Below are 217,500 nucleotides of genomic sequence, written 5' to 3' on the forward strand. Positions count from 1 at the left end.
TTTTGTTCAACAACTTTTTTTAAGCCATCGATTTTTGATTTGTTGAATGCAAATTGAAAGTAGGGATCCGTACGAATTGAAAAAGGTATAACATTCTACGAGTCAGAAATGGTATGCCATTCCAAAATCGGACATTATTTGGCCGTGATATTCAATAAAATCATCAAAAAAGGTTGACTTTACAAACGTATCGATTTTTGTTCAACAACTTTTTTTAAGCCATCGATTTTTGATTTGTTTGAATGCAAATTGAAAGTAGGGATCCGTACGAATTGAAAAAGGTATAACATTCTAAAATCTGACGATATTTACCCGAGATATTCAAAAAAAACTATCAAAAAAGTTCTGATTTTCGAACCGACCCCGATTTTGACAAAAACGTGATGTAACCCCTTGCTGTTTTGGTCGATTTGGGTCAAAATTTAGATTTTCAATTTTGAATGCCAATCGATAGTATTGATCCTTACGAGTCAGAAATGGTATGCCATTCCAAAATCGGACATTATTTGGCCGAGATATTCAATAAAATCATCAAAAAAGGTTGACTTTACAAACGTATCGATTTTTGTTCAACAACTTTTTTTAAGCCATCGATTTTTGATTTGTTTGAATGCAAATTGAAAGTAGGGATCCGTACGAATTGAAAAAGGTATAACATTCTAAAATCTGACAAAATTTACCCGAGATATTCAAAAAAACTATCAAAAAAGTTCTGATTTTCGAACCGACCCCGATTTTGACAAAAAACGTGATGTAACCCCTTGCTGTTTTGGTCGATTTGGGTCAAAATTTAGATTTTCAATTTTTGAATGCCAATCGATAGTATTGATCCTTACGAGTCAGAAATGGTATGCCATTCCAAAATCGGACATTATTTGGCCGAGATATTCAATAAAATCATCAAAAAAGGTTGACTTTACAAACGTATCGATTTTTGTTCAACAACTTTTTTTAAGCCATCGATTTTTGATTTGTTTGAATGCAAATTGAAAGTAGGGATCCGTACGAATTGAAAAAGGTATAACATTCTAAAATCTGACAAAATTTACCCGAGATATTCAAAAAAACTATCAAAAAAGTTCTGATTTTCGAACCGACCCCGATTTTGACAAAAACGTGATGTAACCCCTTGCTGTTTTGGTCGATTTGGGTCAAAATTTAGATTTTCAATTTTTGAATGCCAATCGATAGTATTGATCCTTACGAGTCAGAAATGGTATGCCATTCCAAAATCGGACATTATTTGGCCGAGATATTCAATAAAATCATCAAAAAAGGTTGACTTTACAAACGTATCGATTTTTGTTCAACAACTTTTTTTAAGCCATCGATTTTTGATTTGTTTGAATGCAAATTGAAAGTAGGGATCCGTACGAATTGAAAAAGGTATAACATTCTACGAGTCAGAAATGGTATACCATTCCAAAATCGGACATTATTTGGCCTAGATATTCAATAAAATCATCAAAAAAGGTTGACTTTACAAACGTATCGATTTTTGTTCAACAACTTTTTTTAAGCCATCGATTTTTGATTTGTTTGAATGCAAATTGAAAGTAAGGATCCGTACGAATTGAAAAAGGTATAACATTCTAAAATCTGACGATATTTACCCGAGATATTCAAAAAAAACTATCAAAAAAGTTCTGATTTTCGAACCGACCCCGATTTTGACAAAAAACGTGATGTAACCCCTTGCTGTTTTGGTCGATTTGGGTCAAAATTTAGATTTTCAATTTTTGAATGCCAATCGATAGTATTGATCCTTACGAGTCAGAAATGGTATGCCATTCCAAAATCGGACATTATTTGGCCGAGATATTCAATAAAATCATCAAAAAAGGTTGACTTTACAAACGTATCGATTTTTGTTCAACAACTTTTTTTAAGCCATCGATTTTTGATTTGTTTGAATGCAAATTGAAAGTAGGGATCCGTACGAATTGAAAAAGGTATAACATTCTAAAATCTGACGATATTTACCCGAGATATTCAAAAAAACTATCAAAAAAGTTCTGATTTTCGAACCGACCCCGATTTTGACAAAAAACGTGATGTAACCCCTTGCTGTTTTGGTCGATTTGGGTCAAAATTTAGATTTTCAATTTTTGAATGCCAATCGATAGTATTGATCCTTACGAGTCAGAAATGGTATGCCATTCCAAAATCGGACATTATTTGGCCGAGATATTCAATAAAATCATCAAAAAAGGTTGACTTTACAAAAGTATCGATTCTTGTTCAACAACTTTTTTTAAGCCTTCGATTTTTGATTTGTTTGAATGCAAATTGAAAGTAGGGATCCGTACGAATTGAAAAAGGTATAACATTCTACGAGTCAGAAATGGTATACCATTCCAAAATCGGACATTATTTGGCCTAGATATTCAATAAAATCTTCAAAAAAGGTTGACTTTACAAACGTATCGATTTTTGTTCAACAACTTTTTTTAAGCCATCGATTTTTGATTTGTTTGAATGCAAATTGAAAGTAGGGATCCGTACGAATTGAAAAAGGTATAACATTCTAAAATCTGACGATATTTACCCGAGATATTCAAAAAAAACTATCAAAAAAGTTCTGATTTTCGAACCGACCCCGATTTTGACAAAAAACGTGATGTAACCCCTTGCTGTTTTGGTCGATTTGGGTCAAAATTTAGATTTTCAATTTTTGAATGCCAATCGATAGTATTGATCCTTACGAGTCAGAAATGGTATACCATTCCAAAATCGGACATTATTTGGCCTAGATTTTCAATAAAAGCATCAAAAAATGTTGACTTTACAAACGTATCGATTTTTGTTCAACAACTTTTTTTAAGCCATCGATTTTTGATTTGTTTGAATGCAAATTTAAAGTAGGGATCCGTACGAATTGAAGAAGGTATAACATTCTAAAATCTGACGATATTTACCCGAGATATTCAAAAAAAACTATCAAAAAAGTTCTGATTTTCGAACCGACCCCGATTTTGACAAAAAACGTGATGTAACCCCTTGCTGTTTTGGTCGATTTGGGTCAAAATTTAGATTTTCAATTTTTGAATGCCAATCGATAGTATTGATCCTTACGAGTCAGAAATGGTATACCATTCCAAAATCGGACATTATTTGGCCTAGATATTCAATAAAATCATCAAAAAAGGTTGACTTTACAAACGTATCGATTTTTGTTCAACAACTTTTTTTAAGCCATCGATTTTTGATTTGTTTGAATGCAAATTGAAAGTAGGGATCCGTACGAATTGAAAAAGGTATAACATTCTAAAATCTGACGATATTTACCCGAGATATTCAAAAAAAAATATCAAAAAAGTTCTGATTTTCGAACCGACCCCGATTTTGACAAAAAACGTGATGTAAGGTATAACATTCTAAAATCTGACGATATTTACCCGAGATATTCAAAAAAAAATATCAAAAAAGTTCTGATTTTCGAACCGACCCCGATTTTGACAAAAACGTGATGTAACCCCTTGCTGTTTTGGTCGATTTGGGTCAAAATTTAGATTTTCAATTTTTGAATGCCAATCGATAGTATTGATTCTTACGAGTCAAAAAAGGTATATCATTCCAAAATCGGACATGATTTGGCCGAGATATTCAATAAAATCATCAACAAAGGTTGACTTTACAAACGTATCGATTTTTGTTCAACAACTTTTTTTAAGCCATCGATTTTTGATTTGTTTGAATGCAAATTGAAAGTAGGGATCCGTACGAATTGAAAAAGGTATAACATTCTAAAATCTGACGATATTTACCCGAGATATTCAAAAAAAACTATCAAAAAAGTTCTGATTTTCGAACCGACCCCGATTTTGACAAAAAACGTGATGTAACCCCTTGCTGTTTTGGTCGATTTGGGTCAAAATTTAGATTTTCAATTTTTGAATGCCAATCGATAGTATTGATCCTTACGAGTCAGAAATGGTATGCCATTCCAAAATCGGACATTATTTGGCCGAGATATTCAATAAAATCATCAAAAAAGGTTGACTTTACAAACGTATCGATTTTTGTTCAACAACTTTTTTTAAGCCATCGATTTTTGATTTGTTTGAATGCAAATTGAAAGTAGGGATCCGTACGAATTGAAAAAGGTATAACATTCTAAAATCCGACGATATTTACCCGAGATATTCAAAAAAAACTATCAAAAAAGTTCTGATTTTCGAACCGACCCCGATTTTGACAAAAAACGTGATGTAACCCCTTGCTGTTTTGGTCGATTTGGGTCAAAATTTAGATTTTCAATTTTTGAATGCCAATCGATAGTATTGATCCTTACGAGTCAGAAATGGTATGCCATTCCAAAATCGGACATTATTTGGCCGAGATAGTCAATAAAATCATCAAAAAAGGTTGACTTTACAAACGTATCGATTTTTGTTCAACAACTTTTTTTAAGCCATCGATTTTTGATTTGTTTGAATGCAAATTGAAAGTAGGGATCCGTACGAATTGAAAAAGGTATAACATTCTACGAGTCAGAAATGGTATACCATTCCAAAATCGGACATTATTTGGCCTAGATATTCAATAAAATCATCAAAAAAGGTTGACTTTACAAACGTATCGATTTTTGTTCAACAACTTTTTTTAAGCCATCGATTTTTGATTTGTTTGAATGCAAATTGAAAGTAGGGATCCGTACGAATTGAAAAAGGTATAACATTCTAAAATCTGACGATATTTACCCGAGATATTCAAAAAAAAATTATCAAAAAAGTTCTGATTTTCGAACCGACCCCGATTTTGACAAAAAACGTGATGTAACCCCTTGCTGTTTTGGTCGATTTGGGTCAAAATTTAGATTTTCAATTTTTGAATGCCAATCGATAGTATTGATTCTTACGAGTCAATAATGGTATATCATTCCAAAATCGGACATTATTTGGCCGAGATATTCAATAAAATCATCAAAAAAGGTTGACTGTACAAACGTATCGATTTTTGTTCAACAACTTTTTTTAAGCCATCGATTTTTGATTTGTTTGAATGCAAATTAAGGGTACGGATGCGTACGAATTGAAGAAGGTATAACATTCTAAAATCTGACGATATTTACCCGAGATATTAAAAAAAAACTATCAAAAAAGTTGTGATTTTCGAACCGACCCCGATTTTGACAAAAAACGTGATGTAACCCCTTGCTGTTTTGGTCGATTTGGGTCAAAATTTAGATTTTCAATTTTTGAATGCCAATCGATAGTATTGATCCTTACGAGTCAGAAATGGTATACCATTCCAAAATCGGACATTATTTGGCCTAGATATTCAATAAAATCATCAAAAAAGGTTGACTTTACAAACGTATCGATTTTTGTTCAACAACTTTTTTTAAGCCATCGATTTTTGATTTGTTTGAATGCAAATTGAAAGTAGGGATCCGTACGAATTGAAAAAGGTATAACATTCTAAAATCTGACGATATTTACCCGAGATATTCAAAAAAAAATATCAAAAAAGTTCTGATTTTCGAACCGACCCCGATTTTGACAAAAAACGTGATGTAACCCCTTGCTGTTTTGGTCGATTTGGGTCAAAATTTAGATTTTCAATTTTTGAATGCCAATCGATAGTATTGATTCTTACGAGTCAAAAAAGGTATATCATTCCAAAATCGGACATTATTTGGCCGAGATATTCAATAAAATCATCAAAAAAGGTTGACTTTACAAACGTATCGATTTTTGTTCAACAACTTTTTTTTAGCCATCGATTTTTGATTTGTTTGAATGCAAATTGAAAGTAGGGATCCGTACGAATTGAAAAAGGTATAACATTCTAAAATCTGACGATATTTACCCGAGATATTCAAAAAAAACTATCAAAAAAGTTCTGATTTTCGAACCGACCCCGATTTTGACAAAAAACGTGATGTAACCCCTTGCTGTTTTGGTCGATTTGGGTCAAAATTTAGATTTTCAATTTTTGAATGCCAATCGATTGTATTGATCCTTACGAGTCAGAAATGGTATGCCATTCCAAAATCGGACATTATTTGGCCGAGATATTCAATAAAATCATCAAAAAAGGTTGACTTTACAAACGTATCGATTTTTGTTCAACAACTTTTTTTAAGCCTTCGATTTTTGATTTGTTTGAATGCAAATTGAAAGTAGGGATCCGTACGAATTGAAAAAGGTAAAACATTCTAAAATCTGACGATATTTACCCGAGATATTCAAAAAAAACTATCAAAAAAGTTCTGATTTTCGAACCGACCCCGATTTTGACAAAAAACGTGATGTACCCGAGATATTCCCCCCCTTGCTGTTTTGGTCGATTTGGGTCAAAATTTAGATTTTCAATTTTTGAATGCCAATCGATAGTATTGATCCTTACGAGTCAGAAATGGTATGCCATTCCAAAATCGGACATTATTTGGCCGAGATATTCAATAAAATCATCAAAAAAGGTTGACTTTACAAACGTATCGATTTTTGTTCAACAACTTTTTTTAAGCCATCGATTTTTGATTTGTTTGAATGCAAATTGAAAGTAGGGATCCGTACAAATTGAAAAAGGTATAACATTCTACGAGTCAGAAATGGTATACCATTCCAAAATCGGACATTATTTGGCCTAGATATTCAATAAAATCATCAAAAAAGGTTGACTTTACAAACGTATCGATTTTTGTTCAACAACTTTTTTTAAGCCATCGATTTTTGATTTGTTTGAATGCAAATTGAAAGTAGGGATCCGTACGAATTGAAAAAGGCATAACATTCTAAAATCTGACGATATTTACCCGAGATATTCAAAAAAAACTATCAAAAAAGTTCTGATTTTCGAACCGACCCCGATTTTGACAAAAAACGACCTTGCTGTTTTGGTCGATTTGGGTCAAAATTTAGATTTTCAATTTTTGAATGCCAATCTATAGTATTGATTCTTACGAGTCAGAAATGGTATATCATTCCAAAATCGGACATTATTTGGCCGAGATATTCAATAAAATCATCAAAAAAGGTTGACTTTACAAACGTATCGATTTTTGTTCAACAACTTTTTTTAAGCCATCGATTTTTGATTTGTTTGAATGCAAATTGAAAGTAGGGATCCGTACGAATTGAAAAAGGCATAACATTCTAAAATCTGACGATATTTACCCGAGATATTCAAAAAAAACTATCAAAAAAGTTCTGATTTTCGAACCGACCCCGAATTTGACTGTTTTGGTCGATTTGGGTCAAAATTTAGATTTTCAATTTTTGAATGCCAATCGATAGTATTGATCCTTACGAGTCAGAAATGGTAAACCATTCCAAAATCGGACATTATTTGGCCGAGATATTCAATAAAATCATCAAAAAAGGTTGACTTGACAAACGTATCGATTTTTGTTCAACAACTTTTTTTAAGCCATCGATTTTTGATTTGTTTGAATGCAAATTGAAAGTAGGGATCCGTACGAATTGAAAAAGGTATAACATTCTAAAATCTGACGATATTTACCCGAGATATTCAAAAAAAACTATCAAAAAAGTTCTGATTTTCGAACCGACCCCGATTTTGACAAAAAACGTGATGTAACCCCTTGCTGTTTTGGTCGATTTGGGTCAAAATTTAGATTTTCAATTTTTGAATGCCAATCGATAGTATTGATCCTTACGAGTCAGAAATGGTATGCCATTCCAAAATCGGACATTATTTGGCCGAGATATTCAATAAAATCATCAAAAAAGGTTGACTTTACAAACGTATCGATTTTTGTTCAACAACTTTTTTTAAGCCATCGATTTTTGATTTGTTTGAATGCAAATTGAAAGTAGGGATCCGTACGAATTGAAAAAGGTATAACATTCTAAAATCTGAAGATATTTACCCGAGATATTAAAAAAAAACTATCAAAAAAGTTCTGATTTTCGAACCGACCCCGATTTTGACAAAAAAACGTGATGTAACCCCTTGCTGTTTTGGTCGATTTGGGTCAAAATTTAGATTTTCAATTTTTGAATGCCAATCGATAGTATTGATCCTTACGAGTCAGAAATGGTATGCCATTCCAAAATCGGACATTATTTGGCCGAGATATTCAATAAAATCATCAAAAAAGGTTGACTTTACAAAAGTATCGATTTTTGTTCAACAACTTTTTTTAAGCCATCGATTTTTGATTTGTTTGAATGCAAATTGAAAGTAGGGATCCGTACGAATTGAAAAAGGTATAACATTCTACGAGTCAGAAATGGTATACCATTCCAAAATCGGACATTATTTGGCCGAGATATTCAATAAAATCATCAAAAAAGGTTGACTTTACAAACGTATCGATTTTTGTTCAACAACTTTTTTTAAGCCATCGATTTTTGATTTGTTTGAATGCAAATTGAAAGTAGGGATCCGTACGAATTGAAAAAGGTATAACATTCTACGAGTCAGAAATGGTATACCATTCCAAAATCGGACATTATTTGGCCTAGATATTCAATAAAATCATCAAAAAAGGTTGACTTTACAAACGTATCGATTTTTGTTCAACAACTTTTTTTAAGCCATCGATTTTTGATTTGTTTGAATGCAAATTGAAAGTAGGGATCCGTACGAATTGAAAAAGGCATAACATTCTAAAATCAGACGATCTTTACCCGAGATATTAAAAAAAAAAACTATCAAAAAAGTTCTGATTTTCGAACCGACCCCGATTTTGACAAAAAACGTGATATAACCCCTTGCTGTTTTGGTCGATTTGGGTCAAAATTTAGATTTTCAATTTTTGAATGCCAATCTATAGTATTGATTCTTACGAGTCAATAATGGTATATCATTCCAAAATCGGACATTATTTGGCCGAGATATTCAATAAAATCATCAAAAAAGGTTGACTTTACAAACGTATCGATTTTTGTTCAACAACTTTTTTTAAGCCATCGATTTTTGATTTGTTTGAATGCAAATTAAGGGTACGGATGCGTACGAATTGAAGAAGGTATAACATTCTAAAATCTGACGATATTTACCCGAGATATTAAAAAAAAACTATCAAAAAAGTTGTGATTTTCGAACCGACCCCGATTTTGACAAAAAACGTGATGTAACCCCTTGCTGTTTTGGTCGATTTGGGTCAAAATTTAGATTTTCAATTTTTGAATGCCAATCGATAGTATTGATCCTTACGAGTCAGAAATGGTATACCATTCCAAAATCGGACATTATTTGGCCTAGATATTCAATAAAATCATCAAAAAAGGTTGACTTTACAAACGTATCGATTTTTGTTCAACAACTTTTTTTAAGCCATCGATTTTTGATTTGTTTGAATGCAAATTGAAAGTAGGGATCCGTACGAATTGAAAAAGGTATAACATTCTAAAATCTGACGATATTTACCCGAGATATTCAAAAAAAAATATCAAAAAAGTTCTGATTTTCGAACCGACCCCGATTTTGACAAAAAACGTGATGTAACCCCTTGCTGTTTTGGTCGATTTGGGTCAAAATTTAGATTTTCAATTTTTGAATGCCAATCGATAGTATTGATTCTTACGAGTCAAAAAAGGTATATCATTCCAAAATCGGACATTATTTGGCCGAGATATTCAATAAAATCATCAAAAAAGGTTGACTTTACAAACGTATCGATTTTTGTTCAACAACTTTTTTTTAGCCATCGATTTTTGATTTGTTTGAATGCAAATTGAAAGTAGGGATCCGTACGAATTGAAAAAGGTATAACATTCTAAAATCTGACGATATTTACCCGAGATATTCAAAAAAAACTATCAAAAAAGTTCTGATTTTCGAACCGACCCCGATTTTGACAAAAAACGTGATGTAACCCCTTGCTGTTTTGGTCGATTTGGGTCAAAATTTAGATTTTCAATTTTTGAATGCCAATCGATTGTATTGATCCTTACGAGTCAGAAATGGTATGCCATTCCAAAATCGGACATTATTTGGCCGAGATATTCAATAAAATCATCAAAAAAGGTTGACTTTACAAACGTATCGATTTTTGTTCAACAACTTTTTTTAAGCCTTCGATTTTTGATTTGTTTGAATGCAAATTGAAAGTAGGGATCCGTACGAATTGAAAAAGGTAAAACATTCTAAAATCTGACGATATTTACCCGAGATATTCAAAAAAAACTATCAAAAAAGTTCTGATTTTCGAACCGACCCCGATTTTGACAAAAAACGTGATGTACCCGAGATATTCCCCCCCTTGCTGTTTTGGTCGATTTGGGTCAAAATTTAGATTTTCAATTTTTGAATGCCAATCGATAGTATTGATCCTTACGAGTCAGAAATGGTATGCCATTCCAAAATCGGACATTATTTGGCCGAGATATTCAATAAAATCATCAAAAAAGGTTGACTTTACAAACGTATCGATTTTTGTTCAACAACTTTTTTTAAGCCATCGATTTTTGATTTGTTTGAATGCAAATTGAAAGTAGGGATCCGTACAAATTGAAAAAGGTATAACATTCTACGAGTCAGAAATGGTATACCATTCCAAAATCGGACATTATTTGGCCTAGATATTCAATAAAATCATCAAAAAAGGTTGACTTTACAAACGTATCGATTTTTGTTCAACAACTTTTTTTAAGCCATCGATTTTTGATTTGTTTGAATGCAAATTGAAAGTAGGGATCCGTACGAATTGAAAAAGGCATAACATTCTAAAATCTGACGATATTTACCCGAGATATTCAAAAAAAACTATCAAAAAAGTTCTGATTTTCGAACCGACCCCGATTTTGACAAAAAACGACCTTGCTGTTTTGGTCGATTTGGGTCAAAATTTAGATTTTCAATTTTTGAATGCCAATCGATAGTATTGATCCTTACGAGTCAGAAATGGTATACCATTCCAAAATCGGACATTATTTGGCCTAGATATTCAATAAAATCATCAAAAAAGGTTGACTTTACAAACGTATCGATTTTTGTTCAACAACTTTTTTTAAGCCATCGATTTTTGATTTGTTTGAATGCAAATTGAAAGTAGGGATCCGTACGAATTGAAGAAGGTATAACATTCTAAAATCTGACGATATTTACCCGAGATATTCAAAAAAAACTATCAAAAAAGTTCTGATTTTCGAACCGACCCCGATTTTGACAAAAAACGTGATGTAACCCCTTGCTGTTTTGGTCGATTTGGGTCAAAATTTAGATTTTCAATTTTTGAATGCCAATCGATAGTATTGATTCTTACGAGTCAGAAATGGTATATCATTCCAAAATCGGACATTATTTGGCCGAGATATTCAATAAAATCATCAAAAAAGGTTGACTTTACAAACGTATCGATTTTTGTTCAACAACTTTTTTTAAGCCATCGATTTTTGATTTGTTTGAATGCAAATTGAAAGTAGGGATCCGTACGAATTGAAAAAGGCATAACATTCTAAAATCTGACGATATTTACCCGAGATATTCAAAAAAAACTATCAAAAAAGTTCTGATTTTCGAACCGACCCCGAATTTGACTGTTTTGGTCGATTTGGGTCAAAATTTAGATTTTCAATTTTTGAATGCCAATCGATAGTATTGATCCTTACGAGTCAGAAATGGTAAACCATTCCAAAATCGGACATTATTTGGCCGAGATATTCAATAAAATCATCAAAAAAGGTTGACTTGACAAACGTATCGATTTTTGTTCAACAACTTTTTTTAAGCCATCGATTTTTGATTTGTTTGAATGCAAATTGAAAGTAGGGATCCGTACGAATTGAAAAAGGTATAACATTCTAAAATCTGACGATATTTACCCGAGATATTCAAAAAAAACTATCAAAAAAGTTCTGATTTTCGAACCGACCCCGATTTTGACAAAAAACGTGATGTAACCCCTTGCTGTTTTGGTCGATTTGGGTCAAAATTTAGATTTTCAATTTTTGAATGCCAATCGATAGTATTGATCCTTACGAGTCAGAAATGGTATGCCATTCCAAAATCGGACATTATTTGGCCGAGATATTCAATAAAATCATCAAAAAAGGTTGACTTTACAAACGTATCGATTTTTGTTCAACAACTTTTTTTAAGCCATCGATTTTTGATTTGTTTGAATGCAAATTGAAAGTAGGGATCCGTACGAATTGAAAAAGGTATAACATTCTAAAATCTGAAGATATTTACCCGAGATATTAAAAAAAAACTATCAAAAAAGTTCTGATTTTCGAACCGACCCCGATTTTGACAAAAAAACGTGATGTAACCCCTTGCTGTTTTGGTCGATTTGGGTCAAAATTTAGATTTTCAATTTTTGAATGCCAATCGATAGTATTGATCCTTACGAGTCAGAAATGGTATGCCATTCCAAAATCGGACATTATTTGGCCGAGATATTCAATAAAATCATCAAAAAAGGTTGACTTTACAAAAGTATCGATTTTTGTTCAACAACTTTTTTTAAGCCATCGATTTTTGATTTGTTTGAATGCAAATTGAAAGTAGGGATCCGTACGAATTGAAAAAGGTATAACATTCTACGAGTCAGAAATGGTATACCATTCCAAAATCGGACATTATTTGGCCGAGATATTCAATAAAATCATCAAAAAAGGTTGACTTTACAAACGTATCGATTTTTGTTCAACAACTTTTTTTAAGCCATCGATTTTTGATTTGTTTGAATGCAAATTGAAAGTAGGGATCCGTACGAATTGAAAAAGGTATAACATTCTACGAGTCAGAAATGGTATACCATTCCAAAATCGGACATTATTTGGCCGAGATATTCAATAAAATCATCAAAAAAGGTTGACTTGACAAACGTATCGATTTTTGTTCAACAACTTTTTTTAAGACATCGATTTTTAATTTGTTTGAATGTAAATTGAAAGTAGGGATCCGTACGAATTGAAAAAGGCATAACATTCTAAAATCAGACGATCTTTACCCGAGATATTAAAAAAAAAACTATCAAAAAAGTTCTGATTTTCGAACCGACCCCGATTTTGACAAAAAACGTGATATAACCCCTTGCTGTTTTGGTCGATTTGGGTCAAAATTTAGATTTTCAATTTTTGAATGCCAATCTATAGTATTGATTCTTACGAGTCAGAAATGGTATATCATTCCAAAATCGGACATTATTTGGCCGAGATATTCAATAAAATCATCAAAAAAGGTTGACTTTACAAACGTATCGATTTTTGTTCAACAACTTTTTTTAAGCCATCGATTATTGATTTGTTTGAATGCAAATTGAAAGTAGGGATCCGTACGAATTGAAAAAGGCATAACATTCTAAAATCTGACGATATTTACCCGAGATATTCAAAAAAAACTATCAAAAAAGTTCTGATTTTCGAACCGACCCCGAATTTGACTGTTTTGGTCGATTTCGGTCAAAATTTAGATTTTCAATTTTTGAATGCCAATCGATAGTATTGATCCTTACGAGTCAGAAATGGTAAACCATTCCAAAATCGGACATTATTTGGCCGAGATATTCAATAAAATCATCAAAAAAGGTTGACTTGACAAACGTATCGATTTTTGTTCAACAACTTTTTTTAAGACATCGATTTTTAATTTGTTTGAATGTAAATTGAAAGTAGGGATCCGTGCGAATTGAAAAAGGCATAACATTCTAAAATCTGACGATATTTACCCGAGATATTAAAAAAAAACTATCAAAAAGGTTCTGATTTTCGAACCGACCCCGATTTTGACAAAAAACGTGATGTAACCCCTTGCTGTTTTGGTCGATTTGGGTCAAAATTTAGATTTTCAATTTTTGAATGCCAATCGATAGTATTGATTCTTACGAGTCAGAAATGGTATATCATTCCAAAATCGGACATTATTTGGCCGAGATATTCAATAAAATCATCAAAAAAGGTTGACTTTACAAACGTATCGATTTTTGTTCAACAACTTTTTTTAAGCCATCGATTTTTGATTTGTTTGAATGCAAATTGAAAGTAGGGATCCGTACGAATTGAAAAAGGCATAACATTCTAAAATCTGACGATATTTACCCGAGATATTCAAAAAAAACTATCAAAAAAGTTCTGATTTTCGAACCGACCCCGAATTTGACTGTTTTGGTCGATTTGGGTCAAAATTTAGATTTTCAATTTTTGACTGCCAACCGATAGTATTGATCCTTACGAGTCAGAAATGGTAAACCATTCCAAAATCGGACATTATTTGGCCGAGATATTCAATAAAATCATCAAAAAAGGTTGACTTGACAAACGTATCGATTTTTGTTCAACAACTTTTTTTAAGACATCGATTTTTAATTTGTTTGAATGTAAATTGAAAGTAGGGATCCGTGCGAATTGAAAAAGGCATAACATTCTAAAATCTGACGATATTTACCCGAGATATTAAAAAAAAACTATCAAAAAGGTTCTGATTTTCGAACCGACCCCGATTTTGACAAAAAACGTGATGTAACCCCTTGCTGTTTTGGTCGATTTGGGTCAAAATTTAGATTTTCAATTTTTGAATGCCAATCGATAGTATTGATTCTTACGAGTCAGAAATGGTATATCATTCCAAAATCGGACATTATTTGGCCGAGATATTCAATAAAATCATCAAAAAAGGTTGACTTTACAAACGTATCGATTTTTGTTCAACAACTTTTTTTAAGCCATCGATTTTTGATTTGTTTGAATGCAAATTGAAAGTAGGGATCCGTACGAATTGAAAAAGGCATAACATTCTAAAATCTGACGATATTTACCCGAGATATTCAAAAAAAACTATCAAAAAAGTTCTGATTTTCGAACCGACCCCGAATTTGACTGTTTTGGTCGATTTGGGTCAAAATTTAGATTTTCAATTTTTGACTGCCAACCGATAGTATTGATCCTTACGAGTCAGAAATGGTAAACCATTCCAAAATCGGACATTATTTGGCCGAGATATTCAATAAAATCATCAAAAAAGGTTGACTTGACAAACGTATCGATTTTTGTTCAACAACTTTTTTTAAGACATCAATTTTTAATTTGTTTGAATGTAAATTGAAAGTAGGGATCCGTACGAATTGAAAAAGGCATAACATTCTAAAATCTGACGATATTTACCCGAGATATTCAAAAAAAACTATCAAAAAACTTCTGATTTTCGAACCGACCCCGATTTTGACAAAAAACGTGATGTAACCCCTTGCTGTTTTGGTCGATTTTGGTCAAAATTTAGATTTTCAATTTTTGAATGCCAATCGATAGTATTGATCCTTACGAGTCAGAAATGGTATATCATTCCAAAATCGGACATTATTTGGCCGAGATATTCAATAAAATCATCAAAAAAGGTTGACTTTACAAACGTATCGATTTTTGTTCAACAACTTTTTTTAAGCCTTCGATTTTTGATTTGTTTGAATGCAAATTGAAAGTAGGGATCCGTACAAATTGAAAAAGGTATAACATTCTAAAATCAGACGATATTTACCCGAGTTTTTAAAAAAAAAACTATCAAAAAAGTTCTGATTTTCGAACCGACCCCGATTTTGACAAAAAACGTGATGTAACCCCTTGCTGTTTTGGTCGATTTGGGTCAAAATTTAGATTTTCAATTTTTGAATGCCAATCGATAGTATTGATCCTTACGAGTCAGAAATGGTATATCATTCCAAAATCGGACATTATTTGGCCGAGATATTCAATAAAATCATCAAAAAAGGTTGACTTTACAAACGTATCGATTTTTGTTCAACAACTTTTTTTAAGCCTTCGATTTTTGATTTGTTTGAATGCAAATTGAAAGTAGGGATCCGTACAAATTGAAAAAGGTATAACATTCTAAAATCTGACGATATTTACCCGAGATATTAAAAAAAACTATCAAAAAAGTTTTGATTTTCGAACCGACCTCGATTTTGACAAAAAACGTGATGTAACCCCTTGCTGTTTTGGTCGATTTGGGTCAAAATTTAGATTTTCAATTTTTGAATGCCAATCGATAGTATTGATTCTTACGAGTCAAAAAAGGTATATCATTCAAAAATCGGACATTATTTGGCCGAGATATTCAATAAAATCATCAAAAAAGGTTGACTTTACAAACGTATCGATTTTTGTTCAACAACTTTTTTTAAGCCATCGATTTTTGATTTGTTTGAATGCAAATTGAAAGTAGGGATTCGTACGAATTGAAAAAGGTATAACATTCTAAAATCTTACGATATTTACCCGAGATATTCAAAAAAAACTATCAAAAAAGTTTTGATTTTCGAACCGACCTCGATTTTGACAAAAAACGTGATGTAACCCCTTGCTGTTTTGGTCGATTTGGGTCAAAATTTAGATTTTCAATTTTTGAATGCCAATCGATAGTATTGATTCTTACGAGTCAAAAATGGTATACCATTCCAAAATCGGACATTATTTGGCCGAGATATTCAATAAAATCATCAAAAAAGGTTGACTTTTTTGTTCAACAACTTTTTTTTAAGCCATCGATTTTTGATTTGTTTGAATGCAAATTGAAAGTAGGGACCCGTACAAATTGAAAAAGGTATAACATTCTAAAATCAGACGATATTTACCCGAGATATTCAAAAAAAACTATCAAAAAAGTTCTGATTTTCGAACCGACCCCGATTTTGACAAAAAACGTGATGTAACCCCTTGCTGTTTTGGTCGATTTGGGTCAAAATTTAGATTTTCAATTTTTGAATGCCAATCGATAGTATTGATTCTTACGAGTCAAAAAAGGTATATCATTCAAAAATCGGACATTATTTGGCCGAGATATTCAATAAAATCATCAAAAAAGGTTGACTTTACAAACGTATCGATTTTTGTTCAACAACTTTTTTTAAGCCTTCGATTTTTGATTTGTTTGAATGCAAATTGAAAGTAGGGATTCGTACGAATTGAAAAAGGTATAACATTCTAAAATCTGACGATATTTACCCGAGATATTCAAAAAAAACTATCAAAAAAGTTTTGATTTTCGAACCGACCTCGATTTTGACAAAAAACGTGATGTAACCCCTTGCTGTTTTGGTCGATTTGGGTCAAAATTTAGATTTTCAATTTTTGAATGCCAATCGATAGTATTGATTCTTACGAGTCAAAAAAGGTATATCATTCAAAAATCGGACATTATATGGCCGAGATATTCAATAAAATCATCAAAAAAGGTTGACTTTACAAACGTATCGATTTTTGTTCAACAACTTTTTTTAAGCTATCGATTTTTGATTTGTTTGAATGCAACATTCCAAAATCTGACGATATTTACCCGAGATATTCAAAAAAAACTATCAAAAAAGTTCTGATTTTCGAACCGACCCCGATTTTGACAAAAAACGTGATGTAACCCCTTGCTGTTTTGGTCGATTTGGGTCAAAATTTAGATTTTCAATTTTTGAATGCCAATCGATAGTATTGATCCTTACGAGTCAGAAATGGTATATCATTCCAAAATCGGACATTATTTGGCCGAGATATTCAATAAAATCATCAAAAAAGGTTGACTTTACAAACGTATCGATTTTTGTTCAACAACTTTTTTTAAGCCTTCGATTTTTGATTTGTTTGAATGCAAATTGAAAGTAGGGATCCGTACGAATTGAAAAAGGTATAACATTCCAAAATCTGACGATATTTACCCGAGATATTCAAAAAAAACTATCAAAAAAGTTCTGATTTTCGAACCGACCCCGATTTTGACAAAAAACGTGATGTAACCCCTTGCTGTTTTGGTCGATTTGGGTCAAAATTTAGATTTTCAATTTTTGAATGCCAATCGATAGTATTGATCCTTACGAGTCAGAAATGGTATGCCATTCCAAAATCGGACATTATTTGGCCGAGATATTCAATAAAATCATCAAAATAGGTTGACTACGATAGAATGCGACATCACTCCGCCGTTCTGCAGCGCGGAGATTCGTGGAAAATCCTGTCGTTTTTAAAAGTCATATCCTCCGTGCGGTTGTATGTTGATCCAATTCGATATAACTCCGCCGTTTTCAAGAAACGTTTCAGCGAAATTATGGCTGTACCCCTCCCGGCTTACTGATATAGACAAAGACATTAAAATCGATCAAATTATGTGACAGTTTTATTCGTTATTTTTTTTGTGTTTTATTTATTTATTGTATTGAATCAAAAATAGCATACATTTTTATTACAACACAGTTAACTTAGGTGGTATTTCGCCAAGCCTGGTTGGTTCCTCAGGCTTTATCGTGGACAAACGTTAAAGGCGTCTTCTTTGAGTAAGGCTGCATCGTCACATAGGCAGTGGGGGGGCTCTGGGGCGTCTCCTGTGTCTAGTTTGAAGGAGGTATTTGAAGGATGTTCTCTTGAGCCTCCTGACTACACACCTCCCAGCGAGGTCTCTTGCTACCCGGTTGCAGTGTCTAGTGCTACTCTGAATTTCTTTTATTAAATGATTTATGGATAGATTTCAGCTTGATATCGACAGGCTTACACACTTAGACATCAATGGGCTTAAGAATTGTATTGTTTATTTAACTAAATTCCGAATAGGTTTATTTTATGCCTAACATAACCGTTCTTGTTTCCTCTGATTTTGCAGTGATGAACAACTATCAGGCGGCTGCTGCAGCCGCACACAGCTTCGGTCCGTCGGCCTCGCCACATGCAGCGGCTGCCACCACGGCCACACGGCAGGGCTTTCCTTCTACCAATTCGCCCGGACCAACCATTGACATGTACAGCTCGGCCGGGGCCGATAATGTGGGCTATGTACAGGCTACCAGTCCGCAGCCATCCGGCTTTCCCATAGCCGTCAGCCGTGCCCCATTGAACTACAGCCCGGTAAGTATGTGGAGCCACTCCGGTCTGGCCCCGCCGGGCCCTGAAAGTAGTGTTAACTTTGGGGGCGCTGCGCGTTATCTAGGCCCAGTTCTGGTCCGTTACTGAGCATTGCTTGAATGCGCTCTGTGCACACAGCTTGGCAGGCAAATGTAGTGTTACAAATTATTAAACTAAACAAATCCAAAAAAAAAATAAAAATAAACAAGAAGTTATATTTAATAAAATAAATAATATAGTTACATAGTTATTGCGTTGACCTTCTATATATATATTGTACTATGTATTTCTCTTTCATTTCGTACAGATTTATTCGTTGAACTTTGCGATGGCTAATATATAAAAAGACTGATAACCCAAAATATAAAACAAGAATACAAACAAATGCAAGAAGTATATACAATTATATATATGTAAATCGAAATATATATATATATACATATATACATATATAAATAAACGAAAAGCAAAAAGAACAAAAATAAGTAAAGAAAACAAAACAAAAGTAAAAAGTAATAAGAGTATATAACAAACGCAGTTGCACAAGGTAGGCACACCAACAAAACTACAGCGTGTTTTTTTCCAATAACAATTTCAATTATTAATCAATCCAATTTTATCAAAATATTTATATATATATATCTTTTAATAAACATTAAAACAATTACAAAATCTAGTCTAAAACCAAATCTAAATCAAGTACAAATTATGTATGCACGTCACAAGCACAGTTTTCTAGGCCGTTTCAATTAAAACAATTATGATTTATTTACAATTCAACAATATACATGTCTATTATATAAATATTAAATTTAAGCGCTGCCACTACACACACACATATACATAAATCATACACACACACACACACACACACACACACATTTATTATTGCAGCCTGTGGCGAGTTTTGATAAAGAACTGGCGTCCATTTAACTTAATACTATTTCGTTTATTTAAGCGCTGCATTTTTAATATGATTTAATCAAGAAAAAAAAAACACGCAGCTAATTTGTAGAAAATAATATAATCTATTTTGATTGCATATTCAAATTATTTCTTCCGCTCAACGTGTTTATCAAATCTCAGCCACAAGGCAAACATTAATAGTTGGAAACAAAATTGAACATTTTCAAATCAATATCAAATTAAATAGTTTTTCTATCTGAATACTTTTCACTTTATATATTATATATATATGTATATTACCATAAATGTCTCTGTGTGCATTTAGATGCTCTCGAGAATGTATTTAATTTGAATAATTTTTGTGTGTGTATTTGTTTTGTGCCATACGAAACGTTTATTTACAGGGACCACTAATTCCTGCGGCATTTACAAATGGATACCATTAAAAAGGTGGCGCCGACAACCGCAATGACAACAACAACAACAACAACAACAACAACAACAACAGCAACAGCAACAACAACAGCAACAGCAGCTACAAGAACAACAACAAATAAAACAAACACAACAACTAAAGCAACAACAATTGACAACAGACACGAAAAGTAACTGCAACCACACACAGCGCAGCAACAAATATAACTAAAAGAATAAATATATATATATATACATATATATAAATTAAAGTATATATAATGTATACTTACACACGCACACACACACAGATATATGTGTGTATATAATATATTTACATGCTTGTGTATGTTAATATATATTTCCACAAAGCAAATGAAATCTGTTAAGCAGAGCCAAGCAAAACACAGCAATAAGCCCGATAAACCAGAAACACACACACACACACATCCCCACACACACACACATACATGATAATTAATTAATTAACGTATATGTACTGCATGCATACATGCATGTACGTACATACATATACATATATATATATGCACACTTGCATGCATATAAATTTATAGCAAAAAAAAAGAACTATAAGCGCAGCAAAAAAAAATTAACTTTAATTTAATGACAACAAGAACAAGAAGAACAACAATAACAACAATAACTACAACAACAACAAGAATATTACCAAATAATCAAATAACCAAACACGGCAGCCGCAGCGCCCAAAAAGATGCAACGTTTGCAGCAAAAATCGTTTAAAATGCAAATTAAACGAAACTGCGTCAAGTGCAGCAGCAGCAGCAGCAGTAGGCGGCAGCAGTAGGCGGCATGTGGGCGTGGCCTTTGCACACACACACAGTCACACCCACAAGGCCAGCCTGGAGGATGCGCCAGCGGAGGCCGCGTCACCATTTTTAACTAATGAGAAACCAAAAAGCAAAAAATATAAATACACAAAAATAATATATAAATAAATTAATACGAAAAAAAAGTGAGGAGTAATGATTAAATAAAATTAAACACAAAGTTGAAAAGCAAACGAAAAATGTTGCAATAATAGCGAAAAATGTTATTATTTAATTGCGTATTATTACAAGTAAAAAATGATTATTATCATTATTATTACTATTCTTAAATAAGTTGTAACTTTTAAAGTTAAAGTCGATATACATATATATATATATATATATATATTAATTATATATTATACACACACACACACACGCGCGTACATATATAAAGAAAACTGCAATATATACAAACTAAGTACACAAATCAAAAGTAAAATGAAAATGAAAATGCAAATAAAACAACAACAAACAACTTGCAATTGATTTGTTTAATAGAAAATTATAAAGTTTGCAAATGTTATAAAGTTGGGCTTTTCGCGAACACAGCCTGAGAAAATATATATACATACATATATTCCCAACGGGGCAGCTTATATAAATACAAAGTATAATTGTTTATTATAATTATTATTAATTTTTTTTTTTTTTTTGTTCTCGATGGTTAATCAAAAAGCAAAATTGTGCTAACAATTAGATGCAATTTATAATTATGAATTTAGTTTAAAGTACAAGAATCGTTTATTGGCCAAAAAGCAAAGCGTAAACTTATGTAAAAAGAAAACGAGGAAAATGAGAAGAAAAGCAAAAAAAAAACCAAAAAAAAGAAACAGATGAAAATCTGTATTGAATGAGCTGATGAAGTAGCTCAACCAAATTTGTTAAATGTGTTGAAAATTCTGTGTATTATTTCTAAATGCAACTCTTTTGTGTTCACATTGAAAAGCAAATGCATTAAATATGCTAATTAAACAATGGATATGGTTAGTTAGACAAATATGTTAAAGCATTCATTAAGTCGATGAATGCTAAATTGAGAGAGTGAATTTCGCATAACTCGAGGCATAAATCAATTTATTTGCAAAAGGCAGCAACAAATCTCTATATATATATATATATATGCATAAGATATGTAAGAAACAATTTTGACAAACTCATACACACACACACACACACACACACACACACACATACAACTGATGAATCAAAAGAAAAACTTAAACAAATTACAATCTAAGCGCATATGCAAATATAACAATGAACTATTATACATGCAACATATAATTATATTTAAGTAAATAAAATATTTATAAAAACAAAAAAAGACAAACGCTGAATTGCAAATGTTTAAACAATTAACTAAAATATGTATGTAAACACGTATGTATAACAAGTAAAGAAGGAAAGAAGGAAAGAAAAGCAAGACAAGAGAGAGAAAAGCCAGAAGAGAATGGGTAAAAAGCAAGTAAATATGTTGAGTTGTTTAAGGACAAGCATGTGAAAAGCAGGCCACGTTATGTGCAATTAAATTTTCTAGTCGCGCCGCCGCGTGCCACGACAGGACGACAGGACGACAGGACGACAGGACAACAGGACGAGAGGACTATCGGTACGGCGATAATGCAATTCGAGAAGCGTAATAGAAAAATATATTTATATACAACTATATGGAGTATTCAATTATTGGAACAAAACAAAATGAAAACTATCTGACAATTAAGTAAGCCACATTTGTTACAGCAAGTGCGAAACAAAAACCAACAACAATTAATATGAAAACATGTATTGTTCTTTAATTGACAGAACAAAATGAAGATACGTTTTTGGTCTGTCTGAGATTTATGCATTAGGCAACAAACACACACTCATACACACACACACACACACACACACTCACCCACACACAACTGAACAAACCAAACTAAAAGTGTAATAAACAAAAGAAAAGACAGCTGAAATAGAAACAAAATAATACATCAGCAGTGAAAATGTTCCTTTCATAACTTTTTTGCCAAATTGTCAAACCAACGCTCTCCAGGACTTTGCCCGTCAAGTCTCGGACCAAAAAAAGAAACCCAAAAACTTATATAGAAAAGATGAAGATAATGTTGACAACAAATACGAGATATGCATAACATACAAAACATAGCTATACAAATTACAATTAACGACAAATAGTTGCAGTGTATTATAAATTATTGCGTTTATAATGTTGACAACAAATGCGCAAGAGAGCATAAAAAGCTATTTAAATGAACAACGAGTTGGCCAAGGATAAATTGTTAGCACAAATTGCTTAAAAGGCATTTTGTGCAACTTGGCGACTTTGTTTACATCAGTTCGCAAACATTTCAAACACTTTGATTCATGGTGCACGACGCAAGGATTAAAGTAAACGCATAATTAACAAACCAAAATTATATACATTTATATATATATATATATATATACCTATATAAATAATCAAAGAAACAGAAAATAAGGTAAAAGAAAACTTTAAGCTAAAAGACAAACACTTTTAGATAGGCGAAAGTAAGCTGCTAAATTTCATATAAAATATATATATCTATATATATATACGAATCGGCTTGAGGCAATCCTGTATCTAGATTATTGTGCATTGAGGATTGCAAGAAGAAGAACAAGAAAAACAAATTTTACTTATGCATACGTATGTCAAGCACATACATGCATACATCTGCAAGGGAGTCAAGGCAATGGTTACTTTAAAGCTAACTAAACTATTTGTTAAAAATTAAGTCTAAACAAACAAGCATAAATATACCAAAAAAAAAACAAAAACAAAAACAAAAAACAGGTAAATTGCGTATTTGTAAGTACACGTATTCCAGCTGCCTGCTCCTCAAGAGCGACAGTCGAAGTTAGTTGAGATCCTGGCGCTGGGCTTGGATTTTAATTGGGAAATCCTTGAGGCGCAGAACATGTTATATTTGCATAAGGCATACACACACACACACACACACGCCCTTATATATACATAATTATATGAATAGATATATTTTTAAGATACGTTCTAAAAGCAATAATTCAAAACAACAACATGAACAACAAGCAGAAGCAAAACAACAAGTTTGACAAGAAAAAACAACAAAAAAAATATTAAAAAAATAAAATTATGAAAAAAGAAGAAAAAAAAATGAATTACATTAAATATACACCAATATATAAATATACATAAATATATATACAACTAAAATATATATACAAAAATATATATACATTTAACATATGATTAAATAATGCAAGCGCAAGAGCTGCATGGACGAAATGAAAGAGAAGTTAACGCTTCTCTCTCTCACAAACAGCAACAACAACAAATATATATATATATATGCATATTGTAAATTACTTGTAAACATTTTTTGACTGTCCTAGAAAGAAAATGAAAACACACCACACACACACAATGTAGAATCTCGCTCGTTAATCGACATGGAGAGTGCGATAAAAAGCTCTCAAAGATCTATAAAACAATTCTCAAAATCATTTCTAGGCAGCTATGCCAAGTAAATTAGAAATAATACAAAAAAGCGAAAAACTAAGCAGCAAAAGTTGAATAAACAAACATATGCTAAACTTTGCTGGCCCAAAGTACAGTCAGCTAGTAAATTTTTTATGTTGTAAGTCGCAAAACCAAAAACCAGAAATGGTAAAAAATGGAAAAAAAAAAATACCAACTTTGATGCGAATCGCTTTTTGCAATCGGCCCAAGTTTTTGGGCGCTTTGTAGAAAGCGATTGCGGATCGGTTATTATATAGTACGAGATACGATATGTACATGTTGTGTACGAGAGGAAGTGACAAAAAAACCAAACAAAACAAAAAACCAAAACAGCTTTAAGCGTACTGTTGAATTTTTTCTAGCATTTTCCCTGTTAACGTTCGTTATGCGTAGAAGAACATGCTTTATACAAATATTATTTGTAGTGCTCTATTGTTAAAGCGAAACTCAATGACAACTTCATGCACAACAACAACTACATTGGTAAACCGGATCAACAAAAGCAACAACAACAACAACAACAACCAGAAGAAATGCGTCCTTGTAACAAAAATCAATTTCAGTCAATTAGAAAACACAAAAAACAAAAAATGAAAAGAAAAGAAGAAAATGTTACAGCAACAACACAATGAGCAACATAAAGAAAGACAACAAGCACATTTTTTTAAAACAAAACAAAAATGAATAACAAGAATAAAAACCAAAATCGAAACATTTTTCATTATTTTTCTACTGAAGGCGTCGTCAATACAAAAATACGAGAGAGAGAAACTTGACGGCGCAGGCGCAAAAGCTTTAAATTGAACATAATAAAACAAAAGGTGTCTCTTTTTTATATATACATATAAAGAGAGAGAGAGAGAGAGAGAGAGAGAGAGCTATAGAGAGCAAGAGAGTGCGAGGGAAGTAGAAAGAAAACGTGTATAAATAAAATACATAAGTATGCCGTAAAAGATTTTTTAAACAAAATAAAAACTTAAATAAATACACAATACTTTAAGCTAAATGCCGTTTTTTGAGTCGAAAGTCAATTTGTGGTTCGCGCCGGAAATGAGAACACGCAAAGACGTCAAGTAATACTTATGTAAAATAGTTTTAAAAGTGTCGAAGAAGAAACAATTACGAAAAGACATCAAAGAGTCAAAGTTTGGTAGCTACTTATATATACGATTTACTTTCCTGTTCTTTTGTCTCTCTTATTATTATTATTATTATTATATATTGTCTTATATAAACATATCAGTTCTTATTATGTGTATGAGTAAAACGACAACAAAATACGAGCTAACGTTTACGATAATGAAATACAGTTTAACTAATGTCTAGCGCTAACGACGATGTTTCTTTTTACCATGCAACACAGACACACGAACACACACACATACACACATGCAAGCGCCCGCGTTGAGAAGCGCATAGAAAGGCGCAAGAGCTGCGCTTGAACACGATGTGAGCCTTGTACACTTTGACATGCTTTTATATGGTAGCAATCAATTACTTACGTACATCAGACATTTCTATCTTCAGTTTATTTTTATAGACAAACATATGTACATACACCACAGCACACAACACACACCAATACACACCCGCACACCTACACACCCGCACACCCACATACACGCACATACTTGGTAAAGAATTGCATACAAAAGAACCTACATACGAACGATCACTTGACTATTTTTGCTATAAGTAAGAAATTCCCCCCAGGAATATGTCAGTTTGCAGTTGGTACTCCTACTGACAAAAACACCTTTACTATATTGACAATATCTCTTATATATTTTACACTATACTATATGAAAAACAAACAAAAAAAAAAAAACAAAAAACCAAAAAGAAAAAAAAAAACAAAAAATTATATATTAATATATACAAGAAAATAAATATAAAAAAAAATATGAAATACAAGAAAAAATGTTTAAGGTAAAGATAATGACAAAGGACGGCAGTGAAGTTAAAATTGTATTTACAAATGCGTAACCAGCAAAAATGAAATCATTTTAATACTTTATACACGATACAAGTCGAAGGAATATTGAGAAAAAAGAAATTAAAAAAAACCCCCCCAAATTCAACAGAAGACAGAACAAGACAAAATGAAGATACATTTATATAAAGAGCGATAATAAAGCGTACAGTTTGTAAGTATTCTACTAAGTAAGTAAAAGTAATTAAGTGGGCGCGTGCGTTGAAAGGAAAATCAATTAAACACACACACACACACATGCTCTTTGGGTATTGTGTGTGGCATCTATAAGAAAATGGCGGGCACGCACACACACAAGCACACACACTTTGAGCGCGAATACTTTAAAAATTAGTCTAGGCACTAAGTCCCAGCAGGACACATTGGGCATCGAGTGATTCGGCGGAAGGAAGGCCAATGTGTGTGTATATATATATATATACATATGTGTGTGCAAGACAGTGTAATAGCTATGAGACAACTGGTACAGTACTAACATACACTTACAGCAAACTATACAAGGTAAAAAATTATAATAACAAGAACAAGTTTAGGACAAACCGTGCGCAAGCCATACACATAAATAGAAAGCATAACGAGAATTTAAAAGAATACAAAAACCAAATACAACAACAATTATAAAAGGAAAAACAATTTTTTCATTTCTATAAAGAAATCCGGTAACGAATTTGTATATTTACTACAAGAAATACAAAAATTATATATGTATATGCATATAAGTATAAAAACAAATTAAACCAAAACGGCAAAGAGAAAGCCTTCATACGACCGCAAATATGCCCATATATACATATAAAAAGATGTATATATATATATGTATGTCATATACTATATATATATATATAATAGTTATATAACCAAGAACAACAAATAAACATATAGTTAAATTCAATAATGTTAAGCATATGATGAAACACACGACAGGGGCGCAAGGCCGATGGTTAAAGTAATTCAATTATTTATAAGAACCCTTGGAAATATAATTAAAACACACACACACACACACAGAGAAAATACGGCCATTTACAACACTTCAAAAAAACAGGATCATTCACAAATGGCAATAATTGCCCTTTTGCACACACACAACAACAACACACACTCACACACTCAACACACTCGAGCAACAGAAAATTGTAAAACTTTTCAACACTCACACACACTCCCACACTCACACACACACACACACACACACACACACACACACACAGAGAATATCAAGAAGAAAATATGTATTCAAAAGTTTAGCGAGAACATTTACAACTTACAGCCTACCCCTCCACCCCCTTCCCCACCCCCATTAACTGAAAATTGATAATGTCAAAAGATCAGATCACTTTTTTCGGTTTGATGAGTACGTAGAGCATGTTATAGGGCGGTGGCAGGCCTGAGGAGGGATTCCAATGAGCTGGTTAAAATCGGCATAAGCATAAGGACATCAAATATGCATGCGTATATATATATATATATATATATATATAAATATAAACTATAATGAAACATGATTTTAAAACGAATGGAAAATTTAAATAATGGCATTATAAGTTTAAGATAATGGTACATAAGTTTAAAAAACAATGGCAAAAGAAATCGCTCTAGAGCAACAAAAAAATATATATATAATACAAATTATAATGAAATAACTGAAGAAATAAATAAATTAATTCATAATGATTAATAAACAAATATGAACATTGTTCAAAAACATAAAACGCCGCACTTGTGTTCTCTTTCTGGGCTATACGGGCTGATGGTTTTTTTTTTTTCAGGGAATATCTATTACCCGGCTTTGCCCGAGCTTTAGTCACGTAAACATATCAAAATATTTAAATAGCCGGAATATCTTGGATTGACACTTATTGAATATAACTGAGGGAACTATACAAAATCTCTGTCAACTTATACAAACACACCTATAAATTCCTTTGGACATTCAGGAAAGTCCTGGAAGATATATTGATAACACCCAAATTTATTGAAATTTACCTAAATAAAACATAACAAAACTCTAGAATATGCAGTACAAAAGAGTAATACGCTTAAAGATCGAGCTCAACTCGACTTTTTAGACTTCTTGGCCAGTTGTTTGTCATCCCACCACTTGGCATACCATTTGGCGCTCCGCTCGGCGCTGCTGTCCGGATCGTATAGCGGCATATAGTCCATGTGTATAGAGGCGCGCAGGCGATTGTACATGAGCATGGAGGAGGTGAACGATGCAATGGCGCGTGGTGAGTAGCGTAGGCGATATTTGGTATAGGGATAGGCCACACGCACCACAAACTCCAGCAGAAAGGCCAGGAAGAAGAACAGAAAGTGTGGAATGTACCACCAGCTGGTCTTCACCTTGAAACGTTCGCCCAGCAGCGCCATCTTTTGCACAAAGCGCGAAACATCGTTAATGCCCGTGTCGTCGGTCACGAAAACAGGCAATCCATTAACCGCCTTGCTGGACACCTTGAGCGCCTTGTAGGCACAGATGTGACCCCAGGCAACGTTGCCAGCATAGACCAGCTGCTGCTTGCCGCCCACGCCGGCAATTCTCGGAAAGATCCAATCGCGTCGCGACAAATAATCAAAGATGTCAGTAATAAAATGCGAATCACATTCGCCATAGGTAAGCGGTGCCCGTATAGCACTGGTCGCCAGATAGTCTGCAAATGTATATTATATATATATTATATATGTAATAGAGCATAAAGCATAGTCGGGCCTACCCAGCTGATTCTGCAGCGGCGCTCCATTGGAGCTGAGCACAATGTTCTCGGCGCGCAGTTTGCTGGATGCATAGCCCGCAATTAGGAACTCGCCATCCTGTTCCCAGAGCTTGGAGCTGTCCAGCGTGGGCGTGTCCGTTTTGGACTCTGTGGAATTGATGACCGCCGAGAAGGTGCTGCGCCCCTTAAAGGGCACAAAGCACACCGAGGTGCAGCTGCTGTAGACCAAGCGCTTCACATTGTTCTGTATGCACAAATCCACGACAGCCCGGGTGCCTAAATGAGCACGACATACATATATACATATGTGATTATAAATATGATTTGATTGTAGGGCGAGGGCACCCACCGTTTATGTTTACACGCTCCAGCTCATCGTAGTTGGGCGGATATTCGATTTGAACCGATGCAGCGCAGTGAAAGACGCCATCGACTCCGTCAAAGATTTTATTTAGGGTCTCACGTTCGCCGCCAATGTCCGCCACAAAGGTGCGCAGCATCGGCGTCTCCGGATGTCCGATATTATTGCTGTACGGCACAATGTCCAGCGAGCGTATCTCCTTGATGCCCAGCTCCTTGCGCTGCTCCAGCAACAGCTTGATTAGATGCTGACCCAGAAAGCCGCTGCCGCCCGTTACGAGCACTACTTCGCCCTCGCTGCTGCCCATTGCGTCTAATGTCTCGAAACTGAACTCTTTCAAATTGCTGCAAAGAAACAAACAAGAAAAATGGTTTCAGACACAACAAAGTGCACTGGTCATAAAAAACGCAACAACTGATGCGCAAGTTGGTCAAGCGAGCCTCATAAAAAATAAACACTCTGCTTCAATTACCAGAGAAGCCTCCACATGCAGCCTCTTAGCCAAAGTAGCTAGCCATGGCTCGCAGCGAGACCTTCGTCGGGGGTCACCAAAGCTGTTTCGAATGACTTGGCGTTTTTATAGCGCATGGCTTACGTGCGGCTCTGTTATGATAATAAAGACAAAGCTCAACAATAACCAGATCAGAGCTACAAATTTCTACATACATAACTAATTATAATTAACTAACTATACTAGAGATCTATCGTAATTTACTAATAACTGCTAAAATTAAATTTGAAAGCGTAAGCAGTAGCCGTTAAGTTGTCCAAGTGAACCAGAACCAGAACCAGAACAGGAACAGGAATCGAGCCACAGGCTTTTATTCAAAATGGCTTCTAACCGCAAAGCAAACTATCGCTGGTTCGATTCATGGTACGAACTAGCTCCGTGCCTTTGTCTTTAGTTCGTGAACCTGGTTTGACACATTCTTGAAGCTAGGCTTTGGTTCAAAACTTGTTTTGACATACATTTTCTAATTATGTAATTATAAAATAATTATACAATGCTGGAACTAACTGGCAACTAACTGAAAATTATATGGCTTGATGCGAGTTTTGGGTTGTCTCTGGACAATAAGTTAGATTTACGGTTCGGTTCATAGTAATTCCGTTTCGAACCGGTTCGATATACTTGGCATTATAAAAGCTGAACTTCTGAGTAGCTCTTTAAGCATTTTTAAATACGTTATTTTCGCAATAATAATAGCATTGAAATTGTTGCCACTTTCAAAGTTTTGTTTGTGCTTTTCTTTGGACTTCCTCTTTCTGTGTTACTTGGCCATGGTCACATTATTCAACACCTTTTGCCCAGCAGCAGCAGCAGCGGCAGCGGCAGAGGCAGCGGCAGAGGCAAAAGACACACGAATCACAACAGCAACCGAGAGCAACTGCCTCGGACTTGACGCTGGGCTAGCCGCGATTACCACACATCAGCAGCAAAAACAACCGAAAAGCCGAACTAGCATCAAAATAATAAATGCGAACTGGTTTCCGCGTCTATTACAACATGCATGCATCAAATGGTTGAGCACGTCGACTGCCGTTTAAGCTGTCCGTTTGGACATTGGGCTGTTGGCCACTTAAACTGCATTTGAACTGTGCACCGTTGCATTAACAATTCGCGAATAACCGTCAATAACGTCCTGAACTTACCACAAAAACACGTATTTTTTCCGCTGTTGCAAACGGTTTGCTTTGCTTGCCGCTTTATAACTGTTTGATGGCTTGAGCACAAACGGGCTAAGGCGAACTGGTGGCGTTGCCACCTGTTAAACTGAAGTTATCGATAGGCAGCAGCACAGAGTCGATCGGTGATCGCGAGTAATTTTATTAATCGTAACAAAAGTGCGCGCAAATTTAAATTTATTATGCGCCAAGTTGGTAAAATTCAATTTTTATTCAACAACAATTAAATGAATATGGACATTAAATAGGCTTAGAGATTACATAAATAGTTTCATCTTCTTTAAATTTCCATACGAATCATGTTAATTACACAGGCATAGTTACAATATTCAATAAGTACATTGGTAATTGTTTTCGTTGCATCCCTCATCATTTATATAAATATAAAGTAAACGAGAAGTAAAAGGCCGTTGATACAAATGACTTTGGATTAGATTAGGCGCACTTAATTATTACACAACACATACATACATGGAATACAAAATGGTGTTTAGTATAATTAAAAATTCTGTTCACATTTCGGTTTGGTTTATTACAACATTATTCTGTAAATATTAATGTTCATGTTCAGTTAAATCGTAAGGTTAATAATGTATGTATGCATGTTATATATATATCAATCTGTTAAGTACTAACTGACTTGCAACACTTCTTTTGCATTTGTTAACATAAATATATATAGATATATCTATATCTCTATATCTATATCATTATAATATTAATGTACGCACATTAGCCGCACTAACTATAAATATTCATTAATAATTATCTAGCAATTTCATTTAGTTACATATACAAAACACAGTAAATTTTCATTCTATTGCATTTAGATGCATAATTGGAGTGACATGAAGCAATGAAAACAAATTCTATACTTATAAATTGTCGCGCAATGAACAATTTGAATGTTGATTGTGTATATTAAACTAGTTAGGTGTATATAACTCTGTATATATATATATATATATATGTATATGTGTATATAGTAGGTATTACGTTATGCGGTCACAAAGCGCAACTCTTTAACTAACATTATTTACTTTAACTATTACAAGTACATTTTCTTTATCAGCTATTATTGTTGTTATTGTTTTGTTTTGCCAAATAACAGACACATACATATATTCTTTATCCTTTTCAGTACGAAAGTGCTGACGGCGAGCGCGAACCAACTGTGAAATCCTTGTACACTGAAAACACGGATATCTACAAATCACAAATAGAGCAAGAGCAATATTAGAATTAGTTCAGAAACTACGTATATAGTATAATTTGTATATTGGTCAGTTTAATTGGCAACTTGCGTCACAGTCAAGAACTGCATAATGATGTGGGCAAATTGCCAATAACCAAATTAAACTTGGCATATACGATTGGCAGCCCAAATTGGAACTGATCTAGATATGTGTTCCAATTAAAGCAAACAGCATTTGGCTTATCAGTTCAAGTACGTCCATTCGTTTACCTTGTCTTTCAGCTGCTGACACAGTTTCTGGCCATTCATCAGAAGCAGGAGCACATCGTTGAGCCATTGTACGCCGATTTCCGCTTGACGCGAGTCGAACTGCATTGTGCCCTGGTTGTTTAACAGCTGATAGACGGCAATGATGAGCTTGTGGCTTTGCAGATAGAAGCTAACGGCCAAATCCTCAGGCAGGTTAGGCACAAGTGATTTCATATTGCGTCCCTTGATTAGCTCCTCAATTGGCTTCTTCTTCGGCACCAGCAGGCTATTGCGTCCACGCTGCAGCGCATCCAGAATGTTGCCTATCACATGGAGCACTTCATCGGAGGTTCTGCATAATCAGCGCGATTTATAAATAAACACATAGTCACTTAAGCACAACTGCGAAAAACAATAAACAGACTCACTTGAAGTGATAAGAGTCATCAACGTCGTCAATGTGATTGATTGCTGTTTGTAGATGATTGGCGGCATCCTGGACTTGCTGCAGTTTCCACGGCGAGTCGTGCGTTATTGAGGTACGTTGCGTTTGGCTGGGCGCCTTGCACAGCTTAAAGCTAATATCCTGTGTGCGATAAGAGTCCGACATTTTAGAGTTTTTCAATTTTCCAATTTTCCTGCCTGATTAATAATGCTTACCGCCTGTGTTATCGCATCGCCCGTCAGGGTAAGCACCGCCTTCAGCTGATCGGGCGAAACGCTGAGTATAAACTTTTCAGTCTTCTTGCCCTCGTTATCGTACAGCGGCACGGGAAACCTATGGGCGCATTCCTGCAGGATGATGCCAACGGGGGCGAGGGGTTGATTGAGTAATTTTAACGCAAATAAGGACATTCTCTGCTTACCACAAGAATAGTTCGCAATTGTTTTAATATCGCATGTACTTCCTGTCTCAGCACCCACTCGAATTCAATTTGCTGCAAGAATGTATTTAAGTGTGTGAGTGTGAGTGTGTGTGTGTGTGAGTATGAGGGGGCGTGTGTGTAATGCGGGTGGGTGTGAGTGTGCGTTTTGCGATAGCGCCAGCGCCGTCGCCGTCGTTACCCCAAAAAGGAAAACACAAAGAACAACGGCACGTTTCATGTACAAATCAATAATATCGGCGAGTTCGCACGAGCATTTTTTTTTTTTGGGTGAGATAGAAAAAAACACAGACAATCAATAATCAATTAGCTATACCACACACACACACACACACACACCGACACACACGTACACAGTTCGCACGTTTGATTAATTGCAATGCATTTTGGCCGTTTGGGCCGCTGTCATGGATTTTTAATTACGCACACATACCAAATTTAGAGCCTCCTCTCGCTCGGTGTCAACGACAAGCATTTTCATAGTGCTTTTGGCCTTCTTGCGCGCTGTTATGTATCTCCGTTTGGTTTTGTCAGCTAATGCTGCAGCACCCCCGTTAGTAGCAGCGACGCCAGCAAATTGCAATGAAAGCGCTGTAATGTTATCGGATATGTTGTGTTGTGTGTATATATATATACATATATACACATATAGTATTTAACAACTGCTGCTGTTCATGAATGAACAAACAAAAACGAACGCATCTTTTTGGGCGATACACGATACGTTTGTGTCATCGTGTGTCATCTCTAGCAGAGCTTACATTTAAAATGTTTGTTTGTTTTTGTTTGTAAATTAACACATGCATAGGCTTCTTCATTTATAAGCAACATTATTTTAGCGGCTTGTTAAATGATAGTTAATAACATAAATTAAGCTAGTTTTAATAAACATTTGCACGATTGCAGCCCTGGCTTCTTGATAATTCTATGCAATGCTTGCTATCGATTCATCGCAGGCCTACGATAGTGAAAATGCGTCGTCATGCGAATGCTCAAATTGCGCGCGTAAAATTCAAACCGTCGCTTTAGTGCTGTTAGTACTTACGTTTGCGTAGAGGCGGGGGTGTGGTCAGCACAGCCGTCTCCGGCACCGAGTTGAGCACATGGTGCTGAAATTGCCCGCTGCGCTGTCGATGAAGCGGCTGGAATGACCAATTTGTTGTCGGGCTGCAAATTAATAAAAGCATACAAACGGCACATTGTTATTTTTTTAACCAATTTTCGATACGTTTGCACAAATAACAACAAACACTACTAAATTGCGTTTGCCTTATCATAGATTTGTATTTGATTTCGATTTGATTCAATGTGAAGTGCTAATTGCCATAATGCTCGTTGTCGTTGTTGTTGTGATTGTTATTGTTGTATTGTTATTGCTGTTATTCCGCCGAATGACTCATCGGAGCAGCTGTTGACGATAGCGCCCGGGCTTGGGTTTTTGGTTGCAAGTGAATCTACCCGTTTCGCTTGAACTGCATGGAAATCGGGGTTCCCACAGCGCGCGTGTCAGCACTTTGCTGGCATTGGCTTTTCGGTTAAAATTACAAAAGTGCTTATCAAGCAATGCTGAGGCGCGCACACACACACACACACAATCAGACACAACACGCGCATAACGTTTTTTTTTTAAATCCAAACAGTTTCGTTTCTTTTTTTTTTATCGTGCTACTTTTTGTTTTCCATTTGATAAGCCAATGTCAAGCGAAAATAAAATATCAGAATCTATTTAGGTATTTATGCGGCCATAAATTTTATGGACACGAAAAGTCGCGGCGGCGGCGTCTGCTTTAACACATTCTTAAGCTACCATAATGCCAAAACAAACACGGCTTTTATTGTTATGCCATATACAAATGCATGTGCATATGTATGTACATGTATGCATATGTATGTGTGTACAAATAACGGTGCCCGCAAAGCTGTTTGCATTTACCTCTGCGGCATTTTAGTTAATATTTGACTATTATTATTATTATAATTAATATTATTATCAATTGCAAACACTTCACGACTATCACGAGACACGAGCGTTTTTTTTTATTTTTCAAATATGCAAAATTTGTTCAGTGTGGGGGCGGCGGCGGCGGCGTCGGCACATTTGCTGCGATCGGGCGGGCGTAGCTCAACACTGGCAGCTAACGGCAAGCGCACACAAAAGCCACAGCCAAGCAACTGAACCGACTGCGCGGCGGTGGCCCCAAGAAAAACGCCGCCAAGTCGAGCGGGCCACAGCAGCGCGCGAATTGGTCAATGGCAGGCAGCGGCAGCAGGCAGCAGGCAGCGGCAGCGGCAGCGACGTCAGCGTCGAGGCCAACGTCAGCGTCAAGCGTTGAGCGCGCCAAGCGCTTTGTATGTAATGTTAGCGTAGTTAAAAACTTGACGAGCTTTTTTTTTTTTTTTTATTTTTTTTCGTTTTCGTTTTGTTGTTGTTGTACTTTATTTTCGTCAGCTTTCTTCAGGTGCGCGCTCTTCACTGATAGCCGCCAGTTTATCAGCCAACTGTGCGGTTGGCATTGACAGCATAGCATAACCATAAAAATAAAAACTTTACAAAATTCTATTTGTTTTGGTTGGTTTTTTTTTTTTTTTTTTTTTACTTTTTGCATACACAGCTTTTTGTATTTATTTTGGTTTTTTTTTTTTTGGTATAAAAAAGTAGTACAAAAGTTTAATGCTATTAATTTGTGGATGTTTTTCAATTGAAATACGTGGATTTGTTTACGAAATGAAACAAATGTACAAATTTAAACAAAGAAACGTGTGCCCAACAGGTGGGTGCAAGTGTGTGTAAGTGTCTGTGTGTGTGTAAGTGTCTGTGTGTGTGTGTGTCAGTGTGTATCTGTGTGTATCTGTGTGTCTGTGTGTGCGGCTCTTGGGTCTGGGCTTATTTACTCGCCGGTCATCATCTCCATGAATTCTGTAAATTAAACAAAATGACAGACATTATTAAACCGACAGCCAGAAACAGAAACGACTTTATAAATAAATATATTAATTTTTAAAATGTATGCCACGAAAACAAATATATTCCACACAACTATGTTTTTTTTTTTTTTTGTATATAGTTTTTGTGTCGCGCGCCTAAAAATAGCCTCGATATGCTCCAAAACGATCAGAAACGGGCTGTCATAATCGAGAACTCAAGATCAACAGAAACGCGTTGTCATCCAAGCATCTAGCTGATGTTTACAAAAAAAAAAAGTACTGTGGGTGTAAATGGGGTGTATGTATGGATGTGTGTGTGTGTGTGTGTGTGTGTGTGTGTGTGTGCGTGTGTGTGTGCGTGTGTGTGTTTACGTGGGCGCTTTTCGCAAGCGACTAGAAACGATTCCAAAAGATACAGGCACACATATGCATGTATCTATAGCATATTTCTTGTACTCACCATCGAAGTCAACTGTACCGGAACCATCGCTATCGATTTCCTCGATCATGATGTCCAATTCCTGTTCGGTCAGCTGATCGTCGAGCTCCTTGAGGATCTCCTTCAGACAGGTGGTGGGAATGAAGCCGTTGCCCTGTTTGTCATACAAGCGGAACGCCTCGCGCAGCTCCTTCTGCATGGCCTCGGCATCCTCCTCCACGATGAACTTGGCAGCCAGCTGCACGAACTCGCCGAATTCCAAGCGGCCAGACTCTATAAAAGAAATCGAATATATATATAGTATGCATATATTTTTAGTAAATTGTCAAGTAGCTGGAAGTGTTCGAATAATTCCATATGATATACGGCAAATTGTTAATAAATTTATGACACTTTCGGTATGAAATATGACCACGAAATTGCAGCAGCTTGTTTAAAGCCCATATATATATAGTACTATAGCTGATAATGAATTGGGGCGCTATAATACTGATATATTATATTATGAATTGTTTTGGTGTACTTACTGTCTTCGTCAACCTCTTCGATCAGTTCCTCCAAGATCTTCTTGTCGAAGGGCTGACCTAAATGAGATAAATATATATGATTACAGGGTATGCTAGGGTATGGCTGATCTTACCCATCAAACGCAGAATATCGGCAACCATTTCGGTGGGTATGCTGCCCGTCTTTTGATGATCGAAGCTGTTGAACGCCTTCTGGAGCACGGCAATTTGCTCAGGTGTCAGATCCTCATCCTGTTTGGAACATACTATTTAATATCACTTGACAGATATTAACGTAGTCCTATTGAGACTTACCACGATGTTCACGTTGCTCATGTTGCTGCTGTTTGTATAAATTAATTGATCTGAAACTGAGAGATTTTACGAACCGATCACCTCGGAGTATTCGTGGCTACTACAAAGAAATGCGGCTGCGTTTTCCAAAATATAGCGCAAAATTATTCAGATCGACTGTCTCTGAACTTGCCACAGGCACACACACACACACGCACACCATGAACACGAAGAGACGAACCCGAGACGTTCATTTCGGAATATGTAGCACATTTCCACGCCGATGCCTGATTTTTATTGTTTTTTAGAAAGAACTGTAAATGCGCGATCAAAAACAAAATTAAAACGATCGGCCCGTCCACGTCCACGTTCACGTTCAAGACGTACGCCGGGCAGAATGTGAGCCGTATAGTGGTTTTCCACAGACACGCCATCAGCCAGCGATCACAGCGAAACCATCAGCAGGAGGAGCACGGAGCGGGCAACAGAAAGAGGGGAGCGTTGCCTATGGAAGCTGCATGAATCGCCAGCTATAATGCGATGCGTTGCGCTCTTTGCATATACACCAAAATATATACACATTACATATACATATTATATATATGTATATACAGATAGATATACATACAGATAGATGCTTATATAGACAGCAGTTGCACGACAAGAACACTCGAGATATGGAGAAATGCCCCAATGAAGCATGCGCTAGACAACGCATAGAGCACCGCACGCTACAATAAAATTAAGGAGCATATCGGTTCTGTGCTTAACTTGGCCGCTCGGAACTCAAATGCCATTAAAATTAATTTAATGCGCACAAATCAAGTATGCGTACAGAGCCTTAATCGATTTGATGAGAAGCGCAAAGAGAGGCGCTCGCAATTGTTTACAGCCAAGAGCTGCTTTGATTACATAGTATAATAATGTCACGTATTATTGTTAAGCACTTAAGCAAATACTTGTAAGGCAAATATCTATAACAAGCTAACGATTCATAGCATTAGGTGTGGCTTTCACTTAAGCCATAATAATTAAATTAAGTACAACTTTATTCATTTTGAGTATTCAATAAAATTGGCAGACATTTATTCTGTACATTTATTAGCTATAGCTGCCTTTTTTTAATAGCTAAATACAACATTTAAGCCCCAATGGATTGTTTTCGATGGTTTCAATTAATGCGATATGATAGCGTGACGAAAATAGTTGGCACAACAACCAAAGTAAACCCTTGAACGCAAACTACTTAAATGTTATTTTTTACGAGTATTGATATACTTGCAACTGAGACGCGATTAGTTGCGAAATTTGCTGCCTGCTGGCACCGAGCCGGTGGCAACTCCACCCTGGTTAAGCAGCGCGGTGAGCGTGGCATGCGATGAGCTGAGCGCCGAGCTGCTGGCCAGGAGCTTGGCTTTGAGAGGATTTGTGGTGCTGCTGCCCACGACGGTGCCCTGTAAACAGGGCGTGGCGACTGTGGCAGGCAGCTCCTTCGAGGCGGCGGCGGCGGCATCCTCCACTACGGGCGTTGGCGTTTGTTGTGGCTGGGCGGGCACGCCCTGGAGCAGGGCATTGCGCAAATGGCTGTTGTTGTTGCTAATCAACTGCTGCTGCTGCTGCGCCTGTTGCTGCTGCAGCTGGAGCTGCTGTTGCTGGTGGAGCTGCTGCAGCTGCTGCTGCTGATTGGTGGTCATTATAAACGAGTTGGTGATCAGGCCGCGACTCTTGATGTTCAAGTCCACAAAGAAGAGCTTCATTTTCTGTATCATGGTCTCGGTCACATTAAAGGTGAGCATCATACTGAGATCAATGTTGGTCTTGTGCCGGTATAGCTCGTGGGTTTGCTGCAGCCTACAGACTTCGTCGTAGATGAGAAACAAGAAGCGCGAGCTGCGACTCTCGGCGGGTATAATGCCGCGTGCCGCTAGCCACTCACGATCCTCGGCGTCGGGCAGATAACGTATTATCTCCGGATGTTTGCTGGCCAAACGTGCTCCGCCAAGCTCCTTGCCGTCAATGCTGAAGCCAAAGGCCAGATTCGCCTGCACGTCCAGCACAAATTTGGTGCTGGTCGAGATTTGTGCAGTGTTCCAGAAGATCTGACGACGCACGGGCGTGGGCAAAGGACCGCTTATAAGCGGTGTGCGCTGCAATTGCAACAAATGCGGCTGCTGCTGATGTGGTTGTTGTTGCTGGAGATGTTGTTGTTGCAGTTGTTGCTGCTGCTGATGCTGCTGCTGATGCTGCTGCAGCCGCAATTGTTGCTGCTGCTGCTGTAGATTTGCAGCACAGGGCATGGGCTTGCCCGCGGCCACAGCATAGCACATGCTGTTGGTAAACATTTTGCTGGTGTTGTAGTCGAGCGGCTTGGCGGGCCGCTTCAAGGCCAGACGCTGCTGCTCCGTAACAACTGTTGTTGTTGCCGCTCCGATGGGTCGTTGTTGTCGCAACACAAAATTCGTATACTGCGCCTTGGCATTCTCTAGCAGCGCACAGGAGGACATCTTCTGCAGCGTTTCCTCGTTCACCGCATGCTGTCCTAGATTCTCTTTGATGTTGCCAAAGGCGGGCTTGAAGTAGTTCTGCACGAGTTGCAAAAACAAAGCTTATTGATGGGTTTACAAATGGAATGTGCTGCAACTACTTACGTTCATATAACGCTTGATAATGTCATTGACCTCCGCATCGAAAGCCTGCTGCACGCTGATGCGCAACAGCTCCAGAGCTCGCATCGCCGACTCGGCACTGCCGCCGCTCTCCATGTTGTGGACGCCATTGTAACGTTGACGGATGCGCTGTAGCATGGTCTCCGCCATTTCCGATGTGGTTACATATTTCTGTCGAGTAAGGGATAAGGATAAGCAGGTAAGTTTCACGAAGATAGCTTTAAACGGAGACACAGAAAAAGGCAGACGGAGATGCCCCTTCTATGCACTTCACAGGGTATACAAATAAAGGGAAGGAGTTAAATAGTTGCCGTTTGCAAGGAATATATTTTCTGCCAACTCAACACAAACGTAACTTAATGGACACATGTTAAGTCCAAACTCTGCTACGCACCCGTGCATTTTCCGTTCCGTTCTCCGTCGTCGGCTCCGTTTCCCTTTCCGTTTGTTTCATGGGACTAGCTGCGCGTGTGTCCATGGAGTGCGTGGTCTGATTGGAGCAGTCCGAGTCATCTGACGACGAATTGGCCTGCAGTGCTCCAGGCGAACGTTGCTGTGCATCGCTGCCGCCGCTGTTGTGCGCTGTGCTCGCCGCGTCGCTTAGAATCTTCCAGCTGCGCTGTATGACCATAATTGTTCAATTTGTTTTGTTTCGTTTTTTTTGTGTTAATATTTTAAAGCTTTTCATAAATTTGAACTGCCTTCGAGCTGCTGGGTTTTTTATCTGGGCTGCGTTCTGGCCAGGCAGCCAGGGTCTGCAGTGCGCATGCGTCGTAGAGCCACCACCAGAGCTCATACCCCCACCCAAAAAGCGAAAGCGAAAGGCGGACGAGGCTCAACAGCTGCCGCCGACAGCTGATGATGCCGGGCTGCAATCCATATCCAGTTCGCCCAGCTCCAGACGTCGCTCGCGATCCAACAAGCTGCGCAGCTCAGCAAATTCCTCAAGCTCATCGTCCGGCTCCTGCTCCATGGCAGCAGAGCCAGCAGCAGCAGCAGCTGGCTCTTTGGCTGGCTCCTCGGTGGCTGCTTTACCCGCTTTCTTGTGCTGTTGTCGCTGCTCCAACAGTTTCTTGTCAAAATCATCCATGAAGTCCAGCGCAGCACTAGGCAGATAATCCTCCGGCGCCTCGTAGCCGCTGTGCACCGGCAGGTTGAGCACATCGGGCAGCATATAGGCAAACAGCCAGCAGACGAGCGGCGTGGTGCCGCACGTGTAGCTCGCCTCCTTGTGATAGAAGAGCAGACCGTCCAGCTCCGGCTTGTTGTCCTCCCACTGCGGATAGCGTTGCAGCGCTTGCTCCACAGCGTTCGCATCCTCAAAGTCGTAGTATTCCAGCAGCTTGAACGGTTTCTCGTTGCGTTTGCTGCACTGGCTCAGCTCGCCACGTTCATCGAACCGTGAGCGCAGCCAAAAGAATCGAAAATTGGCATCGCAGTCGAGCAGCTGCTGCTGGCCAAACGAGAGCGCATCCAATACATAGAAAGTTTCCAGTTGCGGCACATACACGCAGTCGAGCACGGTTTTAAACTTCTGCACGTAACCATCGCCCGGCAGCAGCGTGCGCAGCTGCATGGTCATGCGACCCGCCTTGTTGTACACCTTGGTGCGTCCATTGCTGGCGATGACCAGGCAGCGCTTGCCCACCGGGCAGGGCAACAACAGCCAATCGCATAAGTTCTCGGGACGATGACGCAGCCACTCCGACTGCTGCAGTCGCAAATGTGGAGTCTTGCGGCTGTTGCTGCTGCTGCTGGCGCGATTGCGCTGCCTGCCCTGTTTCCGCTGCGTATTACTTTGCCCTTCCGGATTCTCCGGCGCTTCCTCATCGTCGCCTTCGTCAGAGTCTGGCATGGGCCGGTGCACATCTTGCTGCTGTTGGCGTCGCTGCTTTTGTTCATATAGCAGCTGCTGTTGGCGCAGCTTTTGCTGCTCGCCCAGGTCTACGCTCTTTTTGTACAGTTCCTTATAATTATTGCGCATGTTGGTTAAATGTCGCAAAACGTACACAATAAACAAAATACCGGCGCTGCGAATATTAAGTCGACAATCTGGCAGCAAACGGTCACACTGGCTATAGTACACCACATATCGATATATTTGCGTTGCAATCGATATTCATCAACAGCTGTTTTGCATAGTCTTCTTCTTCTATTGCCGGCTATATATGTAACTTTTATTATTTATTTGATAAGTTCTTTAAATGCGCCCAAAACATGAATAAAGCCTCGCGTCTCTTTTGGCCCGTTTTAATTACACCAAAAAATGCCGTTGTCAAGCAAACGGAGCAACTGTCACGCAGTCAAAAGGTTAAAGTGAACTATGTTACGAAAGCAGCAATCCGATTTTGAATTTCCTTTGATCTCCAGCTTTTAACAGAACTTGGCCTAATCAAGTCGGGCAGCAATGGCACCTACCAGATTATGCCCATCGCCCAGCGCGTCGTAGACAAATGCATTAGCCTGGTGCAGCGCAATATGCAAGACGCGGGCGGCCAAAAGATAAGCCTGCCCGTCCTAACGCCGGCACAACTCTGGAAGAAGACGGGCCGGCTGGAGGGAGACATATCCGAGTTCTATATGGTGCGCGATCGCAGCGGCAAACAGTTCCTCATGAGTCCAGTGAGTAGGATATTTCCGTAGATTAATATAACTAACCTTTCCATGCCAACAGACTCATGAGGAAGCGGTTACGGCCATGCTGGCCACAGCAGCGCCCATTTCATATCGCCAGCTGCCTTTGCGTCTGTATCAGATTGGTCCCAAGTTTCGGGATGAGCTGAAGTCGCGTTTTGGCCTGATGCGCGCCAAGGAATTCCTCATGAAGGACATGTACACATTTGATGTAACCAAGGAGGCAGCGGAGCGCACTTATGCAACAGTCAGCGATGCCTACGAACGCTTCTTCAGGCAGCTGGAGGTGCCGTTTGTCAAAGGTGCGCTGTTAGCCCACTAAGTCTGTCTGTTAATATCGCTAATTCTTCCACAGTTGAGGCTGCCACGGGCATTATGGGCGGCAGCTTGTCGCATGAATATCATTATATTTCTCCAGTCGGCGAGGATACGCTGCTCAATTGCAGCGCTTGCGGCTATGCTGGAAATGCTGAAGTCTTAGGCAGCGATGCAGAAACCGCCAGCAAGTGTCCCAGCTGCCAGAGCACGCAGCTGAGTCGTGTGCGCGGCGTGGAGGTGGCACACACCTTTCTGCTGGGCGACAAGTACTCCAAGCCATTGGGCGCTACTTTTCTAAACAAGTCGGGCAAACCAGAAACGCTCCAGATGGGCTGCTATGGCATTGGCATAACGCGCGTCATTGCTGCAGCACTGGAGGTGCTCTCCACGGAACAGGAACTGCGCTGGCCCAAGCTGCTGGCACCCTACGATGTCTGTCTGATTGGACCCAAGCAAGGCAGCAAGGAGCAGGCGCCAGCGGAGCGCATAGAAAACGAGCTACTTCAGCAGCTTACACAAATCTGTGGCGCCGAGCAGCTGCTGCACGATGAGCGCAAGGAGCTGACCATAGGCAAGCGTTTGCTGGATGCCAAACGCCTCGGCCATCCGCTGACCATTGTGGTGGGCGCCAAGGCAGCTCAGCAGGAGGCGCCTCAGCTGGAGCTGCATGCAAGCGGCGCTGAAAAAATGGAGCTAAGCGCAGCCGAAGTGCTGCAGCTTGTGGCGACGCATGTGCAGCACAAGCAGCAGCTTCTGCAGCAGCAGATGCCCAGTCATGAACAGGATGCAAGCGAAAGTCAAGCTGTTGGCCATGTGCATTAGCTTTATGAATGTAATAAAGATAACAATAACTCAAAACAAGTGGCAAAGAATGTATCGCAACCAGGCTGATTAACCCGCAATCAGCGCCGTGCCCCGACCAGCTATTGCTCCGCATAATCCGGTTCGGGTATCTGTGGATAGATCTGCACCTGGGGCTTGCGTGGCGGCGGCAGCGGCTTGTTGATCACGCTCGTGTACGACCAGGGCATCTGGTTGCGCAGCTCCTCGCTGACGCGTGGATTGGACGGCTGTGCTGGATATATTTCCGAATAGCGACTATTTAGAGCTGAGCCCGTGGCCAGCTGTTGCGCTGCTGGCGACAGTGGGCGTGGCGTTGCGGGCTCCGAGGGCGGATAGTTGAGCTGATCGGGATGGGCATTTGTGTTGCGATACGTGTTGATCTCCGGCTGAGCTGGCGGTGACTGCAGCACCTGCGACTGCTGATGCTGCAGCTGCTGTTGTTGTTGAGGTGGAGGCAACACCAGGACCGGCGACTGCAGCGAGCTGCGATCGTTGGGCTGATAGCGGGAATCCTGTCGCTCCAACATGTCTGACGTTTGCGCTGGTATGAATATGGGCAACGGCTTGGGGCGTATCTGCTCCGGATACTGTGGCTCCAGCTCGGACTGCGGTGTTATTGCCGCTGGCGCCGTTGGCTGCTGCACCTCATGCTCCACCGGCACCACAGGTGGAGGCGTCTGCTGGCGCCTGGCCGACTCCTTATTGCTAGCCTTCGCGGCCGTCTGGTTGGCCAGCACATTCGACAGCGACAGACAGAAGATGCCGCCGATCAGGTTCAGCAGCCAGATGAGCACCACGCGGCAACTAATGCAGGTCAGCAATATGGCGGGCGTTGAAAAGTAGACGCCAAAGGTTTCCAAAGCTGCCAACAGTTGACTGGTCAGATCATCCGACGTGACGCCCACAAAATCGAATGTATCTTCCAGGGACTGCAACGGAAATAACACTTTATATAGAATCTCCAAAAGGCAGGTGGAATTTACTTAAACTTACCAAAGTTTTGGTTATGTCCAGGGCATGGTAGACAGTGGCCACCACGTCCAGAATGCAGCCAGCCAGCACGGACAGGAACCAGGGCCAGTAGATGGCACCAGAGATCAGTTTGGTGGTGGCACAGCACAGGGTGACTACGGCAAAAGGAAATATATATTAATATATATCTATAGCTATATCTGATGTAGGACTCACGTATGATGAGCACTGAGGAGGCCACCCACAAGCCGCTGACCACGGCATAGGTGACCATGAATATGAATTCGCGATGCGTCACCTCATAGGACTTGGACCAGTCCATGGTCAGCTCGAAGGTAGAGCCCTGAAAATCGATAGCCGGATTTTCGCATTCCTCCTCTGTAGGATATATTTGAATTACGATTCTTGCTGGGATTAGGCAGCGGCTGGTACTTACGCACAAAGTATATCAGGTCCATGGCAAACTTGAAGGGTTCGTTGGCAATATCCGATGTTGTCTGACAGTCCCGCAATGTTATGCCCCATATTGCGAGTGCCAGGTAAACGAGTCCTTGTACCTGAAACGAAATTAATGTCAAATTAGCGAATAAGAATCTCAAAACTTATATTAATAAACAATTTTATTTAATTGCTACTTGTTTCCAAACTGACTCTAAACTTAATAGCTTCAAGCCGGATCGGTTAACAACTTAAAAGTTTCATATAACAGTTTTCCGCCAATTTTCCGGCCCTTGCGGGTGGATTTCATAAAATCGCCGAACCATGCTTTCAATTATATTTAATCTATTCTATTTTCTATGCGGAGCTTTAAAAATTATGTTTAAGCGAATTGGACCAAAATTGAAAGGCAGCTCATATGGGCTTACTGCTCCATTTCCACTTAGGAAGGTGGATTTTCCGAAAAGTGTGAAACAACAAAAGAATTTTGAGAAAGAAAGAAAAAAATGAAATTATAGTCAAACTTCCACCTTTGCGGGCGGAAATTCTAAATTCGCTGAAACATCAAAACATTAAGTTACGATATGAAAATGCATTTCTCTAAAGAGACATTCTTATATTGCATTAATCTAAAAGTAATCGTGGTTCGGTAATTGCTTGGAAAATTTTTGTGTTCTACAACAAATCTATCATTTAGATAAGAAAAAAATCATGAAATTAAATAGCATACAATAATTTTCTATAAATTAGTAATAGAACAAAATGTGGAAAAATTCGTGGAAATAATAAAAACGATTTGACAAAGGAATTAGTAATATCTTTCTCTCTGATATGACTTGACTGACTAATGTTTGTTTTATGATTTGGGCCATGAAATTGAGCAGAGCTCAGGCTGTATCTGGACTTGGATGGGATCTGTTATAAATAGTTGGACTTACCAATATGACAACGGCCATAAAGAGCATAAAACACTTGGCAAATCCCACGCTGACACCGGCCATGTTTTCAGGTTTTACTTATTTTTAATTTGGTTAGTTTTCAAGTTGGGTTAAATGCCAATTGACTGGCCACTACAACGACTCGATAAGACCACGCACGCAATACCTTTTGGCTGTAAATTCAATTAGAAATTAGAAAAGAGCTTTGCCAAATTTGTGTATCTAATCAAGTTAATGAGTTCTTCGTCAATTTGGTATATATTTAGGAGGAATTGAGTATTCAATTCAAATTGAAATTATTATCAATAAATAATTGTTATCACAAGCACAGGTGAGTCACTCAATGAGTGCACTTGAATGAAATTACACTGTCGCGCACTTGCTTGTACTTTTATATAGAGACATAGACATAGACTCGGCCGATACGCATGGCACGAACATAACGAATATTAACAACTGTTTTTTATTTGTTGTTGTTGTTGTTATCTCGCTCACCGTTCGAATTCTGTGTGGTTTTGCACTTGGACAGGTGGAAAAGCGTAGCGCATACGCCGGCTGCTTTTCTTGGACTGAGAGCGAACTGTCGTTGTTTTGGAGCCGGGCAACGCATCCGCCATTGAATGGCCATCGACAATGGGCTCTTGGCTCTCGGCTCATTTGTAGTTTTTTTCTATTCTTTTTTTTATTCTGTTTTTTGGCATTCCGATAAGATAAACCTAATGAAAATTTAAGGGTAACAATTGCTATCAAAAGTTAAACAACAACAAAAGCTACACAGAGAGAAAAAGTTGATGGATTTGTAAATTGAATAACGGTTCACTCGATTTAAGTGCAAAATTTCTGCTTTCAAGTGTGACTTTAAGTACAAACATAATTGAATTGAGTTTTTTTTTTTGATAGAATTAAGTTTGAATCGTCTGCAAACTCTCTCAACGTATTGACCTTTTCTTCTTTGTTATGCCAGCTCTTGCCTCCACTTGCTAGTTTTAAGTAAATATAAACTTAAATTCAGTACGATTTTTCTTGATTTTCTTAAGCTTGATATAAGTATTTTTCCCTAATTTACTTGCTTAAAGCATTTTTATACCTATTGAAAGACTATTTTGAACTTATCTGAAATTAAAAATAAATAAAACTTGTTTCAAGAACTTTAAGCTTAAATCTTAAATACTTTTCCTTAGCGAATCAAAGGTTTTAGATCTATTTTAAGACCACTTAGAACTTGACTGAAATAAAGTACAAATTAGACTTGACATGATTCCAGAACTTTAAGCTTAAATCTCAACAACTTTCATTAACGAATCAAATACAAAGTAGCTCTAATTTAGTGCGAAGTTTTTCTCTCTGTGTATTCAATGGGCAGCAAGTGACTAGGCCAGGGGCAGCTCAAGCTCAGTCAGCGAGCAAATATTTTGAGTACTCGCATTACAAATTGAATATGTATTCACATATGCCGCGTTATCAATAGGCCAACAAACGCCTTATCTGACACCTTTTAATATGTATTTTGGCTTATACTCGTTTGAAATTAAATTAATGTGCAAATACTAAACGCAATATTTATAACAATTTGTGCTAATTTTAACTACTGAATTGCCTGCTCGACTAACTGTAAATAGAACAACAATTTGTTTTCGATGCGTCTGTCTAAATTTTTGCAACACGCTGCGTATACTTAATGTCTGCGCTTCTGGTCATGTGGGCCGCCCGCCCCTACAGCCCCTCCTTCCGCTCGGCCCGACGAGCCGTGTTTGTGCTCGTGCCCGTCTGTTTATCAATTCCGCGATCGTGTTTTGATTGATGTGCGTGGCCTCAAAGGGAAGTGGGGCGGGCGGAGGGCCATATTCAGATCCACATAGATGACTCAGTGCACCCGAGTGAATCCCAGTGCAATGTGCGCAGATACGTGAGGAGGGTATCAGGTGCTTCTTGATAAAACCCAAACCGAGGTGGGGGAGAAATATTTACAGAGCTGTAATGAAGAGAGGCGACATTTATATAAATATCAAATGGGAAATTGAGCAAGACAAATACTTGAAAGGAATTTGTACACAGATTAGACACAAGAAGTTGTGCAACTATTATTATTATTTATTTATTTATTATTATAAATGGTCGTCAAAATAAGTGTCAACCGAAGTACCTACCTTGCTGTAATAGATAAGTTGAAAGCTGAAGAATATTATTTACTTGGGCTCGACAGAGTTTCGATTCGTTTTTGATAGATTGTTCCTTCAAATTTGAATAAGTTTTTAAGACAAAATGTCTTATAAACATCAATATTACTACGGCTTACATAAAATCATGGGAATCGCATAGAAAGCCAATAAGGCAAGGTGGGAGAGGAAGAGAACGAGCAAAGAGAGTGCTCGAATCAATCTGGACTAATAAGAGAGAGAAAGATCGAGAAGCAAGTCAGTGAGAGATAATTAAAACAGTAATCAGAGGGGAAGAATTTGAGAACGTGTAAGACAAAGGAAGAGAATGAGATTGAGAATGTGAGAGAGAGAGGGAGAGACAGAGAGAGAATGAGAGAGAGAGAGACAACGATTGGCTAAGAGATTATTAAAGATTGAGAGAATAGAAGACAATGGGAGAATAGAAGAAATTGAGAAATGGCGAGAGCGATAATTTTACAAGAGACAGAGAAATAGAGAGAGAGAAAAGGAACACAGAAAGATAGATTGTGGAGAAATAGAGAAACAAAGAGAGAAATAGATAGTGATCGAGTGAGTGCGACCGAAAAAGAGGGGAGAAGAATTAAATAGATCAAAAACAGAAATCGAGAAAGATCGAAAAAAGAAGAAAGAAATATCAACTATTACAAACAGATGTCAATCTAAATTATAAATTATTTTAAAAGAAAAGTTATTAAAGAGAAATTGTTATGCAATACACAAACAAGAGTTGAATATATATTTGGCTTAAAGTATGGTATTTTTATTACGAAACAGTTTGGCTGTGACTTTAAAACTAATTGAGTAAACGTTGGCCATTTTCTCTTTACTCGATAGATTTTCGAAGCATTACTCACATTTTGTTTGATTACATTTTGAATAACGCTTCAGATTGCCGAATCTCAACTAATTAACACTTTTTTTTGAGCTTAACCAAATGCGCATGAGTCGAGATTTGCAAAAGTACACACGCCAACAAAGTTGGGCAATATTTGAGTAACCCAATTCAATTCTATCGGAAACTGAACACTTTTCTATTGACCCCAGACAACAATCAAGTGAATCTCTGACCGAGAGCTGACAATGGCGAAACGGAGAAGCAAACTCGAATCGATTGGCATTTCCTTTCACGAATGGGAAAATTTGTTATGGTCGAGCGAGTCGGAGCCGGAGTGGATGCTAATCCAAAGGTGGGTCGGATGTGTGCGCCAGCAATTAGAGCCTCGCATTGGGCAGAGCTGAGCGTGCGATTTATTGTGTGTGTATTTTTCGAATTTGAATAAAGAGACGCCGTCGGCTGTTTGAGCTTCAGATCAAATCACATGACTTTAATTGAACTTGGCGTAATATAAATATGTATGTATATATGTGTTTGTGTGTGTGTGGGGAGGGCAGGGAGAGCGATGTGACTTGGCTAAGACTAGAGACGTCTCCCAATTCAGACACGGGCGGTCAGGATGACAGGGTTAGCCTCCACCTCGGCCACCTTGGCCTTGAGCTTCTCCTCGACCTCCTTCAGCTTGAGGATGGGGTTCTCGGCGGTGGTGCTGGTGCTGGTGCTCGTAATGGTGGTGGTGGTGCTGCTGCCCTTGCTCTCCTCGCTGTTGGTGGTGATCACCTTCTCCGTGGTGCTGGCGCCCGCCGACTCCGCATTGGTGCTGTTGCCCTGCGCCTCGAGACTCTCCACGGGCGCCGTTGAGGTGATCGAAGTCTTGGTGATGCTGATCTTGGTCTGTTTGCCGTCGCTGGGATCGTTGTTGGCGTCCTCGGTGATGGTGGCCGATGTGATCTTGGTGCGATGCACCTGGAAGGTGGGTATCAGCGGCACCGAGGGACCAGCTTGCGGCAGCACCGAGACATGGTCGATGATCAGATGGGCGGGCACGCCCTCATCGCTGAGCGGCACCTTCTTTGTGGTCTGCACCAGAATCTTGCGCTCCTGCCCATCGGCAGGCAAGACAATGGTCTCTGCGGCGGCCAGAGGCTCATCCGAGCGCTTGTTCACGCTGTGCTCCACATTGTCCTCGTCAGGCTTCACCTCGGTCACCTCGGAGTCGGGCGCGCTGGCGCCGTTCAAGCTCAAGGCCGATTGAAACAAACTGTTCTCCAGATTGCCAATTAGCGCATTGAACGAGACCTGCTTCAGCTCGCCATCGGGATTGGCCACAACCTGACGCTTGAACACATCCTGTGCCGGCTGCTGCTCCACACGCGCGTTCCTGGGCAGGCCAAGAAACAGGTCGTTTAGGTCAAAGGGTGCGGCCCAACTAGAGCAAGTCGCCGCGGCCAGTAGCTAAAGGGAGAGAGCGAGACGGAGAGAGATGGGATGAGCATGAGCTGGGCTCTGATGGAGCTGCTACTCACAGTGAATATTAAAGCGCACTTCATGATTGTCGTTGTTGTTTTTTTTTTGCTGTTGCTGATTTAATTTCCGAGTTGTTTTCACCACAAAGTCCAGATTGATAATAAGTTCGCTGACGAGAGGTGTGCGACTTTTTAAAGTTAACGCCGGGCGCCTAAAAAAAAAAAAAAAAACGTTTCAGCTAAGCTTTCAGTTAGCACACTTCGAGCTCGATCAATTTATTTCATTTTTTTTTCTCAACTGGTTTGCGCGTGCGTTTCCATACGAAGACCCGCGAATTCTCCTTTAATTGCTCTTTTTTGCTCTATATCAATTTTTTAAATTAATTTAATATTTTCTTGATATTCTTTTTGATTTGAGTTTATTAATGGTAATAGATACAACCTTCGGCTAGACACAAATCTCTGTGCATTCGTAGAATTCGCTGTTGGCTCAAGGATTGATTATTCAACTTGGGTGCATGAGCCGAAGGAATGGCTCCGCCCCGTGTGCTCGGCCTGGGTCTGTTTCTTGTTTTGATTCCTACTAAGCATATTAATTGAATTAACATCAGTTCGCTATATACACGCTTCTTTTTTTTGTTTTAATATTTTTTTGTTATTTGCTCAAAGGTGTTTCCAAGAAATATTATTCAAAAAAATATATATGATTTTGTTTACGGGCATTTATTTGCAGCAGGAGCAGGTGAAATTTTGCTGACTAATTTTTTTCAAGTCATAAACAGCCTCTTATATGTTGTTTAACCGTCGACAATCAAATTTGTAACAATTTTCACTTTTCGGGCCGAGCTTTGGGCTTCGTGTGGCCCTCAATTAATTGGCTGCTAAAAAGCTAAATAATTGGGCTGAGCTTTGCTGTCTCTGAACTCTGCGAATACAAATCCTTAAAAATGTTAAGTACAATTTATTACGAAGTGGGCCAGAATTGGAGAGCTTCCGTGGCTTAGTAATTCTGCATATTTGAAATGTTAGAAAATATAATTTTTTAGTGCTGTGATAATTATTGTTGAAGCTGAACGGGGGCCCACTTTGTCAATTAAATTTAGCTGGCAGCAAATGTGCGAATTGATCCATAAAATTTTCCATAAAGCTTTCAATTACTTTTCACAAAAAAAATAAAACAAAGACTGAACTTAAGACTTTCCAGCCACCCGCAGCTGCTAATCAATAAATGAAAAGTCGAGATTGTTCTAGTTATTTGTGGCTAAAAAGCAGCTCAAAGCAGTTGATGCCTGTTTTCCCCCAAAAAATAGGCGATGCCGGATGCAGTCGCAGTTCTCTACTCATCATATTTTATAATAATATAATATTATTATATATTTTATTTAAATGCCAACTTTAAAGCCAATTATAGCTTCCGCGCTTTGTTTGAATAAAATTTATTATTATTTATAAGTTGCATAAAATGTCTGAATATAATTCAATTAAAGCTTTTGCGCTGAAACCAAAATAAAAACTTAGCAACAATTATGGGAATTAGAAATGCTTCAGACATGCAAATCAATACGAAACTTTAGAAAATTAAATCAACACAAATATAAAAATGAAATGTTTTCATATTTTATCATTGACGCACGCTGCGTATGAGTAATTTTTGCATAATTCCTTATAGTCACTATGTGAATATGAAATTTTCGAGAAACAACAAATTGCAGCTTGTAAATATATATAAAACTTTATAAGAATTTCATATAGAAACCAGAGCGAATAATTTTATAATATGTAAGGATCCAAAAAGCTTTTGTTTATAATGTAACATAAAACTTTGTGAAAATTAAACGAGAAACAAGCATTTTATGCGATTTTATATTTTAGCTGTGACGCACGCTGCGTATGCGTGATTTTTATATAACAAACAAAAGCACGGCGCACGCTGCGTATAATTAATTTATGCATGCAATAAAGTTGCATTTGCCAGCACTGGCTAAGATATAATACACAAATATGCTGAATGCGATTTGCAAACTGCAATTGTTTGGGTTTTTTTCACAGCTTTTTACAATAAACAAACGTCATACGGGGCGAATGCGTAATGTGGCAGCTCAGTTAGCCCAGACGACGGCGGCGGGCGCGTGTCCAGCGCAGCGGTCGGCGAGTGCGTCAGCCAGGAGCGCAATGTTTATGAACCTATTTTTGGGCCAGCAGCCGGGTAAACAACATAACAACGATTGACTCGGCAATTCAATTGCCCCAGCTCGCAGGCGTGCGATTTTACACCAAGCCGAGATTTGCGTAGACGGCCGCCGTACTGATACGAAACGAGCACAATTAATTAGAGCCTGCAGCCCAGAAATAACAAAAACAATGGATGGCCCCGTGCCCTGAGCACGTACCCAGAGACAGCGAGAAGCGCGGAGAGGGGTCCGCCGGAACAGTGGCAGACAACAGGCAACGGCCAAGCCGAAAACCTGTCGGCCAATTAACATGTGTCAATAATTACGCGGAATCGCGTCTCGCACCTGGCCGCAGCAATGGCGTTGCCTATAAAAGCCGATGATCTGCACTAATTAGGCTCAAACTTGCGAACATCAGGCTAGGGATCAGAGCAGCAACAGCAGCAGCAGCAAAGCGTTTTCTTAGAAGGCAGCCATAGAACAGGAGGAGCGCAATTTTCATTTGCCGCCAAGCCGAAAAATCTCAAAGCTAAGTTCAACTGAGATGCAGACACAACATGCAATTCTGGGCGCCGCCGTGCTGGGCATGCTACTGGCCTTTGGCTGCACGCTGCCCGTGCTGGACGCCAGCTCCGGCCTGGACAATGCCACGATAGAGGAGCTCCAAGCCAGTCTCAATGATACGCCCAAGAATCTGTAAGTATGCGAGAGAGAAACTTTCAAGACAGTTCATATTCAGCGAAAGTTACATTTTTTAACTGAAATTCTTATTTGAAGAACGCTTGCACTTAATTTAAGCTTGACTTTTCTTATTTTAAGTATTTTTTACTTTAATCCAAAACTTTTATTCCTATCCTTATTGACATTTCTAAGCCCAACAATAAAATTCTTAATTCAAGCACGTTTAATGCTTAATTCTAGCATGCGAAATCTTGATTTAAGTATTTTTTACTTCAACAAAGACTTTTTCTTCGTTACTTTAAATGTCTTGAACATAAAACTTAATTCTTAACTCAAACCAGTTTCTACCTTCATATATAGCTCTATATAAGTATTTTAGGTGTTACTTAAATCAAGACTTTTTTGACTTACCTGAACCTCTACTCTTTACGCTTCTCTCCAGGTATGTGGTCAAGGCAGTGGTCTATGAGATTGGCATACTCACCGAAGTGGGCGACAATGAAACCGATTTCGAGAGCCAAGAACGCGTGGATCTGACCTTCTACGATGCGCACACCAATCAGAGCCACATCGATCTGGGCAACATACCGCTGCCGATACAGACAAACGTTTCGGGCCAGGTGCTGACGGGCATTGCGCCGGTTAATATTGGCGCCTTCAGCAGTCCACAGGAGCTGCTCCAGACGCTGCCGCTGACGGGCAGCATTGTGAACATAACGCACAGCGACACCGCCTTCTATCAGCTAACCAAATCCAATACGAGCGCGTTCGAGAAGCCCCAGCTGCTCACCTCCGACCAGCTGGCCAAGCTAACGCATGCCGCCGAGCTGTTCCCGCCCGCCCCGGCGCTCAGCGGCTTTGGCGGCTCCGCCGCCTCCAACGAGGTGGACGCTGAGAACTAAATGGAAGCTAGACTCAAATTCTCTGATACCCTGATAAACGTAATGCAGTGCGTTGTGCTTCACATCATATCATATCGTAATAAGTACCTTTAACCATAGCCAATAAGTGTTAAGTAGCGACAGTGTTAGAAAAGACTGTAAGAGGACGAGTTCGTTAGGCATACATAGAACAAGTAGAAAACCCCCCTAAAAAAAATACCTTGACTTTGCCATAGTCAAAATCACTTTTTGTATTTGTAAACTTAAAATAAAATAATAAAAAAATCAAAAAAAAAATCGCATAAGTGCCAAGTCAAAAAATGGTGTTACTTTACCTTTATGCATGGATAGCTCATGTGACTCGGGAACTGCTAAAAGCTTTCCATCCACTTCTCACCTGCCCTCGAATGATTAAAAAAAAAAAAAAACTTGCATATTTCATATATATAAATAGCTAAACACATGTTTACCTGTATGAAAGCCATGAGCATGGCGCATTAACTTTCTTTCCGGTCTAGAACAACTCGGAAAACTGGAAGATTATATACTATACAAATGTTTTTGTTGTTGTTGTTGTTGTTTTTTTACACTCTCAATAATAATTGACCAGTTTTGAGGCCAAATTCATTTTTCGCATTCTTGTGCAATAAATGCTTAATATATGCTATAATTAAATACAGACTGAACAAAAATATTCAACTATTGCATTATTTTTATAATTTGATTCACAGTCCACATCAACAACTAATATCAGTTAAGCAAACAAAAAACAATTGCTCCCAGGCAACCCCTGAGATTGATTTTATGCCCCATGGTAAACCATATTTTTAAACTAAAAATTGGCGATTCCTGGGCCTCGAAACTGCTGGATGTATGTCTACAACATGAAGGTAGGTTGAAACAAATTTCTTCGGGTTCATTTCTGCATAGAACCAAAGTAGGATGCGGCATCTGTGGCAAAAAAATCACTACTCTACTAGCTAAGCATGAAAAACTCCAGAGCTTACTTGAATTCTTGAGAATCGAGGAGTAGAGCACTTCGTAGAAAATTCGTTTCAATTAAATTTGCAGCACTGCGAAAAATAAGCTTGGTCATGCATACATACATATATGTATACATAAATGCATACATACATACATGTATACATAAATGCATACATACACTAAAACATACACACGCCCATACGCACACACACACAAACAGACACATTTATAATACTTATACGCCGGCTTCGTACAAAATGCTAGTTTGAATAAAATCTGATATACGATATACAGAAGGAAGCATCTCCGAGCCCATTAAGTGTATATCTTCTTGATCAGCATCAATAGCCGACTCGATCTAGCTATGTCAGTGTCTGCATAAATGAAGGCGTCGCTCTCCGAACCTATGAGAGAGCTATAGACTGCAATTTTGAAAGTCGGTCCTCCTAGTTTGTTTCCGATAATCGATAGCTTGCCACATTTCCAAAAATCGATTAGAATCGATAACAAAAATCTGTTTTTCGAGCAAATCTTTAAGGTTTTAAGTTCTAGAGTCAACATATTTGACATGTAGCTTCTATATAACGTTACACATCTCGGATCTTTCGTAGCGCGAAGTGTTGGAAGAAGCTTCAGTATATCTCCTAGTCGTGCACTTCCGGCGGGAAAGAACTCTTGTTTAACGTACAAATTTGATGCGATACAAACATTGAAGTCGACATTTTTTATGATATAGCAAAGGTTTTGGTAAACTTTTGCTGGATAGCTCAATATACAGATATTTTTCTATATTAATCAAACAAACCATAATAAATGCTTAACAAAAAAAAGTTGGCTATGTACAGTCCTTAGATGGGTCAGATAAATATGCCTTAAAATAGTTAGCCAAGTTTCGAGATCTATTGATTTTATATAATAAAGATCTTGTTCGATTTTATATTAACTAGTTTTTAATTTTTCTCATTTTCATTTGTTGGTTTGTTTGTTGTTTGTGTTGTTTTAGTTGTTGTTTTTTTTTTAACTGTAGTACATGGTTTCTTACGCACTAGTAGATGATATATTTTATATTAATAGATATAATGTTATATATATATATAAATATAAGTTTAAACTTGTACACGCAAAATAAAATTGTTGAACGTCTCAGATCAGATAAGAGAACCCACCCCGAATCGCAAATATCGATTGTCCCCCTCCCGCACCCGCAAAAACCTTGGGAGCTATAACCCGCCCCCGCCCTCCCACTATACCTCACATGCTGCATGCCATAAGCATGGCGCTTGACAACTTTACGCACGACTCATCGATAAGCGATAGCCACGTATATCGATATCAAATTCGATTAGCCATGGCGTCTTGTTGGTGTTCGTGTGTGTGTGTGTGTATTAATATGTACATACTGCAACGCACATTTAGATACTTGTATTCGTATATAATATAAATAATATTTAGTTTTTAACTAATTTACATAGTCATGTAGACGATGCGCTCTAGCGGCTTCTTTTAAAATATATATATATGTATATGTGTGTGGGTGTGTGCTTATATGTATGTGTGTGTGTGTGTAAATTATGCATGGTATGGTAATTGTGTTTATTAGTAGTAGCTACAATTTCAACTTATGTGCACACTCCAACGTACATATATATATCAACTAAACCGTAACTAGAATCTGAAATCTGTATCTATATCCGTTAATGTGTGTGTGTATCTGATTAATCATAAGTGTGTGGGTGTGTATCTGTGTCTGTTAAGCGGTAACTTTTTCTCTTAATGATCGACGTATATTTAGGTTTAGGTTGCTTTGTGGTTTTACTAAAATTCCCTTTACGCTCGCTTTATACAGTTCTGGCTTACTAACAAATCATAGATATATATTTTTTTAGACGATCGCCTCGGCGCAGCCTTAAAATCAAATAAAAACTAATCTTAACGCGCCAGCGGCCAAAATGCTGCAGCAAAATCTATGCGAGATTAGGTTTGTTTTTTTTTTTCTGTTAATTCATTTCTTTTGTTTTGTTTTTTTGGTTCATCCAATGCGCCGTTTAATCTGCAAATAGGGTATTTATTTAGCTGGTATTTTTGGTGGTTCGCTTCGTCTTCGACTTGCCTATGACATGACTCTCCATATTTGTGATGCGTGGCTTCGATGCGGGCTGTGGTATGATCGTGATCTCATCGTTGATCTTCAGCGGCTTCAGCAGGGATTCATTGGCGGCGCCCAATGAATTACGCGTCATGCCTGCGCCGCCGCCGCCACCACCACCGCCCGCTCCACCACTGCCGCCGCCGCTGGACTGTGCGCTATTTTTCTTGCTATCCATTGCCTTTCTGGCCACAGTGCTGTGCGCAGTATACACATGCGTCTCAAACTGTTTGTACATGCCAAAGGTGGCCGTGCAGACGGTGCACTTGTAGGATAAATGTGCGGGCTTCAGGGTCATATGATGATCGCGCGATACGTGATTCAGTAGCTTCCATTGGTACATCTACAAATCAATTGCAATTTCGTTTAAAAAATGAGTCTTTAAATATATAGAATTATTTACAAAACCTACCCTGCCACAGACAGGACAACGACCGGCATCTTTGCCCTTGTTGGCCGCCTCCTGCATAGAGCTGGTGACCAGGCCGTGGGAGCCCAGCAAATGCCTTTCCAGGCCCTGATCCGTGAAGAAGCGGAACTGGCACTTCTGGCAATTCAATGGTGGACGATTGTAGATCATCTTGGGATGGATCTGCAAAAATAAGCAAAAGTTAAGAAAATTTCTGGCAATTTTGCAAGCTCCCAACTGTACCTTCACTTTGTGCATCCACTGCATGTGATTGCGCAGCTGCTCTAGATCCTTGATATAGCCATCGCATATCTCGCAGATGACAAACTGCGCCTTGTTGTTGCCGCCGCTGGGGCTCTGGCCGGGCTTCATGCCCGCCGCCGCCGTCGTTTGCACTTTGCTGGACGAGGCAGCGGACGCATTGTTGCCAGCGGCACTTTGTCGAGGTAGTGGCGTTATTGAGATGCTCGGCTGACCCGCAATTGGCTTCTTGGATGCTTGCTGCAATTTGGGAAAACATGCGTGTCGTTAGATATGTGAAATAATTCTTAAACTGATTTCACAAACTAACCTGCACAAGCTGTCCGGCGGCCAGTTGATAGCTGTTCGGCAGCGAGAGAGCCGCATTGCCGGCGCCGATGGCACCGCGTACGGGCGCAGGATTCCTCACCATGCTGTTGGCATTGGGCATTGCCTTGGGCATCTGCGGTGCTCGCTGTCGCATCTTCGCCGCATTTTGTGCCGCAAGCGCTGCCGCCTGCAGGTTGCGTGCCTGTGCCGCGGCCTGTTGCTGTTGTATGGTCGCCAGTGCTGCCTTCTGCGCCGCCGCCTGCGCTGCCATCGCCTGGAAAGAGATCAATGAAATGTTAAGTGTTTGTCATCTGACGGAATTTATTATATTATGTAGCTTACCTGATAGGCGGTGGCTGTGCCGACGAGTCCGTGTCGCGGCTTGATGCGCGGTATTTTGGCGGGCGCTTCCCAATCGTTGGGCGGCGCCAGATTCAGCTCCGGCCGGAACTTCTTGGCGCAGACAGGCTGATGGCGGGCCAATTTCGCCTTGCCATTATCCTCAAAGCCGCAGTTCGGGCACTGATGATACGGCAGCGGCTTGATCAGGCGCGCCTTGATATTGTGCACCGCCTCCATGTGGTAAACGATTTCTGTGGCGTTGCGTATCTCGAATGTGCAAAAATTGCACTTGTACAGGACTCCGTTCATGTGCGGCGTCTCATAGTGATTGGCCATGGACAGCGCGGACTCGGATTTGAAATTGCAGAACTCGCAGCGCTTCATCGTGAACTTAAAGGGTGCATTTTTCGTCTTCGACGCCTGCAGATTACCGCTCAACGCATTGATGGCCATCTCAAAGTCCTTGGGATCTCGCGACAGGGATTTGCGCATCTTGCGCTTCTGCAGGCGCAACAAATCCGCCTGGACATACTCCTGCACGAGGCCAACACCAATGTCCATAAAGAATTTACCCAACGGACTCTCAAAGTAGTTCTCCTGACCGGGCTTAGCGGCGGTGTTGGACGCGACACCGCCGGAGGCGGCCAAAGCAGCGGCGGGTTTAATGGCACCCTTGAGTGCGGTCAGATCATCGTTGGCCTCTTTGATTAGCACCTTGGTGCGCACACCCGTCTCGGAGTCATCGTCATCGTCCTCGTCGTCATCCTCATCGGATTGCTCGGACCAGGACTCATCGTCGCCCTGCTTCTTTTTCTTTTTGCCCGCATTCGGGCCGTCTGCGCTGCTTTTGTCCTCCTTGTTCTGCTCGGTCATCATATCGAACTCGTCCACTTTGTCCGCCACAGCCAAATCCTCCGGCGAAAGCGCATACTTTGTCTCAATCGCCTTGATGACCTCGCGTATGTTGTCATTGGGCGGCTTCTCGTATATGTAGGGCACAATAAACGAGGGCGCCTCCAGCACAAACATGTCGTCCGTTAGGCCTGGCAACAGATTCGCGTTATTCGTCATGCTGGGCAGTCCGGCGGCAGTCAGCGAGAGCGTCGATGGTGTCAGCTGCACTGTACCACCCACACCGGCCACACCTGCCATGGGCACAAGTTTGGGCGGCGTATTGCCCAGATTTGTGGCCACGCCGGTTACGGCATTGGTTATGGTCACCGGATAAACAGCCGAGCCGCCTGGTCCCGTTGGCCCCGCTTCGTGCGGCATTAGGGTGCGCGCATCCTTGATGGTCAACTGGCCAAGGCCGATCCCGACACCTGCACCCAGAGTGGAGGGCGTGGAGCTGCGCTGTCGCTTGCTGTTCGGCTGCATGTCGTCCAGTTCGCTTTTGCGCTTGTTCAGTGCCTGATCGCTAGGCGAAATACTTGGCGGTGTATCATCCTCAATGACCACACAGTCATCATCGTCATCGTCGTCGTCCTGCTCGGCTGCTGTTGGCGGCGGTGGCGGTGCTGGTGTTGCCTTCACGGCGGGCGCCAATTTCTTACTTGGCGGTGGCAGCGCTGCTGTTTGTCCCGTTTCCGACTCCGAATCGGAGGCAATGAGCACCGCATCGTCTGAGGATTCGGCGCCGCTTGAGGCAACCGCTGCTGCTGGCGTGGCTTTTGCCTTGCTGGGCGTTGTTCGTGGCTTGGCCGCCGAGGCTGGAGGCGCCTTTCGCTCAGTCAAATCGGCCATTTCCTCATCACTGTCCTCGTCCAGATTAACCACGCCGCCGGCGTCATCTTCGTCGTTGTTGTCATTGCTTTTCCGAGTTTCAGCTGCGGTTGCCTGTCCGTTGGGCTTGGCAGCAGCAGCAGCTTCCTTACCCTTTGGGCTTTGCGTGAAGCCATTTAGTGGGATCTCTTTCTTCTCGTCCACTTCATCCTCCTCGGTGTGCATAGCTTCTGCTTCCGAGTCGGTTACTGTTTTGGCTGTGCCGCTTTGCTGGCTACCCTCCTCTTCGGCCTCCGCCTCCTCCTCCTCTTCCAGATCGTCTGCATCTTCAAGGCTTTTCTTCTCGTCCACCAATTCTTCCTCTTGCTCCGCTGCGGGCTCTGTGGCTGCGCCAAGCGGATCTTCGGCGTCGCAACTGTTTTCGGCAGTGCTGCCAATCTTTTCATCGTCAGCTTCCTCATGATCACCATTGGTGGTCACCTCTTCCTCCTCCTCCTCCTCCGCATCTTCGTCTTCATCGATCTCGCCATCCAGCTTTGGCTCTTTGCTATTGCCGTTCTCTGTGGAACTGGAGCTGGTTATCTGTGAGTCGCCCTCCTCGGTGTCATCCACGTCCATGGACTCAACCGCCGGCTTAGATGCAGCATCGCCATCAAGCTTGCTATCATCGTTGCTGGTGCTGTTGCTGTTACTATTGCCATCCAAGAGCAGCTTGTCGGAGGCTATCACTGCATCCACTTCCTTATCCTTGACGGGCTTTAGCTTCTGCTGCTGCTGCTCCTCCTCCTTCTGCTCCAAGTCTGTGTTGGAGTTGGTCTTCTGTTCATTTTGCGGCTCTGCTGCGCTGCTGCTGCTGTTGTCGTCGTCGTCTTCGTTTGCTGCCGTCCTCGCTGCTGCTGCTGCTGCTTTGGCAAGTAGTTTGGTTGTGGGCTCGGCAACGCCCTCCGGCAAGACGACGTCGACTTCAGTCATTTGTTGTTGCTTTGTTCTGTTGTTTTTGGAATGTGCCTCTTGGTCGATAAATGTCGCTGCTGTTCTCGAGGATGCCTGCCAAATAGGAGATCGATAAACAACTTTTGATTAATTTCCTCACTTCCTTGTAAATCGATAAGTTTCATAAGCTTTACAGCTTTATCCAAAGTTAACTGGGAAATATTGGGCACATAGGAAAGGAAAACAAAGCGTAAATATCAACGAAAGAGCAGGCCAAAGAAGAATTGGAAAAAATGCGCAAACTTGCAGAAAATTAATCAAATAGAGCACAAAAAACAACAATTGCCAAAAATACAAAAAAAAAAAACAACTATAAAGCAAAGAAAATTGAAATCTAGGTGAATTAAACCCGCCCTCCCTCTAGGCTCCACCTGCCAACACCACCACCCCCCCCCCCCCCTCCACCAAACAAAGGGGCAGCAAAAACCAAAAAAGAGTTAATTGAGACAAAATGGCTGCCATATTGGATTAAAACTAAAATACAATTTAAAATGTATGTATGTAAATAAATATATATATATTTATGAATATCGACAGATGTACATAATTGTACGAGTGTTTTATTGCTGGCAGTTATGTATACCATCTAAGTATGTATGTAATTATGTACATATGTATGTATGTAATAACATAAAAACGTAATTCTGCAAGGCTTGTTACAATGTATTTATATATGTACATAGCCATATAGTATGTAAATATATACTGTGTTGCATAAACAAACATATATACTTGCATATATATATACATAAATGTTTATACATATATATATAAATATATATTTGTACATATATATTGTTACATACATACAGACGAGCAGTTACCGAGCACACAGCAACTGCACGATTGACATACAAACAGACAACACACACCTACATACATACAAAGCGCACCAACAAAACGAGCACACACACACACAACATGCATGTACAATCTATATATATACATACAAACACACACACAACACACACACATACATGCAAGCACATGCACATACATATATAATTATATATGTATGTATGTAGATACAAACGGACACGCAGACGCTGGGACGGACAAACAGACAAACGAACGGACAGACGGCCGGTGAGACGACGACGGCGGCGACGACGACGATGACGACGACGACGTTGGCTTTGGTTCTGCGGTGTTGGTTGTTGGTTGGCTGTGGCTCGCTGCTGCTGCTGCTGTGGCTGTAGCTGGCGGCGGCGTGGAGTGGAGTACGGGTGGGTACAGGAGCGTGTTTTGCGCTTGTGTACGTGTGTGTGTGTGTGAGTGCGAGTATGTCGCTGTGTTGGTGTATGCGTGAGCGTATTAGTGTCTTTATGGTGTGAACAATATTTTTTAGACAAGTTGCAAATAGGCATTTCCAAATTCCTTAATTTTTGCACAACAGCCGCGCTTCAAACACAATAACAAACACACAATTCAAACATATAGAGAATCACACAAACTTACAATTTACATTTTACGTCACACTTTAATGGCAGTGGCAGGTTGTTGTTATTGTGGCAATTAAAAACGATAATCAGTATGATAAACAAATACAAAAAAAATAAAGGATCTTTTTTGCCGAACGCACAACAATTTTTTTCTTGATTCTGGAGCGCACACACACATACAGAAAGCGAAAAAAAAGAACGCTATGCTAAAGCGCGACAAACGGACGATAGACGGGGGCAACAACAAGGCAAACTGGAAATGGAAGCGGAAAAAAGCGAAAAACGTCGCTACAAACACAGAGTTGCATGGGCGGCAGCCCGGCAAGCAGGGTTGCATGTGTACCCGAAAAACGGCGCGCGCCAAATTTATCGAACAATCGATTAAATGGCAATTAGTATTTATGGCATATTGCAACTGGTGCAGCTGTAAATCAATGATATAAAACTACAAATAAAGTGTACACCTTTCATATCACTGGCAACACACAAAGATCTACAAGTCAATTTTTATCGACGAGGCGCCAATTTTGGCAACGTGCATGTGGCGCTTCAAGAGAGCGACCAGAGAGAACTGGTCAGAGGTGTTACGCTCAAAAATAGCGAATGGCAATGTGAAGCGCAAGCGAATCGTTGTCACTGCGATAAGTGTATGGGTGCGTGTGTGTTCGTTACTGCCGTAGTATTGGAGCGCGCCCATGTGAATGGATGGATGGGAGGGAAAAACAAATTTGACAATTGTACCGCGCGTACGAACGAAATGAACAAAACAAAAATGAAACGGCATTGGTGCCTGTGTTGTCGTTTTACGTATATGTCGACGCAGTTGCCGGCGTGTTTGATGGATTTTTTTTTGCATGGGTATCTGCGACGCGCAAAAATTTGAAAATAGCGCGCGCAACCGGATAACAATCTTTTGATAATGCTGCTTATTACTGGCAATGATTAGTTACAACTCTAAACCAGGCCAACATTGAGCGCTTCTCCAAACTGACAAACACACACACACACACACACACACACATGTATACATATATGAAGTGTAAGCATAGGCAAAGCGGCGATTGCCCCGTCTGTAAGTTTTAAAACTGTATACTCATCACGATACTTCTGCTGGCGCTGCTGATGCTTCTTCTTCTTTCCCAACTTATTTCAGATTACGTTACTGCTCTCTCGCTCTCACCCACTCTCTCTATCGCTCTCGCATGCTATGGGCCAATATAATACGTACACATCCATACAAACATACATATGTATGTATACTTATATAAGTATGTCTATGTGTATGAACGTATGTAAGCTGAATGCGATGTTTGCATGCATGTGTGCGTGCCTATGTATGTATGCATGCGTATATATCTATGTGTGTGGGTCTGATTTGGTCTATATGCAAGTACAATTTTGAAAGTAACCCGCTTCTCACCCCCGTTGATCAGCAACTGGTAGAAGTTGGCATTCGCCTACCGCCGCACGGGATTCATTAAGAACCACCAACTATCGGTATAATAATACATACATATGTACATATATACATATGTATGTATGTATATATTATGAAACGATAACAAAACTTTATGTTATACATACACGTGACCTTTTCTCTTCTCTGTGTGTGTGTGTGTGAGTGTGTGTGTGTGTCGCCGGTTGTCAAGCGAATTTTAGATACAATTTCTGAGAAAAGAACCTTGCAGATATTTTAGCTAATTGTCAACAGATTTTGTAAAGGACATTTACAATTGAAAAGCAAGCATTGCAATTACATTTGTATATAAAAACTATTCTATATATTGGACTATATAAAGGACGTGCTTCTTTTATCCAAAGGACTAGGACTTTGAGGGACTAACTTTTCACGATATATTTCTTTAGGCCAGAGGCGGGAAGAAAGTAGGAAAACTGAATTACGAGAACGAGGTTCAAATCTGAGAGGTATCTAAATGTCCCAGCTGAAGGTCAAAGTCATAAAGTTAGTTGATAACATTTAAAGAGTCCCTGTCTATGACCTTTATAGCAATAACCTTATGCTGTAACATTATAAGAACACGACATTTAAATAAATATATATGTATGTATGTATGTATGTACATCATGTTGTAATTTCTCTTGGCAGAAAGAAAGTTGGGCGAATTATCCCAATTACAATTTGTGTAATCGAACAAAGGACTAATCGAATCGGCCAGGAATCAAGAACTTGTATTCCAATTTAATTGTATATGTTATTATGAGGCCTAGTTTCAAAATATGTGGCTAAAACGTTAACTGCACTTTATCAAAAGTTATCACATTTATGACATTTTATAAAAGATATTCAAGTATTGCAACAATTCGAAACTATCTTCAAGGATGCGATTTGTGTGAAATACAACTTTATGTAAATATGGCATACATATGTTTGATGAATATATGTATTATATGTCATATATGTGTGTATTATGAAGGTACTTGAATGCATATATGTAAATATATTTGCTTCTATATTTGCAGGCCGTATCATATTTCGCAGAAAAAGATGATGAATTTATGTGTTTTGCAATTTTTTAGCGTATGATGAGGAAGTTTAGATTTGGAGTTAATTCAGTGTTGGAAAAGCCCAATCTAAGCTTAAGATCTTCTTGAAAACTGGAACCGAGCTTAGATGTTTTGAAACATAAATACAATAAACATAGATTGGACTCATCGCAAGTTGTTGCTCATAAAAACTGATAACTGTTTAAAGTGTGCTAATTGGATTATTCGATTGTTTCTAGTTACATTTTCAAGTTCAATTATTGTACCGTTACGTTAGTTAGTTTTCACTCCAATTTCAAAATTAGAGTTTTAATTAGTTCAATTAGCAAGTTCAAATAATTATTTGATAAAAAAAATATGTTTAAATTATATCAAAAGAGTTAAAAATCCCAATAAAGAGTTTATAGAAAACAACTTAACCACGTTAATCAATACATTACATATGCATATACATTTACATACACATATGCAACTACATGTACATGTACACACACACACACACACACACACACACAGACATATATATGTATGAAGTACACGCACGTAATACTTACATATATATATATATGTATGTATGTGTAACGTATTTTATAGGCAAATTTTAAGTGCGCAGTTTAGTTTTTTTATATGAATATATGTGTATGTATGTGCTTGTATGCATGTATGTGTGTACGAGTGTATGTGTGTTTGTGTGTGTGTGTGCAAGATTTAAGCGCTCACCTAACCATTCACTGGGGACAACCATACAAAGAGGCTGCCCGGTTGAAGATACGGCAAATCGAATTGACGGATAATAGATACTTTATGAGCTTTAATCCTCGACTGCTTCGGCGTCCTCCTCGTCCTCGTTGAATGACAGTTTGCTGCTTGGCTTGGACTTTTTGCGTTTATCCTTTGCTTTCGGAGATTTCTCAGTTTTATTCTCCGGCTGGATTTTGGGCTGCTTGACGCGCTGCTTAAATACAATGGGTTGGTTTAAATCCGCGGGCCTTTCAGCTTCTTCTGCAATGCGAGTAATTGGTCATTAGCAAAAAAACAAAATAAAAGCCCATAAAATAGCATAAAACTCTTTCAACACACATAACTGTGCCACACGGGCAGCTGCTGCAAGTGCCCAACTCCTGGCTGTAACCGCCCCCACATGCAACAACAACAACAACAACAACAGCAAGAGCAAACACGCCCTATTCCGCCAGCGCCCGCCCACAAATGAGATAGCAAAGATTTTACTTATGTCTCGCCCGTTGCAAGCGTTTTCCTAGTTTTGCAACGCAACGTCCCGACCACCGCACCATCCCCTCCCACAGCTGCTCATCCCCTCAGCTTAACGCTTTGCAGTGCTCCATCGGACAGACAGAAGACAGTGGCTACCGCTGCCGCTGCCGCAGCCGCCGCCGCCGCACACCACGCTGCCCCCTTTCGACCATACACATACATCCACACATACATATGTATATCGTCGTCAAGCCACTTGCCGTGCTCTTTTTGTTCGCCTGTTTCGTTCATCATTGTCTCTCCCGTTTTGCTGCTTCGTTCATTCTTTCGCACGTTTTCACCCGATTTTCTGCGCGGGCCTTCTGACAGCAGCAACAGCAACAACAGCAGCAGCGGCAGCGGTGGCGGCGGGTTGATGACGACGATGGCGACGGCAACAGCAACAGAGCGGCAGCTGTTGTTGGCTTTGCGATGGCAGCGACGGCGACGGCGGCTGTGGGTCGCCGTTATTTGTTAACTTCTCTGGCCGGCTGCTTTATCGTGTGCTCCGCTTTGGCTATGATTTTCATCATATGCTCCGCTTTAGCGGAGCCCCAATGAAAATGTCAGTGTGTATGCTTTACGCCAGCTGTATATGTATGTGTGCGCGTGTGTGTGTGTGCTGGCCTGTGTATTAGTGTGCATGAGGGTGCTCCGCTGGCAGTGCCACACTAATTGCAATAATCGAAGCCAAAGGAAAGGGCGTTTGGAACGGGACTTGGAACTGCTGCCATAGAGACGCCAGTGGGCGGTGTGTTGCGTTGCGGGCGTGGCACACAGAACTTAAAACTTCCCCTTCCCCCCGCCCACAAATAAGACACATTTTCGAGGTTAGAATTGAAGTTGGGCATGAAAAAGAATTTTTCATTGAGCAAAAACAAAAGACGAGCGCATTGTTGGAAAATGCAACAATAATTTTTGCACACACCACAAACAGAAATCGAAAAGCGAGTTGAAAAAAAATTTCAAGCACTTCGAAATGCCCGCAAAATTTTAAAATATAGAGCGCGGCGTTATTTGTCGTACGGTTAGCTGCACTTTTGCGTATTTCGTTTGCATTTTGTTTATGTTTCATATAAATTTTCAAAATTTCAATTGCAAAAACACACAAACACACGCGCGCAAAGAAACAAACACAGACAGACAGACACACACACACACGAACAGATATATATATATATGTATGTACATACACAGTGTAGTATAGGGCAGAAAGTGGCAGCGTGAAAGAAGCGTGGAAGCGACCGCGCGACCGACGCTCGATTCTGACTCAACTGAACTGAAAGCCAAACTGCCACAGACGATAACTACATCCTACCTACGCACACACCGACACGCATACACACATACAAATGCACACTCACAAAATATATACACATACAAGTACACAGCACGTGTACGTTTGTGTGTGTGTGTGTGCATACCTTTCGCTATGCGCTGCTGCTCGAGGGCCACCTCGTCAGCCGTAAGATCCCCACTCGTTAGGACCACAATCTGTGGCTTTTCGTCCTCACGCTCGGGCCGCTCCTCACTGGAATCGTAGTCGTCCTGGTTCTGGTCGCGTTCCTCGACTTTCTGGCGCTGTTTTTATTTGCAACAAAGCTGAGCATGAGCGAGGCACTTTGTTTTGGCTCAACGACAACGGCAGCGGCAATAGCTTACCTTTGTATCGACGGTGGGGCCCTCCTTGTAGCCGATTTCCGCCTTGAGTTTGGCCAAAAAACTGGGTTCCTGTGGCTTCACGTAGGTTATATTGTTGCGCTTGGACATAGCAAAGAACACATACGTATAGAAAATCCTGCTTCTTTAATGCTTTCCAGTTGGTTTTTCTTTCTATTTTGATTGCCGCCGTTCAATTGTCAGTGTCGACCGCTGTTGCTGCAGTGTTGCAAAACGCGCTTTCATCAGTATTAAATTGTTCCAAAAAAAGGCAAAAACTTAATTTCGTGCACTTATTATTTCCGTTCAAGTATATTGCTTTAATTTTCTTTATATTTGCCAGATTTCTGTTAAAAATCTTACTCATATTCATGCTTCAATATATTACTTATCGTTTTGTGTACTATCGATAACAGCATTGACAATCAGCTGTTCCTAAGACGATGTTTCTGCACTGCGCATGAGCGCCATATTTGATTTAATGGTGGCGCCAAACAAATTTGAAGGGCTGCTATTGTGAATGAGCGACATCATGAACTAGCAGTTACTTTTTGAATGCTATGATTTCTTTGCGTCGTTGGGTCTTTTAAATAGCAGCCAAATTGTGTGAATTATACATTTTGGCATTGCATGAAATGTTAGGTCTGAATTGCTCCTATATGTATTTAGGTATTCTTGTAATTTAATATTTAAAGCTGAATTTTATGGTATTTGATTCGAACTTTGCACAAGGCACTTTTTGCCCCACAATTGCTTTCTATCTGCAGTCAGTCAGCTGCAGCAATTCCCACAGCAGCTCCCGCATTGCCGTGCAGTCAATTTACTGAATTCCGCTGCCAAATCACCGACGCGCTATCTGCTGCCTGTGCCGCCAACAGCAGAGCAAAAAAAAGGGGGCACATGAAGCTGTCGCATAACTTGCAAATTTTCCACTTCACCTGCAATTCGATGCCCCGAAACGAATTTTGATCAAAACTGACAGCCCAACAATACACGGCGGCATTCATCAACGTCCGCTGTTGTCGCATGCAGCAATGGCAGCAGGACTCCCACCCCTTACCCCGCACAGCCGCGCAACATAATAAATCATCTGTAAATTGATTTCAAAACTTTAACGGCAAGCAGCAGTAAAAAAAATTGAAAACGAAGACTAGAGAATTTCATGCTGGGGGGCTCATATGTTGCCAACAACAACAACAACAACAGCAACAAGAAGAACAACAAATATGCATAAGAACAACAACTGTAAAGGATCTGCAGCTGCATCCTGGCACGCGCTTAAATCTCGCAAGCGTTCCCACAACGCGCTGTTCCCTCAACTAATATCAAATTGATAGCTTTTAAATTTGGTTCCGCGTCTTATCACCAAAGCGACAAGTTCGACAGGCCCAAATGGAGTGCACACAAATGTGCACACAGTATGCTCTCCTTCTCCCTCTCCCTCTCTCTCCCTCTCTCTCTCTGTCTCCCTTTCTCAACTTTTGTGCTACTCTCAGCGTTGCATTAAAAATGAGCAGCGCAAAACATTTTATGGGCTGCAACTCTGAAGTTCAACGCGGCGTATGCTTCATTTTGTATGCCCTTTAAAAAGCGGTTTGGGGTATAATAGCTAGCTAGTTATCTTACATTTAATGCACAAGTTGTGATAGAGTTTTCTTAAAGCAAGCAAATATTTCTTGAAATTTCTTACCGTCAATAAAAACGTTTATAGTCTGGCTATGCTCATGTTGTGTTACAGGGTAGCTTTTAGTCCAGCAGCAACAAGCACTTTTTACTATATTGGTTGCATGTTTGATGCGTTGCTATACCCTAAGCGCATGGAAAAAAAGGCTAAGAAGAGCATCATGTTTTTTAAGTATGTGTTTGTAAACTTATACAACCCCATAAAGTATATACATATGTTGCTGAAACGCGGCGATCTCTGAACCTATAAAAGCTGGATACATGGAATTTGAAGTTTATATTCTCGTATGCTAGCAACAATAAACAAGTTTCTTATTTTTTCTTCAACATCTGCTCACCTTTTCATAATATCGATAAGTATCGATTTTGAGATTTGGTTTTTGAAGCACAACTCGAGGATTATAAGAGCTAGATACACCAAACTTGGTATGCAGGTGATTGTATAGATTACACAGCTTAAGAATATTCCACTCTTTGGATATCTTCCAGCGCTACCCCTCAAAATTGATAATATTCTATATTTGGAGGTAGAGCCTTGTGCTTTGGTATTTATATACAGTTGGGTGCTATATTTGGGCCCTGAAAATTTCTTAGGAATCGGACTTAAAACAGCAAAGTTATACAAGACTGCATCTTCTACAGGGTATAGCTGAAGGAAGAAGATGCATAACCAAGCTGCGAGCTTGTGTGTATGTGTGTTTTTTGTACATGTATGCATAGAAAGAATCGTGAATTGATGTTGCGGCCTCTTGAGGCTGGCTACAGGGCATCTCCCAGTCTGGCACTCCCGATTAGCACATTTGGAAAAAAACTCGAGTGGCCATCGCGCTGCCCCGTTTCTAATCGCTTTGCGCGTAGGATTCCAATCCGAGTGCTTCTGTTGGCCTTGACTAAAGCTCCGTTAAACGTGTTTAGTTACATATCAGCTTATTTGGAGCGCATAAACAACACACACACACGCACACACACGCACACACACGCACACCCTGGAATCACATGAGCAAATCAAAAGACTCTTGAGCTATGCGCCTCAGGAAAATGTTATCACAAACTGCATCCGGCGGCGGCGACGGCGACGGCGGCAGCTGCTGCCAGAAATCGGGCTCGGCTGCAGCTGCTCGGCCATGGCTGCTGCTGCTGCTGCTGCCTCTGCCGCTGTCGCTGCCTCTGCCAGCTGCTCGGTTCGGTAACGGTTTCGGTTCTGGCAAAACGGAATCGGTTCAGTTGTCCGTTTCAGATGCTCGTCGGCATTTGGCGCGTGCAGTTGCAAGGCGCGCGTTTTAACGTTCTACTTTTAACGGAAATATTCAAAAAATTCAAATCAAGTTTCCGAAAAAAAAATTGATAAATATAGTGTAACTATATTTGCGATACGAGCGCAGACTTATCGTACGAAACTGAGAGTGCGACTGGAGCTAGTCCGCGTCCAGATAAGTGACCAGAATTAAGTGGCTTCTGTATCGTGCAACTAGACGCTGCCTCCACTTCCGCCTGTTCCGTTTTTATCGCTGCGGCAATTTTAATTGCCTGCCCGACGACAGTTTTGAGTTACACTCCAAGCAGCTCGGTTGATCAGCATGATGCACTCGCTCTGGCCGCTGGCTGTGCTCTGCCTGTGCCTGGCCAGCTTTCTACAGCTGACAGCCGGCCAGTGGGTGCACTGTCCCGCCGGCTGCACGTGCCTCGCGCGCACCGTGCGCTGCATTCGCGCCCGACTCAAAGTGTTGCCAGAGCTGCCGCAGGACACCCAAGTGCTGTAAGTAGTGGGGCTTGGGTTGGGTCTAAGGGTCTGGGATTTGGGTTTTGGCTGGTTTGCTTGCATAAATCATCGCAAGTTTGGCTTTTCGCAAATCCATAAATTAGTTTTTAATGTGCTCGCGTTCTCCTTGCGAGCTGTGCCCGTTGCCAGCGTTAATTTGATGACTCCTCCTCCACTCACACACACACACACACACACACCTCCACCTCCTGCTCCTCCTCCTGTCCCGCCTGTTGACTCAATTAAACGTTGTCTAACTGTGGCAGCAGCGCGGGAATTTGTATATTTATCACAAGGCAACGCGCCGCGTCGCGATTTGTATGCATGCGAAATATTTCCCTGACGCTGCATTTATTTCCAAATGTCAGCAGCTTTCGCATGAATTTCGGCTGAACTTCTATGTGGGGGTGGTGCGGAAAGGGGTTGGGTGGGGGCAACTTGGCAAATGTTTGTGGAGCATATGCATATTTATGCGTCAGATCGACCTGCCCCCCACTCCACCACCTGCTTGTGGCAGCCACCGGAAGGCAACTGCAAAAACAGTCCAAGCTGAATTTCTCCCTATTTATTCGTCGAGAATTCAATTTTCGAATGATTTTAGCAGAAGTTTCGAAAAGAAACGCGTGATAAGAAAAAGATCAACTTTGGTTGAACGCAAGCTGAGTATTTTAGAGAAGCCAAGCTTTTATAAACAGGGCTGCAAATGCAAATGAAATTGTCAGTTGCTCGGCTAAGGGTTTGAACCAGCTTCCCGCCTATAGGCTCGGCTCGTGAAACTGCTCTTCCAGATTCCTGATCCCAGGCTTTAGATTATATCTTGTCTTTTTTTTTATACATTTCCTAAATATTCTTGAAACAATTTGAACATTTCATATACAAGCAAAGCTTATTTTATCTTTACCCAAAACTGGCAGCAATTAAATGTGTGTAGATTTTTGATAAGGGGATCATAATATTTGCATCCGAGCTGATTCGTTCAAAAATAGCAATTTTTGTAGAAAATTAGGGTTTTGTTTCGCTTGTTTTTGAGGCTTGACTTAAGATTCGAACAATGGTAAAAAGTAAAAAATAAATTTTAAATTCGGGTTCAAGCATTTGGCGTATGCGCCCGTTAGATGGCGCTGCGATCAGGTTCTAGGAAACTTGTTTTTTTAATTAAACATTATTTTAACACAAAAAAGTAAAAGATAATATATATTATTATGTAACTAAGCATTTAGTTCAACGCACATGAAAGCCTGCCAAGAAAAATAGCATTGTGAGTTCTTAGAAAAATTTAGTTCTAATGTTTTAATGCCTTCCAAATTGATGCATGCTAAAAGCTTAACATAGTGTAGCTATTTGGTGTACAATGCCAGCCTTTGATGGCAATTTGAAGTCCCTTCAGCCCCCTCAACATGTTTAAATAAATCCCATTTCAATTGCTCAGCAATCTGTCAAACACATTGCTAAACATTTATAGGAATTGGGAAAGAGTGGCACATAAAACTTGTATACTTCAATCAATCTTAATTTTAGATAAAGTGGTGCATGCATTATTTAACAGCAACTGCAACTGCAACAAGAGCTGTGAAATTTTCAAAACTATTTGTTATTCATTTTGTGGCAGCTTTAATTAATTTGTTGCATTTGTATTAAAAGTTCCCGCAAAGAGCAACTTTTTGTTTAGTTAAATGTGCCACATAAACACAATTTGCAATGCCTGCCCCTGTCCCCGGCCCTGGCCCTGCCCCAACAATATGCTAGCAATTTGTTGCTGTCGTGCCTTTTGTTTATAAAAAGTCAACGCCTAACACATGTTCATAAAGCCTGCCTGCATAAAACAAAATAATATATTACTAAAATGCAATTCCCGCTGACCCTTGTGGCAGACACATGCTGCGATCTCCAATACCCTGCACTTTAGACAGCCAAACGGGCTATATGCATCTCAATTGAAACGCTTTGTTGTTACAATTAAAAAAAAGTCTTATGTATAGATTGGTTGGGTGAACTTTTAAGTTTGCATATATACATATATGCCCGCTTGTACATGCATGTACATATGCATGTTTGTTTCGCATATATGCGAACATGCATGCATGCGTACATGTATGAATGCATGCCCGGATACCTACATACATGCACACATGCACACACACATACATACGTACATATTAAATACATACATACGTACATCTACATACATACATACATACATACATACATACATACATACATACATAGATACATACATACGTGCATGCATACATACATACATACATACATACATACATACATACATACATACATACATACATCTACATACATACATACATACATACATACCTCTACATACATACATCTACATACATACTAACTTACCCGCTCCACCTCCTCCTACGCCGCCTTAAGCTACTCCACAGGCCGTTGGCAGCAGGGCCTACTTGAATTCTTGAGAATCGAGGAGGAGAGCACTTGGTAAAAATTCGTTTTATTTAAATTTGCAGCACAGCGACACAATAAGGTCTGCGTTTTGTATTAGAAAACAAACATGCATGCATACATACATACATAATTGCATACATACATACAAACACTAACAGACACTCGACCATACATATACACACACACACATATTTACATATATAATACTTATATGCCTTCGTACTATTATTTACTTTGCTTCATTTAAACTCAATATTGAAGGATTTGTATAAAATCTATACTTATTTATATGACATAAATACATATATAATGAAATATACCATCTTGAAGTCTTGTGGTGAGAATCTTGAAGACCAAAATCAAACTTTCGTTTATTAAACTTTTTACCCGCATTTTCCATCCCGAGCGTTGAACTATAAAACTATTATACTTATTATGTATCATATAAATCTCAGCCAACATTTCTCTGAACCTGACGGATCTATAAGCCTGAGTATCCTATACATTTCCGTATACCAGATGCACATCAAGAGGTCAAGAGACAGATTGTCTAAAGTGTTTATGCGGGATACAGGGTATCTTAGAGTGGAACCCCAAAGTTTGAGCACTTTTATAATTAATAGAAAATACAAATAAATTTATTAATATATATGTAACTGACAAAGGTGCTTTTAAATATCAGATTCATATACAGACTCATATACATGTACATGTTATATATACATACAGATAGATAGATATATATAGTGTATATGTAATACATACAGTCTTGGCAATATATATATGTAATACACACATATACACTTACATATATAACAATCCTAAATATAAAAGCAACTTTTCCAGTCGTGAAATCTTGTTTATAGTCCACCTTTACCCAACTATTTCAGTTAACTTTCAGTTGGTGTTTTTTTGGGAATAAGTGAAAAAACTATGCTATTTTTTTTTGATTAATAATGTAAGTAGTATTATGTAGTCGGGCAATCTTTAGTTTTAATCAGAAGCTCTTGAATGTGTTCGCCTTAATTTTGTTAATGGCACAAATTTGTTTACATTTATTTTTTGCACATGTAAATCTTCAGCTGTGCGCGATGAAGAGCTGAATAAACATGAAGCAAATGCAGAGAAAGAGAAAGAGAGAGAGAGAGAGAGAGTGGGAGAGAGAGGGAATGAGAGAAAGAGACAGAAGGGAAGAGGCTGGGCCAACAGATCTTTTAGTAAGATGTGAAACGGAAAAATAATATTCGAGAAAAAGTCTTTAGTAGAGCAGATGTTGAGTATGTCAGCTGGCCAATTATTCAGTTGTGTTTTTCAATTCAAGTATTGAGTTTTCCATTGTGAATTTTAATTCAAGAATTGAGTTTTCCATGAAAAGGCCGAGGCCGAGGCTGGGGCCTATGCGAGAATTTTCCTTTTCAAGCTGTTCACCCAAAAACATGGCTTTGGCCCAATGCTGCGGCGCTTAGCACTTGCTCTTTTCCAACACACACACACACTCGCACACACACCCGCACACACATTTGCTAAAATGTTGATGCGAATACAAAAGCGCAAACATTTTGACTTTTTGCTAAACTTGCAACTAAATGGGAGGCAGAACGGCCACAGTCGCTGGCATCATTCATCTTCCACGCCCACACACACCACACACACACACACACATGCCACACCCGCACACACCACACACACACACACCGCACACACACCGCACACACACCGCACACACACCCACACACACAGCAGGCATTGAGGCATTTCTAGTTTTCATTTTTTGCTCTAGTTAAATAAATGCACTTGATTTCATTTCGTGCTGTTGCATTTAGAGCGCATTTATACATAGATAGATATATATCTAGATATATACAGAGGTATATATAGAGCTCAAGTTGCAGCTTAGTAGCCAGACCAGTTGCTTTGTCATTATGCTGCGAGGTCCTGCGCCTTTGCATCCTGCTCAGCTTTTGCATAGCTAACACATAAAACGCAGATGGGGCCAAGCACATGAGCTGTATAAGATATGGCTATATCTATATCTATATACGTATTCAGAGCTGCACTCGCTTATTATACTTGATTATACTACACTTTAAATATATATATTCAAGCACATCTACACCCATGGTCAAGCAAATAGTTACGTTAACACAACTTATCATTAAATGCTAATATTTATTTAAAATAGGAGTTTGCTCGAAAATGGATAAAAATTATATCAGCTTTTTGTGCAAATGTATGAAATAAGCAGAAGAAAGTATTTTCTAGTCCATTAAGTGTATATATTCGTGGCTACAGCCATGTTTTTCTTTTCCTCAATCTGTCCATCTGCATGATCTTGAAAACTACAAATATATATTCCTATTTATTATACATATTAACAACTTTTGCAATTCACTTATCTTTAACAGACTTATCCTTTTTCCTATATCTCCAATCAGTTTCATTGTAACGATAAATATTGATTTTGAAGTTTCCAGTTCCGGTTCTGTTTCCGGTTCCGGTTTCAGGTTGATTTCTCGATTCCAGGTATCAGGGCTTCACGTATTTCGTTCCAACTTGTTTGGATTCAATTCCATTTCGAGAGCTTCTTTTTGTAAATTTTGCTTCAATTCATGGCCTCAGCTCATTGCCCAGATTTTGTATGAAATTGTGTCCAGCTTCGCAGCATATTTTCTCCAGCATAGTTTAGCACAAGCATTTAAAGATAAGTTTTGTTAGTGTACTTATTTTTGTGGGCAGCGGTGTATGTACTTGGCTTATCTTGTGCTGTGCGCTGTTTTATCACAAACAAAAGTCGCCACACGTTGCACGCTCGGCATATTAAAAAGTTTGATTAGTGCCCAGGCGGAGGGCTTGCTCCACGCCGGACAATGCAGAATATGCCCCACTCCTGCCCCCACCCCTGCTCCCCTGTCCATAGCCGCGCCCCCGCTTTGCTATGCTGTTCAAAACTATTTGCTGGCAAAAATGTTGTTCATCCTGGTCAGCTCATTTCCTCATTTCGTCCTCTGCATATCACGAAGCATTTATGCGTGAGAAATGCCTTGTTCATCCTTGTTGCTGCTCCACACACATCCTGCACGTCTGCCAGCCCCATCCCCCCCGCCTGCCTGTCTGCCTGGCAGCACAAAATATTGTATGTTATTATTAAATATGCATAAATTTCCTTTTTGCCTGCCACAGTTCCCAGTTTCTTTTTTTTTTGCTTTTTTTGTATCCTTTTTGTCTCCTTTTGCCGCTCCTGTTGCAGTTTTGCATTTACATTTGCTGTTTATTTGCCCGTGCAAATATTGAAAATGTTACCAAAAAACAGTCCAATTGTGAAGCCCAGACCTTGTCGCCCCGCGGCCCCCTCGTTCAGCAGCTCGACATGTGTTGACAGGCAAAGCGGCATCAAGGATCATATTAAATGCCGTCGGGCAATCTAAAAACGAGGTTAGGCTAGCATTTCAGATCTGGCGACAACGATTGGAAACTGAAACTATATTGAATTCTCTTTTAGAAGAGTAGAAATTTATAGGAGCCGCAGCGTATGGAAAACAATAAGTTCATAAAATGACATCAATAAGTTTTCTTACTCACTTATTTATAACAATAAGAAATTCAGTCAAACTGAATGTTTGAGAGAATGTAAATCTTATCGCATTATAAATAGAGAAATGAGAAGATTGAGATTGTAAGATTGAGAGAAATAGAGGGACAGGTACATAAAAGGACGATTATATAATTATGCTTCTATATATGCATGCGTCCTTAAGCCTTGGTCTCACCTTTTAAGTTTTCTTAAAACCAGAATTTAGGTACTAAAACTTAGATATATGAATGCGTGCTTAAGCCTTTTACAGCCCAGTCCGTCTATATAAGTTCATCAACCCTTGCATTGCTTGGGGAGAGACACAAAATGAAATACTCAATATTTCATATTTGAAAAGAATTAAAAAGAATTGACGAATTGATTAAAGAATTAAATCTTAAAATACAAGTCAATAATTGCAAAGCCAATGAAATAGAGAGATAGAAATAGTTATAAATATTTAGGAAAAGTTTAAAGTAAAAATTGTTTTTAATGCTTGGTTTATTTATAAATAAAACAATTTTGTTTTATTCAATTTTTTAAAATGTAATGGACGTAAAAGTAAAAAACCTTGTTATAATAATTAATTAATATATTAAATAATATATTTGAGGCTCAAGCTGCCTTTTGAAAGAGTATTTAGCCGTCGGTTTTAAGCACTTGACCATGCGTCTGATATATGGATATGTTTCATATTTTCTGTTGTTCTCTACCGCACTTGCACTTTGTAGCTGGTTTGACTTTTCAATTGTTGAACATTTGCATTTGCATAAAAATGAAATAAAATTGTGGCACATATGTGTGTGTGCATGTGTGTGTGTGTGTGTGAAGTTCGAAGTTCGAACAATGGACAAGCTGCCGCACAATTTGTTATATGATTTGTAATTATGCAAATGAGGCAGCAGGACCTGAAATAAAACAACCGAAGTGCAGGCAAATTGTTTAAAGTGCAGCCATAAAGTATTCCAGATACACGGCCAATATCCCAGACCCAGTTTCCAATTCCCGATTGCCAGTTTCCAGTTTGTGGCTGCCACATGCAACTTTTTGCCAATCAGTTCGTCTACATGTTTAATTCACGCCAAAAGTGTTGCCCCAGAAAAGGGAGACAGCGAGAGCGGGCAGGAGGGGGCAGGAGGGGGCGCGAGGGGCGTGGCAGCCTGTCACTTTGACATAGAAAAATCTTCTATTGATTTCGCCTGCGGTGCTTTGAGGAAGTTCAAGTAGAAGTAGAAGTAGAAGAAGAAGAGCACGAATCAGTGGCAAGGCGACGCGCCTTTGTATTTATCTTGTGGGTTTTCCTCATTGCAATTTGCATTGAAAGTTTTATTTTTTATTTGTATTTCTTTTTTTGCCGTGTGTGCTTCGATTTGTGCAGCGCTTTAATGCTGCACAACAAAGTGGCATTTGCTTCACTTCAGCGGCGACGCCCGCCTCCGCAGCCGCCGGCCCCGCAGCTGTGCCACGCCCTCAAGCTTTGTCATTTCGCATGCTCGTTAGTGCAACGAGGAGCACAGAATGCAAAGCAGTAGCCGAGATAGCAGGGCAACAGCAACAACAATCGCCCACAAACACATGCCACAATTTATAAGCAATGTTATTTTTGTAGCAGTCACCGGTGGGTGTGGCAGGGGCGTACGCGGGGCCGGAGGCGGGGTGTCTGATAGCAGCAGCAGCCCCAACATGTCAAAGTGGAGCAATCGGCATGTGCCGGACAGCCAGCTGCTGGGCGGGGCAGTTGGGGCAAGCTGGTGCAGCAACTGGTCAAGCATGATTCACAAGGCAGCCCATAAGTATGCTATAGCAAAGGAGAGAGAGAGGGGAGTGGGGGAGGGAGTGGGAGGCACTGAGAAAGAACGTTTGTAGCCAAAGCAAATGTGCGGCAATTGTAGATGCCGCATTGCTAGAGATGCCATCACGAGCACAGGTAAAGTCAACAGCAGCTGGAAACCAAAGTCTGACGAGAGGCTAACATAAAATATATAAAAAAGGAAAGCCACAGGACAGACAGACGAGCGCAAGCGAACGACTGCGCCATACTCTATGCACAGTGAGAATAATAAAACAAGAATGATTGAAGAATTTGTGAACTTGGGCATATACTTAATTAAGTGATTTGTGGGCGTGGCTAATTTGGATAGAGCAATTGAAAAGGCAGCTCGACTTGGACTCAAATTAACGTGCAATCGAAGCTCGAATCTTTTATAAACTATAAGCCTGCGCTTAAAAGTTAATTCAAGAAAAGCCGTGCCTTAAACTGGGCCATATTTTTTTAAACAGTATAACTATATAATAAAAACTGGAGTATATATATATATATATATATATGTGTGTGCCTTATATAGACAAGTCTGTCATAGTATGCTATTTAATCTTCAAGATCAGATTTAAGAGACCAGAACTTTCTTTTATATCATCAGGCTTTGTTTGCAGAAAGTCTAAGGAAAAATTGCAAAACTTAATGTTTTGCAAAAATCTTTAGTTTTCTGTGATCAGACTATAAATAGATAAAGAGTTTCAGTAAATAAATGTAGAAATAAATAAATTAAAATATTTTAAAACATAAAATAAAATAAATGAAGTATATAAATATATATAAAATATATATAAAATATATACATTAATATAAAAATAAATATAATAATATGTTAAGACCGAAAAAAATGAGTTTAAATAAATTTTGAAACGAAAAACTGGCAATGTCAAGCTTCAAGGCATGGCAATACTTTGAACCAGGAACAAAACCTCAAAAACTTTCTATTGCCTAAGCTGACTAAAGTGCTAAAAATGGAAGTTCTAGATTTTCAAGGTCTGCCTTTAGTAGGCGTGGCAGCTCAATTTAGCCACTTCATCCCAGACACTAAAATATACTCAAGAATTTCAAACAATTTTGAACCCCTTTCGTTAAAAGCCGAACAGCAAGACGCAAACCAATATACTCGTCGGCACAGCCTGAACAGAGTATAGGCAAAAAGAAATGTGCTGCTCGTCCAGGCGGCAAACTAAGTAACTAAGCCAAAGTGGCGCGCCACGTTGTAGACTGCATTCCATTTGGCAATGTGATAGACAGACGCATAATAATGTTAATGCAGAATGCTCTGGCAGCTGACAGTGGGCGTGGCTGTAAGGGCGGCAGAGGAAAGGGCGGGCAGTCGGAGTGGACAGCTGCTTGGTATGGCAATTGGCAGCGGGCAGCTGCTTCAATAGGTTTCAGCTTGAACAGCTTTTGCTGGAGTCGACCACATGGCGTATACGTAATATTATTAATGAGCGTTTTATTTTGATGCGAGAGATCGTTGGCCAAACGAGAAAATGATAATGCGGCGAGTACTCTGACAAAGATTAAGTATAGCCGGTTGGAGTTTAAAGATAGTTTGGGGGCAGGCGTGTGAAAAATGGTGCCTCAAATCGATTTTACGAATAATTGCAGCTGGACAACTTCTGGTAATTGTGATTAGTGTAAAATGTAAAATTGTAAAACAAACTTGCTTTGTTTGGAGAGGGTAATCAAAGTTAATTTAAAGTTCAAGGAGCTTTTAAATAGTTCAGCCATCATGAAGATAGCTATATCGATAGCATTATGCAAGCTATCGATTGCTTAGAATTGAGAGCTTGCTTTGCCTGAGAGAAATATAAAAGTATATTCTCTCATAAGATTTATGCCCTGTGTTTATCATAATTATTGAAATATTGATAACAATAGCTAACATTCATAATATTGCTATTAAATATAGCTCAAATGCAAGGCTAAGTTTAAATCGAATCAATCTCGAAATGCCGATTAATAGTTAAGAATGAACCTCATCTTTAAACAAAACACTTTATCAATATCTAACCGAGTCAAAGCACTTATTAAACAATATTTGTTAACAAAAATGATTTTAATTAAATTATGTTTGAGCAGGTGTCAGATCCAAAGTATGCATTACTCTGGCTCCAACCGTTGCATATATCCATATATATATCCAAACATATTTAGTAGATGCCCCATTCGGGCAGAATATAGCCCGCAATTTGTATATGAAAATATGCTACGACTTGCAATATTTTCAGTACAACGGGCATAACGCAAATTTAAATTTAAATTAAATTGGATTGAATTTTATATATGAAAAATCAAGGAATGACCAAAAAACTGAAAAGTCGGCTTAAACGACAGTTGATTGGGCTTGCAGTCTTTTCTAGATACCTATCGATATACTTTTCTTTAAAAACTATTGATGATAACGGTAAATCTATCGATAGTTTGACCTATAAAACTATCTTCGAAGTTATATCATTCACAGTTGCCTTTTTTTGGCAGTTAAACTGAAACTTTTGTTGTTGTTTCTCTGCTTGTTTCTTCTTCATGTTTTTAGTCTAGTTATTAATGAGAAATTGCGTTTCTTAATTAAAACTGCTTCACTTATCGATAAGCGTATTAACTGGCGCTCATTAAAACTAAATAAGCAATTTAAGCAAAGCTTCTTCCTGAGTTGCTTTTGGTTTCTGCCATTAAAAGGTCTTCAACTTTATTAGTCGAATTTAAGCGCTTTTAGGATCAACTTAAAACAAAGCGCACAGCGTTGGGCAACAGCTTGAAGTCCGCACACACACACACGCGCACACGCACACACACATGAGGCACAAACAGTTAGAAAATGGCCAACAGCTTCGTCGAAGTGTAAACGATAAACGAGGCGCCTTTTCCACTGACCATGACCACCGCAACAACAACAACAACAACAGTAACAACAACAACAACAACAAGAAATTCCTGTCCGTTCACACGGAATTGATATGTTATCCTGGTTCGTACCACCTAGTCGAAAGACGTAGCAGCATGAGCAGCAGCAGCAGCGGGAGCAGGAGGCGTTGCATTGTTGCACTTATCTGCGATGTCGCTGCGGCTACGCACAAGTGGTGGCCACTGGTGCAGCATGCCACACACCCTCTTCCCCCACTGCTCGCCCTCCGCTGCTGCCGTTAACCGGCGTAAATTGTTATTTTCAGTAATTATGTCCAATAAGCGTCGGAGCGTTAAGGGGGCATGCCCGTTGCCTGCGAGGCGGAAGGAAAACGTTGTCGTTAATGTTGCCATTATATAAGCTAACCCAGTTTTAGCGGCGACATGGCATTTCCTTCCTTTCCCCCACCCCCCACCCCCTTGCCGCCCACTACATTTCCCCTCGATTGCCAGCGCTTGTGCGTTAAATGCAGCACTGGAAAATTATAGGGAAAAATTCGCAAACTACACACAAAAGAAAACTGCGCGCCTTCAATTTGGTTTTGGTTAGGGTTAGGGCTTCAGTTCCGGCTTGGCGCTGGGTTGCCTTCACCTCCATCCGAGCATGACACGCAAGTGCAGCAGGAGCAGCGGTCGGGTTGAGTTGAGGCAGCAAAAGTTGTGCCACGTGCATTGCCAGCAAAAATTCACTTGGCCCGCAAGTGCAAGCATCGAAACTTGCCTTGCATAGTTCTACTTGATTTTTTTTTTCTTCCTCTATTTTTTGCCTTTGCTGGTGGTCTGTTTGGCAGCTGAAAACCTGACAGCATACTTAATAAAAAAGAGAGAATAAAACCAGCAAAATGGGCATGTCTTGAAGGTGTCGCAAATGCAATGCCCTATAACAGACGAACATAAATCAGATGCGCATCTATGGCTTCATTTGCAGCGGAATGTTCCCATGTGAATAGCTTGATTTATTTAGTTGAGTTTTTTTAGGATAATTTAAAAATAAAAATGAATTTTGTATAGAACAATATAGAGATTCTTTCATTAAAATAATGGTCCAATTATTTAGATTAAGATTATAAAACCCCATAATTGCACAGTTTTATTAGGATTTGCAGACGGGCGGACAGAAGCAGAGAGAACACAAATTGAACAGGTGATCTGATTGATCAGGAATATATATACACCATTGTTTTATGACGTAGCACATTTCGTGTCTAAGCTATAATGCCCTTTGGTAGAGCATAAAGAAAATAAAAGCGAGCCGCTAGCCAACAAATATTCAAGCTCTCAAGCTGTCTTTCTCCCCCTCCCTCCGGCCTGCCCCCTCTCTATCTCTCACTCTCTATAGCTGTGTCGTCCCCCTGTCATTCAGTTTATTTCTCTATATATATATTTTGGTACATCGCATTGCTCTTATCGCTGGCGGCTCAGCGGCACTTTTCTGTATTCTTAGCTGCTAATGTTTTGCGCCCCGTCCTGGCTCGTCCTGGCTCGTCCTGGCTCGTCCTGGCGCGTCCTGGCTCGTCCCGGCTCGTCCTGGCTCGTCCTGGCCACGGCGATTGCCATCGACATTGCTACAGGTGTAAAATTCTTACACACAAGCACACACGCGTCTCTGCCTGTGACTTGACTAAGCTGCTTTCACCGGGGCAACTCCTCCATAGTTTAAGCGGCGCCCGAGCACGGATCTGGCTCCATTTTCGGTTATAATTTGCACGTTTGCAAGCGCCACACGAATGCTGCCGTGTGTGTTTGGGTGTGTGCTTGTATTTTTGTTGAAATAAATTTTATTTAAACTTTCGTCTCGTATTTTTGGCAATTTTCATTGCTGTTTTTTCTGTTCCTATTTTACTTATTTTTTTTTTTTTTTTTGGTGTAGTGTAATGTGTGAAATTCAATTATAAAGCAGGATTTATATGTCGAACATGGCGCCGTTTGCCGTTTCGAGTTGCAGCCCAGTTGAAATTTTATTTGAAGAGGTGAAAATGCACACACACTCTCACTCACACTCACACACACACACACCGTACACACACATAGCTACATGCATGTGCTTTTCTATATGTATGAAAAAAAATAATATGAAAATGCAGCGAAATCAGGCGCTCCATTCAATTGGAAACTGTTTAATATGCGTATAAAAGGCGAATATTATGCCAAGCTCTCATGGTGAAAACGTTTTTATTGCATTTCTTTCTGTTATTTGATTTTTCACAAAAAACTTTTGATTGAAATACGCGTTTTAATAGCAGTGTGTGCAATAAATTTCAACTAAGATTAGATGCGCAACCCTTTGCATTGTTTTTTAAATAATTCAAAGACAACGAAGCGTAAAAAATACAAAGTATTTAATATATAACATATATGGTTAGATATTGCTGTCGAAACTGAATCAATTTCCATGAGATGAGATATGCCTCTTTCACTTTTTAAGCTTAAACGCAAATATCTCCAACAAAGCTCGAATGATTTTCATGCAAGATCACATTTGGATTCGGCTAGATATTAAGTAAAATTCAAACAAGTTGTATGCATCAAATTTATGCCACAAATTTAGACTTTAAGAATCATGTACAAATGGAACCCTCAAATATACTACATAGACATAGGTCAAGATTTCCCATCCCCATAACTCGGTCAATTCTCAACCGATTTTCACGAGGTCTGGCTTTTTCTTCATGGTTTGGCCCCTAGAACAATTTGGCATCAAAATCTGGCAACGTAATTTTTGGTCCAAATTCATGCCAAAATGGAACCCCGAAATATCTTATATAGACATAAATATAAATTTCCCACCTCCATAACTCGGCCAAAACTCAACAGATTTTCATATGGTTTGCATTTTTATTCATGGTTTGACCTTTAGATCAATTTTGCATCTAAATCTGGGAACATCATTTTTGGTCAAAATTCATGTCAAAATGGAACCTTGAAATATCTTATAGAGACATAGGTCGAAATTTCCGACTCCCATAACTCGGTCAAAACTCAACCGATTTTCAAAAGATTTGGCTTGTTGTACATGGCTTGACTTCTAAAACAATTTGGCATCCAAATCTGGTAACATTATTTTTGGCCGAAATTCATGTCAATATGATACCTCAGATATCCTATACCATAGGTCGAAATTTCCCACCCACATGACATGCTCAAATCTCATCCGATTTTCACGAAGTTTGGTTCTTCGTTCATGGTTTCCCCCCTAGATCGATATCGATATCCTGTTTTTTGGGCAATTTTGGTAAATAATAAGAACTAGAGTCACCAAACTTGACATATAGCTTCTAAAAGAGAATATATATATGATATAGGATTTTTCTTCATAGTTTTCCCTCTAGATTAATCTGGCATTCAAATCTCGACACCGATTTTTTAGTCGAAATTCATGTCTAAATCTTACCCTAAGATTTGGTCGAAATTCATGTCCAAATCTTACCCCAAGATTCGTATATAGACAAGGGTCAAAAATGACGACCCCATATCTCGGCCAAATCTCATCCGATTTTCATGAAGTTTGGCTTTTTCTTCATGGTTTTCCCTCTAGATTAATTTGGCATTCAAATCTCGACACCGATTTTTTAGTCGAAATTCATGTCCAAATCTTACCCCAAGATTCGTATATAGACAAGGGTCAAAAATGACGACCCCATATCTCGGCCAAATCTCATCCGATTTTCATGAAGTTTGGCTTTTTCTTCATGGTTTTCCCTCTAGATTAATTTGGCATTCAAATCTCGACACCGATTTTTTAGTCGAAATTCATGTCCAAATCTTACCCCAAGATTCGTATATAGACAAGGGTCAAAAATGACGACCCCATATCTCGGCCAAATCTCATCCGATTTTCATGAAGTTTGGCTTTTTCTTCATGGTTTTTCCTCTAGATTAATTTGGCATTCAAATCTCGACACCGATTTTTTAGTCGAAATTCATGTCTAAATCTTACCCTAAGATTTGGTCGAAATTCATGTCCAAATCTTACCCCAAGATTCGTATATAGACAAGGGTCAAAAATGACGACCCCATATCTCGGCCAAATCTCATCCGATTTTCATGAAGTTTGGCTTTTTCTTCATGGTTTTCCCTCTAGATTAATTTGGCATTCAAATCTCGACACCGATTTTTTAGTCGAAATTCATGTCCAAATCTTACCCCAAGATTCGTATATAGACAAGGGTCAAAAATGACGACCCCATATCTCGGCCAAATCTCATCCGATTTTCACGAAGTTTGGCTTTTTCTTAATGGTTTACCCTCTAGATTAATCTGGCATTCAAATCTCGACACCGATTTTTCAGTCGAAATTCATGTCCATTTCTTACCCAAAGATTCGTATATAGACATGGGTCAAAAATGACCACCCCCATATCTCGGCCAAATCTCATCCGATTTTCACGAAGTTTGGATTTTTCTTTATGGTTTTCCCTCTAGATTAATTTGGCATTCAAATCTCGACACCGATTTTTTAGTCGAAATTCATGTCCAAATCTTACCCCAAGATTCGTATATAGACATGGGTCAAAAATTACCACCCCCATATCTCGGCCAAATCTCATCCGATTTTCACGAAGTTTGGCTTTTTCTTAATGGTTTACCCTCTAGATTAATCTGGCATTCAAATCTCGACACCGATTTTTTAGTCGAAATTCATGTCTAAATCTTACCCTAAGATTTGGTCGAAATTCATGTCCAAATCTTACCCCAAGATTCGTATATAGACAAGGGTCAAAAATGACGACCCCATATCTCGGCCAAATCTCATCCGATTTTCATGAAGTTTGGCTTTTTCTTCATGGTTTTCCCTCTAGATTAATTTGGCATTCAAATCTCGACACCGATTTTTTAGTCGAAATTCATGTCCAAATCTTACCCCAAGATTCGTATATAGACAAGGGTCAAAAATGACGACCCCATATCTCGGCCAAATCTCATCCGATTTTCAAGAAGTTTGGCTTTTTCTTCATGGTTTTCCCTCTAGATTAATTTGGCATTCAAATCTCGACACCGATTTTTTAGTCGAAATTCATGTCCAAATCTTACCCCAAGATTCGTATATAGACATGGGTCAAAAATTACCACCCCCATATCTCGGCCAAATCTCATCCGATTTTCACGAAGTTTGGCTTTTTCTTAATGGTTTACCCTCTAGATTAATCTGGCATTCAAATCTCGACACCGATTTTTCAGTCGAAATTCATGTCCATTTCTTACCCAAAGATTCGTATATAGACATGGGTCAAAAATGACCACCCCCATATCTCGGCCAAATCTCATCCGATTTTCACGAAGTTTGGATTTTTCTTCATGGTTTTCCCTCTAGGTTAATCTGGCACATATATCGAATCCATAGTTAAAGCTATTGCCGGAACACAAGCTCTCAAAATTATGCCAAATATTTATGAGGAATACCATTTGGGCCGAAGCTAAAGCTGTGGATTCTGTATTTAAATCTTAAAACCAAAAAGTTAAGAATTTCTATTTTAAGAAATGCCAACTATAAATAATCATAAATTCATAGTTAAAGACTTAAAAGTTTCAACAAAACTCAATTAATTTTCGGCTTGGTTTGACTTTTATATTTGTGCATTAAAATTTGAAAAGAAAAAGATATTTTCGACCAAAATGCTTGACAGCATTTTCGTCTCTGGTTTGGCTAAAGTCTGCTTTAATTTAGTTTTGGGAAAATACCACGAAACCTACAGGTAATCTGTTGTATGTGGCAGAAGAAAGCACTCAAAAGTTGAACTGCAGCTTTTAAATAGTTTTCGAGCTGTGCAAATTAGGCTAAGCAAGACGAATGCAATTCGAACGAGTACTTTGAAATAGTTTTGGGCAAAGCATTTTATGCATGCAGCAAGTCGAAGGCAATTACGCAAAGTGCTCTAAGTACCCGAAATAAGCAGCAACAAATATCCGGAATGGACACAATTACATTAACAGTTCACACACACGGACGCTCCTTAAGCGTGCGTGCGTGTGTGTGCGTAAGGTAAGCAACCAAATCAAATTGAATACGAGCAGCAGCTGAAAACTAAGCCCAGACAGAATTCGGTGCAACTGCAGCTGACTGAAGGAGAGAGAGAGAAAGAGAGAGAGAAAGGGACAGAGAGAAATGCCGTCTTAGGGCTGTCAGCCAGGGGCAGAGAACTGACCGAGTGACTAAGTGACAAAGTGACTGGCTGACTGACAGCCAGAACTTTCGCACAAGCTAACGAAACAGGTAAACAATGTCAAGCAGCGTCAAGAGCGACAACTGCAGCAGGCGGGGGGTAGGGGGCGTTGGGCGGCAGTGGCTTTTGTTTAATAATAATAAAACGCCAGCACACAAAAATAAAATACATTGTGGGTTGCAGGGTTGCGAATTACATTACCAAGTGTCTCGACTGCAACTGCAGCTTATGGCAGGCACACACACTTCACACACACACACACACACACACACACACACACACACTGCAGCTGCAGTTGGCAATTGTCATGAGTCTTCGTTTGACTATCGCCTGTCAGCCAGAAATCACCTGGGCAACCGTACAGGCTCAGGTTGTGCTGGCAGGATGCAAAATGCCTTTGCCGCCGGGTTATTATTGTTATGGCTGACATAGCCTGTACGCGAATGCTAGCAGGGTATGCTGTGCTTAGAATCAAGGCTGCAAGCCAACAAAAATCTGCCAAAGGTCACAAATTTAACGAGTAACGAGGAAAATGCCAATTAGGCGCAGCCAACTTCATGCAGTTTGCACATTTTCTTTGCATGAACTACAGCGGACAGTTTTTAAACTCTTTTGCTTAGAAATGATATGCGCTTATTTAAATACCCCTCTAGGGTATCTTATGGTCTTGCACACACCCCCGATTGTTTCCAACGCATTTGCTTTTATTGCTGCTGTTGTTGTTGTTGTTGTTGTTGGTGCTGTTGCTGATGCTGCTTGTTATTTGCGTGTTTGTAAGCCATGTTATGACAATAATGTGTGCAACGTGCGTCTGTGTGAGTGTGTGTCTATGTGAGTGCATGTGTGTATGTATGTGTGCGTTGTGGGTGTGGGTATGCTTGTGCTCGGGCTGTTTGTCGTTGGCCAAGCCAAAGTTAAAATTTGTTTTTATTGTCACATTTGCCATAAAGGCAGCCCAGGGAAAAGTAACACAGTGAAGGCGCGTCATAAGAGCCTGCCTAAGCCGATGTCTATGTGTCTGTGTGTGTGGATGAGCTGTATGTAAGCCAGACAAATCATAATCAAAGACAACAGCAATGGCGGCTGCAGCGAAGCCAACAACAATGGCAAATTCACCTTAACAACGAAACATGAGTCGTGTCTTTGCACAAGCTTAGATGGTGTAGGGGTGGGCGGTTACGAGCTACGTGCCACGCCCAGTCAGCGATCGTACAGATGAGATAACAGACGCGCGGGCTGAGGGAAATTATGTATCGTAAGAGGCGCTGCGTGCTTAGCCTGGGCAAATAAAAAGCGCATATTTATCGTTTTTTTGTTGCATACTTCGCGGCGCACAGAAGCGAAAGCTAAAGACATGTACACACAGACACACACACTCTCACATGCATGCGTTAACACATGTGCATACAGAGTGCAGCTGCTGGAAATCTGCGAGAAAATCAAGAGTTTACACTAATGAAAGCCATTTAAGGAGTTAATAACGTAACCAACAGCAGCTGGCAACTTAAACTCATGTCAGATTTGAAAGGATACCGGGTTTTAGATCTTAATGCTGATAAAGGATGTGAAGGCTGGCTAAGAATGCGATAGACTTAAATTAGATTGTTACTAGTATATCCTAAAAATGCCATAACATATATTTGCTAGCTAGTTAAGCTTTATGTTGGCAAGTAGTGTTAAAAAATGGATTAAAATAGTATTGTAAAAGACTTAAATTATATTTCATTCGGGAAATTTCACTCGCATGTGTGGAAAAATCGAAAAAAAATGTTTATTTGAAACTTTTTTGCTTACCATGCATACATACATACACACATACATACATACATACATACATACATTCACACATACATACATCTACATACATACATCTACATACATACATCTACATACATACTAACTTACCCGCTCCACCTCCTCCTACGCCGCCTTTAGCTCCTCCACAGGCCGTTGGCAGCAGCGCCTACTTGAATTCTTGAGAATCGAGGAGGAGAGCACTTGGTAGGAATTGGTTTTATTTAAATTTGCAGCACAGCGACACAATAAGGTCTGCGTTTTGTATTAGAAAACAAACATGCATGCATACATACATACATAATTGCATACATACATACATACATACATACATACATACATACATACATACATACATACATACATACATACATACATACATACATACATACATACATACATACATACATACATACATACATACATACATCTACATACATACATCTACATACATACATCTACATACATACATCTACATACATACATCTACATACATACATTCTAACTTACCCGCTCCACCTCCTCCTACGCCGCCTTTAGCTACTCCACAGGCCGTTGGCAGCAGGGCCTACTTGAATTCTTGAGAATCGAGGAGGAGAGCACTTGGTACGAATTGGTTTTATTTAAATTTGCAGCACAGCGACACAATAAGGTCTGCGTTTTGTATTAGAAAACAAACATGCATGCATACATACATACATAATTGCATACATACATACAACACATACTCGCCCGTACACACACACACAAGCTTGCTGCTCGAGATCCATAAAGCTGATTGACTCCAAGCACACATTCTAAAGTCAGTGAGCTCGCAGAACTTGCATTACCAGCGTGATCAGTAGAAGCCGAAACCAGGACGCCAATGGGCACGTTGCTGCATTATGCTCTATCCAACTACGATAGTAGTACACATCGGCGTAAACGCCGGCGGAAAACGGCCTCCCACAGCCGTTGCCAAAGGAGACGATGCCCACCACTTTTCCTGCGCAAATTAGCGGTCCGCCCGAATCGCCCTGGCAGGAGTCCACTTCGAAATCTTTTGGGTTCGAGGCACATATCATGCCTTTTTCAAAAAAGTTTAATGAATAGCAAAACTCATTTGGTAGGATAGTCAAATCGCCTCTGATTGCCTCGTCGGGTAATGGGCCATTCTAGGAATGCAGATTTTAATGAGAATCAGATAAACTTATTATAGGCAGTCAATTCTCTCATTCGGAGCTATTTGTAGTAGAGAATCGGATTCAGCTTACTCCCGTTTAATTTATTTTAGGGAGTCAACTATAAATACATCTCTCAATTCTCTCATTCTGATCATATTTGTAATATCCATGTAAAATTTTATTCAAAACCTGATTCCTTTATTATAGAAAATCATGCTGAAAATTTTCATTTTCTTCCCCAAGAAGTGCTCAGAATTTTTATTTATTCCAGTTAGAGACTCACCTCAAAAATAGCACCCCATCCAATGACCGTGCACTTCAATCCAGCGGGGGGATCCTTGTCAACTAAGGGTATTATAGCGACAAAACGTCCATCTGGCTGCATCTCGCTTTTGAGAAGTAAAATGCCAATATCATTGATCAGTGTATCAGCGGAGAACTCTGGATGCGGCCTGACCTTTTTCACTTTTATTTGTTGGGTGCTACTTGTCTCCAATAGGCGACGCGGTGTACCGGCAACTACCTTTAACTTATTTCTAGATAGAACCGTTTCGCTTCTGCAATGTCAAAATTAGATGTGGAGTGCTCTTAGTAACCGTGACGTGACATACTCATCAACCAGACAATGGGCTGCTGTTAGGACAACTGTCCTTGATATTAAACAGCCGCCACACAAATGGTCGCCGCCAAAGAATTTAGACCCCTGTCTAAGTCGTACCGAAACTAAAAATTTAACCAGGTCATCCTCTTCGGGTCGATAGCCGTTGGTTACTAGAAAGTGGAATTCACCATCGTCCTCATCATAGGTGCTTGAGTTTTGGCTAAAGTTGTCACTCTGTGTCTGGGGTGCATGGACTTGGGACATGTCCGAGGGTGCCATGGAAAAGCTATCCACGCTCGCAGGTGAGCGCCGCTGGTAGAGAGTATGGCAGTTCCTTTCTCTCGAAGCAAATTCAATGTGTGTGCTGCAGTTCCACAACTGGTCAAAACCTGAGACTAACTGGTCGACGAAGACTAGTAAGAACAGGTTATATACAACAAATTTTGAAACTCCCATTTGTTCTGTCTTTATTTAAAATTGTAAAACAAATGATTGTAAACTCCAAGAGCGTAAAAACGTATGCAGAAAGTGCATTGAAAAAATACAAAGAATCATAAGTATCCGGTATAAACATGTTGTCAAAACTTTTATAAATAACAAAATTAGAAAAACGTGGCTTGAATATGTTTCGCATAAAGGCAAAATGTTAACATATTCAATACTAACTTGTATTAACTTGTATAATTCCCACAAATGCATTCGCCCAATCTATGATATAGGACATAGCTTCCCGGAGAGGATTTGAATTTCCCCCGGGTTGGGCAGATCCCATCACTATGCCTTATATTATTTATATTCTGTATACTTTTAGAAATTTAGTTACTTCTTGCTTTTTTTTAACTTTCTTATACTCTGAACCCATTTCAAATTGGTATTTGTACAAATAATAGCCGAGTTGATCTAGCCATGTCTGTCCGTCCGTCCGTTCGTATGAACCAAAAGATATCAGAACCTAACATATAAGAGCTAGACTTGAAATTTGGAACGTAGGCTCCGTATTGGCCGCGCAATTGCATTAACTTGCCCCGTTTCCAAGTAATCGATTAATATCGATATCGAAATGTTATCTTACGAGCAAGATTGGGCAACAATATAAGCTACAGTCACCAACTGGTACAGGCAGCTTCCAGAATAGTATATGTATATCAAGTATCTTTCATTTTATAGCTATCACCAAAATTGATTTTTTGAGAATATACAAATATTCTATAGAACAATAAGATCTACTGTTGAATATTTCATCAAGTTCGGTTAAGAAACACAGAAGTTATTAAAGAAAAAGGTTATGAATTTGGGGCAGCAAGCACAAATTTCAAGAATTTCTGTAAACATGTTCACCCTCACTTTCATGCGCGTCTTCTTCGAATTCTGTCAACAGCATTGCAATTGTTTATGTATTGTATTCTGTAATGTGTGTATGTGTTGTATTTTAATTTGTTTTTTCTCGCTAACAGTCAAATGGCTGTTCACTAGAGGCGGCGGCAAGTGTGTGTTCCCTTACGAGTTCGAGTCCTATCGACGGAACTATTTTTTTTTTTACTTGATTTTTATTACTGCTAAGGCAAATGAGCGTACTTGGTTTTGGTAGAAGAGGGTTCTGGAAATTGCCCAGTCGGAAAAATGGGTATAAAGGGTACAATGTATTTGGACAAATGTATGTAACAGGCAAAGGGCATATTTGAGAATCAGATATTTTTCCGCTTATTGCCGTTTAATTTATTATAGGGAGTCAATTATAAGTACATCTCTCAATTCTCTCATTCTGATTATATTTGTAATATCCATGTATACTTTTATTTGAAACCAGATTCCTTAATTGAGGAAAGTCATGCTAAAATTTTAAATTTTTCGTGACGAAATGGGTTGAAACTTGATATTTAAAATAAACCTTTAAATAGCACTGACTACTATATCATTCGACTTGAACGTCATCATACAGCGGGCTACTTAGCCAACGCATTTACCACGTGTGCTCAGAATTTTTCATATTTTCCAAACTCAAAATCGGTTAAAATCGAGATCCATAAAGCTGATTGACTCCAAGCACACATTCTAAAGTGCTCGCAGAACTTGCATTACCAGCGTGATCATTAGAAGCCAAAACCAGGACGCCAATGGGCACATTGCTGCATTACGCTCTATCCAACTACGATAGTAGTACACATCGGTGAAGAAGCCGGCGCCTTCCGGCTTACCACAGCCGAAGCCAAAGGAGACGATGCCCATAACTTTTCCTGCGCAAATTAGCGGTCCGCCCGAATCGCCCTGGCAGGGGGATTCTGTGAAATGCCTTGGGCTGACGGCACATATCATGCCTTCTCTAAATTCCTCAAATGTATTGCAAAACTCATATGGAAGGATAGTCAAATCGGCACTGACTGCCTCGTCGGGTATTGGACCATTCTAGGAATGCATATTTAAATGAGAATCAGATATTATTCTGCATATTGACGGTAAAATTACTCATATTCGGATCTATTTGTAATATCTGTGTAACATTTTATTTGAAACCTGATCCGTTTTTTACGGAAAATCATGCTGAAATTTTTCATTTTCCCTCCAAAAGGTGCTCAGAAAATGTATATTTTCCACTTACCTCAACAGCATGACCCCATCCAACGACTGTGCACTTCAATCCAGCGGTGGCATGCTCGTCAGGCAAGGGCATTATAGCGACAAAATTTTCATTTGGCTGCATCTCGCTTTTGAGAAGTAAAATGCCAATATCATTGGTTATTGGTCTAAGGGTGTACTCTGAATGCGGCACGACTTTTTTCACTTTAATTTCTTGGGTGCTACTTGTCTCCAATAGGCGACGCGGTGTACCGGCAACTACGGTAAATTTGCTTTTACGTCGAAGCTTGTTGGATCGTCTGCAATACAAATTATATGTGAGGTACTCTTAGTAACCGTGACGACATACCTTTTAACCAGACAATGGGCTGCTGTTAGAACAACTGTCTTAGATATTAAACTGCCGCCACACTTGTGATTGTCGCCAAAGAATTTACGAAATTTTCTATAACGTATCGAAACTACAAATTTTACCAGGTGATCCTTTTCAGGACGATAGCCGTTGGTTACTAGAAAGTGGAATTCACCATCGTCCTCATCATAGGTGCTTGAGTTTTGGCTAAAGTTGTCACTCTGTGTCTGGGGTGCATGGACTTGGGACATGTCCGAGGGTGCCATGGAAAAGCTATCCACGCTCGCAGGTGAGCGCCGCTGGTAGAGAGTATGGCAGTTCCTTTCTCTCGAAGCAAATTCAATGTGTGTGCTGCAGTTCCACAACTGGTCAAAACCTGAGACTGACTGGTCGACGAAGAATAGTACGAACAGGTTATATACAACAAATTTTGAAACTCCCATTTGTTCTGTCTTTATTTAAAATTGTAAAACAAATGATTGTAAACTCCAAGAGCGTAAAAACTTAAGCAGAAAGTGCAAAAAATCATAAGTAACCAGTATGAACATGTTGTCAAAACTTTTATTAATAACAAAATTAGAAAAACGTGGCTTGAATATATTTCGCATAAAGACAAAATGTTAACATATTCAATACTAAACAAAATTCCCTACGACTAAATAATTTTGAAAATGAAATGCTTGTGTAATTCCCACTACTGCAATCGCGCAATCCATGAGTAAGGGCATAGCTTGTTGGACAGGATTTTAGTTGCCCCCACAAACACAAATTACTCATACAAATTTCTTTATTTCTTTCGGAAACTTTTGTTTCACTTTTTTATACACAGAACCCATTGAACCCATATTTGTGCAAAGGTATGCAACAGGCAAAAAAAGCGCCTCCGACCATTATAAAGAAATTTGATACTTTGTGCCATATAAGCTCACTATTATGAGATTTGTATAGAATCTATACTTTATTTATAGCTAGCATTAGAGGAGTTACACTAAGGACTTGATTAAAAGTATTTAACATAAAATCATGTGTACTGATCGAAACGACAACTTTGTAAAGCTTAATTTGGAGAAAATCTTGAATTCTGAGAAAATTAAAAATATATTTTATTAATAGGCAGAATGCTACTAGTTCTGTATTTAGGGTCTAGACAGCTGCTGGTCACCTGTTAATGATCTTTACTATTTACTCATCACTAGATTACCAGTGTTGAGAAAAGGAGAAGATTCACTTTTTGAACAGAGTAGAGAAATGCCGGATAATAATAAAGGGACAGATAAAAGTAATGGTAAAGCTAGCTAAATGTATATTTGTATAATATTTTTTTACTTCAGTTTCAATCACTTTTTTGAGGTGACAGTTGTTAACACTGATTCAAATCGCATTTCCCGGCCCCCCTCTCAGCAGTATTCAGTAATTTAGTTGCTGTGGTTTTGCCTCACTAATTTGGGCAACTAATTGAAATCAAATTTGTAAAGCCACTAACGCCCATTGCGCACGCGACACGTTTTGCTAGCTGCCCTGCCACACCTAAATCGAGCCACGCCCACAGTTGTGTAAGGCATAAGAGGGCGTGTGGTGTGTGGGACGGTGTTCGTACTCATACAAGTGTTGGTTAACCCGTTAGCTGTACACTAATAATTGTTTTCATACAATTTACTGTCTGGCTGTGGCTCAAAACACAACGTTTGGCTCCAGTTTTGTGGGTGAACCATAAATTCCCTCTGCACGGACATCAAAGCGTATACGTAACAATTGCATGCCTGTGTGTGTGTGCATACGTGTGTGTGCATGCATGCGTGAATAGACAAACATATTCGAACAAGCTATGCTTTTGTCAATAATATGCATTAATTAAGTGCAGACATAGATGCCTGATGGACAGCATCAGACACAGGATGTGCGCTGGGGCAGGAGAACGCAAATGCTGGCCAACATGGCGTATGCGTGTTTTCTGTGTATGCGCATAAATTTAATTGGCAATTTTAAAAGCCAAATAAAACCAAAAAAAAAGGAAAACCTGCTATTAACAAAAATCATTTTGAAGTCTGCTGTTGGCCAGGCACAAAAAGTCTTGCAATTTTCTTGCAACGCAGTCGAAATAAGGCTCTGGGCGCAGGCACTCGATGAGCTTAAGTGCTGATTGAAATGATGCTGCGCTCCGGAGCAGGCAGCCCCAGCTGGCGGCCGTGTCGGGTCAGCTTTGAGTACGCCACGAAATGGGTAGTAAGAGCCTTTGGAGCTGTCCTTTTTTTTTTTTAGCCGGGGCTGAAGTTCGACAAATAGTTGCGCAACTGACACGCAACTATGCCGCCTGCAACTGGCACAAAACGCACACGCACACCCACATACATACGCACACACACGCATACATAGCAGCAAAAGGAGCAGAAGCAATGGCAGCTGCTGACTAGGCTCAGAAACAGGACTCACGCTCTTTTGTATGTGCATTGAGTGGACCATCGTTTGTCACACGTCCAAAAGGACATTGGGAGCAGCGCAAGCAAAGACAGGGTTGCAGAGAGAGAGAGAGAGGGAGAGATAGAGAGAAATAGAGGGAGAGAGATAGAGAGAGAGAGAGGGATAGTAGGTACAGCAGTAAGGGGCATATAAAAAAACAGTGCACAGTGGCTCTGAAACTTGGAATAGAATTTTAAATTTGCTGTCTGGTTTACTATTTCAAAAAGTCAATAAACTAGTCGACATAAGAGCTTCATGTCTTTGCAAAAGTTACAGCTGAAAGCAAATATGTAACTAAACAGTTAACTATATAAAGTATTATTGACGAGTTTCAAATATCAAGTGCAATTTTATAAAATAAATAAAAGGAAAGGAAACAAAAGCACGAGCAGTAAAAGGAAAGTCAAGCAGCCTAAATCATCTTAAATTTAACACTATCGATTCAAAGGGAATTTAAATTGTTTTAAAATCAATTAACTGTCAACACTTTAAGCACAGCTCTTTAATTGGTTTAGAGAAAGTTTTCAAGTGAAGTTTCTCCCTGCAGATGATTAAAGAGCCTATGTTAGAAAGTATTTATAAATTTAGTTAAGGGTCTATTGCAACGTTTATAACAATCACTTTTCAGCACTGAACTCAAAGGGAAATACAATACTTGGCAGTGCTGCCAATTACCAATTTGCTTATTATGTGGTTACATTGCATTGCACTGCAGCGTTGCCACTTAACAAGCTGTACCTAACTGGCAGCACTGTCAAGTGAGTTTTCGCCCCTGTGAAAACGTTGCTTGAAAGTCAGTTAAGTGTTGGGAAATGAATATTATAAACGTTGTAATATAACCTGAAATGAATTTATAAATACCTTCTCATCTGCAGAGATACTACAGAAGATACTTTTGAAAAATTTATATATATATATATGAAATATATTGTATAACTATTTTCAAATAGTTACTTTCATATAATTAATTAAAAGAAAATAGTTTAAACATTACACTCAACTATTAACAAAAAGGTTTTTAAGTCTGAAATTAGTTTTATTTTAAATTAAGACTCACAACTGCTAATATCTCTAATACTTTACTCAGTTGCCCTACTTTTGTAGCACTCCGCAGATCTGTAGTTATTCGATCTACTGTCTCAAGATATTTACGCAGCTTAGCTCCTCTGACACTCTATCACTCAGCCTGCTGTCACTTGTGGAGTTGGAACAGAGCAGCAAACAGACAGCGAGTTGTTGACTCTCTTGTGGGGCTAATGGAGTCGCAAGAGTTGGGCCAAAGAAAAAAGTGGATCAAGCTGCCTCCGTATGCGCACAAAGGCACCTCGTTCAACCGCGCTGGCATTGCCGGGCCAAGCAGGATATGCACAGAGCCAACTTACAAATCGTTGTCGTTGTTGTTGTTGCATTGCCAACTACCTTCCATCTACCCGCTCGTCGCTCTGTTAAAGCATCCTCAGGCCTCTGCTTGCCCGCAATGTGCATGCGGTTGCCATGTTGGGGCACAGTGGAACAGTGGCATACAGAAGCGGCCCGAGGGCTTGGTTCTTTTCACAGGAACCGACCAGCACGGGTCTGGGTCCGGGCCAGGCCGGAGCGACGTTGACGTTGACGTTGACAGAGGCAGCGCTGGCAGCGCCTTTGTTTATGTGCCAACATTTGGGCGCCGTGTGTGTAAGTGTGTGTGTCACTGTCTGTGCGACTGTATGTGTGTGTGTGTGTGTGGAAGCCCTCAAGCTGTACGTGTGAGTGGTTTTAGTGTTGTTCTGGATTTTTAAGTTGTTTTCGTTGTCGTGCGTTGTTTGTGTTGCCATTTTTTTTTTTTTGGTTCGTCTTTAGTTGCAATTTACACACACATGAAACATATGCACTTAACACACAGACACACGCACACACACACACACGCACACCCGAACATTGTGGCACAACCACGCAGTGAACGCTGACACCAATTAGGGTTAGCTACTCGTTGTTGTTGTTGTTGTTGTTGCACTCCGTGCGTTGCATGTTTACAGTAGCCACAAACATAATTTTTGTTTAGACAACGAGGACTAAACTGTGGCTTCAGCTCCTGTTGCCGTTGCTCCTGGCTCCTGGCTCCTTCTGCTCCTGGCCAAAAACCTGTGCCGTAATTATCGCTGGCAACAGCAGCAGCAGCAACAACAACAGTTGCAGGCGCAATGGCAATGGGTGCAGCCGTAGCTAACGGTAACTGAAGCTGGCCAGCGCACAGCGTTGCCACCTTGATATAATTTTCACTTTAAGTTTGGTTGGGCGCAAACTTTTATGCTAACAACGTGCTGTTGTTCCCTGTTATACATTGCATATAGTTTGAAAATTGAATAATTTTTTCTTTTATTACAATTTTGATGCATATTCATATCAACCTGTATGGTGAAAATGAATATGTTCGGTAGCTCGGCTCACGGAGCGAACTTCTGACTCGTTCTGAGAATCTTGTTTGCCACATTAATGAATCCTAATTATGATTCAAAACATGGTATCATAACTTTTCTTAATTTGAATGGAACAATTTTAAAATTTCACAAATTTTTAAATCTTAAATGTAGTTGCAATTTGCAAACAATTTAAGTCCAGGATAAATTAATCTTAAAGTCGGTTCAATTTGGTCTAGAGTCAAGATTAAAATACACTTTTTTTAAAATTAAGCTGAAATTGTTTAAGCACAAATTGGGTTTATTTAAAGACTAAACTAAAAACTTGATTCGAGCCTTTGCGTATTTAAACATTCTAAATTGAACTAAAAAACTAAATGCTTGACCCGGAAGGAACGCTGACTTGTATCTTAACTTGCTTTCACTCTGATCAGACTTTTTGTTTTGCACACAGGGTATCTATAAGTCATATATGCCCTGAAGTTTCTAACGGTTACCGTTTGGTTTTGTCTTTTTGGTGGTTTGTTTGTTGTTGTTGCTGCCGCATCGAATTTGCGCCCTAACGAGTTGTTGTTGTTGCTCAACTTACATTGGTTGTTTTTGTTTTGTTATTGTTGTTGTTTGCCCTGCAAACTCCAAGAGTTGATTAGAAAGTTTTTTCAGCTGCTGCTCCTACTGCTACTGTTGCTCCTACTGCTACTGCTGTTCCTACTGCTACTGCTGTTCCTACCGAAGCTGCCGTCGTTAGCTTTGCCGCGTGGCTCACTTGTTTCCATTAGGCGGCAAGTTTAGAAGGTCGCGAATCGCGAACATATGTGGGAGATCCGTTTGTGGCTTAGCCCCTATGTGTGTCCAAGTGTGTGTGTGTGTGAGTGTGTATAATTGTTGGCATGTTTCTGCGTGTGTGGCTTATCGCTTGGCTGCGCTGTCGCTAAGCATAAAAACTACGGCACACAACTTTTCCTAATTAATTTTTAATGTGTGTAAAATGTTTTCTAAATGAGTATTTACTTTGCCTTGCACAGCACGGAGAAGCTACACACAGATTATAAAGCCCATGTCTTAAATAACTGAGCTTTCATAATGTGAAATGTATATTAACAGCAGTAACTCTTTCTGAATAAGATTGTATTTATAATGATAACAATGATTAAATTATCGATTCTTATTGATTCTTATCGATTGCTTGGAAATTAGCAAAGTTATCGATGATCTTTAAGAAGCAACCGTGCGATTACTGGGAGGACCTACATTCAAATAATCAAGTCTTTAGCTCTAATAGCTCTTATAGCTCTTTATAGGCGGAGAGACGGACGGAAGGACAGATAGTCGGACATGGCTAGATATACTCATATATTAATGCTGACCAAGAATATATATACTTTATAGGATCGGGGATGCTTTCTTCTGCCTGTACATAAAACTATTTAAATCTATTTATTCATTTTCAATAACAATAATAATATAAAAAATTCATAATAATAATAATAAATTAAAGGGTTACTCACCAAAAAGAGAGAGACAGTTCCGCTGAAGAAGCTCTTACCTGAGGTGGGCAGACGAATTCTTTGTTCAGATGCTTCCTCCTATACCAAGTAAATGCTGGATATTCGCAAAGAATGCTTAGGGACGTTGCAAGAAATTTCTCTAAATATGTGTGCTTGCACGAAATGTTGCCCACTTTATAAGATTGCCTCTGAAATGTTCCTATGGCAGACGCCCTCCTACTGCGATCGCTGGCCATGCATTCCCTCGCCATTTGGGCTGATGTCTCAGTTCTTGAGTTCTTCTCTTCCTTCTCATTATTGAGTGCGTTTTTAGCCTGCCGCCAGGCACCTCTGAACCATGGTCTGATGAAAGTATCTCCCACTTGCCGGAGAATACTACACCAGAACCTTCGCTAGACACAGCCTTACCTTTGGGTTAAATGTTATCCACTTTACCCGAGGCAACTGCTGTGTCCATTGCCCAGCCAGCACCCTCGTGGAGGGTTCAGTTAGAGGATTTTTGCCAGCCTTTTCATAAACAATCCAAACAATATAAACTATTAATTATTTAGTATAGTATTGTCCACTGCGACCTGCGGCTAGACATAAGCTAACCGGGGATTCGAACCGAATATTCCATTTTCAGTTGACTTGGATAGCTCGTCTAACAAGGTCTGCGGCTGTTAGATATAATTAAAGCCTGAATATTTATATTGCACCCAAGTTTCTAATTGATGCTAAGGTATTCGTACATGTTTAAACTCAATTTATTGACCACTTTTGTTCACTTTTGCCTGTGTTCGACACTTCAAAGGACATTTTTTTCAATTTGATTCTCGAGTTTGCGAGTATTTCAGCATTTGTGCCACGCCCCTTAGTGTTGATTGTGTGCTCGAGTAACGCACTAATTGTTACACCCAGTTACACAGATTCACACACACCCACAGAAACACACACAAGCACGCTGGCCAAGACACATGTCCGACCAGGAAACAACTTGCAGCAAATTGCGGCAAGCAAAATGGAATTTGCAAAAAGTGGAATGCAATTCAACCCACACAAAAAAGAAACCCCCCACTCAGCTCTATTATGCCAACCCGTTGCCCTTTGTCTCATTGCTGTCACTTTGCAGAGATTTGCGCTTCAATCAGTTTGAGGAGCTGCCGCCCATGGCATTCAATGGACTTGGCCAACTGACGACGCTCTTCCTGAACGACAACCAGCTGGCTTATGTGCACGAGGATGCCTTCAAGGGGCTGACGGCGTTGCGGTTCCTCTACTTGAACAAGAATCAACTGAGCCGCTTACCCGCCAGCATCTTTCAGCATTTGCCAAGATTGGAGGCGCTGTAAGTAGATAGCAGCACACTTTGAGTTCAAGTTTAATTACAAAAATTGCGTGGCCTGGCACTTCTATTATTTTTATCTATCGTCAGCTATCTGGAAGACAATGACATTTGGCAACTGCCCGTTGGTCTCTTTGACAATTTACCCCATTTGCATCGACTGTAAGTTTCGTTAATTGCGTGCTTTTCCACGTTGGATTCCTTGTTTTTTTCTTGGCTCTTTCAGCTTTCTGCATAACAACAAGCTGAACAGTCTACCGCAGGATATGTTTAACAAATTGCATAGCCTGAAGCGTTTGCGTTTGGATGGCAACCCGATCGATTGCAATTGCGGTGTCTACTCGCTCTGGCGTCGCTGGCATCTGGATGCACAGCGTCAACTGGTGAGCATCACGTTGACCTGTGCCCAGCCCGTCGCGTTGCAGCGTCAGAGTTTCTCCAGCCTCACGGAGTCGCATTTCCATTGCGGTAAGTATGGAAGTAGTTGCAGGGAGCCAATGACACGAGCTGCAATCGGCGCTTTACCAACAAAAGCGTAAAATCTTTATAAGTTAGAGAAGAAGCGTTTTAAAAATTAATCAGAAGCTCCTATGAAAAGCTTAAATAAGCTTTTCACCCCTAATGAAGAGCTTTCAATAAATAACGTTACAGCTTAAAGGCTCACTAAAGCTCTAAAGTAAAACATTCTTAAAGAATGTAAAGTTCAATTACATTTCAAATAATTTACAACAAAACAATGTGCTTTGAAAGCACATGAAAGCTAGCAAATTAAGTGAAAAAGTATTTGAGTAAATGGTAACAATTTTAAAAGCACATGAAAGCTCTTAGAGAATTGAAGTAAGCTTAAAGCTAGCAAATTAAAAGCAAAGTACAAAATAAAAGTTCTCGAAGCATTTAAAGCTAGCGTGTGACAGTTCAAATAATATTAAAAAAAAAAACATGAATAAACTTAAGCAATTGCGATTAAAGCCCATAGTAAAAGCAAAGCTTCCAATATATGAAGCACCTATATTTAATCACATGTTTAATAGAGCTTTAAGCTTAATACATTTTACTTGAGCTGTACTCAAAGCTAATGTCATTTTAGCATAATATTGAATATTGATTTTTGTTATCTCTAAACATAGCCAAGCCGCAATTGCTGGTTGGTCCACAGGATATGCATGCCAGCGAAGGTGACACCGTGGACATGGCCTGCGAGGTGGTTGGCCAGCCCAGACCGGAGCTCATCTGGATGCAGAACACCAACGAAATCGGTGTGGAGCTGGCGCCGCACATGCTGGTCCTGCCGAACGGCGCATTGCGCATCAACGGCGTCACCCCAAATGACATTGGCATCTACGAGTGCATTGCGCGCAATGAAATGGGCGAGATCAAGTCGCAGCCGGTACGCATGTTGGTTAGCAGCAATGCCGACAACAGTTTGGACAGCCTGCATGGTCACGTGGAGAACGCCAGCGGCAATCAGGTGTGGGCTGCGGATGCGGACGCGACACCAGCGCCACCTCGTTTCATTCAACAGCCGCAGAACCAAATTGTGGCATTGCATGGGGCCGGGCACGTGCTGCTCGATTGCGCTGCCAGCGGCTGGCCACAGCCAGACATACAATGGTTCGTCAATGGTCGCCAGCTGACCCAGTCCACGTCCCAGCTCCAGTTGCTGGCCAACGGCAGCCTGGCCCTGCTCCAGCCCAGCCAACTGACGGCGGGCACGTATCGTTGCGAGGCCCACAATCGTCTGGGCAGCGTGCAGGCCACCGCCCGCATCGAAGTCAAGGGTGAGTAGACGGCTTCGTACCCCTCTCCCCCCTGGGAGCTGTAATGTGTCCAGATTGGGTAACATTAATGTGGCTCCTCTACCAACTGCGTTTCCATTTCACACACAGCCACAACTGTCGCGCTTAACACAATTTGCAGTCGATTTAATTTGTATCGAGTTGCAGGCTTTTTAAGCCCGCAATGGTCCGTTTGTAACTTCGTTATGCAGTTGCCATTCCCGTTGTTATTGTTGTCCATGTCGACGTCCGATCAGCGCCATGATTTAAGTCAACTACCATTTATATAGAGTCCAAGTATTTTTATGGCTGTGCATTGTATAACGGCCAAAGCTTAAGATTAATTGGTTGGAAACAACGATTTTTTGTTTGAAAAGCGTAGGGGTATTCCCTATTTTGCAAGGAATTTATGTGTTGGGGCTTTCTCTAGTTTCTGCAGTTTTTTATCTCTGACATTTTCACTGATATTTATGGGTATTCAATATTTTATAAAGTGTTTAGAGGAAGGAGCTTTCTCTAGTTTACACTGATTTGTATTTCCCTGTTCCCTATTCCCTATTTTACAAAGAATTTATGACTAGGGGCTTTCTCTAGTTTCTGCGTTATTTTATCTCTGCCATTTTCACTGATATTTATGGGTATTTAATATTTTGTAGAGTTTATGGGAAGGAGTTTTCTCTAGTTTACTGTGATTTTTTGGGTATTCCGTATTTTGTAAAGAATTTATGTGTAGGGGCTTTCTCTAGTTTCTGCGATTTTTTATTTCTTGGAAGGCATATTTCTAGATTTCACCGATATTTATGGGTATTCCCTCTTTTGATAAAAGTTTATAGGAAAAAGTTTTCTATAGCTTACCCAGATATTTATGGGTATTCCCTACTTGGTAAAGATTTTATGCGTAAGGGCTTTAAAGGGTTTTTAAAGAGCTTATGGGCAGGAGTTTGGTCTAGTTAACACTGATATTTATATTTTGTGTTTTTTGTTACTGTATTATGGGGTATTCCCTATTTTTCAAAGATTTAATGAGCAGGGTTTTTCTCTAGCATACTCATTTTTATATATGTATATACTATCTTTTTTAATGCTTAATCACAAAAAATTAGTTGCGCTTTGTTTTCATTGGCTTTCAAATGTAATTAATGCGCATTTAGCTATTTATTTTCTTAACAAATGGAATTTCTGATATTTATTTTGTTACTTATCATGCACACTGAGCATGAAAAGCAATAGATAAACGATTTAAAAACTACATGAAAACCATGCATATATAGATAAATAAAAATCTATATGCACGCAGGATACTGAATTGAAACCAAATTGAAGCGCAATGTGTTCCGCACGTAATGCCCATTGCCATAAATACTGAGCTGTGCAAGTGTATTTAAACTTTTGCTTTAATATCTTTAATTTCTTAGCCAGCCAACTGCGACGTGACTGTACTTTTTATGGCATCAAATAGAAAGGGAGAGAGAGTGGGGGGAGGGGCCGTTGGATTGTTGAAAATAGTTGTTGTGCAGTCAACGACGCCTTAATCACAATGGCTCATTATAATTTGTGGTCACAGCACAAAATGAAGTGCAAAGTGTGCGCTTTATTTTGCAAATTAAGTGCAAAAATTATAAACTATTATGTGTGCATGTGTCGCGAGTGTGGCACGCATTTCATAAATGGGGGGGGGGGGCGTGGCTGTACAAGCAGCCAGCCAGCCGGCATAATTAACCCAACGAGCTACACACAAAATGGCGACCCGGGCGCCCCAAAAAGTATGCAATGAAAAATATGTTTGCAAATCGTAGGGCGCCAGCACAACAAAGAACGCATAGAAAACTGACCGACGGCCCTCAAAATTTTTTGTTTGTTTGTGTCCTCGCTGCCATTTGGAGCGGGAGAAATTGCTCAAATCACTCAAAATACGGCTCGTTGCGTCTGTGGCTTGCAGATTTACCCGAAATTTTAATGGCACCACAAAACCAAACAATCAAACTGGGCAAAGCCTTTGTGCTGGAATGCGATGCCGATGGCAATCCGCTGCCTAGCATAACCTGGCAATTCAATGGCCAGCCACTAGCCAGCGACGGCGCCAGTGCGGATCTGCTGCTCGAGAACGAGAACACCGAGCTGGTGGTTAGCGTGGCCAAACAGCAGCATGCAGGTAAGTCCAACCCACGTCCACTCCCCAACCCACACCCACACCCACACCTATTTCCATGGCTGTTTACATTTGTGTCCGTGTTTTAGGCGTCTATCGGTGCACGGCGAGCAACGAGAACGGCGAGGTTAGCGCAGAGGCAACGATTAAAGTGGAGCACTCACAGTCACCGCCGCGTTTGGCCATTGAGCCCAGCAATTTGGTGGCCATTACGGGCACCACCATCGAGCTGCCCTGCCAGGCGGAGCAGCCCGAAGACGGCATGCAGGTAAGTACCCGAAAAAAGCTTTGAAATAAAGTTTTCCTCTGTTTGTTGGCCACTTGTTGACGTTTCTTTTCTCCACTTTCGTCTTGGCACAGATTGTCTGGCGTCGCGATGGACGCCTCATCGATCCCAACGTCCAATTGACGGAGAAATATCAAATAAGCGGCGCCGGCAGTTTGTTTGTCAAGAATGTGACCATTCTCGATGGCGGACGCTACGAGTGCCAGCTAAAGAACAAATTCGGCAGGGCCACCGCCTCCGCCCTGGTTACCATCAGGTGAGTTGCCAGCAGACCCGTTTTAAACGCCATCAAAAATCACAGACTCAAGTTACGCTCAAAGGAAACTTTGTTTGCGGCCCATCTCAAAGCCCTCAAAAGACGGCCTGCACTTAAAACGCATTTAAGAGCGGCCCAAAACTTGCTTAATTAATTGAAAAATTGTTGAGCACAAAAAAAAGCCACAAAAGTGAAACACTGTGGTTCAAACTCTGCCAGTTTTTCAAGCTGAAGTCTGGCTGAAAAAGTGGTAAATTGGTTCAAGCTCTATTTCTTCTAGTTTTATACGCAGAATTCTGGTTAAAAACGGGTACATTGATCTTAGGCCAATTTATGCCTTATTATATAGTATATTCTGATTAAAACGAGCTACTAACCGATCTAGCCTTGTCCGGCTTTTCTAGGAAACTGCAAAAACTGTGCAGACTTTAAATTTTAAATATTATATATATTTTCGTATTCTATTCGCAGCATGAGTTTATCACTTTTTTTTCGAAATCTTCTCCCGATTTTCTAATATCGATAAATATCGATTTTGTGACATGAACTTTTAAGCATATCTCGAGGATTATAAGAGCTAGGTACATCAAACTTGCTAGATAGGTGCTCGTATAGCTTATAAAGATTAAGAATATTTCACTTTTTAGAAACCTCTCTCCATAGTTCCCAATATTGCAAAACAAAGCTAGAGCCTTGTGCTTTGGGATATGCACACTTTTGTATGTCATATTTAAGGTATTAAAATTCCATAAGGTTCAGATTATAAACTCCGGAGTTAATTAAGACTGGGTATCCTATACTGTATGGTGGGCCGAATTTATGTATAGAAAAAGGTTTGAAGTCTTGTAAAGGCAGCTCTACACTATATCCAAAGTATTTCCTAGCCTAGCAATCCCGACTAGAGCACTATGATTTGTATTTTTTTTTAGAGATAAATAAACTGAAGTTACACAGAGACTGTTAAGCCTTTATACAATTGGTTCCACTGTGAAGTCCATATATTTCGCTAGAAATAACTTTTGGGGGAACTCAGCGACTGCACACTGATTTAAGGCATACAGAAAATTAAACTAATTTAACTGCATGCAGCAGGGCGCCACAAAAACTCAAAAGTTAAAAATAAACATTGAGTAAACTATGCTTCGGCTGGCTGGCTTGATTCCCTGCGGTGCATAACATATTTATTAGCCGAGTTTAACTTACTGAGATTAAAGTGCTCGCTGGGGCTTTGCAGGAAACACCTGCATATAAATCAACTATTGATGAAGTTTTTAACAAACCGCGTTCGCATGGTTTCGTCCCACTGTGCCGCTGGCTAAACTGCATATAAAATATGCACTAAAAGACATCAAAAGGCGGCGAGGAAAGCACAAAAGTTGCTGTGCCAGTTGGCAGCCTTGGAAAACGTGCCAACACAGGACAAGAAACGTGACAAACCAACGGACGGACAAACGGACGGACAGGACACACACTGAAAGAAGCAGTTCTTAGGGAATGAGAGAACCGCACAAGTTGTCCAAATTGCCCAAATTGAAATTGAGTTGACAACTTGTTCATGAGTCTGGCGCCAGCTTTCTTCGAAGGGGAGATTTTTGTGCTTGGATTTAAGACGAATGCCTAGACGCATGCAACGTGCACGGGGCCGTAAATCAATTTGTCCACTCCCCCGTCTCCCTCCCCTCTTCCCCTCAGTTGTGCGGCAATGAGCAAGCAAAAGCCGCACAAACGGTAAGCCAAAGCAAGCCCACAAATCTTCCAGTCGAGCCGAAACCCAACCGAACTGTGGCACAGAAAGAAGGCGTGTCGCTTACGCAGCACAAAATTTTTAAATGCATAATGCAAAAAGGCAGAGCGCCTCAACCGGAGCAATCTTCCGGTCTTCCATATGACCTGCTTGCCTCTCTATATGAGTCCGGGTGTGCATGTTGTGCGTGTGTGTGTGTGTGTGTGTACGCATCATTTAGTTCGCAGCAGCTGTGGGCGCTTTGGCAGTGCCAGGGGCTGGCTGGGGCGGGGCGGCTTACGTTGTTGCGCCAGCAGCATTAGAAACTTTACTCATTACGCCTGGGCCCAGCCTCAGTCGCAAGACCGCAGTAAAGCGCCGCCAAAGAAGCCAGCAAAATTGAAAACAAAACAACAAAAAAATGTAGAATTAAAACGAAAACGCAAAACGTTAAAAGTGAAAAACTATGCTGAGTCACAGACCAAGAATGGCTACCGGAATTGAGAGGGCGAGGAGGGGAGGGAGCAATGGTAACCTAGCTGGCAGCCAGCAACAAAAAGTGAGCGAAAACCGCTGAAAGCCAGCAGCAGCAGCAGCAACAACAACAACAACAACAGCAAGAACAATGGCAAAAGGCAGCAGCAGCAGTAGCTACTGAAATCCGCCTAAGTTGTGGGTAATGCTGGCGTAAAACAAAAGCTTATCCTGTTACTGCCTGCTGGGCTGCTGCAGACGTAGGTGATGGCGGGAATGCTGGCCACGGAAATACGTTGCCATTGCCACAGCATGTGGCAAACACACACACACACACACACACACACACACACACACACACAAACACACACCCGCACTGGGAGCAAAGCCAAGAAAAGACACACAAATGCATCGTTGAGTAACAAGCAGATAGACTCTTAATATACACTGCCTGTGCACAACAAATAATTTCTTACTAATTTTTCAAAATAATTAGTTAAATAAGGAATAAGTAATATACAAACATAACTTTGATTGTGTCTTGTCGAAAAAGATATAAAACCTGACCTAATAAGCATATTTTTATTAACTAAAAGTAAAGCTAATTTTTATGTGTGTGCAATTTAGAAATTAGCATGTTTCCAAAACGCGGCACTCAATATAATTTTCAACACTCCGAATCATGCAAAGTACTCTTTTAAATACAAAAATATCAGACCAATAAAAACAAGTAGTCAAATAATAAGCACATCACATATGAAAAGAGCCAGAACCGCTTTATACCAGATCTGGCGCAAAAATACCAAATTGGCAGCACTTTTCCTAGCTTCAAAATGCGAGCTTAGCAGATCAAATGTAAAAATGTCTGATTGGCAACACTGATAGCTGCTCATATAGTTTTTACGTGGCAGCACTTTTGCTAGTCTGCAAGCCAAATTGCCTAAGACACAAAGAAATTGGCAGCACTGATTTTCGTTTTTGTTGAACTTTCTGTAATATGGCAGCACTTTTGCAAGCGTTAAATGCCTGCATGCCGCATTAGAGTGGGCAGCACTGTTTTTCAAATCACATTGCGCGAATTCAACACGCGCCCTTCTTAAACTATTTTATACTATTAAAATATAGCTTTATGTAACACTTGACAAGCTGCATGACAAATTTAAGGGTGCTGTCTTAAACAATTTGTGAGAGTATTTACAAACGCGCCGGCATGCCAGAAAAAGCGCAGCCACAAAATGGCAGGGACAGAAAGGCACAGTGAAAGCCAGGGCAAAATATGTATGTAGTTGGCTGGCAGTGGTTGCCATTTAGTCGCTGTAGTGCGATAGTTGATAGTGGTAAGCACTGAGCCAGTGCCTGGTGGTTGGCGGTGCAACAGGGTGTATTATGGTCGTTAAGTTATTACCTACCACCACGCCGACAATGGCAAAGTTTACACAGCGAAAGTTTCCAAAGGGAAATTCCTTTCACGGCGACGCCAACGCCATGGAGCAATGTGAGGCATGAATTATTGTTAATGCCGCCTGTTGTTGTAGCCTGGCGCGGATTTTCCTTTCTGCAACAACAACAAAAAGAGTGTGTGGCATAATTCTGGTCGTTGCCAAGTCAGCGACTGCCGCCGGCCACAACCAGACGAGGAACAGAAAAACTAAACTAAAAACTAGAAAAAAAAAAAACAAATAAAAGTAAAAAGATAAGTTCACTTCTGACTTTTTATTAGACAACGACGTTTTAAGCAACCTCTGACGCTTGGAGAAATTAATTGCAATTAAAGTGGGGGAAAATGTGAAAAGTCGAGCTATTTTTTAATATTAATTATTAAAGAGTAGCGATAAAACTTTTCAGTTTATACTCAATCTTTATCTTGAGCAAAAGCTAATTTTGTTTTTTGAGTTTTTATTCCATACCTTTCTCTGTCTCTGCAGGAATAATGTGGATCTGGCGCCGGGTGATCGTTATGTGCGCATCGCCTTCGCCGAGGCAGCCAAGGAAATCGACCTGGCCATCAATAATACCCTGGACATGCTCTTCTCCAATCGCTCGACTCGTGCCCCACCCAACTACGGCGAGCTGTTGCGCGTCTTCCGCTTTCCGACGGTCCAGGCCAGGCAGTTGGCGCGTGCCGCGGAGATCTACGAGCGCACGCTGGTCAACATCCGGAAGCATGTGCAGCGCGGCGATAATCTGACCATGGAGAGCGAACAGTACGAGTTCAGGGATCTGCTCTCGCGCGAGCATTTGCATCTGGTGGCGGAGCTATCCGGCTGCATGGAGCACCGAGAGATGCCCAACTGCACGGATATGTGCTTCCATTCGCGGTATCGCAGCATTGAGGGCACCTGCAACAATCTGATGCATCCCACGTGGGGCGCTTCGCTGACCGCCTTTAGGCGACTGGCGCCACCCATCTATGAGAACGGCTTCAGCATGCCCGTGGGCTGGACCAAGGGGCTGATGTATGCGGGTCATCCCAAGCCGAGTGCACGTCTGGTGTCCACCTCGCTGGTGGCCACCAAGGACATAACGCCCGATGCCCGCATTACCCACATGGTCATGCAGTGGGGTCAGTTCCTGGACCATGATCTGGACCATGCCATACCGTCGGTCAGTTCGGAGAGCTGGGACGGCGTCGATTGCAAGAAGACCTGCGAGTTTGCGCCGCCCTGCTACCCCATTGAGGTGCCTCCGAATGATCCGCGCGTGAAGAACCGACGCTGCATCGATGTGGTGCGCTCCAGCGCCATCTGCGGCTCCGGCATGACCTCGCTGTTCTTCGACAGCGTGCAGCACCGCGAGCAGATCAACCAGCTGACCTCCTACATTGATGCCTCCCAGATGTATGGCTACAACACAGCCTTCGCCCAGGAGCTGCGCAACCTGAGCTCCGATGAGGGTCTGCTGCGCGTCGGTGTGCACTTCCCCAATCAGAAGGACATGCTGCCCTTTGCCGCACCGCAGGACGGCATGGACTGTCGCCGCAATCTCGATGAGAACCAGATGAACTGCTTCGTGTCCGGCGACATACGCGTCAACGAGCAAGTCGGTCTGCTGGCCATGCACACGGTCTGGATGCGCGAACACAATCGCATTGCCATCAAGCTGCGCGAGATTAACCCACACTGGGATGGCGACACGCTCTATCAGGAGGCGCGCAAAATTGTCGGCGCCCAGATGCAGCACATCACCTACAAGCAGTGGCTGCCACTGATCATCGGCGAGAGCGGCATGGCCCAGCTGGGCGAATATCGTGGCTATGATCCCCAAGTGAATCCCAGCATTGCCAACGAGTTTGCGACGGCTGCCTTGCGCTTTGGCCATACTATCATCAATCCCGTACTGCATCGCTTGAACTCCAGCTTCCAGCCGATACCACAGGGACATCTGCAGCTGCACAAGGCCTTCTTTGCGCCCTGGCGTCTGGCCTATGAGGGCGGCGTGGATCCTCTGATGCGCGGCATGCTTGCTGTGCCCGCCAAGCTGAAGAAGCCCGATCAGAATCTGAATACTGAGCTCACGGAGAAACTGTTCCAGACTGCGCACGCTGTGGCCCTGGACTTGGCTGCCATCAACATTCAGCGTGGACGAGATCATGGCATACCCGGCTACAATGTATACAGAAAGTTCTGCAATCTGACCGTAGCTGCGGACTTTGAGGATCTGGCCGGCGAGATAACCAATGCGGATATACGGCAGAAGTTGCGTGAACTTTATGGCCATCCGGATAACATTGATGTCTGGCTGGGCGGCATACTAGAGGATCAGGTGGAGGGCGGCAAGGTGGGTCCACTGTTCCAGTGCTTGCTGGTGGAGCAGTTCCGACGCCTGCGTGATGGCGATCGCTTCTACTACGAGAATCCGGGCGTCTTCCTGCCCGAACAGCTGGTGCAGATCAAGCAGGCCAATTTGGGCCGTGTGCTGTGCGATGTGGGCGACAATTTCGATCAGGTTACCGAAAACGTGTTCATTTTGGCCAAGCATCAAGGCGGCTACAAGCCATGCGAGGACATTCCGGGCATTAATCTCTATCTGTGGCAGGAGTGCGGCAACTGCAACAGCCTGCCGCCGCTCTTCGAATCCTTTGTGCCACAGACCTACACCAAGCGTAGCCAGCGCCGGAAGCGTGATGCCGAGCAGGAGGTGCCCAACGCTGAGAGCTATGACAGTCCCTTGGAGGCGTTATACGAAGTGAACGAGGAGCGCGTAAGCGGCCTGGAGGATCTCATTGGCAGCTTCCAGAAGGAGCTGAAGAAGCTGCACAAGAAACTGCGCAAGCTGGAGGACTCCTGCAATGCTGTCGACGCCGAACCCGTGGCGCAGGTTGTCCAGCTGGCGCCTGCTCCACAGCCCGCTGTGGTGAAGCCGAAGCGCAGCCACTGCGTCGATGACAAGGGCACCACGCGACTAAACAACGAGGTCTGGACGCCGGATGTGTGCAGCAAATGCAATTGTTTCCATGGCCAGGTCAACTGTCTGCGTCAACAGTGCGGCGAGGTCAGCTGCCCGCCAGGCATCGAACCGCTGACACCTCCGGAGGCCTGTTGCCCGCATTGCCCGGTCATGAGCAAGCCGGTCGACTGAGCTGGGCACTGGACATGGCAATTTGCATATCGACTTAACAATTAATCAAACCCCCTTAAACTGAGTAGCCACATTAACACTTAAAGGCGGATTCCATTTAGATTTAACATGAAATCTTTAAATATACGATTTTTAACGCACACAAATGCAGTTGCAGAAGGAATCTTGACGCGACACGTCGTCACATAGACATTCTCCCAATCGACGGTAACCGCCTACAACTCTAACCATGACGCGCACAGAGCAAGCAATTAATTAATTAACAATTAACTAAATATTTACTGCTACACATGTAACAATAAAGCACAGTATCAAAACTTAGCACACTATCTACTGCTCGAAGTTAACGTATTTGGTGTGCGTGCCCTTGGCTATCACAGAGTTGTCCTTTTTATGCCGCAGCTGGCAGTCGATGAAGGCGAGCGATTTTCCGGCCCGCACCAGATTTGCCTCAATGAGCACCTCATCGCCCACACGGGCCGACTTCAGGTAACTGACGTTGATGTCAACCGACACACCTGGATGACAGGGCTTGGACATCAGGGCATAGGTCGTAATCATGTCCACCAATGTTGCCGTATAGCCGCCGTGTAAGCCGCCGGCTTTGTTTAGGTGCTCCGGCGCCACGGTGAATTCTGCTGTGCAAAGTCCATCGCCGCCATCCAGAATTTTTACCTAGTGAAAGCTATAAGATGTTAAACGTGTCAAGCGGCTGTCGATGTCTATTGCCAACCTTTTCCAGGTGCCGCTCAAAGCCCGTAGCCTTAGCTATAATCTCAGATATGTGCTTCGCAAATTCCAAGCCCTTTTTGCGCGTTCCCATATTTGTGTTTGTTACGAAACGTGTAAACGGCAAAGCAAAAACAATAACAACAGGTTCAAGTGATGTGCACTGCCAACTATCGATAAGTCACGACTTTCACGGAAGCTGTGACGTCACTAGCTTCGCTTAAAAGCTGTGACGTCACCAGCAGAGATAGCCAAAGAGCATAGCTCAGAGTTAGCTATCTCTTATTTATTTAATTTCATAACTAAATTTATTAGCTCGTTTTCGTGTTAAAGTCCACGAATTTGGTTTGACCGCCCTTGGCAATGATTTTGCCATCCGCCTTGTTTCGCAACACACACTCAATGTAGGCCATTTTCCGGCCTGCATGCAACGTCTTGGCATCCACTTCTATGACATCTCCCGGTTTTGCTGCAGCCAAATAGCTGACACTCAGACTGGAGGTGACACCCGGATGTGAGCCCTTGGACATGAGTGCATACGTAGTTACATTGTCCAAAATCGTGGCCGTTAGGCCGCCATGCAATGAGCCCAGGCGATTCAAGTGCTCGGCCGAGACAATGAATTCGCCCACGCAGCGCCCTGCGCCGCCATTTGTTATTTTCACCTGCAACAAACAGTTTGAATGCGGCGCGCTATCGATAACACAGCTTATATAATATCGAAACTTGATGTCAGCTGTTTTGTTGCGTCGCTTTTGCACTTTGCTTTCCGCGAATATTTGGCGTCCACTTACCATTTGCGTGACTCGATCAAAACTTGTGCCTTTCGATATAAATTCGGCAAGTTTTTTAACCATTTCGACGCCATTCTTAGCTGACATTATAATTCAGTTACGTCTGCACAGCAGCTCTCCTTTCACCGTACTGAGCGCTTTGAAATGAAAAAAGCTACTGAAGCAAGCGCTAGCGATGACAAAGGTGAGTGTAAAACATCAGCTACATACATGCATACATATATAACAAATTTACATAGCGTGTGTACGTATGCATATGTGTGTGTGTTGCCAAATTAACTGAGCCAAAGTCTAGACGGGCAACATGTGAAATTCACGCATTTGTTTTGCTCGGTCTGTACGCGTCTGCGTCTGCCGGCAATGTGATAAGAAAAAAAAAGCTTACAAGTTCAAGACTTATAAAAAACTAATATGGAGCACAAATAATAATAATCATGATGATAATGATACTTGTCAGCAATAAAAAGGGAAAGACTAGCAAGTAAGCCGTACTTGGGTCTGAATTGCCTTAATATACATATATTCTTATTTATAATATTTTATATTATATACATACATATAAGTAAATTCAGTTATGTACTTACCCGAAAATTCACTTACACACTTACGAAGTTTTATAAGTAGAAGGAAACGCAGGTAGTACTGAAAGAAAAGAAGTAGAGAGAGGGTTATAGTAAGATCAGAAGAAAGATGAATAAAGTGAGAACGAGAAAGGATAAGAGTAAATTAGAGTAAAAGTATGATCAAAGATAACATTTATAGATTGAAAACACAAATTGTTAAAATATCACTTATCAACGCAGCCTGTAAGCCTTACTTGAATTAATGAGAATCGAATAGAAGGGCAGCAGTAAGCAATTAGCTTTTATAAAATTTGCAGCGCTGCGACAAGTAAACTTCTTGAATGTTTTGCATGACAGAAACAAACATACATATATGCACACACACATATATATATGTGTGTATGTATGTACATAATGTATATCTGTACATGTATAAAATTTTTATATAGGTTTAAAAATTAGATAAAAATAGAGTTAGATTAAAGGGCCAGTTATGACAGAGTGCATTATATAGAAACTATATTACTCGGCCTTGCCCGGACTTAACGCTAGTTTTATATAAAATAGATTGGCTACCTTACTTACCTTTCATAGAGATAAACTTGATTAGGGTCGTGTTGACTAAATCTGCCTCCTTCATTCCGTTCCGTTCCTTCGTTCTTTCTGCCGCAGCTGGAGCAGCGATGTCATTCCAACTATTGTCCAAGAGTGATCTCAGGCAGGAGACTGTCCATGACTTTGTGGCCTACACAGCGGATGGCGATTGCATTTCGCTGCTCGGTTCGAAGACGGAGCTGCTTACCCTGGAATTGAACAGCAAGTCGAACCCTCAGCTGCCCTTTCCCTACGTTGTGGCCAGCTGGAAGTGTGCGAACAAGAAGCGACCACTGGACCAGCTGTCGCTGCAGGTGAATCTCCAGAATATCTACGAGAGCAGCAATGTGCTGGAGATGCAACAGCTGAGCCTGGAGCCGGCTTACACGGCCGTTTGCTCGCAAGATGTGCCGCTGCCCAATTGGCTGGCCGCCAAATTGTCAACCCAGCCGCTGCCCAATGGCCAAATGCTGTTGGCCACATTGAACAGCTATGGAGCGCTGCATTTGCTGCGCAAAAGTCCAGAGCAGCCGCTTTGGCGGCAGCACGAGAAGGGTCTCAACGTGACCGCAACTCTGCGGGATACACTGCAGCCGCCATACGAAGTGCCCGCCGTCAAGATCAACACGTTCCGGCAATATCAGGCATTTGTGGATCGCAGCTGGATAACAATGTTTGCGTGGCGTCCAGTGGACAGCGGCAGCTATGTGCTCGTCCTGGGCACAGCTGCCGGCAGCATATGGACACTGACCCTGTGCGCCAATGCAGCCACTGTCCTGGATCATTGCGAGCTGCAGACGCTCCTGGGTCGCATTTGTTTTATGCAAATCTACGAGGATCTGCTGCTTGTGGGCGACCACAACGGCCTGGTGCATCTATACAGATTTGGCACAGCGACAGAGGTGGCGGAGGAGGGTCTCTGTCTGGTCAAAACGCTGTGGCTGCGCCCGGATCACATGGGCCTGCAGGAGGCACTGATTACACACTGTCCGGAGCGCGATTGCTACTATATAGCCTGCTGCAAGGCGGCGCATCTGCTAATCTGGTGCATGCCCAAGCAGGAGGAGGGCGACTGGCTGGAGACGCGTCTGCATGCAGGTGGCATGAAGATCACGGGTGAGCCAAAGACATCCATCTGCTTTACATTTTCATAATTCTTCTGTCCACATCAAGGTCTCTGCGCTCTGGAGAACTGCAACTATGCGCTGGTCACGGCACGTGGGCAACTATATCACATCGAGCTGAGCCACAAACCCGGGCAACTGTGCGCCAGCATGCGGCCGATTGGTGTGGACGATGCCGAAAACTACCAGCCAGTCGGTCTGTGCTGCAGTCCCAGCAAGAATCTGCTGACCATTCTTTACACGCGTAGCAAGGAGTTTCTGCTCAACAAGACTGTGACCCGCCATATGCTGCATGTGCGCGTGGGCAGAATCCATAATAGCCAGGCGCTGGTGCAGCTCGAACGTCGCATCAATCCCAGTCAGCCCATCAACAGCTGTCGAGATCTGTTGGTGGACATGCGTCTGGAAATCTTTCAAGGTGTCCAGCTGGAGGAGTATGTTAACTATGCGCCATTCGATATGATTGCCTTCGACGATCTGGCCACCGAGAACCAGCAGCAGCAGCTGCAGCTCAAGTACCACATCTTGGATGCGCTCATTCAGATGCAGCGACATCAACGCAACCAAACGCTGCTCGAACAATTCGAGCAGCAACTGCAGCTGCTGTTGGCCATGCTGGCCCTCACACACATGCGACTGCGTCTCCAGTTCCTGACCAGCCTGCAGACGGAGCTGACGGCATTCCAGCGCCAGTCGGCACAATGTCAGCTGGCGGAGAGTGCGCTTATCAGGCAACAGCTGGAGCAGCGGCAGCTGCAACGGGAGCAAGCGCCCCATGCGGTTATAAAACGTTTCCTGGCCCAAATGGAGGTGCACTTTGAGCAGCTGCAGCTGAAACTGAATGTGCCGGAAACAGCACAAATGGATGATGCGTCCGATCAACAGCTTTGCACTGTTTCCTATGTGCAGGTGGGCGTGGCTAACTTGTGTGCCTTTATCCAAACATTTTATTATATATATATGTATTGTCCTTAGGTGCTGCCCACGCTGGAGCGGCACTATTGCACGCTGTGCGGACGGCTGGCTCTGCTGGATCGGCAGCTGCTCCTGGAGCTCTATGCACCGGGCAGCGTGCTGCTGTGTCCCTGCTGCCATGGATCCTACACCTTGGAGCTGTTGGATGCATAAACATGAAGCGAGCCATTCCAAATTCCGATGCCGAATCAATTCCGCAATTCTTTAGGCAGTCTTATTTTTTTTGGAGTATTTACGAAACTTTGCGGATTTGATAAGGTTTCGGAATTTAAAACATGCCCGTTAAATTTTTATTTGAACGTACTTTTTAAGTGTGCATGTGTGTGTGTGTGTACGTGTGTGCGTGCGTGCTCCCCTTAGTGTGTGTGTGTGCGTGTGCCAGTACATAGGTTAATACAGTGAAACATAAATAATAGGACTGGTCTCTAGCAGCAATATATCCTGCTCGAGCTGGCGCAGATCACTCTCCAGTTTGCCCTTGCGCTGACGCTTGTTCTCGCTGTCGATCAGCAGGGACATGGACTGATAGCTCTTGGTCATCTCATTCAAATGGGCACGCAGGCCCACAAGTATATCGTTGCGCTCCGCTTGATCCATGACGCGCATGCCGGGCATTTCGGGCGGTGCGCCGTCGGCACGCGTCGGTTTGGTCAGAGCCTCCATCGATTCAGACAGCTTCATGCCGCCGCAGAGCTCCATGAGACGTGCCTGCTCCTTGCAGCAAACGCCATGCATTTGCTTGAGCATCTTCTTGGTCTTCTCAATGTAGACGGGCACCTTGCCAAAGTCCTTGCGGCACACAAACTGCGGCACCATGCCCGAGTTGAGCAAATTCTGTCGTGTGCCCACGGGCGTGTCCACGTAGCGCGGCGGCGGCGGACAGCGCACAGTGCTCCGTGCACACCTGATATTGCGCAGCACAAAATTGGGCACCATGTCGGCCTTCTTTTCCTTTTTGCCCATCTCGGGCAGCGGCGGCATATGCCCACCCTTGGGACACACGTGCAGATTCTCGCGACGCCACTTGACGCCCTGATTCTTGCGCAGATAAGCGCAGGGCGGATTCAGCGGCACATTGGCACAGCCCATGGTGCGATGATACGACTTCTTGGCATCCGTGAGCAGGCGCATGCCATCCTTAAGTGTAATCATCGAATGCTTCTTGTACTCCATGCTCAGACGATCGCGCAGACCCTTGGAAAACTTGGCTGCCTTCTTGGAAGTAGCTGCCCAAAGGGAGAGAGAGATTAGCGACAGTCGGCACATTACCTTGCGCTTTCTACCCACCATGAACCTCTAAGCTCGCTTCCTGGGGCTTCTCGGGCTCGCGCTCCAAATTAAAGATATTCTCATTGTGATGTGTTATGTAGACCAGCGACATGATTTTAGCTTTAAAGAAAGAGAACTTCCTCCTTTCGCTTAACAAATATGCATATATCTATCTCGAAATCTGTATTGTACTGAAAATATTTTTGTAATGCTAGCTTGTATTTAAATTTATATATACGTAAGTAACGTCGTTTTGTATCGTTGCCAAGTTTCAAAAGCAGCTCCAAACCCTGTTGCCACAATAGACATGTGCTTGTTGTTGCTCTAGCAACCTATTAAATATAACTCCTCCACATATTTTTCAAACTTCAAACCGATCAATATTATTCGCAAAGGAAATTCTTGCTTAAAAAAATTTGTATGAACATATCTCAGATTGTTTTAAGAGTTTTAGGAAACCAAGCTCATATAACAATTAATAATAATAAAAATTATTAAATTCTTTGAGAAACTATAGACTGGAGGACAAAGTTTTAGTCAAGATTGAATCCACCTAGTTAACGACTTAATTTCTCTTCATCTGCTGCTGATCTCTATCAATCATATAGATATGGTTATACGTTGACAATATGTATTATTAATACATAAAAAAGGAATTTGAAACAGTTGAAGAGAGTCTTGAAACTGGGCTTAATACCTCTAAAACTGTAGGGAGATTTAAATTTAAGCGATATTTATAAACTTAATTTGTAGCTCTAAAGCTGGACCAGATTTCAAATAATAAAATATTGCAAAACAGTAATGCAACAATTAAAGCGGATTTTTTTTAACAACAATTAATATTGTTTTTTTTTTTCAGCCTTTGTTGATTAAGTATAGGATTATTAACTCAGTTCTGGCCTATCAACAATTCTCGAGCATCAAAATATATTTAAGAAAAGAGATAAATTATAATTGAATTAATAAAATCTTTTGATTAATATTCACAAGCAATTATTTTCGAGACTGGAATTCAAATTATGAGTGGAATTAAATGTCCAGCTCCTAATGAATGTTATTCTATAAATGTTGATTTATTAAAGCACAATATCAAGCCACAGCTTGTGTCGCACACGAGTTACACTTACACTTAGTATAAAATTGGTTATATAATTTGTTACCATAAAAAATTCGTGGTGTATATAAATTAGTTTATGTGTGTGTGTGTGTGTACATACATATTTATATATAAAATAGTTAGACGCTTTGATTTGGAAATTGGAAGCACAATTGAAAGACAAAAACCATCTTTATAGAGACATTAAAAAAGCACACGACGCGATGCTGAGGGCACAAATATGCTTAAAATACCTAACTTATCGGCTATATATAATCAATATGTATATGGATATGGATGTGTGTGAGTGTTCAATATGAATGAATGAATGTCAAAGCCACTTAGAGTTTGCACTGTTTAGACAGCTTTTGCAGGCACTACAACAGATTCGCATGACGCTATTGCACATTGAAAATGTGAGTCATGGATATTGGCAGCATGTGCAGCTCATTTGTTGCCGCCACCGCCACCGCCGCCGCTCTCGCTGCTCTCCTTGTTGCGCTCCTCGCGTATGCGCTTGAACGCCTCCGTCTTCACAAAGTCCACGAAATTGTAGACAACGCTGCTTTGTACGGGCGCACGCACTGCCGCCGCATCCGTGGCACCCAGACGCACACCACCCAGACCGGCGCCGCCCTGGGCATACAGATTGCCCACGCTCATGCTCTGCCGGTTGAGCAGCGGCGGCTTATTGGTCACATCCAGATCAAAGTACTGTAACTTGTGCTCCGACTGCTGCTGCTGTTGCTGCTGCTGCACTGCCTGCTGGCTTTGCTTGTGTGCCGCTGCTGCCGCCGCTGCAGCTGCGGCTGTTGAGGTCATGGCTGCTGCTGCTGAGGCGGTGCGTTGATGCTGCACCGATTGACTGCCGGGGCTGTTTGGGTGCTGGCGATGTTGCTGGCGTGGCAGTGTGCGCGTCTCATGGAAATAGGCAATTGCTGCCGGCGAGTGCACATCCGTTTCATGCGGCAGCACCATCGAGAGCGGTGCACCCGTAGACCGACGCGTGGCCGGCGACATGGTAGCCGAGGAGCCCAGCTACAGCGGAACAGCAAATATAATTAGCATGCATAAAAGTTGATATATAGCAGTGCTTACTTTATACGCATTTGGTTTGCATTTGCGATCCACGCTGGGCGGCGCGCTTGACTGCAGCTTGGTGGCGGACAATTTGCTGTTCAGCTGCTCCATGGCGGCGACGGGCGGCTTGGCCGGGAACTCTTCAGGCGGCTTGTCCTCGACGCTGCTCTTGTGCGTTGGCTCCAACGGCAAATTGGCCACCTTGGGCTTGAGTTTGCGATTAACTGGCGGGCAATCGGCTTGCTCAATGAAATCATAGCGAAACACATTGCCCTCCATTCGAGTGGGCGCTGCATTCGTATAGCAATGCTGGCGGGGCAGCGTGCGCGCACTGGTTGGGGAATTGACGGGCGCCGTTGTTGTTGATGTTGTGCTGGATGCCACCTGGCTGGGATTAGCTGGCGCCGCAGCAGCGCACGCATCAGCCATTAGATTGGGCGTGGATGCCGCTATGGGATTGCTATTGTGCGGACTGGTAACCGGTCGCTCGCCCAGCAATTGCCCCACGTTGCAATAGGGCAACTGATGCGAACGTGGAATGTCATAGCTCTCTTCGATCAACGAGGAATTGGCATGCCGTGACGCCACAATAGCTGGCGATGTGTTCTCCGTGTCCGACAGTTGCGGCAGATCACGCTGCAATCTGTAAGCAAAGGCGAAAGATTAGCTTTTGGTTGCCAACAATAGAGATGGGGTGTGCATTTTAATTACTTTTCATTATCCTTAAAGTCCAGTATAAGATTATTTTTGTTCTTCAGCACCTTGGCCAGCTTCTCCAGCGTGTGATGCTCGCCCGCGCCATCTGCGGCTGATGCTGCTATTGTTCCCAGTTGTTTGGCGTGCTTCTCAGTGCCTGTGACCGGCAACGCAGCGCCGTCTTCAGGCATCTTGGAGAAGCGCTGCGAATAGGTCAGCACAAAAGACTCGTTCTCAATGGAACTATCCGAAGGCCGTGTGCTGCGATCTGCAAGCAGAAACAGTTCATGAGATAGGAATATATTCTTGTAAGACTGGATCCTATTCCAACTTACCAATATTCTCGCGTAGGGGTAGCGGATGCGCCCACTCGTCGTCGTCGGTGAAGACACTCTCCGAGTCCGAATCAGAGCGCTGACTGCGCTGCTTCCCGCTGGCATTGGCCAGTTGCTGTTGCCAAGAACGAAAAACAATTAGCAAAGATTAAACAAAAAGGTATTCGAACGCTTACCAAGCTGCAGTTGGTTATTTTGGGTGAATAGGATTGATCGTTGGTCAGATTGAGGCCAATATTGTTGTGACTGCGCGGTGTATCATAGAATTTGGGATCCAAATTGTTGAGCGCAGCCGCCGCATTGGCATGGCTATCCAATAAGAACTTGGGACTGCCCGTGAAGCATTCGCTAATGGGTATATACGGCCCGGAGGCGGTGCTCAGCGCCGGCGATGCCTGGACGCTGCCATGCTGCTGCTGCTGTGTCATGGCCTCGGCCAGGGTTTGTTGATTCAACACCAGATGCTCGGGCAGCTTGCGCACCACGCCATTCGCATTGATGGCGAGACGAGCAGCTGCGGCCTGAGCCTGTGCCTGCGCCTGCTGCTGTTGCTCGGCCTGGGCCTGCGCCTGTGCCTGGGCCTGAATCAAAGCGCTCTGATTTAAGTAGAGCGCCGTGGCCGGCGATGGCGGAGGCTGTTGCTGTGCAGCCGAGAGCAGCTGTTGCTGATCAAAGTGTGCATCGCAGAGCAACGTCTCCCGATTGTTGTAGTCCGTATTCACATAGACCGAGTCCGAGTTGTTGTTGGCGCTCTGCGGCTGCTGATCAATGACCGCCGGACGACGCAGCAGCGAGTTGGTCGCCGTGGTCCCTGCCGACGAGTGCAGCGATGTGGTTGTTGTGTTTTGCGTGGAATTGCTCAAGGCGCCGCTGGAGCTGGTATGCTGCTGTGCGCTGCGATTCTCATCTGTGTGAAAGGATGTTGGCAACAGGTGAAAGTGGCCGCAGACCAGTTTTAGTTTGATTTAAAAACTCACCTGCTGCTGCTGCAGCGGCAGCGGCTGCTGTTGTCGATGTGGCTGTGGCGCCCAGCGGCAGCTCATTGGACTGCTTGGTGTCATGCAGATGGCACACTTGGCAGATGCAGTTCACCCAGTCGCGCATGCTAGCTTCGGTCTCGGCAGCCAAGTAATATGTGCGCTTCGGCGTCTTAATGTCGAACATATACTGAAATTTCTGTTTGCGATTCTCCAAGCGCAGCCCGCAGTCGACCTGCTCGCATTGATCCAGATCGATGACACCCTTCAGCTTGCGGCAGTATTGATCCGTATAGTATTCGAGGCAAAACTGCTCCGGTATCTCGCCCTGCTTCAGCGTAAACCAGCGACGACGCCAGCGCTGCAAAAGCAAACAACAATTTCGCTTGACTTTTCGCACGATAAGCTCGCAACAGGGGCGCAGTCCGCACAGCTGTACAGCAGACAGTCCGTCAATCAGTCAATCAGTCACTCAGTCAGTCAGCCAACATATGCTGGATATGAGGGGCGCAGCACGACTGCGATAAGCTGCTGCAGTGTGCTTGGACGGCGGGCAGCTATCAGCCGCAGCAGCGGTGAGTAAGCGACGCTGCCGACGGCGCTGCCGACGTCGATGCCAGCTGCGCTGCTGCTTTTCCGCGAATCGTGTTTACATTGACATTTTCTTGAGTAATCAGCGGCTCACACCCACATTGCCAAACAGCTGTCCGGAACGGCGAGTCTATTGACACCGTCGAGCCAAGTGGCCGCCTTCTTGGCCAGGGCTAAGCGAACAGCCAAATACTCTACACTTTTTCTTATCAATGCAGTTTTTCTCCGATGTTTAAAAAAAAAAAAAATTGTAATTTTCAGCTAGACGAAACGTGGATCGAGCGGTTCCATTCGAAAGTCGGAAGTCCAATGCATCACGCGCTTTTCATTTGCGATTAACGTGCTACGTTTTCTTATAAAAAATAGAGAGAATAGCCCGCACTAGTCAGTTGTGTTAGACCTACGAATACCCTGTAATTTAGTTTAGGTTGCTTTTTGAGAATTGCAATTAATTTGCTTATATGTGAAACTAGTCTTGGATGAAATTCGTTGGCCAAAAAAAACAGCTCAGTCGATAAACGAACCATTTTTAGTTTTGACAAAGGGTTTGAATCAAGTTAAACAACTTTTGAGGAATACTCAATCCAACAGCATTATTAACTATTTGAGTATATAACTATCTAACAACTTTTTCATATATAAAGAATTATATATTGAAAAGTGAAGAGTTTCGAACCAAAACCTGGGCTTAAGCAGCTTTACGGCTGTGCAGAACAGCTTTACGGATCCAGGTATTCGGTTCGAACCATTCCAAAACTGAATCAGCGAAAATGTTTTTATGGCCGAAAAAAAACAAACTCTTTTTTTAACTTTTACTCTACCGAAACTAAACCAATTCCCCTTTTGCTTATATTAGTTTCTCCAGCTGCATTTAAGATTTGGGCTAATCTAATACTTAATTTAGTTGGGCTATAAATAGCTTCTATATATAATGCACTTGCTCGTTTGATTATAAATTCTATTCACGTCAAAGACGTCAGAGTTCTTATTATTTACATTTAATTTGGAAAAAAAGGGAAAATTCTTGGCATAATCGTGAAATCGACGAAACTGGAACAATGCCAATAATTGGCACAAATAACAAGAACAAGAACAAGGCACATATGGAATACCCTTTCACCATTCAGCAGGCATATTAGCACAGTCATGATGCGCTATAATGACTCAAGAATTGATATTGGAATATATTATGCTTGGCAGATGATGCATTGGAATAAATTATGATTCATGACATGATCACAGTTCGTTTAGTCTGCAGCAGCACAAAAGGGGGTTGATATGCTGATACAGTGCTCACTCGCTAAAAGGTATACATTCCATTCTGAAAGAGCTGACTTTCGTTCTATGAAAATATCGATCAACTTTTAGAGAATTAAGGCTTCTCCGTAAGCGGAATCTTCAATTTAAATGCCAATGTTAATTTATGAACAATTTTTGTATACAAATTCTTTTTAATGTGCGTTCACTGTACCAAGAGTTTAATGCCTAGCTGATATCATATTCTATATATATTTTTTTTTTCAAAAATTAAACAAAGGGTATTCGCCCTTCTGCTAGCTCTTTTTCTTTTTTTTTGCCAGACAAATTTGCATTGTTGTCTGCACAGTTTCACGCTTAATTCAATTATAAACAATAAACATAATGCCACACGCACGCAAACACGCACACACACATACACACACACACACACACACCGTTATAGAGAAATTGGCACCCTGAGGCGCAACAAGAAACTATAAGAAGAAGAAGAAGAACATAAATAATAAGCAGCTAATTTTGTTTAAGCGCCTGGCATACAAATTGGGCTAGGGTTGGGCATGGATAGGACAGTTAGCCCCTATATAAGGCCTGCCTTAATGCAACAACAACAACAACAACAACAAGAACAACAAGAACAACAACAACAACAGCAACAACAATAAGGAACGACAAGTGCGTCACTTTGTTTGTGCGTGCTGTGTGGCTTATCGTATAGACATACAATTTTTTACAAGCATACGGATATGTAGATATACACATGGATACATAGTCGGGTATATACGGCTAGAGCATACCATGTGTTTTACAAAATTCAGGACTTAAAGCCAAATCAGGGCTAAAACTGAGACATTGAACAATGAAAATGTTGTAAATGCTCCAAGAAGAAGCTTAGCTGAAAATCGATAATTATCGATTATGCTTGACTACTGTGTACCGTTAAAAGTTCGAAGCTCTCTTTACATAGATGGTCAGAAACTTTGTCTCTTTCATATGATCAAGCATGCACAGTGGAGTTCGCAGGAGCTGCTCTGCCTGCCTGTCGCAAACACATACCCAAGTCGAGTATACCCGTTGTCAAACACTTTTAATGGGCATCAAAGACCAAACATGCATACATACATATGTCGGTGTGCGCCTTGTTGATTGCTTTGTGTTTTCATGTTTTTTGTGCTTGGGGCAACACTTTCTACTTTGCGAGTTAAATGTTGATTAAACGTGCAACAGTTGCTCAACAGTTGTAATTTAATACGCAACGCCGCTAGCGGCGCTTAACGGTTAGCGCACGGTAAACATTTAATTAAGCGTAAACTTTGAGGGCAGCCTCACAAAATGTTCCCACGCCACACACACACACATGCACACACACACATGCACGCAGGCGCAGCTATTGAAAATAGCTCATTCACAGTTTACAAATTGACAGCAACAACAAAACAACAACTGGCTTGCGGTTTTTTCTTTTGCTTGTTTTGCTTTTCAATCACTTCGCCAGGCATTTGCAGCAACAACAACAACAACAACAACAACGCGATATCATCAGCCATGCAGGCCATGCCCAGTCCGTCTGCCGCTTATTAATGAATTAAAAATGATTATCGGACACACAACAACAACAAACAAATGATCACACACTAATACGCTCACACACACACACACACGCACACGAACACACTGAAAATGTATACAGAGCGTAATTGTACAAAAATGCCACTGGTTGGTGCGTTTCTTTGCATGACTCAGTGTAGAACAAGCGGAAAAAAACAGTTAAATGCTATTTCCATGCTGCCGCTGCTGTTGTTGTTGTTGCTGCTACTGCTGCTGCCTTTTTACCGTATGCTTTGCTTGCAGCTTGCATTTTGCACATTTCACTGACCATTTGCTATTTGCATTGGGGGCTAAGACTTAAAAAAAAAATATGCTTTGTTGCTGCGTGTGTGGGTCAATAAACTTACAGCACGCCAAATGCGCTTTGAGGGCGGCGATTTTATAAGCCATCCTTCGTGGAATGTGCTATCCATTATTTATTTATACGCACGATTATTAATAATTATAATATCTGTTTGATTTTTCACTGTCCGCACACAACAACGCACCAACACACTCGCGCATTTATTTTCATTATTTTAAGAGCAACCTAACAGCGGCACCGACTTTAACATGTGCTGCCTCTGTTCAATAACAGTAGCTGCTAACATTTACTGTAGCAACAATTTGGGTTGCCATGCCTCGTGCAATATTGTCAACAGTAAAAGCAAATTTTCAAATAACAAAAAATTGCGCGATTATTAAAAAATTATAGGCTGCTAAGAGCATGAAAATCATTTGCTAGCTTAACATTACATTGGCATACAATAAACCTAACAGCTAGTCGATGTTTTTATACTCACCTTGGTTATCGATGCTGTTAATCCGATAAAATGTGCAGCGTCATATCGATAATCCAGCATGGTATACGGTGGAACTAGACTATGACGAACTATTATTCCTTATTAAATATCCTCTCCAAATAACTTTTGTTGATTATATTACATTAACAATAGTACATTGATTGATGTTTTAGAAATCTTGCAAGTGTGTTGTTTAGAAATAAATTTTATTCCGTCGCGTAAATTGCATGTGGACCACATACAGCTTTCCCATATACATATGCACAATTATAGCAAACAGCGCTACGCTGATCTCAGACGGAACGGGCTGCTCCAGTTGTTGTTGTTTATTTGTCCTTGCTGTTGCCCTTGCCACCACGAATCCTACCAGTACGACGGGCAGCGATGAGACCGACCTTGCGACCGGCGGATGTGCCACGCTTGACTGTCGACGCCTTACCAATATGTTGATGGTTACCACCACCGTGGGGATGCTCCACAGGGTTCATGGCAACACCACGCACCTTGGGCCAGCTGTTGCGCTTCACCTTGTACTTGTGGTAGGCACGACCGGCCTTCAGGATGGGCTTGTCAATACGACCGCCGCCGGCAACGATGCCGACCATGGCGCGGTTGGCCGAGGGCACAACCTTCTTGGCGCCCGAGGGCAGCTTGACACGGGTCTTCTTGGTGTCCGGATTGTGGGCAATCACGGTGGCATAGTTGCCAGAGGTGCGCGCCAAACGGCCACGGTCACCGGTCTTCTCCTCCAGATTGCAGATGATGGTACCCTCAGGCATCTGGCTCAGTGGCATCACGTTGCCGATCTGCAGCGTAGCCTTGCGGCCGCAGTAGACAAACTGGCCGGTGTGCATGCCCTCGGGGGCGATGAACAGTTCCTTGCGGAGCTTGTAGCGGTAGGGATCACGGAAGTGAACGACGGCCAAGGGTGCGCCACGACCGGGATCGTGCACGATATCCTAAAGAAATTTAAAAAACAACACAAGCAATTAGTTAAGCACATCCATGTGTTGGTGTTGCCATATCGTGCAACGAAAAATTAGTACTTACCTTGACAACGCCGCGAATGTAGCCAGAGCGCTCGGCGAAGTCCAGAGAACGCAGCTTGGCGGCTCCCTTGCGCTTCTTGACGTGCGCCTTGAAGACGGAACCGGCGCCCTTACGCTGTGCACGAATTACACGACCCATTTCTACAATTGGGAAAAGAAATATCCAATTAGTGTTTATCCATCAGCAGACAGCAGGTCGTTGAGTCATTTTATTTCACACAGACTGCCAATTATTCACAAAGATTCAATGCACACACAAGCTTGAGTCACATTTTAAACATATTGTTTATTATTTATTTCGGATGTTGCAGTTTGCGTTATTAATTTTTCGATTATCATTTCAGCAGTCGACACCTACCGATGCTCGGGTAAAAAAGAAAAGAGAGAAGAGGAAGACAGCAGCATAATGTCAAACTTTGACAGGCAGCGCTGCCAACTTCACGCTCTTTTCCGTCAGCTGTTCGCTACATTACAGTGTTGCTCAATACATGCGGTTATCGTTAATCGATTAAAATAGTACAAATTGTGCGTTATCGAAAATACTAAATTTAAATTGCAGTTGATTTTGTTTATTTTGTTTTTGTTTTTTTTTTTATAATTTTGAGATTATATATATAATAATTTTTTTACGATTTAGATTTACATTCATTTGTTCATCAATTTACTTGTTTTATTTTAGAAATAAAGTAAGCATTTTATTACTAATTCGGTTTTTTTTTGTTTTGCTTTTTGTTGTTTTTAATTGCAGTTTAGTGCATTTTGTTTAAAGAACATTATTAAATATGGGGGACACGGGGTATACATTTATTTCATTTTCCTTTGTTTTATAACACAAAAAAAACAAACAATATTTTAAATATTTCTCTTTCAATTTCATTTTCATTTGCCTTGCTTGGGAGGGACGCACATGTGAAAACAACACAAAACAAGCAAGAATAATAATCATAAGTTTTTTCTTTAGCATTAACTGCCAGCTTAATTTGACATATGTACGTGTGTCTGTGTGTGTGTGTGTGTGTGTATATTGCAAATTGATATATTTTGTTGTGTGTGCCGATCGCTAGAGAATGTGTGTGTGGGTGTGTGTGTGTGTATATTGCAACGTAGCCATCAAATAATTAAGCTTTAAAAAATTCTTCACACACATAAAAAAAACAAACACATAGAAATTGATGCACAGCACACGAAGCGGATTTTCCTTTCGAATTGTTGTTTTTCAATTTGTTTTTTTTTATTAATTTGAACATGCTAGCTTTTTATAGAATTTTGTATCATTGTTTTTTGTTTAGTTCATCTTTTGTTTTTTTGTTAGGTTCTGTATAAAAGTTCAGTAAAAAATGCAGCTTAACTAGGTTCATCGAATTTTCTCCAATCTTGTTATCAAGCTAAGTTTAGTTGTCTTTCAAATATGATCAATCCATCAATCAATCAATCAATCAATCAATCAATTTGTTTTGTGTTGTTTGTGTTGCTTTCGGTTTGTTTTCCTTTCGTTTTTCCTTTTATTGTACACATATTCTCATCAATCATAATTGTTGCGACTTTTGCTTATAACATTTTGTTTTTGTTTTTGTTTTTTGTTTTGTTCAGCTCTCTCTCTATAATATTATTTACTTGCTTTTGTTTATCACTTAGTTTTTACAATGGCGCTTTTTTTAATTTTTGTTTTTGTTTTTGACTTTTCATAAAACTGAGCAAACAGAGACATTTGTTTATAAAAGTTGCACAAAGTTATTTCAAATAGTTTTTTTTTTTTTTTGTTTTTTCAACAGAAAATTGTAATTGCAATTTGTTTTAATAATTTTCTTTCTTTCGCTTTTCCGGCGATTTATTGAAACTTAATTTGAAGTTGTAGGCAAATAATATATATTAAGTAGAAAAACAATATGCACACAATTCGAAATTCACATTTGAAATGAAATTGTTTTTTGTATATGTGCATTGTGTACAAATTAACTGCGTATTCTCATTTTGTTCTCTTAGATTTTAGTTATGTAATCCTTATAATACATATGCATGTGTTGTATCTTGTTTTAAGCAAAACATGAATTGGGCGGGGAGGGGCAAAAATGAAAAACCTCGACGAGTGAGCTTGGAAAATTGTTTGGTTTTTTCCTTTGCCGTTTTCTTCTCTTTCTTTCTTTCTTGAAATTTTCTTTAAATACATTGCTTAACTCTCGCCTAAAATTGTGCACTCAATTGAAGATTTACTTTTTATAGCACATTTACTAATTGAAACGTTTCCTTTGCTTTCATAAGCACATCTTTACGAGTGTGTGTGTGTGAGTGTGGTTGTGTGTGTGTAATAGGAAAATCTAATTCTCATTAGAACTTATGCACTTTTTACTTAAACGATTTAATGTTCTTCTGTGTGTGTGTGTGTGTGTGTGTGTGTGAGAGAGTGTGTTCTCTTTAGATATTTTGTTGTTGTTGTTGTTGCAAGCTTGTTGGTAAAATAATTAGAAAATGTTTGTTGTTATTTTGAATATTGAATGTTGCCAAAAGAAACGTGTTGCGGAAGGGTGTGTGCGGCTCTACCAATTGGCCATGCCCGGCTTGTTGAGCGTCATGAAATAGATTTGACACGATGAAGCACCTTTGGCACTGCTGAAGAATACTTTGTCATTGCGCTCGCAAAGGAATTTCAAGCGTTGCGCCTTCTTGTGCATAAACACACCATCCAAATGGCCGCTCTCCACGGAACGTATCTATGCAACAGAAGACAAAAGTATCTAGGTTATCTTGGATTTATCTGCATAAAGGATATTCCAACGTACCTCTATTGCCTTATTGCCCCAGCCCATGATTTGTCCCGTGCCTATGTAGGCCACCGAGGTGGGCATTTCGCCCCACTGAAAAGAGAGCACGGATTAATATCAAATCGTGTTGAGATATTTTCGAAATGTAATCTTGACTTGCCTGCAGCACAATGTTCTTGGATACACGTCCGGCAGTGTTCACATAGACGCCTTCGTTGTCATAGCAGAGAAGGAGCTGCATGCCATTTGAATTTGGAAGCGCCACAATACAATGGGGAATGATTGCACCCTGAGTCTGTGTTTGGAGATGTTTCGCATTTACTGTGTATATCCAATCATGATGTTGGCATGCGCCGCCACTTACATGCTTAGGAAGATATATATCGTATACTTCAGCTGAATCTAAATCAACCGCATGGAAACCCTCAGCGGAACCATAAATCACTTTCAGTCTCGACTGATCCTCAATTGTGAGATCGACCAAAAGGGGGCGATGTTCCAGTTCACCAAAATTCTAAACAGAAAACCAACACTAATTATAGATCTTCTGATTTATATATATATAACTCTATATCGTACGCACCTTAAATGCCATAAATTTGTGATATGGTTTGGGCGCCCATGCATAAATTTCAATTGAGTCTTTTAATGCAATCACTAGGAACTTAATCCTCTCGTATTTGACAATCTTAAAATGTACAGCACCTTGTAGATCACCCACATTTATCCAGCCGTTGCGACGCTCCACTTGCTGTCGGCGGGAAGGAGGCGGAAAGGAAGGCGAGGGCGAAAAGAAAGAGAAACATTAAGACAATGAAAACAAAGTGTGCTAGACGGATGCGCCCGACTAGGAGATACCCTGAACCCGTTAAGGACATTCTAGATTACTTCTATATATTGCATACACACACACACGCACACAAGCTGCGCGCTTCATTCAGCCGCTGTGCTTCTTCTTCGATTTGCCTCAAACTATCTATAGGAAACGCATTCTTGAGTAACTTCGGTGTTTACAGTCCGATCTTTATGAAATTTGCAGAGCTTAAATATGACACTCCAGAGTGTTAGCATACCAAAGCGAAAGAATATATCTTCAAAAGTATTCGAGCAATGGATGTTGTTCTCCAAGAAGTGAAATATTCTCTATCTTTATAGACTAAACCAAGAACTATGCCAAGTGCATAGCAAGTATCTCTTAAAGTTTTGGAGTTATGCTTAACAAATCATGTTTATAAATCAATAATTATTCAAGATTATGAAAATGATATCGATAGGATTTATGTCCAGGAAAGAAATCGTATAGATATGCTATCGAGGAATAAATCCTATTTATAGGGAATACTATATCTAAAACTTTTGCTTTGAGTCCAGAGCAGAGGAACAGACGGACTTAGTTAAATCGATTCAGATTCCCTCAGCCTGTTACATGCATAAGCACAAAATCAATAAGCCCCATTTTGATGGCTGTAGGGTATAAAAGAGAAGGGTTTCCATTTGTTGACTATTCATTTGTTTCCACTCACATCGGAGAGTCCGTCGGTGCGCAAGATCTTGGACTTCAGCCAGGATAAATAATAGACGCGCACGCGATTCTTTTTGCCCGATATGGTAACCAATATGTTCTGGCCCTCTAGCACCTCCATTTGCTGGAAACGGCGACGCGAGATCAGCTGATAGACCTGTCAAGAAGATTGGCTTTAGTTTAGGCTTTCAACTGGTTTAGTTGTGCCGGCTTACCTTGCCCTGGCCGGAACGATCGAGCAGCATGAGTCCATTCTCGGTGCCAATGAGTAAATTGACGCCCCAGAGTGCGGCGCACAGTATTTCCGAGTTGAAACGCTTCTTATACTTACGGATTTCGGGCGTATCATTGGCCGCCTCGTGCGAGGTGGGCGTCACATTCACATTGACCGTGGATTCGCGACGTGTCGGACCGGAGCCGCCGGCACCGAAGCCAAAGGTGAGAAAGCTGCGTTGTTTCTGTTGCAGCGCGTACGCATGCGGTGGCAAGTGGGCGTTCGTATTGTTGTTGGCGGAGGCGGAACAGGATGGTGACAGGTGTAGAATGTTCGCAGAAGAGGAAGAAGCAGATTTATGCAATAAATTAGTAATACTGCTGGAAGAACGCGTTTTACTAATCGAATTCTTTGGCGAATTTTGTCGCGAATTCGATGTGGACGAGGCCAGCGATATGGTTGACTGTGGTGAATTATTAGCACTAATAATTATGCCACCGACAACACTGCCGCCGCCATGACCGTGGCCGCCAACGCCGACGGCGACGCCTGCAGCGCTGCTGCTGCCGCTGCCGCTGCTGCTGCTAGCGATAAACGATTTCGATGGCGTGGAATGCACGGATGAACTAATGGCCGCTTGATACTTTATTTGATTGATCGTTTGATTGATTGATTGATTGATTGATTCGTTTGTTTTTGTTGTTGTTGTTGTTGTGGTTGGTTGTTTTTTTGTTCGTTTTGGTTTTTGGTTGTAATTAAAGAGAAAAGAAAATAGAAAAAGTGCAAGAAAAAAATTTCAATTAGTCTTCGAGTTGTCAACAAAATAAATTCATTAATACAAATTAAACATGCTGAGGGGCAGTTGGGTAGGTGTGTGTGTGTGTGTGTGAGGGATTGGTTAAATATTGTGTGCTAGCGACAATTAAAATAAAAACAATAGCCAAAAATATATATATATTTATATTGCATTATTATAAACAGAGCCGAGAAATGTTTGGAGAAAATGTTAACGATAATACAACAAAATAAAATGTGATTAGTCTTTCCCCAGAGGCCAATGGTAAACAAAACTTTTAAAAAAGTTTACATATTGATTTGTGTGTTTGTGTGTTTATGTATGTGTGCGCGTGTGTGTGTGTGTGTTGAAAAACAATAAGAATGAACAGAATACAGGTTTGGTTTACAGTAATTGAGGAGCATCGCCCTCGGCGTCTGCAATGTGTACAGTGCGTTAACAGCGCGGCGGCAAACGAAATGTTAGTTACAGTAACAGTGACATGAGGCTGCCTGCTATGCAACGCAAGGTAAATAAGAGAGCAAAAGAGCAAGAGAGCAAGAGAGAGAGAGAGAGAGGGAGAGTGAGTGCGGCCACAGTGGGCGCAGCAGTGCATTTGGCTAGCGAAAATATAACAGAAACATGTATTCATATATTATATATACAAACAATAACATAACATGACATTTCTGGTGCGAAATTATACAGGTGAATATTGAGTAAATTAGGAAGCCCTGCACACATTTAATAATATGTACATTAACACATGACACATTGTAAAATTTAATTAGAATTTGTTGGAAATGATAAAACTATACACAAAAGTTTGGTAGTTGTTGGGAGTTTTTACACTTTTAATATGTATTTTTTTTAATTTTTAGATTTTTAGAAGAGTATATTGCATTGTTGTTCGAAAACAATTGCTATTGATGATTTGGTTGTTGTTGTTGTTGTTGTTGTTTTTCATACTTACTATTGTAAATTTTGGTTTGTTTGGTAATTGATTTGTATTTTGTAATTTGTTAGAATATATCGTAGTGGCCATCAGCTCAAACGTTGCGGAAAGACAAAGCACAATTAAGAAGAAGAAAGTTTTTGTAACGTTTTTAATCTGGTTAAATTTAAAATTCATTTGGTTTTGATTCATTTAAAGAGAACATGCACTTGTAAAAAGCTGCGAATTGCATGCACATTTTATTTTATTTTTTAATATTTTTCATTTTTTCGGAAATTGTTGACCAATCTATTGAAATGGACATTTTCGTTACGCGCTCTTCATAATGAACTTTGCTCCACGTCAAAGAAACATGTTTATGCTAAGATATTCTTTTGGATTAGTCACATTTGATGGGTTAGATAATTTCGAATAGGTCAGTATAATTTTGTTTAAAGCACAAAACGAATAAAACACATAAACAAAATAACTAAACTTTCTGCTACAGTAGGTTTGCTTCAAAGAAGAGGGAATTCAAAAAATATAACTTTCATTTAATGTTATTAAAGAGTAAGAAATTTCGCAAAAAGCGAAACAATGAACCACTGTAAGAAAATATTTCTGTTAAGTTAACAGAATGTTAAGTGCTTTTCAAGCGAAATGGCAGTTGATTTCATGACTTCAATCAATGTGGATTGAACGACTTTTGTTACTTGTTTATTGAAAAACAAATTTGTAAACGATTAAGACGATGCATGAGTCGATTTTTAGCTGCATTTTTCTTTTGCAGAGGACAGTTAACAATCGAAGACAAAAAAATGAGTAGACAAATAACAATGATAATAAAACAAAAACTGGCAACTCTGGAAAACCGAGTTGAACGCACAAGACACACAATGAAATATCGAATCGGTTGATAAATACGATTAATAATTGAATCATTTATCGATACTCACCTCCTCACTGGATGATTTATCGTGACGCGGAGGCGTCGCCGGCGAGGCCTGGCTGAGCAGATCGGGCAGAACGCTGCTGGTCCGGGTGCCGGGGGTGCCGAGTCCGCCGTTGTCTCCGCCGGAGCCAGTTACGGCTACGCCGCGATTCTGTCAGAGAGTAAGCAAGAGGGTGAGAGAGCGAGACACAGAGTGGGAGAGAGCGAGAGAGAGCGGTATATGCATAAGAGACAAGTTTTAAATGGACATCAGAAGGTTTGAAAACGAAATGAAATTAAAAACGGAAATGTGTGGGTTATAAATGCATTTGAAAAGGTAACACAACAAAAATAAAGTATAATGAATAAACAACAAATCGAAAGAGTCAAACAGCAAGAGAGAGACAGACAGAGAGAGAGAGAGGGAGAGGGAGAGGGAGACACGAGAGTAAGCAAAATGAATGCCAATGAGATACTGAGAAGCCTACAAAATGTTCTCTTCAACAACTTTTCAACTTTTTGACCTTTCAACTTTTCAACTTTTAAGACTAAAAAGCTTACGAACTAAAACATTTGATTACGTCTTCAAAATTGTTTTAAAGCTAGCACTTTTACACATAAAAGGCACTTATAATTAGTTTAGTTTAGTTTAGCGCAACTTTCTCTGTGATGGGGGGAGGGGGAGTGGAAAGGGGGGGGGGGTTTAGCTGCACAGGCCTCGGGCAGCAGGCAAAACGTTGCTCAATTTGCACAAAAATTTGCGTCTGGTTTCTAAAATTTGCATTAACAATTTCAATTAAGTGCAAACCAAACCAAGAAAACTTTTTTTTTTTTTTTTTTGGAAAACTTCATCTAAATAATACGAAAAGCTTTAAAACAATTTTGAGCAAATGCATGAATTTTGGCAAAAGCTAAGCAGCAAATTGTTTAGCTCTGATAAAAGCAAAAGTTAGCTCCGATAAAGTTCTGATTATAATGGCATATAGATAATACTTCCAAATATTATATATACCATCATGTACTCAGATATAAGTTCCAGAGATTTAAGATTTACTTTAAGTTCTTTTTAGAGTAATTAACAAAAAAATGATGTTGAAAAGAAGCATATATAAAAATATATTGGAAAATACTTTCTAGTCTTAACGAACTTTTCTTTTTTACTTTTAGCTCAGTTTCTACTTAATCCCCCAAATTCTAGCACTAACATTTCCCATGCTAAAACTTGAATATATGATACATCCGTGAGATAATGACGTTATTTACACGATAAGGTACACAAAAGCTTAAGTTTTAAGCCTGCCAAATTTAAAGCTAAATAGTTTTATTTTTTTTTTGTATTTTAGCATCTCATTAGCATTCGATACTTTTGTTCCTTTTTTATGGCATGGTAATATTATATACATATACGATAGTAGATTACCGTTATTTGACCGTCTACCCAATGCATATTATGATTATGTTATAAATCAAGCAATTAAATACCCATACAGCCCTATAAATGGTATATAAAATGACTCTTACATACAAAATTGTTGAATGTTATGTGAAGGTTATGTTTCCAATTAGAATCAATGGTGCGTTCTGATTAGAAAACAAATGCAAATGCAATAAAAATAAAAAAACATGCTGGGGAAGTTCAAAGCAAGGCAGAAAAACAAAAAATCAATGTTTATAAATAATAATTAAAACAGCAACATATGTTTAATTTGAAAACTGTTTTTCTGTCTAGTTTTTATGCGTAGTCTCTGTTATTTACGAGCTGTTAGTGCAATGTTATTAACAGTATGCGGCTGCTGCATGGGCAATGGCTGGTAAGAGAGCGAGCAACAGATAGATGTAGGGGGTGAGTTGTGAGACACAGACAAAGGTAGAGAGAGAGAGAGAGAGAGAGAGAGCGATGCGTATGTGTGTGCGTGTGTGTTTGTGTTGCGGTGAGTATCGGAATTCTAGCCAAATGGTAAATTTTATTTGCATTACGCTTGGTATTTTGTTGTTGTTGTTTTCTTGATTTGTTTTCAAGTAGTTTGGTTTGGTTTACGTTTCTGGCGCCAAGACAAAACACAATAATGAACGATATATTTGAATTGTTTTTCATCTGCTGTTGTTTTTTTTTTTAATGCGTGCGTGCTGAGAACGTTTACCTGCTGCTGCTGCTGCTGTTGTTGTTGTTGCTGCTGCTGCTGCTGCTGCTGCGCACGCGCCGCTGCATTGTGCAGCACAATGACAGACTCAGTCTTTTCGCGACGCGGACGCAGAAAATCTAAATTTGCCCAACTGGACTTGGTCGGCGCTGCGACGCCAGCTGCTGCTACGCCGCCTGCTGCTGCTGTTTTTGTAGTTGTCTTGCTGGCAGTGGACGTCGCTTTGGTCTTATTAGCAGTAGTAGTAGTAGTAGTAGCAGCAGCAGCAGCAGCTGCTGCGGCTGCGCTGCTCTCCTTGCTGCCGCTGCTACTGTTGTAAATGCTGTTCCTTTGGTACATGGCACTGGCGCGCTGCGCCTGCACTAGCTGCGGCGACTGCAGCTGAGCATTGTTGCCGCTGCTGCTGCTGGCAGAAGTGCCGCCGCCGCCGCTGAGCACTGCCGAGTGTCGCTTCGTTAACGGGAAAAAGTCGGAATTTTCGCGTCGAAAGCCGCGCACAAAGCTCGGCAACTTGGAGTCGGATTCCTGGCGCTTGTGCTGCGGCTGCGACGGCTGCGTCGGCTGCTGCGTTGAGTTGCTGCTGCTGCTGCGCTCTTTGGCAATGCTGACGCCAGTCGACGAACTGGCGCCTTTAAGCGGCTGAAAGCCTTTGGGCACGGGTCGTGCTATGGGCTCGGCGACGCTGGCGCGCTGCAGCTTCGCCTCCACCTTCAGCGTGCTCAGAAACGAGCTGCGACTGAGGCTGGCTGTGCTGCTACTGCCGCTGCCGCTGCTGCTGCTAGCGCCGCCGCTGCCGTTCACTTTCTTGGAAACGAATTTATCTAAGTCCCAATCGCGCAAAAGCTTCGCGTCTTCAGCTCGCTTTGGCGCATGCGATGTGGATGCCGATTTTTGTAAGCGATTTATGTTTTGTTCTAATTTCTGTTTACAGTTGTTGTAGAGATAGTTGTTGTTGTTGTTGTTGTTGTTGTAGTAGTTGTTGTTGTTGTGAGTAGTAGCGCAAGAGAAGAATTGTTGTTAGGCTTTTTGTTTGCTTGCATTTTACAGTTCTACAGGCTAAATTGTTGTTGTTTTTTTTTTTATACTTTATTTTGGCTATCTGCACCCAGGGTATGAAAAAAAAACCGCATGGAAAGTTTTTCATGAATTCTCTCATTGCATTGCATTCCAAATACACACATATGCACATACATGTATGTATGTATGCATGTGCGTCATATACTGATATGAGTTGGGCTATTTGTATTGGTGTTTGCTTGGTGGAGAGGGCGGAGTGAGGGGACGGGGTTGGGACGGTGGATAATGCACATTGTGGTGCAAAAGGTGTTTAAATATGTATATAAATAAAAGATCATAACATATCATATCAAGTGCGGTATGACATGAAACCAATCGGATGCACTTTCTTGCCTTGAATATATCTCTATATAAAATAAATATATATATAGTTATATATTACAATACATTTGTATGTATGCATGAAAGTAAGTATTTAGAGCTGGAAAACTATCTTGAAGCAGAAAAAGCGATTATAAGGAATTTAAGTCGATCGATATCGTAATGTAAATATTATCGATATATTTCACAATTATAATCGATAAATCGCAGATATACATACTTATCGATAAAAAACGAAGTACTATATTTCGTATATGGCAATATATTTATCGATAAATCAGTAATGCGATATATTATCGAAAATGCAGATATAGAACGATAAATTATCGATAAATGACCATTAATGCGATATATTATCGAAAATCTATCGACAATCTTGTATCGCTTCATGTGAATTTTCGATAGTCGATTTCGAATTAATAATAATTTATCGAAAAAAAACACAAAGCGATAAAAGTTCGTTTTAGATAAGATATCGATAACTTTTGTATCTTTTTTCATATAAAACTTTCAATATAATGTATATTTATTCTAATATGAGCTCTTTCTCTCATTTATAAAGCGCATATGTTGAATTTCTTATCGCGATTAGTTGTCCAGCTCTTTAAAATATGGATTGTGCCCGTGGAAACATTCTATGCACCAGTGCAGTTCACTTTATACACAATACTCAAAAGGAACATTCGAAATTCATATGAAAAAATTAAAGAAAAAATGAAAAAGAAATATATAAAATGCCACAGACAGGGGCTAAAATGATATATATAGTTGTGGAATACTCATAAAAACTTTGTACAAAAGAAATTCACGAAAAAAGTTTCATACCATGTGTGTTTTTTTTTTTTTAAGTAATATACTAATCAAAATAAATAAATATGTATTTAGTATTGTAATAAGTTTGTAGTTTTAAACTAAACTCAAAGGGACTCGTTTGTTCAAATCGGTTGGTTAAATGAGTTAAATTATAAATAGTTGCTGCAAAAAGTTGTCTAAATAGAACCACAACCATCCAAACTTTTGCTGTTGTTGTTTTTTAATTGAATATTATTAATATATATATATATATATAGGGTTTTATATAGTATTTGATTTCGTTCATAGACCTTGAACCCTATGAAAAAGCTAATTACAATTTGTACAGCTGCCTAAGAACCTGGAACTCTAAATTCTTCGCAACGTATCTCAGTAGAAACGGAAAATTGAACTAAAAACTAAACTAAAAGAAAACATACTAAAAGAAACTAGACAAGTTCTAGATAATTAGATTAAAGACTCGGATGATATATATATATAATATGTTGGATGGCAGCTACTTACGCGCTTCATGATCAGCGTACGATCTCCGGCCTGATCGTCGTCGTCCGGTGTCGGTGGCAAGGGTCGATTCGGGGGTCCGCCGCTGCCGTGGGTCAGCGGTGTGGTCGTTGTTGTTGTTGTGTCCTCGGAGACGGGTCCCAGGCCGGGCCTATATGAAAATTCGGGTCTGAACATAACCAAAACAAAAGAAGGAAACCCAAAAACAAAAAAAGAAAACACAAAACGCAAAAAAACGGGGCGGCAAATAATTGAACAGAATGTGAGGATGTGGAAAGTGAGGAAATGCGTATTTCGGGTTGGTTTTTTAATAACAAATAATTGGTGAGAGATAAAGTTAAGAATGTTGTGAATGGGTTGAAATTGCAAACAAGTTCTACAAAAGTATTGCTCAGCTCCCCGAATGGTTCCATTTTCATTTGGGGTACACATTTTATAATAGCCGAAATAAATCAATTCGTTGTGGTATTCGCTCGCTGGAATATCTCGAAAACAAGTCTATAGAACATTTACTGGTATCTCTCAAATACTTTTAAGTGTTGGATTCTTTCAATTAAAAATACTTGGAAACAGTGTTGGAAAACCTTAAGTTTTTCTTGCATAATTGTTCTTGTTTTTTATGGCAATCTTTTCATTATTTTTCTCATTTAAATGTTAAAATTCAACTCATTTGAAAAGCTATTTGAAAAAAACTATTTGGCAACAGTGTTGGAAAACTCGAAATTTTACTAAGCCACATTTTAGGTGTTTTCTAATGACACTCTTCCCATTTTTCTTTTACCCATTTTAAAGCTGAAAGTAAACTTAGTTGGAAAACTATTCTAAATACTTGAGAACAGTGTTGGAAACCACTAAAGTTGTTCATGTGTTGTAGAATTTAGCAAGTTTGTCAGAGTTGCCATAGAATCTAAAAATGGAATGTGCATTTATAGATGCTCACTTTGTAGCGGTCTTTAGAGTAATTTCTAGATGACTTGTAACTTATAAGATCTTTGAATTAACGAGTATATCGAATGGAATTTTCGAACCTATTAAGAAAGCTATGTTTAGTACTGCTAAAGATACTAAAAAAGCAACTATTCGACTTTTGTGCCTATTCTCAGAAGTTCTGTTAAGTATTTAAGGCTTAAATAGCTCAACGATGGGTCCATAAATAACTCCAGAAACACATTTGTGTTCTATTTAGAACCAAGTTGGAACAAATCCCAAAATAAAAATGTATCTATGAAGTATGTAACATGTGCTGTGCGCGATTTGCAATAAATATTTATGTGGAACATTTTGTTGCATTGCAAACTTTTGCCACGCCTTACGTTTTGTGCTTTGAAAGGGAGGCAGGGGCAGGGGCAGGGGCGTGTACTTACAGCGGCTTGGGCGGATCGCTGGCCAGAAGCGTGCCATCGTTGCGTGCCCGATCGTTGGGCTCATCCGGTTCGCTATCCGAGTCGCTGCTATCGAGCGGATCCAGCGGATTGACGGGCTGTCCCAAATGATTGTTCGCCTGCTGTGGCAATGCAGCCGCCGGCTTCGAAGCGGACGAGGATGAGGCCGAGACACAGATGGCCCCGTTGCCGGCGGATGCGCCCGATTGTCGATTGCTGCGCGGCGGCGCCTCCGGCTGTGCCTGTTGCTGCTGCTGCAATTGTCCAACGCCTGCTGCTGTCTGTGGCTGCGGCTGTTGGGAGGAGACCACGCCCAATTCATTTAATTGTGCTGCTAACACATCCAAATGATCCTACAGGTATTTGGTTTTTTTTTTCGTATTTTACAAAAGATTTCGGGTCAAGTTTTCGAATGCACACGGAGGATTTTTGTGTGTTGTGTTGTGTAGTGTGTGTGTGTGTGTTGGGTGTGTGTTGTGTGTGTTGCACGTGGTACCACAGTATGTTGTTGTTGTTGTTGTAGTTGTAGTTGTTGTTTCGGGGGGCAAATGCGTTTGTTTTTTTGGGGTGGAACGAAAAGTAAGAGAGCATTAGACTGGTTTACACCTTTCACTTCTTATATAGATAAACAAACAAACAGGGCCAAACATTAGAGAAAGCTCGGTTAGTTTTTTTATCTATGAAACTTGCCGGGGTTAGTCTTAAATATATATATATATAGATATATATCTATATATATTTAATTTTTTTTTGGCATTACAAACGCATCAATCAAAAGCAACTCTTCTATTTATAGAACTCGTTTTCTTTTTTGGTATTAGTTGCATTTGGAAATGGAAAGTGTTTTTTTCTTTCGGGTATTGTTTTACTGTGGATTAGTGGGCACGTGCAGGGGCGTAGGAAATGGGAGGGGGGGGGGGAATATGATAGTATTTTAGTGTTACGTAAGCGCTTTATAGTATTTGTGGCTTGTGTACCTCCAAAAAGTTGTAAATTTTGTTTCAGAATTTTGACAGGTCTTCCAAAAAAAAGAGGGGGTAGGGGGGTAGTTTACATATAGACATACATATATATGGTATATGGTAAAACAAGCATAAAATGCACAAGTCAAAGATAAACAAAGAGTGAAAGAGAGAGTGGGAGAGAGAGAAGGAGGAGCGAGCGAGCAGGCTACAACTGAAAAATACTGAAAATGATAAAACATACCTCAGGTCTCCTTGGTGGTAACTGTTTTATGATTGTCGTGTGTATTTAGTATTTATAGTATTTTTACGGTATTTTTTTTTGTTTTTGTGTGTTATTTTAATCAAAATTATACGTTATATTATATTTGACGCAACGGGTTGATGTACGCATAATACAGAGAGACACACACACACATGAGCGAAATCATAAGGTCGATATTATATATAGTTTATATAGATTATATATGTTATGGTAGGCGCACAAAACATGAAAATAAAAGAAGTTGAAAAATCATATCATAATTACAAATACAATACAATACGTTCGGGTTTTACAGGGGTAAATTATAAATGAGCTGAGCTGACTGAGCGGGGGGTTGAGGGGTGTTGGCATTTAGTTACTAACTAGCAGTAGCGCAAAGGGGGCGGGGGATTACAGGGGGCGGGGCCGGGTTACTATTAAATGGAGTAGCTATAACCTAACTATTGGAAAGGGGTTAAATATTAACTTCAACACGAAAATTGGATAACAATTGCGATTTGTACTGAAGATTTGTTGGGCCCAGATATTATTTAATCTAAACTTTCTGTTAAATATAGTGAACAAAATCTTGGCCCGGGTAAAGACGCTAATCTTCATACATTTCATGCTACTCCTGATCTTTCCATTTAATACTTGACCCGGGTAATGCCGGTTAACTTTAGCTAATCTTTCATTTTATTTCATGCTCCACCTGGCCTTTTCATTGAATATAATGAAAAAAATACTTGACCCGGGTAAAGACGGCGAATTCTTCTTATACCTTATAGACTTCTTGGTACTACTGACCCTTTGATACTTGGACCGGGCAATGCCGGTTAATAGTTGATAATCCCTATTAATTTCATGTCACTCCTGATCTTTCCATTGAATATTAGACCCATGTTAAGCCTGCAAAATATGTGCTGATCTTTTCATTTCATTCTACTCCTATCCATTTCGATTAACCGGGCAAAGCCGGTTAACATTTGCTAATCTTTATACACTGCATGCTACTCCCGACCTTTCCACTTCCGTTTGCCTAAGCAGATCTTAGCTTTAGCTTTTAATATCGCGGGCGGCCCTTTACTATTTCCTATCGGTAAAAGTCGTTGCCCTGGGAAATGCTGTGGATTTTCCCCACCCGTCTTATCTGTTGCTGGGTCGTAATCTCGGTCTATTGTGAATACGCACCGATGGCTTGAAATTGTTCTGCGAGCTGCGCTGCTGCTGTTGCTGTTGTGGCGGCGTTTGAGCCACGGGCTCGCCGCACTTGGGTGTCGGTGGCAATGGCCGATTGGCGTGCGGTGGATCTGGCACCACAATCAGACGCTGCGGCAATTGTGGCCGTGCCGGCGGACCCGGCTCCTCGATCTGCTGGCGCTGCAAAACGATGTTAAACACATTAGCCGAAAATAACTCCAATTGGAATCTGAGTGTGGATGGCACTAACCGATGGTGGTTTCTGTTGGCGATTGGCCTGCGGCTGTTGGGCCTGCGCCTGTTGCTGCTGCTGCTGTTGGGCCACCTGCGCCTGTTGGGCTGCATGGGCCGCGGCGGCGGCTGCGGCCGCTGCCTGCTGTTGCTGCTGATGCAGCTGGGCCTGGGCGGCGGCATGCGCGGCGGCGGCCTGTGCCTGCGCCTGGGCGAGCAGCTGATGGTGCTGCTGTTGCTGTTCGACGGCCAGGCGTCCCTCCTGGATTTGCTGGAAGTTGCGACGCAATGTATCGCCGCCGGGCGCCTGTATGATGGAGCTGGGCTCGCCGGCCAGCTGGGGCTCGTCGTCATCGTTGTCGGAGCCGGAATAGCGATAATCTTCGCGCTCCTTCTCCTGCTTGCGTTTCTTGCAGCGATCGATGTGATCCTTGAGCTGTATGCGCACCTGCCGATCCGTCGGCTGATCCTTAATGAATGCATGCTTCAGCAGATTCTCGGTGTAAGGCCGCTGGTGATAGTCCTTCACTGTTAGATTAAATGCATATGTTTAAATATTTACTTTCCATTATTTGTTATCATTTACCTAGCACCGTGTCAATGAAGCCGTGAAACTTCTTGGACCATTTCTTGGATTTGAGACGCGGCGGCGAATTGCGTGGTATTAAGAAAAGTGCACGCATCGGATGCAAATCGCAGAGCGGCGGCTGTGACTCAGCCATTTCCAGTGCCGTAATGCCCAGAGACCACAAATCCGAGCGATTGTCGTACGTGGCTTCGGGATTCTCATCACAGGCAATGACCTCTGGCGCCATCCAGTAGGGTGTACCTATAAGACACAAGTGGAACCAGTTAAGCGAAATGGCCATGAGTCACAATAACGTTTTGCCTTACCAATGAACGTGTTGCGTCTGCCTATCGTGCGATCCAGCTGCGCGGAGACACCAAAATCGACGAGCTTAACCTCGGCATTGTCGGTGAGCAGCACATTCTGGCCCTTGATGTCGCGATGGATGACTTTGTTCGAATGCAAATAGCTGAGGCCGCGCAAGATTTCACGGCAAATGTACGCGATCCATTCCTCCTTGAGGCTCTGACCCTTGGTCGACTTGACCAGATCGGTAACGGACCCAGCACCACAATATTCCATAACCAGCCAGAGTTGATCGTCCTTGCCGGGCGGCGATTTCTTAATGAATGCACCATAATAGGTGGCAATGTTGCGATGATTTGAGTATTTCTTAAGCACATTGATCTCCAGCTTTATTTCCTCCTCCTCGTCCTCGGTGACGTCCATCACCTTTATGGCAGCCAACTGACCAGTTTTTGTATGACGGCCCTGTGTCAACAGATAGATATTATATATTATATAAATAACACATTAGTTGCGAATTGTGAAATCATTTTTATATTCATTTTTATCAGTTTACAAGCCGAACTGGGGAAAATGCGACCTTGGCGCGTTCTCGCATAGACACTTGAACTCGACGCGCTGCAAACTTGACAACAACGCGAATTCGCGGCGACCATGGGCGAAGGCGTTGACGACAACGTCAATAAACTGCGTCACAAAATAATAATAAAATAACGTGCTGCGTGTAAATAACATTTAAATGCACTTTAAACAACACAACAGGAAGAGTTCTCCATATGCCTGACATTGGATACTTGTAAAGTATTTAATAATAATTCTGATATGCATTACTTTCTGCTCGTTGCAAGAGCTGAAGATTGATATCATATAAAATTCCAAGAAGCAGCGTCTAAAACTCAATGTATCTTAATTAAGGCAGCACCCAAATATCCCTGAATATTTATTAAAACAGTTTATAAGTTTCTAAGAAGCACAGACAAAAGATATCTTGAAAAACAAACAAGAAACTCATTTTACACCGATTGTTCCTATGCGAGCTATATGATATAGTGGTCCGATGTAGATAAGATTTTGCATTAATGTAGGGAGCATAGTGAAACTTATAAATGTCGGGTTTGGTTAAGATATCTGGAAAAACAAAAAAGTCTTTCATACAAGAACCTACTTTTCGACCGCTCGTTTCTATGGCAGCTATATGATATAGTGGTCCGATATTGATAGGATTTGGCATATATGTGAGTAGTATAGTAAAACTAATAAATGTCGAGTTTGGTCAAGATATCTGCAAAAACAAAAAAGTTTTTCATACAAGAACCTACTTTTCGACCGATTATTACTTAAACTTAAACATGACTTATTGATCCTAATGTGTAAATTTCCAAAGATTCTGCTAATCGAGACAAGTTTTTATAACAATTGACAGGCTCGTTAGGCTTTGGTTGAAATTGAAAAATAACGTGAGTTGAAAACTGTTTATGCTCGCAGGCAAGACGAGTCGCATCGCATCGCATCAGTCAGTCAATCAAGGCGTAAAAATGTATTTCAATTAGCTGTCGCTTTAATCAGAGTCATAAATTGATTTGCCGTTTAAGATTGAGTTGTCCTCCGACCGGTTTAAGTCCGCTTCGCTCTTGGCCAGAAGGAGCAGGAGTCTTTTTTTTTTTGCTGTTAAGAGGTTTAAAAGTCATTTTGCATTTAATACAGTTTTAATTGAAGAGCAGAGAGCTGCAGCCGAGATGCCCCATAATAAATCAAGCGACTAACGAGAGAGTTGATAACAATTTAACAGGCAAGAGAAGAAGAAGCAGGCGAGTTAGTTATGATGAGGATGAAAGGGAGTAGAAGATGAAGAGGCAGCTGAAGCTGTTGATAGTTGGTTTTTATTGATTAGCCAGCGGGGCGTTGCGTTAGCGTTCCATCAAAATGCCATTAAGCAACAAATTTTGCTCAGTTTTTCATCGCAGATTTTTCCCATATAAATATATGCTAACGGTCTGCCGGATCGCAGTGGAAAATCGTTGCAAATTAATGACATGCACTAATGGAGTTGGAAAACTGTCCAAGAGAAAATCGATTCGGTTATGGTGCTGTGCCGTGCCGTGCCGCAGCTAAGAGGCAGGTGCAACCAGTTTATGGCACATCGCGTATCCAGTTGCCGCCAATTGGCAAAAACTGGCCGCCAGCGAGAATTCAGTTGAATTTCAAGTACAGCGTTTGTCGCAATCGAAATGCCAGAATACGAAGAAAACAAATGATTTGTGAGTCAGTCGCAAATAGAGCTAAACAACAATCGAAACAAATAAATAAACAAAACAAATCGACGTCGAAAGCCTTTGCCTCGCACAGAAACTGCTGAATACGTCAAATAATTGAATATATGATGAAAACCAAAACCGAAATCAAAACCAAAACGAGTGTAAAATTGTTTTCAAAGGTAAAGTCAACAATGGATTCAAGACGTGCATCGCAGCTGTCCCATACGCCATTTGCCTACCTATGCAGAAGTTGTTTTTTTTTGTTTTCACTCTTCTCTCTCTTTTCTCATTTGACGTTTCAGTATTCAGTTTCAGTACAAGTATCTGCCAGATACACAATGCTCAATGCCCAGGGTGTCGAAAAAAGAAGAAGACGAAGAAGATATATACGAAAATCAACAAACACAATAAGCTTGATGAAAAATGCAATGGAGAGAAAAAAAAAAAACACGCACATTGCACATTTTCGTGTAAGCAGATACAGATACAGATACATTTGCAGGCGCAGCTACAGATACAGATACATTTGCAGGCGCAGCTACAGATACAGATACAAATACAGTTACGATCTATATATATATATATATTTATATATATATATATATATATATAAAACTGCATAATCAGACAATTACGTGTTGTCATAACGTGATTTTGTATGGCATTTGGCGGCTTCTACGAGCACTTCTTCTTCTGCCTCTCTCCATGAACAACTTCCTCCATGTAATTAAGTCTCTGAAATACTTTGTTGCCCCTCCCCTTCCCCCACCAGCACACGTCTTGTTCTGCAGCCTCGGGAATTTATGCAATAAGTCAACAAAGAAGTAATTGTTGCCGTACACAAAAAGAAAACAAAGCAAAACAGAACAAAACAAAACAATATAATATAAATATTTATGCATTGCTTTAAATACTTTTAAATAAATATAAACATATTTAAATGGTTTTTTTTTGTAAATAAAATTCAAGCTGTTTACATATGACAAAATATTAACTTCCAACATATTTACCTTAAATAAAGCAAATAAGGCTTAAAACAAAAATATTTAAAAAAAAATATTGATGAATTGTTTTAAACATCGGCTTAAAACTTATTTCCAAAGATGTTTTGTGCGAATTACATTTTATATGGGCTGAAAAGGTTATATTTATAACACTAAGTTTTTCTGCGGGAAACGCCGGGTATTATCTGCTTGAATTAAAATATGATTTGTATTCAAATCGAAATTATATTTTTTATATGCAACCTTTTTTTTTGTATAAACTCTTCCTGACAGTTATTCAGCACACCCCATTGGCAGCTAAATTACAGGGTATTTAGCAAACGCCGCTGACATTTACAAGCATTTGTTTTGCGTGTTCTGATAACGCGACCCTTGCACAAAAATATGAGAAAGACAGCAAAAATAAAAAGCAACAAGAAACTTGAAAATGCTCAGAACGACATTCCCCTCTGCACAAGTACACCCCCTCACAACCCTACCCCCCTCTCTCCCCTGTAATTCTTGGAATTACCCGACTTACGTCACATAGTAAAATGACTAAAATGATTAACTCGAACATATTCGAGTTGAAGTTAACTTTGAGAGAGAGAGCGAGCGGGGGGGGGGGGGGGGGGGGGGGGGGGGGGGGGGACAGCTGGCTAAAAGCAAGAAGAAGAAGCAGCAGGAAAAAGTGAGGAAATGTGTGTTTCCGATAAGCAAAGTGAATTTTGTGTGAATTGAGTAAATAGAATATGGAAATGGAATTCAATTGGAAAGGGGGAAAAGGAGGCGGGTCAAAGGGTGAAATATAATAAAAATATCAAGAAAATAAAGTTAGGTAGATGGATAGATAAGTAGATAGATGATAGAGAGACGAATAGATAGATAGATGGAGAGATAGATAGATGAATGTATAGATAGATAGATAGATAAATAGATAGATAGGTAGATAGATAGGTAGATAGATAGATAGATAGACAGATAGATAGATAGATAGGTAGACAGAAAGCTAGATAGATGGATGGATGGATGGATGGATAGATAGATAGATAGATAGATAAACAGACTGAAAGATCGATGGATGGATGGACAGATAGATATACATATAGATAGATGGATGTATAGATAGATGGATAGAAACATGGATAGATAGTTAGTTAGATAGATAGGACTGCGACAAGCGATATATAGATAGTTATTTAGGGCTGCGATAAGCGATAGATAAGGTGTTAGAGAAAGAGGCACAAGTAAAAAAACGATACCCAGGGGAAACACTTTTGATAAAGACGAGAAAGTTTTATGGTTGGCATATAAATATTTGTCATCAAAAGATTTTATGGAGTATCATTTAAATAATTGCCCGTTTACAATATGAATGATAAAACTGATAAAGCAATGAATAACACATTTTGAAGCTGTCAACATTTAAAGTCAATATTTAAATATGAATATGAAATGGGAAAACTTTTGGTAACATTCTAAAGACAAAGACGACGCCGCATTCACATGCAGATCTTATATGATCCATCTATATATAGATATATATATAATATGCGGAGATGATTTTCATGTGTATCTGAATGTATGTTGGGTTAACAATGCGTGTTGGGTAACTGAGAAGGCAGCTGCCGGCATTAGATCAAAGCAGCAACCACAGTGGAATACTCCACTTCACTTCACGCCACACACACACTCGCACACTCGCACACACGCACACCTCAGACTGAAAACTGAGCGCCAGCAACTGCAGCACTTTGCCCATTGAGCTTGCATATTAAATTTGCGGCGCTGGCAACAACAATGCACCTCTATATATATGTATATAGAAAACTTGGAACTGCAGCAGCAAACCGTTGGGAAAACCACAATTCAATTTACAGCACTTGCTGAGGTATAAGTGGTGGTAGCATCCCCCCCGCCCCTCTAACACAACCTGAAACCACGCGCCACGCCCCGTGCGATGCGTCAAGTGGTTGCCTCTGCTCGATTGGTTGCTGCCGCTGCAATTGCTTGGCCCACTGGCCCAGAGACGACTTTGCTGGCAATCTGTGGCAGCTGCTGCGTTAGCCAACATTGCGCAAGCTTTTAACGAAGCACCCCTCACACCTGAACCCACCTCTCTGCCCGCTCAACTCAACAATCGTGTGCAATCGTTGCTGTGGCTCCAAATTCCAAACAAATAAGAACTCAAGTCAAGTGGGGCATGCACGACTATCAAATTCCCTGCTGTTTTGGTTTGTAGACAAATATGCGAATATTTTATGAATATTTACGACTTTAGACATTCAAAGACTTGAACTTTGTCCACACGCTTGCCTTTGCGTCAACAGAATAAAATTGAACCTTGGTCAAAGTGTGTATATTATTAGTATAAGGTGGCTGGTCGCTGGCTCAAATCCAACAATAAAAAGTAGTACTTTTCATCTAATTGAATTCACCAAAGAAATCGTTAAAAATGCTTTAAGTTTTCATACAAACATTCATAAATTTCAACGTAAAATCCACTTACATGCACGGAAAATGGGTGAAAAGACAGAGAAAACACGTGGTCCAGGCAAATGACAGCCAAATTTCTGCTCAAGAACAAACTCTATTTCAAAGGAATTGCGACTAGCATAGTTACAATATAAATAGAGACCATATCGCTGCTGCGTAATGCTGGGTATTACGGGTAAAAACAAAGCGCGTTAAGCTGATTACACACAATTGAGAGAGGGGGGCAATGGAGGAGGGCAAAAGAGGGGCGGAGGGGAGGTGCATTGGCTGGGCTTACGTCGGCGCATCAATTACCAATTGTTGCTGCTGCTGTTAGTTAATTAACCCAGAAATCAAAGTAGTTTTTTTTTGTTTTATTTTCAAACTGCATTTAAATGGCCACAACAATTGAACTTTGCTGTACCTCAACCCCCCCCCCCCCTCCCCCTCAACCACAGCCCTGCAGCTGGCACATAAAACAGAAAATAAAAGCAAAAATAAACTGCATAAAATAAAAGTTGAAACTATGCATAAAATAAGTTGAAAAGCTATAAACGATGAATCAACGCAGTTTGCGAGGTATTTAAATAATTCTCACGCCCCTTCCTCTTCCCCACCCCACTCCCTCTTTCTCTCTCCTAAGTATCTCTCTCCTGAGTCTCCCCATCTCTTTTTCTCTCCTAAGTTTCTCTCTCCTCTCTCCTAAGTATTTCTCTCTCTCTCTCTATTTTCTAAGTCTTTCTCTCTCTCTTTTTCTCCTAAGTTTCTATCTCTCTCCTAAGTATTTCTCTCCCAAGTTTCTCTCTCCTGAGTCTTCCTCTCTCTCTATTTCTTCCTCAGTCTCTCTCTCTCTCTCTCTCTTTCTCTCCTATATTTTTCTCTCTGATGCCTCTCCCTCTCTCTCCTAAGTTTCTTACTCTCTCTCCCTCCCTCCACTCTCCCACTCCCTTCTTCGCGCTACCTTTTATTCAAAGCTTAAATTTCAATTTATAGCCTCAAGAGTCTGGATCTGAGTGCTGCCTTCTTATGGAGACAGGGTTCAAAGGGCGCACAAACAAAAAATGCTTATTGGCCAACTCGGCTGTCTGCCCGCCGCCTGTTTACCTGCCTGTCTGCCCCGACATGCACCTGGTTAACCCAGTTAGTGAGCTTTTTGTTTGATGTTCCACTTTTGGCACTCGGCAGTCAAATGGACTAAATGTGTTTACCAGACTTTAAAATTGCCTTCGAAAATGTGTTTCACCAAAAAAGAAGCCAACTTTTTTTGGGCCAGAAATTCAATGGAATAACAAATAATATTCAGACGAAATCCATCCAAAAGTGAACGAATGTAATCTTGTATTAGTATAAAAAAAAACCCAGCGAGATTTCGTATTGCATTTCGATGAAGCCTTTAGATTATGTAATCACAAAATGGGTGCAAAGTGTGTAAATGCCATAGTATAAATAAATAAATAAATGTTTATATTTTTAGATCACATTTTTATAACACAACTGCCCAAGTTTCTAGATGGGATAACTATAAATAATGCATTTTATTTAGTTGAAGTAATTCACACAGATTCAAAGGTTTATTTATTTTGATTTCACACAACTTATTGCAAAATAAATGGTTTTTCTCTTTTAAACGATTGATTCAGTTTGTTTATATAAGGCCCTTTAGTCATCGAAGTTCGTTTCGGTTTAATTCCACTTTAGCTATTGATCTGATCCACAAATTCATATTTATTATATTGCTCTAATATATCATAAAGCTTCTACAGGCACAATCTTTGACAACTCTCACTTTGGACTTAAAGCTATGCAAAAACACTTAATGAAAACGTGTTTCGGCGATTTTGCAAATTCCACCCGTTACTGTGGAAAATTGGCGGAAAACAGCTGTTTTTGACTTTCAAATCCGAGAGTTTTGTGGTTCTCTTGGTTAATCAGAGCGAAGTTTTAAGTTTCTTTCGATTAGCCTCAAATTTATTTTAACTGCATAAAAACAAAATCAATTTTCCAGGGACGAGCATTAAGCACAAAACTTTCCACGCGCAAGGCCGGGTAATACCCGCTAGTATATACATATATTCTGATTCAGATTTTTCTGATTGCCACAAACAATAGTCATTCGCTTGTTTGAGTTTTAAACTTTGAAAAGCAGAGGCCAAAATAAAAGTACACGGTTTTTCCTTTCCTTTGACGTTTCCAAGGGATTTTCTTATCAGTGCCCCACTTTTTGACTCATTGATGCTATTTTCAAATGATGATGGCAGCTTAATATACCTGAATACACACACACACATATAGCTATTTCTATATCTATATTTATGAATGTACACACATGTGTATCTGTGTAAATTTCGCATGGATTTTTATTGTAGCATATTCCCGATTGCGATAAGCGGGCGTGAATTGTGTCAAAAGATAATTTACAGTGTACTCAGCCTTTGTTTGTGTTTGTGCTTGATTTTGTATTTGTTATATTCGGTTATATGTATATTTAGCGCCTGGAGGTTTGTTCAAGTTCAACGATGACATCACATTGACTTCCGCTTGAAAGTCATCTCACCCTCATCCATACGGACGGATGATTGATTGTTTGATTAAGAAGTGCAGGAGCGAGAGTGAAAAGGGGGAAATTAAATGAATTAAATGCTGGAAGAAACCTTAAATCGAAATGCAATCAAGTGGTTAAAATGGGCAGAGGCTGCGGCGTTTTGAGTTTGTCAACTGCGGGTCAACGGGCTGCTGAAAGAATTCATGATGAACTTCTCTCAATCTGAATGTGAGACGCGATTGATGTACATCAAGCGCATTGTCGCCCAATTATGTGAATTATGTGAGTGTGTCTCTCTATGATACACAAATACATAATAAAGAATACATTATGCGGCATTGTAAGCCAATATGCATATAAAGGACCAGCAGTTAGATAAGTTCCACAAGTCCAAAACAACCCTAAACAAAGGCGACGCATTGTTCGATGCATGCAAAAAATGGACAACAATAAGATAAAAAAAAAACTAAAAGCAACTTTCACTCATAAATTAATTGTTGGAAACAAAACTAAATGCCGCAAAAAGTGAGCAGCGAGAAGCGAACAAAGCTAATCGCCTAATCAACGTCTGTTTTTATGCATTAATCTCTCGCCCAGCTGTTTGCATATTTAATCAGCAAATTGCTTAAGTATTTGGCTAAAATTTCGCCAAGCTGGCAACCTTGAGCCCAACAACAATCGATAACACAAACAGTTGAGTGTTGCCTATCGGCAGAGATTGTTTGTTATCGAGCGTCGATTGCGTCGTTTGTGGGCGTTGAAAACTTTTCAAAGTGCGCCGAAAGTGGGTCAAGCAAATGGGCCGCAAATTTACCGTTTGCCGAGATGAGTCACTGTCCACAGGAGGGACGCTAATGTTGAAAGTGACCATATAAAATACACAAACACACACAGCCACACTTTAAAGCTGTAAGGTCGTCTGTCAATGTTAAAGAAATCGCAAATTTGTACGCATTGCGTTCAAAGAAGAAGAATTTTGTTTATGATTTTTGGACTCAAATGGAAAACGAATATACAGCGACAATTTTTGGCATGTTAAGAGTTTTCTTTTTGAGTTGGGATATTTTGATACTTGGTTCAAGATCATTCACAATTTTCTAACGCCCATTAACATTCTTGACAAGCTTTTGGGACTTCTTCAATTCACTGTAAAATTATGCGTTTAATGCCCCCAAAGACTTTCGCCCACGCAGCGTACACAGAGCCCAGCATATAATTAACATTCGACAAACATAGCTGCGAACTTTGACCTAATTACGCGCAATATAAGCGACATTCACACACACGCGCGCGGACACACAGGGCCAGACGGTAATACATTCACACATACAAGCACAACTCGCACTTGCGACCATTGCACTTACACACACATACACACATAAGCGAGACAAGATAATAAAGCACGCCCAGCGAGAGCATTGCGTAGAAAAGGAAAGAAGCAACAACAACAACAACAAGAAGAACAACAACAACGCGCACAATGAGCGTGTGCAAAGCTTTTATTTACGACTTCATTTTGGGCTGCATTTTGAGCGACGCAAGCGCAGCCAGAGACCAACGCGGCGGTGGGGTGGGGAGCAAATGAAGACACACGCACACACACACTCACACACATAGCCAAACTGTAGGCGCAGCCAATAAAACGCCACTCAAACAAACATGCGAAACACATTAAAGGCAATAAACAAATCAAGCAGGAAACACAAGCACAAAAAGAAACTAAAAACAGAATGAGACGCAGCCTCGTAAAATGTTAAATTGAAATCAAGCAAAGTAAAGTTGCAATTAGGCAGTGCTCAAGTACTCGGCACACACACAAAAATCATTTACTTTTTTATGTGCTGTCGGGAAACAAAGCCAAATAATATAAGAGAGAGAGAGAGAGAAAAAAACAACAACTAAATGACACTAAAAACTGCTAAACAAAGCGCACAGCTAAAAACTAATTATTACGCAAATTATTTATTTGTTGTAGACAAGATTTAAAAACATTAACAAAGTGTCATTGACACATGAGCATAAAACACACATCGAGTCCAACACACAACACGACAGGGAGAACGAGAAAGAGAGTAACAGAGAGATGGGAGAGCGAGCGCAAACAAGATAAGAGCTCAGTCGGCGGCGACGCTTTAGTTGTAGTTGTCGCGCTGTCGTTGCGCTCTGCGTTCCTTTCTCTTTCACACATGGCAAATATTTACCGCAACTTTGACGCCTCACCGGCGCTGCTCTCTCCCCATTGGGCGTTTGCCGCTCTCCCACTTCGAGATCGTGTTCATTTCGCATTGTATTTTTAGAGGTTCACTAACTTTAGTGTTGTTAAACACAGAAATGCGCTGTTTTTTTTTTTTTTCTTTTTTGTACTTGCATTGTGCGTGTGTGTCTGTGTGTTCGTTAAGTTTGTTTTGTTGCTGTAAGCTTAATTAAATCTCTAGCCCTGACACTTTTTTCATTGACAAGGCAACCTGCGCCCGAAACTCCGACCACAGCCGAAAATAGCAAAAGCCGCAACAATAAATGCGATTTAGGTTTACGAGTGTGTGTGTGTGTGTGTGTGTGTGTGTGTGTGCTGTGTATTTACGCTTTCGCAAAAACAAAAACTAAACAGCTAAATTTTTGCTAGCGCAAGCAAAAGCGACGCTACGTTGGGAAAGTCAATGCGCCGCGGTAAGGGGGTGGGTGGAAGCGGCAGTTGGGAAGGCGACACAACGACCTTGAGAAACGGCGCGTTGATTTTTTTTTACTTTTATTTCGTTTTTACAATGTTATTGTTGAAATTCGCCAAGTTATGCAGTTTTGTTATTGTTATTGTTGTTGGTCGTGTGGGCTGCCTATTTAAGTCGACTTTTTTTGAATTTTTTTTTTGGCATAAATTAAGCAGCAAATTTATTACTTTCAAACGGGTCGTGTGAAATTTTAGCGGCATTCCAAGCAAATCGAAAGCTCAGCTGCTCGAAATTGTAAATTTTAAAACTAGAGAGTTTTTTTTTGCATTTTCCGAAACAAACCAAAAATTTGTAGAAAAAAAATAAATGTTTGGCTTATCTCCTTTTCCTAATATCCAATCACATTCTTCAACTATTGCATATGCATCCATATACATATATACACACACACACACACATGCACACCTACATACGTATGCACGTAATTCTGTTTTCAATTCCATCAAAGCAAAAAAAAACAAACTAATTTGTGACTCACGCGACGCTCTTTGATAAAAAAAAACATTAAAAAGCGCAGTAGAAATGAAATGAAATGAAAAAAAAAACCGAGAAGTTATCAAAAAGCCGGAAGTGCAAAGCGCAGAACATACGAGAAATTAGCTGATATTGCTAATAAAGAGAGACATCACTGTAAAGAGTAGGGGTGTGAGGGGGGGGGGGGGGGGGGGGGGGGGAGTACAACTGGCCGGCTGCATAAATCAAAGTCGCATTAAGCGAAGCGAAACGAATGAATTCGTAGAAATGTCAACAGTGACGTCACAATTTCAGAAGAAACACACACCAAAATGAATTCAATTAAAAGCTGTTTTAAGACCGAAATTCCCCACGCTCCGCCAGCGTTTAAGCAAGTTATGAATAAGCGTCAAAATGACGCGACTAATTTCTGATAAGCTACGACTAAAATGCGAATGCGTTTGCAGCAGCGCGAGGCAGAGAGAGGGAGAGAGACAGGGAGAGAGAGCGAGAGAACATTGAAAACCGGTTAACTGTCTGTCAATAAAACCAAAAATCCAGTAAATGCCTAAGAAATGACACACACGCACACACACATACACGCAGCGCAAAATGAACGAACCGTAACCAACAAGTGGACAAGCGAGAAAGAGACAGAAACACTTTGCCCGTTAATCTCATAGTGCGTTCTACCGCTGGCGACATGCACGAAAGGAGGGAATGGGAAAAAAGCATCTACGCGTATTACTCATGCTAATTTTACACAAGCACACACACACACACACACACGCACACATACTCGACTGGAGTCAGTGTTGGACAGTATAATGAACTACTTAATGCCGCGCAGCGCAGTAGTGGAAGCACGGAAACAAGTTGTCGCACAGTGGGCAACGTGTGACTTATACTGTGCACTTATATTGTAATCGCATTGTTACCACGTGCCACTTGCAGCTTCGCGTGGTAACACCACAAATGAGGTCGTCGGCGTTATGAAGCAGGCGGCGTGTAGGCGTGGGCCGACAATTTTTTGTTTCATATTTTTTTTTTTTGCGAATTGGCCGCATTTCTAAGCCGTTCAAAAGCTTCGAAGTGAGCAGAGAATGACGCATGTAAATTTAGACATTTTATTGACACTTTATTGTAGATTGTGAAATAAGCAATCGCAAAGATTAGCTGCGAGTACATTAATTCGTAAGTGAAATATGTGAGTCCACGAAGCAGGCAATTGACAGAGATAGCAATATATACATATGTATGTGCTAGAGTGAATCAGCATCAGAAGCTTTAAGATTAAGGTAGCGGGTCAGCGAACTTGGGCATATACAAATACATATAGATATAGATATGCATATAGATAAAAATATGCATATATGTACATATACACACACATATAAATACACATACACATATACATATAGATGTATATATACATAAACATATATATATATATACACATATACATACAAATATACATATACATATGCATATGCGTATACATAAACATCTACATATACATATACAATTGCATATACATATACATATACATATACATAAACATATACATATGCATATACACATACATAAACATATACATATGCATATACACATACATATGCACATACATATACATACACATGTACATATGCATATACATATACATATACATATACATATACATCAACATATACATATGCATATACATAAACATATACATATGCTTATACACATACATATACATACACATGTACATATACATATACATATACATATATGGCTTACAGACTTACAATTTAGCTGTTATATAATCCTAGTTGTTATTTTCGTTGCTTTGCAACACTGTACGCAAACAATTTCGATAAAGTTATCGCAACTATCAAATCGTTTCAGTTTTAAAGCTGTCATAGCCCCCCCCTCCCCCACCCCTCTCCTTTCAGCCCATCAAGGTGCATTGAGGAAATGGAGAGGAGGCGCAGAGAAAGAACTTGCCGTTGGCCTCGCAAGCGCAGCGCATGCCACAACACGCACACACACACACACACACACACACACACACACACACATGCAACCGCATAGAACAGAGCAACAGAGTGGAGCACAAGAAATGCTAACGGTAATCCCCAGAGTATCTATTTTTGTAGCTGCCGCGCTGCATTGTGTTGTATCTTGCAGATACAATTTTGAAAACTTGTAATTTAAATACAAAGTCGTGGCATTGTTTATCTCTTCTAATTTTTTTTTGTTGTTTGTAAGGCAAGCATTTGGTTTAAATCTTTGATGTGATTATTATTATGATGATGATTGTTATTCTTGTTCTTCTTCTTGTTGTTGTTGTTTGCCCTGCGGCAAAAATTCTAAGAGAAGGCGGCGAGAGGAAAATGTGTTAATGTGTGAGAAGAGTTGAAGTTTTGGTTTTGGCCCAGCGTCTAGCGGTTCGCAACTAATTAAGGCACAGCAGAGCGCAAATGACGCAGCTTGTTTTGGTGCAGATACAGATACAAAGGCAGAGATACAGATACACAGATACACCTCCTCTCTGTATATATGCAACTCATGCAGCTGCGACGCATTCAAGCATAAAGTCTAATGATTGCTAATTACAAGGCAACAACATGAAACAGTCGCCACAACTGAAAGATATATACATCTATATATATATGTATATATGTAAAAACTGAACAAAACTAAACGCGATTTGTAAATTGTGAGCTCATTGCGCCGTAACCAAATTGCTCTTCAATAGAAAGCTGCAACATTTTGACCACAAAACAAAAAATGTTAACTCAACATTCAAATGGCCAGACAAATTGTTTTCAATATCTCAGATCTGGCGAAAAAAAACTAACCACAAAGGCAACAAATATCTTTTATAGCTCGCAAATGCTGCAAGTAATGAAAAATAAGATCTGTTGCCTTTTGTTTGTACAGTGTATGGCAAAGTGCTAAAACCTGATCGTGTTGTGTTCATTATTTCACGCCCATCAACATATTATTTGTAAATTGTTTTAATTGATTTGTAGCTTGAATTCCACGCGCAAGCGTGGAAAATGCGCGAAAGACAGTGAATTTCTTATTTAACTCCTTGTGTAATGCATAGAAGCAGATACAATTCAGCCCAAAAGGAAGATATATATATATATATTATTGATACTGGTTTTGGCGACCTTTCTATTTTATAAATAGTTTTGGTAAGAATCTGCCTAATCAAGCACTATACTATATAGTTCTCATAGATCGGAACGATAGAAACAGCACGCATAGGCACAACTGAGCTCTAGTTTTGTAATAAAATCTTGAACAAGTTTGCCATTTACAAGCTTTACTGTACTTCCATTATATAGGCAAAACAATGACAATATCGGAAACAAATAGTTTCTATCGGAATAGTCAATGTATATATAGTTGTTGTAGTTACGATTGGTATACAAATTAGTTCTTGAACAAAATTAAACATATATATCTATATTTTAGGCTCTTTACAACTGATCAAAATCGGAATACTATATCATATAGCTCTACTGGTCAAATTTGTCGAAAAGCCAGATTTAATATCTAAAAGTTGTCTGCATTTAAAGTTAGCTCGATCAAAACTAAGTTCAAAATAACATTTAAAGTCACAATCGCTTTGAAATGCATACAAATGCCTTTGACCTTTGACCCTCAAGGCGCACATATGAATGAATATTGATTGAAACTTACCTTATAGACCTGGCCGTAGGTGCCATTGCCAACGACCTCGATGAGCTCAAAGATGCCAGCCGGATCCTGGAAAAGACAAACGTGCGTTGTCAGAAATTGGTTTTAATTTTTATTTTTTATTTTTTAGTAGAAAAACTCTGAAAATGTCAAAGAACGAAATGCAATAAAACGCAGCGCAACAACAATTAAAACAATAACGCAAGGGGAAACGCCCCAAAAAGCCAAATCCTTAGCCAGATGCAAAAGGCAAAACCTAAAAACAAACAAACAAAGAAAACAAATCGGGCAAAAAATAAGGCTGCCAGCCAAGCGTTGAGATGAGCTAAGAACTGGGCGTGGCCGCGACGGCACAGAGACACTCCACAAACAACAACAACAACAACAAGAGGAAGAGCGAGTTTTTATTTTGGCTTTGTTTTTGTTTGTTTCTGTAAACAAATTATTAAGGCATAATACAAATAAGGAATGCGGCGCAGCGTTAAAAATAAAGCAAATACATGCCCCCCCCCCCCCCCCCCCCCCCCTCTGCACAACCCTCCCACACACTACGCCCCTGTGCATGCTCATGTCAAGCCATACAACAACAAATCGCATGCGAGTTCATTGACACGCAACTCACGAGCCAGGCACGAGGCACGAGACATCGCCAGAGTCGAGACTCGAGACTAAACAACGTGTCACGACCTGAAAAGAAGGGCAACAGCAAAAGGGGGGGCGTGCCCTGGCGGCCCCCCCAGAGGGCCTAGTGACAGCTAAGGTAAACGCCAATTAAAGCAATAACAACAAGAACAACAGCAATAACAACAATTTCAACAGGTAACAGACTTCTTTTTGTTTCTTCTCTCTTTTTTTTTGTCAGTGCTCTAAATTTAGTTTATGGCAGGTCGAAAGAGGGGGGCAAAGGGCAAGCAGTGGAAAGGGGGGCAGACATCAGTTAATCGAGAAGACATGCAAGTTTAGCATATTTGTATCCAAGTTGAGCTAAACGCAGCTAAGTTTCGTGAATAAATGCAATAACTCGGATTAGGGCCAAAGGAAAAAAGCAAGCATTACATTTGCAACAAATATACGTTTTCACATTCCACTTATTTTCCGCCTGTCGGAGTGAATCTTGTGTAGAATGCAGATAAGTTACGTGAATACATTGCTTAGAAGTTATTAACTTGGGGAAAAATAGCAAATATTTACAGAAAAAGGGAATGCGACATTTACATTTATACAGTATTTAGATTTTTCACTCATTTTCCGACAGTGGAAGTGAATCTTGTGTGAAATACATTGTTTAGGAGTTATAGGTTTATAGAATATATTTAAAGAAAAGGCTAATCTTACATTTACATTCATATAGTTTGCTGCTGTTTCACTCATTTTCCGGCCGTGGAACAGTTTTCCACATAGCTTTCACTAATTCAAGTGGAATTCAACAATTCAATACTGTACTTACTTTCTTAACATTTCCTATTACAACACTTTTTCAACCAAATGTCGCTCTTATGGATGGAATTTCATAAATCTGAGAAACTCAGATCCTCAGTATCCTCATGTAATAATCAGTAATTGTTGTAAAACTCTTAAAAAAAACCTGATAAAAACTGTAGTTTCTTATGGATTTGATTCGTTTAGTATTATATGAGGTCCTCTGTTAGTAGGTGGACTTCATAGAAATTATTGCCCAGCATTTTTATGGCTAGAATACCCGTTGTAACGGAATGCGTTCGCACTAGCGACTCTCTTTACAAGCATTTTACACATAACCCTACAAATTAACATCACCCCGCCCCCCTCCCTCTGGCCCAAAAGCTAAGCTGAGCTGCTCTTTGGCCTAACGGTAGCGGCAAATTCTGATATGCAGCAATTGTAATAGGCAAAAGACAAAGCGTCAGTCGAAGCCAAAATAAAAAGCAAAAAACCTAAAGAGAAAAAACGAAAGAGAGAGAGAGAGGGAGAGAAGGAACTATGGCAATGCCTTAAGTAGATTTATGGCTGCCTTCAAATGAGCAAACGTCAACGCCTCGCAGCGCTCGAAAGCTATCATTGTTCTTGTTCCTGCGCTGCCCCCCCCCCTTCTTCTTCTTCTTCATCGTCATGTTGTTGGTTTTTGGTGCTGGTGCAAAGTGTGTCAAACAAGAGAGAAGCGTTCGGTCAGAGAGGGGACAGCGGTGCAGGCGTCAGACTGGAAGCCAGTCGGCAATTACTGCTATTTATGGCTGATTACTTCACGTTGTAAAATCAATTAAAAATGCACGAAAAACTGAGCCAAGTGTTGCGCCCTCTCCCTCCTTGCTCTACCCCACTCCTTCGTCCGCAAGCAGCATCATGACTCATTAGCGTTGACATGCTAAGGCAAAACGCAAACGAAATGCAGCGCGGCGAGGGGGAAGTGTGGGGGGAAGCTTGCAGTGTTGAAGCATTAGTGTATAGTTCTGGCAACAGAGCGCGCTGCAGTTACAGTTATCAGTTGCGGCTGCCTGCTGTCCGTTTCAGGTCTCTCTCTCTCTCTCGTCTACCACTCGAGTGCGATCTCTCTGCTGCGCTCTCTCTATTCAATTCTAGAGGGTGGGCATATGAGCTTTGCGAATCAAAAACTTTTTTTTAGGTATTTTCACCAAAACTATGTTGAAAAACTTATTCACCTCGCGATCAATATATCAAATATCTACCATAGATACAGTTATCTGTGAGCACTGTCAACTATGGAAATATGTATGTATGCATGCTGCACAGCTGCAAGGGTATTCAATCTTCGACATTCCATAGATAAACTGTTCTTTCTTGTTTGTCTTTGTAGCAGTTCGTTGTATTTGTTAAAAACGGGCACGAGTGCAACTAAAACTGAAACTAAAACTAAACAACTTGCTGGCGACTTGTCTAAAACTCGCCGAGGCTGTTGCTGCGGCTGCTTTTGCTGGGCAGGCAAAACTGGATTTCTTTTTGGCCGTATACGCGAGGCTTGGCCCAGTTAGCAATGATATGATATACAGACGTGTGTGTGTGTGTGCGATCAGGAGACTCGCCAACAGGACGGGCTGCATATTGAACGCCCATGTTAAAAAATAAATAAAAGCAGCTTTTTGCATATGCATGAGATAAGGGGTAGAGGGAGGGAGGGAGGGAGGGGGGGGGCAAGGCAGCTGTAGAAGATAAACTACATATGTAAATGGGCATGCATGGGCAATTTATGTATGTGTGAGCGTGTGTGTGTGTGTGTGTGTGTGTGTGGGCTGCGACCAATTCGACTTGGAATGCAAAACATATTAGCAAGAGCTTGCAGCTAAAAATGTGTCTAAGAGCAGCGCGATTTCAGCTGACGGAAAGAAAGAAGAAAAAAACCAGTTAACATTAATAGACAGGAGTTGATTATAGACCCAACGTTCCCACAGAGCTAGAGACATGTGTCTAACTTTGAACACTTTTAAAAGCGTGTGGTTGCCGGTTCAACTCCAGCAAAAAATGTAAATTATTAGGTATTTCGGTATCGAGCCACGTTAAGATAAAAGACACAAGATTTGTAAATATGTAGACAACAAAATGTGAGGTCGCCGGTTCAACTCCAGCAGTATGTTTCCTCTTCTCTATACACTTCACATTTGCCAACCTTTAAACTTTGTTTAATATTTGCATAACAGTATTTATATGTATAAATGCAGACATATGCACGCATACATTTCTAACTATGCACACATATGCGCCGAAATATTTGGTAATTCCGTTTTCGCTCAGTGTATTTACCCAGCCGATGTTGATTTAACCCACAAACGGACCAAACCCAAACATGTGTGATTTGTTGTTGCTTTACGAGAGCTACAACAACAACAACAACAATCAAAAACAACTGCACAAATTGCAGCACTCCAAAAACAACACACAAACACACACACACACACACACACCAAATGTGGGCGAACACGTTTTTATCGCACAAAGCCAAATGCAATAAACGTTGATTAAAATAAATACACAAGCACACTCACACACACACACAGCTACGCACAAAAGAAAAACAAAGCAAAGACAAAGACAGTGCGTTTGTATGTGTGCGTGCGTGCGTGTGTTTGTGTGCGTGCGTGCAAGAAGCGCCGACACATGGCCATGCACAAACGAAGGCAATCAGCGCAAGAGCGTGACGTCAGCAGCGGCAGCGGCAGCGACTGCAGCGCTTATCAAACTGCACAAATAAAACAACAGCAAGCAAAGAACTCCGAGAGAGAGAGAGAGAGAGATAGAAAGGGAAAGAACACACATGCATACATGCATACATATGCATGTGTATATGTACACTGGCACTAATATGCATGAGTATATGTACAGTGGTCGCTCGCAAATTAAAAACTTTTCTAGTTTGCAACAAATGCAAAGTTCTTGCAAGCCTAAAAACAAAAGCAAATAAATACAGTGAAAATAACATGAGAACTTAATATTTTACTCAAACAATTTCAGGGCAGTTCTCATTATCGAGTGACCACTGTGCATGGCATACAATCTTATATCCACAGCTGGGTATCATTAAATAATTAATGAATCGACGCTAATGAATGCATTTTGTGTGCTCCAAATTGTTGTTGTTAAAAGTATCTTATCAGTTTAACAGTTGCACAGGGAATGAGGGCATTAGAAGAAGAAGCAGCAGCAGCACGAGCAGCAGCCAAATGCCATTCGCCTCGCTGTTGCGATGGCAGCTTTAAGGACTGTGACCTTTTGTCAAGGAGCACGGCTGGCTGCTGCGACAACAACAACAACAACGACAATAGAGACAACGAGCTGTATACTATTTCGGGGCACGTATTTCATTGTTTAATGACCTTTAAAAAGCCAACGCAGACGCGGCGCCCACGCGCCTGCTGCGAGAAGGCCAACAGCAACAGCAGCAGCAGCAGCAGCAACAACAACAACAACAACAACTCATGGGGCCATCACACGCCTGCCATTTTTTCTTTTTTTTTTTTGCCTCTTCAGTGCTTCATCATCAACTTGATGTCGTCTGCACACACACACGAACACAAATGCATGCATGTATTTACACACGCATAAGCATGCTGCTGCTGCTGCTGCTGCTGCTTCTTTTAATAAAGTAAACTAAACAATTTTCATTCTTGTCTCGTTTTTGTCTCGTCTTCTTCGACTATGAAGAGCACATGCACACATGCACACATGCACACATACCCATACACATGCAGCCAAGAGAGACAGCCGCCGTCTCAATCCACCTTATACCACATGCAACCCCACCGCACCGCCCACCAAGCAACTGCAAGTCAGAGTCAACAAACGGACACTCACAGACACAATCACGCACACACACACAAGCACATAAGCACACCCATACAGACACAAAGAGACAGGCGGCGCTGCTCCTCAACACTGGCAAAACTTTACTTTCTGTGGGTGCTTGCTTGCCGCATTGCCTGCTGCGACGTCGCCGTCGCCGTCGACGTCGACGCACTGTGTGCCGCCCAACGTGAGGCGGCAGTGGTGAGTTTAAAAGCTGTGGTGAATGTTTGCTGAAAGAGAAAGGCAAAGGCAAATGGCATAAGCAACGCGTGCGGTTTGTGCGTGTGGGGCATCATTTTCATTGAGAAATGAAAAATATAAAACACAAGCAGCAACAGCAGCAATAAACAAGACAAGACTTGGCAAAGCCGCTGACACCGGCCGGTCACTGCTGCCGGTGGTGAGTTGAGGCCATGCTGAGGTGGCCTGGGGTGGGTGGCAAACACAAAGAGAGCGCACAGCAAGTACTCCACACAATTGGCCACAGCAAGTACAACAAATGACAATGTGCCGTTATTATGATTTGCATTATGCAGCGTGGAGTGGGCGTTGCCATAGCCTACGATATTGCAATAACATGCTGGGCATTGTTTTTCGCAATGTTTATAAGTCTGTTAGGTTTTGCATTTCGAATTTATCAATTAATAAATATGTGCAGGTATTGTGAACAAGCACGACATTCTTATTGGATTACACAATCGATAAATGGGCAACTCCAGTTAGCAGCAGCGGCAGCGACGTCTGCTGCATAATTTGACAGGCTGCGCTTGATTGAAAGTGAATTTGAAGCGAGTGTGGGAGAGGGGGGAGGGGGAGTTGATGAAGAGTAACAATGCGGAAATTGCTTTAAAAAAAAAACAACAACAAAGTTATGCACACATGGCCACACCTTGCAGCAAATGCGAGACTCCAATTGTTGTGCATGGAGCTCTGCTGCTGCGGCGGCGGCTAACAACTTACCTTTAGTGCCGTCAAATCGATATCATCCAATGAACAATTCACCGATTGTGCCAGTTGTTGTTGCTGTTGCTGCTGGTGCGCCATTTTGATTTGCTATTTTTTGTTATTCTGCCTGCTGCGGCGGCGGCGCTGGCGACTGCTGATGCTACTTGACACAAACACACACACACACTGCTATGCAGGCTATGCACACCAACACACGCACGCACACATATACGCACACTGAGCCGACACTTCTATGTTGTTTTTTTATTTTATTTCAATAATTTGTATGCTGCTTTTTTATTGTTGTTTTGTTTTTTTTATTTTTCTTATTAAGTTGACTAAGCATAGAATTTAAATTATTTGCGCGTTGTTCTAAAATTAATGGACAAAAAGAAGCAGAGTTTAAGTTCTACAATTACGAAAAAAAAGCTATTTGGCTAACAAATCGTATTTGTTGCTGGCCACACAACTTTTCTCTTTTGTGAGTGAGCGCGTATGTATGTGTATGTGTGTGAGCGGTTGGCGTATGTGTGTAACGTTTGGTAAACGGGCGCGGCACGCACTTGCACTGATTTTATGTTATTTCATTTATTATATTGAATGCAAATACTAGTGAAATTAATGTTTATACGAAGCGAGAAATTTAATATTCTTATTCTTCAGCGATTATTCACACGGAGCACACACACACACACAGAAACAGGCACTGCGCTCTTCGATATACACATACACGCATTCATATACTGAAGTATATGTATACGTATGTTTGTGTAGGTAGACAGAAAAAAAATCTGCCACTCGCTTTTTCTCTTTGCTTTTCGTTGGGCTACGCTGGACACAAAACTGCGATATTCTTACATACTTTACGCGCACAGCAGTTAATGCTTATTGTTTTTGCATAACGAGCACAATTAACAACTGACTTGCCTAATTTTCAGCAAGTTCCGGTTTGTGCAAGTTCATGGAAAGTATTAAATAAATCTTTTCGCGAGCGACACGGACAGGCACGTCCGAACTCCGACGCAACAACAACAGAAATGTTAAGATCCCAGCTGTTATGGGTCTGTTATGCTCGATATCACGATGTGCGTTTATATCGATATGCGAATACCGATACTGTTAACTTTCTAGACGATACTATTAACCATTAACATAGCTGCCACTATCGATCTTAGTAGTGTTAAATAGTGCTAACAGTGCTAATTAATTTTTTTATATTTAAATAAATATGCTGATATCAGAAATGTTAATGAAATATCTCGGTTAAACTCAAAATGGCTATTTTAAACGGCTGTTATACTTAAATGCAACTGTTGGCCTTTAAAGTGTGAAAGCGTAAGATATCTGCAAAATTACCATAATGCTAACACACTGTTATACTGAAGTAGCAGAAAAATACTGAATAGTACAATAGAATACCAATAAGCTGCTACAGCCAACTTTATGTGTCTCAGCTTGCGTTGCTTGAAGTTGGCTGCACGCAATCCCGTGCTAGTTCTCATTTTGCGTTTACGTTACAAAATGTAACTAATTTATAGCCCGCATATATTTTTTTAATTTATCATTTGAAGCAGACACAAGAGATTTACATGTTTTAAAAATTGTATGGTTTTAAACAATTACAATATTTATTGCTTTCATTGAAAAGTAGAAACTGTGCAGTAGTTATTTTCCCATTACTTAAATTTCGTTTTAGGAAATATTTACTTTTGTCAATAACTTGCTGCGTAATAACAATTTGAGTAGTTCTCAAATTGCCCGCCAGTGGAGATCGATAAGCACGACACAAATTAATCGAGTAGAGCTAGGCAAGAATCGATACAACGAAAAACAAATCGATACCTCGATGCTTCGATGCCTTGTTTGAACATCGAGCACAACATTGTAATGCGAGATCGAGAGTTGACAAGACGTGCGTGAAACGAGCGCGGAACGCAAAACGAAAAATTTAACCGTAAAAGCAACGTACCAAAAGTGCCAACAACAAGAATGTACATAAAATAATAAGAAATAAAACGTAAAAAGCCTGTGCAAAATGCCATTGAAAATACGCAAAGCAATTGTTGAAAGCCGTCTAACTGTTAAGACCGCAGACCCCGTTGTTCTTGTTGCTGTTGTTTTGTGCTAATTAGAAAGAGCTGCGGCGTCGACTGCTGCGCCGGCGTTTCAGAACGCGGCAATCTAATTGTTGGCCCAAAAACAAAAAAACCGAAAAAAAAGCGGCAAAGCTGGTTTTTTTGCGCATCGTTGTGTGTGTGTGTGTTGTGTGATCAGTGTAAGTGTGCGTGTGTTGTGTGTGTGTGTGCATTGGAATTTGTTAAAAGACGAGCGCATTAAGGTCAAAAGCAACAAGTGACAAGCCACAGAAATTCTAAATTCTAATAAATTAACGCCAAAAGAAAAAAACAACACAAATAAATAGAAGAAGTTGTTGGAGAAAAAAAAACTGCTTACACGTAAATAAATCTCTTCAATCTGAGATTCTTTTTTTTTTGGGCTTACAACAAAAACGAAAAAAAAAACGCAGCAGCCAAAGAACGCCGCGCAAAGCAAAGCAACAACAACAACAACAACAACTTTCCGGTTTTCTCAGCTTCAACTCGCAGCGTCTCGTTCTGCTTCTTATTTTGTTACGTGTGTTTATCGATCTTCGTGGCTTACGCGAGCAGAAAAAGGCGAGAGAGCGAGCGAGAGAGCGAGAGAGTGAGAGAGTTGGGAGTGAAAACTAAAATAGATATAAATCAAATTTTAATTCAAAACGCAGCGCCACACAAAAAGCAACAACAACAAGTAGAAGAAGAAGAAGTCAACAACAAGCTGCGACGCTGCAGGACGCGAAAGAAAGGAAGCAGCGCAAAGAGAGAGAGAGAGAGAGAAAGATCACGCCGTCTTTTGTGTGTGCGAGAGCAAAAGAGAGAGAGAGAGAGAGAGAGAGTGGACGCTTAAGAGAGCGAGCGGAAGCCGTAAACAAAACAAAAAGCAAAGCAACATATTTTGTATACAGGATATTAACATAAATCATTCACGCTGGATTTAGGATACTACGAGGCTGTTAAAGGTAAATGATAAACATTAACATCGATTTTATGTAACTGTTAAGGCAGCACAAACAACAATAATAGCGCCAATAACATTTTTATGCAGTCAACGCACCTGTGCGCCGCACTTTATGGCCACAAATAAAAATAAGAAACCAAAAAAAAAAAACTACAACAAACCATACAAAACTTGTTGCATAATCGCACGCCAATTCGAATCCAGTTGGGCCTGTCAAACTGTACAGTTTTAATTGGAAGGGCGCACATTGCGTGCGACGCAGTCATCAAATGGCGAACGGCTGTCACACTTTTCTTATTAGCATAAGCTAAGGGAGCGAGCGAGAGAGAGAGAGAGGGAGAGCGCGCGCGCGCGTGCAGCCCGTTTACAGGTGCGCAGCAGCAGCTAGCGAGCTGGTCATTTAGCCTGGGCTCGACGTCGAGCTGTAAACTGTAAACTAGGCTAAATAGGGTCTCTGGCCAAAGCACGTTTTGGTCTATGGCTGGCTGGCTTTGGGGCTTGGTTTATTTTTAAACCGCATTCCGCGTGCCATTTGCAAACCAGTGCTGCCAATTTCGCTGGCTTGCACACAAAACTAGCTGGTTTTGGCTTTGAAAAATAGCCAACAGCGGGCACTCTGGCTTTAACAATAATAATAAGCCTTGTTTTTTGCTTGAAACAAGATACGAAAATTGAATTTGTGATTATATCAAAATCCCATAAACTTGTTCTCTTATTAAGAAAAGTTCAATTTGAATATGATTAATAATTATTTAGCTTTTTTTCTGGCTGTTCAAAAAGCTGTCACTGTTATATGTTAGCATATATGTACATATGCATGTACACACATGTTAATACAGCACCGTTAACATTAACAGCAGTTTGGAAAGCACTGCGACGCCGCTAGCTGCGATTACATAGACAATTACAGTGCTAGACAATTGCGCTAAATTAAATTACGCTTAACAGGGGCAGCTAAAGGCCAGACACACACACAGACACACACACACATGCGCACAGCCAATCAAAAGGAGTGAGAGCGAGAGCGGGCGCTCGGGCGAGTTGAAGTTTGCAGTTGCACTCATTCAGCGCCTGTCAAACTGCATATGAAATGCATTAAAATTCCAATTGGCAAAGCCAAGTTGGTCCATTTGATGCTTTTGCTGCGCTTTTGTTTTCATTCTTTTTACAGCTGCAGCTGGCCGCGTGCTGTCTTTGTTCTTGCTGCACTCCTTGCACTCACTGCAGTTGCTTTTGCTGTTGTTGTTGTTGTCGTTGTTGTTGTGGCATTCTTTAGCGTTTTGCGCAATTTGTGCGCTGTACTTTGTTTTGTTTTTCTCCCTTCTTTTTCATTTGCCATACACAAGTTTTACATTCACAATTGAAAGTTGGCCACACGTAATCCCGCACAGAATTTCAATTCCAATTCGACTTCCAATTGGACTTCCAGTTCCACTCAATCAATCACAACCTCATTTACTTAGCCTTTCCAATCAATCAAACTGCAAATTCGTTGTGTTGAATAAATTCCAGTTGGACTATAAAGCGGCTGCTCGAAAAAGTGATAACAATTTTTAATTGATAATTGCTCAAGTGGAGTACAGCTCCAATTGGATACACATAATTAATTGAAAGACCCCTGCAACTAGACCAATTGACTGCTGAACTGGACTGGAAAATGGGCTGGAAATCTTTAGCACATGAATATTGTCTACAGCTAATTAGAAAAGTGATTCATTTGATGCAATATTCAAGTACAGTGAATGCTCGCTAAGGGAAACTTTCTAGTTAAAGAATATTTGGAATTTAGCGAAATTACATTTTGAAAATATGTAAGCAAAAATGTTACTAACATAAAAATGTTAGATGCATGTTAGGTTTCAAATGTTAAGCAACACAGTGGAGACTCGCAAAAGCGAACTCTAACAGATTTACATATATGAAAATATTAAATTAATGGAAAAAAACTTGGAATAACTCAAGATGACCTTGAAGTTAGCTCTAAAATATGTTTTATTAATTACTGTAAATTCTAACTAGCGAGCATTCACTGTACTTGCTCAACTGCAAAGCTGTTGACAAGCTGCTTTTGTAAAGATTTTCATTCGATCAGCTCATCTTACACGACAATTACGTTATCTGGCATTGAGAATATATATGTATATATATATATATATATATATATATATATATATATATATATATATATATATATATATATATATATATATATATATAAGTAAATTAATGGGTCACTATGACAAATTCCGTTGAATGATTGGAACAACTTAATAAAAGTCGATTATCGATGCCCAAGTTTCGGTTATCAGCCGCGTTTCATATAAAACGAAGTCCAAAAAACTCGCAAATGAATATCAATAAAGCGAATATATAGTACATATACATAAATACACACACACATATATATATATATATATATATATATATATAGATTTTGATTTAATATGGCGACATTGAAAGGCTAAACAATTTGTTTGGCAAATTGATAACGTTTCACATTTGCGATTGCTTTCTGACATTTTCAAGTTGTTTTTATTTTTGATTGATATTCAAAAGTGGAGTCGACTTTTTGTCGCAGTGTACAAGGTGTTTGGTGGGCGGGGGTGGGTGGGGGAAGGGGGTTTCTCTCTTCTAAACCAACAAGAATTGTAATTAACTGTTTTGCAATTGTTGCGCTTGATACAAGCCAATTTTGCATTTACATTCTCGAGTTCTACTAACATACATACACACACACACACAGACACACACACACGTATACATTTGCATATGTATGAGTGTGTCTAGGTGTATGCACAGATAGTTCCAATTGGCTGAAGCTGGTTGCCAAGTGTGTCAGGCAATTAGAAACAACCGTAAGTTAAAGTGCAAAACGGCAACAGTGTGTGACAGAGAGCGCAGATAGAGAGCGTGAAGGAGACGAACGAGAGAGAGAGAGAGGGAGAGAGAGAGAGAGGAAGAGTGTGCGTAATTTCACTTGTCTGCGAGGCAAAAAGGCGGCCAAGCGGTTTTTTTTGAACGCCCAAAGTTCATTTTCTAAGCGCGATTAGGAAAACTCTGCTTGAAAAGAAAGTACTTCCACCAAAAACTAGCTAGTTTAGAAGTACGCAAAATTTCAGCTATAATGTAAATTAGCAGAATTTTATATTCCAAAATGTTTTCATACGAATAAATGTTGCTTACAGAGATTAGGACATGTTTTGCTAATTGGAATGAACTCTGGAAAGTTAACATTCCAATTCACTGGCTTAGCAGTACCATAAATAACAAGATTTCTTCAACAAGATTTCCATTTAACAGTTGAAATAGAAAGAGTTTTAAGCTTACATGTTTAATAACATAATGTTTAACAACATTTCACTTAAGTTTACATATAACATTTCATTTGTGAACAGAAAACAGTTTTAGGCTTTTAACAGTAAGCTAAAATGTGAACTGCTTATAGAACACACACTCGCAAAAATGTTAACAGCAGCTTTCGAATTGCTTTAACAGTGTGCGCATGTTAATAACATTGTCATTAAGATTGCGCTTAGAGGATAACTTCAAGTCTTGCCGTTTTTACTTGAACTTCCTTACTTGTTGTTCGCTTGTTTTTTTTTTTTTTTTTTTTTTGTATTTTTATTTTGCGTTTTCTCGCGCGCGCCAAAAACAGCAAGTCACTCAAAGAGCAACAACAATAAATGCACATTCAAGGCTGCAACAGCAACTGCAGCGGCAACAATCGCAACAACAACAACAGCAACTCGCTTTGCTCAAACTGGTTTTTCCAATCTTGTGGTTTGCTTTCTTTTTTTTTTTGTTTTTTTTCTCTTTTGCTGCGGCTGTTAACTGCACGTAGCCAAAAAATATGCTAAAGTCATATCGCAACAACAACAACAATAACAGCAACAACAACAATAACAGCAGCAATAACAGCGACAGCAACAACAACAATAACAGCAGCAATAACAGCGACAGCAACATTTTTATTGAAGAGAGCACAGGAAATGCACTTAACAGATGCGCATATATGCAGCTGCATACACACACGCACACACACACACACACACGCACACTTTCAGTTACATTGACTTTATAAACAATTTGCAGCGGAATTACAGTTGCATATTTTTGCGTTTTTGTTGTTTTTGCTGGCCTTATGCATACATGTGCATATGTATGTGTGTGTGTGTGTGTGTGTGTGTTTGTGAAGGGTCGGTCAGTTTTTGTGAGTTGTTTATTTGGCACTCAAATTGTGGCGATGCGTGGGATTTTTGGCAGTCGTAGAACTTAAAAATTTAACAGATGCGATTATTAACAGATGCACATAAACCTGAGTGAGAGAATTGTTGGATCGACAAATCAATCAAACACTAATCGAAGAGTGTGTACAGTGAAAGCTTGACTAACGGACGACAGCTTGCTTAAGCGAACATTTTGCAAAATATTTGCCAAAATTTCCCATTATATATCATATTTTATATAGGAATATGTGAGCATTTTCAAAGAATATTTGAATGTGTTTTGTCTCTCTAAAAGTGCTCTAAAGCGAGGTTTCACTGTACAGCCCCTGGCATTGGCATGACTTGAGCAGATTTCGATTATTTATTCCTTTTTTTAAATTCTCAAAATTATTTTATACTATTTGAATGCAATTTCAATCGTTTTGTTTTATATTATAAGAAAAAGATTTATATAAAGATTCGTCTCCAACCTTAAAATTCCCTCTATATAAAAACGTTCCAATTCATTTGCCTTAATAACCCATCATCGGCTTTATATAACAATCAACTGACACAGCGAAAGTTGTACAAATTTTCATTTTCATTTTCTATTTAATTTTCTTTTAATTGCGCTAACTTTGAGCTCTTCTAATTTCCCAAACTTTTTTCTTTCCATGCCACATTTGCTATTTCGTCGCTTTTTGTCATCTGTTTGTGCATTCCCCTTTCAATTACAATCGCAACGAAACAAAGTAATAATAATACAATCTCTTGCAGCTCACCTGGGCGCACCTGTTGCCCCATTATCATAGAAAAATCGCTGGCAACCTTGAAACTCGCTGCGCCTTCCGCCAGCCGAGTGAAATTTCTCACCAAAAACTCTGGCTCTGCCTCTTCAGACTTTGCTTTTGTTTTGGTTTTTGGTTTTACTTCATTTTTATTTTTTCCTTTTCTTTAGTTTTTGTCTTTGTTTTCAAGTTTGGAGTCGCACCATAAACAATTTCCAGTTGTTGTTATTTCTTTCTCTCTCTCTCTGGTTTTTTTTTTAACTTTTTATTATGTCTAGCTTTTTGCCGTCTTATGGAATTTGGCTAATCAGGCCAAGTGTTTTGGTGTGTGCAGTGTGTGTGTGTGTGTGTGAGAGTGTGTGTGGATTGTGCCATGTTGGGTAGCTTAATCTATGCACTCTATAGACTTAAAGCGATTTACGTATATGTAGTAAAAATTGTATAAAAAATATACATTTACTTTTAACTAGAAAATAATCAGAGCGTCAATCTGAAGGCGCTTAAGAAATAATATGATAATATATAGAAATATCTACTTACCTGATGTTCAAATATAACCAAGGATTATTTTGTTGCCATCTCAGAGTTATTGGGAAGATAGAGTCGTATATGTGCACATTACTAAAAGAACCAAAGAAGTACGAAAAGGATTAGATAAAGAGCAGAAGAAAGAAGTAGTAACAGAATGATAGAGCGAAAGTAGAATGAAGAGAGAGAAAAGATTGATAGAAAAAGGAAGTGAACGAGAGAGATATAGAGGGAGTAATTTAGGCTGCGACTCTGAGCAGAGATAAAGTTTGTATTCTAGTCAAAACAATTTGTGAAAAGAACTTACTTGAATGCATGAGAATTGCGTAGAAGGGCGACATTTGAATGTTAACTTCATCTGCGCTTGATCTAAGACAAAATGCAAACACAAAAAAGTACACACATACATTTGTGCATAATGTTTAGTATTTATAGTATTTTAAAAATACTCATTTGCGCTCTAATAACATAACATTAAATACCAGTCATTATGAATACCAAAATATGCAAGCTCATTTGTAGATTCTTTTTTTTTTTAATTATTTTTTATTTATAATTCTTAAATATCATATGATATATCATTTTCTGATGCGCCCGCACATTCCGGCTCTAAAAATACCTCAAACGTTTCTTGGCTAAATCATTCGACTTAAAGAAAGCTGTCAGCTAATGATTCATAGACTTCCAAAAAAAAAGACAAAACTTTCAATTTTAATTAAATGATTTATACATCATTTCAGCTTTTGGGCAGGAAGTTATTAATCACAAACTTAGGCAACAAGTTTCTTGAACTGAGTTAAAGACAAACAGCGAAAAGTAACAAAACGGGTTTGCTATAAAAATGGGCGAAAAAAGCCAATGCAAAAAAAGTAAATCACATCTATTTAAAACAATGATTATTATTAAATAGGGCTGAGATTATAAATAAACGCCGAATTGTTAGTTAAACTAATGAGAAAGCGGAAGTGTTTTAGGGGCTGCTGCGCTTATCAGCTGCTATATAGCTTAGCCGGAGTGGGCGTGGCAGCGTTAATAAAACAAAAGACAAAATTGAAAAAATAATAAATTGAAATTCAGCCTTGACGCGGACTTTAATTTTTAGCAAATTGCCGACAATCTGTAGCTCGACACCAAAAACAACAAACGTCTGCGAATAAATTGCCTTGCCTCCGTTTCCCCCTCCTCCTCCTCCTCCTCCCCTTGTTGTTGCAGCCTCGACCGCGCTTCCAATCAAAATATTTAGCTTATTAGTTGCAAAAAGTCAACAAACAAACAAACTGAAATCAAGATCGGAGCACGTCGTCCGAACTCTTCTGCTGGTGCTGGCAACATTGTGCGCCGACGCGGATGACGATTTTGCCATTAAGTATACGCCGCATCGGCCGCCGCCGCGGGGCAATTAATTACATTTTGCGCACTTTATTTCCGCTTTACACCGGCCTCTGCTAGAATTTCGCCTCTGCCTCTGCAATCGCTGCCCGAACCGTAATTATTTTCCAAGTATATATGCCTCAGTTTCCTTTACGTTTCTCCCCCAGTCTAAATTTCTAAAAAGACAGCAGAAAAAACCAAAACAAAAAGATGAAGCCATAAAAATGCCGCTGCTTTTGCTTGGACTGTTGGCGGCTTTTGTGTTTGTGCAGCTGGCTCGGAAGGTGTTGATGATGTGACGTTACCCCTAACCCACCCCCCTCCCCAATAACCCCTCTGCCCCTACCAATGCCTCTGGCCGGAGGGCATTGATTTGAATGCTGCCGCTTGCATTACCAACACCGAGAGCATTAAACGGTTCTTTGACCGAAACCCATATGCCCTAAGCAGAGCGTGGAATGAGACAGACATTCATACCATATACAATATGGATGGGGCAACAAGTTTCATAGTTTAGTTAAATATATACTTGATTATTTTTTGACAATTTTCTCTGCAGTTAAAAGTTGATTATTAACTTGCTAGATTCTTAAGTTCTTTCTTATATATGCTTAAAAGTTGGTCATTTACATACAAAAAATGGTTAAGAAATTAACATTAAATGCGCTTGGGACTTGCATACTGTTATTTTTCGCTTGACACGTTATAATTCGCAACGAGTTTAGGCTTTGCACGCACGAAGCTTGCAAAACTCAATAGAGAGTTGAAGAGTTGAGGCTTTGTTTATAATAGATAAATTTATCTAACTGTCTGAAGAGGTTTTATTTATAACAAATAAACAGTTGAAGTATGCAATATTTATATTATTAACTAGTTTAACTAAGCAGAGACTAACTTTAGGCAAGGCAATAGGCTCTGCCTGTAAAATCTCGGCTCCACGAGTTTTCTCGTTTATCTCTTGCAGCTCGACCCAAAAGATCATAAAATTTGATCGCACTGCATTGGAGCCTTAGTGAATGATTAAATTTATTAGATGTTACAGTATTTACGTATGTAAGCAATATTTAATTAGTTTAAACAATGCTCTGTTATTAAGAGATGAAGAGATGATTCCTTAACTTCTTGCCTGCCGGCGCTTTGTCAAAGCAAAGCAAATAAATATAAGAAAGGTCTATAGCCTAAGGCTTGTATATTCTAATGGGAAACGAGGCAAACGAAATGCCTTAGTTAATCTAGCCCATTGCGAGTGTATAAAACAGAGCAGCGAACAAAAACAATGCGCATTTGTGCGCTACACGTAAATTGTTGGCCCCCTTTTTTTCTTTGCATACGCTTTCCATGTACCCAAAGCCTCGTACTCGCTGTACTTGGTGCTGGGGGGTACTCGCCTTCGTCTCCGTCCTCGTCTTCGTCTTCGTCTCCGTACTTGCATTCGTGCATATATAAATTATGCCCTAAGCGTAGTCCGACCATCGATCGAAATCAAAAAGCGTAACAACAAAACAGAAATGCCAAAAATTCTCAGCTACGCTCAGCTCAGCTCAGCTGTGAAATGTGAGCCAAAAGACGAGTCCAAGAGCAGCAGAAAGGCAAACAACAACAACAAGAAGAAGAAGAAGAAGAAAAAGAAGACGACGACAAACCAAACAAGCCAAGCCCCAAGTTTGGACCTCGAGGTGGGCTTACCTTGCCGCTAAATATGCCTTTGCTCCCCTTTCAATATGACATTCTTGGGCGTACGTATTGCCCCAAGCTCGTTCCACTTCTTACACACACATCTGCACATAAATATACATATGCATATATATCTCTATATATACAACTGTTTGTCCTGACAGACTGGCTGACTGGAACTTTAAGTATCCTATATAGACATGGCTCAAAATTTCCCAACCCCATAACTCCGTCAAAACTCATCCGATTTTCACGAGGTTTGAGTTTTTGTTCATGGTTTGGCCCTTAGAAAAATATGGCATCAAAAGCTGGACACATAATTTTTGGTCAAAATTCATGTAAAAATAGTACCCTGAATTATCCTACATAGACATAGGTCAAAACTTCCCACCCCCATAACTCCGTCAAAACTCATCCGATTTTCACGAGGTTTAGGTTTTTGTTCATGTTTTGGCCCTTAGAAAAATGTGGCATCAAAAGCTGGACACATAATTTTTGGTCAAAATTCATGTAAAAATAGTACCCTGAATTATCATACATAGACATAGGTCAAAACTTCCCACCCCCATAACTCCGTCAAAACTCATCCGATTTTCACGAGGTTTAGGTTTTTGTTCATGGTTTGGCCCTTAGAAAAATATGGCATCAAAAGCTGGACACATAATTTTTGGTCGAAATTCATGTAAAAATAGTACCCTGAATTATCCTACATAGACATGGCTCAAAATTTCCCAACCCCATAACTCCGTCAAAACTCATCCGATTTTCACGAGGTTTAGGTTTTTGTTCGTGGTTTGGCCCCTAGAAAAATATGGCATCAAAAGCTGGACACATAATTTTTGGTCAAAATTCATGTAAACATAGTACCCTGAATTATCCTACATAGACATAGGTCAAAACTTCCCACCCCCATAACTCCGTCAAAACTCATCCGATTTTCACGAGGTTTAGGTTTTTGTTCATGTTTTGGCCCTTAGAAAAATGTGGCATCAAAAGCTGGACACATAATTTTTGGTCAAAATTCATGTAAAAATAGTACCCTGAATTATCATACATAGACATAGGTCAAAACTTCCCACCCCCATAACTCCGTCAAAACTCATCCGATTTTGCCACTCCCATAACTTGGTTAAATCTAATCGTGTGTTGGCTCACAATTCTCGTATAGAAGGTGACAAAGTGCGGCCTAATTAGGCCATAAGGCCTGTCCAGGTAATTTCTTTGAACCTTATCTCTGTCCAAGCGGAAAAGGTGACTTTGTTCAAGAGGTTTTCCCTTGCAATTTATGACTTTATTTTACTACAGCCCATCGAAGTTTTTATACCCTTGGGGTATTATACACAGATGTGCATTTATATGATTTTTCATATACCTTAAAATCATGATATATTCCATATACTATAAATACCTTCTGATTCAGATCTTTGCTGCGTTTGGTTAAAATATCTTTCTCTAAGGGATCTGTCTGATATAGCTAAGGTGTATAACAAGACGCAACCGTCTCAAGTTTAGTTATATCGAGCACTAAAAATGAATACAAACAAAATCTCAGTTCATTTGACAAATATAACTACTTCAGGAGCTGTCTTCTATTGTTTTCCGAATTTGTAATACTCACCGAAAGAGTATCAGGACGGACCCATTATCTACTGCAGATAGTGACTGACTTATCAATTGCTGCGATAGATATTGCAACACTGAAACAGAATAACTGCACAACTGTAGCTGTATCTGCAGAGTTGACAATTTGCCAGCAATGGGTGTTACATGATGTCAGAGCCATGTTCTGAGTGCCTGAGTCATGATAGATAGCTGTAGAAACTAGTCATGAGTGCGAGCTAACTGTATGAATTCTTGATTAATTAGCTGGGAACACGAGTTCGCTCGGTTCTCTCTATGAGCGTATGGTGATTCTCTTTATGATGATGATGATGCGAAACAAAGTCTAAAATGTCATGACTAGACACTCGAGTCAAGTCGAGTCAACAATTAAAGAGACACATAAAACTCGACATTAAAACAAATGTTTTGCATTTGCATTCAATGTGCGCGCGCAACGCTCCTAACCTTGGGTTCAGTTGCCAGCATTTGTTTCCAGACTCTCGCCACAACAAAAACACACACACTCACACGCACACACACACTCACATTGTTGCTGCATTAAATTATAAATATAACTTTAGTATTTGTTGACTTGTTGCTGGAACAGTTAAAATTGCGCCCGCAAATAAGGCCAAAACGTCGCATCGTTTTGTACACTAACCGCTTTCAGGTGTAAGCCAAATATTTACTTAGTTATTTTTAGTAATGTTTAGTAAGTTAATGTTAGTTCTAGGTAAAGTTAACTTTAGGTTTGTTTATATTGAAGCTAGCGTCAAAGTTTCTTCAGAAATATGCAAAAGGGCTTAAGGCAAAATACTAGCCATACTTTTGAGACCTTGTTTTGTTTTCTTTGTCTGCAATTCATATGATTCAATTGGAATCAATTAAAATATAAATAAATCTAGAAGTTAGCCAAAAACACTATAAAAGAAACTTTAATCATAAAATTTTCCTTAGGAGATATATAATATTCTAGTTTCTTTCGAGTTGTTCCATGATTCCCTATCATAGTTTATATATTATAAAACTCTACTTATCCGGCTCAAATATAAATATATATTCAAACGTATTGGAAAAATCTTAATAAAAAACCGCTCAAACACCCAATCAATGAATAAATATCACAAAACAGGGTCTAGTTGACATCGTTCTCTGCTGCAAGGTGTTACAAACAGTTTAAGAGACGCGCAGGGTCTGCTTAAAGGGTATAATTACACGGTTAAATAACAAAATATTTGCTTTAACGCTGACATCAGACAGTAATTGTCAGCTGGGAACTGTGACAGGGAGAGAGAGAGAGAGGGGGAGTGATATATAGAGAGGGGGAGTAGCAAGCCAGAGCGACAGAGAGAGAGAAACAAGCCCGATAATACAAAACTCGTGCCCGTTGATTATGTTTAAAGCGATACCAACCAATTTTGGGCTGCCTTCAAATATTCTTTACCGGTTTTCGTAAAACTCTTGCGCCTGTTTAACATTGTAGCGTGAAGTTATATATATACCATATATATATATATATATATCTGTATATAAAAAGAGTTTATTTTTGCGTGCTGTTATTTATTTTCGCATTTTATTAAGACGCGCGTCTTTATCAACGATATTGAGGTTTTTTTTTTTGGGGAAGACAGCTCGAGACGGAGCCCTGTCAATTTGCATATGCCGAAATGTGAAACACGTTTTGCAGCGGCCACCCGGCGTTGCCAGTCACAGGCCAGAGGCGAAAGGGGGCGGTAAATTCACAATAAAATAAAAAAAATAAAAATATAAATACTTTGGACAATGCAAAACTGAAGGCGAACTGGCTAAGCAGCTTAAGATAATGTGAAATGAGCTGGAAAAAAAAGAGATTCTGTAAGATTTTCTACTGATAAGCTGCGCAGTTAATAAACCAAAAACTACTTTGCATACATGAGATAGCCTTTATTACAGGCATTAGAGTAAAAAGCCCAAAAAGCTACTGGCGGCTCTTTCAGCTCTCTATTTTGTCCGTGTTTACCCCAAAAGACTCAAACACTCTCTAAAAGCCATTCGCCTTTTGAGATTCCATTCTTTGCTACCAACAAATAAAATATGAAACACTCGATTATAATTTATGCGCATAAACAACAAACCCACAAACACTTTGAGGAATTCTTCAAAATCAACTCATTTCTGTGTTTTTTTTTATACGCTTTTTTCGGAGGGTATTATAATTTTGTCATGAAATTTGTAAGGCATAAGAGGAGACGTTTGCGAGCCCATAAGGTATATATATCAAGTTCAAGCTCCGTCCGTCAGTCTGTCCGTCCGTATGTATGAACGCTAGGATCTCAGAAACTATTCGAGCTAGAGACTTGAAATTTAGAACTTAGCTCCGCTTAGAACCCGCGCAGTATATGTTTGTTGCCGATAAACGATAACTCGATAAGTCTATAAATAATCGATAAAAATCGATGTCGAAATCCTGTTTTTTGACCAAATCTCGTAAGAAAGAAAAGCTAGAGTCACCAAACTTGACATGTAGCTTCTAGAATAGTATATATATTTGAAGTTTCTTTCATTTTATAGCTCTCGCCTCCTCTTTACCACCACATAACTGTAAATCAAGTAAATAAACCAATAAACTGTCCAGAAGGGTATCAAATATTCGGCGTGCTTAAGATATCTATACTTTGTCGCCTTTTTTTTTACTGTATTTTTTCAATTTGTTTTCTATATTATAACGTCATCAAAAATGCATTTCTGTCATGTAATATTAAACGTTTATAATTTGTATTTTATTGAGATTTGCGCAACGTGCTTTTTTCGGGTCTTGGTTTTTAATTTGTTTAAAGGGTATGTCTGTAATAACAAACCCATATCAGAGTTGGTGTCTCATCAAAAACACATTGAAATCGTTTGAAATTCATTTAAAAGACATAACTTTCGGGTTTGAGGCCTTATCACATGTTGTTAACAATCCGTTGATGGGCCCGAAGGTTGTTCATTAAAAAACCGAAATTACTTGAAATACTATCGAAAAATATTTATTAATGGCCTTTTTATTTTGCCTAAACGATTTACAAACAAAACGAGGCAATTAAAAATGTTTTGTTTATATAGTATTCTTGTTTAAAAGAAACCAAATATGATTGTTATGATCGTCCCGGCACTTGAGTAAACATTTGGAAGTGCTCTGTCTGAAGTGTGCGACATTTGACAGTTGACGGCTGAGCATGGACATTTTCTTTAGGGCGACGACCACTTCAGGGCTTAGCCAATTAAAAATTCTACATTGGATAATTGAAAGAGCTTTCGACAAAAAAAAATAGGAAATAATATTGCCCTATCACAATTCCGACTTCAAATGTTCTAGATACAAGCTCTGACTATTTCATATTTATTTTTGGGGCATGGCACTCAACTCGTTCATTTGCAGCTTGTAGATCTGTAGATCTGTGCAACCGGATCGTTTTCGCCTTCCTCAGATTGTGGTACATTTTAATTAAAACTAAAGGCCTCCGAGGGGGAATTGCTCGGCCGTCGAGTTGCCTTGCTGATAGCGCGCCTAGAGAAAGACCTACAAGACCTACTTCAAGCTCTTGAAATTATTTTCAATTTTTTCTTGTCGATAACAAACATCAATTTTTTTTTTTTGCCCTAGCAACTTCCTGCGAAACGCAACGGAAATATTCGTTGTGTTAGGGTGTTATGTAGTTGGGCAAATATTTACCCAGTGACTTTTGGCTTAGCCAAAAGTGTTTGTCATTAGTACACACTAATATGGTATGTGCTGCTCATGTGACTCACCGCTGGATTTTGTGGTTGTTAAAACCTAGAAATTTTTGTGTAAAATGGCTATGATGTTTTTGCTAGTGCTATGTCACAGGCGGGTGGAAGTAATTCAGATCGTGTCGATCTAGCTATCTCCTCGAAAAGTCGATCGAAAAACTCGATTCTGGAAACTTAAAAAGCTAGAGCTTTGATCTTTTTCACATATATACTCCCCTATATCTCCTATATACTGAGTGAACTTATTATATTTGTTATCTCCTATGTTCATTATATCGCTAAATATCCAGTTTGGGATATAGCTTTTGGAGTTACAATTCGAGAATTGTAACATTTAGGTACACAAATGTTTGTAAGTAGTTTGGCTTATAAAATATATAGCTAGAAAGGATAGTTCGCTTACCTTCCACAATTGCTTCAAAATGGGCAAAAACTCATAATTGCCTGGTAGAGCCATATTTAAGCCTCGAAAATTGTATAAAGATCGGACCTTAAGCTCCGAAGTTAATCAAGAATGCATTTCTTTTACATAGTATTTGGCCGAAGAAGCACAGCTGCTGCATTTCTGTGTATATGCATGTTATTATTTTATAAAGATCGGACCTTAAGCTTCTAAGTTGATCAAGAATGCCTTTTCCAAGCATAGTCTGAGGCAGACGAAGCACAAGTGCTGCGTTCGTGTGTTTATGTAAGTTTTTTGTATGAATGTGTGAAAGTAAGCTGGAATGTTTGTAACGACAGCTGGGTGCAGGGTATTTCCTAGTCGGTCACTCTCGTTATAAGCCCTCCCTTGGTCGTTGTTTATGATTCCCAATTTGGTCACACACGTGTTGGGCGCTTACTTTGAGCGGCATATGCAAATCGTTCCGTATCTTTTGGTTACATTTGAAAAAAGGCTTGATTAAGTCATGCCGGCTTTAGACTGTCGCTAAGAAGGAAATGCTGCTCTATTCGGCTGCCGTCTACCTAAGTGGGTTGAAGCTTAGACAATGCTTATTAATTACAGATCGCACCAAAGCGACAGCTTCTTGAAATGGTCACACGGCTGGTACTTAAAATGAAATATAACTCTAGAACCACGCAGCTGATATGCCCTATAGAAAATTAATTGAAGGGTTGTTCAACACAAAGCTCTTTTCGAAGTGCAGCTGACAAATCGACATTATTAAATAGTATACATTGTTCTACTGAAGTGCATTCACTTTTGTTAAAGATTTAAAAATTCGAGCTATTAAAGGGAAGGAAGTAGGTTCAAATTCCTGAACCTTGTGTAAATGAAGCCAGGGCTACATCAAATTTCATTTCGATAGTTTGAACTAGTGTAAAGAAGGTTGCCGGCTTAAATCTTAGGACAAAAATTATATATTAATAGCTTAGACTAGGGAAAAAGAAGATGCAGGTTCGAATCCCAGCACCATGAATAAATCTAGACATTTTTTATTTTGATAGCCGTCGGTATTGTATGAGAGATACAGACAATTGGGCTAGTAAAAAGAAGGATGCTGGTTCGAATCTCGAAACCTTGTACAAATGCTATTTTAAATGTTATTTGGATGGTTTATAATTATAGACTTTTCTAATAATAATGCCAGAAAATGTCCATTGCTTTTCCTTAATTCAGTTGTTTTTTTTTTCTTTATATTAAAATAATGAAACTTTTGTTTCAGTTTTGTTTTATCGAAAGGCCCTTTGATATATGTTTTATGATATTTATATATATTTATATATACACAGATATTTGTGTCAATGATGTAAATATTCATTTGAATTTATAACTTATTTACGTCGACCCAATTTTGCTCTCCAAAATATTAGGTCAATTTCTTAATAACATTTAATAATAATAATAAATAATAACTCAACAGTCAAATTATAAGACAAAACCTTTCTGATTCGGCGAGATAATAAATCAAAGTAATTATGAGAACTGTTTTGAGACATCATTAAATTATATTTTGCCTGCAGTTTTAAGATCTTGATCTCAGTGAAAGTAAGCTTCCAATTTTACAGACGTGAGTTGTGAGTTCCGAATTGTATTAAGCTTCTTTTTTCTTTTTGCTATACCAAATGCTTGTCAGCTGATTTCAATTCTTCAGACTTCGCTAATGACAACTAATGACAACAACTAAGCGGAAATCAATCAATTGTAAACCTGTTCAAATTCTCACACCTATGTCTGAGACTTAAAAAGGGGCCTCATCAGTTACAAGCAGCTGAAGCAGTGTTCAGATTAATGGGCCTATATCCGGCATAACGAATCTTAATTACACAGCAATTAAAAGCTGGCATTAGAACGCGTGCTGCCCAAATAGTTGGCACATTATTAATGAATATTGGCGTCTGGCTATACAAATATATGCGTCTGCCCAGGCGTTACGGCTTTTTGGATTGATTAAAATTAATCAACAAAAATAACTCCAGATACGCCTCTAGGGCAAAGCTATGAAATTTGTTTATTAATCATTGAAAACAAAAAAAAAAAAAAAGAAACATGAATAGAAAATTTCACTTTTAATTGATTTTTATTGTGCCAACAAAAAATGTGCTGAACGAAATTTCATTGGGTTTCCTTAACCCATAAAACTTTTGCGTTATATTTTATTTATGGTTTATTTCTAAATGCTGTTAAATGGCACAAGTTAAATAAATAGCCAAAAGCGCGATTTCATATTCTAATTCTGTGAGCCCAGCGAACGCTTCTCTAGATATATTGCAGAGTTTTATGATGTCATCAGTTGGCAATTCCAGTTAAGCGCAGCGCATTGTGGCTTACAAATTGGCCCAAACCTTATGCACAACAATAGCAATAACAAAAGAGTTAACTGTAAACAGTAATTGATTTGTTGATTGATGAAAAACGAGCAGAAAAATGACAAAAATTGAAAACAAATTTCACTGCCAAGCTCGCCAAAGCGGCGCCCACACAAATTCCATTTGCATGCCAAATGAACACATGTCACAAATACACCCGAAACCGAAAAACAACAACAACAACAATATAGACGAAATAAGTAAATACAGTAGCTGCGCATGCGCAGAACACGACCACAAAGAATCTCAGCCGCGGCGAATGTATCTGTTAGATACTTAGATACAAGGCGCAGCTGCGCAGCGGATGATGTCATGAAGTTGGGTCTTGGTCTCTCTGCTGCGCATGTCTACGACGCGGGTGTAACGCCCCAGGGGGGCGTACCAAATGCCAAACAAGCACACACAAGTTAGAGAGGCATAAGTAATGGCAATAAGCTAGCGGCATGGGGAGGGAGAGGGTGCGGGGTGCGGAGTGCGCTGGCTATTGACTAATTTTTGCGAATAACTTTTGGAGCAGCACACAATAATAAAGCAAAAGCCGCCATAAAAATAAAGACAAGCCACACACACACGCACACACACGCACACAAAGCCTTTGCGCATGTCTTTTTGTAGTCATGTTAATAATGAGCCAAAATGTTTGGTAATAACTTTTAAAGAGCCTCAACAATTTGACTGCAGCTGACAAGAGGATAGGATTGAGCCGAGCTCTTGCCTGGCAATTTATATACATTTTGGCAAATATACAAATGAGCCATGCAATACAAAGCTTCAAAGTGCCAATAAATGTGAGTTTCTTTTTTTTTCCTAGTACTTAAATTAATGGCGGCATTCATTTAAGACACGCCAAATGTGCCTGACAGCTGTGAGGCATATGATCCTGACAACTAATGCCAAAAATTGCAATCACTTTTGCAAATAAATAAAATAAATACATATAAGAAAATAAGCTAGGGGCCAAACTAAGCTCAATTTGGCATATCGTATGTACATACGTTTAGTTTTGACAAAATTATGCGATTTGAAAGTTCAGCCTGAGTTTTCCTAATGAGCTTTTGGCTTGACATTTGATAAGAAAATTTATGAAAAATACGTTTTAATCTCTCAATGCAAATTTAAATGGGAAGTTAATAAATTGACTTCAAATTGTTTGAAGTTTCTAGCTCTTAAAGGGAACAAGCGGACATGGTTCGATAGATCGATCAAGAATGGGCTTGAAAATGCTTCCTTCTGCCTGTTACATAAATTTGCACATAAACATTATACCCTTTTTGTCCAATAGGTTTCGGGTATTCAAAAACATCTAGCACGAAAATCTGTTAAGTTTTACCTATAAACTAATGAAAGTTTCGTCTTGTATCAGGCAAAATTCTTCTACTCTGAGATATAAGTATTATAAAGCATCAGCTAAACACTAAGAAAATGTCATGCCACACTTTGGCTTTTTCCAACCAACTGTTAATAGGAAAATATTAATAGCCATAATATATATATGAATACCCGTTGGGAAAATTGAGAAGCCATTGTCTTGATTAACAGATTTTCTTGGCCATTGAAATAGACTTTTCCCCTTCAGTTATTTACAAGTATGCACTCAACAATAGAGAACCAAAAAAAAAGTCACCGTTACGAGTGCTGTCAGTTTGATAAAAGTTCCCAATAAATTCAAGGTTTACCAGCTAGCATATCTCCAAAAAAAAAAATATATATATATAACCCTCACACTCTCAATGAGGTTTTCTCTTTTTGTTTTGGAAATTGTTTAACATGCCAGGCACAAACAAAAGAATTTATAACATTGTTATTGTTCGACCGACTGAATCCGAGCTATTTGTTGTTGTTGTTGCTGAAGCCAAAACTGAATTTAAATTTTCGGCAAGTGATGAGCTAATTTTATGCACAACAAAAAATTTGTTTGTGCCTAGATCGTAGGGTTTCATGGCTTCCATTAAATAAATTGTTATCTCTGTCGATCACAACAAATAATTAAATGCCAAATGCTTAGGCAAAATGTTTAAGCCAACGTTTCGCGCATGTAAATGTAAAATTTTGCCTGGAAGCTTAAACATTTATGATCCAAAAAAAAAAAGAATGTATATTTATATAGTTATCGGAATGTATATTGATTTATGCAAATCTGCCAAGCGCTGCGGGGTTATTGCACGCCTAATCAGACAACTTTCCTAGAGTGTGCCTGTGTGTGTGTCTGGCACACACAACAAACTTCTTCAGACTCTATGGGGAGGCTGTTTATAAATAACATTCTATAAATTTAAATATCGCCTCCTGCCTCAGCTGTCGACACATGTGTGCGCCGCATGTTTCCCAGTTTGCCCTCAATCCTCGTACCTTGTGCGCCTGCGCAACATGGCTGCTTGTTTATATTTGGCTACCCTGTAAACAGGATGCTCTACTAAATGTACACTCTATCCCTATCCCTCTCTCTCTCTCTCTCTCTCTCTTTCTCTTTGTCGACCCCCTCTCTCTATGTGCACAGTTGCGTTTTTACTTTCATGTTTTATGGCCAGAACTTCGTCGCGCTGTTATTACTGTTTGGACACTAAAAATAGTCCAAGCATATTTGCAGCTGTGAGGAATTTGAGTACCCTGTATTGTGCAACAACTAGAGCATATAGAGTTTTTGGTAAGCTAAGCAAATGAAGAACACAGTTGGGTTACATTCGCGTTGCTTTAGAGGATAGTTGAGGTGCAGAATAGAGTTGTATATAAATATGGAATGCAAAGGGGGAAAATATTAATAAATGAACATTTCTCGATAAGAAAATACATATTTTTAGGAAGATTTAAGTCCAAATTTGGGCTGCATAAGTAATAAAAGCCGAATGTCGTTTAAGGTTTACTAGTTCCTTATATTATATCCTATACTCAAAGCAATAATATGAGCTGTACAAATATTGCAAGGAATTCCCTGAGAAGTCAGCCATTCAGACCACTGAAAAACGCTGGTTCGAATCCCCTAGACTAGTCTATGCATGTACTATTATCTTACCCAAGGGCCTCGCTAATCTGGCCAGTGCCATATATTTTGCAAGTTAAGGATGATAGTTTATTGCGCTGTCCTATAAAGCTAGATTAATGTAACTAAATAATAATAATTATTATCTTTACAATAGATAGTTTATAGCTGGAAATTCTCGTAAAAATGGCGAATTTGAACCCGGCAATTCTTGGAATATAAACGAACTTTAGGTTTCTCAGGATTCAACTTCGAATAGTTTCCACATTGCGCCCACAACTAAATGCAGGGTATCTGCCAGTCTTATTGTCTGTACTCTACAATTAACTTCCAACTCTCAAACTTTTAGTCTGGAATGTTTAAACGCAATGTGCCATGCACTTTGTTTTAATGATTTTTCCGGCTAAAGCCTAAAGTTATGCCTCAGTTTGTGCCACGTAGGCTGTCTGCTCTGATTACTTAGCCTACGCACACACGCATATATATATATACCCTACAAATATTAGTGTATATAGAGAAGTGTCTGTATGTAAGGCATTTGCCTTGTGGGAGGAGCAGTTATTGGTCGTCGCAGATAACAAAGTTTACGTCGCACCTGTTATCGGCGTATGGTAAAGTTTATTGTCGTGCGCTTTTGTTGTTGCTGTTGCTGTATTTGCTGTTTTTATTGTTTAGTTTTCACCTCTTTTTTAATTGATTTTTCACTCTATATATGCCCTGGAGAAACACACACACACGCACACACACATGAACATTGCAAAGTGCTTTGTTGTTTGCCTGCGAATGTCTTTTAGATGACCTCAGCAACAGCTCGAAGACTGCGGCCCAAGATTGGCTTTATAAATGGGCGAACCCAAGATTTATGACCATTAAGAAATATGCCTTTTTTTTCGACAAACGCTATTCATGATATCATCAAACTGGCGCTATGTTTTCTTACTCCTTATTTTTGTACATTCATTGACAAATGTTTGTCAATTCCTCTGGGCTCTCGGAATTTTGTTAGTTACTGTAGCCCACTTCATGTTAATTGCATAAATAAAGCGCTCTTTTTTTTTTTGCACAAAACGACCATAATCTATAGGCCGACATATGCGCCAGGTATGCCAGGTATATATCGGGCGATAAGATAAGCGATCACTCAGCACAAAACACCAGCCAGGGCTGACAACTTTGTTGTTGTTGTTGTTGTTGTTGTTTTTGTAACATTTTTGCGTTATCTGTTTTAAGCTTTAGTACAACAGCAGAAATGATAACGATAAATGGAATTCACCATACGAAGAAACCGAAAGAAAAACCTCCCAAGAATTCGTTTTTGCCACTTTCGTTTTTTTTTTTTTATTCCGATTTAGCCGCAAACATTTTGAATTGCCCAGTCGCTCAGACTCTCGCTATCTGATAAATACGTAACATTGTATAAAAGTAAAAAGCCGAAAAGCTTTGCTACGCCCAACAAAATTAACTTCTCCAGTGACCAAACGACGCGGACAGCGCGAACAACTGCCGCCCCCAGCAAAATTCCAGCGATACTCTCGAAAATCGAACAAAGTGTGCGCCGCAGTTGAGAATTATTGTTTTGGAAAGAGCTAAATGCTGTGACGAAAGGCTGTAACTGCCAGTCAAAATTTGCAGTGTACCCAGTGTGCGTGAAACCCAGATCAGAAATATATATATATATACCAGGAAAACCCGCCCGAACTATGGAGTATAACAGTATCTTACGCTCGAATTTCTCGCGCAATGAGTACAAACGATATATATCGTTTGAGCGTCAGTCCTTGGGTAGGTTTGAACTTGAACTTTATTGTCAATATGCATTTGGCTTACGACTACAGTCTAGCATCGAATTACACAACACTCTCTAAGCGAAAGACTCGACCCCGGCCAACTTATCTATCCTAAGATAAGCTAACAAATATTTTCCCCCAACATAATGAATTGTGTACAATCGAGAAATACGTGACATATAAATCAATGGTAATGCTCCTCGTATTTCGTAGAGTTGGTTTTTTTTTGTATTGTTTCAAATATTACGTAATCCGTAGAATTGTCAAGTTGATAAAAAGCGGACAAAAATTATATATATGAGAAACCATTTTTGGTATATATTAATTGCTGATAACACGGCCATATTACGGCATAGCCCGGAATGTTAAAGGTTTTACGATTTGTTGTTGTTGTTGTTGTTGCTGTTGCGGGGAAGTTAGTTTGTTGAGTGGCTTTTGTGCCTTAATCTATGGCAGCCGAACGAATAATATCACCAAAATAAACCCATTGACTAATAGCTGCTAGAATTACGACTCTGCCTGTTTCAAAATAGACATTACGTTCCACATGCTTAAGCATAATACGTATCTTTATATTTTGTCATGGAACCTGCATTAGATCATCTAACTAGGCATGAGTTGCTAAGAGAGTGTTACTGAGGTGCTTACATGAGGTGTGCAGAGAACACACCCAAACATTTGTAAGTTCTAGAACCGAAAGAGCCTTAAATTAGTATACATATTATAATTAAGCAAAGCAGCTTAAGCAGATATGTATTTTATGCTCTGTTTGCTTAGTGAGTAAGGGTATATTGGTTGTTGTTGCTGTCCATCTGCATTTTATTACCACCAAATATTTTAAGCTGGAAAAAGTTACTTCTGTCTTCGCCTCTCAAAATCACGCCCACAGCTTTTAAGCTGGAATCACCAATTTGGACAGGCCGTAAACAAAATGAAACAAATACTATGGCCCCGCCCATAACCGCCCACAAACTATTCTATAATCCCACTTTCAAAACCACAATAGCTCCTGGCCTAAAACATGAAATAATTTGTATTACAAACAGCTTTTAAACCAAAAAGTTTACACCCAACACTTTAACTTAACTTATACCATGAATCGGGCCTTAAAGCTAACTAGTGGACCCAAAAAACGAACGAAGATAAGTTAAAATAAACCAGATCCTAACCCTTGCCATATCTAACCATATTTGGTAGATGCCAATTTGGGTCGAAGATCAAATCTAGCCCGTATCTTGAATTAGAAAATATTTACAATTTACAATATTTTCAGTACAAAGGGCAATTGTGTTGATAAACTTAATAGTTCTATTGAAGTTCAAAAAAATAATAATAAATAAAGTTTTGAGTATGAGAAAAAGGCGCAGGCGAACCAGGCAGTTGGTTCGAATTGCGAACCAAAGCAGGGCCTTGCAGCCCTGGTTAAAAAAGGTCAATCAAGCATTTCAGCTGATAATTTTTGTATTTATTCAAAATTTCTTATTTATAAAGTATGACGTTTTTCTTAAAAAGCAATGGCATTCATTGAACCATGCACCTATGCGCACAACTTAACTGTCTGCTGTTAATGTCATTTATTTGTATATATATATTTACCTATATATCCGTGTACATATATACCTGTGTACACACTAGATACATTAGCTAATGCCCATTAATTACTTTGACTTGCGATAAGTGGCAGAAAAAAGAACGAACTGCTCTTATCGAGCCAATGCACTGAGCTGCGCGTACTTATTGGTAAAAGGCCAGAAAAATCAAGTGTGCTCTAGTCGAGAGTGTTCGACTAGGAGATACCACTTAATGAAATGCTAAGGATGTGTATGTGTATATACCCAAGCGCAACGGTTTTGCTTTAGGTAAATAGACGAATATATCACTTAATTTGAATGGGCTCAGTATAAACAAATATCTCGAAAAACGTTGCAGTTACAGCAATACCCTGTTCGCAGTGTGCCAATCGATTAAATCGATCGAAGAGATTCCTCGCGACCTTTAGGCTAATGCCTCTTAGACTGTAAATGCATAGCACTAACTCTCAAACTGTGATTAAGATATATTGAATTTGACAATTTGTGGGGACAACTTCTACTAGAAATGTTCAACAGAAGTCTGCCTGTATTTACCTTAATCTTTCGGAAAAGGTACTCAGAAGTCTACTTGTCAAATTAAGGAACTACAAATATATAGTAATACTTGGCTTAAACGTGACCTGTTGGGCTTGATCACGAAATTAACGGGATATGCTCAAATCTATATTTCAGGTTTCATGTTTCTATGTACTAACCAATGTACCCGCTTTCCATTTTTTGCACAGGGCATAGACACACAGTTTTTTGTGTATCTTTTTTTTTGTTTTTTGAAGCACCCGCTCTACTGATTTCGTGGCTTAAATCAAAACAAATGCTAAATGCCGTGCACTTGTAGGGCTTTGGCTTTTTTTTTAGTGCTCGACCATGTGCTAATCTATGCTTTCCGTTTCTTGTAGCATCACAATATGAGCCCGGTGGCTACGGAACGCAGCAGGCGTCGTCATCCACCCGGGGCTCCACGGTCAACATGACGCAGCGCGATGGCATTATCAAGTTCGAGAACGAGCGCATCAAGACGCTGCAGGAGGAGCGTCTGCACATCCAAAAGAAGACCTTCACAAAATGGATGAATTCGTTTCTGATCAAGGTATGTCATTAAATGATGCACGCTAATAAAAGACACTTTCACAATTGATGCCATTTGTATAAACTTCTAGGCCAAAATGGAGGTCGAAGACCTATTCACAGATCTAGCCGATGGCATCAAGCTGCTCAAGCTGCTCGAGATAATATCGTCGGAGAAACTGGGCAAGCCGAACAGCGGACGGATGCGTGTACATAAAATCGAAAATGTCAACAAGAGTCTGGCATTCTTGCACACCAAGGTACGTAAGAGGGAGAGAGGGAGGGCGAGAGAGAGAGGTGCTTAGCCCAAAGAAAGAGGCCTACGCATTTGTAGAAAGTGCAAGTCTCTTGAGGCAGCTGCGCGTGGACGTTGCGTGCTTTGTTTGCCACATGAGCTGCACAGCGAGAGTTATGAGCCGCAGCTACATACATATATTATATTATATATATATATAAAAGACACTTTAAATGCGCGACTGCATAGGCCAAATATATATACAACTATATGTATAAGTATGTACATACATTTAATTACCTTGTCTGGCAATTTTCTGAAATATTTGCATACTTTCTAATGCACGCGCTGCATATTTGTGTTTTATTAACTCTTTATTATACCCTTGCAGGAGGGTATTATAGTTTTGTCATCAAATGTGTAACGTATTGTAGGAAACATCTCCGAACCCATAAGGTATATATATATTCTAGATCAGCATCAACAGACAGGTTGATATACCCAAGTCCGTCTTTTTCTATGCGAACTAATCTCTCAGTTTAAATGAAACAAAAAATAGCATGAAAGTAGCTTCGTCGATCTTCTGCAGAGTGTAAATAAATAGTCCGGATCGATCAACTATATCATATAGTTGCCTCAGGAACGATTGGTTGAAAACAGGTTCTTGTCGGGAAAACGTTTTTTTTCACCAAGATATCTTAACTAACCTCGACATTTAATAGCTTCACTATGTTCCTCATACATATACCAAATCTTATTAGCATCGACCCAAAATTTCATATATATGTCATAGGAACAACCGGTATTAACTACCTCTATATACGTAGATACTTTCGTCAAACTCAGCTCCTATGATCTTCACCATTCTACATTTTTTCACAAGTGCATTAAATCGTCGGCGTGCCGAATAGATCCTTACTTTCTCGTTTTATATTATTTAGTTAGTTTTATTAAATTTAAGTTATTTTTCCTCTCTTTATTTTGCGCCTTTCGTGTCGACACATTTTCCGCACACTTTCTTTGCTTGAATTTGATTTTAATTGTGTGTGCCGGCAGGCGGGCGGGCGGGTGGTCAGGTGGAATCCATAGATGTAGCCCCCCAGCTGGCTTGTGCACTCTCTCTCTCCCTGTCTCTGTCTCTCTCCCTCTCCCTGCTCACTTCTCTAGCCGCTGCTCACTTTCAGCTTAGCGTGCGACATAGTTTCGCTTGAGGTCTAGCTTCTAGTACGTGTCTTTAAGCCTAATCTAATTAGAAACAATGGCGCTTTTAATGCACATTAAATGCATGTAATTTGTACGAATTGCAGCAACAAAAACGACAACAACAATAATAAAGACATTGTGCACACGTCTGTGTCTTAGCCACTTTGTTTGACACAGTGAAAGTTGTTGATTATATACCCTGTAACAATTAAAATCAGTAAGAAAGGGTATAATGTTGTTGTGTGATCAAGTATTCCCCATTTTGATCAGAATTAATAACTCTTTTACTACACTGCTCCTCTTTTAATGTGAGCTTTCTATGCGATTCTCATGATACTAAACAAGGCAAACGCAAACATAAGTTCTCTCTTTCTCTCTCCCTCTCAATCTCCTTCGCCATCTCTCATTCTTTCTCTCTGTGATATCAGTCTCTCGCTTAAAAACACTCTCTTCGGACACTCTCACATTATATTTCTCCTACATAATACATGTTTGTACACATTAATACAAATACTTGCTTGGACCAATTCAGACCTGTGTACAGGGTAGCTGATAGTCGCGCATGCTCGCTAAGAGCACTGTTGTTTGTTTTGGGGCTTGTCTTTTGGTTTTTGTGACATCGGCATTTATTGCATTTTAATTGGTTTTTCAGCTTGAAGAAGCTCGAAAGTAAAAAGAAATACGTCATTTAACGCACAGCTGAGCGAGCATTTAGTTAAGGATTTTATGCGGCACACACACAAACACACACACACATATACACACTGCCAATGGAGCGTACAATCGGTCAAATAAATTCTTGCAAGCACAATTCCAGCCGCTTAGCCATTAATCAATTTTTTCAAAAGCGGCTAAAAGTTAGACACTCGTTTTTGTTGTATTTAATTTTATGTATGCGATAAAGATCAGTCGTAACTTATGCTTTCTTCGCCTATTTCCATTTATCTGTGCCTACCTGTGCACGCCGTGACCTACTATAGATGCAAATGAACCTGAGCCGGCGGGGTCAAACACCCAGCTGAGCCATTCGCTCCGATAATGCGTGACTTGTGGCCCACAACAAGAAGCAGCAGCAGTAGCTGCAGCTCCATTTTTCCATTTGGTTCACTTGTTTCCAGCTTTGTTTTGCGGCTTGTAACTCGAGACGTGCAGCTTAGCGAACCGGGCAGCCAGACCCTCCCATGCCCTGCCCCCCCCCCCCCCCCCCCCCTTCTATAAGCCCTAACCCGACACCTACTTAACAGCCCGCTGTGATAGAAGACGAACTAATGCAATTGTATTTGATTTCTTTAACAACAACAGGTACGCTTGGAGTCCATTGGTGCTGAGGACATTGTCGATGGCAATCCCAGATTGATCTTGGGTCTCATTTGGACCATCATTTTGCGTTTCCAAATTCAGGAAATCGTCATCGATGTTGTAAGTCGAATGTTTATATAATAACTTACTTCAAATTGTAATAATTATTGCATAAATATTAGATTTGATTGAAGGTTAAAAATATTCTATATATTATAAGACTTACTTGAAAATTGGAGTCTCCAGAAATTAGAATTTTCCTTTAAATAATATTTTTTTTTCGAATTTTCGAAAATTCCATGGACCTAAAAGAATCAATAAATTTTAAAAGATAGATAGAATATTATTAATAATTAAATTTACTCACATTTAGGATGAGGAAAACGAATCCAGTGAGAAACGTTCAGCCAAAGATGCGCTTTTATTGTGGTGTCAGCGTAAGACACATGGTTATCCGGGCGTCAATATACAGGACTTTACATCATCGTGGCGTTCTGGTTTGGGTTTCAATGCGCTCATCCATTCGCATCGGCCCGATCTGTTCGAATATAGCACGATTGTCAATTCAAAGAATTCCAATTTGGATAATTTGAATCATGCATTCGACACGGCCGCCAACGAATTGGGCATACCAAGGTAAATAGAAATAGAAATAAATATGGAAATATATCTAAACTGATTGGCTGTTTCTTTTTTTGCAGTCTGCTCGATGCGGAGGATATTGACTCGGCGCGACCAGACGAGAAATCGATCTTGACCTATGTGGCCTCCTACTATCACACGTTTGCGCGCATGAAGAACGAACAGAAGAGCGGCAAGCGCATTGCCAATGTGAGTAGACACACCCACAAATCTGGGTAGCTGGATTTGGGCTTGGGTTCGGTCTCGGGTTCGGGTGACACTCTCAGGGTCGGGGGCAGCTCTTTGCATGGGTGCTGCAGCGTAACGTGCGAGCCAATCTTGTTAACGCTCTACTTGGCATCGATCGGGCTGGGCCTAGAAAGTTGTCTAACCACTGTTACCCTACATCAATTGTTGTCCATGCCATTTACAGATTGTGGGCCAGCTAATGGATGCCGATCGCAAGAAGATGCACTATGAACGCCTAACCACAAATCTGCTTAGCTGGATAAGACAAAAAACCATCGAGCTGGAGCAGCGGAATTTGCCCAACTCGCTGGAGGGCATACAGCGTGAATTGTTGGCCTTCAAGGAATACCGTACCATTGAAAAACCACCCAAGTGAGTAGCCACGTTTATGAAAATTCTATATAGCAACACTCACCATCCATAACACTGATATCCACAGATACAAGGAGCGCAGCGAAATTGAGGCTTTGTTCTTCACCATAAACACGCTGCTGAAGGCGTTGAATCAGCCGGCCTATAATCCTCAGGAGGGCCAACTGGTCAATGACATCGAGAAGGCCTGGCAGATACTGGAGTATGCCGAGCACAATCGCGAGGTAGCCCTGCGTGAGGAGCTGCTGCGCCAGGAGAAGCTGGAGCAGCTCAATTATAAGTTCGAAAAGAAATCTGTGCTGCGTGAGGGTTACCTCAAGGAAATGATTCAAGTATTGTCCGATCCGCGCTATTTGCGTCAAGTGGATGCCACGCTGAAGAAACATGAGGCCATCTCTGCTGATATTTTGGCGCGCGTGGAACGCTTCAACGATCTGACGGCCATGGCCAATGAGCTGGAGAAGGAGAACTATCATGGCAAGGAGCGTGTGAAGCGCCGCGAACAGGAGGTCATGGACAAGTGGCGCAAGCTGTTGGAGCTGCTGGAGAATCAACGTCTGAACCTCTCACAGATGAGCAATCTAATGAATCTGCTGCGTGAGATCGCCGGCACGACGGAATCGGTGCGTGAGCTGCAGCAGCAGTTCGCCTCCGAGGATGTGGGTCCGCATTTACTGGGCGTCGAGGAGCTGCTGCAGGCCCATTCGCTGCAAGAGCTGCAGGTAAACACATACGGCGAGACGCTCAAGCGCTTCAATCGCCAGGCCCTGCCCTACAAGAGCTCCGAGCACAAGGATGCCGCCCTGCTCGCCCAGCGCCTGGCACAGCTGGAGGACGCCTATACAGAGCTGTTGAAACTGTCCGCGCAGCGTCGCGCACGCCTCGAGGAGGCGCGCAATTTCCATCACTTCATGGAGGACTACGACAACGAGGAGAGCTGGCTGGTGGACAAGCAGCGCATCTGCAAGACGGGCATTACGGCCAAGGATCTGCGTGCGGTGCTCTCGCTGCAGCAGAAACACAAAGCGCTGGAGGATGAAATCAAGTCGCGCAAGCCCAAATCCTCTCAAATGTCGGAGGCGGGCAAGCGTCTCATTGGCGAGCAGCATCCGCGCGCCAGCGAGATCAAGAGTCGCATCGATTCCCTGGCGGAGCATTGGCAGGCGTTGGAATCGCTTGTGGAGCTGCGCCGCCGTCAGCTGGAGGATGCCGCCGAGGCCTATCAATTCTACACGGACGCCAACGAGGCCGAGTCCTGGCTGAACGAGAAAATGGCTCTGGTCAATTCCAGAGACTACGGCAACGACGAGCCCTCGGCGCAGGCGCTGCTGCAGCGTCATCGCGATCTGCAGGGAGAGCTGAATGCCTATTCGGGCGATATACTTAATCTGAATCAGCAGGCGGATAAGCTGATCAAGGCGGGCATTTGCACCCTGGAGCTGACAGCCTCTGAGCCGGAACTGCCCGAGCTCGAGCAGGAGGAGTGGGTGAATGAGACGCGCCTGGTGCCCAAGGAGGTGTGGGAGGATGAGTGGGTGGAGAAGCTGGAGCATAAGAAGGTAACCGAAACCAAAATGCTGCCACATGTGCGCTCCCTCTTCCCCTTCGAGGGTCAGGGCATGAAAATGGACAAAGGCGAGGTCATGCTCCTCAAGTCCAAGACTAACGACGACTGGTGGTGTGTGCGCAAGGACAACGGCCACGAGGGCTTTGTGCCCGCTAACTATGTGCGTGAAATTGAGGCGCGTCCCGTTGCCTGCATTGTGCCCAAGGCGGAGAAGGTCAAGAGCCTGCAGAAGGTTAAGAAGACCATACTGGTGCGCCAGGTGGTCCCAGTGAAGCGCATACGTCCAGTTAGTGTGGCGCCCAAGCCTCTGGTGCAGCGTCGCACCTCCAATCAGAGCATCAACGAGAATGCGGACAGCGTCGAGAAGCGACAGCAGCGCGTCAATGCCACGTACGATGAGCTGCAGGAGATGGCACAGAAGCGGCATGCACTGCTCGAGGATTCGATACATCTGTTTGGCTTCTATCGCGAATGCGATGACTTTGAGAAGTGGATGAAGGAGAAGGAGCGCATGATCAAGACGGACGATGGCGATGGCGTGGACAATGCCAAGCGCAAGTTTGAGAAGTTCATCACCGATCTGTCGGCCGCATCGAAACGTGTCGAGGAGATCGACGGCGCCGTCGACACCTTCCGTCGTCAGGGTCATTCGCAGCTGGACAAGATTATAGCACGTCAGCGCCAGATTCATCAAATCTGGCAGCGCCTCAACAATGCAAAGGCGCAGCGCGAGAAGAGCCTGGAGGGCGCCTCCAGTGTGGAGCTATTCAATCGCACCTGCGACGAGGCCAAGGTCTGGATGAGCGAGAAAATGCTGCAGCTGGACACGGCTGTCATCACGCCCGACCTCAAAACCGTGCAGGCACTCCAGCGTCGTCATCAGAATCTGGAGCGCGAACTGGCGCCCGTCGAGGAGAAGGTCAACCGTGTCACCTATCTCGGTAATTCGGTAAAGAACGCCTATCCCGCCGAGCGTGACAATGTGAATGCCCGCCAGCAGGAGGTGCAGGACATGTGGCAACAGGTGCAGCAGCGTGGCAGCGAGTTGCGTGCCCGCATCGAGAGCGAGGTGGGCCAGCAGATCTTCAACAACAGCGCCAAGACGCTGCTCGCCTGGATCGACTCTGTCAAGGATCAGCTGAACGCCGACGAATCTGCACGCGATGTGGAGACAGCCAACAATCTGCTGAAGAAGCACAACGATCTTGGCGATGACATCAAGGCGCACGACAACGAGTTCGTCGAGGTCATCCAACTGGGCAAACAGCTGTCCGACGGCAAGCCCAACATGGCGGAGACCGTGCAGCTAATAGAACGCCTGAAGGCCGAGCAGGATGCCATACATCGCGGCTGGAGTGAGAAGCAAAAGTGGCTGCTGCAGTGTGTCGAACTGCAAATGTTCAATCGCGAGGCAGACAAAATCGATGCCACCACCAAGAGCCACGAGGCGTTCCTCGAGTACAACAATCTGGGCGTACGTTGGACAACTTTCACTTTGTCGAACCAAGCTTAACTTAAACCTTTATTTAACAGTCCTCGCTGGATGAGGTTGAGGCCATACTGAAGCGTCATCTGGACTTTGAGAAGAGCCTAATGGCACAGGACAAGATACTGAAGGGCTTCTCGGACAATGCGGACAAGCTAATTGCCAACGATCACTACGATGCCAAGTAGTAAGTGGGCAACCATCGAGTCCTAGACAAACTAATCCTTTACATAATTTCTCTTCCAGCATTTCCGAACGTCGCAATCAGGTGCTGGGCAAGCGCAAGGCTGTTAAGGATCGCGCCTTTGAGCGCAAGCGCCTGCTGCAGGCCTCAAAGGACTATCACAAGTTTGCCGCCGAGGCGGATGACCTGAAGGCCTGGCTGCAGGACAAGACCAAAATCGCCGGCGACGAGAGCTATCGCGATCTAACCAATCTGCCACGCAAGCTCCAAAAGCACAAGGCTTTCGAGCGCGAGTTGCGCGCCAACGAGGGTCAGCTGCGCAATGTGAACAAGGATGGACAGGCCCTCATTCAGGCCGAGAATCGTGTGCCCGAGGTGGAGCATCGTGTGGCCGATTTGAGCAAGAAGTGGAAGGATCTTTTAACGCTGTCCGAGGACAAGGGCCGCAAACTGGAGCAGGCTGCCTCGCAGCGTGAGCACAATCGTGCCATCGAGGATGCCAAGAAGAAGGTCGACGAGCTGGATGCGGCGCTTAAGAGCAAGGATGTCGGCAACGATTTGCGCAGCTGCAAGGATCTGATCAATAAGCAGCAAATGCTCGAATCGGAGATCACCATTTGGGATCAGAAGGTGGCCGAGCTGGTTTCCACCGGCGATGACATGGCCCACGAGGGTCACTTCAATGCCAAGAACATCGAGGACGAGACCAAGGAGCTGCAGCAGCGCTTCAAGGATCTGCGTGATCCCACACAGGCGCGTCGCGACAAGCTAGAGGAGAGTCTCAATTTCCATAAGTTTGTTTTCGAACTCGATGCCGAATTCCAATGGATCAACGATCATCTGCCCGCGGCCAAGTCCAATGAGCTGGGCCAGAATCTGCACCAGGCCCAGTCGCTGTACAAGAAGCACAAGAAATTGGAGGCCGAGATCAAGGGTCATCAGCCCATGATCAGCAAGGCGCTGCAGGCGGGACAGGCGCTCGTCGCGCAACAGCATCCCGAGCGCCAGAATGTGGAGGCTCTGTGCGGGCAGCTGGAACAGGCCTGGCAGGATCTGGAACTGCACTGCGGCGAACGGGCACGCAAACTGGAAATGTCACTGAAGGCACAGCAATATCTGTTCGACGCCGGCGAGATTGAGTCCTGGTTGGGTGAACGCAACAATGTCCTGCGCTCCACCGAATACGGTAGAGATCGCGACTCTGCGGCCAAGTTGCTGACCAAACACAAGACCATCGAGCTGGAGTTGGACACATATTCGAGCATTGTCACTGAAATGGGACATACCTGCGCCGCCATGGTGGCCGCCCAGCATCCCGATAGCAAGGTGCTCGCCGCCAAGCAGCAGCTCATCGAAAAGATGTTGAAGTCGCTGCACAAGCTGGCCTCACAGCGACAGATGCGCCTCATGGAGAGCCTGTCGAAGCACGAATATTTCCTGGAATCGGACGAGGTGGAGCAATGGATCCGGGAGCAAGAGCAAACAGCTTCGTCGGAGGATTACGGTCAGGACTTTGAGCATTTGCAGCTGCTGCAGAATAAATTCGATGATGTCAAGCATCGCGTTGAGGTGGGCGCTGATCGTGTGGATCAGTGCGAGCTCCTGGCCAAGAAGCTCATCGACTCGGAGAGCTCCTACGCCAACGAGGTGGAGAAGAGACAGGAACAACTAAGGTAAGTTCAAATCAATTGTCATATGGGATATTCTATTAATAATCCGTACTCTCTTGTCCTCCTCCAGAACGTCTTGGGAGAACCTCTTGAAGCTGCTCAAGCAACGCGAACAGAAGCTGCATGCCGCTGGCGAAATCCATCGTTTCCATCGCGATGTGGCCGAAGCGCTGTTCCGCATCCAGGACAAGAATGCCGCACTCTCCTCGGAGCTGGGCAAGGATTTGAACTCGGCGTTGGCTTTGCTGCGCAAACACGAGGGCTTCGAGAACGATCTAGTGGCGCTGGAGGCGCAACTGCAAATGCTCGTTGAGGATTCAGTGCGTCTGCAGGCCAAATATCCATCGAATGCCGCGGCAATTGCGCAGCAGCAGGACAAGGTGGTTGCCGCCTGGAATGATCTGAAGGAACGCTCAACGGCACGTGGTGATCGCTTGGCCGCCAGCTCCGATTTGCAAACGTTCCTCACGGATGTGCGTGACATTGTCTCGTGGTCGTCAAATCTGCGCGCCGCTCTCCAAGCCGAGGAGCATGTCAGTGATGCAGCAGGCGCCACAGCCCTGAAGATCCAGCACGATGCCATCTATGGCGAGATTGAGGCACGTGAGGACAAGTTCCGTTATCTGAACGAGCTGAGCGATTCGATGGTGCAGACGGGACACTATGCGGCCGCTGATGTGGAAGAGAAGTGTGCGGCGATGTTGGACGAGCGCCAAAAGCTGCACGCTGCCTGGAACAAGAAGAAGATCATGCTGGAGCAGAAAATCGATTTGTTCTGCTTCCTGCGCGATGCCAAGCAAATCGATAATCTGTCCAGCACACAGCAGGCGGCGCTCAGTAGCTCCGATTTCGGCCAGACGGTGGAGGATGTCCAGAACCAGATCAAGAAGCACGACGAATTCGAGCGCGTCATCCAGACGCAAGAGGAGAAGGTAGCACTGCTGCAGGAGCACGGCCGCAAGCTGATCGAGCAGCGGCATTACGATAGCGCCAATATACAGACGATACTGCAGGGTGTCCTGGCGCGTCGTCAGAAAGTCAAGGACCTGTGTGCGGTTCGCCGTTACAAGCTGGAGGATGCCCTCCTCTATGCCAAGTTTGTGCGCGACTGCGCCGAGGCCGAGTCCTGGATCAGTGAGAAGCAAAAGAAACTGGAAGCGGATGCGGCCAGCTATGCGGAGGTCACCAATCTCGATGAGAAGATCAAGAAATTGCAAAAGCATCAGGCCTTCCAGGCCGAGGTGAGCGCCAATCAGGGTCGCATCAAGGAGATTCAGGACACGGGCGTTATACTGCTCAGTAAGCAGCACGAATCCTCGCCAGAAATCAAGCAGGCCATTGAGCGAGTGCTGGCCGCCTGGCAGGGTCTGCTCGCCGAGCTGGATCAGCGCGGACGCGGCCTTGAGGAGGCCCAGGACATCCTGGAGTTCAATAATCAGCTGGACAAGATCGAGGCCTGGATACGCGACAAGGAAATGATGGTCCAAGCCAGCGACACCGGACGCGATCTGGAGCACTGCAGCGCCCTCATGCGCAAGCTGGACGACGTCGACTCGGACATGCGTGTGGACGATCAGCGGGTCAAGCACATTAACCAGCTGGCCGACAAGCTGATCAACCAGGCGCAGCTGCCAGAGGATACGCAGAGCGTGGACAAGCGCAGACGCGACTTCAATCACAACTGGCGCCAGCTCCAGGGTGCACTGAATGCCTATCGTGCACTCCTCGGTGGCGCCCACGAGATACATGTCTTCAATCGCGACGTGGACGACACAGCCGAGCGCATTGCCGAAAAGGCGCTGGCCATGAGCTCGGCAGACACGGGCCGGGATCTGGCCGCTGTCGAAGCGCTGATCCGTCGGGAAGAGGCGCTTGAGCGCGACATGTCCGCTGTGAAGCAAAAGATCGACGAGCATGAGACCGCCGCTGAATTCCTGATACGCAAATATCCGGAGCGTGGCGCTCAGGTGATCGAGCGCAAGCTCCAGGAACTGCACAAGTCCTGGGGCAATCTGCAGAGTCTGTCCGTGAAGCGGCATACCGTTCTGAACGAGGCGTATCTGGTGCACAAGTTCGTCTCGGATGTCAGGGAGCTGGAGTTGTGGGTCAACGACATGGTCAAGAAAATGAACGCCACCCAGTCGCCGTCCACCATTAACGATTGCGAGACACAGCTGGAGCTGCATCAGGAACGTAAGGTGGAAATCGAGGGACGGGATCAGGCGTTTGTCGCGCTGAAACAGCACGGCGAACAGCTGAGCGGCCAGGCCAAGCAGCCGGAGAGCGTCAAGAAGTATCTGCACGCCCTGGAGGAGCTGCATCAGACACTGCATGAGGCGTGGAGCGAGCGTGCACGCGACCTCACCGAGGCGCATCAGCTGCAGCTGTTCAAGGCACAGGTCGAACAGGTCGAAATCTGGCTGGCCAACAAGGAGGCGTTCCTCAACAACGATGACCTGGGCGATTCGTACACGGCCGTAGAACGGCTGCTCAAGAAGCACGACGCCTTCGAGAAGCTGCTCGACGCCGATCATGTGGATGCGCTGCAAAAGTTCGCCAACAGCATACTGGAGGGTGATCCCAAGGATGCGGATTTGATCGCCGAAAAACTGGCTTATGTGCTGCGCCGTAAGCAGAAGCTGCTGGAGCTGACCGCCGAGCGCAAGCAGCGTCTGCTGCAATCCCTGCAGCTGCAGGAATTCCTGCGCAGCCTCTACGAGATCGATCGCTGGCTGGTGCAGAAGCTCCAAGTCGCTCTGGACGAGAACTATCGCGAGCCAAGCAATTTGCAGAGCAAAATTCAGAAGCATACGGCCTTTGATGCCGAGCTCTTGAGCAATTCGCCGCGCGTCCAAGCCGTCATCAGCGAGGGTGAGCGTCTCATCAGGGGCGAGCACTTTGCCAAGGACGAGATTGCGCAACAGGTGCAGCTGCTCGAGGGCGACTGGGCCAAGCTGAAGGCGGCCTCCAATGCTAAGAAGGAGAAGCTGCAGCAGGCGCACGAGGCGCTGGCCTTCAATCGCAGCGTCGACGAGTTCAACAACTGGATGGACGACGTGGAGATGCAGCTCTCCAGCGAGGACTATGGCAAGGATTTGGCCACTGTTAGCAATCTGCTGAAGAAGCACGAACGTCTCGAGGCGGATGTGGCGCATCACAATGAACTGGCCGATCTGCTCAAGCAAAAGGACGAGCACTTTTTCCAGGTGGATCACTTCCTGAAACACGACATACACGAACGCGCCATGGCCACCATCAAGCGTTACAATACGCTGCACGAGCCGATTGCCATACGACGCGAGAACCTTGAGGATTCGCTCAGCCTGCAGCAGTTCCTACGCGACGCCGAGGACGAGCTGCAGTGGCTGGCCGAGAAACAGCTTATCGCCGGCTCCCAGGATCTGGGCAGCAGTCTGCTGGCGGTGCAGGGTCTGCAGAAGAAACACAACGCCCTAGAGGCGGAGCTGACTTCGCAGGAGCCGCTAATCCAGGCGCTGCTGCAGCGTGGCCAGCAAATGATACGCGACAATCACTTTGCCAGCGAACAGCTGCAATACAAATCGGAGTTGCTCCAGAAGCAGCTCGTCCAGCTGCGTGACCTGGCGGCCATTCGGCGACTGCGTCTGCTGGACGCCGTCGAGAGTCAACTGTTCTATGTGGAGGCCAATGAGGCGGATGCCTGGATGCGCGAGAAGCGACCCATTTTGGCCAGCAGCGATTATGGACGCGACGAAATCTCCGTGCAGACGCATCAGAAGAAGCTAGAGGTGCTGCAGCGCGAGCTGGTCTCCTTCAAGCCTTCCATTGACAAGGTCAACAAGCTGGCCACGGGCCTCATCGAACGCAATCACTTTGATAGCGCCAACATTCAGGAGAAGAACGGTGCCGTCTCGCAGCAATATGCGGAGCTGCTGCGTTTGGCCAAGGATCGGGAGCTGCGTCTCTCGGAGTGCAAGAAGCTCTTCGAGTATCTGCGCGAAACGGAGGAGCTGCACGAATGGGTAGGCGATCAAATGACTGTCACCGCCAGCGAGGATTACGGCGAGGATGTCGAGCATGTGGAGCAATTGATGCTGGCCTTCGAGTCCTTTGTGTCCAATCTAAACGCCAATGAAGCGCGTGTCGAGGCTTGTCTGGAGCGCGGCGATCGCTTGATACAGGAGAACAATCCCTATCGCAATTCCATCAAGGCCAAGCGTGACGAGACCAAACAGTTGTGGGACGAGCTCAAGGATTTGGTGAATGCTCGGCAGGATGCGCTCGCCGGCGCCAAGCAGGTGCATGTCTACGATCGCGTTGCCGACGAGACCATCTCGCTGATCAACGAAAAGGATGCCTCGCTCATCTCGGAGGATTATGGCCAGGATTTGGAGAGCATACAGGCGCTGGGACGCAAGCATCAAGTGTTCGAGGGCGAGCTGGTGGCCATCAAGGAGCAGGTTGATTCGGTTCTGGCCGAAGCCGTCAAACTGGGCGAAATCTATCCCGATGCCCGGGAACACATCGAGGTGAAGCGCGACGAGACCGTCGAAGCCTGGACGGATCTCAAGGAGAAGACAAATGCGCGCAAGGGCAAGCTGAACCAGGCGGAACAGCTGCAATCCTACTTCGATGAATACCGCGATCTGGTCGCCTGGATCAACGAGATGCTGGCCAAGATTACGGCGCCCGAGCTGGCCAACAGTGTGGCCGGCGCGGAGCTGTTGCTCGCCAGCATCAAGGATCATCATGCCGAGATACGCGCCCGCGACGAAACCTTTGCCAACTTCACAGCCAACGGCCAGAAGCTGATCAAGGAGAAGCACTTCCTGGCACACGAAGTGGAGGATAAGATCAAGGTGCTGCAATCCCGTCACGAGCTGCTCGAGCATACGCTGCAGCAGCGCAAGGAAATCTATGAGCTGAATCTGGACACGCAGCTGTTCCTCAAGGACGCCGAAATACTGGAGCAATGGATCAGCAGTCGCGAGCCGCAGCTGAAGGACACCAAGCTGGGTGACTCCATACCCCAGGTGGAGGATCTGCTGCGCCGGCACGAGGACTTCGAGAAGACAGTGGCCGCCCAGGAGGAGAAATTCCAGGCCATCAAGCGCATTACGCTGCTCGAGCAGCGTTTCCGCAAGCAGCTGGAGCACGAGAAGCTGGCCAAGCTGAAGGAGAAGGAGCGCCTCGAGAAGGAACGCCTCGAACAGCTCAAGCAAAAGGAGCTGCAGCGCCTCAACGACGAGCGCCGTCGCGCCGAGAAACAGCAGGAACATCGTAATAACGCCGCCGCCCAGGAGAAGACGCCCATCTTCTCCGCGCCCATGGTGACCATTAGTGGCAGCAACACCGGCGGCAGCAGTGCACCTGGCAGCGCCGCCCAATCGCCGGCCATTTCACAGGTACAGCTGCGTCCACCCTTCCAGGATCAGCTGCAGGACGAGCAGCTCAGCCTGCAGAAGAGCAGCTCGAGCGGCATGTTCGGCGATCGGCTGCGTCGCGGCTCCGCTGATGCCAATGTGAAGCGCGCCGAGAGCATGAAGGTGCAGCCAAAGCAACCGAAACGGACGCCATCCTTCACGACGCGCCGTCGTGCTCAGTCCTTCCGCAAGAACCAGAAGGGCGAGGGCTTCGATTTGCCGCCCGTGGAGATTCAGGGCATGCTGGAACGCAAGCACGGCCTGCAGTCGGGCGGCAAAAAGGCGCCCGTGCGCTCCTGGAAGCAATTCCACACCGTGCTCTGCGGCCAATTGGTTTGTTTCTTCAAGGACGAAAACGATTTCCTGCAACAGAAGACGGCAACAGCGCCCGTCAATATTCTCGGAGCCAAGTGCGAACGCGCCGACGACTACACGAAAAAGAAATATGTCTTCCGGCTAAAATTGCCCGACGGCTCTGAGTTCCTCTTCGAGGCACCATCGCTGGATATCATGAACGATTGGGTACGCAAGATATCCTTCCACGCTAGTCTGCCGCCAAATCTACAGCTGCTGAGCTACGACGAGTCCATGAAGGTAAGTGGTCTTTAATGGGAGGTATCCAACTGGCGATACCCTGTACTCAGCTCCATTTTTCCCTCTGCAATAGACTACGAAGAATTCATAGCGAAATATGTTTTGTGTTTGTTTTGTTTTTCTTATAAAGTATTCAAAAGCCACAGCAAATCGACATTTATCGATTTTAGTGGAATAAATGTCGACAAATATCGATCAAAATGTGAAGCAATTACTTTAGCTTTTATCTCTGAGATTAACTGTCTGTTATATAACCTTATTTCCCATACCCCTTACCCTTATTCAAACATTCCATTTAAATCTAACCAATATCTGTCTCCCTTTTGCAGCAACAATCGAGCAGCTCGCCGGACATTAAGGTTACCAGCAACGTGGAATCGCCCGTCAGTTCACGCAATTCCTCGCCAGACTCGCAGCGACGCACCAGCAGTGGGCATACCTTGGACACGGCCACGCCCCAAATGGCCTTCCTGCAGCGACAAATGCAACAGCAGCAACTGCAACAACAACAGCAGCAGCAACAACAATCCCAGCCCAGTTCACCCACAGCCGGATTCGATCAGAAGCCGCCGATACCACCACGTGGAGCGCCGCCCGTGGCCAGCAGCCGCCAGAGCCAGGAGAATCTGGTGATGCGCAATCGCCAAAGTTCCAGCAATGGTGAGTAAAAAAAAATAATTTAAAAATGTTTCGAATTGTTTACATATCTGCCACGCACAGATCTGACCGATGGCCGCCTGCAACAATCCGCCACGCTTCCCGCCCAGAATGGAAATAGCAAAGATGACAGTGCCGTGATGATGCGCAACAGCGAGTCCAGACAGTCGGGTGAGTAGCTTCGGGTTGGCGTCCCAGTGTAGCTAACGCCTTGAGCTATTTGTGTCTGTTCCCACACACACACGCACATATATACACAAAAACTCACACACACATACTTTTTGTCATCCATTGTAAAACGAAAAAATCGTGTCCCCCGTCCAAATTCGACTCGTAAATATTAGATAATCCGCCGCCATTGCCCACAACAATGCCGCCTCTGGGCAGCAGCGCCCATCAGCATCAGCATCAGCATCAGCATAGCCATCAGATGCCGCATGCGGCGCAGGTGCAACAGCGCATAAATGCATTCAATGCAGCAGCCAATCAACAGCAGCAGCAGCCCGACTACTACAACAACAACATTGTGCGGCAGCAGCAACAGCATCTGGCAACGCCGCAGAGAGTGCCCTCGCTGGGCAGCGGACGCATCGACTCGACGCGCAAGTTCATTGAGATGGAGGCGCATGCGCCGGGCAACAGCTACAGCAACAACAGCAACAATAACGGGCACAGCTCCGGCAGCAGCAGCAGCAGCACAACGAAGCGCACCGTTAGCTACTCGAGCAGCGGTGCGAGCAGCAATGGCAACGGTAATGTTATGCAAAAGAATAGCACAGCAACAACTACGACAACAACGACAACGATACAACAACAACAGCATGCGACAAGCAGTCGCACGGTTTGGCATCTAACGAGCTCACCAACATCATCAACAAAATCATCATCGGGCTCCGTTGACCATAACAACGCCATCAGTAATCCAAGCTACATGGGTCTACATTTAAATAACAATAACAACGATGGAATCGGTACACAAACAGTTATCCTAACATATATAAGGCTTGCATTTGGTTTACCTCTTCTTTAGTACTTTGCGGCATGTAGTCAGTTGCTGGAGCTTAGCTATTGGTTGTTGGTTCTTCAGCTGTCTCTCTGTTTCTCTCTCTCTCTTACTATTTTTAACTCTCTTTTTTGTTTCTCTTTGATTTGCATGCCAAAAAATATATATACATTTAAACTGTGCGAAGGTTCAACTGTAAAGCCGGTGAAAATAACGCGTCGTTCCTATCTGCGCACGAGTTTGCAAAGTATACTTAAGTTTTTCTCACTCTCTCTCTCTCTTAATGCGTTTACTCTAGGCTAAGAGTACTCTTTATGCACACTCACACTCTTTTATGTTAACATCATACGCTCTCTATTATGTTATCTTGCATGCGCTTTCTTCATCAGACGCCGCACTGCTCTGCTCACACATACTCACTCTCCCGATCTCTCTCTCTCTTTCTCTATGTTTTCCGCACAGGTTGGGGCAACACTCGCTTTGAGAGCAATCGACCCGTCTCGCTGCAGCCCGACTCGATCAGCTTTACGCGTGCATCGGCCGAAAGCTCCAGCGAGAGCGAAGCTCAGTCCATTTCCTCCGTTTCGGGTGTGAAGGGCAGCAAGAGCAAAGAGGAGCGTCGCAGCGGCATGTTCCGCATCTTTGGCCGGAAGGGCGGTGACAAGGAAAAGGAGAAGGAGAAGGAAAAGGACAAACGCCGATCGAGTCAAGCGCCGCCACAGTGAAGCAAATATATACAAAATTCCAGCTAAGCTTAAACAAAATTTCTTCGGACAATTGCATTGGAATATTGACCGCGTTGGCGGTGCCAATTGTTTTTGTATTTTTTATATACATATATAAATGATAAATATTTAATTCTTAACCCACAACATTGCCAACTGTGCAAACAAAATTCGAAACAAAACAAAAAAAAAAAAAACAAAACAATAAAAATAAACTATATATATATATATGAAAATGTGTCTTGCAACGTTGAAACAAGTATAAACAATTATTATATTAAACAGTCAATGTTCTAATTGCATTATAAAAATGTAACTGTAAGTTTGTTCGTTGTATGCTTATGCTTAAATTTAATTTTTTCGTAAAACAAAACAAAAAGAAAACAGAACCAATAAAAATGATTATATTATATGTGAAAATTCAACTTTCGTTTGATTTTCTCGTTGAACATTGAACAACAGATGGCGCCAGCGGTCGGCTTTAATTTTCGAGGCATTTTGTATGCGTTTTATTGTTGGCAAGTAAAACTGCGCTTAAGCCTAGGATTTAAGGATATAATATGCATATGGATAAGATCAATATTGTATGGAAAGGGCCCTTCCACCGGTTTTGGGAATTCTTCGTGTCTCCTAATTACAATAAAAACAAGCGAGTAGTCGACTATACAAATCCGAGTCAAGTCCGTGTCGTTCCGTTTAGATCCTGGTTTAACCATAGAGTTGACCATGCGTCGACGTGGTCTGATATTGCACCAGATTTCCGTGCGTCTGCAGCTGCGGCTGCTGGTAGTAGGCGGCCTGATGGTACAGAGCTGGTGAGGCGGGCTCATTCACCTGGATCTGATGGTAGTTGGTGATGGGCTCGTGCTCGACCACCTCGCGCACCGTCTGGAACGGATGATTGACCACAATGCGGCGCTTGTGGAAGGTCTCGCTGGTCGCAGCGGCATCGGTGGGCGCGGCTGTGGCCGAGATGACGCGCTCGTTGGGCTGCAGGTGACGATTGAGATGGCCGGCGGCGCCGTTGAGCGACACGTCCACATCCAGCTGGGGCTGGGCAGGCGTGGGTGTAGCCTGTGTGGTGGGCACAACGGCGGCGGGCGCCTCAACCAGACGCTGGAACTGTTGCTGAGGCTGACGCAAGCGGGCGGATTTCTCCCGCTGCACCTCCGCCTGCTCCTCACGCGTTTGATCGCAGTCGGGCTTCAGGGGCGTAATCGTCGCCGTGGCCACAATGGACTGATCCCGATCATCGTGATGCGGTATTTGCAAATGAATTTGTGCCTTGGCTGCTTCCTTTGACTGCTGCTGCTTGGGCGCCTCCATCAAACGACCAGATTCCTGTTCCGGATCGTAACGCATGCGCGAATATGGAGCACTATATTCCAGCTCCTCGGCCAGCGGACTACGCTGGCGGGCTGCTTGCGGATAGTAGCTGCGTGGAGCAGCAGTTCGCACCGCAGACTTGGCATAAACCACCGTGGGACCCGAGTGGCTGCGCAAATAGGGCTTCAGCTCGGCCACATGGGCGGGCAGCTCCTGACCCTGGCTGGAAACCGGCAGCTCCGTGATGCGACGCTCCTTGGGCGGCGGCTGGCGACTGCGGCCCAGATAAATGTTGTGCTGCGATGGCGGCAAATGAATCTTGTGCTCGTGCTTGATTATCTGCGGGCGCGGCGCCTCCTCGAGACGTGCTGGTTGCGTCTCGACATTGCCTGCATTGGCATTGGGCAGAAACTCGCCGCTGAAGTAATCCTCATTGTTGGCACTCTGGTACGGCTGGCGATTGTAGCTATTGGTGCGCTGATAGCTGCGCTGAGGCGGATAGCTGGCCTCGCTGCGGACGTAGTCGTAGTCCGGCTGCTCGGGCTCCGGGCGTGTGAGCATCTTGGGTGTCAGATGCTTCTTGTTGATCTGGAACTGGTTGCCGTTGCCATCGGTGGCAATCACACTGGAGCTGGAGCTGGAGCTGGGATTGGAGCTGGAGCTAGAGCTGAAGCTGGGCTGGCGTTTGCCATCGGTGGCATCGCTGCCTTGTGGCTGCTGCTGCAGCTGCGCCTCCACATACTCATCCTTGGGCGCCTGATCGTAGGCGGGCATGGTGGTCACACTGGAGCCAATGGTGGTCACCTGTGCCTGCTCCTTGGCTGGCGCCGGCGACCTGTACTCGTTGCCATTGTTGTAGCTGTGCGCCTGCACCTGTCCATTGTGATTGTCGTAGGCGGAGGCCACGGCGGGGTGGGGATGACCCAGTGGCAGCAGTGTCTCACCCTTGGGTATCTTGGCCACAGGATGATCCAGCTCCACGACCAATGTGCCCGCCGGCTTGATAACGACGCGCTCTTCGATGTCATAGAACTCCTTCTGTATGGCCGGATGACGCACCTCGTATTTCTTAGCCTTCAGCGCCGGCTGCACAATCTGTATGGTCTTTGTGACGAGTGGGCGTGGCGGTGCCGCATAGCCACGCTGTGGAGGCAAGTAGCCCGCCTGCTCGGCGTAGTCATCGTAGCTGGCGTCCACAGCTGGCGGATACTGATCCTGGTAGTCATCCTGCACATCCTCATAGCCGCTGTAGCCGCTCTGGTCGTAGCTGGGGCGATTGTAGCTGTTTCCGGCTTCATATGCGGGCTCGTAGGATGAGTCAAAACCCTGCTTGGCATCGTTGGGCATTGATGCGGGCGCTGGAGCAGAAGCCGAGCTGGAACTGGAGCTGGCGCCGGAGCTGGAGCTGGCTGCGGGCGCAATGACTGCAGCTTGCACAGGCGCCGGCTGCGGCGACTCATAGATGGGTTTGCTGTCCTGTGCCTGCTCCACATTGGCGCTCTGGCCCTGCGATGCAACCGGGGCGGCTACCTGGCGCTCAAACATGCGCAGCTGCTGCGACTTTGCGCCGCCAATGGACACAGCGTCGTCGTCGGCAGCGAAGGAACTGGAGCTGGAGCTGGAGCTGCTGCTGCTGGACTGGGTGTAGCGCTGGGGCGACGGACTGGAGGATTCGTAGACCTGGCGGGCGGGGCAACGAAATATGTTAGGGAAGAAGCCAACTGCTGGAATGATCAAGCTAATCTTCACTAGAACTCACGGTCTCCACGGAGGGTCCATGACTGTGATACGATTGAATGTAACGCTCGAATTCCTGATTCTGGCGCAGCTGTTGGTTGCGCTGACGGAACTGACCGCTGTGCGGGGGCTGCTGATGCATCGAGGGGCGACGTGCGTGCATGCGTCGACGTGCCATGCGACCATTGGCAGGAGCGGGAGCAGCTTGTGCCGGCTGTAAGCCCAATCCCTGGCGCGGCGTCAGCTGCGATTGTTGCTGGGATTGCTGCATCTGTTGCTGCTGCTGGGATTGCATCGACTGTTGCTGCTGTGCCTGCATCTGCATCTGCTGCTGCTGCGGTCGCTCCTGCAGCCGCTGAAAACGTTGCTCCTGCTGCTCGTCCTCCTCCGGCCGATAGGGACCTGCCTTTAGTTCCACTGGCGCATGTCCATCAATGAAGCTAACATCCGCCGGATTTGTGGCCGGCTGTTGGGCTATAGAAATGTTGACATGTGTGGCCGCATGGCTGGCGCCCACCAGCGCCAGCAGCAGCATCAACAGCGCACGGCACATCATAATCCTCTCGAGCTCTCACTAGGCAGTCCGCTTTAAATTGTGCTGGGAAACGTGCAGCCGTCGAACTCGTCTCGTTGTGTGACCAACAGCAGCGCATGCGCCGCATATTTATACGCAAAGGGGAAGCGATCACGATCACAATCACAATCACGATCAGCTTGAGCATAAGCGTATGAGTGTCAATGTCAGCTGGGGCACTTGACACCGGCCAAACACCCTGTTTAGGGATGAGCCGCTTGCCCCAGTTCTACAATTAAAGGCATGCCCGGCGAGCATCCAGCTGCCAAATGATGATGCACGCATGCCAACACTTTTGTTTTGTTGTGTGGCACGCGCATTTCAATTGCCAAAAAAAAAAGCGAATCGAAGTATAACAAAAATGCGTCTCCGTAATTGGAGGCGTAATTGTCGGAAGGTCAGCTCTCGGGTCGAGCAGCGCCTATGCGGCGTATACGTAATATTCGGCCTGCGATTCGCGGCTTGCGACTTGCAACTTGCCACTTGGAATTTGAACTTGAAATTGATTTTCTAAATGAGACGCTTACGCGCTGTAATTGTGTTTTAGTTTATTTTGGAATTTGTGATTTTGTTTTTGGCCAGACGCGAAATTAGTCGCGAGCGTGTTACACATACGCCCCGTGTGGCCAGTCGGCCGCCAGTCAGGCAAATTTACGCAATTGCAGCTGGGCGCAGAATTCGCAACTCTTTTGGCGCACACGTAATGCCAGAGATACACCTCGATAAAGGTTAATGGCTAACTTTAAGCTGTGGGCGTGGGCGTGGGAGCCCTCACAGCGTCCAGTCATAAACATTTGACAGCGTAGCCGAAGTAAAGTCTTGAATGTCTAAATAAAACCACGAACATTTTACAAATAGCCCGTGAAGGTGCTCTTATTTTGTTTAAATAATGCAGACTTTTTGTTTAAACAACTTTACAACAAATACAAATGTGAAGTAGGCGCTCACAATTTGGGGGAAAAAAACAAAAAAAAACTGCCTAGGCCAATATTCAACACCTTTGTGAGCTGCATGCAAAACGAGATATGTGAAAGATATGTAATATGAATGTGAACTTGAATCGACGCCAGCTAAAGGGCATTCCATTTGCGTCAATGAATATCACATGCAGAAACCAACCGACTTTTTCAGGGCTAAAGCGTTAGCAATTAGGAATCCTACAAAGACTCCCAAATAT

At 41.3% G+C, this 217,500-nt stretch overlaps 24 protein-coding genes across 31 annotated transcripts; 6 read left to right on the forward strand and 18 right to left on the reverse strand.

Annotated features, from left to right (window-relative positions):
- The first annotated feature begins 18,100 nt into the window (after nucleotides 1–18,100).
- On the forward strand, nucleotides 18,101–20,160 carry LOC115771138 (RNA-binding protein Musashi homolog Rbp6-like). Its single transcript, XM_030716709.1, has 4 exons — nucleotides 18,101–18,172; nucleotides 18,496–18,737; nucleotides 19,042–19,127; nucleotides 20,045–20,160. Coding segments are annotated over exons 1-3 (279 nt in total). The 5' UTR covers nucleotides 18,101–18,171; the 3' UTR covers nucleotides 19,078–19,127; nucleotides 20,045–20,160.
- An 8,239-nt stretch (nucleotides 20,161–28,399) lies between these two features.
- Nucleotides 28,400–31,243, reverse strand: LOC115771085 (3 beta-hydroxysteroid dehydrogenase/Delta 5-->4-isomerase). Its single transcript, XM_030716638.1, has 4 exons — nucleotides 31,153–31,243; nucleotides 29,488–29,843; nucleotides 29,139–29,414; nucleotides 28,400–29,075 (listed from the first exon to the last, which is right to left on the reverse strand). The coding sequence occupies exons 2-4, from the start codon at nucleotides 29,804–29,806 to the stop codon at nucleotides 28,474–28,476; spliced, it is 1,197 nt and encodes a 398-aa protein (XP_030572498.1). The 5' UTR covers nucleotides 29,807–29,843; nucleotides 31,153–31,243; the 3' UTR covers nucleotides 28,400–28,473.
- Nucleotides 31,244–31,397: 154 nt separating this feature from the next.
- On the reverse strand, nucleotides 31,398–35,472 carry LOC115771169 (protein rogdi). Of its 2 annotated transcripts, XM_030716752.1 has the most exons (9): nucleotides 35,447–35,472; nucleotides 34,559–34,680; nucleotides 33,947–34,104; nucleotides 33,496–33,567; nucleotides 33,290–33,421; nucleotides 33,058–33,215; nucleotides 32,651–32,981; nucleotides 32,305–32,391; nucleotides 31,404–31,730 (listed from the first exon to the last, which is right to left on the reverse strand). In XM_030716752.1, exons 1-8 carry the CDS (start codon nucleotides 35,455–35,457, stop codon nucleotides 32,323–32,325), a joined length of 1,053 nt encoding a protein of 350 aa, XP_030572612.1. In that variant the 5' UTR covers nucleotides 35,458–35,472; the 3' UTR covers nucleotides 31,404–31,730; nucleotides 32,305–32,322. The 2 variants fall into 2 exon arrangements, with proteins under 2 accessions (XP_030572611.1, XP_030572612.1); XM_030716751.1 differs by having other exon boundaries at nucleotides 31,398–32,391.
- Nucleotides 35,473–36,149: 677 nt separating this feature from the next.
- LOC115770975 (troponin C) lies at nucleotides 36,150–37,800 on the reverse strand. The gene is made up of 5 exons (XM_030716439.1): nucleotides 37,699–37,800; nucleotides 37,518–37,635; nucleotides 37,405–37,461; nucleotides 36,899–37,150; nucleotides 36,150–36,430 (listed from the first exon to the last, which is right to left on the reverse strand). Exons 1-5 carry the CDS (start codon nucleotides 37,717–37,719, stop codon nucleotides 36,402–36,404), a joined length of 477 nt encoding a protein of 158 aa, XP_030572299.1. The 5' UTR covers nucleotides 37,720–37,800; the 3' UTR covers nucleotides 36,150–36,401.
- Nucleotides 37,801–38,750: 950 nt separating this feature from the next.
- Nucleotides 38,751–41,152, reverse strand: LOC115770971 (basic-leucine zipper transcription factor A). Its single transcript, XM_030716435.1, has 3 exons — nucleotides 40,738–41,152; nucleotides 40,326–40,514; nucleotides 38,751–40,259 (listed from the first exon to the last, which is right to left on the reverse strand). The coding sequence occupies exons 1-3, from the start codon at nucleotides 40,972–40,974 to the stop codon at nucleotides 38,973–38,975; spliced, it is 1,713 nt and encodes a 570-aa protein (XP_030572295.1). The 5' UTR covers nucleotides 40,975–41,152; the 3' UTR covers nucleotides 38,751–38,972.
- A 7-nt stretch (nucleotides 41,153–41,159) lies between these two features.
- LOC115770974 (snurportin-1) lies at nucleotides 41,160–42,338 on the reverse strand. The gene has a single exon (XM_030716438.1). The coding sequence runs from the start codon at nucleotides 42,325–42,327 to the stop codon at nucleotides 41,179–41,181; it is 1,149 nt and encodes a 382-aa protein (XP_030572298.1). The 5' UTR covers nucleotides 42,328–42,338; the 3' UTR covers nucleotides 41,160–41,178.
- A 201-nt stretch (nucleotides 42,339–42,539) lies between these two features.
- Nucleotides 42,540–44,153, forward strand: LOC115770972 (probable proline--tRNA ligase, mitochondrial). The gene is made up of 4 exons (XM_030716436.1): nucleotides 42,540–42,653; nucleotides 42,714–42,965; nucleotides 43,018–43,279; nucleotides 43,333–44,153. Exons 1-4 carry the CDS (start codon nucleotides 42,561–42,563, stop codon nucleotides 44,115–44,117), a joined length of 1,392 nt encoding a protein of 463 aa, XP_030572296.1. The 5' UTR covers nucleotides 42,540–42,560; the 3' UTR covers nucleotides 44,118–44,153.
- Nucleotides 44,101–47,077, reverse strand: LOC115770973. The gene is made up of 6 exons (XM_030716437.1): nucleotides 46,982–47,077; nucleotides 46,487–46,659; nucleotides 45,547–45,667; nucleotides 45,327–45,488; nucleotides 45,132–45,265; nucleotides 44,101–45,067 (listed from the first exon to the last, which is right to left on the reverse strand). Exons 2-6 carry the CDS (start codon nucleotides 46,547–46,549, stop codon nucleotides 44,219–44,221), a joined length of 1,329 nt encoding a protein of 442 aa, XP_030572297.1. The 5' UTR covers nucleotides 46,550–46,659; nucleotides 46,982–47,077; the 3' UTR covers nucleotides 44,101–44,218.
- A 2,907-nt stretch (nucleotides 47,078–49,984) lies between these two features.
- Nucleotides 49,985–51,106, reverse strand: LOC115771108. The gene is made up of 2 exons (XM_030716668.1): nucleotides 51,028–51,106; nucleotides 49,985–50,956 (listed from the first exon to the last, which is right to left on the reverse strand). Exons 1-2 carry the CDS (start codon nucleotides 51,049–51,051, stop codon nucleotides 50,102–50,104), a joined length of 879 nt encoding a protein of 292 aa, XP_030572528.1. The 5' UTR covers nucleotides 51,052–51,106; the 3' UTR covers nucleotides 49,985–50,101.
- Nucleotides 51,107–53,565: 2,459 nt separating this feature from the next.
- Nucleotides 53,566–54,932, forward strand: LOC115771155. Its single transcript, XM_030716728.1, has 2 exons — nucleotides 53,566–53,834; nucleotides 54,262–54,932. The coding sequence occupies exons 1-2, from the start codon at nucleotides 53,683–53,685 to the stop codon at nucleotides 54,719–54,721; spliced, it is 612 nt and encodes a 203-aa protein (XP_030572588.1). The 5' UTR covers nucleotides 53,566–53,682; the 3' UTR covers nucleotides 54,722–54,932.
- Nucleotides 54,933–57,667: 2,735 nt separating this feature from the next.
- Nucleotides 57,668–61,866, reverse strand: LOC115771082. Its single transcript, XM_030716633.1, has 6 exons — nucleotides 59,152–61,866; nucleotides 58,811–59,083; nucleotides 58,483–58,740; nucleotides 58,243–58,422; nucleotides 57,795–58,173; nucleotides 57,668–57,734 (listed from the first exon to the last, which is right to left on the reverse strand). Exons 1-6 carry the CDS (start codon nucleotides 61,843–61,845, stop codon nucleotides 57,730–57,732), a joined length of 3,789 nt encoding a protein of 1,262 aa, XP_030572493.1. The 5' UTR covers nucleotides 61,846–61,866; the 3' UTR covers nucleotides 57,668–57,729.
- A 4,740-nt stretch (nucleotides 61,867–66,606) lies between these two features.
- LOC115771083 (uncharacterized protein KIAA1143 homolog) lies at nucleotides 66,607–69,013 on the reverse strand. The gene is made up of 3 exons (XM_030716635.1): nucleotides 68,730–69,013; nucleotides 68,492–68,648; nucleotides 66,607–66,815 (listed from the first exon to the last, which is right to left on the reverse strand). The coding sequence occupies exons 1-3, from the start codon at nucleotides 68,835–68,837 to the stop codon at nucleotides 66,625–66,627; spliced, it is 456 nt and encodes a 151-aa protein (XP_030572495.1). The 5' UTR covers nucleotides 68,838–69,013; the 3' UTR covers nucleotides 66,607–66,624.
- Nucleotides 69,014–71,741: 2,728 nt separating this feature from the next.
- LOC115771277 (peroxidasin) lies at nucleotides 71,742–114,505 on the forward strand. Its single transcript, XM_030716897.1, has 9 exons — nucleotides 71,742–72,165; nucleotides 103,010–103,225; nucleotides 103,313–103,384; nucleotides 103,449–103,690; nucleotides 104,350–105,000; nucleotides 106,937–107,149; nucleotides 107,236–107,414; nucleotides 107,507–107,688; nucleotides 111,811–114,505. The coding sequence occupies exons 1-9, from the start codon at nucleotides 71,987–71,989 to the stop codon at nucleotides 114,461–114,463; spliced, it is 4,587 nt and encodes a 1,528-aa protein (XP_030572757.1). The 5' UTR covers nucleotides 71,742–71,986; the 3' UTR covers nucleotides 114,464–114,505.
- Nucleotides 91,470–93,074, reverse strand: LOC115771280 (trypsin eta-like). Its single transcript, XM_030716901.1, has 3 exons — nucleotides 92,622–93,074; nucleotides 92,294–92,567; nucleotides 91,470–92,001 (listed from the first exon to the last, which is right to left on the reverse strand). Exons 1-3 carry the CDS (start codon nucleotides 93,065–93,067, stop codon nucleotides 91,651–91,653), a joined length of 1,071 nt encoding a protein of 356 aa, XP_030572761.1. The 5' UTR covers nucleotides 93,068–93,074; the 3' UTR covers nucleotides 91,470–91,650.
- LOC115771279 (trypsin-3-like) lies at nucleotides 94,314–96,004 on the reverse strand. Its single transcript, XM_030716899.1, has 3 exons — nucleotides 95,535–96,004; nucleotides 95,208–95,484; nucleotides 94,314–95,014 (listed from the first exon to the last, which is right to left on the reverse strand). The coding sequence occupies exons 1-3, from the start codon at nucleotides 95,978–95,980 to the stop codon at nucleotides 94,664–94,666; spliced, it is 1,074 nt and encodes a 357-aa protein (XP_030572759.1). The 5' UTR covers nucleotides 95,981–96,004; the 3' UTR covers nucleotides 94,314–94,663.
- Nucleotides 114,506–114,578: 73 nt separating the features above from the next.
- Nucleotides 114,579–115,324, reverse strand: LOC115771283 (acyl-coenzyme A thioesterase 13). The gene is made up of 2 exons (XM_030716904.1): nucleotides 115,197–115,324; nucleotides 114,579–115,138 (listed from the first exon to the last, which is right to left on the reverse strand). The coding sequence occupies exons 1-2, from the start codon at nucleotides 115,284–115,286 to the stop codon at nucleotides 114,794–114,796; spliced, it is 435 nt and encodes a 144-aa protein (XP_030572764.1). The 5' UTR covers nucleotides 115,287–115,324; the 3' UTR covers nucleotides 114,579–114,793.
- A 56-nt stretch (nucleotides 115,325–115,380) lies between these two features.
- On the reverse strand, nucleotides 115,381–116,131 carry LOC115771282 (acyl-coenzyme A thioesterase 13). Its single transcript, XM_030716903.1, has 2 exons — nucleotides 115,987–116,131; nucleotides 115,381–115,857 (listed from the first exon to the last, which is right to left on the reverse strand). Exons 1-2 carry the CDS (start codon nucleotides 116,071–116,073, stop codon nucleotides 115,504–115,506), a joined length of 441 nt encoding a protein of 146 aa, XP_030572763.1. The 5' UTR covers nucleotides 116,074–116,131; the 3' UTR covers nucleotides 115,381–115,503.
- On the forward strand, nucleotides 116,107–119,409 carry LOC115771278. The gene is made up of 4 exons (XM_030716898.1): nucleotides 116,107–116,170; nucleotides 117,222–118,259; nucleotides 118,317–119,176; nucleotides 119,243–119,409. The coding sequence occupies exons 1-4, from the start codon at nucleotides 116,131–116,133 to the stop codon at nucleotides 119,393–119,395; spliced, it is 2,091 nt and encodes a 696-aa protein (XP_030572758.1). The 5' UTR covers nucleotides 116,107–116,130; the 3' UTR covers nucleotides 119,396–119,409.
- LOC115771281 (enkurin) lies at nucleotides 119,382–120,784 on the reverse strand. Its single transcript, XM_030716902.1, has 2 exons — nucleotides 120,530–120,784; nucleotides 119,382–120,468 (listed from the first exon to the last, which is right to left on the reverse strand). The coding sequence occupies exons 1-2, from the start codon at nucleotides 120,621–120,623 to the stop codon at nucleotides 119,633–119,635; spliced, it is 930 nt and encodes a 309-aa protein (XP_030572762.1). The 5' UTR covers nucleotides 120,624–120,784; the 3' UTR covers nucleotides 119,382–119,632.
- Nucleotides 120,785–121,563: 779 nt separating this feature from the next.
- On the reverse strand, nucleotides 121,564–128,669 carry LOC115771167 (protein daughter of sevenless). The gene is made up of 7 exons (XM_030716749.1): nucleotides 128,499–128,669; nucleotides 124,696–125,056; nucleotides 123,895–124,625; nucleotides 123,719–123,833; nucleotides 123,399–123,651; nucleotides 122,706–123,330; nucleotides 121,564–122,645 (listed from the first exon to the last, which is right to left on the reverse strand). The coding sequence occupies exons 1-7, from the start codon at nucleotides 128,562–128,564 to the stop codon at nucleotides 122,055–122,057; spliced, it is 2,742 nt and encodes a 913-aa protein (XP_030572609.1). The 5' UTR covers nucleotides 128,565–128,669; the 3' UTR covers nucleotides 121,564–122,054.
- A 449-nt stretch (nucleotides 128,670–129,118) lies between these two features.
- On the reverse strand, nucleotides 129,119–130,123 carry LOC115771097 (60S ribosomal protein L8). The gene is made up of 2 exons (XM_030716656.1): nucleotides 129,984–130,123; nucleotides 129,119–129,892 (listed from the first exon to the last, which is right to left on the reverse strand). The coding sequence occupies exons 1-2, from the start codon at nucleotides 130,119–130,121 to the stop codon at nucleotides 129,260–129,262; spliced, it is 771 nt and encodes a 256-aa protein (XP_030572516.1). The 5' UTR covers nucleotides 130,122–130,123; the 3' UTR covers nucleotides 129,119–129,259.
- Nucleotides 130,124–132,407: 2,284 nt separating this feature from the next.
- LOC115770997 (serine/threonine-protein kinase mig-15) lies at nucleotides 132,408–169,217 on the reverse strand. Of its 5 annotated transcripts, none has more exons than XM_030716494.1 (18): nucleotides 168,225–169,217; nucleotides 161,997–162,062; nucleotides 146,884–147,328; nucleotides 146,576–146,818; nucleotides 146,009–146,517; nucleotides 145,750–145,938; nucleotides 144,559–144,579; nucleotides 143,335–143,645; nucleotides 141,974–142,121; nucleotides 139,259–140,179; nucleotides 137,143–137,289; nucleotides 134,479–135,120; nucleotides 134,265–134,420; nucleotides 133,325–133,492; nucleotides 133,106–133,255; nucleotides 132,902–133,036; nucleotides 132,760–132,834; nucleotides 132,408–132,690 (listed from the first exon to the last, which is right to left on the reverse strand). In XM_030716494.1, the coding sequence occupies exons 1-18, from the start codon at nucleotides 168,306–168,308 to the stop codon at nucleotides 132,517–132,519; spliced, it is 4,584 nt and encodes a 1,527-aa protein (XP_030572354.1). In that variant the 5' UTR covers nucleotides 168,309–169,217; the 3' UTR covers nucleotides 132,408–132,516. The 5 variants fall into 5 exon arrangements, with proteins under 5 accessions (XP_030572354.1, XP_030572356.1, XP_030572353.1 ...); XM_030716496.1 differs by having other exon boundaries at nucleotides 134,479–134,721; nucleotides 143,335–143,705; XM_030716493.1 differs by having other exon boundaries at nucleotides 143,335–143,705.
- Nucleotides 169,218–170,973: 1,756 nt separating this feature from the next.
- On the forward strand, nucleotides 170,974–212,883 carry LOC115771175 (spectrin beta chain, non-erythrocytic 2). Of its 3 annotated transcripts, none has more exons than XM_030716759.1 (15): nucleotides 170,974–171,267; nucleotides 195,251–195,441; nucleotides 195,512–195,679; nucleotides 198,160–198,276; nucleotides 198,530–198,792; nucleotides 198,858–198,987; nucleotides 199,211–199,398; nucleotides 199,466–202,439; nucleotides 202,499–202,638; nucleotides 202,698–204,308; nucleotides 204,376–210,301; nucleotides 210,631–210,961; nucleotides 211,022–211,129; nucleotides 211,303–211,710; nucleotides 212,424–212,883. In XM_030716759.1, exons 2-15 carry the CDS (start codon nucleotides 195,322–195,324, stop codon nucleotides 212,684–212,686), a joined length of 12,747 nt encoding a protein of 4,248 aa, XP_030572619.1. In that variant the 5' UTR covers nucleotides 170,974–171,267; nucleotides 195,251–195,321; the 3' UTR covers nucleotides 212,687–212,883. The 3 variants fall into 3 exon arrangements, with proteins under 3 accessions (XP_030572619.1, XP_030572618.1, XP_030572620.1); XM_030716758.1 differs by lacking the exon at nucleotides 170,974–171,267 and adding an exon at nucleotides 192,526–192,757; XM_030716760.1 differs by lacking the exons at nucleotides 170,974–171,267; nucleotides 211,303–211,710 and adding an exon at nucleotides 192,529–192,757.
- A 456-nt stretch (nucleotides 212,884–213,339) lies between these two features.
- Nucleotides 213,340–216,302, reverse strand: LOC115771028 (ras-interacting protein RIP3). Its single transcript, XM_030716562.1, has 2 exons — nucleotides 215,772–216,302; nucleotides 213,340–215,692 (listed from the first exon to the last, which is right to left on the reverse strand). Exons 1-2 carry the CDS (start codon nucleotides 216,300–216,302, stop codon nucleotides 213,395–213,397), a joined length of 2,829 nt encoding a protein of 942 aa, XP_030572422.1. The 3' UTR covers nucleotides 213,340–213,394.
- Between the last annotated feature and the right edge of the window lie 1,198 nt (nucleotides 216,303–217,500).

Source organism: Drosophila novamexicana, unplaced genomic scaffold, assembly GCF_003285875.2.
Source record: "Drosophila novamexicana strain 15010-1031.04,08,12 unplaced genomic scaffold, DnovRS2.1 tig00000024-arrow-pilon, whole genome shotgun sequence".
NCBI classification, from domain to species: domain Eukaryota; kingdom Metazoa; phylum Arthropoda; class Insecta; order Diptera; family Drosophilidae; genus Drosophila; species Drosophila novamexicana.

Excerpts from the sequence above, each read along its gene's own strand:
- LOC115771138 (XM_030716709.1), top strand. Across the intron at positions 18,738-19,041 it reads CCCCATTGAACTACAGCCCG|ATTTATTCGTTGAACTTTGC; the intron begins GTAAGTATGTGG and ends CATTTCGTACAG.
- LOC115771085 (XM_030716638.1), bottom strand. The coding sequence starts at position 29,806 with ATGGGCAGCAGCGAGGGCGAAGTAGTGCTCGTAACGGGCGGCAGCGGC. Across the intron at positions 29,415-29,487 it reads GGAGCGTGTAAACATAAACG|GCACCCGGGCTGTCGTGGAT; the intron begins GTGGGTGCCCTC and ends GTGCTCATTTAG. Across the intron at positions 29,076-29,138 it reads GCCGCTGCAGAATCAGCTGG|ACTATCTGGCGACCAGTGCT; the intron begins GTAGGCCCGACT and ends ATACATTTGCAG.
- LOC115771169 (XM_030716751.1), bottom strand. Across the intron at positions 33,568-33,946 it reads GAGAGGAGGCTCTAAATTTG|CAAATTGAATTCGAGTGGGT; the intron begins GTATGTGTGCGT and ends ACATTCTTGCAG. Across the intron at positions 33,216-33,289 it reads GCGATGCGATAACACAGGCG|GATATTAGCTTTAAGCTGTG; the intron begins GTAAGCATTATT and ends TATCGCACACAG.
- LOC115770975 (XM_030716439.1), bottom strand. The coding sequence starts at position 37,719 with ATGAGCAACGTGAACATCGTG. Across the intron at positions 37,636-37,698 it reads TGAGCAACGTGAACATCGTG|GATGAGGATCTGACACCTGA; the intron begins GTAAGTCTCAAT and ends TGTTCCAAACAG. Across the intron at positions 37,462-37,517 it reads CGATATTCTGCGTTTGATGG|GTCAGCCCTTCGACAAGAAG; the intron begins GTAAGATCAGCC and ends TATCTCATTTAG.
- LOC115770971 (XM_030716435.1), bottom strand. The coding sequence starts at position 40,974 with ATGGTCATACAGCGCAGCTGGAAGATTCTAAGCGACGCGGCGAGCACA. Across the intron at positions 40,515-40,737 it reads ACGGAACGGAAAATGCACGG|AAATATGTAACCACATCGGA; the intron begins GTGCGTAGCAGA and ends CTTACTCGACAG. Across the intron at positions 40,260-40,325 it reads TTATCAAGCGTTATATGAAC|AACTACTTCAAGCCCGCCTT; the intron begins GTAAGTAGTTGC and ends CAACTCGTGCAG.
- LOC115770974 (XM_030716438.1), bottom strand. The coding sequence starts at position 42,327 with ATGCGCAATAATTATAAGGAACTGTACAAAAAGAGCGTAGACCTGGGC.
- LOC115770972 (XM_030716436.1), top strand. The coding sequence starts at position 42,561 with ATGAATAAAGCCTCGCGTCTCTTTTGGCCCGTTTTAATTACACCAAAA. Across the intron at positions 42,966-43,017 it reads AACAGTTCCTCATGAGTCCA|ACTCATGAGGAAGCGGTTAC; the intron begins GTGAGTAGGATA and ends CCATGCCAACAG. Across the intron at positions 43,280-43,332 it reads GGAGGTGCCGTTTGTCAAAG|TTGAGGCTGCCACGGGCATT; the intron begins GTGCGCTGTTAG and ends ATTCTTCCACAG.
- LOC115770973 (XM_030716437.1), bottom strand. The coding sequence starts at position 46,549 with ATGGCCGGTGTCAGCGTGGGATTTGCCAAGTGTTTTATGCTCTTTATG. Across the intron at positions 45,489-45,546 it reads GGACCTGATATACTTTGTGC|AGGAGGAATGCGAAAATCCG; the intron begins GTAAGTACCAGC and ends TATATCCTACAG. Across the intron at positions 45,266-45,326 it reads CTCCTCAGTGCTCATCATAC|TCACCCTGTGCTGTGCCACC; the intron begins GTGAGTCCTACA and ends CTTTTGCCGTAG.
- LOC115771108 (XM_030716668.1), bottom strand. The coding sequence starts at position 51,051 with ATGAAGTGCGCTTTAATATTCACT. Across the intron at positions 50,957-51,027 it reads AGTGCGCTTTAATATTCACT|CTACTGGCCGCGGCGACTTG; the intron begins GTGAGTAGCAGC and ends CTCTCCCTTTAG.
- LOC115771155 (XM_030716728.1), top strand. The coding sequence starts at position 53,683 with ATGCAGACACAACATGCAATTCTGGGCGCCGCCGTGCTGGGCATGCTA. Across the intron at positions 53,835-54,261 it reads AATGATACGCCCAAGAATCT|GTATGTGGTCAAGGCAGTGG; the intron begins GTAAGTATGCGA and ends GCTTCTCTCCAG.
- LOC115771082 (XM_030716633.1), bottom strand. The coding sequence starts at position 61,845 with ATGACTGAAGTCGACGTCGTCTTGCCGGAGGGCGTTGCCGAGCCCACA. Across the intron at positions 59,084-59,151 it reads GCACAGCCACCGCCTATCAG|GCGATGGCAGCGCAGGCGGC; the intron begins GTAAGCTACATA and ends ATCTCTTTCCAG. Across the intron at positions 58,174-58,242 it reads GTTGTCCTGTCTGTGGCAGG|ATGTACCAATGGAAGCTACT; the intron begins GTAGGTTTTGTA and ends ATTGATTTGTAG.
- LOC115771083 (XM_030716635.1), bottom strand. The coding sequence starts at position 68,837 with ATGTCCAAGCGCAACAATATAACCTACGTGAAGCCACAGGAACCCAGT. Across the intron at positions 68,649-68,729 it reads GCCCCACCGTCGATACAAAG|CGCCAGAAAGTCGAGGAACG; the intron begins GTAAGCTATTGC and ends AAATAAAAACAG. Across the intron at positions 66,816-68,491 it reads GCAGCAGCGCATAGCGAAAG|AAGAAGCTGAAAGGCCCGCG; the intron begins GTATGCACACAC and ends CTCGCATTGCAG.
- LOC115771277 (XM_030716897.1), top strand. The coding sequence starts at position 71,987 with ATGATGCACTCGCTCTGGCCGCTGGCTGTGCTCTGCCTGTGCCTGGCC. Across the intron at positions 72,166-103,009 it reads CCGCAGGACACCCAAGTGCT|AGATTTGCGCTTCAATCAGT; the intron begins GTAAGTAGTGGG and ends GTCACTTTGCAG. Across the intron at positions 103,385-103,448 it reads TTACCCCATTTGCATCGACT|CTTTCTGCATAACAACAAGC; the intron begins GTAAGTTTCGTT and ends TGGCTCTTTCAG.
- LOC115771280 (XM_030716901.1), bottom strand. The coding sequence starts at position 93,067 with ATGGGAGTTTCAAAATTTGTTGTATATAACCTGTTCTTACTAGTCTTC. Across the intron at positions 92,568-92,621 it reads GCCCATTGTCTGGTTGATGA|AAGCGAAACGGTTCTATCTA; the intron begins GTATGTCACGTC and ends TTGACATTGCAG. Across the intron at positions 92,002-92,293 it reads GATGGGGTGCTATTTTTGAG|AATGGCCCATTACCCGACGA; the intron begins GTGAGTCTCTAA and ends CTGCATTCCTAG.
- LOC115771279 (XM_030716899.1), bottom strand. The coding sequence starts at position 95,980 with ATGGGAGTTTCAAAATTTGTTGTATATAACCTGTTCGTACTATTCTTC. Across the intron at positions 95,485-95,534 it reads GCCCATTGTCTGGTTAAAAG|ACGATCCAACAAGCTTCGAC; the intron begins GTATGTCGTCAC and ends TTTGTATTGCAG. Across the intron at positions 95,015-95,207 it reads GATGGGGTCATGCTGTTGAG|AATGGTCCAATACCCGACGA; the intron begins GTAAGTGGAAAA and ends ATGCATTCCTAG.
- LOC115771283 (XM_030716904.1), bottom strand. The coding sequence starts at position 115,286 with ATGGGAACGCGCAAAAAGGGCTTGGAATTTGCGAAGCACATATCTGAG. Across the intron at positions 115,139-115,196 it reads TTGAGCGGCACCTGGAAAAG|GTAAAAATTCTGGATGGCGG; the intron begins GTTGGCAATAGA and ends AGCTTTCACTAG.
- LOC115771282 (XM_030716903.1), bottom strand. The coding sequence starts at position 116,073 with ATGTCAGCTAAGAATGGCGTCGAAATGGTTAAAAAACTTGCCGAATTT. Across the intron at positions 115,858-115,986 it reads TTGATCGAGTCACGCAAATG|GTGAAAATAACAAATGGCGG; the intron begins GTAAGTGGACGC and ends TGTTTGTTGCAG.
- LOC115771278 (XM_030716898.1), top strand. The coding sequence starts at position 116,131 with ATGAAAAAAGCTACTGAAGCAAGCGCTAGCGATGACAAAG. Across the intron at positions 116,171-117,221 it reads AAGCGCTAGCGATGACAAAG|CTGGAGCAGCGATGTCATTC; the intron begins GTGAGTGTAAAA and ends TTTCTGCCGCAG. Across the intron at positions 118,260-118,316 it reads AGGTGGCATGAAGATCACGG|GTCTCTGCGCTCTGGAGAAC; the intron begins GTGAGCCAAAGA and ends GTCCACATCAAG.
- LOC115771281 (XM_030716902.1), bottom strand. The coding sequence starts at position 120,623 with ATGTCGCTGGTCTACATAACACATCACAATGAGAATATCTTTAATTTG. Across the intron at positions 120,469-120,529 it reads AGCGAGCTTAGAGGTTCATG|CTACTTCCAAGAAGGCAGCC; the intron begins GTGGGTAGAAAG and ends CCCTTTGGGCAG.
- LOC115771167 (XM_030716749.1), bottom strand. The coding sequence starts at position 128,564 with ATGGATAGCACATTCCACGAAGGATGGCTTATAAAATCGCCGCCCTCA. Across the intron at positions 124,626-124,695 it reads TGCCGCTGCAGCAGCAGCAG|ATGAGAATCGCAGCGCACAG; the intron begins GTGAGTTTTTAA and ends CCTTTCACACAG. Across the intron at positions 123,834-123,894 it reads AAATAACCAACTGCAGCTTG|CAACTGGCCAATGCCAGCGG; the intron begins GTAAGCGTTCGA and ends TCTTGGCAACAG.
- LOC115771097 (XM_030716656.1), bottom strand. The coding sequence starts at position 130,121 with ATGGGTCGTGTAATTCGTGCACAGCGTAAGGGCGCCGGTTCCGTCTTC. Across the intron at positions 129,893-129,983 it reads ACATTCGCGGCGTTGTCAAG|GATATCGTGCACGATCCCGG; the intron begins GTAAGTACTAAT and ends AAATTTCTTTAG.
- LOC115770997 (XM_030716493.1), bottom strand. The coding sequence starts at position 168,308 with ATGGCGCACCAGCAGCAACAGCAACAACAACTGGCACAATCGGTGAAT. Across the intron at positions 144,580-145,749 it reads AGAACAATTTCAAGCCATCG|TTACCACCAAGGAGACCTGA; the intron begins GTGCGTATTCAC and ends ATCATAAAACAG. Across the intron at positions 142,122-143,334 it reads AGCGATCCGCCCAAGCCGCT|GCCCGGCCTGGGACCCGTCT; the intron begins GTAAGTACACGC and ends ATTTTCATATAG.
- LOC115771175 (XM_030716758.1), top strand. The coding sequence starts at position 192,676 with ATGGAGTATAACAGTATCTTACGCTCGAATTTCTCGCGCAATGAGTAC. Across the intron at positions 198,793-198,857 it reads AACGAATTGGGCATACCAAG|TCTGCTCGATGCGGAGGATA; the intron begins GTAAATAGAAAT and ends CTTTTTTTGCAG. Across the intron at positions 202,440-202,498 it reads TCGAGTACAACAATCTGGGC|TCCTCGCTGGATGAGGTTGA; the intron begins GTACGTTGGACA and ends TTTATTTAACAG.
- LOC115771028 (XM_030716562.1), bottom strand. The coding sequence starts at position 216,302 with ATGTGCCGTGCGCTGTTGATGCTGCTGCTGGCGCTGGTGGGCGCCAGC. Across the intron at positions 215,693-215,771 it reads ATGGACCCTCCGTGGAGACC|GTCTACGAATCCTCCAGTCC; the intron begins GTGAGTTCTAGT and ends CCCGCCCGCCAG.